At 34.3% G+C, this 288358-nt stretch overlaps 2 protein-coding genes across 2 annotated transcripts; both read right to left on the bottom strand.

The window, feature by feature from the left end:
• Positions 1-232126: 232126 nt before the first annotated feature.
• Positions 232127-233498, bottom strand: LOC149537516 (putative UPF0481 protein At3g02645). The gene is made up of 3 exons (XM_089802342.1): positions 232959-233498; positions 232359-232874; positions 232127-232243 (listed from the first exon to the last, which is right to left on the bottom strand). Exons 1-3 carry the CDS (start codon positions 233496-233498, stop codon positions 232127-232129), a joined length of 1173 nt encoding a protein of 390 aa, XP_089658468.1.
• A 36614-nt stretch (positions 233499-270112) lies between these two features.
• LOC149537515 (putative UPF0481 protein At3g02645) lies at positions 270113-271352 on the bottom strand. The gene is made up of 3 exons (XM_089802341.1): positions 270813-271352; positions 270309-270728; positions 270113-270256 (listed from the first exon to the last, which is right to left on the bottom strand). The coding sequence occupies exons 1-3, from the start codon at positions 271350-271352 to the stop codon at positions 270113-270115; spliced, it is 1104 nt and encodes a 367-aa protein (XP_089658467.1).
• Positions 271353-288358: the final 17006 nt, after the last annotated feature.

Below are 288358 nucleotides of genomic sequence, written 5' to 3'. Positions count from 1 at the left end.
AAATAATACTCACAAATAAAATCAGGGAGACATGGTATACTAAACATTTACAAATAAATGAGAAACAATAGAGGAAGAGTATTTCTTAATATACACAAACTTATTGAATTAGGTTTACATAACATATACTCTTTGCCATCTAGTTTACAGATTCGATTGTGTGACAATATATTTTGTATCAATACGATCTATTATCAAAATAAAGAAAATAAATCAATTTTGTCAAGCAATTCAAGATACATCCACAACCCCCTCTCCCCACCACCCTCTCAGAAGTAATTTATTTTCCTTTTCCATTCTTCATCAAAATTAATAGATCACAAAGTGTGATTTAGAATATTGATAGAAAGAGCTACAACATCGTAGATTTAACATTGCATAAAACATAAATAAAATTTAACACATAAATGTATCATATATTTGTTCAATTCCTGTTACACCACAGTTCACCTCAATGGAAAATTTTGTTCTAACCTACTCAATTTTATAGAGGTTTCAACCTTTAAAAAATATTATTCTACATAAGTACAAAAGGAAAATTCAATGATAATTTACCAAGACCATTAAGTTTCTAGAAACTTCAATTGTGTGCTTGACAAAGCTAGACACTTGCATTACTATCTAACACACATAATCTAACTCTGAAACATACAAACTTAACAAGCATAAAAAACCCATAACAATAACTGGTTTTCCAATTTGAACATATCTTTCACTAAGTTGTTCAACAAAGCATGGTGATTTTTCCTATTGAGAAAATGTTGTTGGAAGCCAAAATGCCTAGGGCTGATTGAGATCTCTTTAGGATGGTAGAATGACATAGTGTTATCATTCTTGAAACACACTAGAGCAGGATGAATTGTATGCTCATCGATGTAAAAGAAATGAGGTTTCTGCTTAATTGTCTTGGACATTAACTATGCATTCTTCTTATTGTGTCTCCATATTGGACATATGCCCTTAACGTAGGATTCCCCTTGTAGAGTTTTTTTTTTTAAAGAGGAGTCCCAAGAAAAATGATTAGATTAGTGAGCGAGGGAGGCACCACACAAAACACTAACTCTTCTATTTGACTATTTCCAACTCTTATTCAAGTTGGATTTATTTCTTTTTCAATTGCAAAACCTCACATCTTTTCTTCAAAATTGAATTTTCTAACCACTATCCACTATGAATGTGTCACACTCTAAACCCTTCTATCTAAGTGATTCCATGAGATCAAAATGCTTGGATGTCAGCTTAGAGCTCCCTATCCATGGAGTGAAAGAAGTGTGTTTTAAGCATAAAATGGGCTCTCAGCTAAGCCTTAAAGACACATTCCTTGCTAGTAAACCATGCAATGAGAGGTTCTTTGAGACAAGAGCAAGAATGCAAGTATCCACAAGGAGTTCCTCAAATATGGAATACAAATATGGATTAAACTAGTATGAATATGCAAAATGCAGCTATATTAAACAAGAATGAGAGTGTTACAAGATCCAAACTAATTACTTTGTGAGCTACATTATTGCAAAATGAAAGCTACTACATGAATCTAAACTAGAATTCAATGGATGATATAATGAGACAAGAAATTATAAGTTCTCCACAAAGATCTCAAGAATTTGAATGATAAACTTGCAACATAACAATACTCAAGAGTGTGGATCCTTTGAGAAGGGGAAATCTCTTCCTTTTAAAGACATATAGACGGTGGAGATCAAGATCAATAGATGAAGGATCAAGGGTGCAAGTTGACTTTGCATGTGAGACAAAAATAGTTTTCTTTTAATTTTGAAATAGGAATAATGATTTATGTGTGCACATTGAGTGGCTTAGAAGAATGGGGTCTTTTATTTAATTAAAAGGGGACATGTTATTTTAATAAAATAATGAACTTAGGATAGCATAGTCAAACTATAGGTTACAATCATATTAATTGGTTTTTAGCAATTTGGTCTAGGCAAATGATTGATTAATTTAGCAAAAATGCTGAGAAGGGGGATAATAGTCTAGGTGACTATTTTTAGGTGATTACATTTGCCCCTTTTTGAATTATGTGTGATCTATCTAGGAACACATGACATCAAAGAATATAGAAGCTAAGTAGGCAGAAATAGATAGAGACATCTGATTTTGAAGAATGAAATGTATAAAGAGATAGCAAATCCTAAATGTACAACTTGATAGAGATACTAATAAAAAATAGGAAAGAGAAAATGTCAAAGCTCAAGAAGAATTCTGACACCAAGAAAAGAAAATAAATCAAGAGCAAATGAAAAGATCAAACATATGCTCCTGCAAAATAGATAACTGTAGCAAGCGATGATAGAGTATTTCTGCCCCCTTGGGATAAAATTTGAAATGAGATAAAGGGAATGTAGAAAAAAGCTATATATGAGAAAATTGAGATATAGAAAAGTCCATGATGACAGATAGATGATTAGAACCAAAGAATGACCATAAGGAAATGGTAGAATGCCCAAGCTTGACCAAAGTTGACCAGAAAGGATAAAGTATGAAAATTAGGTCAAATCAAGTAGAATGATAATTTATACATGAAAATGTGAAGTGAAGTATATGTGGAGTGTAAAAATGATGAACACATGGAGAAATGAAGATACCCCAATGACGAGTCAAAGATTAGACCTCAAAAGGTCAGCTATCTACATAGAAGAAGGTATAATTTTGAAATGCAATTTTTACTATCAAGATGAACTTAGATTTTTATTTTGATCTTGAAAATGGATCTAGGACATCAAAATTAGCTAGAGGTGCAATTTTTGCAGAATTTCGAGGAGTTTGAAAAATGGGCCAAAATGAGGTCGGAAGGCTATATAAGGGGTCCAAATGTTATTTTCAATTCATTTGTCTTTTATGAATTTGAGAGCTTTAGAGTGATTTGGAGAGAGAAAAATGACATTAGTAGACATTTTGACCCACCAACATCATTTCGAGCATAGCTGGTTGCACAATCGACCACCCGACTATGAGGTGCTAGTAAGTCATCAACTTGTTATTGCTTTTTAGTGCATTTATGACATTTTTCACATGTTTTAAAGGTTTGTATGATAAATATCATGCGATATTTTAAAATGTATCAATGGGTACTTTGAGAAATATCACAAGATATTTCATGTGCAATATTGTATCGCAGTGCAACATGTGTAAAAGTCTATCATATGAACCATACCCAAATGTCGCCTAGAAGCCAATGTGAAATATTGCTCGGGAAAAAAGTATCACATGGGTAGTGTAAAATGTATCATATGATACTTAGAAAACAACAAGTATCATCTATCTATTAGAAGAAGTATCAAACATGCTATTTTTTGAGCATTTTGAGTTGTATTTTGAGTGTTTGATCATTTTTTTGACGTTATAGATGTTTGCTTGAGCTTGTTTTGCAGATTGTGTTTCCAAAACTTCACATCAAGGCCCCCAAAATGGTGGGGTTGCATATTTTAGGGCATCTTACTAATGACAAGAAGGCTTCCATATTGAGTATGGGGTTGAAGTGAATTATACAAATGCCCCATATACAGGTGAACCATGGGCTGTTAACTGCTCTAGTTGAGCGATGACATATCGAGCACAATAACTATCACTTGCTTACTAGAGAGGTGACTATCACACTGAAGAATGTATATCAAATCCTTCAAGTACCTTTCTATGGTGATTCAATTATTTTATGTTTGATTTCTCTTTTGTGTTTTAAGTTTTTGATATCCATGTGAGGCCTAATGATGTGAACAGTGAGGTTGTTTACATGTCACAAGTTTACTATGATCAGATCTTGATGGAGGGGAGAGCAATTGTGTGGGGAATGTTTTAGGATGTCACCTTCTTAGACCATCATTTGAGTTGGGAGAGACTCATTGATGAGTAAGGTGATGAGTACCCATTATAGTGCCTACTATGTTTGTTGGTTTCCCAAGCTCTGGTTATTGATAGGGGCTAGAAGGGCTTCCCCCTGAGATGCAACAGATTGGTAATAGATTTGATTGGGAGGCCCCAAAGGATGGGATGGAGACTAGCTATCCTAGCTGATATGTATCATGAGTTTCATGAGGTAGTATATCATAGTGGACAATCTTGGACATGCGGTTCAGTGCTAGCTCAACTATGGGCTTGGGAGCACATTGTCATCATTCAATTACAGGTTCAACTACTAGAGCTCAACTAAGCAAAACTAACCCTTCATATTTAGATACACAAGATTCATACCCTAGAGCCACAGTGAGGATGTGACCTATTATCATTGGCTCTTGAATGAGCTTACATCGTTTGTGTGGTGGCTGTATCGATAGTACCATAGATGGTCTGACTCTTGGGAGTTAGAGTACATGTGTTATAGTCGACCACTAGTTAGGAGGCATGAAAACATAGTTAAGTGCTTTGTGATTAGCCAAGTGTGGTGACAATTTTCTAAGTGACAAGTGCTCCCAGTAGAGATGACTACTTATGCATGGTACCATGGAGAGGAGGCACAGGGTTGGCTACATATGTTGGATTATCAGATAGCTCTATGATAGATAGTGGCCTTGGTGCATGAGTTGTGGGACTATCATCCAAAGGTGGAAGATGCAGGAGTAGACCCAACATGTTTAAACGATATGTAGAGGCATCCATTTCTTAGGTTCACATGACTAGAGGCAAGCAAAGGCAAAAAATGGATGGAGGTCAGGGGCAGTTCCTAAGTAGGGAGGAGGTGGACACAAGCCCAGGCTATGATGGAGGAGGAGGAGGAGGAGGCAAATGTGGGCCTAGGTCACAAGGGAGGAGGAAGAGGAGGACGAGGAGGAGCATCCACTGTGGTGTAGGAGAGTTGAACAAGTGGAGATATAGGTGGAGCAACCTACTGTAGGAGATAAGGATTGATATGATAGGTTTCAGGTCATGGAGGCAGAGTTGTAGGCAGCGCAGGTGACCATCATCATATGGGACCAACAACTCATAGATGAGTAGGCATGAGGAGAGGAGCTCCATAGGGAGCAAGATGCTGCTAGGACATGGAATTCATGACTACTTAGACTAGGCCGATAGATCAGAGGGTGCAGTACAATCACTAGATAGGGGATAAACTCCTCCACTAGGACCACTACCAATTACAGAGGGTGGGAGTTAGTCTTATGTCTAGGCTTGATGTTTTATGATAGTTGTATTGTACCCCATGTATTTTGAGACAGATATCCATATTTTGGATCTCACATTGTATATGAATTATGACACATTTTGATATATATGAGATATTGGATTTGATCGATAGTCTTGTGTAATTGTCTCATTTTTTGGATGTTTATGGATGTTTCTGCATTTTATGTTTCCATGTGATGTTTTAGTTTCTTTCTCATGTATGTGTTGTTTTATGCTCATGTTGATATGCTCATGGATCTCTCTCATGTATGTTTTTTAGCTCTCAAGTGTATGATATAGACTTATGTTTTGAAAAAATGTAACACTTAGATCAGATGTGATTTTTAGATTAACCCCTTGTGATGACAATGTAGCAAAGAGATGAAGTGAAAGATCAAGAAGTTGAAAAGACATGATCAAGAAGAAAGCAAAGAAGATGTGAAAGTAGTTAGCCAACATGTCCGAGAAAAGATGAAGAGAGAGCTCTCCCCATATGTAGGAATGCAAGACTAAGCTAGAAAATGAGCCTATGATACAAACTAATATGCAAATTGGTTTACCAGCAAGGAACACATTAAATTTAGACTCTAATTTCATCGTTGAGCATTTATTAGGGATATCGTAAGATCATACAACCATCACAAGTATAACTATGAGGATATGAATATGATCAATATCATATAGGAATGTGGAAATCCAATCTAAGTATTAAATACATGTAAGTCAAGATGGCTACATGATTAGATTCTCTAAGTTTAATATAGAAAGATCACACTGGTATTAAGGCATAAGCGCTAGGATAACCCCCAAGTGCGGTCTTGTGAAAACAATCAAGGATAATAAATTGTAGGTCCAAAGTGTCAAGTAGGACAAGCATGAATGCTCTAAAACATTGCAGACTAACAAAGTATACCCATAAGTAGAAATCAAGTAAAACATGCCCCATGCCCTCAGTCTTCTAGTCCATGACATCCTTGAAAGAATATTAGGGAGGGGACACATAGAAAAGAAACCATCATAGACAACACACAAAGAAAGATAAAGTTCATCATAGCTAAGTAGTTTAAATGTTTAATTGTGTGTGTGTAAGTCACCTGGCCATTTCTTCAAGACTTGATTTTGAGAGTGAGAAATATTGTGACATCTGAGACTGTAAGTAGACTATCTAAAAAGTGTTGAGAAACACTTAATTTCAAAGGAGGTAGTGTTGAGAAAAACTATTTTGTGAGTTTCCAAAGAAACCCTAATGCACAAAGTGATCCCAATAAGCTAAGCAGATGTGCCCCTGAGACAAGGACAAGATACAATTCCAAGTTAGGAAATGTGTTGTAGAGTGAAATGAATTAGACTGATATACATAGGTGTGAGGGTCTCAAGTAGTTCCTATTTCCATTTTTTCACCACTTGACAAATTTTTTCATGACTTTTTCAAATTTTTTGTATTTTGTATTTTTTTGGTGATACATCAAAGTGCCTATTGCTAGGTTTTCACTAAGATTGTAATGCCATGCTTGGAGATCCTTGGAGACAAGGATAAATATAAGCCAATAATTTTTTTTTTGAACATGTATGAATGCACATGACATACCACATACAAGGATCACAAAGATCATAACAAAAGACTAACCAAACATCTCAATAGCAACAAATCTCCAAACACCACTATTGACCAAAATGACTAACAACAAAAGATGCATAACTGAGTTCAAATCAAAATAGTACGAATTCAAAATGAAACACCAAAGGATTGAAGAACACCTAAGAGGGTAGAAAAATACTTCTCAAAAAGTTTGGGTCTTACCAAAAAGTGCCTGTTGTCTGCCCGGACAAGTTTTGCAATTACCAAGCGATACTTTAAATCAGCACTAGGCGATACTTTCCAATATCGTGCGACCTTTCTCAAGAAGTGGGATAACATTTTTAGGGTTTGGGTGACACTTATCTCAAGGTCATGTGATACTTTACCAGTATTGTACGACACTTCTTCAATGAGGGTGCAATACTTTCCAGTATCACACTATATTTCTTCCTAAGGGGTGTGATACTTTCTAGTATTGCACAACATTTCTTCCTAAGGGGTGCTTCACATGACAAAAATATAATAGGCTTGCAAAAAATTATTGTATCACCCCATGCTAACACATGGTCACCCAAGAAAACAAGAAAAATTCTTAAGGACAAAAAAAGGGATAGAATCGAGTTCAAAATCTCCACACCGAGGAGTACCAGATCCACAATTTGAGGTGTAAACACTTGAACACAATACTAAAGGATGGAAACAACTTCTCACCATCTAAAAAGTAGAAAAGGGAAAGAACATAAGGAAAATTTTTAGTGTACTAAAACAACATTACAATAAATAGAAATAACATCGCAATGAATAGTACAACCAAGTATGCAGTTCCTCCCAACCATAATAGCATCATAAGACCATCATGGGCCCTAGCCATCCCCCATGCATAACATCCCAAGCTACCGATTAGATTGTTGGTACTATCATATAAGGAAGTTACTACTAAAACATGCTACAATCATAAGCATAAGAAAATCTAACATGCTAGAAGTAAAGTATTAGATAATCCTACAAATACGGATAACATCATCTATCATATGCTAATCATCATAATAAGGAAATGTGTCCATAAATAATGTCATCTAAACATGATATACAAGCATCCCAATGAAAACATAAATCATAATAAGGCATACTCTAGAACTCGAAGCACCAAGTGAAAACATCCAACAATGGTCACACTAGGACAAAATACCATCTTTGTACACTAGTCTCTAGCAGTGGTATAGGTAGCTATGCCTCCCAACCATGTGGAACTTGTACGCCCACTCCCGCCATACTGATGGAGATAATGATCTAAGAAAAAACACACACCAAGAAAAAATCCACGACTAACACACATACCAAGAAATATAATGACTAAAACCAAGACATAGACAATGCATAAACTACAAGTCTTGGTCAGGCACTCAATGGGCTACTAAGTAGGGGCTGACATTATGGAGAGTTTCTTGGCATCAAAAAGCCCAAGCTCTGATCGTGTGTCCTCAAACTTAAATGAGTGCTCACACATTGTGTCCTCAAACTTAATCGGTGCTCACACATTTTATTACCTTAAGTTTTATTTCCATCCAGTATTTTATTTAGTTATCACTTATTTAGAGCTCTCTCTACCAACCTATGGTGCCATGATCACCAAGCTATGAGATAGAAGGCCCCTCCATATGCTCTTGTACCCTACCCATGCTCATTGAATGATGAATGCCCATAGGCATGCGAATTCCAAACCCAACCCCAATGATCAAAATTTTGGAAGTATAACAGAAGATTGGGGCTCGCAAATCACACAAAAAATGTATGTGCATGTACTCATGTATGGTGCACCACCATCACGAAGATCATAACATAAGGACTAGATGAGAACACAAGCATAAAGTCACTCAACTAAAAACAAACTCGAGAGGACAAACATAACACACATCCCAATGCAACATAAAAGTGCAATAAAGGTTTGATTGACATCCAAATGGATAATCTAGGTCCATGACCCAACTCATGCCAAGAAAACTCAAGAAAATAGGGCAGCACATAAAATGAGGTAAAAACCCCCAAAACTAGAAAATTTCAAAATTAAAATCTATTTAACCTTTGGGTACAAAAATCCCAAAAAACCAATAATATTTGAGTTTAGACACTATATGCAAAAACAACTAGCATAATAATGCAAAACCCCAATCCCCAATCCCAAAAACTGGGAAAATGTTCATACCCATCCAATTGAGAAGAACCAACAAACATAAATGGAGGGGAATACTAGTTCTCAACCTCCTAACAAACTACTACCAAAAATAGAACTTGAAACAGAACTAAAACAAGAAAATAGGAAAGCCCTACCTAGCAGCAAAAGTGGCAAAAACTGAAACCCACACAATAAAATAAAACACCCACTGAAGCTACTAGAGATCATGACAAAGAAAGGTCCAGTTGAGCAAGATCCAACAAGACCGACCTCATGAAGATCCCACACTCACAGCTCTCAGGATAAACAAAAATGTGATCCCCCAGAAGAGGATTCTCAGAAAAGCTCTCAAATTTCTATTTTCAAAAAGTGAGAAGTGAATAATAAAATCCCCTTTTTAATACTTATTCACTTTTTGATTGAATAGTCAATTAGGGAAAATAGCCAGTTACACTAGCTAGACTTCGAATCAACCCAAACGAAAATAAGTTATTCCTTGTAATGGGAATTCACCTAAGGCAAAGCTGTCAAAAATTAAATTTAATAAGATTTAAAGCCTGAAAACCCAAAATCACAAAAAATCATTTAACAACTTTCATGACAATGCAAACCTCTAAATGTACAGACACACTCACTGGTCTAATCACATAATGCAAATGCATTCAGATTTAATAATCACCAAAAGGTTTTAATTTAAATAATTAAAATAAGGATATGTCAACCATAAATGGACAACATTGGTAAAATATGAATAGCTGAATCACTAACTCCATGTACCACTACCAAGGATATAAATCCTGTACACTAAAACACATGATCAAGTACAATTGCATATAATATCATAGCTGAAGCAAAATGCATTAAATACCTAATTAATCCATTTACATCACTCACGTTCGCATAAAGCATAAGGATACACGAATGAAGTAAATAACCATAGCATAAAAACCATCACATAAAATAATCAGAGAATAAGTCCAAATACTGGGTAATCAGATATCATCATAGATCTACTGTCATCTCAAAATGGCATCAACATGCAAAAATGATAAATTGAAGAACATAGCAGTATAGCATCTATGATATAGAATCAAAGTATAACATCTGACCCTCAAGTCATCTCAAAGCACATAAAATAAGAGTATCAAGTATCTCTCAAAAAAAAATAGACAAGGTATAGGATGCAAAAATGAAAGGCACTACAAAGATGATCATTTTTTCAAAACATTTTCTACTTTTTAGGTTTTTTTAGGATCAATTGACATGTACAAATAGTTGAGCTATGAGCCTTTAAGAATATAACTTTTTTAGATGTAGGACATTGATAGGCTCCACAAGTTTTTCCCCCTTATCGAGTAGAAAGATGATACACGCTAGTCCCAAATGCTGTTGTGATAATGTAAGGGCCCAACCAGTTAGGTTCAAATTTCTCTTTCTGCTCTCTGTTCTGCTAATTTTTGGGATTTTCTCTAAGCACAAGCTCACCCACTTAAAACTCACAGGGATGAACTTTCTTGTTGTATGTAGTAGACATCTACTTTTGATAAGCCCTCATATGGTCAAAAGCATCCTTGTGGCATTCATCAAGGGTTTCTAGCTCTTGTACTCACATAGCCCTATGGTCTTCATTAGTTATCAACCCATGTAAGGAGACTCACAATGAAGGGATCTCAACTTCTAAGGGGAGGAAAACCTCAAAGCCATAGACTAGAGAAAAGGGTGTGGCCCCTGTAGGAGTACATATGGTGGTTCTGTAGGCCCATAGTACAAGATTAATCTGTAAGTGCTAGTCTTTCCCTGATTTGTGGATAGTTCTATGCAGAATCTTGAGCAATGTCTTGTTAAAATTTTCAACTTGTTCATTCCTTGGGGATAGTAGATTGAGGATAGATGTTGTTTGATTTTGAATTTCTTACATAGCTATTTTAGGTCCTTGTTTTTGAATTGTCCACCATTATTAGTAATGATGGAGGAAGGAATGCCACCGTGACAAATGATGTGATCAAGTATAAACAAGGCAACATGTTTGCTTGTAGCAGCAGATAATGGTACAACCTCAATCCATTTGGTGAAATACTCAATCACCATGATAATGAACTTGTGGCCACTAGATGAACTTGGATGAATTTTCCCTACTAACTCAAAGGCCCATTATTGAAATGGCCAATATCTAACATAGGGTATAAGCTCATGTCTAGGAGCATGAATCAAGTTGCCATAAAGTTTACACTTCTTACAAGATTTAGCATAGTGAACAATGTCAGCTTGCATAGTTGGCCAATAACCTGCCCTAAGCAATTTTTGAATAAGTGCAAGGCCATTGGAGTGTGCCCCACAAATGCCACCATGGACTTTGACTAGTGCCTTTTCAGACTCTTCTAGCTCTAAAAACCTAAGCAATGTTTTGTATAGACTCTTCCTATAGAATCCACTTGAGACCAAAGTGTAATGTGAAGCATTACGAAGGAGTTGGCATTTTTGGTTGCACATGAGGTTTTTAGGAATAACCTAATCATGCAGGTAGGAGAAGATGGTAGCATAGTGGGATGAATCATGACCTAAAATGGTGCAAGTCACATGGTTATCAGAGGAATCATAGGCAGGATGACATAGTTCTTCTTCTAGGAACTCAAATTATGATTCATGTTCTTGTAACTAGAGGATAGATGCTAGAGTGGCCATAGCATCTGTAGCCTTTTTTTTTGCTCTAGGAATTTGCTGGAATGTTACAAAAGGGAAATAGTTCCTTAGAGCATCAATCAACTTTTTTTAAGGTACCAACTTGTCATCTTTGGTTTGATATTCATTCTTGACTTGATTTATGAAACCTTGGAAATCTCCATAGATGTAAAATTTTGTGATTCTCCATTCAAGAGCCATTTTAATCCCATTTGTTAAGACCTAATATTCCACAATATTGTTAGTGCAAGGGAATAGGAGTTTATAAGATTTTTGGATTGTGAAACAATGAGGTGAAATAAACAAGATGCCTGCCTAAGCCCCATTCTATGTATGAGAACCATCAAAGAATAGTTTCCAAGTTCTCTCAGTGATGTACATAATTGAAGTATCTCGAAACTCAATCTACATAGGCGTTGTATTTTCTAATGGAAAACCAACCAATTGGTCAACTATGAAATTCTCCTTAATAGCTTTGCATTTGACATACTGAATGTCAAATTCAAAAAGAATCATCATTCATTTAGCCAGGTGGCCGGTAAGAGCAGCTTTACTTAGTAAGTATTTTAGGAGATCAATTTTAGCAATCAGGTGAACTATATGTGCCAACATATAATGCCTGAGTTTTTGAGAGGGAAAGACCACTATAAGGCAAGCTTTCTTAATGTTGTTTTAGTTCATCTCATAGGCCACCAAAGTGTGATTGATGTAGTATATAGCACGTTCTTTTCTGATCTCATCACTTTGTGCCAATAATGCTCCTAGAGAGGAATCTGTAGCTGAGATATATAAAATGAGAGATTTTCCTAGTATGGGTGGAATCAATACTGGAGGTTTAGCCAAGTATCCTTTGATTTTATTTAGGCTTTTTTGATAATCTTTGTTCTAGATACAAGTAGAGCCTTTATGCAAATTTTTGTTGAAAGATTGAGCCTTATCAGCCAACTGAGAAATGAATCTTCTAATTGATTGTAGGTCACGTCCTTGAAGATTTTTGAGTTGACTAATATTCCTTGGAGGAGGCATTTCCATGATGGATTGTACTTTTTTAGGATCAACCTCAATTTCTTTGTCTGATATTATGCAGCCTAACATTTTTCCAGATGTGACACCAAAGGTACACTTTTTTAGATTTAGGCTAAGTTGAAATTGTTCCATACAGTCCAATATCAAACTAAGGTCATCAAGATGTGTGTCTCTTTTTTTAAATTTTTCTAGTGTGTCATCAACATAATCTTCCATATTCTTATGCATCATATCATGGAAGATAGTGGTCATTGTGCATTGAAAGGTAGCGCCAACATTCTTGAGCCCAAAGGGCATGACATTCCAATAGAAGGTGCCCCATGCACATGTAAAGGTTGTCTTTTCTTGATCAACAAGAGCAATTTTAATTTGGTTATACCTAGAGAAGCCATCAAGGAGTACATTTCATAACCTATCGCCATATCCACTATCATATCTATGTTGGGAAGTGAAAAGTCATCCTTAGGGCATGCTTTGCTTAAATCTCTAAAATTAGTACAAACTCGAATGGATTTTTCATTCTTAAACATAGGTACAATATTGGAAATCCACTCTGCATAATCAATAACTCTGATGAAGTTTGCACTCAAGAGTTTTTGCAATTCTACTTTTACTAAGAGGGCTACATGTGGATGCATCTTTCTCAATTTTTTCTTAATAGGTTTTACTCCAGAAGAGATAGATAAATGATGCATAATTAGATCCATGTCAAGTCTTGGCATATTTGAGTAAGTCCATGCAAAATTGATCTTTTTTCTTGAAAGGACTTGGAAAAACTTTCCTTTTCTTTAGTTGATAGGGAATGAGCCACATGAATAATTTTAGGTGATTCTTTTGTACCCAATTTGATAGGCAATGTAGGTTCAATAAGAACCAAAGATCTATCCTGGAAATAGCTTGGTATACTATCAAGTACCTCATCTACAAGTGCGTCAAGGAGGTTTTCACCATTGGATACATCTTTATTTTTACTCTTTTTGGGTTTAGATACTGCAACAAAGTGGTTTCCTCCATTTGACCACTTATTTTTTCTTTTGATTTTGTGATTGAGCTATTTGATATCTACTTCCATCATGTTAATCGTGGGTTCACTGGTGGAAGAAGTCATCGGTTCAATGCTGTTAAGGTAGCAAGCAATCTCATAGTCATTCTAGAAAGAATGTATTTTAGGTCTTTGATGTTGAACTAGCCAATCTATGAGATCAAGGTGAATCAAGGAGAGAGATGTGGAAGCTTCAAGATTATTGATACAAAAGGAGTCATCTCCGGTGACATGAGAATTCAAGCCTATAGTGAAATTTGCAAAGGAATCTAGATCAAGAATAGACCTAGAGGGACAAATGTGGTCCACTAAAGAATTTTGCAAACCAAACTCATCTAACTCTATACTAGACTCTTCATTTACATTTGGTTGGGTAGCATAGCTGTGAATGATGTCCACACCTAATTTGGAAGATGCATCTGAGAGACTTTCCCATTCAGACTCATCAGAATATGTACTTTGGTTCCTAGCAATTACGTGAGAAATATTTTGTCTAATCTTTCCTCTATTTAAGTCTTCATGGTCATATTCATCTTGTTCATTCTATCTAGAAGTAGAAGCTTCAACATCATTGTGGGTAATTATTGATTCTTCTCCCCAAAGAAGAGAAGTGAGAGACATGAAATCCTCATCTTGTAGAGTGGTAGCAATAAAGGGTGGATCATCATCCTCTGATTCACTAGACATGGGAGCTCTTCTGTCAAATGTTGGTATTTCATCTTTTAGCCCAAAACCTAGGCCAATAGTGTCTCGAGTGTTGTGACCCTCAGTATGACTTAAGGGTTCTACTAGAGTTTTTTTGTTACTAGTTAAGGACTTGTGGCCCTGATAGCCCATGTTTGTCAAAAGTTTGTACCCTTTTCCATAGTGCTTAGGAGAGATGGGAGTTGTGACTATGACCTCCTCCATATCTTCCTCTTCCCTATATATCCAAACCTTGATTGCTTGTTCTTCTCTTTCTATTTCTAGGGGGATTGAAGATTGATCAAAAGTGCCAAAAATGGTCATTGTGGAAGTTGAAGGATTCGATTTAGCACAAGGTTTCCTATAAGATCTAGGAGAAACTGGTAAAGCAGTAATATAATCTAGAGTGTATTCAACCATGCCTAGGCTCATCATGTTTAGTTTCTATTCACACTCTGTAAAAGATGGTGTTAGCTTGTGAGAAGAACGATTATAAGGAACCGATTTTTTTGCAATAGATAGCGTGTTTATAGACATTGAATTGTCTCTAGGGAAACTATCTCAATACTGTTGAAAGGAAAATTTATACATTGGTGATATGTGGAAGAAACTGCTTGCATATCATGAATCCAAGGCCTTTCTAGTAACAAATTGTATGCTAGTGGTACATCTAGGACTCAAAAAACCACACTTTTTCAACCAGACCAACTCAAATTAGGAGCACAATGAGACCTTTAGAAGGTCTTTCAACCTCATCATAGGATTTGATAGTGATCTTGCGCTTAGGGTCAATGAAAAATTCAGACATGCCTAGTTGTTGGATAACATTGAATGAGATAATGTTCAACCCTGCACCATTGTCTGTCAGGACTCGATGAATGTGAGTATGAAAGGTTTGGACTTCAACATGGAGGGTGAGAATGTGGGATGACTGAGAGATCTACCATCTTCTTCAAAAAATGTGAGATAGTGAGGTAAAGAAATATGGTTCATCATAGCTTAGCATTGCTTTGCGTCAATATTTGTGGGGACGTTGGCAGAATGCAAGGTTTTTTCAAGAATGTTCTTGTACAAAGGAGATAATTCTAACAACTCAAAGATGGATATTTGATCTGAGGTTTTTTTTAGTTGGATGAAAAGGTCATAATTTGGAAATTGCTGAGGTAGTTTCTTGTTTGGATGATGAAGCATTTTTAGGATCATTAGTAACTTTGAGAACAACTTTGGCTTGCTCCCTAGCGATAGCATTAAGTAGCTCACTCTGTGAGGAGGAAGATTCTGCCACTCAAAGTACCACCTGTTGGATACAATTAAAGTAATTGTGTATTGTCTTTGATGTTACACAAATGCCATATCAATTATCAGACAGAGTCTACCAAGTTCTGTCGGTCGGGAAAACAGTTTACAGAGTCTACCGAGCTCAGTCGGTCAGTAAAGCCTTTTGCAGTGTGTACCGAGCGTTCCTGTATGTCACACGGTGAGTTAGTGTTAACCAAGTTCACACGGTAAGCTAAAGAAAGTTTAGTTCTTACCGAGATCACTCGGGTATCAAAGGATTTTGTAGCGGACGGTTAGTGTTAACCGAGTTCGCACGGTAAGCAAAGGAAAGCTTAGTTTTCACCGAGCTCACTCGATAATCGAAGACAGCTTTTACCGAGTCTAGTCGGTTTCCAAAGGAAGTGGCAGGTTTACCGAATTCCCCGGTAACTGTAGTTTTTACTGAGTTCTGCCGGTTAACACAGAAAGCAGTTTTTTTTTGAGCAGAGTCGGCCAGTGAAGAATTTTGTTTTGATTGTTAGTTCAAGCCGACTTTGGAATATGTTTTGTCAAGTTGGTTGGGCCGACCTAGTATTATGTATAGTATATAAAGAGGTGCTCAAGATGTGGAAAAGTGATATATAGAGAGTATACGGATAGTGCAAGGAAGTGTAAGGAAGAGACTTGCGTGTGCCTAAGCAGAGTTGAGCAGAGGGAAATCTTGGAGCTACAAAGATATATTTAATCAGTAAGGATCTTGTGGAGCTAAACTGAGATCTGTATTCAGCAAGATAAGTTGCATGTATTTTCAGATCATTCATTGTTGCTTTCTAACCATTGTAACAGTGATTCCAAAATCTCCTAACAGAGTTGGTTTAACAGCCATTCCATAAATCCTTTAACAGGGTGGCAATTCATTTGAATTGTTCTAAAGACCTCTTACAAGGCCACTCCTAACAGGGTGATTAAATCCTCTAACAGGGTCACACCTAACAGTGTGGTTTGTAACCTTTAACAGGGTTGGCTCCTAACAGGGCTCACTTCAGAAGAGTGAAAATTGGTGACTAGTTGCTGGTGGTTTTTCCCATATTGGGTTTCCACGTAAATCTGGTGTCTACTGTGTTCATGATTACTTTCTTTTGCATGGTCGCTTATTTCAGTAAATTCTTAATAAATTAACTAAACATCTATCAAGTTTTAAGTAGTAATTTATGTGTTTACTGAGTAGCAGCAACAACTAAGTTTAAGGCATCTTTGGGACTGTTGAATTTGTTTTTGTGGTAACTAATTCACCCCTCCCCTTTTAGTTACCCCATCTTCATTTTCCAACACCACCTTGGGTTGGGTGTTATTATGTTGTTGGGTTGAGAATTTCTTGATTTGGGGACAACCTTGGGTCTTTCATCCTCAACATCATAATTGGGTTATTCATTAGAATTAGAACTCATAATGCAAAGATACTCAATGAGCTTGATAATGTTTATAACATTATCAGTGTTAGCATACACATAGTTGATCTTAGTGGCTCATCATGATTTCTCTTAGGAGCCTTGTAGGATTCACCTTTCTCATATTCAGGAAAGGGTTGTTTAAAAGCTTTGTGGTCAGAATTTTTGACGAGGCCATCTGTGACAACTTTACTGGCCTCTATGAGATCTTGAATAACATCTTTGAGCTTAAAATAATATTCAATATTGTGGCCTTTACTTTTCTAATAATAATAAATATGATCCTCTCTCCACCAAGGGGGTCTAACTGGTGGGTCATAGGGGCAGGAATTATCAAGAACTGTAAAGAACTATAACCACTTTGTTTTCAATTAAGGTCTTCAAGACCACTTTGTAAGTTTCAACCATTAATGTATAAACACATCTTTTTTTAGCAAACTTAGTGTTCTTGTTAGATGCTTGTGGTTTCAAATCCTCTTGTTGTTTTTCAGCATAAATGGTGTTGGAAAGGTTGAACACATGCTCCTTGGTCTTAGGAGTGTCTACTACTCCATCATTGACAACATATTTGTTTTTGTTCCAAGGTTTGTTTTTTTCCTTGTCATTTCAATTGCTATTCTTGTCTTTGTTCACAACAATGTCAACTTTCTTGATAGCAACATCCTCAATACAATATGCACTTTCAACCATGGTGTTGAAGGATGTGAAAAAATATTTTCTTAGATCAAAGTAAAGCTTTGGTACAAGTGTATTGACAAAGATGTCAATTTTCTCAACCTCAAAGGTTCTCCCTAGTTTTTTTTTATATTGTACAAGTCCAACACAATAATGCGATGTTGAATGTTATAGGAGTATTGTTGGATAAAATTTTGTGCAAGTTCGTCGAATGTTTTGAGAGAGGGAGTCAATTTTGTGAACCACTCCATAGCTTGCCCTCTAAGACTCCTAGGAAACAACTGCATAAGATAGGTGTCTTGATGCATAAAATCCATGCTAATAGCATAAATATATACCTCACATGATCACGAGGGTAACCATTTCCATCGTATTTTCCAGACAAAGGAACCTCTATATCCTTAGGAAATGGAAGCATGTATAAACTCCTATCGAAGGGGAGAGCACATATTGATTCGATAAAGATTGCTCTTTGGAAGTTTGTAATTGTGCAAGTTTTTTCCTAAGTTCTTACATTTCTTCTCTCAAGATCTTAGCCTAAGTGGGTTCTTTCTTTTTTATTATTCTTTGCACATCAAAATCTTGAGGGAATTTCCATCCCTTTTCTACCATATATTGAAAGTATTGGCCCCCCATTCTGTTCTATGTCTTCGAGCATCAATTTTTGGGCAAACTCATCTTGTTGAAATCTTATGACATCTTTGTTAGGAATAAGGCAATAAGGTGTCTCAACCTTGGATAATTCCTATTCTTATCATTTGTTTTGTAAAATGTATTTCTTGCAAATAATGTTGATGTGTCGGCATCTTGAATTGTGTATAAGGAGATCATAGCTAAAATGGTTATGACGGATTCCTATGACACGTAAGAGCTGTGTTAGGAAGATTCAATGAAAAGTGAAGAAATGTGGCAACTGATAAATTTGAGTACTGTACACTCTACCCAAATAGTGGGGTTAATTTTTTTAGGGTTCCTATTTTCTCAGAGAATGGTAAAACCCTAATACGGTTACCTTTGGGAGTAACCCTAAAAGTGAAGTGCATGTTATAAGCATTTTTAGGGTTGTGAAGAGGAGTATGCAAAAAAGTGTATTGTTGGTACTATGAGTTGCTATTGGAGTCTTCTATTGTTGCTGTTGAAATTGCATTGCAAGTGTATTGTAACCTTGTGTTGAATATAATACATTGTGCAAGTTTTGGAGGGGTGGGGTTGTTTTACCAAAAAAATTTTCCCCATTGGAAATTTTTTGTGTTATGTGTTTCTTTCTTTGTCTATTTTCTTTATGCTTGCTTGGTCGAAATATTGTTGTTTACATGATATTGAATCTGTAAGTGAAAAGATTTTTGTTGTTTAGTGTGGAGCCTGATCAGTCCCCAAGTGGGAGATTGTTAGATTGTGGTGACTGATCAGGAAAGTACTGTACATACTTCATAAATAGTGGGGTTCGGGGCATCGCCCCGAAAATTTTTTTTTTTGGAAGTAGCCGACATCGACATGGTAGCCGACATATTATGGCCGACATATGGCCGACATGTTATAACCCTAAAGCGGTTTAATACTTGTATAAAAAGGGCTTAGGGTTGGGTATTTTTGATATGTGGTGATACGAAATTGGTTCTTGCGGCGGTATTGAGCTGTAAGGGATTACGGATTGTAATCAGGTTATAATCACTGGATTGTAATAAGATCGGACTTGCTGTTTGGTGGACGTAGCCCAGGGATTGGGTGAACCACGTTAAATCTTGGTGCCTTGTGTTCATTTTTGTGTGTTCTATTATTTTTTGTTATTGGTTATATTTACATGTAGTTTTTATTTCTGTCCGTGGTTTATCCTAACAATTTTAATAGGATTTGCACCATACTTCTCTTAAGAGATTAGTCTAGGAAGCTGTTTTCGCACTTGAGTTTCCTTACAATCTTCACTAGTGATTTCCTCATCACTCTCATGATGTGATTGTGATTTTCTAGGTGGGGATGCGCATCCTCCTGCATTGACTCTAGGAATCCTTGAAGGTGTGTTGTTGCCATCATTTCCACCAAGGAGAATGTTCTCAAATGGATTTTTGTAATAGCCTCTCCTATTTTCCTCATTGTGTGTATGAGTATTAGTCTGAACTTGTTGACAAGTTCTTTCTCTAGCACGTACTGCCTCTTTGAGTCTCATTTTCTCACGCTTGTTCTTCTAAGCGACATTTGATCTCTTCAGGATGCATGTTGATAAAGATGTTGTCTTCACCCATAGGCATATCAAAGGGTGTACCAATTGGGTTTTCAAAGTTGTAAAGTAGATTATGCCTAATGTTAGTTGTTTGCATTTGATTAGAGTCAGGATCTTCCACACAAGGTTGTCTGCGAGGGCATCTAGGTGGAGTTTCTAATTGTGCAAAAATGAAAGAGGGATGACTACCATTACCAACTTGGAACCTAGTTGTGATTGACATGTAAGGATATGTATTTTCTTAGTAGGACGAGAAAAGTGTTTCAGATTTGAAGCTCGTACAATCAAGAATAATTACTTGTCATAGTAAAATAGATGGCTTATCAAGAGTGCTCAAGAATTTACAACACTAATGACTTGAGCAAAGAGAGCGAGCAAGAAGATCAATAGAAAATAGCTAGCATAGAAAGGTAATCAGATTTTGATAAGTGATCATCAATGATAGTTTGAGAATTACATCTGACAGAATAAACTCATCTTTTCAACTTAGGATGGTACCTAACACAAAGGTTTAAGACCAGATTTAGGAAGGAATGAAGCACTGACAAGACCCTAGATCAGTTAAAATGCACTATAGACTTTGTTTCGAAGGCAAAATAACCCAAGTGATACTTTTCTAGAAGCGATGCAACAATAGGACAACAATTTGTATTGTACGATATAGCTCAAAGTAACCAAAAGGCACTTTTGTTTCCAACAACAATATCTCTTAACAAGGATGATAAACTTAACTATAACTAGGTGATAGAACTCAAAGTAACTAGGTGATACAATTTTGGAAAAAAAAGTATTGTACAATATTTCTCCAGGGATGGTACAATAGTGTGCCAGTGAAATGTGAAAAATGATAGTTTTGACTTAAAAATTTTGAATTTTGATTTGACAATTGAGTAATTTTCAAATCAGACAGTTTAGGACTTCAATTTGTGTCAAAGAATAGTATGCTTTGTAGACAATAGGGGTATTTAGCATGTCTCAAACAATTGAACAAGCATGAGAAAATGAGAATCAAAGAGGCAATACATGCTAGAGAAAGAACTTATCAACAAGTTCAGTCTAATACTCATACACATAATGAGGAAAATAGGAGAGGCTATTACAAAAATCCATTTGAGAACATTCTCCTTGGTGGAAATGATGGCAACAACACACCTTCAAGGATTCCTAGAGTCAATGCGGGAGCATGCCCATCCCCACCTAGAAAATCACAATCACATGATGAGAGTGATGAGGAAATCACTAGTGAAGATTGTAAGGAAACTCAGGTGTGGAAACAACTTCCTACACTAATCTCTTAAGAGAAGTATGGTGCAAATCCTATTAAAATATTTTCACTTACAGATTCAATATCATGTAAACAACAATATTTCGGCCAAGCAAGCATAAAGAAAATAGATAGAGAAAGAAACACATAACACAAAAAAATTTCGGTGGGGAAAAACCTTTTGGTAAAACAACCCCACCCCTCCAGAACCTGTACAATGTATTATCTTCAACACAAGGTTACAATACACTTGCAATGCAAGTTCAACAACAACAACAGAAGACTCCAGTAGCAACTCACAATACCAACAATACACTTTTTTGCATACTCCTGTTCACAACCCTAAAAATGCTTATAACATGCACTTCACTTTTAGGGTTACTCCCAAAGGTAACCGTATTAGGGTTTTACCATTCTTTGAGAAAATAGGAACCCTAAAGTGTATAGTACTCAAATTTATCAGTTTCCACATGTCTGCACCTGTCATTGAATCTTCCTAACATAGCTCTTACATGTCATAGGAATCTGTCATAACTGTTTTATCTATGATCTCCTTATACACAATTCAAGATGCTGACACATCAACATTATTTGCAAGAAATACATTTTACAAAACAAATAATAAGAATAGGAATTATCCAAGGTTGAGACACCTTATTCCTAACATTCTCCCACTTGTCGAACACCTTGTAAGAGCAACAACAACATAACAGGAACTAACCGCTATAGGCCAAAAGGCCCATAGACTCCAAACACCATCTAAACTTCTTAGTGTCCATTGGTTTCGTTAATGCATCTGCAACATTCTTCACAATATCTACCTTCTGCAAATTTACCTTTCCATCTTCCACCATATCTCTCACAAAGTGAAACTACACATCAATGTGCTTCGTTCTGGCATGGAAAGTTAGATTCTTCGCAAGGAAAATAACACTCTGACTATCACACCAAATAGTAATATATTCTACATCAACACCAACATCAGAATACAATACCTTAAGCCAAATGGCTTCCTTACAAGCATGAGTAGCAGCCATGTACTCATCTTCTATAGTGGATAAAGCAACCACATGTTGTTGCTTGCTCATCCAACTGATGGCACCACCAAACATAGTGAACACATAAGCACTGGTGGATCTCCTGGGGTCAATATCACCTGCCCAATCTAAATCCACAAACCCATGAATACAAACTGAATGCGGAGATCCAAAAGAGTTACCATGATAACATATGGAGTAATCTGATGTACCCCTCAAATATCTAAATACTCGCTTAACTGCATCCTAATGTACCTGTCTAGGATTAGCCATAAACCGACTCAGGACTCCCACTGCTTGGGCAATGTCTAGTCTAGTATAAACCATAGCATACATAAGACTGCCAACTGCACTAGCATAAGGTACTCTACTCATGTCCTCCATCTCACTAGGAAATTTTGGACAATCATCTACAGATAACTTTGTTCCCACAAGAATAGAAACACATAATGGTCTACAATCTGCCATGCTGAACTTGTCCAACACAGACTTCACATACTTACTCTGAATCAACCAAAGTTTTCTGTTAGACCTGTCTCTACTGATTTCCATACCCAAGATGTACCTAGCTACCCCAAGATCTTTCATCTCAAACTATGCTGACAACTAAGATTTAAAATCAGAAATCATACCCTTACCCTTCCCAAACAACAACATATCATCAACATATAATGCAACAATAAGAAGGCGATCATTTTCAACTCTGAAATAAACACAATGATATGATTTCGATCTTACAAATCTAATTGACAACGCAAAGGCATCAAAATTAAGGTACCACATCCTAGGAGATTGCTTCAAACCATATAGAGATTTCCTTAATCGGCAAACTAAGGATTCTTTACCTTTAACAATGTAGTGCTCAAGCTATGACATATAAATCTCTTCCTCCAAATCACCATGAAGGAAAGCTATCTTCACATCCATCTATTCTATCTCTAAATCATATGATGCAGCAAGAGATAACAGAAATCTAATGGATGTCAACTTTGCAACAGGAGAGAATATTTCACCATAATCTATTCCCTCTACCTGTGAATACCCCTTTGCAACCAATCTAGCTTTGTACCTTTCAACACTGCCATCTGCACATAATTTCTTCTTGAACACCCATTTACAGGCAACAGATTTTCTCCCTTTAGGAAAAGGTACAAGGTCCCAAGTATTGTTTTTCTCTAATGAAGCCATCTCATCATCCATAGCCTCAATCCAAGAACCTGCATCTTCCATGCCCAAAGCCTCCTTCACAGATCTAGGCTCATCAGTGTTAGTAATCAAAGAAAAAGCACAACTAGAATCTAACAAAGAATAACCAAACCTTTCTGGTTGCTTTCTTTCTCTCGTGGATCTCCTCAAGGGCTGCGGTTGAGGTTGTTCTTCCTCTTCTTCTGAACTATCAGAGCTGCTAGAGCTCTCCTCATCATTAGACCCAACATGGTCTCTCTGTTCAGTCTTCTCAGGGGTAGGAGGCAATTGAAAAACATCTTTTTCCTTTTCCTTTTCATCTGGTTGTAGCACAATAGGAGAAGATGTTAGCTCTCTAAAAATAACATTTCTACTATTCAATACCTTACTAGTCACAGGATCCCAAAGCTTGTATCCTTTCACACCAACACTGTACCTGATGAAAATACATTTAACAACTATTTTTTCCAACTTAGATCTTTTCTCCTTTGGAACATGTGCATAAGCTTCACAACCAAAAACACAAAGATGTCTAATTGAAGGCTTCTTACTAGACCACACCTCCATGGGACCAACAAGGGCTGATGTAGGAGATTTGTTGACCAGATAGAAAGCAGTGGCCATAGCTTCGAACCAAAACCTTTGTTCTAAACCAGCTCCACTAAGCATACTCCTAGCCTTCTCCATTAGTGTCCTGTTCATTCTCTCTGCAACTCCATTTGCTTTGGGGTATAAGGAGTTTTCTTATGCCTCTCGATACCTTGTTCTTTACAGAATTGTTCAAACTCTGCTAAGCAAAACTCACCCCCATTGTCAGTTCTCACACACTTAATATTCTTACTAGTCTGATTCTCTACAAGGGCTTTAAATTCCTTGAATCGACTAAAGAATTGTGTCTTACTTTTAAGGAAATAAATCCATGTCCTTCTACTATAATCATCTATGAAAGATACAAAAAATATAGACTTGGAGATTGAAGGAACTTTTACAGGACCAAATACATCAGAATGAATAAGATCCAAAACATCAGAAGATTTGTGAGAACTAGAGTAAAAATTAACACAATTTTTTTTACCATAGACACAGTGTTCACAGAAGTCGAACTCGAGATTGCAATCATTTAACCCCTCAACGAGATTTTTTTTTTTTCAGGGTTCTGAGACCCTTTTCACCAATGTGACCAAATCTCAAATGCCATAACATTGTCTTCTCTGCAAGAAGCTTACCTTCCAAAGTGTTTGCATTGCCATCGAAACCAATAACCACAGTGTTCTTCACTGCTCGTTTAGATGGTGAGGATGAAGAACTATTACATAGAGGAATACATGCATCTAGCTGAAATAAGGTACCTCTCCTAGTACCCCTTGCAGGCACTATCGATCCTCTCATCATCTTGCATCCTTCTTTCAAAAAAACAACTTGCACACCTACATCATTCAACATACTTACAGATAATAGGTTTCATTCCAAACTTGGAATGTGCATAACTCCATTGATTCTCTTTACTCGTCCATTAGGAAATTTGATAGTGACCCTTCTGCGTCCAACTATCTTTAGGTGAGAATCATCACCCAAGTACACCTTTCCACCATCGAACTCTTTATATTTTGAGAACCAGTTTCGATGAGAGGTCATGTGAAAAGATGCACCCGAGTCAACCAACCACACATCATCAGATGCATGGGCTGCCAAAGCTAAGATGAATGCATCGCCATCTTCTTGAGATCTTTCTGAAGCTGAATCTGAACCTTTCTTCTTCTTCTTTGGCTCTTTGCAATCTTTACGGAAGTGCCCAAGTTTATCACAGTTCCAACATTTTGCCTTGGACTTATTGGAAGTCTTTGACTTCCCACGGGATTTGGATCTACCCTTATTGTCAGACTTATTGTCATTTTTCTTCCCTCTTTCTGTGGATCTCCCACGAATAGCAAGGGCTTCTTTTTCTGAAACAGAAGCCTTTCTTTGCATCTCCTCTGATAGCAGTGAAGACACTACATCATCCATTTTGAAAGTGACTAACGTGCTTCCGAGAGCCATCACAAGATGGTCCCATGAATCCGGTAAAGAACACAAAAGTGTGTAGCAACGATCCTCCTCCTCTAACTTGACACCAACTGATGTCAACTGTGCAGCCAACAGATTAAATGCATTTAAATGATCCGTTAAGGATCCACCTTCCTCCATTCTCAGAGAGTACAACTTCTTCCTCAGGAACAACTTGTTCACCAAAGATTTGGCCCGATACACGGCCCCAAGTCTTTCCCACAAACTATATGCGGTTTTCTCATCTAGAACATTCAGAAGAACTGCATCGGTTAAACAGAGTCTTATGAGACCCTTAGCTTTACGGTCTTTGATATCCCAATTTGCTTGAGCTACAGTTGCTGGTCTCGTAGCATTTGAAGTCGCTTCCCATAGGTCACGATCTTCCAACATATCTTTCATCTTGAGTTTCCACAACTCGAAATTAGTGCCATTAAATTTCTCCACCTCCATTCTTCCATATGATGAACTCGCCATCTCAATCTGCAAATAAGATTCAGGATGCTCTGCACAAGACTCCCACTCAACTTGAGATTAGCTCAAAAAAACCCTACCCAACAACTCGCAGTCGAAGTATATGTGGCTGATTCCTTTGTGATACAGTTTCTTGAATTTCACTCCTATTCTAAGCAACTCCTCCACAGTAGGAACGTGACGGTCACCCTTGTCTGCTTCACCCCAATTGTAGCTCTGATACCATTCCCAAAACAACGAGATGACTAACCACAGAAACCAGATGATGAAAACTGGGGACAGGAGAGCCCACATTAGTACAATGATTGGTAGAACACAAATCAACAGCACCGTATTAAAAATGTATTCATGACCTCGCTTCTTATTGTTCCCCACACGTACTTGAATATCTGCTTCCTCATCTTCCATATTCTGATGCTTTTGATCCTTTTCATTGTCGACCATATATTCACCGAGCAACTGCAAGAGATGAGTTTCTCTTCTGTATTTCCGGCTCCGAAATGCCTAGGGCCGAATGAGATCTCTTTAGGATGGTATAATGACACAGTGTTGTCATTCTTCAAACACACCGGAGCAGGATAAATGGCATGCTCATCGATGTGAAAGAGAGGAAGCTTCTGCTTCACATCAGCTAGCCAGTTATTAATCCACCAAACCCTCCGTTGAATATCTGGATGGAATGGGGCTTCATATTCATATTCATGCCCTGAACTGCCTTGGACGTTAACTATGCACTCGCGCTCTTCTTCTCGTGCCTCCATATGTCCTCTACGCAGGCTTCTCCTTGCAGAGAGTTTTTTATAAAGAGGACTACCAAGAAAAAGGATCAGATCAGTGAAGGTACCACGCAAAACTCTGACTATTTCCAACTCTTATGAGTTGGATTTATTTATTTTTCCAATTGCGAAACCCCGCATCTTTTTTCGCAAAACTAATTTTCTGACCACGACCCGATACCAAGAAACGTTTACTGATTACAATTAAGATTGTATATGATAAAAAGGGTGAGGGGATTTTTTAACATGTGCACTGCAGACTGTACACTCTGTGCCATTAATATTAAAGGAATAATAGGCAGTGAAATACCAAGGCATGACGTGTTCTTGAGGCCATTGACCACATAAAGCAAGGACCCCAACGAAGATATTTATCCCTCATTGATAAAGACTAAAGTATAAGAAGAACTATCCCAATTCTTAATTTTCTGCTGATATTATTTTTAGAAAATGAGTAAAACCTTAGCTAAAATAGCCTTGACCAATGAAAAATTTGGAATTAGCATAGAATATTTAAAAAAATTTAATCGACCCTCTCAAAATTTGCAAAATCATTGATGGCTAATAGGGGGAAATAAATTGGTGGCCGGGGGGTGGGGTGTGGGTGGGTTCAAAAAAAACATTAGTTCCCTGCCTTAAAAAGCAGAGACTAATAATGTGATTGATATGTAATATGATATGTAAATGTGATATATGATTAAAGAAGAGTTTAAATCTAATTATGAAAGTAAATGTAACGAGGAAAATACAAGGAAGGAATTCACTTCGAAATAAAAAGAAGGAATATGAACTTTGGATCTAATTTTAACTCTTAGTGGAATGTTGGATCTTGCCATAACTCTAGATCTAGGATTTTCATGTCTATAGCTATCTATTATGCATATTTTAGCAAATAAATGTACAGAACCTATTGATATGAATAATTGTGTAAGTTATGTTTATGATAGAACCTATTGATATGAATAATTGAGTAAGTTACGTTTGATGAGATCAAACTGGGAAATTGCAAAAAAGGTCAAGCAATAAAAGTAATTGATTTGTATGTTATTTCTAATAGGTAAATCATTTATTGGATTAATCATAGGAAATGATTGTTAACAATGTCTAGATGATGTAGTTAAGATAGAACCTTATAATACACACAAGTACAGGTAGTTTGTTATAATGGAAGTGACATTAACACGATGAAAACATAAACAAGAAAAGGTTCTTGAGCACACGATGAAGATTTGTAGATTGGTGAAGAGATCAAAAATATTATTGAGATTGGTGAGTTTCTTGTAAAGTAGTGAGGTATTTTCATGAATTATGCAAAGGATTTGACATCACATTACTTGAGGTATGGGTTTGAGGAGGATTTTTCATGAAGTTTATTTTTTGTCAAATTGGTTTATTAGATGTTTCAATTTCCAAGGTGAAATTCAAATGTTAACTAATGTGATAATGGAAAAAAAACTTATGAGTTGTTTGATTCATTATATCTTATCTAATTTGATCTATATCATTTGTATGTTAGATCTAGGGTTTGTTCCAAGGCAATGGAAGGAATTCTACATAATAGAAAGTTGATGATGGAGAAAATTGTTGATTGTAAGTTGGTGAAGGATTCACTAACATTAAAGAAAGTAACAAAATCAAGTCTAATCAAGATAGAGAAGAGTATATCTAGTATAAAGATGAGTTTCATAGCTTAATAGGATCAATCATGTAGAGGTAGTGCAATTATGCAAATAATTGTATTTCTTTCTTTCTAACCATTATAATAGTTAAATCCATTGAGTAGGTAGATCTTAACATATTCTTATTTGTAAATATTCTAACAAGGTGGCATTCAAATAGAGTGTTTAAATTCCTCTATCTAGGATTCTCTTTATAGGGAAAAGAACCTAAATAGGTAAATCCCTTAACCAGGTAGTAACTAATAGTTCTAAATTGTAACCCTTAACCAAACAAGATCCTCACAAGGTGTATTCCAGAAGAGTACAAATCTTGTGAGAATCATCTCACACCATGGTTTTTATCCAAACTAGTTTTTCGTGAGATAAATATTATGTCTTCATTGTATGGTTGATTTATTGTGGTTGCGTCTTGTGAAAGTTTATTTACATCAGTTTCTAAGTGAATGCTTTTATGGTTAAATTTATAAAAGTTTAAATAAGTAGAAATTTGTTGATAATTGATTCACCCCTCCCCTCTAAATAATTAGGTCCATATTAGCAATTGGTGTCAATGCTCTAGTTCCCTAACTAAGAAATCCTAACAACTTGGGAAAAAGGTATAAAGATTCATAGGAAGGAGATACCTAAGTTTAGTAAGGATAATTTCTCTACATGGATAAGCAGGATAAATTTGTATCTGTTAGGTATTGTAGAGAAAGCATTAGATCATCTCACAACCAAGTACACTCAACCTACTAGAACCCTAACTTCAAAAAAGAGGAAAGAAATATTGGAGCATAACTATGTAATAATAGAGATAGAAAGTACTTTGTATGATGTTGAATTTGTGGATATCAAGGATAATGCTAAAGACATGTGGCATAAGTTGATAACACTTTATGGAAGTAATGGTCACATTGAGAGAGCTAAGGTGGATAGTATTAGAGGAAAGTATGAGGAAATGAGAATGAAATAAGGTGAGATCTTTTCTCAATACACCTCTAGAATAAAGGAGGTTGTTGTTGCAAGAAAATGAGCTAGTGATCAACTTGGAGAAGATGAAGTGGTTAGTAAAATCTAGAGAATTCTACTTCCACATTATGTTATTAGAGTATGCACTATACAAGAGTTGAGGTCTATTAACCCTATAAATGTAATTCTATATTCCTTGGTTGGAAAGCTTATTGCTTTTGAGTTAAGTAGTTTTGATAATAATATGCATAGAATAGAATCAACATTCAAAGCTTCCCTACCCATTGGTTCATCAAGGAAAGGAAAACAAGTTTCTTATAGTTATAAAAGAGGTCATGATTGGCTAAAGAAAGAGAACAAGAATATTTGGAGGCATTGCTAGAAAGAGATTACAAAGAGGAAACAAAAAGTACAAAGGTATAATTCTTTTAACATGTTTGACATGAAAACAAATTGGTCATCTTTCACATAGAATCTTAAACAAGGAGAAATTATCAAAGAAGGGAGTTAGAACTTGGAAAGGACTTCCCTAGTGAGTATTGAGACACCCAATCCTTTGGTTTGTCACTCTAAGAGATTGGAGGGGAAGGACATGGTTCTCCTAGTTGAGGAGGTAAGTAACAACCTTCTGGGGGTAGATTTAAAGATCGTTGAGGAGGATCCTAAGTATGGCAATGATTAAATGCTAAGTATACTTGAAGGGAGGAAGTCAGGATAGAAGATGTGGGGGGAATGTTCTTCACTTATAAGCTCCTTGACAATGTCTCTTCCAATCAGTGAGGAAGTGTTCTCCCCATCTATGCCAAGAATGGATTACCTATCAAGCCCCACCCTAGATATGGGGGACCTTTATAAGGGGTGAAATATAGTGAAAATAAGGACCCACTAAAAACTAAAGCTGATGTCGACTTTGATTCTAAGGTTAGGAGACTTCCAGAGATGTATATCAGGATAAAACCAATTGCAAGGAACATTGCTCAAGGCACTTAACTTACCTTAGAGGGTACTTAGAGACATAGCTAGTGAAGATTATTTCTTGGAATACGAGAGGGCTTAATAGCCCCAGGAAGAAATATGTTATTAAGAAGAAGATTACTAAGCATAAAGCATATATCATACTTATTGAGGAAGTTAAAATGTCTATTAAGAATTTTGAAAGTTAGGTGGCCTATGCTTGGCTTGGTGCTAACTATGCTTATAAGGAAGCAACTACGGCTCTTGAAGGTATTGCTACTATATGGGACCCCAATGAGGTTTTGGGTAGGGAGGTTATTTCAAATCCCTAATTCCTAGTTGTGGAGTTTGACCTTAAAGCTTATAAATTTCCCTTACTTAATTTTTTATGCCCCTAACACTAGGGTTTGAAGGCTCCAAGTATGGAAAGAGGCCTCTAGGGCTATAGGATCTCTACAGGTTGATACTATGATCTGTGTTAGTAACTTCAACATGTATCTTTACCATTCTAAGAAATTTAGAGGACCAATCTAAGAGCATGTATGATTTGAGTGACTTCCCCAGGTATAATGACCTCCTTGATGGTGACCTCCAATGTTCTCCTTTCACCTAGTCTAATAACAAGATGGGAAAAAACCTTACCCCTATAAGGTTAGACAGAGTCCCGATATCACTAGGTTGGGATATTCTACCTTTAACTTCCATGTAAGAATTCCCTAGGATGATACTTAATCACTCCATGATCATGTTTAGTTGGGCCAATCATAAATGTCTAGGTTGTAAGCCCTTAAGATATGAAATTATGTGGCACTCGCACCAAAAATTTTGTGACTACATCAAACAATGGTGGACCATTAGGGTGGAAGTGATGGCCATGTATAGAATATTAAGGAAGCTAGAAAATATTAAAATAGAGGTGTGTAGTTAGAGAAAATTAACCTTTAGAGACATTTTTAAGAAGAAAAAAGATATTAAGAAATAGATTGAGGATATTCAGAACACAATGGTTAATGGGGACATCTTTGAGGAAACTATTTGGGAATAAAGGAAGTTAAGACATAAATGGAAGGAAGTTGTGAGGAAGGAAGAGAATTTATAGAAATAAAGATCACGGATTTAGTGAGTCACTCAAGGGGATATGAACACTGCTTTCTTCCATAGGTGAGCCTCTAAACACAAAAAATGAACATTGTATCCAAAATGCAAGATAACTAGAATATGGATCTTAGAAAGGAAGTGGATTTGGGAAATTAGGCTACTAGATACTTTAAGGACATATACAATCAACCAATGCTTCCTCATAATAGAAACAAAAGTGAGGATCTAATGAGGATCATTACCCCGATGGTGGATGAGGGTATGAACTAAGATTTGATCAAGAAAGTAGAAGTTGAGGAGTTGAAAGTGGTTATTTTCTCTATGCAAGTCTATAAGGCCCTAGGCCTTGATGACTTCCCACCTACTTTCTTTCAAGAATTCTAGGAGATCATAAAGGATGACTTGACTCATGTGACTAGAGATTTTGTCAATAAAGAAAGATTCTTGAAGGCGCTTAATCAGACTTATATTTTTGGTCCATTAACCTTTGTAAAATAGTGTATAAAATTATTTCTAAGGTTTCTTGTTAATCAACTAAAGCCTCTCTTGGATAATTTTACTACCCTATGTAAAAATGGCTTTGTTCTTGGTTAACAAATTTTGGATGTAGTTTTTTCCTCTCATGAAGTCTTGCACTTTATGAAGAGGATTAAGAATTCAGGGACGATAATGAAATTGGATATCTCCAAGGTGTATCAAAAAGTGAGGCATGATTTCATTTTTGGTATTTTGGCCAGGCTCATATTTGGGGAGATATTTATCCTTCTGATCAAGGAGATTATCAATTCTATCTAATTTTCTATTCTCTTTAATGGAACTCCTTGGTAATTTTGTAATACTTCCATAGGTCTTAGACAAGGGGAATCCCTTTCCCCCTACTTTTTTATCATTATTTTTGAGGTTCTTGGGAGGAATTTTATGGCTATGGTGAAAGAAGGACATATAAAAGTTATTAAACTTGTTGCTATCCTCCCCCTAGAGGTTTTGCATTGATTTGTGGAAGACACTTTTCTCTATGGTATTGCTTCACTTGAATAGAAGCTAGGTTCTAGAAGGAGCTCCTTGACAATTATGTTGAAGTCTCAAGATAAAACATTAATTACCATAACAGAAATCTATACTTCTTCAATACTGAGAAAGTCCTATAGGATAAAATTATAAGAGAATGACATTGACAAATGGAAATGCTTCTTGACACATACCTTGGGTTACCCCTCACTTTTAAGGAGGCCACTCCCCAGTTTTAGAACTCAATTGTGGAAGACATGTAGAGAAATTTAGTTGGATGGAAGGGGAAGGTTCTTAGAAGTGTAGGAGAATTACAAGTTCTCTGAGCCTCCCTGCAAGGTATTCTTGTCTATTTCTTGTCCCTATTTAAAATCTCGTGAAAATTTAGGGATACTGAAGAAAAAATTTAGTATAACTTTCTATGGTTGAGAATGGAGGAAAAATCTAGGATGAGTCTTGTATATTGGGAGAAGGTCTACAATCCAAAATCTCAGTAGGGTTTAAACTTGAGGAGAATTTATGATCTTAATCAAGTGCTTATGATGAAGGTTGGCATGAGGTTGATTCAAAATGTGACATTATGGTGTACAATAATAAAGGATAAATATTTGAGGGGAAATAATTTCAAGTATCATCTTCTTAATAATGATCTCCCAATATAATCAAGAATATGGACCAATATTTTTAAACTCCAGAAGCTTCTGAGGAAGGGAATCAAATGGGTGATAGGGGAGGAGAATAGGATTAGAATTTGGGAGGATAATTGGGCTGATAATCCCCTGTATCAAAATCAATATAGTTTGATGAGGAATAATTGTATAAACTAGTTTGGTATATGGCTAAGTAATTATATAGATAACAATGGGAGTTGGATAAAACTTGATAAGATGACCTCGAACCAAAATCTACCCTAGGAACTATAGAGCATGATGGAAAATCTAGATTTTGACTTTCCCTTCTAAGGACTCTATTAGTTGGGATTCAAATGCCTCCAGGGAGCTTAGTGCTAAATATACCCAAAATTTTGTTATTAGGCATGAGGAGTTTAGGGAATGGAAATATGTATGGAATCCAAGCATAATCCCAAAAGTTAACTTCTTTGAGCTGGTGATTCTGCATGGGATCATTCTCATGATCAACAACCTCAAGAGAAGATGATTTTAATTTATTAATTAGTTTTTAATATGCCATAACAAAAAGAATAGTTTATTCATCTCTTAATTCATTTCATCGATGTTGAAGAGGTGAGGATGGGTAATTTCCATAGGTTTACGATTCAGTGGGTTTTCAATGACGATCTCCAATAATTTATTCTTTCCTTAGAGGCTCCATTCATTCACCCCATTCTTAAGATATTGTAGAAGGTGTTACCCCCATATGTGTATTGGGAGTTATGGAAGAAAATAAATAACTAAATATTTAGGGACAAGCCTTATTCCACCCTCAGTTACTCTATAGATAGTTGTTAATCTCTTAAGAGAATGCACACCTGATTAGAGATGGAAGACCCCACCCCATCCTCTTATACTTAATGAACATATTATTGCAAATACTTGGATACTACTAGATCTAGTTACTAGATTTAATAATTCCAAAGTTTTAGCCAGATAAAAAGTGAGATGAAATTCACCCCCACCTCTTAGTTCAAACTTAATTTTGATGTCTCTTTAAGGGAGGGTCTCACTATGATAGGAGGCATTATAAGGGATGATAAAGACAACCTGGTGATATCTTATTTTGGAAATTCTAGTGAGAGAACTAGAAATTTTGTGGAAGCTATGGGACTATTTTGGGGAGTCAAACACAACACCAAGTAATTGGTATTAAAAACTTGGTTGTGGAGGCAGATTCTTATTATTGAGGTGGTTGAGGGGAAAATTAAAGTTTATTGAAAAGTTCCCTCAATCATAAATGATGCCCATACTCTCAATTTGAGATTTTAGAAAGTGTTTATACACCATATTTACCATGAATGCAACCAAGTGGTGGATGCACTGGCAAAAATTAGACATGTGATGGTCGACAAGCATAACTTGGATAATATTAATGACGAACTAGCTCATATTCAGGTCTTAGTTATAAAGGGAATAAAATACGTCCATTGAAGTTGATTATTTATTATTATGAAGGTGTCTCCTTTTGTTATGAGTTCCTTTTTAAAATATGGACAAAATAACCATAAATGAAAAAGGATATGATTGTCTCTTTTGTGGGTGATCAATTTCGGAGAGATCTTTACCTCAAACAGGATGTTGCCTTTAGTAAGATTTGGTGTGATCATGTTAGAAGTAAGAGGACAATAGTTTTAAATAATAATAATAATAACATATCTTGTAGGAGTGTATATATGGCTAGCATCAAACATAAAGTAGTAGGGATCATAATGATTTTTTGTGGTCTATGCATGCAACTTATGATTATTACTTGGGCATTTTTCATATGCATGACTACTGTTCAAATTGTTTCATTCTCAATTTTCTTTCTACAAGCTTTATTACCATTTTTAGTTTGCATTATGGGAAAGTAGGGGTAATGTCAAATACCTATGAAGATTTCATTGAGGATTTGGGTGAGAAAAAAGATATTGGTGGGAACCTTGTGCACATTGAGTCAAATACTATTAAGAAGTATAATGAAGTTTCTTGGACTTATTTGAAAGAGGGTGGGTTTCTCCCTTTTATGCAGTGTATAGAAGGCTATGATGAGTTAGTTTTCATGCAAATTTTCACCGCTTAGAGAAATAGGCGGGTTATTTCTAATGGTACCTCACTTGAGATTAATGAAGAAGTCATTGTGAAGGTAGGCAGTTTCTCCTTGAATGGCTGAAAATGGTTAAACAAGACACAGGCTTTGGATGAAGCTAGCCTCAACCAGTTTCTCTATCTTGGTGAGAGTCTAAATCATGACCATGGTGGGCTTATAAGAATGTCCTTGCTAGACCCATGGAAAGAGGTATGTTATGCTATCATGTGTTATATCACTTTAGAGGGTAGGTTCCATATTTATTATTATTATCACTTTCCCAACTTTAACCTTGACCTTATTTTTTTCCCCTATCTCATCGTGCACTCTATGGAAGATAATATCCTTAAGGTTTGGAAGAAGATGGAATAAGATAAACCTTGTAATGTCCTTCATCAAGACTTTATGTTCAAGATATACAATTTTAAGAGAGGCCTTTTCCCACTCTAGCCTATCAATGTCCAGTTTGTTCTCCCTAGCCCTGCTATTTTCACCTTGATCCGTAAAATTTTGGCTAATGTTGTGTGATGTTGTGTCTAATGTAGACACTAAAATCCCTAAGTCCTCTCTGCACCATTTCCTTAAATAAAATAAAATGGAGAAGGATGTTTAGATTGTGGAATCTGATGTGAAAATAAAAGGGGAAAGACAGAGGTCCCTTAGGAATAAGCAAAAATAGGTAAAAATAGATCCCAAGGCCAAACATGAGTGCTCTATTAGTTTGCATTCCGCTAGTAGTGATAAAAGAAAACCCTTATAGAAAAGGTGGGAAAGGAAGGAATTTAGGAAGAAATACACTAAGGATGAGGAAGATGAAATGAATCATGAAGGGAAAGGGGAAGAGATTAGCCCTACTAATAGTCACTTAAGCCCTATTTTGTCCCATGTTTCGAATACCTTCAAAAATGATTCTCCTAATAATTCCAAACATGCGGGTGGAAAGGGAGAGACGTTCACTTCTTCTCCCCATCAGCATGGAAAGGGAATGAAGAGCCAGGATAAGGACCCTAAGGGGACCCCTGGAGTCATTAACTAGAAATAGGGAGAGGATTTGGTGGTCCTAGAGAGTAGGTTTAAGAAATTAGAGGAGAGGCAAGAAATTTTTGAACATAGATTCGATGATGTTGCTAGGTTTGAGGTTAGGGTTATGTACTCGAAAACTTCAAATCTTCACTTGTTGCATGCTAAAAAAGAAGGCCTTACTACTATGGTAGGGATGTACACCACTAGTTCTTTTTATAGGTTCCTGGTTGATTATTGGTAGCAGCCATTGTTGGACAAGCTGGAGGGAAAGAAAAAGAATAAAGAGAGATAGCTCTCATTTTTTTTAAAGGTTTAAATTACTTTAGCTCTTGACCAATGTGGGCTCTATTCATGGTTCTTTTATGGACTTTCCATTTATATAGGATCTTTATATATAATTTTAGTGACTACTCATAGTTTACTTATGGTTAGTACTATGATGTGGGGGTTTTCAAAAGTAAGGAAGGGGGTAGGTTAGTATGTGTTGTATTTGACTTGTAGTTATTTTACAATGTTATGTTTCTTGGGTCAGCCCCTCTTTTTGGTTACTTTTTAATTTCAAAAAATAAATAGTAGTTGCCATGTAGACTTAGCATAACATTTTAGTGAGATATTATCCCCACTGGGTTTTCTCTCTTTCCCATTTCCTTTCATTAGATTTTTCTCCTTAGTTAGACGTAGGGGGTATTAAGATTAATTCCAATTTGAATTGCTTGTAGTTTTTTTTGTCACTTTTGGACTGACAGCTATAGTTTTTGTTATGACAAATGGAGAAGGTTATGTTGCATGCTCCTTTTTTTGTAAGCTAAAAATAACTCCAACTTAGTTTTTGTATGCCTCTTCACGATCTCTTCTACAATTACATACATTTATTGGATAATTTTTGCAATAGTGATTATATATTCATTATAATTTATAATACATTTTATACAATAATTAATAAAATTTTCCTTGATAATTTTCTTTTTCTCTCTTTTTTTTTTGTCTTTTGAAATAACTAGAATCTAATACATAACAATCTACAAAACTAAGCAATTGTTAAGAAATAATAATCCATATAAAATTATTCAATTTATACAAGAACAAAAGATAAGCATAAAAATATAACATCATACTAAAAACCAAAAGACTTAATATAAAAGATAAGCATAAAAATACCACATCACACTAAAAACCAAAAGACTTAATATAAAATAATTGATAAACAATATCTTTAATAATCAAAAATAATTTTTGATATCATCAATTGAATTGTTGTATAAAAATTCAAGATGTGCTAATACATATATATGCAATTTTAAAAATATTGCATTTCATTGGCAATCTTTCATTTGTTGTTAATTGTATGTATGATAGTATCAGCCATCTACAAATTTATGTATTTTCATAAATTAAGATTTCTTATTTTTAAATATTGCCAAGATTAATGCTCCTTGGACACCCCTCTTCACTAAATTTGTTTGGCTCATCATCTCCATTGTTGATTTTTAAGATAAATAAGTGAAATTTTTCAAAAAACATTAGTGTATGATCCAAACTTAGATACTTTCTTGTTCACAATCTATTATCTAAAGTAAATTTTATGAAATAAATAAAATAAAGAATTAAAACTTAGTACTACCTTAACTTCTAATTATAATTGCATTTAAAAAAAATTTCAAATGAATTCTGATAAATTTAATAAAATAATCTTTTATAATTTATTTTATGATATAGATGATTTGCGTAAGATGCGTTCAATAAAAGACATCTTACTATACTGCAATCAAGAATCAAGAAGTACACATCTTGTAATGTATAATTTCAACTGGCAACTACTTTATTAAGAAAATTACTCTCTACTACAAAGCCAACTCAGACAGTAGCGCTTATATGTAGGATGGACGTCGTCGTTGCTCCATTAATAAGGGAAAAAAAATGTTTTCTACACTTGCATAATTGATTTTTTAATTTTCGACGTCGCTATTTCAAGAAAATGTGAACTGTCAATTGAGCTATGTTCACACCGACCAAACATTTGCACCGGCTTATGGTGGTAGATAGATAGATAGATAAAATTTTAACGTCCACAAGGCTAAAAATAGCCTATGGGACAACAAGACAAGTCAAGCAGACTTAAGTAACAATGTTCGTTGCTTGTGTAGGATGATGATGAGTCCACCCAATTGCTCAATGTACTCTTCGTTGAATAAGTTATGCCAAGAACTATCACATATAGTGTCCGCAAATTTATCTCTACTACTCTTGTAGGCTTCACATTCTAAAATAAAGTGTTGTTCAGTTTCCACTTTCCCAGAATTGCAGAATCTGCAAATTCTTTCTTCCCAAGCCTCCTTTGGCCTCTTCCAATGTCCGATCTCACAACAAAGTTGGTGAGAGTTGGTTCTCAGCTGAGAAATAAGAATTTTAGCCCTCCAAGAAATGTTGGCTCCTATGTATGCTTTTTGGAGTTGATCACAAGCGGGGTTGAACTCATTTATATAATATAATTTCTTCCTTCCAATCTTGCTTCTCCAATTTCTCTTGTAGAATTTCTCCATGACAAAGACCTTTATTTCTTTATTATTTGTGGGGCACATATTGAATTGAATATTCCATTTACTCATCCATTTGATGTTTTGTTGCAGCCATGTCCTTTTTCGCCGACATAGTGTGTCACTAAAGACCACTTTAGGTCATCTATCCTCTTCCATTTTTTCGATTCTTTTTAGATAACTTAGAAGGCGAACCATAGCAAGTGCCTCAATAGGAGCAACCCCCATTTCACTTAGCATGATATCATATGGAACAGTGCTTTTGATTTTAAACTTTCTTGTGATCAAGCGCTTTTGGATTCCTTCAATTTGTTTCCATTGTGCTATAGTAGTGTTGCTGGCCCATAATTCACACCTATAAAGAACAACTGGCAGCACAAGAAGACCGAACAAGGTTTGAATAGTTTTCCAATCCCACAACTCTGCTTCATGGCACCTATTCTGAAGAGCATAAAAATCCTTCCACCCACCTAATATCCTTTTATACTTGCAGCTAGACCAACTTAGTTTTTTGTTGAAATCGATGCCAAGGTATTTATACTCTGCAACTTCTTCAAGAACACTTCCATTGTAATAAAATTCATGTTGGTGTTGTTTTTTATTATTAGAGAAAATCATAACCTTAGTCTTGCTGATATTGACCTACATCCCCACCATTCCGCAAAAGCGCTCAAGAGAAGATAGATGATCTTGCAAACCATAGGCAGATTTGGTAATTAAAATGAGATCGTCCGCATATAGGAGCAACTTTATAACAAATTCACCTAGTTGAATGCCTTCACCCTTTTGCATGTTTAACCACTCTTCTAGTTTGCCAATATATAAACCAAACAAAGTAGGAGATAAAGGGCAACCCTGTTTGACCTCGATATCGCTCCTAAAACATTTTGAAATGCCATTTGAAGTTCTGATTTTAACTTTCACCTCTTCATACATCCTATGAACAACAGCTCTGAGATACATAGGAATCCCCAATTCTTCCATCCTAAACCAAAGCTTGTCTCTCGGATGGTGTCATAAGCCTTTTTAAAGTCGACAAAGCAACAAAATACCTCTTCCTTTTTGTCCCATTCTTTTTCAATAATGTGTCTCAAAGTGACACAGTGATCCACTGTCGAGTGCTTTGCCCTAAAACCAGCTTGCCCTTTAACACGTTTATGGTTTTCTTCTACCCATTTGCTGATCCTAGTTTCTATCATGCTGCCAAAAAGTTTAACAAAGAGGGGATTGATCATTATAGTCCTGTAGTTGGAGGGATTGTTAACATCACCACTCTTAAAAAGTGGTATTGCAAGGCTGATTGTCCAATCTTTCGAAAACCCTTCTTGGAAAATTTTGTTGAAAATTTCAGTGATGTGCGGTGCAAGAGTTTTCATACCCCACTTCAGATATTCTTCTTGGAGCGCAACAAGGTCTTTTGCTTTACCTCCACCTAACTTCTTAATCCTTGCCTCTATCTCTTGCACAGTGAAAATATTTGTATCATCATTGACCAAAGGTGGCTGTCCCACTCCACCCTCTTGTTCATAAAGTTTCTTAGCATATTCAAACCATTGGGTGGCAGTAATATTATTATTTTTAGTTTGTTTTCTCCTTGGTTGGAGTTCTTTCCAAAAACGTTTGGGGTTATTTCCGCCCAAGAAAATTAACTCCTCTCTCCATGTGAACATAAAATCAGTTTTTTTCTTCTTTAGGATATGTTTGTAGGCCTTAATGTCAAGGTTAGTTTTATTTGACTCCTTTAGGTTTCTTCTAGCCTTCTTGCATTCCTTATCAAACCAAGCATTGGCTGGAAAACAATTAGTTTCAGATTTTCTATTTTTTTCTCTCTTGCATTTTGAAAGAGCCTCATGAATCAAATTTGATAAATCATAACTGTTAACACCATGTTTATACATAGGGTGTCCCATACAAAGTTCCTCAAGAGTAGTTTTGAAAGTGTTACTGTTTTCTGAAGTTAACAAAATTCTGCCCTGAGAAGGGGGGTATTGAGGGCCTTGGGTTTTTGCTCCAATCCACCTATCCTTTTCCCAATAAAAATTTACACACAGCGGTCTATGATCTGATTTGAGATCCCAAATGTGTTCTCCAATTGCAACTTCTTCAATATTTTCATACAAATTCTGCGAACAAATTACATAATCTACCACACTTGCTCCGTTGTATGTGTTGCAAGTGAAAGTGCCTGACTTAGCCCATCTAGCCAAACCATTACAAATTATGAGATCAAATGTGCCACATAGAGTGATAAATTCTTCCCCAAAATGATTGCAGCCTTTAGCATCTTCAGATATTCTTTCCCATTGAATAGGTTATTGCTTGCCAATTTGCTATCCTAGCATTGAAATCTCCAACAAGAAGAACATCCCCATGCTGTGAAAAAATAGCAACATCTTTCTTTAACGCAGCATAGGGGTCATTGTGATCTAAGCCACACTTTTTATAAGTTTTAGATACTTTAGGAGCAAAGTAACAGGCTGTAATCCTGATAAGAGTGTTATTTTCCACAATTTTGAGCCATATGAATTGTTTATTAGAATCAGTCTTTTCCAACTGAATGGCACGACCTTCCCTTTCTTTTACTAGAACCATTATACCTCCATAACCTTTACCATTTCCCACTACCTCATTCCACACTACCATCTTCCAGTAGCCTTCAAACAATGGGGTCTTACATCCCTCATGCTCATGTGTCTCTATGAGACAAATAATGTCTTTGCCTTCCGCAATAGGTCCTAACCTAGGCCCACGTCTCCATGGATAACCTCTACAATTCCAACAAACTAAACTTAAGGATGCCTGGGTTAAGTTTGATTGCTATTTGTTTTGATGTGAAAGACTCGAATTTGAGTTATTATTGCTAAGCGTGATTGCTAATCTTGTTGTATCACTGCATGCTAATGTGTTTGTTGTCACACCTTTGTTGCCTTCTTGCTGCCCTTCATTGGAGCGATAGCCAAAATGAGCAATAATTGCTTTTCCCTTGAACATCCAAGCTCTTTTTCCTTCATTTCTAGCTGTTCTGATTTTTTCCATTTCCATTCTTCTTTCTACTTGCTGTCTCATGGTTAAATCCTCCTCTATAACAAAGCGAGAACCCCTCAAGAGCTATTTTTTGTTAAGTAAATTTTGTTTGTCGCTAATGCTGGGCATGACTACCTTGATTAGCCTATTTCTCTCAGCTTGTGGTTTGCCAACCCTCCAAGCTTGATAGATTTGTCCTTGCCACAACAACACATCTTGTAGGAAATCCCTTGTTAAGTCGAGGATGTGTTCGCCTTCCCCATAATCTTTTATCCCTTTGATAATTATATTGGATGCCCTACGCTACCTTTCCTTGACCTCTCCGTCTTGTGTGTTCACACGAATCTTTTCCTCTTCTCTTGCCATATCAAGGTGTTTTTTGTTTTTGTCCCAAGTTTTGGTGACTTCTGAAAAACTTCTCCTCTCCTCTTCAACCCCTGCCTTTCCCAACGAATCAGTGTGAAAAATCGGTCTCTCCTTATAATGAGATGACTCGATATTTTTTGTGACCTTGTTTGTTTCCAATGTAGCATTCAATTTTTTCCATTCATCCTTCATGTTCTGCCATTCAAGCTTCCCTACTAAAAGTGTTTCTTGCAGTGTTGAGATTTGAGCTTTTAAAATGTTGTTATTATCTGCAAGAGTTTTATTTGCTGCAATTAACACTTGCATAGTACGATAACTTTCTTATTCCTTAGCCTCTAGGAGTTCCAACCTCCTCTTGGCCCTCAATAGTTCTTGCACATAAAGATCTGGGCACCATGCGAGAGGTGTGGAGGTAGGGCTGTAAGTGACAGAATCGACAAAGTTGCTGCTACCACACAAATGACTGTCACCATCTAAGTGTGGAGGGGGGTACATTTTGACAACATCTTTTTGTTTCTTCTCTGGTTTATGCAATCTCTGCCTGTGTTTCTACTTTTCATGTGACCCTTTCAAGCGAGCAAGTCTACGTTTTAAAATGCCCTTGAATTGTTTAATGTTGACCCAAATATATTTCCCTGTCTTGCCGAGTGATGCCATTTTGACTTGACCTAAATGATTAGTTTCAAAGTGCACCAGAATTTCTTGACCATTTTTTACCAATGATATGGTTTGTTTTCCCAATGCTTGCATATCCACCGTTTGTTTTCCCATTGTTTGTGTATCCACAATTGGTTTTTCCATTGATCAAAGGAAAGAAGGACGAAACAAAACTAACAAGAGCAAATATATAAAACAAAAAAAGTTGGAAAGTGCACCTGGAAACCCCTGGCTTAAAAGCCTACCCCTATCTTGCTAGTTGATAGTAGTAAAATAATAATAGTAAGAAGTTGATAGAGTAGTAGTAAAATAATAATAATAAGTAGTTGATACAATAGTAGTAAAATGAGAGGCTAGGATAATTGTCTATTTCTCTACGAGAATCATGTTAGAGTTCTCATAATTCTGATAATGAATCTTTTAATTTTCTCTTCAAAGCTTTCTCATACATATTTTAATTTAGCGAATCTTTTAATTTTGTCATATATTCTATTTCCCTATCATCTTTCTGCTATTTATTTCCTTCTTCTAAAGGAGAGAATGAAGTAGAGATTGTTCCCATTGACGACTAGAAGCGTGTAGTTATAGCAGAAAAGAAAGAGGTTTGAGCAGGGCAAGAACAAACATCACAATTTGTATGCTATTTAGGATCGAGGCTTTGGCACCTCTTAAATAGGAGCATCAAGGATGCTTGGGCAGTATATCATTAAAAAGATCTTATTCAAACTCATTTTTAAATTGACCTTCAAGTAGGTAGTGTGCTTACAACTATTTGTGTGTTGAATTTTATCTCTCATAGTCTATTTGGCTGGGGGAATATGAGTGGAATAGGCATATATGTAAATTTTGAATTTTCTATTTGGGTGCACCAAATCGAAATTGTGAATAGGAATACATATTCTAATTTTGGCCCAAAAATGAGTATTTGCAATTCCACCTATTTAGGTGGAATTGGAATACATATTCCTATTCCAATTTTATTTATTTTGCAAAAAAATAATTTTTGGGTCCGTGAATTCCCCATCAAATTCTGACTGAACCAAACAAGACTAGGAATATGTATCCCCATTTTCTATTCCAAAATAACAACTCCAATTTCCATATTTCTATTCTCTTAGTCAAACATACCCTATTCTTTGAATTATGGAATAAGATTTGAAATATTGTATCTAGGAATGTAATCATGAAAAATAGAGTGTTTTTGGACACGAAGGGTACTTATTTGGAGATGGTAGAATGTTATTATTTAGATGAGATTTTTATATATAAAAATGGTAATATTTTAAAATTAATCTTTTGTAATATAATAGTATGGTAGTAAGATATATATATATATATATATATATATATATATATATATATATATATATATATATATATATATATATATATATATAGATGTGTGTGTGTGTGTCTTGAGAAAATGTATTATTGGTTGTAATTAATATTTATTTTTAAATAAATAATTAAAAAGACTTTTTGTGTGTGGGTTCAATGAAGGGACAAGGAGAGTATCCATTTGCAGATCTCTCCTAGGTTTGGTGTTGAACATTAGGGAAACTGACAATTTAATGTCTAATATGTTGATTCTAATTTTTGAAGGAGATGATTCTTTATATTAGTATACTAATTGAAAAGTCTACTCAAATATAATGATTTGTGGGGTATTCAGACTTCCCAACAAAGATGCCTGAGATACAAGTTGTAAATCCAATAAATGATTAATTATTAATAGAATACAAAGTAAATATAAAGATAAAGAATATAACTTTATTCCTAGTTTAGGGTATAATCACTTAAGCTATTTTCCTTAAGATAAGTGATTTTATTCATTCTAATAAAGCATGAAAAATATTAAGTAATTTTATATCAAGGCGCTCACATTTCTATATTGAATACAATAAGGAATTTTTTTGAAAATATAAAGATGATAATTAGTGCATTTGTCAATAAATTTCTTACAAAAGATAGTGGGTCATATGAAAGCACCAAGGGATTACGTAGATAACAAGAATGTCATTGAAAATATTTTGAAAATCTTGATTCCAAAATTTCAAGTGAAGTCTCTAGAATTGAGATTTGTAAGGATCTTTAAGTATACAAATTGATGAACTAAGTGGAATTTTGTTAACTATTGAAGAAAGACTGAAAGTTAATGAAAACGTCTTAAAGAAATAATTCTTATCTAAAGAAATTATAAGAGGAAAAGAGGCATGCTCTTCAAGATTCATAGTAAGAGTGATGATAACATAATATTTTTTATACAAAGGAGAATCTATAAATTCTAGAGAAAGATGAAACTATTCTATAAGGGCAAATAAAAAAATTAGAGAAGTAGGAGGAGGAAGAGGTTGAAGTAATGGGGGTTAAAATATTAAACTAAATGTCCAATGCTTCCATTGCAATCAAATTGGAAATTATCATGTTTAGAATGTAAACAACATGAAATAGAAAAGGGAAGTGTACATAGTACTATTGAAGATAAAGAATATTTGTTCATTTCTTCTTTGATACAAATTTAACTAAAAGCAATGTGTTTGATATAAAATTTAGATGTTCTTTACACGTGACATCTAATGAGAATTTATTTGTCAATTATAATCAAAAGCATAAAATTACAGTAGTGTTGTGGTTCACAATGCATGCCCCATTTCGCCTATAAACGGGGACCCCTTATTTTATTTTTTAGCTTTTCAAATCCCTTGTCTGAGGTCTGAGTCTTTGTTTTAGGGTTTTTCCTAATGTTTTACGTAATCTGGGTCTCTGTCTTAAAACCCAGTTACTAGAAACCTTGTTTCTAAGGGAGAAAACAAAATTTGTATTATAAGGGGTTCACTAGCACACCTAGCACACCTCTAGAGGTGCACTAGTGTGCTAGCCATTTAAAGAATAACACATTTCCCTTGGAAGTGCCTAGCTGTGCACCTCCAAGAGGTGCACTAAATCTTGAGCCTATAAAGCCTAAGACTCTACCCCTCTCCTCACAACATTTCCTTCCTCTAGCTCTCAGCTATCGCACCTCCACAGCTTCCAAGGTGCGCCACTATGCTTGATCCCCTCTCCATCACCTGTATACAAGTGAAACATGTTAAAGAATAAAAAAGGAAGGTGCACACCATGCACATCCTTAAGGTGTGCAAGGTGCACACCTTTCTTTTATAAATTAAAAAAAAAAAACTCTAAAAAGCTTAAAAGGGCACAAATCTTCACCCAAGATAAAGGTTCACAAGTGCACACCTATTAAACATTCCCTAAGTAAAGTAAAGGGCATGCACTTAGCACACCCCATAAGTTACGCTTAATGTGCACTCTTTCCTTTTACATTTCTCTTACTTAGGTACCATAAGGGTGCACACCTAGCACACCCCATGAGGTTCGCTAGGTGCACACCCTTAGTATTAAAGGTTTTGTAGGGAAAGGCACACCTAGTGCACCTTTGAGGTGTACAAGGTGCGCCTTTTTTGTCTTCCAAAGGTTTTTTTGTTAGGTTTTTGGTCTTTTTAACAGTTATGGGTTTTTAGGGTTTATGTTATTTAGTTTTCTCTACCTCCAGATTAATGGATATTGGTTTTGTGCAGATTTAATGGCTTCCTCCTTGTCCTTCCTTGTTGCAAAAATGGCTCTGAAACTAGTAGTTTTCAAATTTCAAGGCGTTTCAACAAAATCACTTTTTCAGGATAAATATTCAGAGATAAATTGCCCTTAATTTTTATGCCCTCAACACTAGGGTTGGAAGGCTCTAATTATGGGAAGAGTCCTCTAGGGCTATAGGATCTCTACAGGTTGATACTATGATATGTGTTAGTAACTTTAACTTGTCTCTTTACCATTCTAAGAAATTCAAGGGATCACTCTAAGAGCATGTATGATTTGAGTGACTTTTCGAGGTACAACAGCCTCCTTGATAGTGACCTCTAAGGTTCTCTTTTCACCTAGTCTAATAACAAGATGGGAAAAAACCTTATCCAAGTAAGGTTAGACAAAGTCCCAATATCGCTAGATTGGGATATTCTCCCTTTATCTTCCCTATAAGAATTCCCTAGGATGATATCTGATCACTCCATGATAATGTTTAGTTGGGACAATCATAACTGTCTAGGTTGTAAGCCCTTAATATATGCAATTATTTGGCACTCGCACCCCAAATTTGGTGATTGCATCAAACAATGATGGAACATTAGGGTGGAAGTGATGACCATGCATAAAATAGTAAGGAAGCTAGAAAATATTAAAATATAGGTGTATAGTTAGAGAAAATCAACCTTTGGAGATATTTTCAAGAAGAAAAAAGATATTGAGAAAAAGCTTGAGGATTTTCATAACACAATGGCTAATGGGGACATCTTTGAGGAAACTATCTGGGAATAAAGGAAGCTAACATATAAGTGGAAGGAAGTTATGGGGAGGGAAGAGACTTTCTAGAAACAAAGATCGTGCATTTAGTGAGTCACTCAATGGGATATGAACACTTATTTCTTCCATAGGTCAGGCTCTAAACACAAACAATGAACATTATATCCTAACTACAAGATGACACAATTAATGTATCTTGTTGGATTTATAAACAAGTAAATAAGCTAAATTTTGATATGTCTCATGTATTTACTCCGTCATGCATTTGGATATAACTGTGTAGATTTTTTATTTTATTTTTACAATTCTTCTATTCTAACATGAACCATGGACTATAGTCTAAAATGATGCAAACCAATTTTACACAATTGAAAGTTAAAACACCCATATTGCTTTATTGAATTATCTTTAAGTTTTTCAAATTGAAACAAATAATAATATTTAATTTTTGGTCATCTTTAGTATTATAACTTTTTTTTTGAGAAGTCACTCATACAATTTTTTGGCATTCTTTCCCATGACGATGCATGTGAACACCATGGAGCGAATGTTCCTAGGGCGTATAAAATTGTGTAACAAAACACATCTAGTTGTGTGTCAATTGTGATGCCTAACCATGAGAGTGGTCAATCAAATAGTTCCTCATGGCAGAATCAAATGTTTAAACCCTATCAAACCTATCGACTATGCACTTGGACCCACCCATGATGCAAGTGCTAATCTAAATGCTTAATTAACAATTCTCATAATTAAATTAAGATTAGTCTAGTTATAAAAATGGCTGAGAAGAAATCATCCCACAGATAATTCACAATAATCCATTGATAAGTTACCATACAACCTACTTGGAGTGCCAAAAGATATACAAGATTGAATATAATCTCTGTAATGACATGTTTCCCAAGCATGGTGATACTCCTAATCAAGAGGTGCCATACAAATCTGGCATACAAATTGTGTTACTTGTTCTTGTCCCGCCATGGAACTCTAGTCGTCAATGGGAACAATCTCCAGTCCAGTCTCTACAATATCCCATTTTCTTTGAAATCTTGAACTGGAACCCACTTCTTTATTCTTCAGTTGAAAGACCATCGTACCATCTTCATTTCCTCCTCCTTGTTTAGGATCCATATCCCATGAAAACCCGCTACGTACTGTCCTCCCATCCTCACTATAGGAGCGCTCCAGTTTTATAGGAGATCCCACCTCCTTGGGTTCCCATCTTCTTGTTCTCGTCCACCACAGAAAATAGATTGAAGTTAAAACAGAAAGCCACGACAGAAGGGAAACCAACAGAATGTTGTCATACCCATAATAAAACTGGACGATGCAAGCAATGCAGAATAAATAGACCAGATCTGGAACGCGAGTGACAATTGTATTGACTGGGGATCTTTCTTTGATCTTGGCGGAGTCTCTCAATTTCTCGATCTCCTCTCTGAACATTATTACCTCGCGACTGGATTCTTGTGCCTTAAGAGAGGCAACCCATGAGGGTTCATTTCTGGGAGAGACCTCAATAGAAGTCTTCGTGACTCTCATAGTATCAACTACATTCTCACTCGTAGAGCTGAAAATAATCTTACATCTGTTTTTCTTCAAAGAGGGGAGACCTATTTCTGTAACCATTTTTTCAAGCCTATTCATATTGAATCCATCTTGCAAATCATTCAACAGAAGAAGAAAGGGAGACTTCCCTGCACGACTGAAACGAGTGAATAAAGTGTCCTTGGACACTTTGGTGCGCAAATTAATCGCCTCGCCTATGCTTTCTCTAGCAGCTAGGATATCACATGTTGAAGAAGAGGAGACTTCGATGAAAAACACCATCTCTTTAAAAAATGCCCTCACTTCATTGAAGTTATGGACAATTTTGAGGAGAGAAGCCGTGCAGTCACTGTCCACACTCCGCAGTCCTACAATTGGAACGTCTTTGTCCATGAGCCAATCCCTGATCTTTGCTATTTCTTCTTCAAATGATTCCTCGGTATAGCTGCCTGGATGAGGGAAGACTGGAAATGGACGATCCCCATAGATGCCTTTAAATCTCTCATGTGATTCTTCCAGTTGATCCACTTTAACCGTGCAATCATGCAGCTGGCGGCTGATCTTGTACCGATGCCAAAAAAATGGAAGCACGCCAAAACACCCATTGCGCTCTTCACTTTGAAACTTTTCAGCACGCCAAAGATTTGCTTTTACCCCATGCCAAACATTTCGACACCCACCAGCACAGCTTCTTCGCTTCTGGCACTTGAAGTTCGTTTCAAAATCTTCTTTGAGCTTCTCGACATTTGCTCTTGTATTTTCCACTTCTGTTTCCCAACCCTCCACCGCATTTAAGGGTTTGATATCTTCGTCATTGAGTTTATTCTCAACATCATCCACAGCCAACTTTAAACGTTTTAATTTCTCTTCAGTCTGTTCAGTTTTCTCCGTCAACCCACAACACTTCTCTATTTCCCGCACTGCGTAAGACAGCAGGTTCAAAACGACTCCTGCGACCGAGTAGGAAACGGCGTCCATGGCACCTTACAGGAACAAAAGATATCACAAAATACGTGAATGGTTTCTTCCTACGACAAATAGATCTTAACATTAATTCATTATAGGAGTCACGAGAGCCTAGATAAAGAGACTAATAAGTTATTATTTTACAACTATGGTACCATCATAAGCCGGTGCTATTGTTTCGTCGGTGTGAACACAGCTCAATTGACGACTGACATTTCTAGAATAAGAGTAAAAAAATGAATTATGCACGTGTAGAAAACACTTTCTTTTTTCCTATAGCGGAGCAACTTCGACGTTTATCCTTCATATAAGCGCTACTGTCTGAGTTGACTCTATAGAAGAGAGCGACTTCTTGAATAAGAAATACTTTACAGATCATCTATACAATAAACATTGAAAGATTGAATAAGAAATACTTTACAGATCATCTATACAATAAACATTGTAAGATTCTTTCATTCTTTATTTTACCAAGCTTAGAAAATAATAGAAAAGGTTATTTAAAAAAAAAAATAAATAAATAAAACTTTACCTCGTAGATGGTGAGAGAGAAATTGGCTATAATCAATGGCCATAGTAAGCTGGTTACCAAAGAAATTGCTTGAGCTGTGCTGCCACCTCCATGTCAATCATATTATACTAGTGATGATGCTTTATCTTTCTATGGTATAGCACATCTTTCCAATATTTATTTTGTTTATGTATGATCATTATTTATATTTTATGTTAAAATTATGTTTCTTATCTTTTTTTTTTACAAGGTACAATGATTTAGTAGCTTTTTGCAGTGGTATTAGGTTGCAATGAATTATAGATTGTAATCAAATTGAAATCACTAGATAATAATATTGCATTTGTTGTTTGGTGGATGTAACCTAAAGATTTGGTGAACCATGTCAAATCTTTGTGTCTTATGTTCTCTTATGTGTGCTTTATTCTTATGTGATATTGGTTATATTTACATATAATTATTATTTTTCTCTCTTTAATCCTAACAAGTGGTATTAGAGCAAGGTTGTTTCAGATACCATCTACAAGAAAGTCTCACAGATTAGTGAGAGTCTTACATTTGAGTGATAGCAATGGAAGATAAGAGTAAGTTAAAGGTTGAGAAGTTTAATAGGTGAAACTTTCAATTATGGAAAATACAAATGGGGAATTTGCCTTTATTAGAAAAATTTATGGTAGTTATTAGGAGGAAAATCCAAGAAGGACCCAAATATGTTAAATAATGACTAGAATATTTTGGTCAACATGGCACTTTGAGGTATTTTCTTATGCTTGGCACAATTGGTAGTATTTAATATTACAAAAATGAAGATAGCGGAAGAGTTGATGGAAACCCTATGAAGTTGTATGAAAAGCCTTCAACTTCAAATCGAGTATTTCTTGTGAAGTATTTATTTAATATAAAAATGGTAGGATGTGGGTCTATTGTTGATCATTTAAATGAGTTTTATGCAATTATGAGTCAATTATTTTATATAAATATCAACTTTGATGAAGAAATTAGGGCGCTCTCGATTCTATGTTCTTTTCCTACGAACTTGAATGACTTGGTAATAATTGTTAGCAACTCTATCTAGTTCAAATCTACATTAGGATGTGTCTTGAACACACAAAAAAGAGGCACAAAAAATGAGAGGAAAGCATTTTGAAAATCATGGGAAATCAAAAGAAAAAACAAATAGAAAGAGGTCTTAATCTAGAGGACCAAGAGATTGTTGGTACTATGGGAAATCAAGTCATAATCTTGAAGAAAGATTGATGGTCTAAAAAAAAATGATAGAGACAAACACTTAGAAGGAAAAAAGGAGGCAAATGTAGTGAGTAATAAATTCAAAGATAATACTTTTCTTCTTTCCTTGGAAAATGTTGATGACTCATGGGTTTTAAATTTCCAAGCTTCATTTCATGCTACACTCAATAGAACATATTTTCTTGATAACATCCAAGGCAATTTTGGGCTAGTTTATTTTGAAGATAATGAACCCTTTCATATTGTTTGAAAGGGAAAAATTAAGATTAAAATTTGTAGAATGGGAATCATTCACTACTACAAGAGATAAGATATGTTCCAAGGTTGAGTAGAAATTTAATTTCATCAGGGGAACTAGGTGACAAGGGTGTTAGAATTACTTTTAACAATAAAAATTTGAAGGTTTCAAAAGGTTCCTTAGTAGTAGTGTGAAAGTAGGCACCTTATATCTTTGTATAGGCCATATTATTCCTTCTACTTTAATTATTTTAGAGAAAAATTAGTGTTCAAGAACAATTTCTATAATTGAGTAGGAAGAACATCAAATTGTTGTTAGAACTTTTAAAAGAGTACTACAACACAATGAACTTGGGTACATGAGTGAAAAATGTGTGAATATAATAAGAGAACAACATAGTATAGGGTAGTTCTAAATTCTAGCAAAAGCCACAAGTTTACCATTTATATAATCAGTCTCCAAGTGGGAGGTTATTGTTGTGGAGTTTGACCTATCACCAAGTGCCCCATGAGATTGTTGTTATGTGGAGCCTAGTCAGAATCAAAACATTAAATTTTCCACACTTTGTTCAACATATTCTCCCCTCAATATTTTCTATAGGGGTTTGGGGGAAGCACCCCCTTGCTAGGGGTCTAGGGGCATCACCCCTTGCGAGGTCCATGAGAAGTGCCTAAGGAAATGTCCTAGGTTCACACTCTAGGCGTGCTCTCTATCAGAATATAGGATGGGGTTGAGGGGCAACACCCTTGAGGCTAAAAATAGATTTACTATTGTAAAAGCTGTCAAAAGTTATTTTTCTATTGGATGACATATTCTAGCTATTATTTTGTAACTGCCATAAGTCTTGTATAAAATGACTTAGGATTAAGGGTTTTATGAAGTGTGATGATTTAGTAGTTTCTTACAGTTGTATTGACTTGCAACGGATTGTAGATTGTAACTAGGTTGAAATCAATGGATAATAACATTGAACATGTGTTGTTTGATGCATGTAGGCCAAGGATTGCATGAACCACATTAAGTATTTATGTCTTCTATTCTCTTATGTATGCTTTATTTCTTTGTGATATTGGTCATATTTGTATGTAATTTTTATTTCTACCTCTCTAATCCTAATAAATTAAACTCAACAAATAATAATTAATCTATATTTCATATCATTACCCACTAAAAAGAAGATTTTAATGATTATATGTTGCTAAATTTTTAAAAAAAAAATATAAATATCATTATAATAAAAGAATGTGAATCCATATTTTATTTTTATCTTCTTTTTATAAGAATATCTTTAAATATTATCTTTATTTATTGATCTTTATTTTTTAAGTTATAAAAAAATTGAAATATAAGATAAATATTAATAAAACATTTTAGAATCACCTATCTATATTATTGAATAAAAATCTAAAATATAAAGAAACTATTTATCATATTTTTAAGTTTTTTATGAAAATATTTTGAGATTCTCATAAACACACAAATTAATCATATTATTTTCTTATAAAATAATAATTTAAGATTCATATACAATCTAACAAAGAGATATTTGTATTTTTTTAAAATTAACAATTGATTTTGTATTTATACACATTTTATTTTATTATTTTGTAAACACAAATCCTCTTAGTTGCTGAAATATAAATATTTATTGAAATGCAATAAGGATAAACAAGAGTCTAAGGTTTCAATATTAATTTTAGAAGTGGATCAAATACATTTAGAAAACTACAAATTTCATAATTTCAATACATTAAGCAATGCTTTTTCTTTTTTTTTGGATTGGTAAGAGGTCAAAGCCAAGATTAATTATTATGTGGCGTGACTGATTATTATTATTATCCATTAAGCATGAGTAAATTCAAACCCAAGACCTCTTTGATAAGAGGCTCACAATTTACCATTGTATTGTAGGCTCTTGCCTTATTAAGCAATGTATTGTTATTTTGATAATACTTTTAGATTAAATATGTATGAACAATGGAAAGATGGGTTAAAAGAATTTTAGATTGATTTACTAGTTTGAATTATAAGCAACCTTAAAGGATTGTTGATAAGATAAACAATTAAAGTATTAGAACCCTTTCAAGATCGGTAGGTAAGCATATTTTTAATAAGCATTTAAAAGAAGAGTAGTATCACAATGTTATTTTGGTTTATTTGACATTGGCTAACTATATAGGTTTAGTAAATATTCAAGAAATGTATTATTAAATTCTAATTAAATTTGCATCTTTAATTAGAATAGCTTAGATGTATGTCTTTTAGGCTGGCATCTATTTACATTTTTTTAATTCTATCCCTAATACAAGTTTGAAGTGATATGTGTGTAGAGAGATAGAAAATACATCAAGATCAAAGAGTAATGTATAAAGGAAACATGTTTTGATGTTATTTTGTGACATCATCAAATGTAAAGGTTGTCAATACCTCCAACCAAGAGAAAGATAAGATTTAGAGTTTAATACATTCTAAACTTGAAATTGTATAAAACTGGGGTATGCCCCTTTTAATTTTGTGATCTATATAGGACTACAGTCCTAGGCTAGACTGGAGGTTTTCTTCTCCGTTCTTTTCTAGCAGTGTCCATTTGAACTAAGTAACTTTGTAGTTTTTTAAAATTATATATATATATATATATATATATATATATATAATCAAAGGCTTTGGTCATTTAATGATAAAATTAAAAAAAAATTCATATCTTTAATGATGGTTTACCATAGTTTTAAACTCAAACTATGACTCTCTCTTTGTTGATTTATTTCAACACCTCTCAACTAATAATAATAAACATTAATCTTACATTTTAATCATAGAAAAATTACAAAATACCTTCAATCATTGCTCCCTCCAACGGATAAAGTAGGAGTTGAACTTAACATCCTTAAATAAGGAAGGCAAAAGAATATATATATATATATATATATATCAAAGAAAGAACTAAATGAATTATGAAAACCCATACATGATTTTAATCAGGAATAGATAAATAAATAATCAGCTTGTTATTATTTCACTACTATCATGTATCACCATAAGCCGCTGCAAGTTTTTGTTTGGGCAATGTGTAGGGAAAACATTTTATTTTATTTTCTTAATGGAACAATGTCGATGTCTATCCTGTATATACTTCTGTCTGAATCGACTTTATAGTAGAGAGCAACGTCTTGCATAAGAAATACAATACAGATCATCTATATAATAAACAATGAAATATTCTTTCAGTCTTTATTTTAGTAATCTTATAAAATTACTTTAACTCTGTAGATAGTGAGAGAGAAATGGCTAGAGTAAGCTAGTTATAAAGCCATTGCTTGAGTTCTCATGCCTTTATATTGTCAAACATATTACATAAACGAGAGCTTTACATAAAGTTGAGGACCAAAACAATAAAATAGATAGTTTTTTTCGCTGTGGTTAAGAAGCATAAAATTGCACGTAAAACTAGACATAGCAGCTGTATAAGCAACTATTTTTAGTTTGTTAAAAATTCAGAATAATCAAAATTGACTTCGCTTTTTTCCTAACTATGTAATGTTTAAGGGATAACCATTTCAACTGAATTTAAGTTCAGTTGTCTAAATTAACCTTCAGTAGTTATGAAGACCTCTATATCCACCACCACCGTACATTTGTAGGAATTCTTTTATTTAGTTTATTGTTAGCTCAAATTGTATAGACATAGACAATGCATGCAGTTGACAATCAAACAACACAGTTTTTTGAATCTTTCTATGCTATAGCATATCTTTCCAATATTTATTTTATTTATGCATGACTACTATTCACATTTTATGTTGAAAATATGTCTCTTTAGCTCACTTTTTAACACAACATCAGAGCAAAATCTTGGGCAGTGATTTGAGAGGGTGAAATTCTGGTTTGCTACAGGTTATAAACTGGTTGAGAAGCATCAAAAACTTTTTCCTGTGAAGTAATCTCAATATAAATTTGGTGAGAATTTTTCTGATTTCTTTTCCTCATTCAAAAAGGAAAGAAGTCGATACAATGGATTTTGTGTGTTACTTTACTTTATTCAAAGTAAAATTAAATCAAAATAATTATTATGATCAGGTGTAAAAATAGGGACATCTCTAACATTTCAAAATCGTTATGATATTGTTATTGGGAGTGTACAAAGATCAACAAGTTCTTCAAGATAACAAATAAATCAGGATAAAAGAGACAAGATGGCAACAACTTTGATCAATCTTATACTTTTAGAACAAGTTTTTCCGAAAGTTTGAAATGAAAAAGGTGGAGTGAAGGTATGATTTTTTGTTAAAAATTATATTTCAAAACTAAGTTGTTGTATGAATCATATCTCTCATCATAGAATTGTACAATATGAAATTATCAAGTTCAAAAGAAATAGTCTCTCATTTAACTAAATTAAAAGAAGAAAGAAAAATGAGTTGTTTCATTTGGAAATATAAATAATAAATATTTTGTTCAAATAACATTGAAAAATTATCTAAGATCTTATCAATCTTTTGTAAGGGGACTTGATATTGTAGATAAATTAAAAAGTATTAGATTTGATCAGTTATGTGTTAAGTTGATCTAGAAATAGTAATGTCGACTAGAAGAAAGAGAACCATTTACCATTGAGTCTGAGTCTCAAAGTATAATTAAAGGAAAACAATATCATGAAAAATATACAAGATAATCAATCAAAAGAAACCAATCTTTAATTAAAGAGTATTTGCCATAATTTTTAAAATATTTGATTAGAGTATTTGCCATTATTTTTAACCATTTCTTTCTCTTTCCATAGATTAAGTAAAATAATTTAAATATTCTTTAGGAAAATCTTGCACGTCATCTATAGCTTGATTTAGAGAAGCCCTTTTTTGAAATCTATTCTATTTTAGAAGATCACACTCATAAATATATAAAACTTGGACATCCTATTAATGTAACCATTAAACACTTTTAGATTGAAAGTCGCACATAAACCACATTTCCTATAGAGTTAAATTACCATCCCCTCGCATTAATATTATCAACTTTTCACAAAAGTGAGATTATAATAATTCCAAAGGAGAGAGACTAAAGTATAACAAACATTTACAAGAAAATTGGAAGAAAAAGAGGAAGTACATTTCTTAACACAAATAAGCTTAATGATATTAGGTTTAAATAATCTGTAAGTTTGATCAATTCTATTTTTAAGTTCCATTGTGTGGTGGTCTTTTGAACACTATAGTATAGTAAGGGCTCAAATAAAGTGTGTAATTATAACGAAATACAATATGCTAAATTGAAGGAACTCTATATTTGTACAAATTATTTAGTATACATATATTTGTACATACACACATATGATATTCATTTTAAGAAACTTACCTAGAGAAAATGGGTGAGCCCTTCAACTCTTATGAGATATGTGTGCATGAGATTAATTTTTCAAAGTTTAGATTATTCGCCAATATGTATATGGTATGAGTTATTCAACACTTTCTTTAGATAATCCTACTTGAAAAATTTAATTTACATGTATTTAATTAAGAATCTCGAAGACTTTAGACTCTATTCTCTATAAAATATCAGATTGCTAAAGTCCTTGTTACTATAATGATACTAGATATACAAAATTATTCATGTATTATGAAACCAAAAGTCACAATGAAGTGTCATATCACCACAATCTTGTATTAGCATGTTGAGATAGGCGATTGCCTTAATGCTCACAAGCTGCATCATTTACTTCAAAAATCTTGACTCCTAGTAATGATTCTTCATTCCAAGAAAAGGTAGCAAAAATTAATGAATACCATTGACTAATGTTGATATTTAAAAATGGGTACTTAGTGCTAAATCAAATGCAGCCACTTGAGTTATCTCACAAAGACACTTAAGAAACTAGGTTTTAATTAGAATATTTGCCATCATTTTGACTATTTCTTTTTCCTCACATATGTTGAATAGAATAATCCAGTAAAAAATTTACATGTCATATATAGTGTTGTGTAAATAAATCCTCATTTGAAATCCATTATATTTTAGAAAATGATCATAAATACATAAAACATTGACATCGTATAAATGAAGGCATTAATCACTTCAAAATTTAGAGTTCAACATAATCACAATTGCTCTGAAGTGGAATTACCATCCTATAATTAAACAGTCACCTTTCTACAAGATAGATCACAGAAATAAATAATACTCACAAATGAAATCAGGGAGTTATGAGTATACTAAACGTTTACAAAGAAATAAGAAATAATAGAGGAAAAGTATTGCTTTAACACACAAACCTATTGATATTAGGTTTACATAACAGATACTCTTGGCCATGTAGTTTACAGATTAGATTGTGTGACAATATATTTCGTATCAATGCTATGTATTATCAAGATGTCCTCTTCTTCTTGCGCCTCCATACGTCCTCTACGCAGGCTTCTCCTCGTAGAGTTTTTTTTATAAAGATGAGTCAGATTAGTGAGCCAGGAAGGTACCGCACAAAACTCTTACGAGTTGGATTTATTTCTTTTTCAATTGCAAAACCCCGCATCTTTTCTCGCAAAACTCAGTTTCTGACCACGACCCCATAACAAGAACCGTTTACTAACTACACGTTCAGACGAAGACCGGCAAAGGCAAAGTTAGGTTAGATAAACGTGAAATAGGTTGGGTAAGATAAAATTAGGTGAGATTAAGGTAAGATCTAAGAAAAAGGAGGTATTTGGAACCTGCAAGGATAATGTGATTGATATGTCATATGATATGTAACTGTGATACAAGATTAAAAAAAAGTATATTTAATCATGAAAGTAATCTGTTTGGTTGTGGGAATATAAAAATGGGAATATGAATACTTATTCTCGAATAGAAAATGGGGTTACATATTCCTATTCTTGTTTGGTTCACCCAAAATTTGATGCAGAATTCACGGATTCAAAAATTTATGTTTTCTAAAATTAAAAAAATTGGAATAGGAATACATATTCCAATTCCACCTATTTAGGTGGAATAGCAAATGCTCATTTTTGGGCCAAAATTGGAATAGATATTCCAATTTTATTCCTACTTCAATTCCGATTTGGTGCATCCAAACAGAGAGTTCAAAGTTTAAAGAATATACATATGCCTATTCCACTTGTATTCCCGTTGCCAAATGGGCCAAATGTATCAAGGAAAATACAAGGAAGGAATTCACTTTGAAATAAAAAGAGGGAATATGAACTTTGGATTTGATTTTAACTGTCAATAGAAAGTTCAATCTTGCCATAACTTTACATCTAGGAATTTTATGTCTATAGCTATTTACAGTGCATTTTTTAGCGAAAAAATGTACATAACCTATTGATATGAATAATTGAGTAAGTTATGTTAAATTAGATCAAACTAGAAACTGCAAAAAAGGTCAAGCAATAAAAGTAATTGATTTGTATGTTATTTCAAATAGGTATATTATTTACTGGATTAATCATAGGAAATGATTGTTAACAATGTCTACATGATGTGGTTAAGATAGAACCTTATAATATGTACATGTAAAGGTAGTTTTTTAGAATGGAGGTGATGTTAACATGATGAACACATAAATACGAACAAGTTCTTGAACATGCGATGAAGATTTGTAGATTGCTGAAGAGATTAAAAACATAATTGAGATTGGTGAGTTTTTTGTAAAGTAGTGAGGCATTTTCATGAATTGTGCAAAGGATTTGATATCACATTACTTGAGGTATGTGTTTGAGGAGGATTTTTCATGAAGTTTATTTTTGGTCAAATTGGTTTATCAGATGGTTCAATTTCCTAGGTGAAATTCAAATGTTAACCAATGCGATAATGGAAAAACAACTTATGAGTTGTTTGATTCATTGTATCTTATCTAATTTGATCTATATCATTTGTATATTAGATCTAGGGTTTGTTCCAAGGCAATGGAAGGAATTCTACATAATAGAAAGTCGACGAAGGAGGAAATTATTGATTGTAAGTTGGTGAAGGATTCACTAACATTAAAGTAAGTAATAGAATCAAGTGCGGTCAAGATAGAGAAGAGTATATCCGGTATAAAGATGAGTTTCGTAGCTTAATAGGATATGATCATGTAGAGGTAGTGCAATTATGCAGATCATTGTATTTCTTTCTTTCTAACCATTGTAATAGTTAAATCCATTAAGTAGGTGGATCTTAACATACTCTTATTTGTAAATATTCTAAGAAGGTGGCATTCAAATAGAGTGTTTAAATTCCTCTATCTAGGATTCTCTTTATAGGGAAAATAACCTAATAGGTCTATAGGTAAATCCCTTAACCAGGTAGCACCTAATAGTTCTATTGTAACCCTTAACCAAACAATATCCTCACAAGGTGTATTCTAGAAGAGTACAAATATTGTGAGAATCATCTCACACCATGGGTTCTAACCAAACTGGATTTCCACGAGATAAATATTATGTCTTTAGTGTATGGTTGATTTATTGTGGTTGCATCTTGTCAAAGTTTATTTACATTAGTTTCTGAGTGAATGCTTTTGTGGTTAAATTTTTAAAAAGTTTAAATAAGTGTCAATTTTTTTGATAACTTATTCACCCCTCCCCTCTAAGTAACTAGGTCTATATTAAAAATTAGCATCAAAGCTCTAGTTCCCTAACTAAGAAATCTTAACAACTTGGGAAAAAGATATAAATATGCATAGGAAGGAGATACCTAAGTTCAGTAAGGATAATTTCTCTACATGGATAAGCATGATAAATCTATATCTGTTAGGTATTGGAGAGAAAGCATTAGATCATCTTACAACCAAGTACACTTAACCTACTAGAACCCTAACTTCAAAAAAGAGGAAGGAAATATTGGAGCATAACTATGTAATGATAGAGATAGAAAGTACTTTGTATGATGCTAAATGTGTGGATACCAAGGACAATGCTAAAGACGTGTGGTATTAGTTGATAACACTTTATGGAAGTACTAGAATGGTCACATTGAGAGAGCTAAGTTGGATAGTATTAGAGGAAAGTATGAGGAAATGAGAATGAAGAGAACATTTCTCAATAGACCTCTAGGATAAAGGAGGTTGTTTTTGCAAGAAAAGGAGCTAGTGGTCAACTTGGAGAAGATGAAATGGAAAGTAAAATCTAGAAAATTCTACTTCCACATTATTTTATTGGAGCTATACAAGGGTTGAGGTCTATTAACTATACAAATGTAACTCTATATTCCTTGGTTGGAAAGCTTACTACTTTTGAGTTAAGTAGTTTTGATAATAATATGTCTAGAATAGAGCCAACATTCAAAGCTTCCCTAACCATTGATTCATCAAGGAAAGGAAAATAAGTTTCTTATAGTTCTGATAAAGTTCATGATTATGATGCTATCCTAGCTAAAGAAAGAGAACAAGAATATTTGGAGGCATTGCTAGCAAAGAGATTACAAAGAGGAAAAGGAAAGTACAAAGGTATAATTCTTTTAGCATGTTTGACATGAAAAAAACTTGGTCATCTTTCACACATAGAATCTCAAACAAGGAGAAATTATGAAAGAAGGGAGTCAAAACTTGGAAAGGACTTCCCCAGTGAGTATTGAGACACTCAATCCTTCGGTTTTCCAGTCTAAGAGCTTGGAGGGGAAGGAAGTGGTTCTCCCAATTGAGGAGATAAAAAATAACCTTCTAGGGGTAGACTCAAAGATTGTAGAGGAGGATCCTAAGGATGGGAATGATTACATGTTGACTATACTTGAAGGGAGGGAATCAAGATGGAAGATGTGGGGGGAATTTTCTTTACTTATAAGTTCCTTGACAATGTCTCTTCCAATCAGTGAGGAAGTGTTCTCCCTCTTTATGCCAAGAATGAATTACCTATCAATTCCCACCCTAGATATAGGGTACCCTTATAAGGGGTGAAATCTAGTGAAAAGAAGGACCCACAGAAAAATTAAAGCTAATGTGGACTCTAATTCTAAGGTTGGGAGACTTGTAGAGAAGTCTATTACGATAAAAGAAACTGCAAGGAACATTGTTCAAGGCACTCAACTTACCTTGGAGGATGCTCAAAGATGTAAGGAATGAAGATTATTTCTTGGAATATGAGAGGGCTTAATAGCCCTAGGAAGAAATATGTTATTAAGAAGAAGATTGCTAAAATAAAACATATATAATACTTATTGAGGAAGTTAAGATGACTATTAAGAATTTTGAAGGTTAGGTGGCCTACGTTTGGCCTAGTGCTAACTATGCTTATAGGGAAGAAACTATTACTTCTGGAGGTATTGCTACTATATGAGACCCCAATGAGGTTTTTGGGTAGGGAGGTTATCTCAAATCCCCATTTCCTTGTTGTGGAGTTTGATGTTAAAGATTATAAATCACTCTTACTTAATTTTTATGCCCCCAATACTAGGGTTGGAAGGCTCCAAGTATGGGAAGATGCCTCAAGGGTTATATGATCTCTGCAGGTTGACAATATAATTTGTGTTAGTAAATTTAACATGTCTCTTTACCATTCTAATAAATTAAGACGATTGGAGGATGACTCTAAAAGCATGTATGATTTTAGTGACTTCCCCTAGTACAATGATCTCCTTGATATTGACCTCCAAGGTTCTCCTTTCACCTAGTCTAATAGCAAGATAGGAAAAAACCTTATCCAGGTAAGGTTAGATAGGGTCCTGATATCACTAGGTTGAGATATTCTCCCTTTCTCTTCCCTGCAATCATTCCCTAGGATGATATTTGATCAGTCCATGATCATATTTGGTTGGGCCAATCATAACTGTCTAAGTTGTAAGCCCTTAAGATATGAAATTATGTGGCACTCGCACCCCAAATTTGGTGACTGCGCCAAACAATGGTGGAACATTAGGGTGGAAATGATGACCATGTTTAGAATAGTGAGGAAGATATAAAATATTAAAATACAGGTGTGCAGTTAGATAAAATTGGCCTTTGGAGACATTTTTAAGAAGAAAAAAGATATTAACAAAAACCTTGAGGATTTTCATAACACAATGGCTAATGAGAATATCTTTGAGGAAACTATTTGGGAATAAAGGAAGCTAAGACATAAGTTGAAGGAAGTTGTGGGGAGGGAAGAGAATTTCTAGAAATAAAGATCATGGATTCAGTGAGTCACTCAAGGGGATATGAGCACTGCTTTCTTCCATAGGTCAGCTTCTAAACACAAAAATGAACACTATATCCAAACTACAAGATGAACATAATAGGGAGCTTACCGAGGAAGTGGATTTGGGAAATTAGGCTACTAGATACTTTTAGGTTATCTACAATCAGCCAATGCCTCCTCATAATAGAAAAAAAAGTGAGGATCTATTGAGGATCATTACTCTAATGGTGGATGAGGATATGAACCAAGATTTGATCAAGAAAGTAGAAGTTGAGGAGTTGAAAGTGTTTGTTTTTGGTAGAGTGGGGTTTTCATTGCACCAAAAGACTGATCTATCAATGCCTAATACAACCACTCAACTTATGGTACAAAGGAGGTGGTTAAGCCCTTGTCAGGAATCTCATGGGGAGCACTGAACAAATTTCTAACAATCTCCCCCTCAATGTTACCTAAGGGTCTAAGGATTTGAACCTGTGACCAAGCTTTGATACCACTTGTTAGAGTGGGGTTTTCATTGCACCAAAAGATCGATCTATCAATTCTTGATACAACTACTCAAGTTATTATACACATGAGGTGATTAAGCCCTTGTCATAAATCTCGAGGGGAGCATTGAACAAATTTTCAACAATTTTCTCTATGGGAGCCTATAACTAGGCCCCATGCTGTGATGGCTTCCCACCTACTTTCTCTCAAGAATTATGGGAGATCATAAAGGATGACATGACTCATGTGACTAGAGATTTTATCAATAAAGGAAGATTCTCAAAGGAGATTAATCAGACTTATATTGTTAAGTAGTCTCAGAAATTGGTGAGCCCATCAAGATGGAGGATTTTTAGCCCATCAACCTTTGTAAAATAGTGTATAATATAATTTCTAAGGCTTCTTGTTAATCAAATAACGCCTCTCTTGGATAAATTTATTACCCTATGTTAAAATGGCTTTATTCTTGGTCGACAAATTTTGGATGTAGTTTTTTCCTCTCATGAAGTGTTGTACTTTATGGAGAGGAGTAAGAATTTACGTATGACAATGAAATTTGATATCTCCAAGGTGTATGGCAAAGTGAGGCACGATTTCCTTTTTGATATTTTGGCTAGACTCAAATTTGGGGAGAGATTTATCTTTTTGATCTAATTTTCTATTCTCTTTAATGGAACTCATTCAAAAAAATTTAATACTTCCAGAGGTCTTAGACAAGGGGACACCCATTCATCCTACTTTTTTTTATCATTTTTGTTGAGGTTCTTGGGAGAAATTTTATGGATATGGTGAAAGAAGGATGAATAAAAGGTATTAAATTCATCACTACCCTCCCCCTAGAGGTTCTGCATTGGTTTGTGGAAGACACTTTTGTCTATGGTATTGCTTCACTCAAAGAAGCTAGGTGCTAGAAGGAGCTCCTTGAGAATTATGTTGAAGTCTCAAGATAACACATTAATTACCATAAGAGAAATCTATACTTCTTCAGTACTGAGAATGTCTGACAAGATCAAATTATAAGAGAATTACATTGACAAATGGAAATTCATCTTAACACTTATCCTGGGTGACCCTTCACTTTTAAGGAGGCCACTCCCTAGTTTTGGAACTCAATTGTGGAACACATGCAAAGAACATTAGTTGGATGGAAGGGGAAGGTTCTTAGTAGTGTAGGAAAATTACAAATTCTTCAAACCTCCCTACAAGGTATTCTTTTTTATTTCATGTCCCTATTTAAAATCTCACAAAAATTCAAGGATTCTAAAGATAAAATTCAGTGCAATCTTCTATGGTCAAGAATGGAGGACAAATCCAAGATTTAAGTCTTGTGGCTTGGGAGAATGTATACAAACCCAAATCTTAGTAGGGTTTAAACTTGAGGAGAATTTATGATCTTAATCAAGTGCTTATGATGAAGGTTGGCAGGAGGTTGATTCAAAATGTGACATTATGGTGTACAATCATAAAGGCTAAATATTTGCAGGGAAATAATTTCTAGTATCATCTTCTTAATAATGGCCTCCTAAAAAAATAAAGAACATGGAACAATATTGTTAAACTCTAGAAGCTTATGAGGAAGGGAATAAAATATGTGATAGGGGATGAGAATAGGATTAGATTTTGGGAGGATAATTTGACCAATAACCCCCCAATACCAAAATCAATGTAGTTTGATGAGGAATAATTGTATAAACCAGTTTGGTATATGGCTAAGTAACTATATAGATAATGATGCGAATTGAATAAAACTTGATAAGATGACCTTGAACAAAAATCCACCCTAGGAACTATAGATCATGATGGAAAGAACCTGGATTCTAACTTTCCCTTTTAAGGAATCTATTATATGGGATCCAAATGCCTGTAGGGAGTTTAGCACTAAATATGCCTACAATTTCATTATTGGGCATGAGGAGTGTAGGGAATGGAAATATGTATGGAATCCAGGCATAATCCCAAAAGTTAACTTCCTTTGGCTGGTGATATTGCATGGGATCATTCTCATAATCGACAACCTCAAGAGAAGAGGATTTCAATTTGTTAATTGATGTGTAATATGTCATAATGAGAAATAATATTTCATTCATCTCTTAATTCATTGTAACTATGCTAGAGTGGTGAGGATAGGAACTTTCCATAGATTCAAGATTCAATGGGTTTTCAATGATGATCTCCAATAATTTATTCTTGGCTAAGAGGCTCCATTCATTCACCCCATTCTTCAGATGTTGTAGAAGGTGTTACCCCCATATGTGTATTGGGAGTTATGGAAGGAAATAAATAACTAAATATTTAGGGACAAGCCTTATCCCCCCTCAGTTACTCTATAGATAGTTGTTGATCTCTTAAGAGAATGCACCCCCCCCATTAGAGATGTGAGACCCCTCCCCATCTTCCTGCACTTAATGAGCATATTATTGAAGATACTTAAATACTACTAGATCTAGTTACTAAATTTAATAATTCCAAAGTTTTAGCCAAGTAGAAAGTGAGATGGAAACCACCCCCACTTCCTAGTTCAAACTTAATTTTGATGACTCTGCAAGGGAGGGTCTCGCTACAATTGGAGACATTATAAGGGATGATAAAGATAACCTGATGATATCTTATTTTGGCAATTACAGTGAGATCACCAAAAAATTTGCAAAAGATATGGGACTATTTTGGGGAGTCAGACACAACATCTTAATTAGTACTCAAAATTTGGCTGTGGAGGGAGATTCACAACTTATTATTAAGGTGGTTAAGGGGAAAAGTAAAGTTTATTGAAAAGTTCCCCCAATCATCAATGATGCCCATACCCTCATTTTGAGATTTCAAAAAGTGTTTATACAACATATTTACCATGAATGAAACCAAGTGGTGGATGCATTGGCAAAAATTGGACATGTGAAGGTCAAAAAGCATAATTTGGATAATATTGAAGGCCAACCAACTCATATCCAAGCTTTAGTTATAGACAAAATAACCATAATTTTAAAAGGACATGATTGTCTCTTTGGTGGGTGACCAATTTTGGAGAGATTTTTGCCTCAAACAGGATGCCACCTTTAGTAAGATTTGGTGTGATCATGTTAGAAGTAGGAGGACAATAGTTTTAAATAGTAATAATAATAATAAAATATCTCATAGGAGTGTATATGGATAGCATCAAACAAAGAGTAGTAGGGCTTGTAATGATTTTTGGTGGTTTATGCTTGTAGCTTGTGATTATTACTTGGGCATTTCTCATATGTGTGACTACTATTCGAACTATTTCATTCTCAATTTTCTTTCCATAAGGTTTAAACTACCATTTTCAATTTGAATTATGGGAAATCTGGGGTAATGTCAAATACCTATTAAGATTTCATTGAGGATTTGGGTGGGAAAAATGATATGGGTGGGAACCTTGTGCACATTGATTTGAATACCATTCAGAAGTATAATGAAGTTTCTTGGAATTATTTGAAAGAGGGTGGATTTCTCCCTTTTATGCAGTGTATAGAGGTTTATGATGAGTTGGTTTCCATGCAATTTGTCAACACTTAGAGCAACAGGTGGGTGATTGCGAGTGAAACATTGTTTGAGATTAATGAAGAAGTCATTGTTAAGGTGGCTGGTTTATACTTGAATGACCAAAAATGGTGAAAGAAGACATGGGTTTTGGATGAAGCTAGCCTCAACTAGTTCTTCTATCCTAGTGAGAGTCTGAGCCATGACCATGGTGGGCTTTTAAGAATGTCCTTTCTAGAACCCTAGAAAGAGGTATGTTATGATATCATGTGTTATATCACTTTAGAGGGTAGGTTCCATATTTTTTATTATTATCACTTTCCCATTTTGAACCATGAACTCATTTTGTTCCCCTATCTCATCACACACTCCATGGACAATAATATCCTTAAGGTTAGGAAGAAGATGAAACAAGATAAACCCTGGAATGTCCTTCATCAAGATTTTATGTTCAAGCTATACAATTTTAACAAAGGCCTTTTCCCTCTCTAGCCTATAAATGTCCAGGTTGTTCTCCCCAACCCTACTATTTTCACCTTGATCCCTCAAATTTTGGTTGATGTTTTGTCTATTGTAGATACTAAAATCCCTAAGTCCTCTCTGCACCATTTCCTTAAAAAAAAATGGAGAAGGGTGTTTAGATTGTGGACTCTGGTGTGGAAATAGAAGGGGGAAGACAGAGGTCCCTTAGGAATAAAGAAACATAGGTAAAAATAGATGCCAAGGCCAAACATGAGTGCTCTGTTAGTTTTCATTCCACTGGTAGTGGTAAAAGAAAACCCCTATAGAAAAGGTGGAAAAAGAAGACATTTAGGAAGAAATACACTGAGGACAAGGAAGATGAAATGAATCATGAAGCAAAAGGGCAAGAGATTATCCCTTCTAATAGTCACTTAAGTCCTATTCCATCCCATGTTTCAAATACCTTCAAAAATGATACTCCAAAAAATTCCAAATAGGCAGGTGAAGAGGGAGAGACCTTCACTTCCTCTACCCATCAGCATGGAAAGGTAAAGGAGAGCTAGGATAAGAACTCCCAACGGACCCTTGGAGCCATTAACTAGAAATAGAGAGAGGATTTGGTGGCCCTAGAGAGTGGCTTTAAGAAATTGGATGAGAGGTAGGAAATTGTTGAACATAGATTCGATGAGTGGCTAGGTTTGAGGTTAGGGTTACATGCACTCAAAAAATTTGAATCTTCACTTGCCACATGCTAAAAAAGAAGGCCTTACTGCTACGGTATGGATGGACACTACTAGTTCTCTCTATAGGTTCCTGGCTGATTATTGGCAACAGTCATTGTTGGACAAGCCAAAGGGAAATGAGAAGAATAAGGAGAGACATATCTCCTTTTTGCTTTATATTTTTGTTATGTTTTTTTACTTTACCTCTCAACCCATGTGGGCTTTATTCATGGTACTTTTCTAGACTTTCCATTTATACTAGATCTATATATTTAATTTTAGTGACTACTTGTATTTTACTTCTTATGGTTAGATATTGAGATACTATGATGTGGGGGTTTTCAAAAGTAAGAAAGGGGGTAGGTTAGTATGTGTTGTATCTAACTTGTAGTTATTTTACGACATTATGTTACCTGGGTTAGCCCCTATTTTTGGTTTCTTTTTAACTAAAAAAAAAATTGTAGTTTTCATGTAGACTTAGCATAACTTTTTAGGGAGATATTATCCAGGGTAAAAGCACAAACCTGTGTCACCCTTTTGTAAAGGAAAAGGCTAACAAAAGTATGATTCTTCACCTTTAATGACACAAACGTGGTATTATTATTATGAATTTGAAAATGAAGTAAACTAATGAAATGTGTAGAAATGGATTAATTTTAGCATTATAATTTTTAATAATTATTTTGAATAAGAATTGATATATTTTCCTAATTTTTATAGATGATTTTTTAGCTGCTAAAAAACATTGAAAATTAGGAGTCTAGTTCCCACCACAAAACTATATGGAGATAAACTTATTTCCCTTTGATCTCAGACTATGTTATAGATAACATATAGCTAGAACAATCATCAATAAAAATTAGCTTTAGAACTATATTTTCTCTTTTATAATGATTCAAATTTCAACTCACACAAAATTGATAGTTTTCATCTCTCACCACATTTTTCAGAGGACTCTCTCCTCTAGAACATCATGTAATTTTTAATTTTTTTTATATGATTTAATATTTTTTCCTTTCTCAAAACCAACATATTTTCGAGTGTTAAAATGAGTGCTTCTAGAATTTTTAAATTACAATATACTATATCTAATTAAAACACTATAAACTCTATAGGAGAATATTCTTGACTCTAAGCTCTATAAAATGGTATTTATATGTTATTAAAAAAAAAAAAAAAGAGTTATTGAAATGCCACTTTTTGAAATAATTTTATTTCTTCAATAATTAGATACAAACTACTATAAAAAAATGCATTTAATAGACATTTCTAATTGGAAAAGTGTGAGACCATATATAAATTAGCTAGAATGAATTTATCTAGATCATATGTTTGAACAAAATTAATTTTGAGATAGAAATACTCAAATTTAGTCATTCTGATAAGTCAGCCTGAAAGGTGACACAACTTTGTACTTTTACCCCCAAGCCACTGGGTTTTCTCTCTTTCCCATTTCCTTTCATTACATTTTTCTCCTTAGTTAGACTTAGGGGGTATTAATATTATTTCCAATTTGCATTACTTTTAGTTTTCTCTATTATTTTTCAACTGACAACTATAATTTTTGTTGTGACAAATGGAGAAGGTTATGTTGCATGCTCCTTTTTCTGTAAGCTAAAGATAACTCCAACTTAGTTAAATTGTATACCTATTTGTGATCTCTTGTGAAATTAAATACATTTATTGGATAATTTTTGCAATGGTGATTATATATTCTTTATAATTTATAATCCATTTTATACAATAATTAATAGAATTTTCCTACTTGATAGTTTTCTTTTTCTCTTTTTTTGTCTTTTGAAATAACTAGAATCTAATACATAGCAATCTGCAAAACTAAGCAATTGTTAAGAAGTAAAAATCCATATAAAATTCTTCACTCTATACAAGAACAAAAGATAAGCATAAAAATACCACATCACTAAGTTCATTTGGCTCATCATCTCCATTGTTGATTTTTAAGATAAATTATTGAATTTTTTTGAAAAACATTATTTTAGGATCAAAACTTAGATATTCTCTTGTTCACAATCTATTATCTAAAGTAATTTTATGAGATAAATAAAATAAAGAATTAAGACTTGTACTACTTTAACTTTTAATTATAATTGCATTTAAAAAAAAATTCAAATGAATTCTGATAAAATTGATTAAATAATATTTTATAATTTATTATATAGATGATCTGTATAAGATGCACTCAATAAATGACATCTTACTATACTACAATCAAGAATCAATAAGTACACATCTTGTATTGTATAATTTCAACTAGCAACCACTTTATTAAGAAAATCACTCTCTACTACAAAGTTAACTCAGATAGTAGCACTTATATGCAAGATGGACATCACTGTTGCTCTATTAAGGGAAAACAAATGTTTTCTACACATGCACAATTGATTTTTGGAATGGCTTAAAAATCACACACTAAGCTTAATTCCTAGACCAAAAGTGTTTAATAGTCAAAGTTGACTTTTTTTTTCCAAGCTTAATTCTTCCCTTAGTGTGTGATATTTTTGACGTCACTATTTCAAGAAAATGTCATCTATCAATTGAGCTTTTTTCACACCGAACATTTACATTGGCTTATGGTGATATGACAACAATTATATAATAAAAAGTTGATACAGTAGTAGTAAAATTATAGGCTAGGATTAATTATCTATTTCTCTACGAGAATCATGTTCGAGTTCTCATAATTCTGCCAATGAATCTTTTAATTTTGTCTAGAAAGCTTTGTCTCGTATATCTTTTCATTTTGTTTATATATTGTGTTTTCTATCATCTCTTTTCTATTTATTTTGTTCTTCTAAAGGAGAGAATGAAGCATAGATTGCAAATCAGACACTAAAGAGAAAATTAAGCTTGGAAAAAATAAGTCAACTTTGACTATTTAACACTTTTAGTGTTGGAATGGAGCTTAGTGTATGATGTTTAAGCTGTCTAGAGATTCATCACATTGATGACTAAAAACATATAGCTATAGCATAATACAAAGAGATTTGACGAGGACAAGAACAAATAGCACAATTTGTATGCCATTTAGGATTGAGGCTTTGGCACCTCTTAATTAGGAGCATCAATTATGCTAGGGCAACATGTCATTAAAAAGATCTTACTCATACTCATTTTTAAATTGACCTTCAAGAAGGTTGTGTGGTTACAATTATTTTTGTGTTGCATTCCATTCAATTTTACCTCTCTTATATTCTTTGACTTATGGAATAATATCTGAAATATTGTATCTAAGGATGTAATCATGAAAAGTAGAGTGTTTTTGGTACATAGTGGGTACTTATTTGGAGATGGTAATATGTTATTATTTAGAAGAAATTTTAAAAAAATGGTAATATCAAATTAAAAAAATATTTTATAATATAATAATATGATAGTAAGAGATAATGATATATCTTTTTAGAGGTATACATGTGTACATATATATACATATTCATCTGTGTGTGTGTGTGTGTGCGTGTGTGTGTGTGTATACATATGTATATATATGTACATATATACATATACATATACATATATATATGTATATATGTACATATGTATATATATGTATATATATGTATATATATATATATATATGTATATATATATATATATATGTATATATATGTATGTATATATATGTATACATATATGTGTGTATATATTTATATATACATATATACATACACACACATATATACATACATACATATTTATTTATTTATTTGAGAAAATGTATTATTGGTTGTAATTAATATTTATTTTTAAATAAATAACTTTGAAGAAAAATCTATGTGGGTTCAATTGAAGGGATGAGGAGAGTAGCCATTTCTAGATCTCTCCTGGATTAGGCGTTGAACATTTGGGCTAGTGTGCATATTTTAATGGCAAATATAGTTGTCAATTTAATGTCTAATATGTTGATTCAGATTTTTGAAGGAGATAATTCTTTATATTAGTATACTAATTGAAAATTATACTCAAATATAATGATTTATGGGGTATTGGGATATTGCCAACAAAGATACATTGAGATATAAGATGTAAATCCAATAAATGACTAGTTATAAATCACTTAAGCTATTCTGCCCAAGATAAGTGATTTTGTTCAATCCAATGAAGCATAAAAAATAGTTCTATATTGAAGACAATAAGAAAAAACTTTGAAAATGTGAAGATGAAAATTAGTGAATTTATCAATAAATTTCTTACAAAAGAAAGTGGGTCATATGAAAGCACCAAGGGATTATGTAGACAACAAGAATGCAATTGAAAATATTTTGAAAAGCTTGATTCCAAAATTTGAAGCGAAGTCTCTAGAATTGAGATTTATAAGGATATTTAAGTATACAAATTGATGATAACATAATATTTTTATACAAAGACAAATCCAGAAAATTCTGGATAAAGATGAAACTATTCTATAAGAGTAAATATAATTTTTTAGAGAAGTAGGAGGAAGAGGTTGAAGTAACGGTGGATAAATTATTAAACTGAATGTCCAATTCTTTCATTGCAATCAAATTGGAAATCATCATTTAGAATGTAAGAGTAAACAACATGAAATAGAAAAGGGACTTGTGTACACAATACTATTGAAGATAAATAATATTTGTTCATTTCTTCTTTGATACAAATTTAAGTGAAAATAATGTGTTTGATATAGAATTTAGATGTTCTTTACATGTGACATCTAATGATAATTTATTTGTCAATTTTAATCAAAAGCATCAAATTATAGTAGTAATATAAAATAATAATCCTTATGGAAGGAGGGGTAAGGGTACTATTGTAGATAAAATAGAACACAGTGATGTGAAACATATCAATGGAACACTATTAGTTATAGTGTTCAATTTTTTTCTTCTATTAAATAAATATTAGACCAAAAAAATCAAGTAAATCTTGATAAGACTATTTGGCTAGTAAGAGATAAACTAAAAATAAAGGGAATTGTTGTAAGAGAAATAATGACAAGTGATAGGATGCATTCCTCTTCATCTCACTCATGAGAAGTAAATACTAAGGTATAGTGGAATGAATGAAATTTAAATTTGACACAAAATATATGGTCACCTTAATTTTAATGGTTTAATTTTACTAAAAATATTAATAATTAGTGAAGGTTTACCATTTACTGAACCCACAAAAGAGGTGTATGAAAAATTTCTTATTGGAAAATATAGTATAGATAAATAACATCTTGTGTTAATCCATACAATTTTGTGTGGTCTTATAAAAACACCTTCTTTGAAAAAATATAAGATTTTTCTAACCTTTATTAATGATTACTCAAGAAAGAATTGGGTGTATTAATTTGTTACAAAATTATAAGTATTTGTAAAATTTGTAGAGTTCAAGAGTTTGGTTAAAAAACAAAGTGGTAAGTATTTGTCAAGTGATAAGGTCAAACAAAGGAGGCAAGTAAAAGGAAATCCATTTATTGAATTTTGCAAAAATTAGGGAATCAATAGAGAGTTCACCACTTCCTACACTGCATAAAAAAATAGAGTTGTTGAAGGGAAGAATATGAAAATTATTGAAAGAGAAAGATGTATGCTAAAAGAGAAAATTCAGGTAAAATCTATTGGAAAAAATAATGTATCTTCTAAATAGAAATCTTATTTAAAAAGTTAAGGGAATTACTACTAAGAAAGCATGGTCTAGGTTAAATTCAAGTGTTGATTACTTGAGAGTATTTAGGTGTGTTTCTTATTAACACATACCAAAAGAAAAATAAATATCTAAATTATATGATAAAGGCCTAAAATGCATTTTTTATTGGATATAAACTTAAAATAATGTGCAGAGGTTGTATGATTCAGTAGGGAAAATGTTTGTGATAAGTAGAGATGTGGTATTCTATGAAATAATACAATATACCAAAGAAAATGAAACAAAAGGAAAAGTGATAGTAATTGATGAGATTGAATATTAGGAATAAGAATAAAAACCTAAGGCATTTAGTGTAGGAGTAAGAAGATATCAAAAGTATCAAATAATGACAGAAAATAGGTATCTATCAACTCTTATGTTGGATTCAAATATTGGAAAAATGTAAATGAGGTCATAAATAGAAGCTCAACTAAATATAATTGTATCTTAGTTCTCTATCTTGGTAATCTTATCTACATAGGGAATAATGAAATTTATTTTGCAATGTTTTGAACAAACATGATTATTGAATTTAAAAAGATAGATCTAGAAAAAGTGCACTACTTTCCTTGTATAGAAGTATGAAAAAAAAAAATGGAATATTGATGCCTAGAAATAATAAATTTTAGATGTGCTACAAAAAATAAAGATGAAGAGTCATAAAATGGTTGCAACACCCATTAGACTTGGACTTAAATTGTCTACTTTAGATTTGTCAAATTCAATGAACCCCACTTTATATAGATAGTCAATTGGAAGCTTAATATACTTAACAACTACTCATCCTGATATCACATATGCAATGAGCTTGGTCTCCAAGTCCATATTATATCCTAATGAAAAATATTGGAGTGTAGCTAAAAGAATTCCAAAATATGTTAAAGAGACTTTGATTTATTATCTCAAATTTTAGAATTTAAAGGATAATAGATTGGTTGGTTATACAAATTCTAATTGGGAAAGTTCTAAATGAAAGAAAGTCTATTGTAGGTTAAACTTTTAGCCCTAGTTATGCGGTATTCTTGTAGTAGATCCCAAGACATAGACATTTTATTGAAAAATCAAACTTGTGATTTATGTAAGTTACCTCTAGGTAAAAGAGATTTATACAATAAATGGGTTTATAGGTTGAAAGAAGATGACAGAGGTAATAAAAAATTCTAAAACAAGTTAGTTGTAAAAGGATTTGCACAAAGAAAGGGCATTGATTTTGAAGAGATATTTTTTCCAATTATTAAAATGACTTCAATTCATACTATTTTAAGTATTGTGGCTACTGAAGATTTTTATTTAAAATATTTTGATGTTAAAATGATTTTTCTTCACAGTTGTTTGGATGAATAAATATATATGAAATAGTCGTAGGGATTTGAGGTCAAAGGCAAGAAGAATTTAGGGTACAATTTTTTTTTTAAATATGGCTTGAAGCAAGCACCTCAACAATGTTATATTAAATTTGTTAGTTTTGTGAGTGATCATGGATACACTAGGTCCCATTTAGACCATTGTATCTATTTTAAGATGTTGGATGATTATAGCTACATTATTTTGTGTTTATATTGATGATATGCTTACAGTTGGGGTAACATGGATCACATGAAGGGATCAAAACAATAGCTACAATAATTATTTTCTATGAAGGATTTGGGGAAATTAAAATAACTTGGTATGAAAATTTGTAGAGATAGGAAAAATATAAAATTGACATTGTGTCGGGATAATTTTATTAAGAAGGTGCTAGAATGTTTTTTATTAAGAAAACAAGTAGAATGTGTTGGAATGTTTCCATATAGAAAATATCATAGTTGTCATCACACCTTTGTCTAGTCATTTAAAATGGACTAAGGAAATGTGTCCCAAGACACATGAAGAAGAAGATAAAATGTCAAAGGTGTTAGAATATATAGTCCACCAATATAATTGAGAGAATGGGGGGTGAATTAGTTATCCAACTATTACCACAGTTATTAACATTATTATATCTTAACCAAATAAGCAATATAATTAGAAACCACAACAAGATACTCATGCATAATAACACCAGATATGTTGAATTAGGAAAACCCTTGATCAGAGGGAAAAGCCTAGTGGGGATGGTACCCACAAGATGATGTACTAATATAAATATTCCTTGTTAGAGGATGGACCCTGTTAGGAGTCAATGAGATGCATTCAGTACATATCAGCCCCTGTTAGGAGAATTTGAATTGCGCTAGGAGATTAACCCTATTAGGAGTTGTAGAAGGTAGATGAACCCACTATCCAAACAAATTTTAGGTGCAAGACCAATGAACTCACTATCCAAATGATCTCTGTATTATTCCTTGCAAGATAATAGAATGGTACTATATTGTTCCTTCCTCTTTCTCTATCCTGTCAACTAGACTTCTTCTCTTAATCTTGTAATCAGATTGCAAACTTTTCACATCCATTAATCCCATGGATTGCTTACTACCATTCACAAAACACTCTACTCCTTTTCACACATAATACTTGTTCAACACACTTGATATCCTTCTAAAACAAGGAAAACATCTTTCCTTTATACCATATCTTCAAAATAATTCCTTGAGTTAGCCTTGAGGCTTTCCCAATTAATCATAATAAGATAATTAATTAATTTGTAATTACAATATCAATGTCAACTCATAGTCTATGCAAATTCTTTCACGTACGATACTATAGCTTTTGCACTCATTGATGTCACCATCAGACTGCTTCTATCACTAGCTAACCGTGCATCTTTGCATTACATCTCTGATACAAGATATACTACAATCATCATAAACTTCTTAATAATTACTCTATCTCTACATTGCTTTCTCTAAATCAAGCATATCTTTTGTACATCTTCAACTTACATGACATGCATGGAACCTTATCATCAAGAGATAGCGTAGAATATGTCCTTGACTATGCATCACTTGACAATCAAAACTCTATCCATACAACACTAGTTTCTATCTTCTACTCTACTAGTCTTCATAGACTTACTACTATGTTGTCATAAATGACAAAAATAGTCATGAATACAATATATAAATACTACCACATACTCATCAATGATTAGGATAGTCCCCCAAAGTAATACCATCAATATGCATGCTAACAATCTCCCCCTTTGGCATTGATGGAAACATAGATGAAAAAACATCTAGGTTCCAAGAATACCAAATAGTACTCTATTGTTGTTGTTGTTATTCTCATCTTTTCAAATCCTCTTCATCAATCAAATCTGGAATCCTTTGGAACACTGCTCTGTTCTACATCTTCTAGATCGACATCATTAGTTTTCACTAAATAACTTGTTAGCTTCTCCCCCATGCATTAATAACTCTTCATGTTGCATATCTCTTTCTTAGAGATGTTCCTTTTATTTTAAATGAATCTTTCTAAATCTCCATAATAAAGTAGAGATTTTCTCGTTATTCAGCTAACTCTCCTCCATACATACTTAGGAAATTCTTTTCATGCACACTTCTCCCCCATTGACATCAGTAAGAAAGGCCTTATTATGTCAATTTACTATTCCAAGTTTTCAACCAGATCAAGTGTCCAAAGACATTGTTCAAGACCAATTACCAATAGTCCTTAATGACTCTGCTCATCAGATACTCCCCCATACAAGAAGCATCAACATTCAGTCTAGTCAAACAATAGTGTGTTATACCACTGGACTGATGTGATCTCTACATCATCTACTCATAAGTAGGTAGGGGCATAACCCCAAGCATACCTCTCAAACAATCAAATGCATCTTTAGGTAAGGGCTTCATAAAGATATATGAAATTTGATCTTTAGTACTCACATACTCCAATCTGATCTCCTTTTCTGTTGCCTTCTCTCTAAAAACATGATACTTAATAGATATATGCTTAGTATTAGAATGCAATACATGATTCTTAGACATACTTACTATACTTGTGTTATCACAATATATGATAACAAGCTCTAATTATTCTATCCCAATATATTTCAACATTTGCTTCATCTACATAACTTGATTAGAATTGTTTTTTGTTGCTATATACTCTGCCTCATTTGTGCTTTGCGAAATCCAATCTTATTTCTTGCTCGGCCAAGAAACCAATCTTCCTCCAAGAAAGAATACTCCACCACTGGTGCTCTTTCTATCATTCATACATCCTACCCAATCTTCATCAGTATAAGAACATAGAGTGAAATCACTTGATTTTTCATACCTTATCCCATAATTAAATGTTCTCTTCAAATATCTAAATATCCTTTTTACTGTTGCATAGAGATACTCCTTACGATCAACTTGAAATTTAGCTACAAACCTAGCTGCATTTTCTATATCTAGTTTGGTGTGAGTCAAATATTGCAAACCTCCAATCATGGATTTGTACTTCTTCTGCTCAACTGTAGGTGTCTCATCTTTGCTAGATAACTCATGACTAGTTATCATTAGTGTACCAATATGCTTACAACTTTCCAATCTAAATATTTTTAGCAAATCTTTCAAATACTTAACTTCTGAAATGAAAATTCCATCATTGTTTTGCACAATCTACAAACCTAAAAAGAACTTCATTTCTCCTATCATATTCATTTCATTTCAAACTCATTCTTCATCTCTTTAGTAAACTTATCACTTGCTTCATCATTGCCTCCAAATATTATGTCATCAACAAATATTACTATTATTAGCAAGCCATTCTCAATTTCTTTCAAATACAAGTTACTATTTGTAATACCTCTAGCAAATTTAAGTTTTTCCAAATACTTGTCCATCCTTGCATACTAGATTTTGCATGCTTTCTTTAGACCATATAGGGGTGTTTTTAGTCTGCATACCATATATTTTTCTTTTGTCAAAGGGAATCCTTCAAGATGCTCAATATATACTTCTTCTTCAAGTTCTCCATTTAGAAAGGTTGATTTGACATCTATATGATGTAATTTGAACGTCTTTTTCTTTGCATAAGCCAAGAAAATTCTTACTGCTTCCATTTTGGCTATAGGGGCATATATCTCCTCATAATCTATTCCTTCTTTCTATAAATATCCTTTACATACAAGTCCTACCTTGCTTCTTACAACTTCACCTTGTTCATTCATCTTATTTCTGAATACCCATTTGGTTCCTATAACATTATTGTGTTTAAGTCTAGGAAATAACTCCCATGTGTCATTTTTCACAATATGATCTAATTCTTCCTTCATTGCTTGAATCCAATGATCATATTTACATGATTCATCTATACTCTTAGGTTCAACTTGAGAAATCAAATGTGATTCCTCATTAACTCTGTTTCTTGTCATCACTCAGTTGTCTTTGCTTCCAATTATCTACTCAAGCAGGTGATTCTTTGTCTAATTCCTATTAGAGGTAGGAGTTGTTAACTGAACTCTTTTTTCTTCCCTTGGTTATGATCTCTTTTGTCCTCTTTTCTCAATAATTTGTACATTATTCTGCAAATCATTGTTAGTCTCAAAGAAAACTTCAACATTCTCTCTATCAATTCTAGTATTATCTTTTTCTTCATCGGAATCTTAATCTATCATCTTTTCCTTAGTTCCAAACTCTTCATCAAATTTTACACTTGAACATTCAACTATTGCCTTGGTTATATGATTGAAACATTTGTATGCTTTTCTTTTCAATGAATAACCAAGAAACACACCTTGATCACTTCTTGGATCAAACTTACCAATATCATCATCTCTCTTAATGTAACACTTGCTTCCAAATATTCTAAAATATTTTACTAAAGGTGTATGACCAAACCATAATTCATGAGGGGTCTTATTCATACCTTTTTTGATCTATACCTATTCATGGTATATACTTTTGTATTGACTACTTCTCTCCAAAATGTCTTGGATACGTCATTTTCAAACATCATTACTCTAGCTACCTCTGATACTGATCTGTTTCTTCTATCTGCAATCCCATTATGCTCAGGGTTATTATATGAAGATAATTGTCTTTTAATTCAATTCTCTTCACAAAATTTCTAAACTCTCTAGAGGTGAATTCTCCTCCTCTATATGATCTCAAACATTCTATTTTAACACCAAATTCATTCTCAAATCTATTCTTAAATATCTTAAACTTCTCAAATGCTTCAGAATTTTCTTTAAGAAATTCTACCCACATGATTCTAGTGAAGTCATCAACAAAAACCATAAAATACCTCTCTCCATAGAATCCTCTTGTTCTCACATGGCCACTCGAATCCATGCGAACAATTTTTAGCTTCTCTATAGTAGTGAACTTCTTGTTGGGAAATGAACCTTCTTCTTCTTAGGAAAAATGCATTCTTTGTAAACAACATTAGTAGGCCTAAATATCTTAGGCAAGTCTCTAACTGCAAACATTTGCTACTAACTTTCAAAATGTTATCAAAGTTTATATGAAAAAATCTCCTATGCCATAAACAATTGTTATCCACTTTTGCAACGAAACATGTCATCTTTGTGGGATTCAACTAAAATGCATTACCTTTGGACCTTGTTCCTGTTCCAATCATTTTACCATCTTTATCCTTAATAATGCAAGTATTTTCTATGAATTGCAATTGATAACCTTTATCCACCAACTATCCAACACTCAAAAAGTTATGCTTTAATCCATCAACAAAATAAACACCATCAATGTTAGTCTTTTCATCAAGTGTAATTGATCTTATTCTTGTAATGTGACATGATGCATTGTTTCCAATTCTAACAATACCTCCATCATGATTCCTAAATTTGACAAACTTGTTCATATCGCTAGTCATGTGATGCAAACATCCACTACCTATTATCCAATTAGATTTCTTTTCAACTTGGGAAACTAGAGATTTTTCTTCTCTACTTTCTTTTTCAAGATCATCTTCTTTAATAGATACAAATCCTATCTCATCATCACTTTCACTCTGAACTGTTTCACCAGATTACTCATCTTCATTTGCATACAAAAAATTCTTAGGTCTTCTAGACTTACATTTTCCTTTATATTTTTTCTCTCTTTTAGGATATTACATGCATAATTACCAAATCCATTACAAGTCAAACATTTAAAGGTATTCTTACCCTCTAGTTGTCTTCTTACAAGAAGGGCTATACCTTCTTCAATATTCCTATCTTCATCAGATCTAGTTCTACTACTCATAGCAAAATCTCCATGAGTGCTTACACTTCTTAACAAGCATTACTAAACACTTAAGGCATTGAAGGTTGTCTTTAATCCTGTCAATTCTCTAGACTATCTCAAACCTACTTTTGTTGCTTCCAATCTTCCTAGAAAATTTTCCCTAGTGAACTTATTAGTACATGGTATTAATATCTCAATCATCGGTGCAACTTGCTCAAATGGTGGTGTCAGAGTTTTCAAGATCTTCCACACAATCTCATATTCTTCCTTGGATCCACCATATGACTTGATTCTTGCAACAATCTTAGATATCCTACCAATATAGCTTCTTACAGATTCATCTTCCATCATTTTAGCACCTTGAAATGAACATATCTAATTCTACAATCTTATTGTCTTTGTATGTATATCATCTTAAAAAATTGATTCTAAAGCTTTCCAAATCTCATGAGATGTTAGTAGTGAATTATTTGACTATATTCATTCTGTAGAAGAGCTGATAGTAATGCTTCTTTGGCTCACATGTTACACATGAATAGATCTCTTTCTACTTCACTGCATTGTTCCAACTTTTCTTCTTCCACAATTATCTTGCTACCTTTTGGCAATAGCCAATAGCCTGGACCCATACATAGTAGATGAAACTTCATTTTATCCTTTTAGCTATCATAGTTAACCCCATCAAACTTAGGACTATCCTTCCTAAAGTGACTCTCCATTGATCTCCCAAATTTTTTAAGCTTTTCCTCCAAGGACTTGATGCTTTGATACCAATTGTTATAATATATAGTCCACCAATATAACTAAGAGTGAGGGGTGAATCAATTATCCAACTATTACCATAATCATCAACCTTATTATATCTTAACTATATAAGAAATATAATCAGAAACCACAATAAGATATTCATTTGAATAATAACACCATATATGTTAACTAGGGAAATCCCCTTGATGAGAGGGAAAGCCCGGTGGGGATGGTGCCCACAAGATGATGTACTAATATAAATATTCCTTGTTAAAGGATGGACTTTGTTAGGAGTCTATGAGATACATTATTGAATACATATCAGTCCCTATTAGGAGACTTTGAATCCCTATTATGAGTTGTGGCAACCCTATTAGGAGTTTTAGAAGGTAGATGGGCCCACTGTCCAAACAACTTCATGGGCAAGACTAATGAAGCCATTGTGCAAATGATATCTGTATTATTCCTTGTAGAATAATAGAATCAATTATCCAACTATTACCATAATTATCAACCTTATTATATCTTAACTATCTAAGAAATATAATAAAAAACCACAATAAGATATTCATTCACAATAACACCAGATATGTTAACTAGGGAAACCCCCTTGATTAGAGGGAAAGCCTCGATGGGGATGGTGCCCACAAGATGATGTACTAATATAAATATTCCTTGTTAGAGGATGGACTTTGTTAGGAGTCTATGAGATAAATTATTCAATACATATCATTCCCTATTAGGATACTTCAAATCCCTATTAGGATTTTTGGCAACCCTATTAGGAGTTTTAGAAGGCAGATGGACCCATTGTCCAAACAACTTTAGGGTAAAGACCAATGAAGCCATTGTCCAAATGATATCTTTATTATTCCTTGTAGAATAATAGAATGGTATTGTACTCTTCATTCCTCTTTCTCTGTCTTTTCAACTAGACTTTTGCTCCTTCTAATCTTTTAACCATATCACAAATCTTTCACATCCAATAATCTCTTGGAATGCTTACTCGCATTCACAAAAAATTGTACTCCTTTTTGCACTTAATACTTGTTCAACACACTTGATACACTTCTCAAACAAGGAAAACATCTTTCCTTTATACCATATCTTCAAAATAATTCCTTGAGTTGGCCTTAAGGCTTTCCCAATTAATTATAATAAGATAATTAGTTAATTCATAATTACAATAACACTATCGACTCACAGTCTATACAACTTCTCACACATGCAACACTAGGGCTTGTGCACTTGCTAATGTCACCATCAAACTATCTTATGTCACACAGTGACCACACATCTCCAGATTATATCTCTGATATAAGATATAATACAATCATTAGAAACTTCTTAAAAATTACTCTATCTCTGCACTATTTTTGTAAATTAGGCAAATCTTCTATACATCTTTGATGTACGTAACACGCATGGAACTTTATCATTAGAAAATAGTGTAGAACATGTCCTTGACCACACATCACTTGACAATAAAAAATTTGTCTGTATGACCTTGATCTCTATCTACTACTCTGCTAGTCTTCATAGACTTATTGCTATGTTGTCATCAATGACAAATACAGTCATGAATGCAACATATACAAATTGCCACATGCTCACTAATGCTTAGGATACTCCCACAAAGGAATACCATCAACATTCATGCTAATATAAGGTACCTTATGATTCTATTAGAGGTAGTTTAATGTATGTCATGGTGTGTATTAGACTAGATATTGCACATGTTGTGGGAGTTTTTAGCAAGTATACGATTCATCCTAAGATTGAGCCTTGGAATGTATTCAAGTAGATTCTAAGATATTTGAGAGGTACATCTAGTAAATTTTTACACATTGGGGGCTCTACTACTAAGTACAAGGCTATGTTGGCCCATATTTGGTAGGGGGGCTAGATACCACATGAAGTACTAAAGGATATATATTTACTCTTGGTGAGACAATTGTGAGTTGGATTTCTCAATTACAAAAGATAAACATTTTATCGACTATAGAGGTGGATTTTGTTCCTTCCACAGAGGAAGCAAAGGAGGTAATATGGATTCAATTTTATATGGAAGAGTTAGGGAACCCACAGATGAAATATTGTTTGTTAATTTACAAATAGCAAGAGTCATTCATCTTATCAAGAATTATGCTCTACATTCAAAGTTGAAACACATACAACTATAATAACATTTCATTTGATAAATTTTGGATAATGGATGGTTAAAGTTGGAAAACATACATGTACATATGATGATTTATCAGATATGTTTACAAAGGAAGTAATGAGGGAGAAGCTAATCTCCTCTTCAGCTTTGGTTTGGTCTCTTACACTAAATATAATAAAAGAAAACTAGAGTCTAGGGTGGTTTTACATTCTAGTGGGAGCTAAAAGTTTTTTATTTGTATGATTAGTATCCAAGTGGAAGATTTTATTTATATAGAGCCTAATCAAAATAAAAGGTTAATTTTCCCCACTTTGTTTAGGATAGTTTCCTTCTAGTTTTTTTTCGTATGAGGGTTTTGGGGTAGCATCCACATGTCATGATTCAAGGGTCAATGCCCCTTGTGGGATCCATGTGTAGTACCCAAGGTAGGGTCCTAGATTTTTGTTCCAAGTACGCTCTTTGTCACAATAAAGGATGGAGTCGAGGAGAAATGCCCCTAAGGCCAAAAATAAATTTACTATTGTAAAGGGCATCATAAGTTATTTTTCTATTAGATGACATATTCTATCCCTAATTTTGTAAGCAGCACAAGTCTTGTACAAAATTATTTAGGGTTAATATTTTAATGAGGTATGATGATTTAGTAGCTTCTTGTAGTGGAAAGGGATTGTAGATTGTAATCAAGTTGAAATCACTGGATATTAATATTTGACATGTTATTTGGTGGACGTAGCCCAGGGATTGCATGAACCACGTTAAATATTTGTGTCTTCTATTCTCTTATGTGTGATTTCTTCCTTTGTGATATTGATTATATATGCATGAAATTGTTATTTATATCTCTCTAATCCTTACAAATTGAACTTAACAAATAATAATTAATCTAGACTTCATGCCATTACCTAGTTTAAAAAAAGATTGTGATAATTTTATGTTGCTCATAAACTCATATATATATATTATTACTATAAAAAATAGTGTGAATCTATTTGTGATGATTTTATGTTGCTCAAAAAATGAATATATATATATATATATCTAAATATTATTATATACAAAGAATGTGAATCTATATTTATTTTTAGCTTCTATTTACAAAAATATCTTTATTCTATATTTTATTAAGTTATAAAAAAATGAAATATAAGATAAATATTAATTAAATTCATTAGAATTATCTATCCATATTATTGATTAAAAACTAGAAAAATAAAGAAAATACTTATCAAATTTTTTAAATTTTAAGATAATACTTTGAGAGTTACATAAATATATATTAATTATATTTTTTGTTTTAAAATAACAATTTAAGATACATATACACTCCACCAAAGAGATATTTGTACTTTTAAATATGTAAACTATGAAAAGAAACCCCAAATCAAAGAACCTGAATAGAGATTGTTTCTTTGTCTTTTCCATTAAACAAATGCATAGGGGAATAAAGATTCAAATGGAGACAATCAAATCATAAGAGGAGATGTGCAATTTCTTGCTTGCATGTATATTCAAACAGGATTACAACAAGTAATCTAAATAAACTTCTACATAAAATAACTACTACTATTACAAAAACCATAATCTTGAAGACCCAATGGATGCATACTAAGCTCAACCAAGCTTCTATGAGCTCTTCATTAGTATGGAGTAATCACTATCTGCAAATACATAAAAAAATTAAACTACATTTTTTGTTGTCAATACAATGAGAAATAAATGAAGGTTGCTATGTTTTCTTCTTGTTTTTCTCTTTGCTATATGCTACTTTCTACCTTCTTGAAACTGGAATTATTCTCACTTATTTATAAGTCAAGAAACTTCATTGCTAAGTAGTTTGAAAGAGCTGCTTCAAAAAATTAATTTCTTAGTTATGATGAAATAGAGAATAAAATTTTTGAGAATCAATTAATATTAATCTGCTGACAAGGTTCAACTGCTCAAGTTTCTCAAGCTCCTAGAAGTAAATGAGTTGCTCAGGAATACAATTTGATGGAGGCTTCATACAATAAGATTTAATTTATAAATTACAATGCTCCCCCTTTGTCAAAGACATCAAAACAAAATCTCAAAAGATCATGCTTGATCCAAACCAACTACACCTAAAATCTTCCTTAATCGTTGGAAATTTCCAATACTTAAAGGCTTGAAGAAGATTTTTGATAGTTGTTACTTAGACTTGCAAAAATCCATATGTATTTCACCATTCTCAATGTGTTCATGGATAAAATGATATCTAATATCTATATGTTTACTTCTACCATGAAATACAATTTTTTTTGTTAAAGTAGTGGAATATATATTATCACAATATATGGTTGTTTCTTCCACTTTTTCTTCCTTAAAATAAACTAAGATTCTTCTTAGCCAAATTACTTGATATGCTACTACATTTGCTACAATATACTCAACCTCAATTTTAGATTGAGAAACTATGGGTTGCTTCTTAGAAGACCAAGAAATTACACCAAAACTCATATAAAAAACATAATCAAAAGTACTCTTTCTATCATCTAGATTTCCAACCCAATCACTATCTGTATACCAACTAGCCTAGAATCACTTTCAGTAGTATATAAAATATTGTATCCTTTGGTTCCTTTCACATACCTTAGGATTCTCTTACTTGCTTGTTAATGAGTATCCTTTGGATTTTCCATATAAACCTGGAAATCAAACTAACTACATGCATAATGTCAAGCCTAGTTGCTATTAAGTACATCAAACTTCCAACCAAACTTTGAGCATAGTTGGATCCATACTACTACTATAATCTTCCTTACTCAACTTAATACTTACTATTGTCTGTGGTGGGGCTGCCTTGCTGTTCAATATTCTAAAGCTTTCTAAAATGTGATGTGCATACTTCTCTTGAGAAATAAATATACCATCTTTCATTTCTTTAACTTATATTCTTAGAAAGTATCTAAAGATTCCTAAATCTGTCATTTCAATCTCATCCTTCATAACTTTTTTGAAATAAAAAATAAGGAAATCATCATCCCCAGTAAAAAAATTGGATCATTAACATATAAGACAAATATTAAAATTTTACCACATGTTGCCTTAACGTAAAGAGTAGGCTCACTATCATTTTTTCTAAAACTATTGCTCAACAAATATGAGTCAATCTAGATGTACCATACTCTTGGTGTTTGCTTCATCCCATAAAGATCTCTCTTTAGCTTATACACATTGTCTTCTTTACCCAAAACTTCATTACCAGGTGGTTAACCCACACAGACTTCTTTCAACACACCATTAAGTAAGGAAAAATTCACATCCACTTGTGTTGGGCTGCAGTTGCTATGATAACACACATAGTTTCCATCATTTCCACAGGTACATATGCATCATCATAGTCTCTACCACACTATTGTTTGTATCCCCTAACCACCAAATGTGGTTTATACTTATCTATTTTTCCATCATCATTACACTTAGTTTTATACACCCATTTCACACCATTAACTTGTTTTTTGGGAGGCAAATTAGTTAGCTCCCAAGTTTCATTTGTTTCTATTACATCTATCTCCTCATCCATGATCTCACACCATTTTTCTTCTTTCATAACTTCTTCAAAGTAAACTAGATCACTATGAGAAAATAATACAAAATCACTATTCTCATCAAAATCATTATACCTTTCATCTTGGTATATATCCCTTAAACTTATAGTCTTTCTTGGTAGAAGGGAGGTGAGAGTAGGATCTCAACTTTGACTATTGTTGTTGAGTTGTGTAGGCTGAATCTGGAGCTGACTATCTTGTTGTCTCTAGTTGTTTCCCTTTCTTCCTATTTATGGTAGGAACAATCCATAGCTCTCCATAACCATTAGTTTTTATTGTATTCACTTGCTTGGAGGTGCAGCAATAGATTGAGAGCTAAAAAATGTCTCAATCTTTAATGGAAACATCTAGTTCTTTGTCATTTGGACTGCTACAACAAATTTCTTGCTCCCATCTTTCTCATAAATGACACATTGGTAATTTTCTAACAACACTTTGTATCCATTCTGAATGATTTTTCCAACACTCATCAAATTTTGCTTTATACTAGGGGCAAAATAAAGATTCTAAATTTCTTTCTTCTTACCTTTCTTGGTGCAGATCATAACAGATCCTTTTCCCACCACTATAACAGTTCCATTGTTCCCCATCTTGATTTTTGAATTGCAATTTTTATCAATGAAAGAAAACATACTTTCATTACTACTCATGTGGTTACTACAACCACTATCCAAGTACCAAACTTCACATATGCTTTCTTCACTAATATTGCACATGATGAAGGTTGTATTGTTCTTTCTTTGTCCAACATTTTCATCAGCAACATTAACATGTTGTTGTGGTTGGCCACTTTTTTTCTTCTAGCATTCATTTGCATAATGCCCAAACTTGTGGCAATATTAACTTTCAACGTTGCTCTTATTACAGTTTCTATTTCTTCTTCCTCCTTAGGGGCTATTCTGAGAGCTACTTGCTAAGATTTCTCCTCCAAAATTTCCTTGTCTGGAGCTACCACATCCTTTTCCTCTAGAACCACGTCTAGAGTTTTTTCTTCCTCACCCCTTGCCTCTTGCATTGGCTTGACCTTTGAAAGCAAACTCTTGAGAACAATTTTTCTGATCTATTGATATTGTGCTCACGACTATGGAAAGATCCTATCAAATCATCAACAATCAACTTGGACAAGTCTTTTGACTCTTCAATGACAATCACAATTGTATCAAACTTTTGAGATAAACTCCTCAAGATATTCTCCATTACTTTTTGTTCTTCAATCTCTTCTCCATTAGCTTTTAAATGGTTTATCAAAGTAGAGACTCTAGTGTTGAACTTTGAAATAGATTCTTTCTCTTTCATAAGAAGAGACTCAAACTCTCTTCGAAGCATCTGCAACTTCACAACATAGATTTGATCAATCCCTTTAATTATAGTCTTGAGAATATCTCAACCTTCTTTGAAATAACTAGATGTTTTTATTCTCAAAAATAAAGCCTCTATCAAGGTTGCTTTAATCATGGTCATTGCCTTAGAATCTTTCCTTCTTGTCTCTCTCAACTAATTCTTCTAGTTGTTTGTCAAGGCAAGGAACTAAGAATGGTATGTGGTATCTGTGAAACTATTCTTCACAAGATCCTGCAAGTCATTTGCTATAATGACGGTCTTCATTTTTCTTGCCTAGTAAAGGATGGTGCTTGGTGCCAAACCTTTTTCTCATCTCTAGCCATGTCTCCTACATAATAACTTTAAACACCCAATCAACACAAATGCTGCAAATCACTAGGATGAAGGGCTTAATAGCTCTGATACCATGTAAACTATGAAAATAAACCCCATCACAAAGCAAGAACATAGATTATTGCTCTATAATTTCCAACAAAAAAATGCACAACGGAATAAGAATTCAAATGTAGACAATCAAATCATAAGAGGAGGTTTGAAATTTATTTCTTGCATGTATATTCAAAATGGATTACAACTAGTAATCTAAAAATAAACCTCTACAGAAAATAACTACTACTGTTACAAAAAAAAAATTTCTCCAACACTCAATTCTAAGTTCAACCAAGCTTCTATGAGCTCTTACATCAGTATGAAGTAATCACTACTCTATAGACAAAGAAAAACATTAAACTACAATTTTTGTTGTCAATAAAATGAGAAACAAAGGAAGGTTGTTATGTTTTCTTCTTGCTTTTCTCTCTACTAGATGTTATCTTCTATCTTTTTGAAACTGGAATCATTATCTCTTATTTATAAGTTAGGAAACTTCACTACTAAGCATTTTGAAAGAGCTTCTTTAAAAAATTAATTGTTAAGTTATGGTGAAAAAGAGAATAAATTTTTTGAGCATCAATTAATATTGACCTGCTGAAAAGGTTCAACTTCTCAAGTTGCTCAAGCTCCTGGGAAGTAAATGAGTAAATTTGACAGAGGCTTTAGACAATAATATTTAATTTCTAAATTCCAACAAAATATTTAATTCTCAATATGTGCAGGATCATGGTGGACCAAACTATGGCTTTAAGTGGCTATAAAAAAGATAGACATCAGTGTAAGTTAACTTGATGTGAAATCTTGAACTTGTTATGAACCTTATATTAAAAAATTGTAAGAATAGGATCTATAGTAAATTGAATGCATTTTTTAAACTAGCCCTTTTCTCATTAAAAAAAATAATTATTGGTTAAAATTTGGAATTTCAATGCAAAAGTAAAAAAAAAATTCAAGAAAAAATAAAAAGTAGGTATATGTCTAACCACGTTAATCACAATCAAATGATAAATTTTTTTTTAAGATTCTCGATATAAGAAGTAGACTAGAAGCCTAATGAACTATGCATTTTTTTTGTAATTTTATTCCAAGTAAATAATTGATTTTGAATTTTTTCTTTCAACATTTTTTGGAATAAAAAACTCTCATGTTTGACCACTTTAACTCATTCAAATTATACAAAAAATAAATTATGTTTTCTTCATAGCAAGAAAAACATAGAATGGGACACATCTTTTAGATTTTGAAAAGGTTATACCACTTTAAAGTTAAAACTTTTTTCAATCAGTATGTAAATCAAAACTTTATAGGTAACTCCATTAGAAAATAAGTAATAGTTACTTACTAAACTCATATTTTTATAGAAATTATATTGATGGAAAGATGATAATGTCCTTAGGAAACCCTTTTCATTGTTGGAAATACAATAGGGAAAGTAAACTCTAATTGTGGGGGGCAGAATCAGTCCTTCAAATATTTATCCATTGAATCATTCACCACACATCCATCTCACAATTTGCATGCAAATTGAAATACAAATCTAAGCATGTTCATTCATAGAATGAAAAAAATAAACATTCAACACATATATGACACAAGATATTTGGTTACCTAGAAAACCTCCAATGAGAAGGTAAAAATGGGGTGGAGATGACACCCACAAATCTTCACTACTATAGTTCTAAAGTGTATCCAATGAAGGTTACAATGTTTGATCATAAACTATGGTCTACCCTGTGAAAGGTCAACCTTGTTAATGGCTTACAAATATTGTTAGATCATACCTTGTTAAAGGATTTCAACACCATGTTAAAAGTTTGTCTTATTAAAGGACTTCAACTTACAATGAAGTAAGAACTTGATTAAGAGATTTATACAAAAGTCTACTAGAACTTGAAACCTATTAAGGCCACTCTATAAAGAGATTTTACTGATTTACCTATTAGAATGTCTTAGCCTTGATCCTTTGGTTAGAACTTCTTTACTAGATAATAGATCACCTATTTCCTGATGTATACTTGATCCTCTCTGATTAGATGTATCACTTCTATCATCTCTCCACTTTCCTAGGTTCTCTCTAACTTATTCTGCAATTCATATCTCAATTCAAAACTCCTTAGTCACCATGAATTCTATGTCTATGCATGCAAAATTATCTCTTCACTCCTTAAACTCTTTAGGATTTTCCTTCCTTAATAAGACCTACGTGACTTAGGGTTAGGTAAGAATCAATGGTTGTGATTCACCCATTTTGTCGCTTAAAACATCCCTCAATTTGATTGGTTGTATGTATTTCATAGGGATTCTTGATAAAGATTCATTCTTATCATCTAGAATGGAAAAAAAAATCCTTAAGTCATCCTAAAAATGGTTTACATCAGAGTTTGTGCCATTACAAACAACTATGTCCAAAACTATTTACTTGGAACTTGAAGTCTCTGATGCTCGACATTCACTATATCTTCAATGTTGTAACACAACCTTTGAATGACTTGACATCCACTATTCACTTAGCATCTAAATCACTCAGCATATGCTAACTTTCTTGTCACAGGAGTGACTCAAGACTAACTGTTTGCTTGGCACATACTGTATATTCTACTCGGCTTGCATTATTTGAAAACTTATGCTCGATATACACTACTTGCTTGACATGCACTTTATGAATATGACTTAAGTGTGTAGTCACTCATATGTCAAAACCAATATGAGATTAACAATCTCCCCCTTTGACATGAGTGGAAAAAAAACTTTGTCATGCATATATAACCTTAACTTTAGCATAACTTAGATAATCTATAATCTTTACTCAGCTCACATACAAAATTTCAAAATGTTCAAAATTTTGCAAAAATGACTTATCAGTCATACCTCAAAACTTCAGAACTCCCTTGAGTTGATTGTTCTATGTTGTATCTAAATTTGATACTCATGATGAATAAATTTCCTCCAACTATTGGCTTACTCTATTTTAAACTATGCTCCCCCTTTGTGTAATATTTTATTTTCTTTAATATCTCCTTGTTCTTCACTATCCCCTAGTTCTTCACTATCCCACTTTCCCTAAATTCCCCCTTTTTTTGACACTTATGTCACAGGTGGTACACAAATAGTGTGTTTCTCCAAACATGTTTGATGGACCTCCATTATAATCTTAAGTGTTGCATACCAATTGTTGCATGCCACCTCTAGAGATTGAATTTGAACATCTATCTCAACAACAAGGTCTATTAGGCCTTCATGAGTAGAAAGATGAGAATCTTTCTTCATCATTATTTCTACAAAGGCTAGTTCCTTGTGCAACACCTCCATGAGTGGGATCAACATGGCTTGAATATTTATCAAGGTAGCCCTGGTATTTGAATCTTGTGCATGTAATGTAGCTAGCTAACCTTGAGTAGATAATAACCTTTGAAAAAGATTCTTACTATTACTAGGAGACAACTTAAGAATATTACATGTTGTCTTTAAATCTCCCTACAGTGGGTCCATAGTCCTCTATGCTTCTTATGTGAACAAGTTCACATCACAAAGCTTTATGTATAGAGATAATATATTCTCTAAAACTATTTTCACATCTTCCATCTTGGTTTCTAAGTCAACCTATCTTAGTGCAATGGCACTATAAATCTTCTCATCAACCTTTGTTAAAAATCTCTTCTCAGACCATTCTAAAAGTTTGGTGTTTGTGTCCAAGTCTGCGTCACTGATGTTATCCACTAAATTCACCAATTGCTCAACAATAGGTTTATCTACATTAGGTCCTAGGAGGCTAAATGCATCAATAAATATGTCTTTGATGTCATATAGCACTTGTCTTTACTTGTGCTCCCTGCTGAGTAACTCTTGATTCTTCTTCCTTACTAGAGCTTCTTGCAATATGTTCATTTGTTCTATGGCGATTGTTACTAGATCAAACTTTGGAAGTTCAATCACCTCATCTAAGTTGACATCTCCATAAGATGTTCCTTCTCTAACCTTATATGTATTAGGACTAGGCCTTGTTGACTGTAATGGTGTAGCATCTACACTCGACCTTTGAAGAGTTTGACTACGAATAGGAGATGCAAAGCTTGGTAGGGTAACCAATATCTAAATTTCCATTTGTTCCTCTAGTTTCATAGTCAAAACTGACTCTTCAGTCCTATTCTTCTATGTTTTCTCTTCTTCACCTTGTATTTGAGAGTTAGGTGCAAGATTGCCTTCCTGACCTATATGGACTTGTGTCCCATCCTTCTCTACTATCAATACTACTTGCACTAGAGCATTTGGTACCAATATGCTGACATTTGATGTCACTATGTCCTTTCTTTGATATACCACAATGGAATTGAAACATTAGTGTCATAGGTGACACCCTATTATGCTTCTGGATCTCTTGTCTCTATAGATGAAAGGGGCACACTAGATGTATCAATTTTCTATTTCTCCCCTATTGATGCCTTGTAAATTTCATTTGTACTGATGAATACAAGATTAGTGCAAAGTTTAGTAGCTAATTTTTAATCCCATAGAATCCTGTTCAAATCATCCTCTATCAAAGGATTGATGTTCTGCATAGTGTTATCAAAAATATCCTTTATCTTGATATTTTCTTGTTGACATTCTTGTTCCACATGAGGGGGACTAACACTCAGCATATGTACCTCAAGTAAATTCTGATCTTTTTGTTGCTCTTCTTTAGCAAGAGCCTCTACATCTATTTCCTTTTCTATGCCTCACTCATGTCCAACTTTGACAGATCCATCCTTTGTGATCTCCACTACCTATTGGTAATTTTTTCCTCACCTACCTCCTCAAGTGCTTGCTCAATTGCCTTTCTTGTTTGCAACCCATAGATAAATTTCCACATTTGGGTGCTCTGTTTGACAACTTCCTCAATATTATTCTACAAAATGTTGAAAGCTCTGAATTTGGGATAAAATCTACCCTTTTATTTGTTAATGGCCTTAGTCATAGACGACTTATCCAATTCTAGCATTACTCTAGCTAGAGTATTCTCCCTTATATTCCTTTACGTAGTTAAATTGTATTGCCACCTTTTCTCAACTTGATAATAGGATTTTAGGTAGAGACGTGGAAAGATCAATAGGAGTGGTATTGAATGTGGCCATCATCTTGTATATAGATTCCTCAACCTTATTCATTTATGCCTTTCCTAGTTTTTCATAATTCAACATGTGTAAACCTTGAAAATTTTGCATTATTCTTAATGTCATGACACAAGTTGTCTAAATAAAAAGAGGGACTATGGCTTACCACTTGGAATTGACTATTTTCATTTGACTCATTCCTCTCCTCATATGATTCATTTGGAGCTATATACTTTCTCTTCTTTGGTTGATCTTGTTCACTCTACTCTGTAGTAGCAGTTGTTCTTTTTCCTTTGGGTTTGTCAACTTCCTGTGTTTTCTTTGTAGTAGAACTTGTGCTAGTCTTGGTGATAGGTACCACTGGCTTTTGTTATGTTGGCTTCACAACCTTCTTTGGTTTCTTTGTTGTTGGATCCTTGGCCTTTCTTTTCTTCTTTTCTGCAAGTTTGGGTGCTTCATTGGCTTCTTCTCCCTCAACACCTTCATCATGTTCCACTTCCTCTTCTTCTTGGTCCTCTCCTTGACCTTGTGTTAGTGCAAGTGGGGCTTGAGCTGGTTTCTCATCTTCTTCATTCTCATCATCATCATCTTCTTCTTCCTCATCTCCTCCTTCACCAAATCTTTCTTTAAGCTTCTTCAGAATTTTGTTGTTCTTTCTCACCATAGAAGTTGTCTTCAAATCTATTATGATTCTAGACTTGGCTTCCTCATAATTTCCAAATGAGGTTGCACTCTTGTAAACTTCCTTTTCTAATAGTGTTGTGATGGATTATGATGCCTCATCCACATTGATTTCATAGGGCAATGGCCTAATCCATCTAACCCTAGGAACAACTTTTTGTACATATGTAAAATCAACATCAACTAGAAAAAAAACATCATAATATTTCTCTACTAGTGAGACTAGTATCCTTAGTCTCTGTTTCATAGACTTCTTAAAGTCTTCAAAATATCTTGTCATGACTAACTCAAAATTATCCCCAAGTTTCTCTATGAACTCTCCAATTTGAACTTCTATAGACCTGTTGGTCTTCCAAGAATGTACCAAATTTACATTGTGCACTCTTTGTCTTTCTTATGGCTCCCAAGTTTCCTAATAACTATTGGATTTGTAACTCAAAAAGGTCACAAGAGTGATCCTTCTTCACTATCTTGTATCCCAAATCCACAGCCATACAAGACACACTATTCAATCTTCTAGATTGAAAGAAATTGTGAGCAATAATTCCCACTTCAAATACAATTAGGGGATCTGAAATTGTGTCTGTTGTCATCCCTCTTTTGTTCCATACATCCCCTATATTCTTCTTAATTACTTCCTTCACATCACTTTGCATGGTCTTGGGTGTGTTAAGGGTAGGATACCCTATTACTCATTGAATGATACTCTCAGTGATCTTGGTAGTGTCATTTTCCAACCATACAATGTGATCATGTATTCTACTCAACAGTATCTTAATCCATTATGTTTTGAATACATTTGGAGAATCTAGGGCACGGGTTAACCATTTTCTCTTTACAATCTTGTTTTCCTCCTTCAACACTCCATCAAGACATAGTTTTCCATAAAAATCTTTGATTTCTATTTCTCCAATACTTCCAACCTTACAATTGGAACAACATCTTACATCTTGCATCATCAAAACCTATGGTGGTATCATCGATAACGCATCAATTAGATCTCCCTTGTATGCAATCTCGGGGATAGCTCAGAAGAGTGGTTGTTTAATCTCATTGCTTATTAATTGAACATTTAAAAACTCTTTTCCTTCCTTCCTAATAGTTGTAGAAGAACTAAACAGCATATCAAATAACTAGGGTTTGCAATAATTCAGACAATGTAACTCAATGAACAATAAATACCTTATGAATTTTATGATTGGTGATGAGTAGCAGCTGAATCCAATTCACAAATGCTTGAATCCTTCACCTCAATTCAACCTTATTCTCTTCATGCTCTATTCAATCTTGAATGAATGAAAATGAGTCAAAAATTGACCATATAGCCCTCAAAACTCGGCAATAGATGCCCAATGCTTACACAATTGTAAGCTTGGCTATAGTAGAAATTTAAACTCACTTAGGTTACACATGATTTCTTTTACACTTGACAACCACAATGAGCTCAGCCTATACTATAACTTTAATAGCTCGGTACCAATTGAAAATTTTCATGCTGAAAAACAACATGAAAACTAACAAAACTTATAGATTTCTTCTAGGTTATAACCAATATGTTGCATATTAATTTATACATATATAATCTTTTTAGAACTTAGATTCTTGGAATTGATGTAAAATATATTAATGAAATATCAGTCCCACATACCTTTTGATTACCTAGTTGGGGGTGGTGTGATCACCTGATCCATTGGATGAAGTGACCTCATCTAAAGTTGATGTGCTACAATCTTCCTTTTTCTTCCATGTCTTGTTCATCTACACTTTGACATTCTCAACATCAATCTTCCCTTTTCCTATGTTGAATTCACCACTTGGAGCTTTTACCTTGTTGGACAATTCTTGCTGATGTGATTAGTCTTCAAAAAACAAAAATAGGTAGTTTGACTCAACCATCTATTGTAGTCAATTCTAAAATGTGTTCTAATGCAATTCTTAGCAACATGTCCATACTCTTGACAATAGTGACATCTATACCTTGTATTGTAATCCGAATTGTAGGGTTTTCCATTATGTTGCACCTTTTTCTACTTGTTAGATGTCCACTTGGCATTAGATCTACATTCATATGCTCTGTGTCCATACTTCTAACAATTATGGAAACATCCTTCAAATATTTGTGTGCTTGTATTCTTAGTCCTGCATTCATGTACCTGATGTCTTTTCTTGTTGCACTTATGACAATAACCCATAAAATTTTGCTTAGGGTTTGTTGGTACACATATGGACCCAAATTTTAAACTTTCAGTTTCAAGTCTTGAACCTTTCAAGTTTAGGTTTTGAACCTCTTTGAACTACTTCAAACTTAGTTCAAAGTGCTTCAAAGTGTTTTAAAGTGGTTCAAAGTAGTTTAGAAGAGTTCATCCCATAGGTTCAAATGCATTTGATAGTTTAAGAGGTTCAATTGGTTCATTATTTTTGTGATGGTTCAAAAGGTTTAGCTTGTTATGATAGAGTTCATCAAATTCAGCCAAAACAATCAATTCAATGGTCCATCTTGCAAGTTCAAATACAAAGTCGTCATATAGAATTTATGCTCAAAGTTTGAAGGCCCAACATCTACAAATAAATGAGCCTAATTCAGAGGTTTAGTTTTGAAATTTGGATTTATCGGAGACACACTTTCAAAAGGCTCAAGATTTTGATTTCAAGTGTTCATTACTAAAATACAAAGTGCAGGTTCACTAGTTTTAAAGTGCAAATCTCAGGCTTTGAAATACAGGTTCAGAAGATTTGAATTTTGGTTCAGTATTTGAACTTTCAATTTTAAGTCTTGAACCTCTTTGAACTACTTTGAACTAGGTTCAAAGTGGTTCAACATGTTCGATGGTTCGACATTTTTATCTGCCTGCAAACACCCAACCAATAACTTCTAATTCAGGTATAATTTTACCAATTGCTCTGGTGGAAACATAGATGAAAATGATATCACCAACATATCTAAAAATGGAGTTCCAATAGTGGAATAATTAGTTATGCCTCCCATATTCAAACCTATCAGTTTTTATAACTAATTCAATCAACTTCAAACCTGACAGTTTTTATAACTGAATGACCACCTTGCAAAACTATATATTGTAAAAATGTGAGGAGAAAGGGGTTCCACTTTTCCTTCTAGTGACTGCAGATTGTGTGCTATAGCAGGGAGAGGAAATTTTTAGATTGGTTCTATTTTCTTGTGAGGTTGTCAGAAGGCAGAGCTGATGTTTGTTTTATTTCTGAACTGTGTGTTAGAAATAGGAGAATTTTGATCTATTTATGTAATACAAAGAAGGAGTTATGGCTTTCTTTAATGGGGACTTTAATTTCAAATGTGTAATAAGGTCTTTGTATCTTTTATGCTTTAGGGAAGGGAGACTTGGAAGTTGACTGCATATCAAAATCTGAAGTTTGAGTAGTCCTCTTTCCACTAGTCGTGATCTTTGCATCACTTTTAGTTTTCTCTAAAATGTGCTTTAATGTGACTATTTCTTATATATATTTGATTGCAAGATATATTTGAGGCTTCATTTCTTCACTTTTTCAAGAGAATGGAAAATGCGTCTTTATTTTCTTCCACTTTGTAATGCAACATTTTGGCAAATGAACTTTGTGTCATCAGTTGTTCTTTGTTGTTCTTTCCTTTTTAGTTTCTTAGTTTTCTGCATCTAGTTTGTGTTTACAAGTAGATGTTTGTAAACCTTTCATGCTTTCTGGTTAAAAGCATTCATATTTAATTCATTGTAAATCATATACGGAGAGCTATACCTGATAAAATTTAGAGGGTTCTTACACTCTTTCAATGGTGAAGTGACCCAATTGTTAGTGTTGATTAGTCTTCTTACTTAGGCATTTAGACTTATATTTGCATGTATTTTCTTGGAGCACAATTTGTTCACTAACATATTTTTGGCAACTCTATTGGGGAAACGAAATTGATAGATCAGTGTTCTTCTTTCCTCAATTAAAATTGTTACCTTTATCAGTATAGTATAAAATTTTAGAATCTTTGGTTTCAAAGAGTCCAGTGATTTTATTTTCATAATTCAAGGTACCTCCCCTAGGATGGAGGTTGGCGGCTCTATTGAAGAAGGATACCTAGTGGCCTTCATTTTATATCAAGAAATATTAAAAGATTGGGTTCCAGTAAGGAATGAAGATACTTCAAATATCTTCATCTTTATGCCACCTTTCAAAGATACTCCCATCAGAGAAGTTACAGAAGAAGTAGCAAAGCAAGTGAGCTGGTTGAAGTCTTTGTATGGTGCTATTCTCATCAAGAAGAAACCCTACATACTAGAGTCAATAAGTGAGAAGAAGCAAAGCAATGCTAAAGAGCTCGTAGATTCAAATGACAAGGTTTTACCACAATCTTTCTTTAGCCTGAAGGCTAGATCTCTCGATTCCATAGGTATGGAATGTCATCTAGATTCAAGTGGTCCAAATAATAAAGATTTCCAAAATAGTATTCAGAAGCATAAGACTTTTAGTCTCATTGACAGAATGAATAATGACAATTCTTTGCATTCTAAAATTTGCAATCAGCAAATTAAAGAATCTATCATTTGTGATAATGAAGCCATATCATATTCTCCTTTTGGAACTTGTGTTGATAGTAAGATGACATATGCTAAAGATAAAGATTTATCTCACTCTGAAAGTTCTTTTTATAATGTGAATGTTGAGATGAAACAAAAAAATAACCATGAATATGAGATGCCACAGTCACAAGAAAGATTAGCTATCAGAGAAGATGACCTTGTTGGGAAAATTCCAAAATGTATAAATGGATTTGAACACCAAGATAGTTTGATAAATGAAGTAGATGGGATTCTTAGTGGGCACAATGGTGATGTCTTTCTTTCACAAAGTGAAGTAAGTATTCCTGTAAGGACATATTTTTTGCTTAATGAAACATCTTGCTTTGCTGAAATATGTCATTATAGTGGGGGTTATGTAAAAAATGATAATCTTGGGAACATTTATTTCAAAGAGAATATAACCTCCTTTCATGGTGTTTCTAGGCATCATCTCCTTCAGCTTGAAATTGGGAACCATTTAAAAGAAGATTTGCAAAAAGACTGAGAAAGAGTACAAGTGTATGACATGATTTGATTGTTTGGGAAGAGGTGCTTGGTGAAAAATTTTATGCATGCATTCAGCTTAAGGTCTGGTATTGAAGAGGTTTTTGGTAGACATTTTTTTGGAGTTGCTCCACTAAGGCACAACCTACTTCTATAGAAAGGTTCCTACTTCTCCTAGTTGATAAATGGATTCACGTGACTTCTTCTTGTTTCTGGTTCTCATGGTAGGTTCTCTTCCTACCTTTGTAAATATTGTAAATATGCCTTTGGTGTGCATAATGTTAGTTTGAAAAATATGCAAGCTTTAGGCTTGCTGGTAGTTTAAGTGTTTGGTCAGTTGGCTTTGCCTTGCTCCCCTCCCCCATCTCTGCATGTAGCTCCTAATTTTTCTCTTCTTGGTGACTCTATTCACCCAATGGATAAGACACTTGTCTTTTGGTAGAGATTGTTGGAGTTCTCTATTTTTGCATCAAAAATAGTCCTTCAGTTAGAGCCCCTGTTAGTACACATATGGACCCAAATTTTAAACTTTTAGTTTCAAGTCTTGAACCTTTCAGTTTTAATTTTTGAACCTCTTTGAACTACCTCAAACTTGGCTCATAATGCTTCAAAGTGATTCAAAGCGGTTCAAAGTAGTTCAAAAGAGTTCATCTTGTAGGTTCAAATACATTTGACAGTTTAAGAGGTTCAATTGGTTCATTATTATTTGTGATGGTTCAAAAGGTTTAGCTTGTTATGATAGAGTTCATCAAATTCAGCCAAAACAATCAATTCAATGGTCCATCTTGTAGGTTCAAATACAAAGTCTTCATATAGAATTTATGCTCAGAGTTTGAAGGCCCAACATCTACAAATCAATGAGCCTAATTCAAAGGTTCAGTTTTGAAATTTGGATTTATCAGAGACACACTTTCAAAAGGCTCAAGATTTTGATTTCAAGTGTTCAAAATCGGGTGTTCATGACTAAAATACAAAGTGCAGGTTCACTAGTTTTAAAGTGCAAATCCCAGGCTTTGGAATACAGGTTTAGAAGATTTGAATTTTGGTTCAGTATTTGAACTTTCAGTTTTAGGTCTTGAACCTCTTTGAACAACTTCAAACTAGGTTCAAAGTGGTTCAACAGGTTCGATGGTTTGATAGTTTTATCTGCTTGCAAACAACAACCAATAACTTCTAATTTAGGCATAACTTTACTAATCGCTCCAGTGGAAACATAGATGAAAATGATATCACCAACATATCTAAAAATGAAGGAGATCCAACAGTGGAATAATTAGTTATGCCTCCCATACTCGAACCCATCAATTTTTATAACTGATTCAATCACTTTTGAACCTGTCAGTTTTTATAACTAATTCAATCACCTTCGAACCTAAGAGTTTTTATAACTGAATAACCACCTTGCAAAACTATATATTGTAAAAATGTGAGGAGAAAGGGGTTCCAATTTTCCTTCCAATGACTATAGATTGTGTGCTATAGCAGGGAGAGGAAATTTTTAGATTGGTTCCATTTTCTTGTGAGGCTGTGAGAAGGCAAAGCTGATGTTTGTTTTACTTATGAATTGTGTGTTAGAAATACAAGAATTTTGATTTATTTATGTAATGCAGAGAAGGAGTTACAACTTTCTTTAATGGGGCCTTTAATTTAAAATGTTTAATAAGGTCTCTATATCTTTTATGCTTTAGGGAAGGGAGACTTGGAAGTTGACTGCACATCAAAATCTAAAGTTTGAGCAGGGTAAGTGCACAAAGTTGTGGTGCCAAAAGGGGGGTATAAGTGGACACCTTTTTCCTGAAATCAGCAAATTCTGGACTTCAACAAGAATTTGAAGATAGTTACGCTCAAAATTTTAAGATATGACAAAAACAAAAGTCGTAGTCCTTTGAATCTAGTTTCTAAACTACTAATTTTTTTTCAAAATGGTTTAGTTTTAGGTCCTCAAAAAAAGGGGCCACAGAAAGTGGTACTGTTTATTCCAAAAAAACATAACATAGTAAAAAGTGTGGCTCCCCTAAAATTTTAACTTTTTTTTTGAAATTCTTTAATCGCTCTGGTCAAAAGTTACCTAACACTATGTAGTTTATCCCAGATTTTTCGGGTAATTTTATAATGTGTATTTTTTTTTAATGAATTTTTAAATTAGACCCATCCCAAAAATGTGAAATATCTGTGTGCTCCCCCTAGAAATGATTGAAAACTAATCTAAAATAAAAACTTCTTTTTTTCAAAGTGTGTAGAATGGAGTCTAGTTTCTAAAAAACTAAGTTGTTACAAAATTCAATGAATGAGCTAAAATCTACAGCCCAATTAGTACATGGTGGTTTTTGACAAAAAATGAACATACATTCAAAAGAAATTATAGATGAAAGACTTAAAATAGTTCAAATTAAAAATAAATTATATGGTTAGATAGCTAACACAGAGACCTATAATGTTATGTAACCTGATCTTATCGATACCCAACCACGAAGAATCTTGAAGGGGAGCACACAAGAAAAATCAATCATTTTTTGTATGTTTGCTGGAAAACACGTCTCAGACCTGTTTATAAACTCCAAACCTTTGGGTTGGATCTCCAATGCAAAACCAAGCCTTAGGCTTGGTTTTAATGCAAAGATTTGAATAGCGTGTGCGCCCTATAGCGCGGACGCCCTATTAAAATGCTATTGAATTCGAGGTAGTGCACACGCGCTATAGTGCGCACGCACTATTGAGACCTAAATTGCAAACCAAAACCAAGAGAGAGATGGAGGGGGTGGGGCGAGGGAATGGCTATTTGTGTGTGTGAGAGAGACAGAGAGAAAGTAGGGGATGGGAGAGGGGAGAGAGGAAGTGAGAAAGAGTAGGGGTGGTAGAGAGAGTATAGGATAGGAGATAGAGGAAATGTGAGAGAGTAGGGGTGGCAAAGAGAGTACAAGATGCAAGAGAGAGGAAGTGTGAGAGAGAGAGTAGAGGTGGCAAAGAGAGAGTATGGGATGGGGGAGAGAGATTGAAAGTAGGGGATGGGAGAGAGAGGAAGTGTGAGAGAGAGTACAAGTTGGGAGAGAGAGATTGAGAGTAGGGGATGGGGGAGAGAGAGAGTAGGTGGTGGGAGACTGAGTGGGAGAGGAAGAGCGAGAGAGAGGAGGATGGGAGTGCATGTGTGTGAAAGAGAGAGAGAGTAGGGAATGGGAGAGGGGGAAGATAGAGTAGCTTGAGAGAGATTAGGGGATGGAAGAGAGAGTAGGGGATGGAAGAGAGAGTAGGCGATGGGAGAGGGAGTGGGAGAGGGAGAGAGAGAGGGGGGATGGAAATGTGTGTAAGAGAGAAAGAGAGAGAGTGTGAAAATGTGAGAGAGGGTAGGGGGTAGCAGAGAGAGAGTAGAGAGGGAGAGAGTGAGAGAGAGAGAGAGAGAGAGTGAGAGAGAGAGTGAGAGTAGGCAGTGGGAGAGGGAGAGTGAGTGAGAGAAAAATTAGAGGATGGGAGAGGAGAGAGGGGGGATGGGTGTGTGTGAAAGAGAGAGAGTAGGGAATGAGAGAGGGGAGAGAGAGATAGAGAGAGTAGGGGATGGGATAGAAAGAGAGTAGGCAATGGCAGAGGGAGTGGGAGAGGGAGAGAGAGGGTGGATGGAGGAGAAAGAGATTAGGCAATGGTAGAGGGAGTGGGAGAGGGAGAGAGAGGGGGGATGGAAGTGTGTGTAAGAGAGAAAGTAGGGGATGGGAGAGAGTGTGAGAGAGAGTAGGGATGGCAAAGAGAGAGAGTGAGAGTAGGGGATGAGAGAGAGAGGGAGAGAGAGAGAGAGAGAGTAGGCGATGGGAGAGGGAGTGGGAGGGAGAGGGAGAGGGGGAATGGAAGTGTGTAAGAGAGATAGAGTTGGGGATGGGAGAGAGTAGGCAATGGGAGAGGGAGTGAGAGAGAGAGGGGGGCGGGAATGGGAATGTGTATAAGAGAGATAGAGTAGGGGATGGGAGAGCGTGAGAGTTTGAGAGAGAGTAGGGGGTGGTAGAGAGAGCTTGTAAAGGATGGGGGTGAGATAGAGAGAGAGAGAGAGAGAGAGAGAGAGAGAGAGAGAGAGAGAGAGAGAGAGAGAGAGAGAGAGAGAGTAGGGGATGGAAGAGAGAGAGTGAGAGTAGGGGATGGGAGAGAGAAAGTAAAGAGGGAAAGAGAGTAATTGAGAGAGAGAGAGAGAGATAGTAGGTGGTGCAAGAGGGAGTGGGAGAGGGAGAGAGAGGGGGGATGGGAGTGTGTGTGACAAATCTAGAGAGTAGGGGATGGGAGAGGAGAGAGAGAGGGGGGGATGGGAGTGTGTGTCTATGAAAGAGAGAGTAGGGGATGGGAGAGGGGAGAGAGAGAGTAGGGGATGGGGGAGAGGGAGTGGGAGAGGGAGAGAGAGAGAGGGGGAATGAGAATGTGTGTAAAAGAGACAGAGTAGGGGATGGGAGAGAGTGTGAGAGTGTGAGAGAGAGTAGGTGGTGGCAGAGAGAGCTCGTATGGGATGGGAGAGAGAGAGAGTGAGATTAGGGGATGGGAGTGTGAGAGAGAGAGTAGGGGATGGGAGAGAGAGAGAGTGAGAGTAAGGGATGGGATGGGAGATAGAGAGAGAGTAGAGAGGGAGAGATAGAACTTGAGAGAGAGAGATCTAGTAGGCGGTAGGAGAGGGAGACGGAGAGAGATAGGGGGGATGGGAGTGTGCATGACAGATGTAGAGAGTAGGGGATGGGAGATAAGAGAGTGGGGAGATAAGAGTGTGTGTGTCTGTGAAAGAGAGAGAGTAGGGGATGGGAGAGAGTGTGAGAGTGTGAGAGAGAGTAGGGGGTGGTAGAGAGAGAGTACGAGATGGGAGAGATAGAGTGAAAGGATGGGAGAGATAGAGTGAAAGGATGGGAGAGAGTGAGAGAGAGTAGGGGGCGGTAGAGAGAGAGAGAGTACGGGATGGGAGAGACAGAGTGAAAGGATGGGAGAGAGTGTGAGAGAGAGTAGGGGATGGGAGAGAGTGTGAGAGAGAGTTGGGAATGGGAGAGAGAGAGTAAGAGTAGGGGATGAGAGAGAGAGAGTAGAGAGGGAGAGAGAGAACTTGAGAGAGAGAAATAGTAGGTGACCTGGGAGAGGGAGTGGGAGAGGAGGAGAGAGAGGGATGGGAGTGCGTGTGACAAATCTAGAGAGTAGGGGATGGGAGAGAAGAGAGAGGGGGGATGGGAGTGTGAGTGTGTGTGTGTGTGTCTGTGAAAGAGAGAGAGTAGGGGATAGGAGAGAGTGTGAGAGTGTGAGAGAGAGTAGGGGGTGGCAAAGAGAGAGTATGAGATGGGAGAGACAGAGTGAAAGGATGGGAGAGAGTGTGAGAGAGAATAGGGGATGGGAGAGAGTGTGAGAGAGAGTTGGGAATGGGAGAGAGAGAGAGTAAGAGTAGGGGATGGGAGAGAGAGAGTAGAGAGGGAGAGAGAGAACTTGAGAGAGAGAAATAGTAGGTGACCTGGGAGAGGGAGTGGGAGAGGAGGAGAGAGAGGGATGGGAGTGCATGTGACAAATCTAGAGAGTAGGGGATGGGAGAGAAGAGAGAGGGGGGATGGGAGTGTGAGTGTGTGTGTGTGTCTGTGAAAGAGAGAGAGTAGGGGATAGGAGAGAGTGTGAGAGTGTGAGAGAGAGTAGGGGGTGGCAAAGAGAGAGTACGAGATGGGAGAGAAAGAGTGAAAGGATGGGAGAGAGTGTGAGAGAGAATAGGGGATGGGAGAGAGTGTGAGAGAGAGTTGGGAATGGGAGAGAGAGAGAGTAAGAGTAGGGGATGGGAGAGAGAGAGTAGAGAGGGAGAGAGAGAACTTGAGAGAGAGAAATAGTAGGTGACTTGGGAGAGGGAGTGGGAGAGGAGGAGAGAGAGGGATGGGAGTGTGTGTGACAAATCTAGAGAGTAGGGGATGGGAGAGAAGAGAGGGGGGGGATGGGAGTGTGAGTGAGTGTGTGTGTGTCTGTGAAAGAGAGAGAGTAGGGGATAGGAGAGAGTGTGAGAGTGTGAGAGAGAGTAGGGGGTGGCAAAGAGAGAGTACGAGATGCGAGAGACAGAGTGAAAGGAAGGGAAAGAGTGTGAGAGAGAGTAGGAGGTGACAGAGAGAGAGAGTACGAGATGAGAGAGATAGAGTGAAAGGATGAGAGAGAGTGTTAGAGAGAGTAGGGAATGGGAGAGAGTGTGAGAGAGAGTTGGGGATTGGAGAGAGAGAGAGTAAGATTAGGGGATGGGAGAGAGAGAGAGAGAGTAGAGAGGGAGAGAGAGAACTTGAGAGAGAGAGAGAGAGAGATAGTAGGTGGTGGGAGAGGGAGTGGGAGAGGAGGAGAGAGAGGGATGGGAGTGCGTGTGAGCGATCTAGAGAGTAAGGGATGGGAGAGGGGAGAGAGAGAGGGGGATGGGAGTGTGTATCTGCAAAAGAGAGAGTTTAGGGGATGGGAGAGGGGAGAGAGAGAGTAGCGGATGGGAGTTTGTGTAAGAGAGAGTAGGGGATGGGAGAGAGTGTGAGAGAGAGTAGGAGGTGGCAGAGAGAGAGAGAGTAAGAAGTGGGAGAGGGAGGATGGAGTGTGTGTGAGAGATCTAAAGAGTAAAGGACGGGAGAGGGGAGAGAGAGAGTGTGTAGGGGATGGGAGAGGGGAGAGAGAGTAGGAAGAGAGAGAGAGTAGGGAGAGAGAGAGTAGGGAGGGTGGAGAGTGATGTGTTCTAATATAGTGCGTACGCGCTATAGTGCATACGCGCTATAGCGCGTACGCACTATGTGAAATCACCTAAAAATGGTCAAAAAGCAACTTTGGGGCCCGTTTCATTCATTCTCTTCTTTTGTTATGTTTTGCACTCTGTTATCCTGACAGAAATTGCGGGTTTCAACACAACAAACATTCTTTCAAAGTGGCAAACACTACTTCAAGCTAACAAACACTATTTCAAGGTGGCAAACACTTTTGGAAGCTAACAAACACCAAATTCAATCATTGGATACACGATTTGAAGACTTTTTGAATATTCCTTGTATAGAAAAGGTTAGTGCAATCTATTTTAAATAATGTTTGTTGATATATAGATACAAATTTGATTATAATTTGACATGTTGTTTAATAAATAGTGAATTCATTGAAATTTGTATGTTTCAATGAAATGTTATTTCGAAATGGTTAGAAATTTGACAAGTCATTTTATATATATATTGTGTATTCATTCAAATAATTATAATTTTTATATGTATTTGAATAATTTTTAATTTACACATTTTAAGTAATTCAAATGTTTGAATAATTTGACATGTAGAAATCATCATCATGCCAAGGAAGAAACCAAAAAATCAAACAAATGAAGATAGGGAGAGAGATTTGGCAATTAAAAGAGATAAAATGAAATTACTATGTGAGCAAAGAAAATTGCAAAGCAATAATGAAGAATTGACTTTCGAAGAGGATCAAGAACCACCGGTACCAAGAAACAAAGAGGAAGAATTGGAAAGACAAAGAGAATGAATGACACTATTACGCTCAAGAAGACAATTGAATTGTGAAGCTACACCATCTTCTAATGTTGGAGTTATATCATCTGCTACACCATCTTCCAATGTTGAAGTCATATCGTCCTCTCATGTTGAAGAGACACCGATTTGTAGATCTGACGATATACACACTCCATCATGTCATGTTGAAGGCACAACATCAACACATCAAGTAGGTGATATTCCATCTTTTGCATCTTATTGCCAAGGCACATCATCTTCGGTTCAAGGTACGCAATACACTCAACCTTATGTTGATGTTCAAAATGTTGAGAGAATTGAAGAGATTATAACACCTTCTAGAATTCATTTTAGAAGACCAAAATATTTGATTGATATTGATAGTAACATTTTGAAATCAATGCCTGACAAGATTAGCAAGCGTACTTGTCAAAGAAAAGTTAATCGTATGTGGAAATTATTTTTTGATGAATTAAATATTACAAGTCAATGCCAATTATTTGTTGAAATGATGAGGAATTTAAAATTTAGGCCTATCATGAAGATTCTAGGGCTAAGAACGATGGATGATTCAAATGAAAAAAATATTGCAAAGAATCTAATTAATGCTTATGACAAAGTGGGTTCTAAATCACGCACCAAAGATAGTAATATCGTAGACAAGTACTTACATCGACAATAGTAAGTAGCCAAATGAAGAAATCTCAACTCATGAGAAAGACAAGAAAAACATTAAAAATTGGTAGAGGTACTCTAAGGAGAGCCATGCTAAGGCGTGAGAGATTGGAAGATCCAACAAAAAATGAGTTATGGACATTTAGCGGTAGACTACCACGAAAGGATAAAGAAATTAGTGAAGTCTTGAAATCATTGATCGAAGATTTTTGGAAAAATAACACACGTGTTTCCCCTAATCAAAGAGATGTTGTAAGAAGGAGGATTGGTAGCCAAAATCGCGAGCCACCTGCAAAACATTTTTTGGACACAACTCAGACACAATTTTTTGCAAAATTTATTGGTATGTATCCTCAAATTCGAATAAGTCAAAGATTTTTTGAGATGGGTAAACCTTTTTTTGGAGATCACATTCTATTTTCATTCTACAATGCCATCTCAGGTGATGCTGAAACTTGTAGTGTTGGCCAGTACAAAGTTGCCAACTGCCAAATCTCTCTCATCTTTCGTCGTGGGATCAAACTGTCTGCTCCATTAGCTCCGAGTGGCCGAGTAAACCTTATCTCCAACCTCTTCCTATCCCCTTCAGTGCTCGAATGTTCTCAGGCACGCTGAACCAGAATGTCCCTAAGGGTCACTAAATGCCACAAGGCTGTGATCTTTGACAAGGCATATCTCGGAGCTCATGCGAGGTATGGATGCGATTCTAGTTCCTAAAAGACCATGTTGCGGAGACCTACAATAACCTCTCTCACTTTTTGGAGATCACACTTTATTTTTGTTTTACAATGCCATCTCGGGTGATGCTGAAACTTGCAGTGTGGGCCAGTACAAAGTTGCCAACTGCCAAATCTCTCTCACCTTTCGTCGTGGGATCAAACTGTTTGCTCTGTTAGCTCTGAGTGGCCAGGTAAACCCTATCCCCAACCTCATCCTATCCCCTTTAGTGCTCGAACGTTCTCAGGCACGCCAATCCGGAATGTCCCCAAGGGTCACTAAATGCCATAGGGCTGTGATCTTTGACGGGGTATATCTTGGAGCTTGTGCGAGGTATGGATGCGATTCTAGTTCCTACAGGACCGTGTTGCAGAGACCCACAATAACCTCTCTCACTTTTTGGAGATCACATTCTGTTTTCATTTTACAACACCATCTCGGGTGATGCTGAAACTTGTAGTGTTGGCCAGTACAAAGTTGCCAACTGCCAAATATCTCTCATCTTTCATCATGGGATCAAAATGTCTGCTCCATTAGCTCCAGGTGGCCAGGTAAACCCTATCCCCAACCTTGTCTTGTCCCCTTCAATGCTTGAATGTTCTCAGGCACACTGAACCAGAATGTCCCTAAGGGTCACTAAATGCCACAGGGCTGCAATCTTTGATGGGGCATATCTCGGAGCTCGTGCAAGATATGGATGAGATTCCAATTCCTAAAGGACTGTGTTGCAGAGACCTACAATAACCTCTCTCACTTTTTGGAGATCACATTCCGTTTTCATTCTACAATGCCATCTCGGGTGAGGCTGAAACTTGTAGTGTTGGCCAGTACAAAGTTGCCAACTGCCAAATCTCTCACATATTTCATCATGGGATCAAACTGTCTGCTCCATTAGCTCTAGGTGGCTGGGTAAAGCCTATCCCCAAACTCTTCTTGTCCCCTTCAGTGCTCAAACATTCTCAGGCACGCTGAACCAGAATGTCCCTAAGGGTCGCTAAATGCCACAGGGCTGCGATCTTTGATAGGGCATATCTATGGGTTGTCAATACTTCAACTATACTTTAAGTCAACGATTATTAATATGTGAAAAAATGGAACTCGTTGTATTTTGAAGTACTGAGAAGATGGCCTTTCCCTTCCCTAGGAGTTTCAGAAATGGGAGACATCAGGTAAGAGAGTGAAAATGTTACTATCACTTCAATGCACATTACGCAATTGGAAATGCAAATTTTGATGGTAATCATTTTGTGATAAGGGAGAGACTAGGGATGATCATTGTTACTATCTCTTTAGTAGTGGAATTTTGTTTTCTCTTGAATTTGGTGGTGGGGGATCAGTGGTAAGACTCCTTGGATATTCCTTCTTATGATGTTAGTGACAAGTGTTGCTCTTTGAAAACACTTGTACAATCTTTTTTAAATTATTAGATAAAAACAGAGAATTGTAAGTATTAAACATGATTAGCCTTTAGTTCCTAGAAGATCTTTATTTCCCCATCAATGCATTTAGAAAGTTAAGTTTGAAGAAGATCATAAATAGAAAAAATTAGAGAAGCGATTTAAACATTTATATTGATTGGAAACATGTGAGTCTTGAGTTTCCTCTACCTTTTAAAGAACATTCCTTAGCTAGCAGACCTAATTCCACATTCCATAAGACTGTCATTGCGCTAAAGATTTATGAAACCAACTGCTCTAAGATAAAGCTTCCCGGTCAATAATAATCTGGCCTATTGAGGTACATAATACTTCTCAATTAAACTTGTGTTAATTCAGTATTAATTTTGTAATTAACTACAATTTCAGTATCTGTGTACAAGGGGTGACTGAGAAAACTATTTGAGGTCCAATTTGAAAATATATTTGTAAGGATCTCGACCAAAGTTCACAACTTCGATGATTAATACATTCATTCAGGCCAGAACCTCACTACAAAAAAATAATATATAAAAAAGGTAGTGAATAACGTCATCTCTAGACCCAAATCAACCAATGAAAGTCAAATTAGCATAATGTGGAACAACAATATATGCATTGAGTGGGTTGTCATAAAAAAGCTTCATAATAAAATTCATGTCTAGAATTAAAAGACCTTAAAGAACATTTATGCTTGTAACACAAATGGCCATTCAAAACTGAATATGATTACAATATGTGAAATAGCATTACAAGAACTTGTAATGCCCTTGTGAACATCATGTTAATTCTTGTAAGAATCCCTAAGATGCTTGTTATACTCAAAATTTTGTTGAAATTGAATTAATTTTTATCCTGTCGGTTAATTGGCTTAGGGTGATATATGCTTCTTGGATGGAATAACGAGTTCATGATTAACTCTGTATTAAGATTCATAGCATCTTCTAGTTATTTGCAAAGGAAATTTATAAATTACTTGCTAATGTCATATGGCTTGCTTGAGAAAGATGTCTGTGTTCTTATTGATGGGTACTAATGACTATCCACATTTAGTTCTTTAATATCCTATTTGACAAGCTTTCCATAGAGATTTCTTTGCCATACTAGGTATTTTTGAAAACATATTTGAGTAGGACTATAGTAGATACTACCAGAAACAACTTCTTTGCAGTTTTTGAGAAATACTAATAAAGCAAAAAAGAACATCTACTAGTTGGTAGACATAATGGCAACTCTCTAGCAATTGAATTTAATTTCATACATGCACATATCTAATTTAATGTCATACACGAACATATCTAATTTAACGTCATACATGAACAAACATATAATATAAAATGATAACCAATAATGTCATATACATTAACAAACACATAATATATTATGATAACCAATAATGTCGTATATGAACAAACATATCATATATTAACCAATAATGTCATACATCAAATATAGAATGTCATATGTACATCAAATGTGTATCAAATATGTCTCTCAGATGCCTATATATATATACATGGGGAAGGAAACAAGTCTCTATATATATGTATCAAATATCTCAACTACATCTTTTCCTTCCCACGAGGGGAAGGAAACAAGTCTCTCGATGTCCTCTGCCGTCATGTGGAGGGAGACAGTGGAGATGACGGGGCCTTCCTGACACACTCACTTGAACTCTTGTGAGGCTCTTCTCCAGGTCCAACTAATACAAAGAAAGTAGATATGAATCAATATTTATTATACATTGAAATCAAATATATGTACTCACAAAATCAATTATTTTCTTACCGCCAACAAATAGTCACTCTGTAAGTCCACCTCAAATGCTCATGGACGATCAGGCGTGACAAGACCCTACAACAATTCAATAAATATAATCACTTATAAATAAAATTAGAAATTTTGAGATTAACTATTATAAAAAACAACTAAAATGAAGAAAATTCTTTCATACCTCCGTCAGTGGCTGTGAGCTAACCACAGCTGCGGCCACTCCACTATCAACAGACTATCGCAGATGAGGAGGTGTGTCCGACATCATGAGCTGCACGCCATACAATACATGTTATATCTAACATGAAACATGGAATAAATATAATCAAATGAATTAAATTAACATGAAAAAACTGTACCTGTGTAAAGCTCGTATGATGTCTCTGCTCTACGTCTGTGGTAAAGGTTGAGGGTCCTGTGGAGAACTGATGCACATGCATATTTTTTTTGGTCAATCCTTAATATGATTACGTAATAAATATATGTATTAATTAAAATGATTAAATTGATACATACCTCAAGACTTGTCGAAGGGACAAAAAATGGGCCTGGAGGATCACTGCTAGGCCCAGGAACACTTTGACCCTAAATTTTGAACAATGTCAATAAATCCTAATTAATTAATCATTCACTATATGTATGAAATGTGATCAAATTAGTAATTTACCTGTGTGTCAATGCCAAATGTCTCATTCAGGAACTGATCGGTGACAAGCCCATCATCTGCACCATCTTCGACATGAGTGCCAAATGTGCATAGGGATCCACATGAAGTGCACCTATGACCACGACGTATAGAAGGCTCCCCCTCAACTAATGGGCTCGTGGAATGGATGAGGGTCTTTGTCAAAGCATTAATGGTCCCTAGAGTGCTGGCCTCTACATGTTCCTTCACAACTGAAGGAATAATCACATGCTCACGTTGTGGATGGACCACGGGTGCCCTAACTACATTAGGGTCATGACGTGCTCTGGGCCTCTCAAATGATGACCCCCCACCTCTACCCTGGGAGTCTAACATATCAAAATAATTGGGGATCTCCCCAAGTACAAACTCACAATATAATTTCTTCAAAAAATACATGGGGACCTCGTGATTGTTGCAAGGAGGGGCATCAAAAACCATCCACCATCTATCCCAAAAATTATTTCTAATAGCATCATGTATGCACCAATGGATGAGGAATCGTTTGGTACCCTCTCTAATAGTATTTTGCTCACCGAGTTTTCTAAATAATGCACATATACTACCTTTTGGTATTTCCTTTTTTTTAACATCTTCATATGACAATTTATTTACATAAAATCTTTTTTTTTCATCCCTCTTAGCCCGCCAAATATCTAACTGACCACTAACTGAGGCTATCTGAGTGTTAATGGATTTGAGGGATGATGCCAATTGAGCCCTCATTGGATTGGTTTGTCTGGATTTTTTCAACCGAGCAATGATTCCTTCTAATTCAGTTTTGCCTCTCTCTATTTCATTTCTTAGATTTTCTTGTGTGCCTAGTGGAGGTCTTGCAATTGGTTTGGGTTGTGGAATTTGTTCTTCTTCTTGAGGAGGGTTTTGGTTTTGGGGTTCTTGAGGGTTTTGATGTTCTTGTGGATTTTCTGGTTGATTATGAACATTTCCTGATAAAAAATCAATTGAAATTCAAATAAATAAACAAATCTAAATGAAATTTGTAAAAACCCTACAAAAGAATATAAAAAACTTACAAAACAATATGAAAAATATATCAAACAATGCAAAGTTAGGTTTATATCACTTACGGCATCGTCGTGGGTGCGCTTGTGGTCTTGGATTTCGTCGACGAGGAGGCATTTTGGCAAATGGTGGTGCAAATGTTGAGTCTTCAACTCGCATACACGCTGCTCATTGTAGGAGTAAAAGAAAATGGTAATGAAAATGATGGGCTGCAGGTTTGCAGCCCATCATACATACTTTTTATTTTTTAGAAAGCGCGTACGCGCTGTTTAAAATAGGAAAAAAAAATTTCGTTGTCACCTTTTTGGCACCACAACTTGGTGCATATGCCCAGCAGTCCTCTTTCCACTAATCATGATCTTTGCATCACTTTTAGTTTTCTCTAAAATGTGCTTTAATTTCACTATTTCTTATATATATTTGATTGCAAGATATCTTTAAGGCTTCATTTCTTCACTTTCTCAAAAGAATGGAAAATGCATCTTTATTTTCTTCCACTTTGTAATGCAACATTTTGGCAAATGAACTTTGTGTCATTTGTTGTTCTTTCCTTTTTAGTTTCTTAGTTTTTCGCATCTACTTTGTGTTTACAAGTAGATGTTTGTAAACCTTTCATGCTTTTTGTTTAAAAGCATTCATATTTAATTCATTATAAATCATATACGGGGAGTTGTACCTGATAAAATTTAGAGGGCAGTTACACTCTTTCAATAGTGAAGTGACCCAACTGTTAGTGTTGATTAGTCTTCTTACTTGGGCATTTAGACTTATATTTGCATGTATTTTCTTGGAGGACAATCTATTCACTAACAGGGTTATGATTTGCATTGTTGCTCCTGCAAATATTTGTTGTATGACCTAACTTTCCATAATTATGAAAAGTGGGTTTGTAGTTCTTACTTTTGTTTCTTTTTTGTTCACCACTTTTAGGTGATTCTCCTTCCTTAGTATTGGTGTATCTTGATCCAGTAGTATCATTGTTAGATTTAGGAGATCTCATCAATTTCTCAAAGTTCTTGATGGCTTCATCAAGTTTTTTGAAACTTTCAACAATTTCTTTTTCTCTTTTTAGATTATTTCTCAGTTGTTCATTCTATAACTTTAGGGTTGTGATCTCAATGTCCTTACCATTCAATTCATGATTGGAAATCATCATTTGATTCATTATTTCCAATTGCATGCTAGAAATCCTATGTACCTATAATGTCTTTTCCTCTAGTCTGTTGGTTAGTGACCTTTTTTCATCTTCAATCATGACTTTGTCTTCCTCAATTTTATTTTTCTATTTAGCCACCTCACATAGGAATACTGATTAGACTTCTTGTTCTATCTTAAGCTTCTTGACCTCTTCAGTTAGGGCATCATTCTTTTCCATCAAATTTTCAACTACTACATTAAATTCACTTGAGTTTCCATCTACAAACAATTCAATAGTGTCTTCCTCTTAGTAATGTGTGGCATTCTCCTCAATAGCTATATCTTTCCTTCTCTTTAATGTGTGCTTCAAATCATCTCTTACTTCATTTAGATGATGTAGGTAAAGCTAGATTTCAATCTTGTGATTCTCAATGACTTCTCCCAACTTGTAGACTTCCACCTTCAAGATCTTTCCTCAAAGCTGCAAAGCTTTCCTTTTTAGAGAACAAGGCTTTGATACGAATTGTTTGAAATACAATAGGGAAAGTAAACTCTAGGGGGGGCGGGGGGGGGGGAGGGTGTTGGAAATAATCAAGACTAACAAGGTTACTGAGAGGGGAGGGGTGAATTAGTAACTCTAAAACTTTAATTCAATTTTTGCATAATAATATTTTACCATTCATCCATCTAATCTACTGTATGCGTGAAAAGATAAATATCTCTAACACATGAATACACAGATTTGGTGACCCAAAAACTTTCCAATTACAAAGTAAAATTGGGGTGGGGATGATACCCACAAAACTTCAATATTGCAGTATAAAGTTGTTCAGTTAAGGCTTACAATGATCACTTCTGATGATCTACCCTGTTAGGAGCAAATAGGATTGCTAGATCCACCTTGTTAAAGGATTTACAAACATACAATGAAGTATGCACTCTATTAGGAGATTTACAAAAGACTGTTAAGTCTACCTGGTTAAAGGATTTAGAAAATTGATTCACCTGTTAGGATGAAGCAGTGAATCTGATTACAACTGATTGCTGATAAGATCCTTGTGCTCTGATCACCTGATGTGACAAATATATCTTTTCTGCATCAATGTTGACCTTGTTGTATTCCTCTGTTTTGCTAGTGATTCGATTTCCCTCTTCTCAAATTATTGCAACACATCACAATCAACTATTTTCAACATTTCATTATTTCAAATGATATATATCATTCCAATGTTTACACTGACAAGGTCGGCCAAACATAAGTAAACAAATATTATTGAGTCGGCCAGATGGTAGAAAACTCGAGTTCCACAAACTAACTCGATGACCTTCTGACACTCGGCATCCACTACAATACACTACATCGTCATGCACTCGGTAAGAGTAGAGGCACCATCCATACTAATCATTCTAAGTAGCTTGGAACTTGGTAACCATTGGTAACTCGGTGAATACTTTGTCACTCGGAAAAAACTGAATCCGTTGATAAGCTTCTTTCCTTGGTAAATACGGATTCCTTCATTTACCTTGGTCACTCGGTAAACACTAAGTTCTTTGTTTACCTTGATCACTCGGTAAACACTAAGTTCTTTGTTTACCTTGATCACTCGGTAAACACTAAGTTCTTTGTTTACCTTGATCACTCGATAAACACTAAGTTCTTTTGATGACTCGGTGAGCACTGACTGCTTGGAGAACATTGTTCTGCTCAGTAACCACTAACTGCTTGGAGAACACTGTTTTGCTCAGTAACCACTGTGAACTTGGTAAATACTGCTGAACTACCCATATGCTCAGTTTCCAAAGGAATGCTCGGTATCAACTATTTTCCTGTGGAATTTATAAGGTAACCACTACTCGGTGTGAACTGTAGACTAGGTGATGAGCTCGGTAAGCATTCAGAATCGAATAAGTGTTGTGACTAATGAAAAATATATCATAATTCCAATAGGGGGGGGGGGGGGGGGGGTTGGGCGGGGGGTTTTGAATCAGTCCTTCAAATATTTATCTGTTGAATCATTCACCACACATCCATCTCACAATTTGCATGTAAATTGAAATACCAAACTAAGCATGTTCATTCATAGAATGAAAACAATAAACATTCCAGACATATATGACACAAGATATTTGGTTACACATATATTACAATGTGTGATCATAAACTACTATCTACCCTATGAAAGGTCTGGCCTATTAAAGGATTACAAAGATTGTTAGATATTACCCTGTTAAAGGATTTCAACACCCTATTAGAAGTGTGCTTGGTTAAAGGACTTCAACTTACAATGAAGTAAGCACTTAGTTAAGAGATTTATACAAAAGCCTGCTAGAACTTGAAACTTGTTAAGGGTACTCTGTAAATAGATTTTATTGATTCACTTGTTAGAATGTCTCAGCCTTGATCCTTCGGTTAGCACTTCTTTCCTAGGTAATAGTGTTGGAAAATAAGAGGATTAATTAAGAGGGGAGGGGTGAATTAGTTACCACTAAAATAAATCCAAGATCTCTTGGATGTCAACATAGAACATAAACTTCACTAAAAAATATTTTTGGTCGGCAAACACAAAGGCACTCGGTTAATATGGATAATATGTTGTAACTCGGTAACCACTGAGAAAAAGATTGTAGCTCGATAAATTTTTAACATGAAAATCTCAAGATATTATATGTGATTAACCTTAATTAACTTATTTTCATAAACATGAAAGAAATAGCATGAACACAAGTGATACCAAGATTTAACGTGGAAACCCAATTTGTGAAAAACAACCAATTGCAACTAGTTGTTGATTTTCACTTTTATGAAGTGAGCCCTGTTAGAAGCCAACCCTATTAAAGGTTACAAAACACACTATTAGGTGTAACCCTATTATATGATTTAATCATCCTATTAGGAGTGGCCTTGTTAGAGGTCTTTAGACACTTCAATCTAGAAATGCCACCTTGTTAGAGGGTTTACAAATAGCTATTAAGCCAACTTTGTTAAGAGATTTAGATCACTACTACAATGATTAGAGAGTAACAATGAGATGACTTGATTTCTAGTACAACTAAATTTTTGATTATAGATCTCAATTTTAACTCAAATATTTGATCCTTCCTGATCGAATGTATCTTTGCAGCTCCTCAAGGATATTCTTCTTATCCTTCTAATTCACTTCCCCTTAGCATCTTTTATTCTTCCATACACTTTCTCACATTCAATCCTCAACTTGACCTTATACGTATATCATACATATTGTCAAATTAGCTTGAATACAACTTAGAATAATTAATATTAATCTCCTTAGTCAATTAGAACCAATAAACAAATCCATTGAATTCAATATGTCAAAATAATAAAATCCTTCATTAGCCAACCCTACTCGGTAGACACTAACTTAGAAATGATTTTCCTATGTTAACCAAGTGAATTTAGTTAATGCTTCATCTTCACAAAGTTCCTTTGGTAACCAAGTGAGCTTGGTAAACACTGGTTCTATCCAACTTTCTTTTGTTACCCTAGTGAGCTCAGTTAGCACTCAGCTTCTGTGAACTTCTCTTTGACGCCCGAGTGAACTCGGTAGACACTGTCTTCTAAACTTGGAAAATATTGGAATGCTCGACAAACATTGGAAACTATCTTCCTTTTTTGAATGAGCTCAACATATACTGATTGGTAAAGATATGACATTTTGTGTAACATCAAAGACAATACACAATTAACCAATTGTGTTCAACAATCTCCCTCTTTGGCATTGATGGAAACATAACATGTCATCCTCAACACTTCTTTGTTGTCCTATCCACCAACTATTGCTCACATCCTACATGTTTGGAATCTTTATCCTTGACCTTACAATCACCTTAGATGGATCAAATGGTGGAATGATGTCATCCTTTGTACTACAAGATTTCTTCTCATTTATGACAAACAACTTGTTATGTACTACAGGTGATCTTATGAAGCCACTATGGATGATTTGCATATGGACCTTGAAGCTCTTGCCATGAATCTATTTGATATGGATCTACAGGTTCAACTTGCCAACCTTTGGCACCAGAAGTAGGTTGTAGATAGCTATGCTACTAGGGGAGCTCAATCAAAGCCCATCTCCATTGGTTGGAGGTCAGTGATTAGGCTTCCAAGGAATTTTTTAGTGCTTTGATGGCTTATCACTCTACTGTGGGTATTAAGTGCATTCATGAAAATCAGTAGGTTCTCACCAACATGCCTCATATTCTCCAAGTTTTTGTGCATCACTATGAGTAGGTTTTTATGGCTCAGGGGCAGTCTATTGCGTGCGATCAAGCACTACAAGCTTGCCTTGATGTTACTCCCAATAGGCTTGCTCCTGAGAAATATACCTTTTGTGAACAAAGGCTTACTTTTGTAGACTTAAAGAAAGCTATCTTATCCATGGCTAATGAAAAAGCCCCTGGATGTGATCACCTCCCTTGTGAATCCTACAAAATGCTTTGGGATGACATTGGCCCTAACTTGCTTCAAGTTTCTCTTGAGCTTACAATTCTAAATCATTAGGAAACATTATCAAAAAAGGGAATATTAAATTCATACCTAAAGCTAGAGATCCTAAAGAAATTTTCAATTAGAGGTCCATCACTTTGTTGAATGTCTCATACAAGATCATTGCCAAAGCCCTCTCTCTTAAAATTTGGCATTTTCTCCCTCAGATTGTTTGACCTAAACAAACTAGTTTCATCAAGTCCCGCTATATCTTGGACAACACCATTGATGTTTGGGAAGGAATGGAATGGGCCAAGTAATCCAAAAAATAGGCTCTTTTCCTGAAGATTGACTTTGCCAAAGCATATGACCGTATTGAATGGCTCTTTATTCTTGTTATGCTTCAAGCTCTAGGTTTTGGCCTAGTATTTTGTCAATCAGTGCAGATGCTATTTGGGGATGCTTATGCTTGCATCACCATTAATAAATGACAGTATAAATATTTTGGGCTCTTCAAATCTATCCATCAAGGTTTTCCTCTTGTGCCTTCTCTTTATGTGTTGGCAGCCGAGGGCTTTGGTTATCTTCTCGCTAATGCCATCTCTTGAGGGCTAGTGCATTGCATTTCTTTACTAGAGTCTACCACCCAACTGGTTAATGGCAAATGATTCTTTCCTCATGTTGATTGAGGATGAGGAGAATATTACCAATTCTTTGTAGTGTTTAGATACCTTTTTTCTTGCTTCAGGGTCGGCCATCCAATGGCACAAAACCCTTTGCTACCGATAATATTTTCTACTAGGCCCTCATTAGTTGTAGCAGTATGGATGGAAATGGGTCCAGCATGGTGAAATTTTTTAATTCTTGGACATTCCCTTTTCATTTCAAGCATCTCCTATGGAGTTATGGAATGTTGTGCTTGCTTGAATTGAGAAGAAGCTAGAATATTGGATCACTAAGCTCCTTTCACTTGCAGGGAAGTTCCAAATATGCTCCAAAGTTCTTGTTGCTACTCATGTTTATTATTCCTCCTATTGGGCTCCCTCCAAAGCCTTGTACCTTAAGCTTGAACATCTTCTTAGGGACTTTCTCTGGGCCTCTGATGTTGTGCATCATGGCTTTCACAAAGTGGCCTAGGACTTATGTTGTTTACACAAGGATTCTGATGATCTTGGCCTGCTTTCTACCCACAAACAGGGGATAGCCCTCTATGCCAAATGGGTCATACAGGCTCACACATGAGATGAGGCCTAGAAAATATTGTTACATCACTACATTTCTTTAGGCTTTCTGGTTGAGCACTGGACCTAGAATTGGTTTTCAAACCCTTCTTGTGACTTCTAAACCTGTTCAGATTTAGGGCACCTTTGTTGCTAAGAGCATTTCAAAATATTGGGAACTCATTAAGCCTTGGCTTTTCTAGTTTGGTAATGGATTCAAGGATGGACTCTCAATAAATCAACAAAACCTATGGTGATCACCCTTGTCTTTCACTCAAGGGGTGTCTTTAGCCAAGGTTCAAGGGGCCAGTGCTTTGCATTTATTTTGCCAGGGTATCAAGACACCCAAAGATTTATTCTCTAGAGTCATAATGAGCCTTCGCTCATGGGAGGACTTACTAGTGTAGTACTGACTTATCCATTCAAATTGATAGACAATTGATCTTCTAGTTTCTATGGTTCTTCCCAATTTGTTACACAAGCTTGGAATCCACTCATCCTGCCCTTGATGGAAAGATTGGAAGTGGTACCCTGCCACTCCAATGACCAATTACAAACCCGAGCTGGGGTATTAGTGGCTAGTGCCCCATCTTTTGATGGTTGATATCCTCAATTAGCATTGGCATTTGCATTCTTCACATAAGACTTGGAGTCTTAGATTTTCCACTATCTAGCATGCTATCTCTAAGCCAATGATTGCTCACTTCACTTGGTTTCTCCTCTGCTAGGGTTTGCCTTTGGATCCTTAGCTCTGACATCTAGAGGTTCTTGGTCCTAGATGGCCTTTTTGTGGCCAACCTAAAAGCTTTCTGCATATTATTTGGTTTTTTAGAAGAGCTTAGAATTATTGGCTCTAGATTTTATTTTTTTAGGCCTTTTCATCTAGAGGCCTTCACTTGGCATGTGGTGGTTCTGGGTGATGCTCTCAAACTCCCTTTTAGATATGCCTAGATTTGGCATGCTTTCAGAATGGAGATATTGTTCACAATCTAGAAAGATCACAATCATGTTTTATTCTCTCACAACTTTCTTGATATTTATGTTGCGATGTACTCTAAAGAACATATATTAATAATGTCATGATGTAGATACAAGTACAAACTAACAAAGTCATTCTGGAAGTAGCTCACCTACATGAGCTACTTTCTCACTAGAGAAATACCCCTTGTACGGTTTCCCGAGTACCTCTGGATGTTTTATCCAGTGACTGCACTCGTCCTCATGGTTACTAAAGAGGCCAAAGCAATTTTGTTTGTTGCTCGCAAACTGCCAAGTCACAACCTCATCGTAGCTCTCCTAGCAATGGCTTTGGTGGCCATTACCACTCGGCCTTGCCTCCTCGGAGGTTAGGCTTAGGTTGGTCCCCGGTGGCTCCCCCTGCTTCCATTGATGTGGGTTTTCTAGCTACTGACCGTGACCCTAAGTGGACATTCCCCTAGTTGGATTTAGCCATTTCTCCTCCCAGGCCAAGGAAGATAAAGATAAAGACAAATATGCTATTGTTGATGGTTGGGTTCCCCCTAAGCCAACCAATGACCCCAAGGATTTTTGGGGTTCTAATGACAAAGACTTTCCTTCAGTTGACACTACTCTTGCAGCTTGAAGTTTGATTTTTCTATTTATATATATTTTTTGATGGATAGTTGATCTCTGGCCTTGGGCCGTTTGAACTCATGGGGTGATCCTATATCCCCTGGCCCCTTTTTTATGAATATGTATCTTTAAAGCTTTAATTTAATGGAAAAAGGACTATGCATAAAAAAAAGGAGGAAAATATCCTTAGTTTCATTCTGATTCTCATCCATGAGAGCTCCCTCTATTAGTGCGAACTCCCATTACCTTCAGTTTCTCCATCTATCAACAAACTCTATCTTCAACATCTTCTTTTGATAGAAAAAATTCCTTCTTTGATATCAGACCAAGTTCTTCTTCTTTGACATCTCTACAAATTCTCCCTTATCACAAAACTCTCCCTCTTGAACATCTTATGCTGAAGACATTATTCAGTGAATAGCAATGTACCTCTTGTACTAATTTATATGTAATCTTCCCTTTTCAATAGTACATCAACTTGACTAATATTTAACATGCACTGATTGATGCATCAATAAACTTCATTTAGTGAGCTTCAAATAGGGGAATAACCCCTAACTTACATAGATTAGATACAAAAATGTGTCCTTAGGTAATGGCTTAGTGAATATGTTTGCAATTTGTTCTTTAGTATTCACATATTCCAATCTTACCTCTTTATCTTGCACCAATTCTCTCAGAAAATAATATTTTATAGAAATGTGCTTGGTCTTGGTATGCATCACAAGATTTTTTTGATATATTAATTGCGCTGGTGTTATCATAGAAGATAACCACTGGATCCTTGATCTCTTCCTTCATACCTACCAAAAGTTGCTTCAACCAAGCAATATTGGAATAATTAATTGTTGTTGCAATATACTTTGCTCTTGGTGTAGACTTAGAAAAATAATTTTATTTCTTACTTGTCCAAGACACTAGTCTTTTACCAAGAAAGAATGCTCCACCATTGGTACTCTTCCTGTCATCAACACTTCCTACCCAATCAACATCTCTAAAGGATTTTAAATCTAAAGTGCCTCATTTCTTGTACCATAATCCATAGTCTTCAGTACCCTTCAGATACCTCATGATTCTTTGGATTGCCATCATATGATTTTTTTTAGGATATTTTGAGAATCTTGCCACCATACCAACTGCTAATGCAATATCAGGCCTTGTATGCACTACATATTGTAGTTTATCAATCATTGATCTGTATGTGGTCTGATCTACTTCCTTGGAATCATCATTCTTGGAAATATTATGTCTAGTAGACATGGGTGTTCCAACTGGGCTTGAATCCCCCATTCCAAATTTTTTTAGTATCTCCTTGACATATTTAGAATGAGTTATGTAGATACCATCTTTCTTCTGTTGAATCTACAATCCAACAAAGAATGTTATCTCTCCAAACATGGACATCTCAAATTTCTTACTCATTTCTTTTGAAAAATATTTACACAAGTCATCATTTCCAGTAAACAATGTGTCATCCATAAAGATTCCCGCCAGCACAATCTTCTTGTCTAGTCCTTCTTTGATATATCTGGGCTGATGTTATCATTTGTTCTTTGAAAACCAATATTTATCAAGTAGTTATGAAGTTTTTCATACCAAGCTCTATGACCTTTCTTGAGAGCATACAATTCTTTCTATAGTTTACAAACCATATCCTTTTTTCTATGATCTACAAAACCTTTAGGTTGTTCTATGTCAACTTCTTCTTCAAGAATTCCATTCAAAAATGCAGTTTTCACATTCATTTGATAAACATTAAATCCTCTATGTCCAACATAAGAAAGTAAAGTCCTAACACCTTCTAATCTTGCAACAAGAACAAAAGTATCACCATAATCAATACCTTCTTTTTGAGAATAACCTTTGCATACTAACCTTGCTTTGTTTCTGGATACTTCTCCATCTTCATTTAGCTTATTTTTGAAAACCCACTTTGTGCCAATTACATTTTTATCCTTGGGTCTAGGAACAAAAGTTCAAATCTTATTCCTTTCTATATGTTTTATCTCTACATTCATTTCTTCAATCCAAATTCCATTATCCAAAGCATCTTTAACTGATCTAGGTTCAAATTTAGTAAGCAAACATGTACCTTTCAATTATTTTCTTGTCATTGTACCATCTGACTCATCTCCAATGACCTAATCTGGTACATGGTGCCTTCTGGCATATCATTCCAACATAGGTACTTTGGATCTAGAACATGTTCCACTAGCCTCACCATGATCTTCTATATCCATCTTGGGTCCCACTATCCATGGCTCAAGTCCTTTAGACTCAATTTTCTCTAGTTGCAGCTTAATAGCTTTTAACTACAACTCAGATCCTTCAGACTATGACTTAGATTGCACTGGATGCAACTTGGGTGCTTTTGGAGATTTTGGGGACTCGGGAGGTGAAGTCTCTTGACTTCCAATTAGATTTGGCAATGTGTCAGGTTCAAAGTAAACAAAATTTATGTAATCCTTAGGTTCTTTGATGTTCTCTTCTTCACTCTTTTCTACAAACTCATCAATCCTTACATGTGCACTTTCTATGATCTTATGAGTAGAAAAATTCAAACAATTATATGCTTTGCTTCTGTTGGAGTATCCTAAGAATATGTCTTCATCACATTTGACATCAAATACCTTTCCTAGTCTCTTTGAGCATATAACATTTTCTACCAAATACTTTCAAGTAACTTACATTAGGTTTGTAGCCATACCATAGTTCATAAGGAGTTTGATTTGAGTCTTTCTTCAATTGTATTTTGTTCAAGGTATGCACTACAGTACTGATTACTTCCTTCCATTATTTGATTGCAACATTCTTTTCTATCATCAAAGTTCTTACACAATCCATGATGGATTTGTTCCTTCTCTTAGCTATACCATTTTGTTGTGGTGTACTAGGAGTTGATACTTGTTTTTTGATTCCTCTTTTAGTGTAGAATTCATTGAATTCATTAGAGATGAATTCACCACCTCTATTTGATCTCAAACACTTCAGCTTCTTTCCTATTTCCTTCTCTACTCTTGCCAGATACCACTTAAACTTTTGAAAAGCTTTGGACTTATCTTTTAGATACATTACTGTCATCATTCTAGAGTAATCATCAACAAAAAGAATAAAGTACTTATCTCCACTATAGCTTTCAATTCCAATAAATCCACATAAGTCAATATGAACTAGGTCCAAGACTTCTTCAGAATGATAGTTCTTTATTTTGAAACTTGTCTTGCCCATCTTACCAATTTGACAATTTTTGCACAGGCCCATATCAAGTTTCCTCAAACTAGGAATGCCTCTCACTCTTTTGATTTTTCTTATCTTGATTAGATTATCAGAGTTCAAATGACACAACCTTTTATGCCATAACCAACTTTCTTTTACTTGAACAATGAAACATGAACTTTCACTAAGATCTAGGTAGAATAAGTTACCATTTTTTTGGTTACCAGGTCCAACTAGATTTCCTTTTCCATTTAGCAGCTTGGCCTTCCCATTCAATAATTCTACCTTGAATCCATTTTTATTAAACCATACCACACTCATTAGATTATCCTTTAGTTCTTCAACCCAATAAGAATTATCACATCTAAGTTCATTGGTTAGTGAGATACAACCTTTTCCCTTTATGCAACATGGTTCATTGTTTCCAAATCTTACACTTCCACCATCATAATATTCCAAATGTTCAAACTTTGATTTATCACCAGTCATATTATTGAGCAACCACTATCAATAATCCATTTATCATTTTTGCAAACATGAGAGATAAGTGCCATTTTATCTTCTTCTTCATCAGATTTATCTTTTACAGAAATATAGACCATCTCATCATCATCACTACTATCTAAATCTTTAGCCACAAAACAAGACTTCTTACCTTTGTCCTTGCAATCCTTGAAGTTCTTGAAATCCTTCTCTCCTTTGAAATTATTTTGCCTCTTTTCATATTTTTCTTCTTTGTTTGGACACCTTGCAGCAATGTGACTAACCTCTTCACAAGAAAAATATATTAAAATAATTTTACCTTTATACTTTCCTTTGCCTTTGGGATACCTTCTTGCAAGCAATGTTTCAATGGATTTAAGATCACTATCAAAATTCTCTTCCTCTTCACTTTTAGATTGTTTTCTTTTAGACCTTTTAGCTTTCTTCTTCAGTGATAACTTGGCTTCAAAAGTAAACTCAAGATTGCTAGAACTAGGAGTATAATTATCATAGTTATCTAGCTCAAATGCAGTCAATCTTCCAACCAGGAAATCCAAATTTATCTTGTTATTTGAATCACATCTCATCTCTTGAATAGAAGAAACTCTAATTGCATAGATAGGAATAAGGGTTTTGAGTACCTTTCTTACCACTATCACATCTTCAATTGTTCCTCCAAAGACTTTGATTGCACTTACACTAGCTTTGATTCTCTCAACATATTTTGCAATGTTCTCATCCTCTCTCATCTTTATCTAATCAAACTAACCTCTCAAGATTTCTACTTTGGCTCTTTTGAATTTATTATCATGACCATAGATATCCTTTAGTTTGGTCCACATGTCATGAGCAGTAGCACATCCCTTGACCTCATCAAATTTAGAATAGTTAAGAGATAATGCAATGCCAATCATCATAATGTTATGATTTTTCTTTTCAAAAATCTCCTCCATAGTCAATGTTCTAGTGAGAGCCTTGTAAAAACTTTCCAAATATTTCAAACCTAAATCATTGATGGTTTCCAAGTGCAACTTCATAAGTTCCTGTCATGCCTCAAAGTTATCTCTGTTCAACTTGGGAATCTCTCTTCTATAAGACATCTTGATCTTTAGATTAGGTCCTTGAAACCTTTTCTGCAGGCACCAAATACTCTGATACTAATTGTTGGTAATATAAGAGGAGTAACTGAGAGGGGAGGGGTGAATCAGTTACCACTAAAATAAATCCTAGATCCCTTGGATGTCAACACTAAACATAACCTTCAATGAAAAATATTGTTGCTTGACAAACACATAGGCACTTGGTTAATACTAATAATATCCTATAACTCAGTAACCATTGAGAAAAAATTGTAACTCGGTAAATGCTTAACATGAGAATATTAAAAAATTATCTATGATTAACATTAATTAACTTAGTTACATTCACATGAAAGTAATCACATGAACACAAGTGATACCAAGATTTAACGTAAAAACCCAATTTGGGCAAAACCACCAATTGCAACTAGTTACTGATTTTTGCTTTTCTAGAGCAAGCCCTATTAGAACCCAACCCTATAAAAGGTTACAAAACACACTAGTAGGTGTGACCCTGTTAGAAGATTTAATCACCCTATAAGGAGTGGCCTTGTTAGAGGTCTTTAGACACTTAATCTAGAAATGCCACCTTGTTAGAGGATTTACAAAAAACTATTAAGCCAACTCTATTAAGAGATTTAGATCATTGCTACAATTGTTATAGAGTAACAATGAGATGATCTAATTTTTTATGCAACCAAATTTCTAATTAGAGATCTCAATTCTAGCTCAAATACTTGATCCTTCCTTATTGAATGTATCTTTGCAACTCCTCAAGGATATTATTCTTATCCTTCTAATTTGCTTCCTCTTAGCATCTTCTATTATTCTATATACTTTCTCACATTCAATCCTCAACTTGACCTTATACTTATATCATACATATTGTCAAGTCGGCTTGAATACAACTTAGAATAATTAATATTCATCTCCTTAGTCAGCTAGGACCTACAAACAAATCCATTGAATTCAATATACCAAAACAAGAAAATCTTTCGTTAGCCAACCCTACTCAATAGACACTAACTCAAAAATGATTTTCCTATGTTAACCAAGTGAACTAGGTTAACACTATATCTTCACAAAGTTCCTTTGGTAACCGAGTGAGATCGATTAATATTGGTTCTATCCAACTTTCCTTTGTTACCTGAGTAAGCTTGGTTAACACTCATCTTCTAGGAACTTCTCTTTGATGCCTGAGTGAACTCAGTAGACATTGTCTTCTAAACTTGGCAAATACTAGAATGCTCAGCAGACACAAGAAACTGTCTTCATTGCTCGAGTGAGCTTGCCATACAATGACTGGTAAAGATATTCCATTTTGTGTAACATCAAAGACAATACACAGTTAACAAATTTTTTGAACAAAAAAATCACCTCTTTCCTGATGTATACTTGATCCTCTCTGATCAGATGTATCACTTCTATCCTCTCTCTACTTTCCTCTATTCTCTCTAACTAATTCTACAATTCATATCTCAATTCACAACTCCTTAGTCACCATGAATGATCTGTTTGTGCATGAAAACTTCTCTCTTCACTACTTAAACTCTTTAGGGTTTTCCTTCCTTAAGAAGACCTAGGTGACTTAGGGTTAGGTAAGAATCAATGATTGTGATTCACCCATTTTACCACTTAGAACATCCCTCAATTTGATTGGTTGCATGTACTATATGGGTATTCTCAATAAAGATTCATTCTTATCATCTAGAATCATAAAACAATCCTTAAGTCGGCCCAAAAAAAATTTACATAGGAGTCTGTGCCATTACAAACTACTATGTCCAAAACTATTTAGTCGACATTTGAAGCCTTTGATGGTTGACATCCACTATATCTTCAATCTTGTAACATGGCCTTTGAATGAATCGGCATCCACTATTCACTTGACATCTAAATCACTCAGCATATACTAACTTTCTCATCACTTGAGTGACTCAACACTGATTTTCTTCTCGACACATATTGGTACTTGGCACATACTACATATTTTGTTCGGCTTGCATTATTTGATAACTTATGCTTGGCATACACTACTTGATCAACATGTACTTTATGAACTTGACGTAAGTGTGTAGTCACTCATATGTCAAAACCAATATGAGATTAACATTTCATTTCATCAAATTCAAATGAAAAGTTCTTTTTAACATATCACCACTTTTTGGCCCCTCGTGCTCTTGCACATATCCTTGTATTGATCATGTATTTATAAACATTCTATTTTTATAGTTTTTAAACACAAATCTTCTCATTTTCTAACATATAAGTATTTACTGAAATGCAATACTTGGGATAAACAAGACCCTAATTTTTCAATATCAATTTTAGAACTGGATCAAATACATGTAGAAAAGTTCAAATTTGATCAAGTATATATAGTCATTTTTTTCAATACATTAAGTAATGTATTATTTTTAATCAAAGCACTAGGAAGAGGGTTTTTGCCTATTGTACAAGCAACACTTTAGAAGAACATTAGCAAAGGATTAACAACTATCAAAGAGTAGAAATAAAAGGAGCCCCATAGAACTTACCTTTATAAAACATAAGCTTAAGAAAGGATTTAAGCACTAGAGTTCTAGCATTAAAATTTAACGAAAACCAAAATAAACTATGAGAGTTCATCATATCATAGTAAAATAAACTTTTAAGACATATAGGACTAGAGTTTTTAAACATAATCAACATATTAAAAGTTTTGAAGCCCCACTGACTATCAAAGAAAAAAAGAACAACCATAGAGAAACCTAGCTACCACCCAAGCTATTGGATAGAAGAATGTCTTCCCATTCTTCATTATGGAATAGGAATAGTTCCTTGGCCTCTTTTTCCTGAGTAGCATTGCCCTGCAAAGGGTAGAAGATTGAAGTTAAGAAATGTATTTATATTTTGTTAAGCAATTTAGATTAAACATACATACCTTTATTGATGGGTTTTCACAATTTTGAAGATTAATCATTTTTACTTGCTAAAATATTGGATAGATAGAAGAGAACATTATTTTATATAACTTGTATTTCTTCATTAGACTATAAAAAGAGACAAGAATTTAGCTAGCCTTACTCTCTCTAAAAGCTCCAAACTTTGATGAGTGAAACTGAATGTTTCTAATTCAAATAGAAGTTTTGTAAAATCCTTTTTGGTAAATTATAAATGGTCTACCTCTAAATCATTATATTCCATGAAATAACAATGGATTATATAATGACAATGAAAATGTCTGTTCCCCCCCACATGGGACTACTGAAGATGATAGCTACTCTATGCAGAGGGATACCATGCTCTCCTTCCTACATTCTGCAAAGGATAAAGCTGACACCATGCTCAAAGTAGATTCCTAGATCTACAATGAAATGATGGGTTTGAAGAAAAAGGTGGAAATTGTCCAACATAACCTGGATACTGCCAATGTCAAACTTAGCCAACTGGAAGAGCAGATGGGAGACATCCCTAATAAACTTAACAACTATGAGCAGAACCTCAGAATGCTAATCAAGGAGAGTGGCACTAAGATGGAACAGGTCACCTCGAGTATATGTGCAGCCACCGCAAGCTTGGGAAAAAGGGCTAATGAAGATATCACTTTGGCTGAGGGTCTGAGCAAAAGAACAAGGCAGAGCTCGAGGAAGAGTGCAATGAAAGTTGCTACTACTTCGGCTATTGACACCATTCAAGAGACTATTGCAATTGGTAAGAAAATTGCTAAAATGATCTTGGAGCTACAATAGTGGTTCTGGGTCGGGTTCCTTGGTTTAGTTTCTGTCTGTTTTGGTTACTGGTTGGGGTCTCTGGTCTTGGTTTTTGGTTTTTATCATTTTGACTGTTTGTGGTTCCAGGTCCCTGTAAAACCTGGTTAGTTTGTTCTTGGACTTTTCTATTGGTTTCAGGTCCCTCTAAAACCTGATTTTGATATTGTTCTATAGTTTTTTGTAGGTTTCTTTTACCTGGTTGGGCTCTATTGCTTTATCTTTATGCTTTTTGTTAAAGGGTTTTGGGGTCCCTTCAAAACTTGCTTTTACTGTAATCTAAAACAATGGATTATATAATCATATTATTCATGCACCATGTTTGATGTCCCACATTTTGCATGTGTGTCTATTGTAAGTTTCACAACTATGATTTTTAAAAACCATCAAACCTTCTTGATCTTGATAAGTACATATGTTTTGAGTCATCCTACTCAAGTCTCTTACAACACTTGAAGACAATTTTTTATTTCATTAAATTTATTTTGTGTATGGCCTCCAAGTATTGTTCTGAAATGATAAATGTGTCAAAAATATATATTAGAATTGATTTGATTATATATTGTTTTAATAATATTTTGACAAATATAAAGAATTTTTTTAATTTGATAAAAAAAAAATTTATCAATAGACTTTTAAATCAGGGAAACCCATGGCTGGAATCATCTCACACAACTGACAAAATTAGCCAGGAAATATGTCCTGGTTGGCCCTCATTTCTGGTTAGATCAAAAAAGTTTCATGACTGCAAATTAGACACATAGGCATACAATTCTTTTTATTTAGGATATTATATTATTATGTTGTTATAATTTTTTAAATCTTTGAGAAGGGTAACACAATTGCCTAACACCCTTACCTTGACAAGAGCATTATGGTCAAGGCCACAACCACATTGAGGAAATAGGAAATGAAGCTAAAACAACTCCTAAAGTGGATTCTCTATATTTGACACTAACTTGATTATGAGCTTAATCTTTAACATCTCTCAAAATAAATCTCAAAGCTTCCATCGTCATTCAATGTATTACCCTTCACATTCATCAGTAATATACCCGCTAGAAATCTGTAGTGTTATAATATAGTACAAGCTGTCATATTTGAATTGCCTTACGCTAAACAATAAATCATATAGCTACAAAGAACCAATGTGATTATCGCAGAGAATTTAGAAAATGCCAAAGCTACACTAACTTTGGCCCCAAATTTATTTCTATGGAATGTATTTTGCATTTGGTTTATTATTTTGATGGCAAATTACCATGTATGCATATTAAATAGAATTTCAATTCAAATAAATATCTACAAGTACATAATGAAAGAATGTATATTCACAATAGTTTCTTTCCTTCATAGCCTTCAAATGAAGGAAGAATAAAATATTTAATTTTGGATGTATCAGAGAAAACCTTTCATCAAAAACAAAGAGAAAACCATTTGGTCTTGAAAAATTCAAGCTCAATGATGTAAGGAGAGCATGCAATGATCTTTGTATTTAGGGATCCTATGTATCAAAAGTTTTTATCTACTGAGTTTTAGCTATGAAGCACAAATATAAATTTAATAAATGTAAAAAAATAATGATATTGAAAGGAAAGTAGAATTCCACAAAATGTTCACTAGAATTCCATGAGTATAGATGCAATTTTTTTTCCATAAAACAAAATATGATACACTAACAACTTTTCCCAAACAAAATTATAATAAAAATTTTCCATTAAAATTTTTCTATTACAACCCATCAAAGTTTTTGATTGATAATCTGTAAACTCCAAAGACTTTTCTCATAACTTTTCTACTTGAGGCATCATGATTTAAATTTGGATATATTGAAAAAAGAACAAAAGTTGAAGTAAAGAGGATCATGTGTTGAGGGGTCTACACCAAGTGAATCGAAAAATGGTGTGGCAATATTTAATGAAATGATATCTCTCCCTACATCTCCAACATACATATCTACCTTCTATTTGTTGTATCTACTTTCTCCATTCTTAATCATTCTTTCTTAGGAACACTTCAATCCTCTGCTCTTCCTTTTCTTTTATAAGTGGGACATGAACAATTGTGAATGCATAAACATAAAGAAGTTAGAAAGTCACCAAGGGAGGCAGGTGATTGTATTGGATGGTACCACGTGAAAGGTGTGAAAGCTTGGTAACCTTGGAGCCTCCAATACCAAAAGAAGTTTTTGGGATTTGTTAAACTAGATTTTTCTTCTATGAAATCAGGATTACCTTATATGGAGGAGTGCTCAATATCCAGCCCCATATTTTTTTATACATGTCTTGAAAACTTTCATAAAATAAAAAAAATAAAGTATTGTCTTCAATCACCTATTGACTATCCTTGAACCCACACTCGGTGCAAGGGCTAGTAATTCTTCATTTTAAATTCAAACTATAATTACCAATCAAATTATCCCTTGAACCTTCTTAAGTACATGTGCTAGTTATTATATTCCAAAAACACTTAAAACGAAAAAGTGTTATAATTAAATTAAGAATAGATGGTTACAAAAATAACTGAAAAGAAATCATCACACATATAGTTCACACTAATCAACAAATAAGTTACCACATAACCTATTTGGAGGGTGAAAAAAAAACTGAGATCAAATAGAATCTCTTTAATGACATGTTGCCCAAGCATGGTGGTACTCCTAATCAAGAGGTGCCAAAGCTCCAATCCAATCCGCCATATATACAAATTGTGTTACTTGTTCGACTAGAACCCACCTCTTTATTCTTTTTTTGAAATCCCATTGTGCCATCTTCATCTCCTCCTACTCGAATAGGATCTATATTCCATGAAAACTAGCTACACATAGTCCTCCCCTCCTCACTATAGGAGCACTCCAATTTTATAAGAGATCCCACATTCTTGGGTTCTCGTCTTCTTGTTATTCTCTACCAAAAAAAATAGATTGAAGCCAAAATAGAAAGACACACCAAAAGGGAAACCAATAGAATGGTTTCATACCCATAACAAACATGGATGATGTAAGCAATGCAAAAGAAATGGACCGAATCTAGAATGTGAATGACAATTTTATTGACTAGAATAGTGTTGTCCTCGTTGAAGAAAAACTAGCAATCTATCCCCTGTTTGCCCAATTTTTGCCCTCAACCAAAAACACTTCTCTATTTCATGCAATGTCTAACCTATAAATAAAAAGTGAAGGAAGGTCATAGTGAACTTCACAACAAAGATATTAAGAAGAAAGTGGAAAAGAAAATAAAAGCAATTTGGAAAGTGTCTAGAATGAATAGATAAGAGTATAAGGAAGCAATGAGAATTTTTACGGAAATGAGAGCAAGCGGACAAACTTAAGTGTTAATGGAAAAACCATTAACAACTGAAGTTGGAATATCCCAAGGTGGTATTGTAGTAGGACCATCAACTAGTGCACCATATTCAACCATTTCTCAACTATAAACTATAGTTGTACCACATGTGAAAAAGGATAAAGATGAAGAGGAAGTCAGCATTACAAAGGTCCAAACAATTACTCAGCTAAGTACAAGGAGATTTGTGAGGTTAACCGAAGTTAAACAAGAGCAAGTTGAGTCCCCTATAAGGAAAAGGACTAAACAAATGTCTTGTGCACTAGGAAAAAGGAGGAAAACCTTACAAGTAGTGGAATCAGATGAATCTAAGGAAGAAGAAACTTAGGTAAAACAAGCAAACAAGGTGGTAGAAGAAGTAAAGAAACCATCGGGTAGGAAACCTTGGAAACCCTAAGGTTGAAACTTTGAATGATTAAATCATTAACAACAACAATTTTGCACAGTTGAATAAATTTTATGACTTTTATAGTAATATGGATAAAGTTCAACTAGAAAATGTAGTAGTTAGACACATGATTTTGTAAATAAAAGGTTTGAGGACATAAAAAAGGATATACCAAAGGATTTGTATGAGAAGTTAATAAATAGAAAGAAGAGAGTAATTGATGAGGATAATGGCATTAGAGATAATTAGATTAGAAAGATATGTGAGGTAAACAATAATGATGACCTTGAAAGTATAATGAAGGGTATTAAGCTTTTTCTAAGAAATAAGAGGATAGCAATTCTATTAATGGGTGGAAACTATGAAGAGGTGAATAGGGAAATTGAACAAGAAATTTTCAATTTTATGAGCTCCACACCCAACATTGTACAAGTAAGAATTTAGGGGAGAGAAAGTCCCTTGGTAGTAGAAAAGACACCATCAACTAAGCCCACAGTAGCAACAACAATATTACCATCTAGATATCTGCAATATCTACCACAATAGTTGTAATAGAGATTGGAAAAGACACAACGATGATAGAGACAACTATGCAAGAAACTATTGGTAGTGATACAATGCAAGTGGACATTACAAAGATTACTTTGGATGTAAAAGAAGATCCTTTTAAGGATTATTGACCATCTATTGTTGATAATTTGGTTGGCTACACTAGCTCAAATAATGAAGAGGATGGAGATGAAGATGAGGAGAAGAAAAAGAGAGATGAGGAAGAAAGAAAGAAACAAGAAGAGAAAGAAAAAGAAAATAAGTTAGAAAAAGAGAGGAAGAAAAAGTTGGAAGAGGATGGAGAGAAAATGAAATTGGAAGAAGAGGAGAAAAAGAGAAAGAAGAAGAAGAAAAGAATAAAAGAGAAGAGGAACTAAGGAAGAAGGAAGAAGAAATAAAAACAAAGAAGAAGAAGAAGACAAAAAGACATTAGAAGCAAAGAGATTGGAAAAAGAGAAGAAGAAAACGGAGGAAGAGGAGAAGGAAAAAAATGAGTAAGAAGAAAAGAAGGAAAGTGTACCTAGTTCTTCTAGGACATCCCTTGCACTAGCATCATTAATAGGATCTAATGATGATGATCAGATTGATCTGATCTCATTGCTTAGAAAAATAATTGAGAAGAACAAAAAAGTTAAGAGTCTGCATAACACATTGATGGAGGTAATGAACATACTACATAACACTATATCACTAAAAATGACTTAACTAGAACTAGACTATAGAGAAAAATTTGTTGTTCAAGATTTTGATGTCTAGTTTACACAATTATTTGATATAGCAGTAGTAAAGGCACACACTTTGCATGATGCTGAAATATTTAGAAAGGTTTATGAAAACATCAATAGTGATCTTACGAACCTTAATAAGAAGATCAAGGAGTTGAGACACTGTCTAACTGAAGGAAAGACAATCTAGGGAAAATGTGTTTGTGTGTACATAGAAGGTAGGGATATTACAGATGAATTAAACAACAAAATTAAAGAATTGGAAGCATCGATGAATGAAGTGAAAGAGCCCTTAGTCAAGATTGTAGATCTTGAAAATAAAGCCAACAAAGTGAATGATGAGATTAGGATTTTAGAGCTACAAAAGGAAATGAAGCTGAAGAGATTTTAATTGCTAAGGGAACACCTTGCATTGAAGATTTCTCTAGTACAAAGACAACTGGAAGAATGCTTAGCAGTGAAGGCATATTATGACAAGCTTTCCTATATAGATTTAGAAGCAGCAGAGATAGCATCCTATTCTCTATGTGCAATTTTGAGTGTGGAAAATGTAGTGAAGGATAAATTGGACATGGAGTTTACCATGTTGAAGTAGAATTTTGATGATTTTGTCACACAAATTACTAGTCAGAAACAACCATGAAGGTAATGCAACACATTTTTTACTTGTACAAAAGTTTTGAAACCTTCATCATTGATGTCAAAGGGGGAGTCAAAGAGTAAGGAAAATTGTATAGTTATGTATGAAAAGGGGAGTTATAATATAATTTAGAGATATAAGGAAAGATGGTTAATATGTAATGATCCACAATTTCGTATTATAATTTTGTAAAGGCCAAATTTTAATATTATATTTTTAGGACTTAGCCAATTTTCTCATATCTTTCCATGAATACCAAATGGAGAGATTGTTGACAATTTGGTTGAGATAGGATATTTGATGTTGTTATTTATAGAAACATGTTAGTCATATAAAATGGGAAGATCATGATGATGAAGTATTGGCATGTATGCTTAGAAAAATGTCTAACTATCACTCAATTTATTTGGCAAAACAGATAAAATTTTGATCGACGAGCTTCACAGGCATATCATAGAAATGTGAAAGTTAGGTACAGATACCTCAAACCATGATGATGATGTATGCAAGTGTGCAAGTTAGTATAGACAAAGTTATGATTAGTTTATGAGTTACAATAGTATACAAGCATAATAGAGCACGAGAAAGAAATGGGTATTTTGGGTTAAGAAGTTATTTTGTTTACGAAAAAATTACTTAACTAATTAGGGACAACATCCTATATGTTAATATTAAGAGGGAAAATTTTAATTTTGTATTTTTAAAACTATATAAAGACATAAAGGTCAATTGGCTAGTAATTTGTAATTAGCAAAGTATAAAGGAAAGGTTTTTATATGTGAAGTTTTGATAAATGGGTGTGTATTATGTCACATATGAATTCTAATGCATGATCAGTAGAATGTGAACTGAGATAAAGTTTTGTGACGAGAAGAAAAGGTAAAATAAGATATTGAAGATATTAGAAATGGTGTAAAATAGGTTTTTGTGTCTATCTCTTTCTAATCTAGAACTACATCGTATATTGCATATTTGGGTAGTGAGCTCATCTTGCAGTCATTTTTTATTTGTATATAACAATTCCTAATAGGGTTGAGGCTTCTAACAAGGCATAGTCCTCTAACAAGGATTGAGACATTGTATGGTTGTAATAGACTCCCAATAGGGTCAATATCTTTCATAAGATAATTTTGATTAGTGGATCATTTTATGGATACCATCCCCAAAAGGGTTTTCCCTTGGCCAGGGTTTCCCTAGTTAACAAAATATAGTGTTATGAGTTCTCTTATTGCATGGTTATGTTTAATGTTCATCATAGTTAGTTTGGTTTCATATGAAAGTTATAAGATTGTTAATAATATCTAATTTTGGGCTAAAGTTTATAAATAAATGATTTGCCCTCCACACCCCTCTCCCCACCCCCTATTTTCTATTCTAATGAGCTTAGGGTTAGGGATTTTATAAAGTACAATGAGATTGTAGCTTCTTGCTATGGTATTGAGTTGTAAGGGATTGTGGATTGTAATTATTGGATAATAATAATATTGGACTTGTTGTTGGTGGATGTAGCCGTGGGATTGGGTGAACCATGTTAAATCTTTATGTCTTGTGTCATGTACTGTGTGATTTATTATTTTTTGATATTGGTTATATTTGCATATAATTGTTATATCGATCTATGATTAATCCTAACATTTTTGCAGATTTTAAAATTTTGAGGTTTTATTAAGCATGGAATATTGATCATGATAAGTTTTTTTTCCACTAATGCCAAACAGGGAGATTGTTGAGCCTAAAGGAAATCTTATTATTGTCTATTAGTACTAAATAGTTAGTCATTATCTAGGCAATATTGGTCAATCAACACTGCGACTGAACCACTATATAGGCCAAGAAACTATAATGGTGAAGTGTAATTGAGTGCTAGTTAGTGCTAAGCATACATAAGAGTCATCACCCAATTCAGTTAACCTCAAGTGATCCAAGATACAATAAATACCAAACAAGATAGAGATAATTTTAGTATAAGCTGAGTAGATTTAAAGTCAAGGGACAACATGAAGAACATGCATGACTCAACATCACAAGACTATTAGTGCCAATTAAGAAAATTTTGTATATGCATTTGTAATGGCACAAAATCTTGTGTAAATTATTTTGTCGAGATAGAAGTGTGTTTTACAGGTCAAGGAGTTAATTACATGTTTTTTTGAAGATCATTAATACCTATGAAAGGTAATCAACTAATTATAAAATTAGAAGGACCAAAGTAGAAAAGGGGTGAATCTAGATCATTGATCATGCTCTAGAAACTTCATTAAAAAGTTATTTAAGGAGGATGTTTAGACCTGACCTATAAAGGTTGTGAATTAGAAGTTTGGATGCAAAGTTTAAGGTGAATTAGAGAGGTAAAAGACAGAGGTGATCACAAAGTGTAGTGAGGAGTCATTAAAGATCAATCATAAAGAGACATGATGTTACACTAGATAGAGGTGATTTGTATTAACATTCTAGTACAAACCAAAGGATCAAAGTATTGTAATTTTTTAATAGGTTTTTCAAGGTAAATCTCTTTATAAAGTGGTCCTAATAGGCCTATCAGAGTACTCTCTTAGTTGTGATATTAAATCCTTTAATCAAGGTAGACCTAATAATCTTGTAAGCTCTTAATAGGGAAGACCCCTCGTAGGGTAAGTGATTAAACTTTGCAGCCTTGACATACAAACTTTATTTCCTTAATAGTGAAGATCTTTGTGGGTGCCATTTGCATTGCAGTTTTATCTTCATATTAGAGGGTTTATATGTTACCATATCTTGTGTCATGCATTGATCGATTTCTTATATGTGTTATTCATGCTATTAGATGTTATATCTAATGATATATTGCAGTATGTGATTATTTTATATAAGGTTGAGTTTTAATGAGGCTTTATGATGAAGATATCAAATATATTTTATGTTTGATGTGGCTTTGAAGATCTTGATCTCTCCTACCCTCCTTCTTAGTATCTTACTTTACCTCTAACAGATTTCTAACATTTTGTATGTGGAAACCCTTAATGAGAGGATAAAAACCATAATGGGCACAATATACCTACTAGCCTTTTACTACAGATAAAAAGCTATCGAATTAAGATCTATAACTTGTTCCTTCTAAGAACACTTCTGATGAAGAATGCCTACAACCTTTTAGGATTAAAATCAACTTGTTAAGGCTACCATGTAAAGGATTTTAGCAATCCCCCTAAGAGGCACCTAGTTAAAGGATTTGAAAAATGCTTTCTACTAAAGGATTCTCACTTAAGAGCTTACAAAATGATTACAAATGTTAGAGAGAAATAAAAAATGAGATCTAATGTGTGTATCACTTCTTGCCTGATGGATCTTAGGTGAATACATCTAGAAGATTTTGTGATTTCCTAGATTTCCTCTTGGGGTGAACTTAGTGATATACTCTATATCACTCTTCTTCTCTTTCTTTCCTTGCACCTATTTTCAATGTGCAACTTCTTCTAACAGGTGGATATAGCTTTACATCTCATTCATATTCTCAACAGATCTCGTTATTCATTATGTTCTTCCTTTGAACTTGTTCAACCCATCATCTTATGATTCTTGTTTCATTTCACACATCTTACCTTCACACACACACACCAACACTTGCTATTGTATTGAAAACATATTTAGATGTGTAAAGTTCCTCCTTTTTTTCCCTAGGTGTCAAAACCCTAGAAGACTATCCCACTCAAACTAGTGAAATCAAAATCTGAACTTGTATTGTTAAGTAATTTACATAAATGAACCATGAAACCTAAATCATAGGTTCTAGATTAGTAGCTCTACTAGTCCATATTGTGTCTAGCCTTGATTCATTTGTCATTTTTGTATTCCACCATTTTTGTCAAAATACAAATCCTAATTTGAATGCTTTCAATGCTAGCTTTGTCATAACACATTGATGAATCTTCATGTTGACTATGGCAGTCTTTGTCTCATCTCGATCTCCTATAAAGACTGGTGTGGATCTTTATCGATACTAATGAGATGACATTCTCTTCTTGACCATTTGCAATCAATGACAACAATAGTGGTGTGTAAAGTATTTATCATACCAACTACCCTTAGTTATGCCAATGAGACCTGATTAGTTCGACACCTTTCTATAGATGGGGATGGATTTCCTATTAGCAAGATTTATGTAGGGAGTGCTTCTTCAGGTGTCAATGATCACTGGAGGTCCTATTTTCTGATTTTTATAACACTAATTTTGGCTACAAGGTCCTATGTCTTAGATATTGTTGTGTCTAAATAGACATGCATGTTATTAAATTTTCTAGTAAGAATATCATCTTATGGTATCATTCTCTATTAAATTGGAATTTTTGGACTATGCAATACATTTTTGTTTGAGTGAACTCACCCATTTCTTTTAATCATGTATAGATTTTATCTATAAGTTTGATCTACCATATATCATTTGTATCCATTTTCCCCCACTCTAAATCTCGCATCACCCTTTCTTTATTTACCTTTTAACTCTCTCCTAATGCCTTTTTGTATTTATAGGTACTAAAAAATAAAATACTTTACATTAAAATTATGTTGAACAATGACAATGAATAAGAAGATAGTGAAAACATTGATTTGTAGGGGAAAATAGAATTTAATCATGAACTAGAAGAATATTTAGAACATGAATAGTAATGCTAGAAACATATTAAAATTTAAAAGTAAGTATATTGAGTGGTAATACTCACCAAAATTGTTTAATGGTAATACTGAGTAGTAATACTCACTGCAGTTTTATGTTGCAAGTGCATACCAATACTATTTGTGAATTTTGTACCTATACTATTTGTAGGCCTTAGACTATTCATCTTGCAAATGTTTAAATTGTTCTAAAAAGTAAACTATAACAAGGATGAGATTTTCCTTAACTATGACTACAAAATCAAAATTATTTGGAAGAAGCATGATCCAATTACACTTTTTCTAGTATCTAACAAGGCATAAATTGGTAAATATTTAGAAGTGCAACTTCAGATTGGTTTATGAGAATTATGTTGGAAAAGCCAAATGTTCATGCAATCTGGGTTCAACGAGGTGTTGAAGGGGGGAAATAGTTACTCAAATTTTAGAATACAATAGTACATAGTAAATTAATACATCAACTATGTTTAGCACAATGTTGTAGATTGTGGGCACAACCCTACAAGCAATGCAAGCTTGTGTTTCCACGTTTAGTTCCTTTAAATAAACTTCAATTTGGGGTGACTTAATCCAACCTTTGGATCATCCCAACCATAAAAAAATGAATACACAATAAGTAATGAATGGGAGAGGTGAGAAAAAACAATCCAAAAATTAATAATAATACCTATCAATTTTGGTTATCATTTGACAAAGTGAATGGATAGAGTCTGTAAGACTACATTGTGGGAACATCTAAAACCCCTCCTCCTCCATAGTTTCAACATTGCATTGTGGAAATATTTAGAGGGCCTTTATCATATTCTCTACAACTTAAAATAGGGGACTTATCAAGGGAGCATAAGGAGCATGAGACAAAATTGAGAGCTCTATAATATAAAGAAAAAATCTTGAAGTAACAGACCCATAGGGATATTTATATTACACAAATAGAGGTCTAGTATCATCATTAGCTTCATGCTCCTCTTTGTAATATAGACATCAAATGTTAAAGTTTTGATCTTGATGAACCTCATGGCTCTCGATTTCTACCAAGTAAAACTCATAGTTTCTTGTTTGATCCCTTCTAAAAAAGACTTGGCTCTAACTGTTAATGTTGAAATTAAAGAGAGAAGTTCAAACCTAAGTATAAGACAAGTTGGATTGGGGAGGATTTGGTAGAAAATCTAGAACTTCAACCAAAGTTTCAAGAAGAAGCTTTAAGAAGTTTCAAGAAGTAACTTTAAATTTATTAACTATCATTATATAAAAAAAATTGTATTTTTTACAGCTAAAAAATGTTTTTCTCATTGCTGAAACCAATGATAATTTAAAAAAATCATATTTTAAAATTATAGAAACTAAATATGGAAACATAACTATTATATTTTGGTGAGGCAAAATTTAATACTTAATTCTCATTGATGGGTTAAATTAGTCTAAAAAAAAAAATTAATTGCATCAAAAAAATCCATTAATTAAAGGAAGGAATGCAACGTATAAATCCTAAATTAAACCATAAGGGAATGTATGTTTCATACCATCCCAATACATGCCACCATCTTGATGGGATGGACCTATTGCGTTGTACTTTCTACATTACCTCATAAGGTAGCCACCAAATACAAACTAGGATATCACATGAATATTGATGCCACTATTGATTACTTTTGGCATTACTTCAATGTGAATCCATCTCTCATGAGAATAAATGGAACACTTAGCACTCATTGGATATAGGTGATGCTCACAGGGGTGAAGCATCGGGACTTCCTATGAGCATCACCTAGATCCAATGAGTGCTAAGTGTTCCATTTATTCTCATGAGAGATGGATTCATGTTGAATCACTACTCATGAAACATGGGTCAATGACTTTGACTCAAAATCACACAGTTAAATCCTGATAGCAATATCACAAATTGACTTGATGTGGAAATTACCTCCCACTTATCAATATTTGAGAAATAAAATAGTTATTTGTTTCCTTATTCGCATAAACTCCAATTTTGTAAAATAATTACTAAAGTGCTCATGATTTATGATTTAGGAAACAAACAAATATGAAAAGTTACCTTATCATTAAAAAAAATTTAATCCTTTCCACATTAGCATAGTTTAGGTAAAGCTTGACTTAAATAAAAGAAACTTAAATGAGAGAATAGAAATTAGTTTTCTTTTATTTATTGGTTAAAATGAGTTTTTTAATAAAACTTAAATATGATTATATTCTTTTTTTATTAATAAAATTTAACTTGTTTTCTTATTATGAAATTTAATTATGATTATTTTCAATTAGATGGAAAATTATAATTTTAATGCAATTCATATTAATAGACTAATCTATTTTCTTTTCTATTAATATTAATATTTTTAAAGTTATTTATATTAATTAATATTATAAAAATTGGGTTACTTAAGTAATTTGAAATAATAGTTATGCAAATCTTCATATCAATGTATTCATTTGCATTATAACTTATTATGTTATTTATATAAATGTTTTAAAATATTATTGTCTTGTTTTGTTTATACATAAAATATATGTATTGTTATTTTTTACTTTATATCTTGTTTGATTCTTTGGTTAATTAGTTAAGGTAATTCTTAAGATAGAAGTTTAATTGTTCATTTATTATAATTACCTTTGAATGTAACTTGGGATGTATCTTAACACATTGAATTAAAATATTTATATGTTCAATGGTTTGTAAATATATATTTTTTATAAAATACTTTATATTAGATCTAAATTTCATAGTTTAATAATGTATCTAACCTTCTTAGTCATATGAATACATTTACTCAAATTTGAAGTTGATAATCCGGTTGATATGTTACAATTTAACTAATGTATTTTATTGTGATCTTGTTTTATATGTATTATCTAAACACATTTGTAATGTTAATGTAAATGCCCCCTAAGAAACTCTAGGTGCAAGCACAAAATAAACACTAAAATATATGATTCTATTTTATTACAATAAAGAGGAACAAGGTAGTCTCATTTGATATATTTATAATATAAATACAAGTCAAGACAACAAAAAGATTAATTTACTAGTCATGCTTAATTAACAAATTGTTGTTACTACAAATGCAAAACCTTGCTACAAAAAGGTCTGAAATAACACCTTTGAAATGGTGAGCACAAGATTTTGGAAATATTTTTATTTCTATTGAATACTTCCAATTAAGTCCAAGTTTTTGAATTCACTTTTAAAAGTTTTTGGAAAAGTAAAATTGGATAAAGAATGTGTGTTCTCAATCCTTCCTAAGTTGAAAGGGTCATTTCAAATCTCTTCTTCTATCTTTTATTCGACAATAGATGCTCTTGTTGGAAACTTACAATTGAAACAATTGTTGTTTTACCATTGATGTCAAATCTATTGATAAGACATATTGATACTTAACATAAATGTCATATCTATTTGATTGATGAAGAGGATTTAAGAAATTTCTCATAACAATAGCACCTAGCGGAAAGGTTGAGTTATGAAAAGGAAGCTACAATGGACATTTGATTAGATAGACTTTGATGAGAGAAAGCTATTGTTTATATCAAGAAAGTTAAGTTAAGATGAAAAAGAGAGTAAATGGTTAAGGAATGTTGAGTGATAACAGTGTCAACTGAGCCACATTAAATGCTGACAAATTCTAGTGTTAATCAAGAATTAGTATCGATTTGAGAAAGCTAGTTAATGTCGAGCTAGATTTTTTACAGTGGCTGAGTGTTAAGTGATGACCGAGTGTCAGAACTTAGTGATTACCAAGTAACATTGTTGAGAATGAATTTGAGGAAACTGTGATCTCCATCCAACTTAGTTGATTTCTTGGAGATGTAAACCACATTGAAGATAAGATTGATGAGTTAGATCATTAAATTCAAGATGAGTATTAGGTAAAGACCTAACAAACAAATTCTAGAGAAGTTTCTAGAGGAAGATCAAGATGATGGATAGATACAATGAATCATGGTGAACTTGATCATTAACCCTAAGATCTATGGTGATCATAGAAAATGACAATGCAAGAATTGCCTATATAAAGAGGCTTAGAGCCAAATGAAGAAGTGTGAGTGTCAGTGCATGTGTAAGTGTATGTGAGGCGCACGCAGAAGAAGGTTGATCAAAGATGTACAAGTGTGAGAGTGAATATGAAGCTAAAGGAGATTCTTTACACAGATGTTGTTGATGTTGATAAGTGATTCTGAGCAAAAGGCTTAAGTGTTGTTATAAGAGAAAGATTGATTGCTTGAAGGGTTGCAAGCAGATCCAAAACAAAGATGACAATGAACAGATTATCAGTGACTTAGTGTATGAACCAAACAATGATCTAAACTTGCAAGGTGAGTTGTAATCATATAGATTAAAACCTATTGGTTTCTTTCTAATCATTATAAATAGTTTTTACTAAAATCCTTTAAACAGAGGTTGACCTAAGAGTCATTTGAAGGACTTAATAGTCTTTGTAAATACTTTAAATAGGTGACATTTAAGTGGAATGATCAAAGTTCTCTTACAAGGCCACTCATACCAGAGTGATTAAATCCTCTAACTAGGTCACACTCAACAATATGTATTGTAAACCTCTAATAAGGATGGCTCCTAACATAACTCACTTCAAAAGAGTGAAAACTAGTGACATGTTGCTATTTATTTTTCCCAAAAAAATGCTAGTGTCAAACTTGTGTTCAATGCTTTATGCGATTTACATTTTATATTCAACAAAGTATGTTATATTTGGGATAGCAGGATAGTAATTTTGGTTTATACGGTAGAGGCCAAGAAACAACATGATGAAAATAATAGTAAGTGTTTATGTTTAATTTTTCAAATGATACTTATGGTCCTTGAGTAACTGATCCCCCCCCCCCCCCTCTCAGTTATTTGGTCTCACACTTTTCCAATTGGAAATGTCTATTAAATGTATGTTTTATACTAGTTTGTATCCAATTACTAAAGAAATAACATTATTTCAAAAAACTTACATTTCAATAACTCTTACTATTTTTATGATATTGCTCTAGTAGCATATAAACACCATTTTATAAAGCTCAAAGTCAAGAATATTCTCTAGAGTTTATACTTTTTAAATTAGATGTAGTATATTGTAATTAAAAAACTCTACAAGAACATATTTTAACACATAAAAAGATGTCGATTTTGAGAAAGAAAAATAATTAAATCATATAATTAAAATAAAATAAAAAACTAATTATATGACATTCTAAAGGAGAGAGTCCTCTTTGAGAATGTATAATTTTTCTTCTGAAACTAGAATAGATTTATTTTGAAAAATGTGGTGGGAGATGAAAACTATCAATTATAGGTGAGTTGAAAATTGAATTATTATAATAAAAGAGAAAATATAGGTCTAATGTCAATTTTTATTTTTGATTTTCTAGCTATATATGCTATATATAACATAGTCTGAGTTCAAATAGAAATAAGTTTATTTCCATATAGCTTTATGGTGGGAACTAAACACTTAATTTTTAGCATTTTTCAGCAACTAAAAAATTATCTATAAAATTTAGAAAAATATATCAATTCTTATTCTAAATAATTATAAAAAATTATAATCCTAAACTTCATCCATTTCTATAAATTTTTATTAGTTTACTTCATTTTTAAATTCTAAATAATAATACTAATTTTATGTCATTGAAGGTGAACAATTATACTTTTGTTAGCCTTTTTCTTTACAAAAGGGTGACACAAGTTTGTGCTTGTACATATTTATATTGATTGCATAGTTCTCAATGCATTTGATGAACCTATGTAGACGTGAAAATATTGAATCCAAGTTACTAAAAAGAAGTTATACATTATTTATTCTCTTTTTTTCACTTCAAGAAATAAGGCAATCCAGAATATGTTGCTCAATAGATATTTTATAAGTAAAATAATCATTCAAACTACGAAAGAAAAAAATATAGTAAAATATAAAAGAGGATAAAAAAAATATTAAACTATTAATTTTGCAAGGGGTACTAAACTATATTCTCTCTTCAAATATGTTAAAGCCAAGAACATCCATAATTGTAAAAAATACATTGTTATATGTTATACATAAAGTTTCTATATAGATGATGAATCTAATGTGAATTATGAATCTACTTCATCCAAACTCTCATTGTCATAATAGAAGTTAATTAAATTTACACATTGAAAATGTCTATTTCCTTGCCACTCATCATTGTAGCATTAGGGATATTATGAATTATCAAAATATTAGAAATATAGTAGACTATACTGATTATTTGTAAGAGTGTTGATCTCAATTCTCCATGCTAATGTCATTAAAATCTGCACATAACATAATTTAGTTATAAAAAAAAAAACTTATGAATTAAGTTTCAAAATTGTAATAATTTTTTTTTTAATAATGCTTTTACCTTAACTAGTCTACATTTCTTGCATTGCATCAATTGTTCTTGGTGGCTAGTTAAGATCAATACAAAATGGTAGCCTATATCATCCACTATTATTCTCATCATATACACTTGCAATGACACATGCATAATTAATTAGTCAACATAAATAAATTCATAGGCATAGAAGTATACTATGCAGTTAATAAAAGTAATTTTGACATTTTTAATTACCTAACATCCTTTGCTAAAATGTTTGGTTGGGGGCAACACCAATAGTTGATGACGATTGATTTTCACAAATTGTAGATGCTATTTTTTTGATTAAGTATAAAAAAGAGGTTAGAAACAACAAAACATGGAAATATTATAATTAATGAATTAATATGTTTAATAATTAAATATTACCATCCATAGTTTTCATCTCATCTATTGTTGACTGATTCAAATCAGTAGAGAAGGGCAACTGACATCATCGTGTATTCTCTAGATCCTTCAAAGCTACAACCAAATAATTTTACATATGAAATACAATGAAGAATTATTATTATGAAAATAACTAAAATAAATTAGAATAAATGTACTGGTCATGTTCTTCCATAATTGTAGTTGCTTCTTCTTGTATGGTTATGGTCGAATGATTTAAGACCCTCTTTTTCATCTTTTTTCAATTTGATATAGATGAGAACTTAAATTATTTATGCTCTGCTATGTTTTTATTTGATTCATAATGAATGGCACAACTTGTTTATTGAACATGTCTTTTGCACATTTTGCTTGGACTAAACCATGGTGATATGTGTCTCATAGGCATGTTCTTTGTACCAACGATTGATGCAAACTTTGAAGAGGAAGAAATAGATGCATGGACTCTTTTTAAAAATATCTCAACAAATTTAGCGAAATTGTGTTTTACATTATCTTTTGTGACTAGTAGATTTTAAAGTAATGAATTCATATAACCAAAAGCACTTTGATAGTATTTATTGAAAAGATCTAATGTATTCCAACCTTCTTTAATAAAAAATAATAATCAAGTTAAAAAACTGAAAATCAATATTCGTATTGAAAACTTGTGGAATTGAAATTTACCAATTCTTTGGTCTTAACCACTTCCAACTCCAAACACTTCTTGATCTTCTAATGGATTACAAGCATCTGCAATTTGGATAATAATTATTAAGTTTAAGAACCATACAAATAAAAAATAAGTTTCTACTATGAAAGATAAATATAAGCATTACCACTAATATTATTCTCATGACAAGAACTTCCTCCAACGTCATTATTGACATCAACCAATGGAATAACACCATCTATAATTCAACTCTTTTTATTTTTAGTTTAGATATAAAAAAATTAACTTTGAAAATAAAGATATAATACTAAAATGTTAGAACAAACTTAGGTCAACAACTTGATCTGTCTCATTTGCTTGGTTTCTCTTTAAAAGATCTAGAATCTTTAACGCATGCTTGCATGTGTTTCCTCTTTATGCCCATTGACAATCACACACGTGCAAATCTGGTCCAAACTTTCTAACGATGTACCACTTCATAGGATTGGATTGTCTTATTGTTTTACATGTATTCGAGAGAATAAGGATAACATTCTGAATTTGCTAATTTTTTTCACCTCTCTAATACAATTATATAATATCTTTCTTTTTTAAAGTTAGTGAGAAACCTAGATAATTGCAAATATCTTTTATTTTTATAAAATGGTTCTATCCTATGAAGAAGCATATGGATAAGCCAATCTATTCTCCTTGTACATTTTTTGGCACAATCACTTGAATAATGATTCTTGATATGGAAATGATTAGACTCTATAGATGCATTGGTTTCTTGATTGGCATGCAGGAAATTTTAAAGATTTTTTGCCCACATTGCCATACAAGCAATCGTAAAAATATGTTATTAATTACATGATACTTGACAAATCCCTAGTGCAAGCTTTCAAGGTGTGTTCAAATGATTTTCAAATCAATAACATTTCCTTAATCCCATCTATGGATGTCACCTACATAGTTGATTGTTCCCGATTAGTCATGACAAATCTGTTGTATCTCATGTGATATTGCTACCATATGAGTATTCTTCTTCATTTTATATTTATTTGATTAGGTTTTTTGTTGGATTTTTTGGACTTTCATTTTGAAACTCTCCAAACAACCTGCCAAACAAACAGTAACACCTGAAGATAAAGATCCAAACTAATCAATGACCAGACTACCTTTAGTGATTCCTTTGGATATTTTTCTTCAGGTAATTTTATTTAAACAAATCATATTGGTCAAAAGTTTGACCAATTTTGATTTGCATTGATCGTACTTTCGACCAAAGCATTGACCAAGATGTCATGAGTTTGGCACCTTGGCCAATTGAGGGAGCCATTTCGACCACATTTGGTTGAAATTTTGATAGACCTTCTCGCAAACAAGGGAGGCCATTTTTTACTAAATTTGGTGTCAAAATTTTGACATTAACAAGGATTGGTCAAAGTTTTGACGAGGAAAATAGAAACAAGATAATTTGTAGATTATTTGACCAACATGAGTAGAAAATTCAACCAATTTTTGTTGAAAAAAGAGGCCAATTCTACTAGTGTGTGGCTTCCTGCTTTTTCAATTTCTCTTCAATAATGAAATTGAGGAACTAGGTAACTATAATTTTTTTGAAGCTAATCATGATTAATGTGCTTTGTAAAGATATTAGTAATTTGTGTTGTGAGTTAATGTGTTAAAGTGACCCTTCCTACCTACTGTAGCTAAACTAATAGAATCATTTCATTTCATTTTTCTATTTGACTAAATTAAGCAATAAGTGAATCAACATTTCTATTGAATACAAATTTTATAACTAATTATTAATATTTATTTTTAATAATTTAAAAAGCATAATTTTTGTTATTTTTAATTGGCTGGGACACTGAGAAAGAAAATTAAAATTACAAAAATATATAGCACCTTAACAATATACAAAGCTTTATAAATACTAGAAATTTATAATATTATTTATTTTGTTGTTTGAGGAAATTTTTTACTTCCTTCTAGAAGTTAATCCCTATAAGCTCTCACCATTACAGATCATAATTGTTTTTTCTTTGTTTATAGTTGTTTCCATCCTAGATGATAAAAAACATGAACATGCTAGAGAACTACTTTAGATGCACATCATAGTTGACCTTTCTCCAACCCTCATGGTATACAAGATGGCATCGTCTCTAGTGTTATGCCAAGAAAATTTGGTGATTTGTTTCTTATTCTTATTTTGTATGTGTATCTACAAGAGAAAATGGGTCTACAACATCTGGCAAAATAATATTCCTTATCATACTTCAATTGATGTTAATTTATTTGTTGAAAAGAAAATTGGTATAACCTTTATGCCTTCATTTTCCATGCCAATTTCTTCATCTTGCTCAAGTGCCAGAGAGCAACAAAATAGGAACAGAAAAAGTTGTAGCATTTCTGTGTACTTTTAATTTTTCATTGCTTAAAAGTTTGTAAAATCTTATTAATAAAAATCAAGAACAAACTACAAGGTTGTATATTTAAAAGAATCCTTTTTATAATTGATTGAACAATTGAAAAAGATTGAATTCAACCTATATAAGTATGAAACAAATAAAAATAAACTCTACTAAATATTTAAAAGGGTATTTAATGTCGAATTTTTTTAAAAAAAATTATTAGATGTGTTTGTCTAAATCAGTTATAATTTGAAAAAACTTTAATACAAAAATGAATTTATTATATAAAGAGTTGTACAATGATGAATATTTACTTTACTAAAAATATGTTAAGTCAAACAAAAAAAATAAATTTAAAAGATATCATGTACAATCTTAACTTAATAGAATAAAAAAAATAACAAAACCATTTTTTTTGAATTAAAAGCAGCCAAAACTAGGGGGTTGGCCCTTCAACAATCAAACTGGTCAACAACCAGCAGATAACCATCAACCAAAACTACCCCCTACCACTTAATAAAACAAAAACAAGGCTCTGATCCATAATTAAAAGAGTATCACCAAGCCTCACATACATATTGCCTGTGTATTTATCATAAAAGCTATAGTAATATATAAACAAAGGCATGACATCCTTAAACCCCATCAAGTTCAAGGACCAGCAGAATAATAGCATAAAAGAAAAAAAGAAAAAACCATAAAGGCTTCTTAGCCTCTTTCTTCCCCAGGAGGATGTTAGCCCAATCTTCTACAAGGAAGTCAAATAGCATTTTTTATTCTCCTTTGGCAAGTCCTCCTCCGAGTCCTTTAGCAAGTTCAGTGTGGTGGTAGTAGCATGTGTCACTTTGATATTGAAATTTGTTAGTAGGCACATTCTCTCCTCTAGTGCATGAATTCTTTCCCAGACCTCACTGCTAGCCGTCTTTGTGATCTCCACGTTGACCTCTTGCATGTCACCAGGAAAACCATCCACCTACATCATAGTAACTTCCTACACAATTGGGGGTTTAGCATTATCCTTGGGAAAAGCCTTAAAAGGGGATGAAATTGTTATGGGGGAGGGAGCTCTGTCCACCGTATCAGGGAACTAGTCCCTCGTTAAGTCCACACATCCTAGCCTGATGGTTGCCGAAACATGTGACACCTCCTTTCTCTCCTTCAACCCCTCATCTGAGCTAGACTGAGAAGAATCTAAGATCTCCTCATCCTCCTCCTCCATTCTCCCTTCTCCAAAGGTCAAAACCTTCTCCTTCATTCTCCATTTAGGGCGGTCTGTGTCTTTTGAATCCATCTCCTCCTCTTGCAAGGCCCCTTCTTTCAATTTCCTTTTAGTATTAGATTTAGCTAACCTTCTTGACCTCCTCCTCCCCCCTCTTCCCTCCTCCTCCAACTCCACTTGTCCTTTCTCTTTCCCTTTATTCTGTCTCCCTTTTTTGCCAAGAGGAGTGGACTTAAAATCCACAGGGGACCCACTAGGTGAAGGTTGTAGGGTAGGGGCTCTGGGACCCATGATCCTAAGGGGAACCAGTTGGGGACAAGGGTTGGGATGAGCTGAAATATCAACGTCCACTATCCTAGGGGGGACTAGAGCTAGGTTGAACTAATACAGACAAAAAATTAACCCTTGATGTAAAATGATAAAATTTACCCCTTTTCTCATTTTTTCTTTTACATCTGTAACCATGTCTTCTAAATCATGCAATGGAAAAAAAAGAATGGAAATTAAATCATGGTGGTGAAAATGATTTAGGAGGGAAAAGTGGTAGTAATAATAGACACCGTACCTCCCTTCTAGTGTTAGGTACTTCATCAACATCAAAAAAACCTTATTCCATGGCTCAGGGAACTTCTCTCACATAAAACCACCTCTGTGTCGAATAGGTTCCTCCCCATCCAAGAAGAAGCATTGTAGAATCACTTCATCGGATACCCTTGTCACCTTCTACCACTTCCTACCCTTCATGGCTTAACCCATTGCTAGAGAAATGACTTCCTTAGAGATATGGAATGATATGCCATTTATCATGACTCTGCAATCCTCCCAGGAATTAACAAATTGCATGGAAAAATTTTCATCATGCCCATTAAGAGCTTCCATAAAAGGCACAAACTCACCTTCCTTTAGCATATACCACACCAGCGGCTTCTTCGTAGTCTCCTTAATCATGGACGACTCAATGTGCATAAGGTTGCCATCCATCTCTGCAAATTTTCCTAATCCTTTCACCTTCTTCAGGACCTAGAAATACTTGCTAAGAATTACACCACAGTTAAGTTGAAAATCCCTCAGGCTACAATAATAGTTATTATTATTAGTAATAATATTAGCATCCTTAGTATAATTTAATGTCACATGTCGAACACCACCATCTTCCTCCCAATCTCTTCCATCATTCCCGAAACACACAAACCATTTAAAACATGAACTTTTTTTTGCACGTCGTACAAGCACACGCATAGGAAAATTATTTTAAAAAATTTCCTTTCAAACTTCAAAGATCTTTCTTTTTCGGGCCATGCAAATTTATTATTGCCAGTACCATTTCCTTTACTCCTAACCATCTGTCCTTCCTGGCTTTGTCCTTTCCGCCAACTCATCAACATGATATAAAAATTTAAAATTTGTCTCTAGCTAGGATTCATCATTTTTTATTTCTCAGTTCACTAAATCTCTTACCAAATTTGGCAAGGCATTAAATTCCCTCTAGCATCTTAGTCCTTTTGCCTTTAGGACTAACACTACCATATCATCTACCACACTATTTCTCTCCCAAAATATATGATTCAAACGAAACCTATAAAAATTGGCAAATAGGTGTCTAATATCTTCTATCACACTTTTTATAGCCCACCCTTCTTTCATATTACCTTCAATAGTTTCTATGATAATTTTGGAATCATCTTCAATTTCCACATATCTCCACCCCACACTCATCACTAACTTTAAACCCCAATATAGTGCCATCACCTGCACGATATTGTTTGAAACTTTCCCTAGCTACTCAGAATATGCCAAAAGCATCCTTCCCTTGCTATCCTAGACCATTCCCCCCTTGTCGAGCCTTCCTTCCTGGCCACACTATCAAAATTAAGCTTAACCCAATTCACAGGCGAAGGTTCCCATCTAGTTCTTTTCCTTGCCAACAGGTTGGAGTTATCAACCTCCAATATCCCCTCCTCCATTTTCCAACCTCCAGCCACTCTGACCTCCAGCTCTCCTGGGGGGAATGTTGATTTTCTCCACTTGCTGCAACTCATATTCTCTACCATAAGTTTATATATCTTTTTTGCCATGACTTCCTCCTCTCTCTCTTCATTCTTGAACACCCTATTATTTCTCTCCTTCCAGACACCCTAGCACACATGGGGAGGATAACCTTCCACAACCTAACAAGGAGAGGGTAAGTAAAGGGGCCTTTTCAGTTCTCCACAAATTGCTCCAAATCATTATCAAACACACAGTCTATCTCCAAATTATGTAAAAGCCTCCACCAAACATTGGAGGCATACCTACAGTGTAGGAACAAGTGAGGAATATTCTCCTCCTCCATCTTACACAAGTAGCATCTATTTGGTAGTTGGAACCCATGTTTCATGAGGTTGTCTATAGTGAGTATTTTCCCATGGATAATGGTCCACCAAAATATATTAATCTTAATTATTAGATAACTAAACCATATATTCCCCCAATGATTGGGTTCCAAAACTTTCTCAAACATTAGTTTGTAGGCAAACTTAACAGAGAACTCCCCAGTTGGAGTGGCCTTCCAAATGAATCCATCATTTTGGTCCCTTCCTAGGATCTTGTACCCTTCTACCAGGATGTTTAGCTCTTCTATTAGGTCCCTTCCAACTATAGCATTCTATTGCAGCTCGACCTTCTTCCACTTCCTCCCTAGACAAATAAAATCAGCCACCATTCCTCCCCCTACTCTTTAAGGTGTTTCTGGAGAGGTCCAAACTTTTTTTGTTGTTGATAGTTTATCTATAAGCCATGGGTCCTCCTAGAAGTTGATATGATTTCCATTCCCTACCAGCCACCTAACACCTTTCAAAAGGGTTCTGTTCTTAACAATATTTCTCGAGATTTTAGATCCCTTAGGGAGATCATTTCTCCAAGTGCAATGAGAGAACCTCAAATTCCCAAGATACTTAGCCTTCATGATATTGCACCAACTAGATTCCTCCTTCATCAGGTTCCACCTCATCTCGATGAGAAGTGCATTGTTTAAATTGGCTATCTTCCTCACTCCCAAACCTCCTCTAATTCTCGGTTTACAAAGCATATCCCAATTGACTAGACTTAACCTCACCTTCTCATCGCCTCCCAACTAGAGGAAATTACGTTGTATTTTCTCCAATTTATTGGCCATACTCTGAGTAATTTTGAATAGTGACAGGAAGTACACAAGTAACTCGTGTAGGGAGGAAATCAGAAGTTGAAGCTTCCCCGCACTGCTCAGAGTTTTACCTTTCAATCAACTTTTTTTCCATCCTTTCCAAAATGCAATTCCAAAAGTTGTTACTTACATCCTTCACAGTCAAGGGGAGGCCCAGATACATGTCAGGTAACTTTGTATTATTACACCCTAAAAAATATTTACAATCCTATGTTGTATATCAAGGGGAGTGTTAAAAAATGACACTTTACTTTTATCCAGGTTAATTTTCTATTCGGCATTAGCCACATATATCTCCAACACTAACTTCCAAGCTCTAGCTTCTTCCACTAACGACTCACTAGTTAGGAGGGTGTCATCCATAAACTATTGTATCACCTTGGGTGGTTTTATTACTTATATATTTCAAACAAAGTCTTTACAATGGGTCTTTCAATGAGAAGACACAAGAATAATAAAGTAAGTCATCATTAGCCTTAGAAGACTACAATGTTATTGTGTATTAGACAAGGAAACAAAAATGTATTATTAAATGGATACATTGAAAAAGCAGGTAATCCATAGCCATCAATGTTTTCATAGAATAACTTAGCCGATAGGCTATTTGTGGGAACTTTGTTCTTAGAAATTGAATTTTTGACGGAAAATTTGTCAATTTGACTAGGAAATTGAAATCCTTCCTTTAATTATTTATCAATCAGTTTTTATCTCACTCAACTTTTAACTCTTGTTTTGCTATTTATTAGTTGTTATCTCCACTTTTAACTATTGGTTTTTTTCTATTTATTAAAAAAAAATTACTTGGGATCTCTATTTATTTAACTTTTGATTTTTAAAATTGATTTAGATTTTAGTTTTTTAATTATTTTAAACTATTTTTTATATTAGTTTAGTTTTTTATTTAAATATTATTTTTTAATTTCTATAAAGTAATAGAATATTTGTTAGCAAAAAGAGGGGTAAAAAGTTATTAAGACAGAAAGGAATACAACAAGGAGAGCTTAACAAGGAGCTCGATCCTGAGCAACAAGATCATCAAATTCTTGCACCATCTCAAAGGACAGTTGCCTCCTATCCCTAATATTCCAACCTGGATCATGACTAGAAGCCCATTTGGCTAAACAATCAGTAGTTCTATTCCATTCACGAGGAATATACGTGAACCTAATGAATTGAAAAGAGGAAGACAAGAAAAGAATCTTCTTAACAACAGTGGCCAGCTGCCAACTAACATCCTCAAGCTCTTGCGAAGAAAGCATGTTCACCACCACTTGGGAATCAGACTCACAGATAATCTTACTCCATCCCCGCAAGAAACACTGTTCCACAGCATATAATATAGCCTAAGCTTCCCTGAGATTGTTAGTATAATCACCCTTATGAACTGAGAAGAAAAATTTAACATCCCCAGAACTATAATGAGCCACTTCGCCAATACCAACCGGACCAGGATTCCCACGAGAAGAACCATCAGTGTTAATTTTCAGAACTCCATAGGGAGGAGGAGTCCAATGCCCATCCCGGTTAACCCGACCCTGGTGAAGCTGCTTGGACATACAAGGAAACCTATGAGCTGTAGCCCCATCCTGTAGATGAAAATTGAGGCGATTACAGATAGCAAGATCAACCGGATCCATACCCCCATCAAGCTCACACTTCACAAGAATAGCTTCCTGAAAAGAATGTGATATTTTCCACCAAAGATGCAAAACACCAAGCTGAAAATCTTGGAATATGCGACGATTCCTCTCCAACCAGATATGCCAAAGCATGAAAGATGGGCCAGCAATCCAAGCATCATGGAGAAAAGAAAACTTGGAGGGAGCAGTACCCAAGTGGGCCCAGAACTCAGGCAAAGAGGAAGCATGCCGACAAGAGAAACCCCAAGCGCTCCACCAAAGGTGCCATATCTGAGTAGAATAGGAGCAATGGAAGAACAGATGGGAGACAGACTCCTCTCCATTACCACACAAAACACAATAAGAGGGGCCTTGAAATCCACGTTTACAAAGATTATCCCAAGTAAGACAACGGTTGTGAGCCACTAGCCACATGAAAAAATTGCACTTGGACCAAAAAACTTTATTATAAACTTGCTTCCACCAAGGGACCTCAGCATCCCCAAATAATTGTCTAGTTATCTCCTGATACCCAGCAGAGACATGATATTTACCAGACAAGGTACCGCACCAAGTCAAAACATCTGGACCAAGCAAAGAAGAACACTCTCTAAAGGCCAGAATATGAGAAAGCTCCTGATGATCCATGTCTGTACCTCCAAGAGGCCAATCAAAAGAATGCTTCCATCTGTAACCAACAACAGGTCCCAATTGATAAGGAGTCTTGTAATGAGCCACTTTATCCCATCCAGTGGCAAGAAAAGAGTCACAAAGAGGCTGAAGATGAGGGTACATGGATAAAATGGAAGGGAATCCATCCCAAGAATCAGACCAAAACAAAGCCTAAGAACCTCCTTTACATATCCAAAACAGACCCCACTTCACCAACATCGCACCTGTCTTCAAAGTATGCCAAACCATTGAGCCACAACCTTCAAGAGGAAGTGCAGAAACAGAGCAAGGATCAGCACCATGAAAATATTTATAAGTGATAATACAAGCCCAAAGTTGATGTTGTCCAGAGCACCATCGCCAATAAAGTTTAGCAGCCAAAGCTTGACTACTCAATAGAGCAGATCGAAGACCAAGACCACCCTCCTTTTTAGGCCTACAAACAGTTTCCCAATTAACCAAGCTCCATTTAGTACTATGCAAATTACCACTCCAAAGGAATTGTCGAGAAAGAGCATCAAACTCCTTGTGAAAGTAAATAGGTGCAGCGTGAACCATGCTTCGATAAGTAGGAAGAGCTTGGATAACAACTTGAAGAAGAGTAACCTGGGCAGCAGTAGAAAGCCATCTATGAGTCCAATGATTTACCTTATCCTAAAGCTTGGTAATCAAATTTTTCCAAAAGAGACATGGCTACCTGGAAACAGCAATAGGAATGCCAAGATAAGTCAAAGGAAGTGATCCTATCTGAAACCGTAGGATACCAACAATCCTGTGCTGAATAGAATCAGGAGTGTTAAAAAAGTAAAAGGAGGATTTGTGCTCATTAACTTTTTGGCCTGAAGCTGCCAAATAAACGTCCAAAGCATGTCGAAAGGCTTCAGCTTCCTTGATCCTAGCAAGACAAGCAAGAGCAGAATCATCAAAAAATTGAAGATGGGAAAGAGAAGGTAAGCCATTACCCCACTGCCAGCCTTGAATAGAATTCTGGGACACCTGATGCTTAATGAATCTGCCCAAGCCTTCAGCCATGATGATTAATAGATATGGGGAGAGAGGTTCACCCTGGTGGAGGCCTCTAGAAGCACCAAATAGTTGAGAAGGTTGACCATTAATAAGAACAGAAAAAGAGGCAGAAGTAACACAACTCATAATCCAACTCACCCAGTTAGAGCTAAATCCAAAAGAAAGAAGAATACTCCTTAGGAAGCTCCATTTAACTCTATCATAGGCCTTAGCCATATCCAGCTTAACAAACATGGCTCTCTCCCTTGAAGTAGCCATAGAGTGAATAGCCTCAGTAGAAATAACCACCCCATCCAAAATTTGTTTGCTAGCAACAAAACCACCTTGTTCTTCTGAGATAATAATGGGAAGCCACCTTTTCAGTCTCTCAGCAATCAACGTAGTAATAACTTTGTAAACCACATTACATAAGGCAATTGGTCTAAAAAACTCCAATTTATTAGCACCCTCTCTCTTAGGAATAAGAGTCAAGAATGTAGAGTTCAAAGCTTGAAGCATCTACTTGCTAGCATAGGATTCTTTAACCACCTCCAACAAATCATGATTAATGATGTCCCAAAATTCCTGAAAGAATTCAACTCGAAAGCCATTAGAACCAGGAGCCTTCCCCTTAGGCATGCCAAAGACCACCTCCTCGATCTCTTCCAAAGAGATAGGACGCATGAGATAATCATTCATTTCCTGAGTGATAAGGGAAGGAATACAGGACAAAATAAGATTTTCTTCATTATCAGCAGGAGGAGAGTCCTCAGAGAAGAGGGTAGAGAAGTACCAAATAGCCTCCTGGAACAAAGCTGGCAAGGAATTTAGTTGGATACCTTGAGAATTAACCAAAGAAGAGATAGTGCTCTGATTTCAGCAAGATTGCATTGTTTTATGGAAAAAGGCAGTGTTTCGATCACCTTCCTGGAGCCAATCAACTCTAGCCTTTTGCTTCCAAAAAATTTCCTCTCGAAGTTCCCATTCTTCTAGAGCTCTAGAAGCAAGGGATTCAGCCTTGCCAAGATCCTCTGAGAAACCTCAATCTCTAATCTCCCTTGTGATGACATCAAGATCTTCTTGAGCAAGCCTCTTCATAAAGTGAAGGTTCCCAAAGCATTCCCTATTCCATATCTTGAGCTACCTTTTAACATATTGAAGCCTTTTAGAAAATGAGAACATTGCAGTACCATATGCAGGAGCACCATCTTTCCACCAAAAAAAAACAAAATCATGAAGAGAGGAGTCACGAAGCCACATCAACTGGAACTTAAAAGGAGGATGCTTTGGAACATAAGCCCCTATAGCAGAAAATTTGATTGGCCAATGATCTGAACCCCTCCAATCAAGGATTTCTGAAGAGATAGTAAGAGTGCCACTAACCCAGAAGCAAGAAACAAGAAATCTATCCAGACGTTCTGAGATAGCAGCAACACCAGTCCTATGATTATTCCAGGTATAGAGACCATTAGAAGGCTTAACATCAAAGAGATGCAAAAGAGATATGTGTTGCCAAAGAAGAGCAGAAGAAGGCCCCAATCTAGCCAAACCACCATGCTTCTCCTCCAGACTTAAAACTGAATTGAAGTCCCCTGCTAACACCCAAGGATGATAAGGATGAAAATTTCTAACATATTGAATATGTTCCCAAAGTTCCTCCTTCCCCACAAGATCAACAGGTGCATTAACATTAGTAACCATGATTACCTCTCCTGAGTCTAGAGCTGAAGCTACCATAGAGAGAGCTGAGTGAGAAGACATCTAGCCAAGAGGAGAAATTTTTTGAGGATCCCAAAACATAGCTAAACCACCCGCATTGCCTGTTGCCCCAACACACTAGCATTGGCAACAAGACCAAATACTAGAGGCATGTTGGACCATAGACTCCACAAAGAGCTTAGTCTCTTGGATACAAAAAACATCAGGGCTATGATCAACCACCAAGTTATGAATAGCCTTTTGTCTAGGGATGCTATTCAACCCCCTTACATTCCATGAGAGAATAATCATCATTGGGTAGAATTGGGAAAATGAGAATCCAAAGATTTCACTGAACCAGACTCAATCAATGTATCTCCTATGAGTTTAATCTTCTCTTGGTCTATTTTGTGCCCACTCCTTAGAGGGGGAGTAGAAGAAGCCCGCTTAAAGGGTCGAGACATCAACCCCAAGGGGAGAGGAGAACCCTTGCCCTTACCTGATGGTAGCACATCCTTAAACAAGTCAGCTAAAACAACATCATTATCCTCCAACACTGTAGGAGTCACCAGAGCCTCTGTCACAAGAGCTACAGGGACCTCACAGTTCTGATATACTACAACTTGGGATGCCCCACAACCATGATTAGGAACAGATCTCTCATCTAGGCAAACTGGATTAGAAGAGATAGGAGGAGGAATACCCTCCTCTAGAACCATACTATCCAGCACCTCAAAGCGGTTAAAACCTGAATTAGATAATCTTTCTTTCAAAGGCCTCTTTTGACCACGTCCCTTAGCTCGAGGGCGAACAGGAGTAAATCTATCCTTATCCTGCATTTGAGCCTTACCCTTACCTGTAGCATCTTGTGGATTCATCCCCTTGGTAGTATTAGCCATTTGAGATTGTCCTTTCCCTGTAGTATCTGCCAAACCACCAGCATTGCCTCCTGTAGAACCATCCACTCCTTTGAAACTCGAGTTACGGGGGCACTGACGCTGTAAATGACCATACTCATGACAAATCCGGCAACGAAAAGGGAGGGATTCATAATCTAACTGCTGCACCCAAGAAGAATCCCCCATACAAATTTCCAAAGAATCTGGTAATGGGTTATTCAAATTAATTTCAACACAAATTTTAGCAAAAGAAATAACCTTTTTATCGAGGGATTGATGTACGATCGTAGCCGGCTTCCCCAACAAAGTAGCAATTTGTCGAAGGATGTCTTCACGCCAAAATTCCAAGGGAAGACGAGGCAAGCGAACTCAAACTGGCACTGTTGAAGGGAGATCCTCAGTAGAATTAAAACCTGAATGCCAAGGTTTGAAAAATAACCCCACATGGTTGTAGAAATAAGGGCCTCCTTCAAAAACACATTCCCGATCAGACATGTAAGAGAATACAACAAAAAAAAATATTCCCTGCCAACATAATCTCCATATCGCCTTCCACCTGCCATGAGCAGCGGATCCATGCCTCAAGAGTGGATAGGGAAATTCGGATTCCAAGAAATTTGCATATCAAAGCATGCTTGGTCCAATAATCAATGTCCTCCATTACAACCGTTGGAGGAATAACCAAAACAGGGCGATAATGGCTACGCGGAAAACAACCATTAACTTTTTTCAGCTTGGAGCTCTCCCCTGAATAAAACGATTCAGATCACATTGCATGCATAGTTGGAGAAGAACCATTGGTTCTCACCAACGGAGAAGAAATCCCAAGCCCTGCCATGCAAACAATAAAACCCCAATCCCAGAAACAACAGCAGAATATTTGTTAGAACGTTGCTATTTTTTCATATATATTTTTTTATATTTCTCTTATTAGTTTTTCAAAAATAGAATTTTTGATGGAGTTTTTTTAAATGGTTTTTTTTATAAATTTGATTAAATAAATAATATTTATTAATCTATTTAAAATATTTTAGGAAATATTATGGTATTCAAATTGAAAATTATTAATAATATGAGTTGTTCACATAAGATTATATTTTAAATCTCCACTTTTAACTATTGTTTTTATTTTCCTATTTATTTAAAAACTAATTATTTGTGATCTACACATTAACTCATATTGTGATATCTATTTATTTAACTTTTGATTTTTAAAATTGATTTAGGTTTTAATTTTTAAATTATTTTAAATATTAGTCTAGTTTTTTCTTTAAACGTTGTTTTTAAGTTTCTATAATTTATTTAGTAAATAGAATATTCGTTAGAGATGTTAATTTTTCATATTATGTTTTTGTATTTCTCTTATTAATTTTATATAATAGATTTTTTGATGGAATTTTTTAAAATAATTTTTTTTTTCATATTTGATCAATTGAATTTAAATAAATAATAGTTATTAATCAATTTAAAATATTTTGATAAATATTATGTTATTTAAATTGAAAATTATTAACAATCTAATTTGTTCACATCATATTGTATTTTTAAAAACAATTTTATTATCAATCATCTATCGACTTATCATTCGAAGCACAAAAGCTTGCAACTCTAGTTATTCTAGTTCTATTCATATGAAATGTCACGGACAACCATGAGACAACTCCATAATTGATTCACCTATTGCCAAATAAATATCACCAAAAATTTAACAAACTATAATTTGAACAAATAAATATCAATTTTGCCTCAATGTAACCATATCAATTATTATGTTGGTACTAAATTGTTTCTTATGATATCAAAATTTAGTTTAAATACATTTTCATATATCAAAATTAATTGCAGACTTGAATAATAAATATAAAACAAAAACTGATTGTATACACAAATTTAAGTATAATATATTTAATAAAAATATCTATAATAAAACTATAATTATAACTTATATGTTGAATAAAAAATATCAATATATTTTACTTTTTGTGTGCCACAATAAAGAAGCATATCGTCTTAATTATCATGTTGGTACTAAATTGTTTCTTTTGATGTCAAGATTTAGTTTAAACACATTTTCATTTATCAAAATTAAGAAGTACACTCTTGAATAATAAAGATTAAAACTCAAAAAAAAAATCTATACACAAAATTAAGTATAAAATATCTAATAATAATATCTATAATAAAACTATAATTATAACTTATATGTTGAATAAAAACTATCAATCTATTTATGTAATGATAACATTACATGATTAAATTAGGTATGATATTATATATTTTTAAATAGAAATTGATGATATAAACCTAATATCTAAAAAAAACAAGATTATAATTTAAAAATAATAATAATCTATTTATCTAATATTCACATGAAAAGTAAAAATATATATATAATATTATAATATTTTTTCAATTTTTTTATAAAATGATAATATCTAATGATAATGGACAACTAGAAAGAAAAAACAACAAGAACATAAATATATCTTAAACATATTGCCCCACATGCACGATACTCTTATAACAAACAAAAATGATATGTTTTATCAAAAAAAAATTATATCTTAAACATATTGCCCCACATGCACGGTACTCTTATAACAAACAAAAATGATATGTTTTATCAAAAAAAATTTGATGTTCAACTATAAGGGAAAACATTAAGTGAAAGTGTAAGATGCACAATGACTCCAGATAAACTGTAATAATGCATTTCAACTTAAAAACAACTCTAGATAAACTTTAATTGGCCATGCATTTCAACCCTTTAAAATAGGCATGTATTTTAACATTTTCAAATTTAATAATAAAAAATAGTTTAAAAAAAAGTATAAATAGAATAAGGTATTATGCTATTTTTTGTGTTAAAAACTTTTACTGGAGGCATATACACAGCTAGTTTGTGTTCTAAAGAAATCATGGCCATCGTTTGGTATTTTAGATCTGCAATAAATACCGCAAAAAATTGTAATTGTGTTTGTGCCAATGGAGAAGTTGAAGATGTAGAGGAAGATTTTAAGAATTTCCAAATAAAAATAGTAGAGATTGATGAAGATATGAAGAAAAAGGGCATGGAAGGAATTGAAAATGTGGCAGAGCAGGTGAAAAAAGAAGATAAAAAGAAGCAAAATTTTTGGAATTGCTGCAATATGAGCCACCACAGAGAGAACAATTGGAAATCTAAAATTGAAGAGTAGAGAAGAACATTACATATGTTTCTCCAGCAGAGGGCTAAATTTGTTGAAATTGTTACTTCTCTCACTGGAGTTTTGAAGAGGGTTGTACTTAATATGTAGCTTCTCTTTCTTCTAATCTAGACAAAGATCTGATCTTCTTATCTTCTATAGAACCCTAAAATGAGGCATATGTAGACCTCCAATGAAATATATTTGATTGCCTAGCAACATGTTATTCCTCTCTTTTTTATTGGGTGCTTACATTTTTAAAAAAATTGAATTTAGATCTTTGAGTGAGTGTATCACAAGAGAGCTAACATAGAAGTGCATTATAAGAAAATAACAACTGATACCATGCTATAAATATTTATTTCCTTCTTGACTCTAATGTATTACTATGGGTGCTTACATTCATCTTTTTTCAGTATAGATCTTTGAGCCAGTGTATCACAAGAGAGTTAACATGGAAGTGCATTATAAGAAAATATATAAACATGATGACATGATATCAAAATCCAAATATTTCATATGCAAGATTCATAACCATCAGCGATGTACTCTCTAAATCTGAATGAATATAGAATTTTCCCCAAAATAACAACTAATACCATGCTATGTAAATAAAAATGGTCAAAAATCATAAATGTATAAAGACACTTGAACAAAAACTCTTGGATTTGTTACCGAGAAATTTTTGAGACAAATCAAAACCATGTAGCCTGATAAACATAAATAGAGTTAATTCTTCTACTCACATTTATTTCTTGTCAGCATTTAAACCAAGTTATGTCAAACAAATTGTAGTCAACTTAATTTGGCATTGATTCCTTTATTCCAAAACATGAATTGCCTTCATGAAAGCTAACTATGCAAAAAGGATCATTTTAGCAAAACAAAATGATGCCCATGCATTATTAATCCCAAAATCAATACCATGAAACAAATTCATTAAAATTGAAATCCCACAAATGGATAGATTTCAATTTTTACCAACTTCAACCAAACTAGTGATTTGTATAATCAGTGGTATTCAGGATTTGTAACAATATTCTAATGGTTCGTGCCTTAGTTTCCTTGGGTTTATTTGATTCTAAGATCCAAATTGATTTATGAGGTCTATCAAAATTAATACACTTGCTATAAGCCTATAGATATTATAGTCATGTAGATGACATCAATTAAAAATAGAATACTTAAATATATTATAGTTAAGTAATTAAAGGAAAAATAATCTTGAAGATTTAAAATGTTGTGATATTATTATCAAGATTCAATTGTATAGATTTTTAGTCAAATTCATTAGTTTATATTTCATCTCAAACTATCCAAGTTCAAGGATACTTAATCATGGAGTTTCTTCTAAGATTAAGTCTACTTAGCTTGCAACCTCACTTGCAAAACCTTGAGCAAGTGGTGTCCCTTATGAACCACGCATTTTAGAGCTCCTCAAGCGCATCAATTGATGAGTAGGAGATATTTTCCAAAATGAGTCAAATTATGATATTGCTATCAGGATTCAGCTATGTAGATTTTGAGTCAAACTCATTCACCCATGTTTCCAGAGTACTTGTTTCAAAAGAATTTGTCTCTCTTGAGAATGAATGGAACACTTAGCACTCATTGCATCTAGGTGATGCTCACAAAGGTGAAATATTGGGCCTTCCTCGAAGGATGACAAGTCTAATTATGATATTGCACTCACGATTAAGGTATGTAGATTTTGATTCAAACTTATTGACCTATATTTCATGAGTACTAGTTCACAAGAACCCATCTCTCATGAGAATGAATAACAAAGTTAGCACTAATTGTGTCTAGGTCATGGTCACCAAAACTAAGCACTCATTGTTATTTTTTATAAAAACTAAAGAGGTAGAAGTTATTAATTAAATTTTATTTGTAAAAAGGAGAGTACTTATTTGAAGTTAAGAGGATGAAAATTTGTATTGAAGAAACCACCCAATAACCATAGGTGAAAATGAACACAAACTCAAAGAGAAATTCCATGCTCAGATCTTCATGCAGGGTTAGATTACAAAGTGTTTTTATATATTAAATTTGAAAAGAGTGCCAATTAGGTAGCCAAATCGCAAAATATCTTTGAAATTTTGAGAATTACAAAATGTATCTAAGAAAAACTATAAAAGAAAATAAATAGTTTGAGAAGGTTTTAGTTGTCTATAGTGAGTATTTTCCCATGGATAGTGGTCCACCGGAATATATTAATCTGAGGTATTAGATAATTAAACCATATATTCCCCCAATGATTGGGTTCCAAAATTTTCTCAAACATTAGTTTATAGGCAGACTTAATAGAGAACTCCCCCATTGGAGTGGCCTTCCAAATGATTTCATCATTTTGGTCCCTTCCCAAGATCTTGTACCCTTCTAGTAGAATGTTTAGCTCTTCTATCAAGTCCCTTCCAACTATAGTGTTTTGTTGTAGCTCAACCTTCTTCCACTTCCTCCCCGGGCAAATAAAATCAGCCACCATTCCTCCCCCTACTCTTGAAAGTGTTTTTGGAGAGGTCCAAACTTTGTTTTGTTAACTATTTTTCTATAAGCAATGGGTCCTCCCAGAATTTGATATGATTTCCATTGCCTACCAGCCACCTAACACCTTCTCAAAAGGGTTTTGTTCTTAACAATGTTTCCCCAGATTTTAGATCCCTTAGGGAGATCATTTCTATAGTTGCAGTGAGGGAACCTCAGATTCCCAAGATACTTAGCCTTCATGATATTGCACCAATTGAATTCCTCCTTCATCAGGTTCCACCCCATCTTGGTGAGAAGTGTGTTGTTCAAATTGGCTATCTTCCTCACTCCCAGACCTCCTCTGCTTCTCAGTTTACAAACCATATCCCAATTGACCAAATTTAACCTCACCTTCTCACTACCTCCCGACCAGAAGAAATTACATTGTATTTTCTCCAATTTATTGGCCATACTCTAAGTAATTTTGAATAGCGATAGGAAGTACACAAGTAACCCTTGTAGGGAGGAAATCAAAAGTTGAAGCTTCACCGCACTACTCAAAGATTTACCTTTCCATCCAATCAACATTTTTTTCCCATCCTTTCCAGAGTGCAATTCTAAAAGTTTTTACTTACATCCTTCATAGTCAAGGGGATGCCCACATACATGTCAAGTAACTTCACAATATTACACCCTAAAATATCTACAATTCTATGTTGTATATCAAGGGGAGTGTTAAAAAGGAACACTTTACTTTTAGCTAGGTTAATTTTCTGTCCCGCATTACATATATCTCCAACACTGACTTCCAAGCTCTAGCTTCTCCCACCAAGGACTCCCCACTTAGGAATGTGTTGTCCACAAACTATTTTATCACCTCAGGTGGTTTTATTACTTTTGTATTTCAAACAAAGTCTTTACAATAGGTCTTTACAATGAGAAGACCCAAGAATAATAAAGTAAGTCATCATTAGCCTTAGAAGACTACGATGTTATTGTGTATTGGACAAGGAAACAAAAATGTATTATTAAATGGATACATTGGAAAAGTAGATAATCCATAGCAATCAATGTTTTCATAGAATAACTTAGTTGATAGGCTATTTGTGGGAACTTTGTTCTTAGAAATTGAATTTTTGATGGAAAAGTTGTCAGTTTGACTAGGAAATTTGTAAATCCTTCCCTTAATTATTTACCAGCCAGTTTTTATCTCACTCCACTTTTAACTCTTGTTTTGATATTTATTAGTTGTCATCTCAGGGCGGGGGCCCTAGCTCGGTTGGCTAAATCTTCCCTGTTGCAGGGGGTTGGTCACGAGTTCTAGTCTCCCCTGTCCTCTCCACTTTTAACTTCTTTTTCTTATTTATTAAAAAAAAAATTACTTGGGATCTCTATTTATTTAACTTTTGATTTTTTAAATTGATTTAGATTCTAGTTTTTAAATTATTTTAATTCATTTTTTTTATATTAGTTTAGTTTTTCTTTAGATATTATTTTTTAGTTTCTATAAAGCAATAGAATATTTGTTAGAACGTTGTTATTTTTTCATATTATTTTTTTATATTTCTCTTATAAGTTTTCATAATAGATTTTTGATGAAGTTTTTTTAAATGGTTATTTTTTCATATTTGATAAATTTACTTAAATAAATAATATTTATTAATCGATATAAAATATTTTAGAAAATATTATGTTATTTAAATTGAAAATTATTAATAATCTAATTTGTTCACATAAGATTATATTTTAAATCAACACTTTTAACTATTATCTTTCTTTTCCTATTTATTTAAAAATTAATTATTTGTGACCTACACATTAACTCATATTGTAATCTCTATTTATTTAATTTTTAATTTTTAAAATTGATTTAGGTTTTAGTTTTTAAATTATTTTAATTTTGGATAAATATTAGTCTAGCTTTTTCTTTAAATATTGTTTTTAAGTTTCTATAATTTATTTAGTCAATAGAATATTTGTTAGAGACATTATTTTTTCATGGAATTTTTTTAAATGATTTTTTTTTCATATTTGATCAATTGAATTTAAATAAATAATAGTTATTAATCAATTTAAAATATTTTAATAAATATTATGTCATTTAAATTGAAAAATATTACTAATCTAATTTGTTAAAATAAGATTGTATTTTAAAAAAACAATTTTATTATTCGGACAACCTGAGACAACTCCATAATTGATTCACCTATTGCCAAATATATATCACCAAAAATTTAACAAACTATAATTTGAACAAATAAATATCAATTTTGCCTCGATGTAACCATATCATTTATTATGTTGGTGCTAAATTGTTTCTTACGATATCAAGATTTAGTTTAAATACATGTTCATATATCAAAATTAATTGCACACTTGAATAATAAAGATAAAACAAAAATTGTATACACAAAATTAAGTATAATATATTTAATAAAACTATAATTATAACTTATATGTTGAATAAAAACTATCAATATATTTATTTAATAATAACAGTACATCATTAAATTAAATCTAGATTAAATTAGGTATGTTATTATATATTTTAAAATAGGAATTGATGATATAGACTTATATCTCAAAAAGAAAAGATTAAAGTAAAGAAAATTATAACAGTCTATTTATCTAATAATCAAATGAAAGGTGAAAAGTATATTTAATATTATAATAATAATTTTTTCATAAAATGATAATGGACAAATAGAAAGGAAAAATGACAACAGATAAATATATCTTATAACAAAAATTAGATGGTCAACATTGAGTTAAGTGAAAGTGTAACATGCACAAAAACTCTAGATAAAATGTAACAATGCATTTCAACTTAAAAACAACTCTAGATAAACTGTAATCAGCCATGCATTTCAAACTTAAAAAAAGGCATGTATTTTAACATTTTCAAATTTAATAATAAAAATTAGTTCTAAAAAAACGTATAAATAGACTAAGGTATTACGCTATTTTGTTGTGTTAAAAAAGAGTTGGTCTTTTACTGGAGGCATATGCACCTAGTTTGTGTTCTAAAGAAAGCATGGCCATCGTTGGGTTTTTCAGATCTGCAGTAAATGTGGCAAAAAATTGTAATTGTGTTTGTGCCAATGAAGAAATAGAAGACGCGGAGGAAGATTTTAAGAATTTCCAAATAAAAATGGCAGAGATTGCTGAAGATATGAAGAAAAAGGGCATGGAAGGAATTGAAAATGTGGCGGAACAGCTGGAAAAAAAAGATAAAAAGAAGCAAAAATTTTGGAATTGCTGCAAGATGAGCCGCCACAGAGAGAGCAATTGGAAATCTAAAATTGAAGAGCAGAGAAGAACATTACAATTGTTTCTCCAGCAGAGGAGTAAATTTCTTGAAATTGTTACTTCTCCCACTGGAGTTTTGAAGAGGGTTGTATTCAATATGTAGCTTCTCCATCACAAAGATCTGATCTTCTCTTCTCCAAGACCTCTATAAAACAATAAAATGAGGCATATGTAGACTTCCAATGAAATATATATATTTGATTGCCTGGTAGTATGTCGTATTCCTCTCTTATTTCTATTCTGTTGTATTATAATGGGTGCTTACATATATATATATTTCGAATTTAGATCTTTGAGTCAGTGTATCACAAGAGAGTTAACATGAAAGTGCATTATAAGAAAATATATGAACATGTTATAATATCAAAAATCCAAATATTTCATATGCGAGATTCATAACTTGATCGGCCGTGTGCTCTCCAAATCTGAATGAAAATAGAATTTTCCCCAAAATAACAACTGATAGTACTGTGCTATGTAAATAAAGGTAGACTTTGTATTAGTTTTTTATTCTTTGAGTTGGTCTTAAATTCCCAATACCATGTGTTGATAATGGTAAGAACACCAAGATGGAAAAATTTGCTATTTCAATCTTTAACATAGAATAACAAATCAAGAATGGTTCAAAATCATAAGTGTATCAAGACACTTGAACAAAAACTCTTGGATTTGTTACCAAGAAATGTTTTAGAAAAAACAAAACCATGCAGCCCGATAAACATAAATGGACTTAATTCTTCCACTCACATTTATTTCTTGCTGGCATTTAAACCATGTAGCCAACTTAATCTGGCATTGATTCCTTTATTCCAAAACATGACATTGCCTCCATGAAAGCCGATTATGAAATATAGATCATTTTAACAAAACAAAATGATGCCCATGCATTATTAATCCCAAAATCAATACCATGAAACAAATTCATTAAATCAAAACCCCAAAAATGGAATTTGAAAGGCACATATCAGGTTCTTTGTAGGAATTTCGTTAAAACAAAAATATGAAAAATGTCAGAACACACTTGTTGATAACATATTGATCAAAATGGGTGAGATTCAGATTTTCCAAACGATAGGCATGAAGATTTAAATTCTACATTTTTACTAGAGGTAGATGAAAGAATATGTCTCTGAGAAGCGTTGGCTGCGGGCTGGGCTAGGGTTTTTCCCCTAGCCTGTTCTTGGTGTTTGATCTTTACTATTTTTCTGTTCTGTTTGGATTGTTAGCTACTGGACATAATTTGTGTCGGTGTTTTTGGAGATCTTCTGCAGTCAATTTTGGATTGGGGGTTTTATTGTTTGCATGGCAGGGCCTGAGATTTCTTCTCCGTTGGTGAGAACAGATGGTTCTTCTCCAACTATGCATGCAATGCGATCTGAATCATTTTATTCAGGGGAGAGCTCCAAGCTGAAAAAAGTTAATGGTTGTCTTCCGCGTAGCCATGATCGCCCTGTTTTGGTTATTCCTCCAACGGCTGTAATGGAGGACATTGATTATTGGACCAAGCATGCTTTGATATGCAAATTTCTTGGAATTCGGATTTCTCTATCCGCTCTTGAGGCATGGATCCGCCGCTCTTGGCAGGTGGAAGGCGATATGGAGATTATGTTGGCAGGGAATAGTTATTTTTTTGTTGTATTCTCTTGCATGTCTGATCGTGATAGTGTTTTTGAAGGAGGCCCTTATTTCTACAACAATGTGGGGTTTTTTGTCAAACCTTGGCATTTAGGTTTTAATTCTGCTGAGGATCTCCCTTCAACAGTGCCAGTTTGGGTTCGCTTGCCTCGTCTTCCCTTGGAATTTTGGCGTGAAGACATCCTTCGACAAATTGCTGCTTTTTTGGGGAAGCCAGCTGCGATCGCACATCAAACCCTTGATAAAAAAGTTATTTCTTTTGCTAGAATTTGTGTTGAAATTAATTTGATTAACCCATTACCAGATTCTTTGGAAATTTGTCTGGGGGATTCTTCTTGGGTGCAGCAGTTAGATTATGAATCCCTCCCTTTCCGTTGCCAGATTTGTCATGAGTATGGTCATTTACTGCGGCAGTGCCCCCGTAACTCGAGTTTCAAAGGAGTGGATCGGTCTACAGCTGGAAATGCTGGTGGTTTGGCAGATACTACAGGGAAAGGACAATCTCAAATGGTTAATACTACCAAGGGGATGAATCCACAAGATGTTACAAGTAAGGGTAAGGCTCCAATGCAGGATAAGGATGGATTTACCCCTGTTCGTCCTCGAGCTAAGGGACGTGGTCAAAAGAGGCCTTTGAAAGAAAGATTATCTGATTCAGGTTTTAACCGTTTTGAGGTGTTGGATAGTATGGTTCTAGAGGAGGGTATTCCTCCTCCTATCTCTTCTGATCCAGCTTGCCCAGATGAGAGATCTGTTCCTAATGATGCTTGTGGGGCATCTCAAGTTGTAGTATATCAGAATTGTGAGGTTCCTGTAGCTCCTGTGACAGCGGCTTTGGTGACTCCTGCAGTGTTGGAAGATGATGATGTTGTTTTGGTTGACTTGGTTAAGGATGTGCTACCATCAGGTAAGGGCAAGGGATCTCCTCTCCCCTTGGGGTTACTGCCTCGACCCTTTAAGCGAGCTTCTTCTTCTCCCCCTCTAAGGAGTGGGCGCAAAACAGACCAAGAGAAGATTAAACTCACAGAAGATATATTGATTGAGTTTGGTTTAGTGAAACCTTTGGATTCTCATTTTTCCAAATCTACCTAATGATGATTATTCTCTCATGGAATGTAAGGGGGTTGAATAGCATCCCTAGACAAAAGGCTATTCATAACTTGGTGGTCGATCATAGTCTTGATGTTTTTTGTATCCAAGAGACTAAGCTCTCTGTGGAGTCTATGGTCCAACATGCCTCTAGTATTTGGTCTCGTGGCCAATGCTAGTGTGTTGGGGCAACAGGCAGTGCTGGTGGTTTAGCTATATTTTGGGATCCTCAAAAAATTTCTCCTCTTGGCTGGATGTCTTCTTGCTCAGCTCTCTCTATGGTAGCTTCTGCTCTAGACTCAGGAGAGGTAATCATGGTTACTAATGTGTATGCACCTGTTGATCTTGTGGTAAAGGAGGAACTTTGGGAACATATTCAATATGTTAGAAATTGTCATCCTTATCATCCTTGGGTGTTAGCAGGGGACTTCAATTCAGTTTTAAGTCTGGAAGAGAAGCATGGTGGTTTGGCTAGATTGGGGCCTTCTTCTGCTCTTCTTCGGAAACACATATCTCTTTTGCATCTCTCTGATGTTAAGCCTTCTAATGGCCTCTATACCTAGAATAATCGCAGGACTGGTGCTTGTGCTATCTCAGAACGCCTGGATAGATTTCTTGTTTCTTGCTTCTGGCTTAGTGGCACCCTTACTATCTCTTCAGAAATCCTTGATTGGAGGGGTTCAGATCATTGGCCAATCAAATTTTCCGCTATAGGGGCTTATGTTCCGAAGCATCCTCCTTTTAAGTTCTAGTTGATGTGGCTTCGTGACTCCTCTCTTCATGATTTTGTTTTTTGTTGGTGGAAGATGGTGCCCCTGCATATGGTACTGCAATGTTCTCATTTTCTAAAAGGCTTCAATATGTTAAAAGGTAGCTCAAGATATGGAATAGGGAATGCTTTGGGAATCTTCAATTTATGAAGAGGCTTGCTCAAGAAAATCTTGATGTCATCACAAGGGAGATTAGAGATCGAGGTTTCTCGGAGGATCTTGGCGAGGCTGAATCCCTTGCTTCTAGAGCTCTAGAAGAATGGGAACTTTGAGAGGAAATTTTTTGGAAGCAAAAGGCTCGAGTTGATTGGCTCCAGGAAGGTGATCAAAACACTGCCTTTTTCCATAAAACAGTGCAATCTCGCCGGAATTAGAGCACTATCTCTTCTTTGGTTAATTCTCAAGGTATCCAACTGAATTCCTTGCCAGCTCTGTTCTAGGAGGCTATTTTGTACTTCTCTACCCTCTTCTCTGAGGACTCTCCTCCTGCTGATAATGAAGAAAATATTATTTTGTCTTGTATTCCTTCCCTTATCACTCAGGAAATGAATGATTATCTTATGCGTCCTATCTCTTTGGAAGAGCTGGAGGCGGTGGTCTTTGGCATGCCTAAGGGGAAGGCTCCTGGTCCTGATGGTTTTCCAGTTGAATTCTTTCAGGAATTTTGGGACATCATTAATCATGATTTGTTGGAGGTGGTTAAAGAATCCTATGCTAGCAAGCAAATGCTTCGAGCTTTGAACTCTACATTCTTGACTCTTATTCCTAAGAGAGAGGGTGCTAATCAATTGGAGTTTTTTAGACCAATTGCCTTATGTAATGTGGTCTACAAAGTTATTACTAAGCTGATTGCTGAGAGACTGAAAAGGTGGCTTCCCATTATTATCTCAGAAGAACAAGGTGGTTTTGTTGCTGGAAGACAAATTTTGGATGGGGTGGTTATTGCTACTGAGGCTATTCACTCTATGGCTACTTCAAGGGAGAGAGCCATGTTTGTTAAGCTGGATATGGCTAAGGCCTATGATAGAGTTAAATAGAGCTTCCTAAGGAGTATTCTTCTTTCTTTTGAATTTAGCTCTGACTGGGTGAGTTGGATTATGAGTTGCGTTACTTCTGCCTCTTTTTCTATTCTTATTAATGGTCAACCTTCACAACTATTTGGTGCTTCTAGAGGCCTCCGCCAGGGTGACCCTCTCTCCCCATATCTATTCATCATCATGGCTGAAGGCTTGGGAAAATTCATTAAGCATCAGGTGTCCCAAATTCTATTCAAGGTTGGCGGTGGGGTAATGGCTTACCTTCTCTTTCCCATCTTCAATTTGTTGATGATTATGCTCTTTCTGGTCTTGCTAGGATCAAGGAAGCTGAAGCCTTTCGACATGCTTTGGACATTTATTTGGCAGCTTCAGGCCAGAAATTTAATGAGCACAAATCTTTCATTTACTTTTTTAACACTCCTGATTCTATTCAGCACAGGATTGTTGGTATCCTACGGTTTCAGATAGGTTCACTTCCTCTGACTTATCTTGGCATTCCTATTGTTGTTTCCAGGCAGCCACGTCTCTTCTGGCAAAATTTGATTACCAAGCTTCAGGATAAGGTAAATCATTGGACTCATAGATGGCTTTCTACTACTGCCCGGGTTACTCTTCTTCAAGCTGTTATCCAAGCTCTTCCTACTTATAGAAGCATGGTTCATGCTGCACCTATTTACTTTCTCAAGGAGTTTGATGCTCTTTCTCGACAATTCCTTTGGAATGGTAATTTGCGTAGTACTAAATGAAGCTTGGTTAATTGGGCAACTGTTTGTAGGCCTAAAAAGGAGGGTGCTCTTGGTCTTCGTTCTGCTCTATTGAGTAGACAAGCTTTGGTTGCTAAACTTTATTGGCGATGATGCTCTGGACAGCATCAACTTTGGGCTCATATTATCACTCATAAATATTTTCATGGTGCTGATCCTTGCTCTATTTTTGCACTTCCTCTTGAAGGTCATGGCTCAATGGTTTGGCATACTTTGAAGACAGGTGCGATGTTGGTGAAGAGGGGTCTATTCTTGATATGTAAAGGAGGTTCTCAGGCTTTGTTTTGGTCTGATGCTTGGAATGGATTCCCTTCCATTTTATCCATATACCCTCATCTTCAGCCTCTTTGTGACTCTTTTCTTGCCGCTGGATGGGATAAAGTCGCTCATTACAAGACTCCTTATCAATTGGGACCTGTTGTTGGTTATAGATGGAAGCATTCCTCTGATTGGCCTCCTGGAGGTACAGACATGGATCGTCAGGAGCTTTCTCAAATTTTGGCCTCTAGAGAGTGTTCCTCTTTGCTTGGTCCAGATGTATTGGCTTGGGGCGGTACCTTGTCTGGTAAATATCATGTCTCTGCTGGGTATCAGGAGATAACTAGACAATTATTTGGGGATGCTGAGGTCCCTTGGTGGAAGCAAGTCTGGAATAAAGTTTCTTGGTCCAAGTGCAATTTTTTCATGTGGCTAGTGGCTCACAACCGTTGTCTTACCTGGGATAATCTTTGTAAACGTGGATTTCAGGGCCCCTCTTATTGTGTTTTGTGTGGTAATGGAGAGGAGTCTGTCTCCCATCTGTTCTTCCATTGCTCCTATTCTACTCAGATATGGCACCTTTGGTGGAGCACTTGGGGTTGCTCTTGTCGGCATGCTTCCTCTTTGCCTGAGTTCTGGGCCCACTTGGGTACTGCTCCCTCCAAGTCTTCTTTTCTCCATGATGCTTGGATTGCTGGCCCATCTTTCATGCTTATTGTTGCTAAAGTCATGAGTTTGGGCTTTGTCCTTTTCTGCACACAAAATAAATCATTTATTTTTTCCTAAACTTTAAGGATATCAAAAATTTGTAAAGTGAAAAAATTATTTATTATGGCTGTTTGAATTCCATTTTTGAAGAAAGAAACAAAAAAAAGAGGAATGAGACAAGCCATTAGAAGAAATCTACCAAAAAAATTGAATTATTGGACTAAAGATTGTGACCTTTCTTTTCATTTACTATTGTTTTATTGCATGACCTTGCTTGGAATAAGATGCAACGAGATATTTCTTGATATATTTGTGACATATAAATTCTATGTGAGCATTCATTATCGATTTTTCTAGAATTCCTTTATCTATTTATAACATCGACTTATTGTTTTTTATTCACATTTCTTCAAGTTTTTCAGCTCTTCCTAAAGTACTACAAGGTATGCTAACTTTATGCTTTTCCTTTTATAACATTTTTTGTTGCATTTGTTTTTGTGATCGTGGTATTTACATGAGATCTATTTGTCAAAGTTGTTTCTATCAAAATAAGTTTGTGCATGGATCTACTAATTGTGATTGTTTTGGGTCACAAGATTGAGTCACATTGAGGATTAGAAGTTTGAAATGATGTTGATGGTGTATATCTGTTATAATATTTTTATAGTTATGGCTTTATCAAAGTATCCAGTTGTAGTTATGAAGGTTAGTTGGGTTTTTACTTGATAGAATATGTGTAGAAGTTTGTTGAGTCATTAGAGATTAGATTAGGCTTCTTCTGCAAGCTTGTAGCAAGAGAGAAAATGATGCTCTTTGAGGCAATAAAATCGGACGATGGGGTGATCCCATAATAGTGGGTGCCACTTTTATGGCATGAACAAAATTGTAGACAAGTGAAAATTTTTGGTTTTCAATTGTTCATGCGGACTCTTTGTGTTCATGTGAACATTAAAGAAGTGTTCACGTGAACACAACCTTAATAAACATCTATGCAAACATATTTAATAATGTTTGTGTGAACGTACAAACAAAAAATGTTCGCGTGGACATATAAAAGCTATAGTTTTCACCTTTTATTTATTGTTTTCCATTTTCATTTTCACTTTTATGGTGATAGAAAAATGCTCTATAGGTTGGAGTGAACATGGTGTGGGTACAAGCAAGTTGTGTATTTTTCCTCAAGTTTTTGGTTGTTGCGCTATTTTAGGTATGTTTATATATGATTCTTTGAATAATTTTTATCTTTTTTTTTTTTTTAATAAAAATTTTAATGTAAATTTAATATTTGTATTGCTTATTAATGTTATTTAATTATATATTTTTTATTAATTATATATTAGTATTATTAGAAAAATATTAGAAAAAATATTAGAAAATATTAGAAAAAAAATTAAAATATTTTTAAAAATATTAGTCTAGGATATTATAAAAATATTAGTGTAACATTAGAAAACAAAAAATAATAATAATAAAAGTCATTACAAAACATTGGTAAAATGTATAATAAAAATATTAGTATAACATTAGAAGAAAAAAATTCAATTTCTTTGAGTGCTAAAAGTGATAATTTTTATTGGTCAATTACATGTTAGGGTTATTAGAAAAATACTAGAAAATGTTTTAAAAATGTTAGTCTAGAATATTAGGAAAATATTAGTATATAACATTAGGAAAAAAAATAAGAAAAATATTAACTTATAACATTAGAAAACATAAAATATTATAAAAATAATTACAAAAGGAAAACATTGGTAAAATGTATAACAAAAATATTATTATAACATTAGAGGAAAATAATTTGATTTTCTTTGAGTGCTAAAGGTCATAATTATTTTTTATTAGTTAATTACATGTTAGTGTTATTAGAAAAATATTAAAAAATATTAGAAAAAAAAAATTACACACACACACACACACACACACATATAGAGAAAGAGAGATGGGGTTGTATCTAGAGAGCAAGGAGGGAGCGAAAGAGAGATTAGGGGGTGTATCTAGAGATTAGAGATGGAGAAAGAGCAATGATTAAAGGGAATCTCTAGAGAGTGGGAAGGGATAGGAAAAGGAGGGAGTACATTATAAAAAATAATAATAATATGTGTCACAATAGCACTAATCATGAGCATTATAATAGAACTAACCCACATAAAAAATTAACCTAACAATTACCATATCACTAACTTAAAGTTTAATAATAGCACTAATGTCAACTCTTATAGGAGTAGTAACCCCAAAAATAACTTTAATCATAATAATAACACAAACCTTGACTCTAACTCTAATCCTAACCCTAACTCTAACTTTAATTGTAACCCTAACCCTAATGCTAACCCTAACTCTAACTCTAAAAAAAACCTCTAACTCTAACTCTAACCTTAACTCTAATGCTAATTCTAACCCCAACCCTAATTCTAACCCTAACTCTAACCCTAACTATAACTTTAACTTTAACTCCAACTATAACTCTAACCATAACCCTAACTCTAACTCTGACTCTGACTCTTACTCTAACTCTAATTCTAACTCTGACTCTAACTAGAATCTTGACTCTAACTCTAACTCAAATTCTAACCCTAATCTTAACAATAATTATAAATGTAACTCTAACCCTAACCTTAACCCTAATTTTTAACCTAACTCTATCTCTATCTCTAACTACAACTCTAACTCTAACTCTATCTCTAATTCTAACCCTTACCCTGACCCTAATTCTAACCCTAGCTCTAAATCCAACTCTAACTCTAACCCTAACTCTAACTCTAACTCTAATTGTAACCCTAACCCTAACTTTAACACTCGCCCTAACTCTAACCCTAAATCTAGCTCTAATTCCACCCCTAGCCCTAACTCTAACCCTAGTTCTAATATTAACCCTAACTCTAAGCCAAACTCTAACTCTAACTCTAGTCCTAATTCTAACTCTAGGACTAGCTCTAACTCTAACTCAGACCCTAACTATAACTCTAATTGTAACCCTAACCCTAATGCTAACCCAAACTTTAACTATAGCCCTATTGTTAATCCTAGAACTCTAATTCTAACTCTAACCCTAACTCTAATTTTAACCCTAACCCTAGCTCTAATTCTAATTCTAACTCAAACTCAAACCCTAACTCTAACCCTGGGTAATAGCACAAAGTTGGGTTGCAATTCCACAGAAGTCAATTCCTCATAACGAGACCTTTCTAGAAACAAGTACCCGATTTTAACAAATCGAGTACCGATTATGGTTTGGGCACCTAATCCATATTTAAAAATCAGGTACCAAATTTTCAAATATGGATCGAGTGAAGTGCATTTTAAAAATTGGGTAGCCAATTTTAGAAATCAGGTACCCTATTCTAAAAAACTATGAAACCCATTTTTTGGCGAGTTTTTGGTCATTTTTATTGGAGTGTAAAATGGGAGCCCATTTCGGATTTCTACTGACCCCTTGTTGCTCGTTTTTAGTGTACCAAGTATTTTACTTTGTTTTCTACTAATTTATTTCATTGTTTTCAATTTTATGCTTTATAATTTCATAAAAAAAAAAAAAAATCACTTTTAATATGTAAAATTCTAAATTTCCATTGTTAATAGTTTTATCTTTAGATTATTGTGTTTGTTCATTTAAATAGTTTCGTATATGTTCATTTTAAATTTTTTTGTAGATGTTCATTTGAAATTTACTATTTTAGATGTTTCAATGTATTTAATAAGAATTACAATGTTGAATGATTAGATAGATGTAAATTAGATTAATTAAACATGTAATTACATTGATATTTTAGATTTATTTCAACTAAATAGTAATTAATTATAAATTAGTTTGTAAACCATATAACAAAAAAGTAAAACTAACTATATTCCTCAGTCTAATCTCAACCTAACCATAACTGTACAATAATTTAATCTAAACCCTAAACATAAAACTAAGTATTTAATGTGCTTCCTTACCTTAAAACCATAATTTCAACTCTAAACCCTAGATTCATGTAACTCTAGTCGTAAGCTCAGCTCTCTAATCCTAACATTAACTAAATCTCTAATCCTAAACAATCATACATAACCATTTATCCTTAACACAACCTTAGTCCTAATTATGACATTTAAACGTAGATGAGCTCTTATATTCTATTTGTGATTTTCAATAAGTAATATTTCCCTTCCAAATCAAATGTAATTTTAAATCCCCTACTCCAAATTATCTAGACCATCATATCCATTTATCATGTCATTATTTAGTTACATAAATTTTACAACAAAATTTTCAATAATTTGACGACCATATCTTTTTAAATAAAACTACAAACTAACTGTAAACATAGTATTAAACTTGATGTAAAATCTCACTCTCACCATAATTCTAAGCCTAACCCTAACATTGATTAAAATTTTAACCAAATGGTATAATTAAAATTGAGAAACCTAACTCTAATCATTAATAAACTTAATCCTAAATGTTAAACCCTAATTCTAATTGTAACTTGAAATCTTAAACCTAACACTTGATTCCTAGCTAGGTAACCATAACAATACCCATAATGGAAAGTAATCTTAATCCTAACCATAATTAATCATCGTAATCCTTAAAGCTAGTACGTGATCCTAAAATATAAACCCTAATTCTAATCCTAATTTTAAACACTAGAATTATAAGTCTTAAACTATATAATCTTAAATTATCATCCATTTCAATCCTAAATCAAAATGTAAACCATAATTCTAAATTCTAATGCCCAATCTTAAACATGATAAGTCTTGAAATAGTAGTCGTAATCCTAAATCTTATTTTTTTTACCCTAATCATTTAATGTTAAATTTTACTCTACCGTAATTCTAAATGGATAACCCTAAATCCTAACCCAAACTGTAATCTTATTTATGTTCAATCCTAGTTGTTTCAATACTAAACCTTAATCTTAAATGCTAAAGCATAATCCTAAATATTTAAATATAAATGTTAAACACTCATTAAATTTCCTAGAAAGTACATACCATAATCCTAATCATATTTCTAATTTAATGGTGTAAACCCATGCCCTAAGATCTTTACCCTAGCCCTAATTCTAAATGCCAAACCATGATTATAAATGGTAGACCCTAATTTCTCAATAATTGCCCTAAATGAGCTAAAATCTAAATTACTAAACACTAAATTATCTCATTATTAACCATAATCCTAAATATTTTAATATTAAACCTTATAGTATATTAAGGTTTATGGTAATTAAATTAATTTATGGTATATTTTGACAATTAATTTATGGTATTCTAATCATAAATTAAGCTTTAAATGGTATATTAATTTATGTTATCCTAATCATAAGCTTTATGGTAATTAAATTAATTTATGGTATATTTTGTGCCCCAATCATAATGTTAATTACTCTATACCCTAATTTTAAATGGATAATCCTAAATCCTAACCCAAACCACAATCTTATTTATGTTATTTATACTAATTGTTTTAATATTAAAACCTTAGTTGTAAATGCTTTAAAGCATAATCCTAAACATTTAAATATATAAATGTTAAACACTCATATTAAATTTCCGAGAAAATACATACCGTATAATCCTAATCATATTTCTAATTTAATAATTACAAACCCATACCATAATGTTTACATTTCCCTAATTCTAAATGCCAAGCCATGATTATAAATGTTAGACCCTAATTGCTCAATAATTTCCCTAAATGCTAAAATCTAAATTACTAAACACTAAATTATCCCAATAGATTAAACATAATTTAAAATTTTAATCCTTAAAGCTAGCATGTGATCCTAAAATTTGTAAACCCTAATTTTTATCCTAATTGTTAAACACTTATTCTAATTTTAATCCCAATCATAAATGCTAATTATTCGTATATTTTGTGCCCCAATCATAATGCTAATCCTAAATCTTATATTTTTTGTCTCAATCATAATGTTAATTACTCTACCGTAATTGTAAATGGATAACCATAAATCTTAACCCAAACCACAATCTTATTTATATGTTCAATCCTAATTGTTTTAATATTGAATCTTAATCGTACAAATTTGCTAAGGCATAATCATAAACATATTTATATAAGATATTTTTAGAATTCACATTTAAATTGATTTATTAATATAGTTTTTTTGTAGTATTATTTTATGATTAGGCTTAAATTTGGTATAATGTTCAATTAGCCTTAACATTAAAGTTTACTTAAGTGTTTAACATTATTTATATAATTGATATAGTTTTAAAGATCTGTGCATTTATGTAATTTATATTTTAGATTTATTTTATTGAATAGTAATTTTGTGATTTTTTATGTTGTTTAAACATATATGCAGATTATAGTTGATGGACCCACCCTTCCCCCTTCCCCCTTCCCCACCCCCACCTCTGCCTCCTCCATCTCCACCTCCACCTCCACCCCAACCTCCACGACCACCTAGTCCTGCTCCAGCACCTATCATAGAGCATCTGAGGGAGAGCATTAGGTGTAACCTTCTCAACCTCATGTGTGATATTTAAACCATCAAGCATGAGGCCCACCCCCCTGCCCATCTACTTTGCCTTGCAGATAGTATGCAAGGCATTTTTCACTCTATCGAGCATTTGGATTGTGATATCAATAGCTTTAGATTATGGAGGCAAAACATGTGTGCCTTTTATTCTGATGGCTTATCCTATAGAGAGGTCGATAAGCTCAATATAAATAAATGACATTTTAAAAGATATTTTATAAACCCTAAGATAGGTCTTGAGATTAGTGAGAGGAAGCCTCATATTTGTATTAGATGGTGCACACATCTGTGTATATCATCATAGTTTTGGGAGTGGTGGTGGATGGTATTTGACCATCCACCACACACAAATCAAGAGGGACCCATGAACTTCCTCAAGAAACCATGGGCTGAATTTAAATTGGGTTTAAAACCTAATTATTTTCATATTAGATCATTTCAGGGGGTTGGTGGAGAGATGCCTCAAGATAGGCCTTGGGAAAAGCTGAGCGATAATACGAGGAAACCCATATGGCCTCAACCTCTTCTACCTCTTCCTGCACCAATTGTCCCAATGCCACACCATCATCAAGTACTGTCATATGCTCTTACTTCATTGAGTGCCCTTTCAAGAAATTTAGTAGAGTAGTGGACGCAAGCAAGAGATATTCATCCTCTTGGACATATTTGTACTAGTTCTGGAGATATATGTAGAGGCCCCCAAAGTGATTTTGATGCAGAACATGATGACCATTATGCTGAGGGTGTTGACTTTGATGATGATGCATACACTACCCATGGTGATGGTAGTGATGATATTGATGTGTCATCATTTGTTGAGCTTCTATAGGGAGAGCTCAGAGATAGTTAGGAGTAGCAGGTAAGATTTTAATTAAAATTAAATAAAGTACATAATTATTTTCTTTCTACATATATGTGTAATTGTATTAACCATATTAATGTATGTGGATTTTGAAATAACAGAGCTAGTGTATCTTTTTATGAGACCTACAAACGTTGGAATCCCTCATATGATATGCACATTGAATTACACTATAAATAATGTACATTCAAGCTTGAATTTAATAACATGTGATCATATGTTCTTTTTATCTGATTTTGTAGGGATTGTCATCTGCTACATAGTTTGATGTTTATACAGGTCCTGATCCATTAACCACTGAGGCACAACCTCAACTAACCTATGGTATGAACTTTTGACTCAAGGCAAATAATTTTTACTATTTTTATGTACACATTGTTATTAACTTATAATCTTCAACTTTGATTCTTGTATAATTTTATGTGTTTTGGATTTACAAACAAGAGATGGATCATACTTATCCATATAGGCCTCAGTATAGTTTATTTTCAACTCCATCTTTTGACCGTTTGAGACATGTCGATGATCATTATGGTAGCATATCTTTAGACACATTTGTGGCATTGGCTACTACTCAGGTATGATATATATGTTTTTATAATTTATAAAAAATGTAGTGTAAATTATGTACTTTATAATTCATGTATAGATAATTTTGACTCAACATTTGTGTATCCATAATTTTAGGAATATGTCACCATGAGTGTTGCTAAGAGTATGTGACTAAACCAAATGGAGGTACCTACATCATCCTTTGAGGTTGGTATTGTGATTTATGTACATACATAGTTCATTATGCTCTTTATCAAATTTTTAAAAATGTATGTATTGTAAATTACAAGACCTCACCACTGCTACATTTGGTAGCTTTCATAGTGCACCTCCTCCCATTATAGAGGGACACCTATCTCATGTGGTACTATTTTTATTATGTAGTGAATATTTAATTTATCTGCAAGCTAGATTTTGAAATCCATTTCAATTAAGCATTTACATTATGAGACACCTCATGTTACAGAAGATGATCCATCTGCCTCACGAGGTGTCCCACATGATGAGACACCTCATGTTACATAGGATGATCCATTTGCCTCACAAGGTGTGATGCAGAGAGCACAAAAAAAGTGTGCTTTATGGGCCTTCCAAAAAACTCTAAAATTATAGGTATAGATTCACATTTATAATCTTCTCCAACTAGTCAAATGAATGCAAGAATGTTCCATCGTTTAAGAACAATTTCTCAACTAGGGTAGAATTTAAGACCTTTAATCAATCATTACTAACTTCCATAAATGAAAGAATGAAATCAATCCTTTTTTTGAGACTCAATAACAGCGAGTTACCAATTTTTTCTCCAAGTTATAGCCAAATCTAAGAAAGAAAATAAAATTTATTGCACTTTGCTCAAAACTATTCATATTATGACAGAATCTGACTAGTCTTCACTAAAACGGACATAACTTCTTTCAAACATAATGAAAATCATCCAAACCAAAACCAAATCAAAGATAACTCATATAACTTTCTGAAAATATAAGTTTTAGGTCTATATCATTAAATTTTAGTTCCTACCGATCAAAACATCAAAGGAATTGCAGGAAAAATAACCAAAAAACTAAAATATACAACATCAAAATAAGTTTTCTTCCATTCTAAATCCTTCCTTCAACTTCTCTAACATCCAATTTTGTGTTTTGGATACCAAATATATATGTAATTTGGAATCATGTTAAACTCTCCAACAAAACTACAACTACCCATTAACATCTTTAAACCAACTTTTAAAAAGTTGTCACCAAGTTGTAAAAGTTGTCATTACAATTTTGGCAACTTTTGAACAACTTTTACAATAATTATCCAAATGACTTCAAAATTTTCTTAAACCCTTGAAATATGATAAATATGAATTTAAGACTCCAATTAAACTATTTCCACTCTATTTTGATATATTTGAGTGGTTTTACCATACATAACTTTTTTGAGGACCTCATAAATCACTATGATTTTAATGGATTTTATAGCCTTACAAAATAATTTGAATGAACTCCAAATGGTATTTAGTTCCTTAGATAACATTAAAACAATATTAAAGACAATTTAAAATATGATTTTATCCATGAAACATCTAATGAATAGGTGCTCCTGCACCAGGGTGTCCCACAGGATGAGACACCTCATGTTACACAGGATGATTCATCTGAGTCCTCTTTGTGTGGAGTAAAAAGGATTGCAAAACAAATAGATTAGGTCTTTTTGGCACCTCTAGATTGTGTTTTTAGGACACATATTGTTTATTTTGATACACTTTGTATTAGGATAGTTAACTTTATTATATGTATTTTTTGACTTCATAGATCATGTTATGACATGTTGGAGCATGTACTATATTTTTACGACTTCTTATCATGCTAGTATATGCAGTATAGATTATTATGTTATCATGTTGTAATTATGGACCGTTTTCTTTATTGCGACATATTTTATTCATGTTATGACACATTATGTAAGTATATGGTACATGAACAATAATTTTAATTATTTTAATTATTTTAATTATTTATATAGAAACATTAATTTAAACATGTTTGGATGTAAAAATAATGGAAAAATAGAAGGTCATTACTTGAATTGACAATTAATTTATAATATCAAGTGCACACCTTTAACTTTTAAATAGAAGTAAACTCCTATTTTTAAATGTTTACAACATGTTTCACAATATATGTAAGACAATGTGAATGACATAAATAGAAGTGAACTCAAAATATAAAATTGGTTCAACACATTTCTTCAAATGAGGTCTTGCAAAATAAAATTTGTAAAGCAAAAATATGTGTTAATAAAAGCATAAATTAATATGAGCTATCTAAATTATGTCAAAATGTGTAATTTGTATGTACTCACTATGTGTAATTACACAAGATGTTGATGTTTGATCCACATTAAACATTTAAATTTGCATAAATTTTAATTGAGACCTGAATAAGAGGTATATATAAGTTCTCTAATTTGTTATTGACAACACATACATATATTTAATTAAACTATATAAGTACATATATAAAAATAGCACAATAAAGAAAAAACTTATATGTGTTTGATTTAAATGTAGTCATCCCACTGTACCATTTGTATCCTCTCTCTTTTGTAATGCATCTATGATTGTCTCATGCTTATCCATTGAAATTGTCCATAATACCTTATTGGTGGGTCTCCCTTTGTATCTTTTTAATTTGATATTTGTTGCCACAACCAAGTGAGAATAGTGTAAAATATTTTTTTTAGATTGGTAGTCTTCAAATGTTGGTAAAAATTTCTTCTTATGTATGTGCATAGCTAGGTGCCTGCTACAACGACAGACCCAGTTGGATACTCAAAAGCATCATCATCCACTTGATGACATATCAATTTTTTCTTAGGTTCCACACATCTAGCTAGCCAATACTCAGTTTGTTCATCATTATCATTAGGTGTAATAACAACATAAACATGTCCTACAAGATAAGATAAAGTACATAAACACTTTAATCACATGTGTACATATATAAATAATATGTTAAAGACATGTACTTGAATTATATTAATGACATGCACATAAATAAATCATATAAATTGAAGCATGAGCATGACAAAATTTAATTTAATTGTGCATACCAGGTTGTATGAGCTCTAAAATACAACCATAGTCTTCTGATGCAAAAGTAACATTTTGGCCTTCATTTACTTTATCATCTTGAAAATCTGTTTCAGTAGGTGCTAATGATTTTTGTTGCCAATCTTCAACATGTTTTGTATTCTCACATTCTTCCCATTCACTTGCAAAACAAAACTGACAAAAACAAGCAAGCTCACTAGCCCATATAGTCCAAGTGTTAGAATCTGGACTCCTAAATGAATATCATTTAGTTGACTTGCTAATTGTATCATAGTCATATCTTGAAAGGATATAATTCTTCTCTTCAACTAGGTAAAAGAAATGTTTGATTGTAGAGTTCTAACTTGATCTTGTGTATAAATATTTGTTACACCATTTGACAATCTCGTGTGTATTTTTGAATTTGGTTTTTTCCTCAAATTTTAATTGCTCTCTACTAAGGGCTCTCTTCACACATGCATCAACACCATCATGTTCTCCTTTACCATGTCCAACCTCAAAAAACTCCACACATGTTGGGTATTAGTTTACCTATGTGTCCTACTCAACCAATAGAACATTGTAGCATTCTTGAATCATCCTGTACAATTATCTGACCATATCCAATGTTGTGTCATTTGAATTTGTCTCTCTTTTGAATTATAATAAAAGAGCTTGAAACAATATTGGACAAACTCAAATGAATTAAGTTTATTATCACTCATATAGAAATGGTACTCTCTCAATATTTTTTGATCCTCTTTTATGCTATCATGTGCATGCCTATAAACTATATGAACATAAATTGTTACTTGCATTGAATTGTAATATTGTGGTTGTACCTCACCTTGCAAAGCAAGTATGTAGTTCTCTGCAAAGTCAACAACTGAAAGTATAGTACCAATTGAAAATGTATTCTTACATATGCAAAATTATCCATCAAGCCATCTAGCATATTGAGAGTGTTTAACATATTTTGGTATGATCACTCTTAAACTCATCCATAAATACATGACAACTAACTTTATCTATAACTAGATCATGTCTTCTTCCAATCTTCCCATCCTTCAATGGATATTCAATAGTTTTGAATCTTTTTACATCAACTAATTTTTGTTGAAAAGTAGTCAAAGCATTTTAATGCAAACATTTATCTAACAAAGAAAGATTGCCACACATATCACATGTACCAGAAAGACATACATTGAAAAGAAAGTATTGATCATTAGGTGGCTCACAAAAAAAATCTAATATGAAATCCTTTATAGTTTGAGGTGGTATTTTTCTATCACATTTTTGCAACATTTCTTTACTATGCATGGTACTACATATAGATCAAAATGCATCATAATGGTAACAAAATTGAACATGAGTTTAACAACAACATGTGATTCTTTCCTTGTTAATCCTTACATACCATGGTTTACACTTTTCAAAAGATCTTTGACTAATAGTAATATTTAACACCTTACCATCTACAAATTTTCTAAACAATTTAGTTTGAGTCTTGTCCAAAAGGTGTTTAGGATGTGGATCGTGTATTTTTGAGCCAACTCTCAATTTAAAAACATCTCTTAAATTAGGTGATCCTCTTGTAGTATCATGCAAAAAAAATTCAACCAAACCTTTGACTTCACTCTAGTAAGTTTCTTATCACAACTCGGGAGTCTACCACTAGAAGTCCACAAAATATTTGTTGGATCACATTCAAAGTTAACTCTTCTCTTTACAACACTTTCTAAAGTCGTACAATTCACATTAAGATAGAATTCTTATCTTAGAGAAACTTCTCTTTCTGATAACATCAAAGGCACTGGCAACAGTGGATACAACTTGTTTTAAAGACTCATTTTATTCTTGGATTTTGCATACATTACTTTTTGCATTTTAGAAATTTTAATTAGTTGCAACATCAACTAACATTGAAACCCAAATTTCTTATTATAAAAAAAAATGTCTATATATCTATTAGCATGTGTCCTGATTTGTCTCCATGAAATCAATCCCTCAAGATTATCTAGCACATCATTAGTAAAATGAAAATTATGTTTAAGCACTTTAGTATTATTCTAACATATTTGTTCAGTAATTGGTGTTTCCATGTCTACATTCATACAATTGTTATTTTCAATTGGCATTTCATTTTCATTGTTATTTGGAATTTTAATCTCATTTTTATTTTTTCTTGGTATTTCTTTCGAGGCACGCATTTCCATTGGAGTTTGTTGTGCATGATCATTTGGCAATCTATTCTCATGAAGAAAATCTAAATCGTTTAAATCATAACCTACTTCTAAAAAATCACGAATTTCATCATGAGAAAAAACTCGAGGGTTTGGAGACACACTTGTATTGAATGTTTGATTAGAATGTGCACTTGAATCTCCTTGTATTGGGTTCTCTTCTTCAACCTCTTCATCCATCAATGTATCCTCAATGTCTTTCTTCTCTAAAACATTGCTCAACTCTCTAATTTTTTGTCTTCTCTCTCTCGTTGACATTGTGCTTCATCCTCTTTATTTGTTGCAATTTCCTCATTTTTTAGAACTTTTATTTTCTTCTTTCTTCATTGTTTTGATCTCATGTTTTCACTAGTTTTGAATTTGAATCAACAGCTTGCAAATTGTAGAAAAAGACAAGAAAACAAAATAACTATAACAAAAATTTGTTGTTGCAGTTTGAAACTATCATTTAATCATTGCAATCATTGAAAAAATGTTTGTGGGGCATCTTTTGGGCCCAATGGGTACATTAGAATTGGGTACTCAATTATTTAAAAATCAAGTACCCAATCTTTAAATAATCAGGTACCTGATTATAAATTAGGCACCCAATTTTTAAATAATCAGGTACCCAATTTGGTTAATAGCTAAATTCAAATCAGGCACCCAATTTTTGAATTGCAAATCGGGTGCCCAATTCTAGTGCCATGGGTGGGAATTTACCATGGGCATAAATTTTCCTGGGGTTTTGCATTGGGGAAAGGCATGGCATAGGCTTGGTCTCACCAAGCCTATGCTTTTATGAACCAATTTTTGACTAAGGCATTTAATCAACAATTTCAGGGATTGTCATAATTTTTATATGGTCGTCCCCATTGAATTTTTTGATAAAACAAAAAGCTATTATAGGTCTTATTGTTTTGATTTTAAAAATGTAAATTTTATAGTGTTATGAGTTCATTTGCTATTTTTCCATTATTTATTAATCAAAAGTATCTCTTAAACATTAAATAGTGGCATTCACTAAAACTTTAATAACTTTTTAAATTTTTCATATTTTGTAAATTAATATTCATTTCATCAATCCTCACACAATTCTCTTAAAATTAAAAAAATCCAAAAAAATAAATTTTGATTAAATTATGGCGTCCGTACATGAGAGGTTTTAGAAATTAGCTCAATCATCAATTAAAAAATAATTTTAAAAAATTCATTAAAAAATTCAAGAAAACTATTCTCATCAATCTTTGGTGTGTTAGATAACTTCATTTAAAAAGATTCACAAAAAATCATTTAGTTGTGTCAAATTATGGTGTCCGTACACGAGCGTGGTATGGTCCTAAAACAAGCATTTTGAAAAGGTGGTTTTTAAAGATCTATATCAAAAAAAATAAATATCATATGGGTATACAAATAAATTACATATTCAAAAAGAAGATCCTAGGCACTACAAATTTTATTTCTAAAATTTCTTTATATTTAATCTCTAAATGGCTCAAATTTTGGCATCAAGTGACAATATATTTCAAAAATAGGAAAAACACTTCCACTTTTTGGCCAAAAGTGAGAACCAACTTCTTGCATTGACCCCCCTAACCATAACCCTAACCCTAATTCTAACCCTAATCCTAACTCTATTGCTACTTCTAACCCTAACCCTAACCTTAACCCTAATTCTAACCCTAACCCTAATCCTAACTCTATCTCTAATTCAAACCCTACCGACTCTAACTCTGACCCTATTCCTATCTCAGATCATATTCATAATTTTTCTCAAGCCTCATAGTCTCTTTCCTCACAAAATGAGCTCTCTTTCTCATGTATGATATTGATGTCTAGATTAGATGATGTATGATTTATATCCTTTAAATATAAATTTGTGTACTAGACTACTATAAATTTAACTATTTCACTAGCTCGATCATAGTAGCTTTTTGCACATGTATGTATATGTGTATTTACAACATATATTAGCTCAATCATTATAGATATGACTTCACATGATCAGCCTGGTCACTAGCCTAAGGGTGATGAGGCTCCTGCTATGACTCCTACTAGTGTGGCTTGTGGTGCAAGTCATGATGCACTTCATGGTGCAGCTTGTGGTGTGACTCGTGGTGGGGCTCATGGTGCGGTTTGTGGTGGTGCTCATGTTGCAGCTCATGGTGTAGGTCCTACTACGGCTCCTAGTTCAAGTCATGTTGTGGCTCCTAGTGCAAGTCCTAGTGTTAGTGCTGCTACGACACCTCCATGCATTGATATTGATGCACTATTTTCATTTGCAGAGTAGGAGGTTACTAGATTAGAACAGTCTATACTCTCCTCAGATGATGGTGTATATAGAGACATCTATGTGACCATATGTAGGGGCTTACAGGATCTGACTACTAGATTTAGAGCACATTATTCTTTTATCCTTGATGTATTAGCTGCCATATCTATAGAACTTAGAGCTGAGATTTCAAGAGATGCATCTTTTGAGGACATCAAGAGGGTGGCCCCAAAACATGTCATCAAACGATATTTGTTTCCATCATATGAGGGTACCCAAGGCAAGGTGAAGGTCTATCGAGTGACATGTTGCATAGATCATGTCGTTGTTAGTATGATCTATCCTCATTTCTTAGTTGTGCATGGTCATTATCCTAATAAAAATTAGATTACTCTTTATTTTTCACAACATTTGTATACTGAGTTTTGTGTGGGGCTCAAAGTCAACTACTTAGATATTCTAGATTAGTATGGATAATGGCATGATCTAATCATAAATCATGACTAGTATCGCAGTGCAAAGCATCTTCTACCTCTAGATGTGAGATGGTTCATTAGATAGAGACTCCTCCAGTGATTCCAACACTAGTTCTTATTGTCAATAGATTTGTGATTGCTTCCCAAAGGGGAGTAATTGACATTATTGGAAACATGCCTTTTGTGGCTGCTAGTATCACATTTGACTCTCTTGGTCAGTATATTCACACTCGAAGGAGTCGTCAAGGTTGAGCATCATTAGAGGCATCAAGTAGCACTTCAAACACCTCCCTTAGTGAGGCATATAGAGCTATTGGACTACCATATCCATGCTCTTTCTGGATAACACACACATATGGCTCTAGCATTATATTTTTTTTCTAAGACCTGTTGTATAGAGTATCAGGTGTATTTATGATACATAGGGGATACCAGTTCACTCAGTGATGGACACCATTAGATTGCATCAAGTCCCCACAATTCTATAGGCACAGACCACACTACCGATAGTTGCCACACAACATAGCTCAAAACATTTTTGTACTAGGCTCGTGACACTCTACAGATGGCTTGGGTATACAAGTTGGAGATGTCAAGATCACAACTAAGGGCCTTCATGATTTTGGTCAGAAGTTACGAGGGCTATCTCAGATTGATACTAGTCACAATATGGGATTATTATCACTCATGGACATGTTATTCTAGGGTAGTGATTCTACACATGCCACTTCACTTGTCATCATTAGCAACTGGAGTTGCAAATGAGGGTGCCTTAAGAGATTATGGCATTGAGGGTGCTTCAATAGGAATTAGAGATTCAGGAGATTTGGGGTTCGCTTGGGCTTTAAGAGATTGTGGTGCTAAGGGTACTTCAGTAGGTGTTGGAGATTTAGGAGATGTTGCTAGTGTATTAGAATGGGATGTAGACACTAGTACTAGAGGTGCATCGATAGATGATACGATGGAGTGTGATGATCATCCTCCAGTTCCTAAGACCTAGGTACATATATAATATTTTTAAATTTAAATATACAATTTAAAAATAGTTCATATAGATATTAAAAAATTATAGTATATATTCTAAATTAAATAAATTTTGTAGGCATAGGTCATCGAGCACATTACTACATCTAGTGTTGGGTCAGGGCATGTACATCAAAGAGGAGATTCTACTGAGACATCCAGTAGTGCTCAGGTACAAGTTTTAAATAGTTTTTAAAATTATTTATGTAGTAAACTATATGAACTTGTATTTATGAACACATGTATATATATGTTTAGATAGATCTAATGTATATATATTTGTAGGGCTCAATTGTTGCACCTCAACCATAGGATGTATAGGAGACTTGATCAAAGGGTCATTCTGTTCATATGTGTCTTGACAGTTCCCTCCAATAGTACTAGATATATGTATATTTTGATGCATTTATATATTTGAGACTTTATATACATGTTTACCTATTCTAGAGACTAACATACATGTATTTCAGTACTTGGATGACATGTATTTCACTATTTTTTTTACTATTTAGTACTTCATTAATTGGATTACATTTATTTCACTATGTATATTTTAAGTATACATATTTATTCAAGACTTACATGTATTTGTTGTTCACACAGTTTGTAAACATACATATCAGTATATATATTAGATCTAATTATTCATTCTTGAGACGTACATGTATATTTTTGTATTTTAGTAGATTACAAAGATTTATGTGAGCTTACATTTTAATCTTTATAACATGTATGTTAATTTTGTAAATTATGCATGTTTACAAGAAATATATATAATAATTAATTAAGTTTATGTAATTTGTATACAAACTAAATTATGAGAGAGAGAGGGGGGCGGAAGGGGAAGAGAAAAGAGAAGGGGAAGGGGAAGAGAGAGAGAAAGAAAAGGGAGAAAAGGGGAAGATAGAGAAAGGGGAGAGAGAGAGGGGGGGGGAGATAGAGTTCACATATTAAAATAAATATTTTTAGTAGATTACAAATATTTATGTGAGCTTACATTTCAATCTTTATAACATGTATGTTTATTTTGTAAATGTGTGTTTAAAAGAAACATATATAATAATTAATTAAATTTATGTAATTATTTCTAACAAACTATTGCATGTAATAAATAAATTCGTATACTAAGGCAAGAGCCTACAACGCAATGGTAAATTATGAGCCTCATATCCGAGAGGTCTTGGGTTCGACTCTTCACAAACTTAATAAATAATAATATTTGATCACATCACATACTAATAATCAATCTTGGCTTCAACCTCTTACCAATAAATAAATAAATAAATAAATAAATTTGTATACTTGATCCTACCCCATCCTCCCTTTCTCTCTCCCTCTTCAAGGAGATGAAATGCATCTGACCTCTTTGTAGATGAAATGTATCTAAAAATGATGTAACTAATGAAGATGTTAGCATATCACCCCATCAAGGAGATATCCATGTTGATGTAGATAATGATCTTATATAACCTAGTAATCTATGCAATGTTCCTAAGAAACTCTCCAGCAATCTAGAGAGAAAAGAAGCAATCTGGCCTGAGGAATTATTAAACTTAGAACTACATCATTCATGCAAGTTCTCTACTAAACCATGGTATTTGGATGATATGGGACTCCATCCACATAGTAGAACTAGATTAAACAATAGTCTTAAGAGTGGATTAAGCTATCTCCCTCTATTACATACCACTGCACCTTTCCTACTATTGTTGGGTACAATGGTAGCATGGTTTCACCCCTCTCCAGCTCAGTTTTAAAAGTGCTTTCAATGCAAGGGGTGCATTAGAGAAGTGCCTTGTGGGTTCTGGTGAGAGGATAGGAGATGCAATTCTATAAATTGAATGATAGTCTTAGTCTATTCACTCCATCTATCCGTCTAGGACTTCCACCTCTGTCAACTATTCACATTTTGCATATACCAATTTCTAAAATTGCATCTCCTATCCTCTCACCAAAACCCATGAGGTACTTCTCCAATGCACCCCTTGCATTGAAAGCACTTTTAAAATTGGGCCAGAGAGGGGTGAAACCATGATGTTATTAAACCGAACAATAGTAGGAAAGGCACGGTGGTATGTAATAGAGGGAGATAGCTCAATCCATTCTTAATACTATTGTTTAATCTAGTTACACTATGTGGATGAAGTCTCGTGTCAATGTGACATATGGGAGGATCATTCAACTACTATGGTTCAGCAGAGAACCCACATCAAGGATGCAATTCTGAGTTTAATAATTTCTCAAGCTAGGTTGCTTGTTTTCTCCCTAGATTGATGGAAAGCTTCTTACAAACATTGTATAGATTACTAGGATATATAAGATTATTATCTACATCAACAGGGATATCTCCTTTATGGGGTGATATGCTAACATCTTCATTAGTTACATCATTTTTAGATACATTTCATCTACAAAGAGGTTAGATACATCATTCATTTCTCCCTCCCTCTCTCCCTACCCCATCCTCTCTCTTTCTTTGCACTATATGCCATACTCTCTTTCTATGTCTCTGTCTCCCCTCCCTTTCTTCCTCTCCATTCCCTACTCTCTCACTCTACCTTAAACTCTCTCTCTGCATCCTACCACATGCCCTTTCCCCATTCTCTTCTCTCTCTAGCCTTCTCTCTCCATCCTCTCTTGCACTCTACATCCTATCCCCTACTCTCTGCCCATCCTCTATTTTCTCTGTCTACCCTCTCTACCTTTCTCCTTCCCTCTCTCCCTATCCATCATCTCTATTAAAATACAAGGTTTACAAAGTGTCTGTGCACTATAGCATGTACACACTATTTAGGCCTTGAATTTAAAAAGCTTTAAATAACACACACACACTACATAAAGCATTGGATACCAACAAGCCTAAGGGTTGGATTTGCCTTGGGGATCCAACCTAAAGGTTTGGAGGTTCTAAACTAGTCTAAGATGTGTACAAAAATGTTTGATTTTTATTTTGTGCTCTCCTTCAAGTTTCCTTGTGGTTGAACATCAATAAAATCAAGTTACATAATTTTGTAGATCTTTGTCTTAACTATATAACCATATAATTTATTTCAAATTCATACTATTCCAAGTCTTTTAGCTATAATTTCTTTTGAATGTATGCCCATTTTCTCTCAAAAACCAACATGTACTAACTGGGGTGTAGATATTAGCTTGTTCATCAAATTTTGCAACAAGTTAGTTTTTTAAAAACTAGACTCCATTCTACACACTTTGAAACAATTTTAAAATTATTTTGGATTAGTTTTAAATAATTTCTAGGGGGAGCACACATATATTTCACATTTTTGGGATGTGTCCACTTACATAATTCAAAAAAAATAATAATTATAAAATTACCCAAACAATCTAGGATAAACTACACAGTGTTAGATAACTTTTGACCAAAGCAATTAAAGATTTTTGAAAAAAAGTTAAAATTTAAGGGAGGCCACACTTTGCACTATATTATATTTTTTCTGAAAAAATAGTACCTCTTTCTATGGCCCCCTTTTTTGGGGTCTAAAACTAAACCATTTACAAAATAAATTAGTTTAGAAACTAAATTCAAAAGAATATATATAGTCATATCTTAAACTTTTATGGATAACTATCTTCAAATTCTTGTCAAATTTTAGAAATTGTTGATTCAAAAAAAAATGACCACTAATACCCCTTTGACCACAACTTTGTGCACTTACCCATTAATATGAAGAGTCCTCTCCTCTAGCTATAACTCACCAAACACCTAACTTACCTCTCCTTAATCTTGCATAATTTTATTTTACCTGTCTTCACCCAACACTGTATAGTTAGCATACAGTTCCAAAGAGAGTCAGTATCCGGTCACAATCAGAAAATTAAATTTCATGAGAAAAGATGTGATTGGGTTTTGTAGTTGAAAAGATGAGATGGGGTTTTGTAGTAGATTACATTTGACCAAAGTGATTAATGAATTTTTAAAAACAAGTTAAAATTTTAGGGGTACCACACTTTGCACTATGTTATATTTTTTCTTAAAAAATAGTAACACTTTCTACGGCCCCCTTTTTGGGGGTCTAAAACTAGACCATTTAGAAAAAAAATTAATAGTTTAGAAACTAAATTCTAAAGAATAATTTATTTTTTTGCCATATCTTAAAATTTTGTGGGTAACTATCTTCAAATTCTTGTTGAATCTTAGAAATTATTGATTTTGAGGAAAAAAGAAAAAGAAAAGTGACCACTTATACCCCTTTGGCACTATTGGCTTGGTCTTTCACTTTTAATAAATTTGTTGTATTTCATGATGAAAACCCATTGGATTTATGATTTTAGAAGTAGGGTGTGTTAAAAGTACTAGATGAAAACCCTAAGTTTCATTAAATCCTTATTGTTATGCCCTAGTTTTTAAAAAATCAGAGAGTATTGTTTTATTTTGAAAAATATTTGGGAAGATTTTTGCTTTAGAATTTTTTTTTATTTTCTTCATGTTTATTTTTAAAATACCTTCCCAAAAATATTTTGCTTCTAACCATGGTTTTAACCTCATGTTGACTCACTAGTGTTCTTTGAAAGTATTTTAATCATGGTATGGTCTATTTTTACAAACCATTGATCAAAGAAAGATCAACAATGAGTTGTTTCCTACAATATGAAAGTGTTTGAGTTTTAAGAAATGCAAGGAAGTGCCTTAATGACACGTATCCCCTGATGATGTCAATTCCTTATGAGTTGCAAAAGTTAGACTTGTCAAAATAGCTCAAGGTTGTCAAAATGTTTTTAGGACACACTGGAAAGCATGTGCCATTTTATTGGATAAACTGGGTGGCTGGGGATATTTTAAACAATGTAACATTGCATCATAGATCATATGGAGATCAACGATCAACACCTTCCCACAATTTGAAGATGTACAAACTTTATTAAATCTGGGGAAGTGCCCCAATGACACGTTTACCCTGATGATATCATTTTTGTTCTGCATCATCAAGATGGAGAAGTGTCAAAATAGTTGGAAAATGTCAGAACACATGGCAAGTTAACTCATTTTCATTGGTTGTTGTTGCTGACTAGGATTCAAACAAAGTAATTCTTATGGAACTGTCAATCATTTAGAGATTGACGGAGAGTGCTTTCCCACTTTATGAAGATGTTCAATGTTTAAAGAAAGTGGGGAAGCGCCTTAATGACATGTGGCTAGGTGTTGTCAGTCATTCAGAAAGTTGTTGGGTAATGTTGAGGTGGAATACATACCAAACATCTTATGTTGATTTGCTAAGAAGCCTATGTGTTTAAGGAGTTGGATGGTGGTTGTGTAAGTGGGCTTGAATTATAAAAGGCAAACATAGTAATTCCAAAGGTTTTCATGATTGTCCATCTTGTGAAGATCAACAATCGATGCTTTCCCACAATTTGAAATTGCTTGAACTTTAGCAAATGTAGGGAAGCACCTTATTAATGCGTGGCCAATTTCACTAAAGGGTCATGCAGTCATTTGGTTTTAAAGATAAGTCATCCAATTTGTAAAAATCAACAGTTAATTTTCAAATTCTGTAGCATGACATAAAATATGATTGTTAGGGTATTAATTTTGATTAATTTGTTGTCTTGTGTGAGATCAATTCTGTAATAAGGTTGCTGAATTTTCATTATCAAACACTAAAGTTGTAGAATTCTCACAAAGCAAAGATTTTTAAAGCTAAAGGTGCACTTTTCTAAAAGTTTGGAGTTGCTATTAATGATTTTCAAGGAGAAAAATAGGAAAATCAGGTGAATAGTTTGGATTTCTAAGAAATTGAGTAAGTATATTCATAGTAAGATAATTATTAAACATGCCTCCTTGAAGGGATTTCCTAGGGAAAACAAATTACTTAAAAGGGGTTGTGCATGATGATTTCTTAGAACAAATGCTACAATCCATGAATGAGCTTGCTAGGGGAAAAGAATTCATACCAAAGAACCCTAGGTTATTAGTTCGTGAGGGATTTTATAACAAAGCAAACTGGTTGAGAGATGCTAAAGTATCTATCGGGGGTTTACAACTTTTTCCTAAATGGTTTGCAGAAAGAAGACTTGATATCCCTCTAAATAATGTAGGGAAATTGACATTGGAAAATTAATTATCCCAATATTTTTCTTTGATGATGATTTTCTTGCAATAATATCAAAGAAATATGATCTAATAACTAGGATAGTGAAGAATCATACTACTGATAATCTTTTTAGGGTCTCACCAGAATTGATTAGAGAGGTTTTCAAATTAAACCCTAACCATGTAGTTCATGAGAAGATAGATATGGAATACCTCCAGGCTAGGTATGATACATAGAGGATATATTTAAGGGGAGGACCACTACAAGAATATTTTGTCAAGATAGGATCATTGCCCCTGGTTACACCAAATACTCTAGAACCATTGTTGCAAAAAAGATTTCAACCCTAGAGAATAGGCATTGTATTTCCCTTTCTACAAGATCTTTGGCATGGATGAACAAGACCACATCCTTGGTTCTATTGTTTTCATTATTTCTCAAACCCTTTAGTATGGTATGAGTTCTATTTTTTATTTTTCGATTCTTTTGGCAAATGAGATACATATTGGGTTAATGGGTATTGCAAAGGCTAAAGTTGATAAGCCTTTTTGTTGGTACTCCATGTTAATGTACATATGCTTGTATAAGAGAGTTACATTTTTCTCTAAAGAAATGAAATTGGAATTGGAAAAAAATGGAGAAAAGCTTCCTATCCAATTGTGGAGTGTAGATATGACATGGGAGGTAATTGATGCAAGAGTTATCAAATTTGATAGGTTTTTTGCCTTCAGGCTTAGAATGTTGTTAGTGGGGGATAGCCCTAGGATACCTCAACCTCTACTATAATTGATCAAACCAAAAGATCATGCCAAAGGGTTCATGGTAAGTCACAATTGGGGAGACATCATCCCATATGCAGTGTCTATTGTATTTAGAGTTTATGGTTTTCTTGGAAAGCTACATGTGCTACCCTATCAAGTGCCTTTGAAATAGGAATTGTTGAGCTCCTATGGAAAATAGGATTCGTGGAAGAAAGAGAATTGTTGGGAAAATCCAAAGGTACTTTCTTTCCCCAAGTTACTATTGTGCACAATTTTGTTTTTGTCAAAAAGGGATGGAGACAGTTGGAAAAGTTTTTAGATAAATATCAAATGGCTCAATCCCGTGCTTGCTTTATAGACTTGAAGGATTTTATGACTTATTCAAAGAAAGAACTAAAGCCAAAGCTCATAAAAACATGGTGTACTTTCTAGAGGATATAGTTAGGAATAAGTTCTCATTACAAAAATAGGAACTTAGGAAAGAGAAATAGAAAGTATATAGCAAGGTTCTAGATTTTATAAATGCTTTTGAGCTAGACTATGATCCCCTTGCTGATAGAAAATATTGGGGTGTGAAAATAGATATATTGATGGTAACTTTGTTGGGTTTATGAAAAATTTGAATGAGAAGAAGGAAATTCTGACCCAAGCATACCCTAATAAAGCCATTGAGGTGGAGAAGAGATTGGCAAGTAAGATGGTTTTGAATCTAGGTCAGTACACATTGCAGAAAAAAGTCAAGTATATAGTGGCCAAGAGTGTACAACTTGTTCCTCAATACAAAAGACCATGCTCTAAAAGCCCACCTGTTGCGCCTACACCTAAGAAGCAGAAGTTGGAGTAGGGATCATTTTCTAAGGTTGAAGAATGGTCCTCTACCCAAACCCCACTCCGGATAGATGATGAAGTATCCTTGAGAGAATAGTTGAGACAAATGGGAGGGGAGAGGGATATTGTAGTTACAATAGAAGATATAGAAGGAGTGCCTAAGGAACCTCCTATGCTAGTAGTAGCTCTCATTATGGGAGATTACTCAGGTAAGGAAATAGATCTTGTAATAACAGGCATATAAGAAATTTATTGATGATGAGAGTTTTGTCAAGTCAAGAGCATTTGCTCAATTTTTGTGGAGAAGAAATGTTGACAATTTTGAGGCCAAGTGTAAAAAGATCAAAGTAGAGAAACTTGGCAAAAATGACTCTAAAATTGAAGAAGAAGCTAAGCTAGTTTCATGGAGGAGTTTGCACAAATAACCCTTGAAGGTGGAAAACAATTGTTAAAGGATTCATGAATTTTAATATTACCTGAATAGGATACTGCAAATGCCATGGCTTTTAACACTACGAAAAAAGAAAAAGTTACTCAGTTCCAAACTAAAGAAGAGGTCTTGCAGGTCCATAAAGGATTGAAATACAGTAATGATCATCAAGCATTGGTGATATGATCTATTCAGAAAAAGGATAACACTAGGATGAAAGAAGCCTCAGATGTTGAACATACAAGTAGCCTCATGGTCTATAAGGCAAAGGAGGTAGATAGTGAAAGGTGTCCCAAATGACTAAAGAAATGAAATATTTTGGAGTTGTTGTTGCAAAGGAAAAGAATAAATTCTTGGAGCTCAATGCTAGATTTAAAGAGATGCTAAAGGCATATGAGGAAAGAGGAAATAGAATACATCAATTGGAGGCTCAGATGACTCTTGAATGGACAAGCAATTTGGAAAATGAATAGTGGAAGAATCCAGCCAGCCTAGGATTACTTATCCTCATCCACTAATTGAGCCTTTCAAGTCAACTCCCCTTATAGAGATGTCAGATACTCCACAGAGACCTCAATTTTATACAACTGAGGATTTTGAAGAGGAGAAGAGAAAATTATGGGCACTGCATGTAGAATTGGATTTCCAACATGAGGACAAAATAAGAAAAAAAATTATATATTCAACAAACAAGATAGGCTAGCCTACATTTTATGAACAAATGGCAAGCTTCATGAATATGTGGAATGACTTGAAAAGAAGTGAGGCTGCTTTGAAGCCAATTGTGAATAAATTGAATAATAGGAATAGGGATGTCACTCTTTTATGCTTCTTGGTTATTAGTTTGTCTTATGAGAAAATAGAGAAAACATTTGACATAACTAGTGACCTCTCTAATTTTGATGAGAAGAGAGTCACTCTACAAAAAAGGATCATAAATTATGTTTCTAGATATCTAGATGAAGATTTTGAACAATTCCCTCATGCGCTCAAGAAAATAAATAAATTGAAGAATAAAGAGGAGTGGGCCCAAGAATTGGATGATTTGTTGTGCCTCAGGCTAAATATAGTGATAAATGAAAGGGAGCATGCATGGTTGGCCAAAACAACTAAGGAAGTTGTTAAAGTTCACATTTTTTTTATTCTTTAAGAAGGGAATTTGTTGAAATAAATAAATTAGGAGAATATGTTTTAAAGAAGCAACATGAAATATTGAGTTTTAATTGGCCAGATAACACACTTTTCAACAAGTGGATGGCAGATTTTGTACATTCAAAATAGTTAGTATTTGATGAAACTAATGAAGATGAGGTGGACCAAGATGAACTACAAATAATTGATGCATGAGTAAAAGTAGAAGAAGAAAAAAATAAACAATCAACTACAGTAACAAGTATAAAAGTTCAAATTGATGAATTGGCAATAAAAGAATTAAGTATAACTATTGGTTTCATGTCAGTACACAATGACCTAGATGGAAAACCACAAGTTAGACTCAGCTTTCAAATATCAGAACTTGGTCCATCACAGGTAAATCCAATGGTCATTCAATCTAAGGAATGACAATCAAGCATCAAGGTCAATCATCAATTTAAGCTCCTCAACAACAAGAAGCCACTACATAAGTGGTCTTGTGAAAGGAATATTCATGATGTGAACATTTTGCTGCACCATATTTTGTCTTTTATGATAGTAACCTTTTTGTAATATATTTTTGTCTGAAGGACGGCTATCATTCTTCTCTAAGCCTAAAGCTTGTTGCATCTCATGCTATATAAATGAGACCCCATGGCTAGAGAAAGGGTCTGAACTCTTATGTAATTTTTAATTTTTGCTAGGTTTACATTTGGTCCAATTTTCTTGATGTTAATTTTTTGTGATGTATTTTTCTTTGCCAATCTGAGAATACATTAACATTTAAGGGTCATGTTGTCTTTTCTTGAGTTGTTCTGAGTTTTACTCCAATGTTACATGATTTTCAAAGACAATTAATACGAAGATGAACTACCACCGTATCTTTTTTTCTCTAAATCTCATCTCCACTGTTACTAACTAGTTATCTTGAGGTTGTGTGGGCAAAGCTTGTTCAATTTAATGCAACTAGGATAAGTTGTATATCAATTTACTATTGCTTTTAATTCAATGAATTAAGTAAATGCTTCAATGATATGATAGAATTTCCAAGCAGTAAGAAGGATATGCATAAGAATGAGATTTAGGGTAAATAGATGATAATATTGATTGTAATGCAATCGATTAGGTCCAAAATAGTTGGGTAGACTATGAATCCCAATGAATGAGGCACTGATCAAATATTTCAATTAGCAGATGAAGAGATCATGGATTAGTGTCATGACCCCTGATTGGTACAAATCTATCCAAAATTATATATGTCACTTAAATATTACTCTAACAATAAAATAGAGATATTCTTACTTAATCCATTATAAATCACTTATTCTTGATTATATCGACTCAATCAAATATAATTGTAATAAATGTTAATAATTAATCATCTATAAATAAATAAGAAATAAGTTCTAAATAATTGGTTTCATAAGTAAAATAATGACTAACGTATTATTAATAATTGATAAACAATGTCTTATGATTACAAAAAAATAGCATAATTACTAATAATAAATATAACTACTAAATAGCATTACCAAATAATGTAATTAATAAATACTAAATAATATTAAACATCCAAATTAGATGTTGGATGAGTCACGACGAAGTGCAAGGGGCACATGGGCACATATTAATATCCAAGTATGGGTAGAGAGGAGAGGATCGAATAGAATGAAGTTATAAGGAGTTGAATAGATATATAAATAATAGGATAAAGGGGAATAGAAAGGAGATTTGGAACAGATGGACACGGAGAATAGGTCAGATTGGGAATAAATAAAACAAGCCAAACGTAGTGAAGAGATTGCCTACGTGGACACATCATTACAAAGGTACGACACATTAGAGGAATAAGGTACAGGACGAAAAAGATAGCACGTCAAACACAGAACAAAGAGCCACGTAGGAGAAATTGCCACATTGACACACAAACTGACATAAGGAGGTATGGTCGACAACCAAGCACAACATGAAACCATAAGGGTGCACATCATCCAAGGAAGGGTCAGAGACGCCGAACACATTTATGAGTCCACATTATCAGGTAATAAAGTAACTCCCAATCAAAACAAAGTGTGAGGATTGATAGTTGGGAAGGAGAGCGTCTACGTGGAGAAAGGAACCATCATACGAGAGTTTAGGTCCTACATCATCAACGTCAGCTAAGGTAAGTAAGTGAATTTGGATTTAATATAAAGATAGATAGATAGATAAGATAAAATTTTAACGTCCACGAGGCTAAAAATAACCTATGGGATAGCAAGACAACTCAAGCAGACTTAAGTAGCAATGTTCGCTGTTTGTGCAGGATGATGATGAGTCCACCCAATTGATCAATGTACTCTTCATTGAATAGGTTATGCCAAGAACTATCACATATAGTGTCTGCAAATTTATCTCTACTACTCTTGTAGGCCTCACATTCTAAAATAAAGTGTTGTTCAGTTTCCACTTTCCCAGAATTGTAGAATCTGCAAATTCTCTCTTCCCAAGCCTCCTTTGGCCTCTTCCAATGCCCGATCTCACAACGAAGTTGGTGAGAGTTGGTTCTCAGCTGAGCAATAAGAATTTTAGCCCTCCACGAAATGTTGGCTCCTATGTATGCTTTTTGGAGTTGATCACAAGTGGGGTTGAACTCATTTATATAATATAATTTCTTCCTTCCGATCTCGCTTCCCTAATTTCTCTTGTAGAATTTCTCCATGACAAAGACCTTTATTTCTCTATTATTTGTGGGGCACATATTGAATTGAATATTCTGTTTACTCATCCATTTGATGTTTTGTTGCATCCATGTCCTTTTTCGCTTACATAGTGTGTCACTAAAGACAACTTTAGGCCATCTATCCTCTTCCATTTTTTTGATTCTTTTTAGATAGCTTAGAAGGCGTACCATAGCAAGTGCCTCAATAGGAGCAGCCCCTATTTCACTTAGCATGATATCATATGGAACAGTGCTTTTGATTTTAAACTTTCTTGTGACCAAGCGCTTTTGGATTCCTTTGATTTGTTTCAATTGTGCTATAGTAATGTTGCTGGCCCATAATTCACACCCGTAAAGAACAACTGGCAGCACAAGAAGACTGAACAAAGTTTGAATAGTTTTCCAATCCCACAACTTTGCTTCATGGAACCTATTCTGAAGAGCATAAAAAGGCTTCCACCCACCTAATATCCTTTTATATCTGTAGCTAGACTAGCTTAGTTTTTTGTTGAAATCGATGCCAAGGTATTTATACTCCGCAACTTCTTCAAGAACACTTCCATTGTAATAAAATTCATGTTGGTGTTGTTTTTTATTATTAGAGAAAATCATAACCTTAGTCTTTTTGATATTGACCTGCATCCCCACCATTCCGCAAAAGCGCTCAAGAGAAGATAGATGATCTTGCAAACCATAGGCAGATTTGGCAATTAAAATGAGATCATTCGCATATAGGAGCAGCTTTATAACAAATTCACCTAGGTGAATGCCTTCACCCTTTTGCATGTTTAACCACTCTTCCAGTTTGTCAATATATAAACCAAACAAAGTAGGAGATAAAGGGCAGCCCTGTTTGACCCCGGTATCGCTCCTAAAACATTCTGAAATGCCATCTAGAGTTCTGATTTTAACTTTCACCTCTTCGTACATTCTATGAACAGCTTCTCTGAGATGCATAGGAATTCCCAATTCTTCCATCCTAAACCAAAGCTTGTCTCTCGGGATGATGTCAAAAGCCTTTTTCAAGTTGACAAAGCAACAAAATACCTCTTCCGTTTTCTCCCAATCTTTTTCAATAATGTGTCTCAAAGTGACACAGTGATCCATTGTCAAATTTACTTAAGATATCATAATTTATAATGTTATTTAAAGTATTTAGAAGTATTGTGAACTATATAGGATATTATACTAGATATATATAACAATAATATGCATATTATTGTTATATGTTATAAAATCATTGATTATATTTTGAATAACATATTATTGGCTTTTATGAACATTTGGATATGATCTTTTAGTATAATGTATTATTTTAATATAAGAAAATGTGGATGTTATAATGATATGAGTTAAATGAACATGATTCCTTATGTAAAGAATATTTTATTATTTTTGTGTGTCTATAGGACTTACATAGTGGAAATTAAATAATAATGTATTAATCTATTAGGAGAATTATAAGACTCAAAGCATGGGGGTAGCAAGGTATTAACACCTTGAACCAACCACCATGGCCAAGAATTCTCCATGTTGCCAGAATATTCTGATGCTATCAAACATATGCATATGTCATTGGCCTTGTATAGAGGATTCTCGTCCAAGAAGAATCTTAAGGGGTGCACTCCCAAGATGACGGCAAAGTAACTATGAGTTATGAAGCCCGATCTGGAGACATCCTTAATATTAGGTTAACTTAGAGGGTAGAATAACATAGTTAGTATTATTATTATTGTAATTCTAACATTTATTTTGCAGGTATTACTTGTCCCTAACTAACCTGATTAGTCGGGACATTTCAATTAGCATCAAGCAAAGTCTTGAAAGTCAAATCAACTTTACTTTAATGTATGAAGAAAATAATAGTTGGTCAATACTTGGTTGCATTTAATTTCTGAGTTTTGGTTAGTTGTTGTTACTTAGAATTATATGTAAATTTGAGAAAATTATGACCAAATATTTTCTATAAGGGATAAGTGTTGTAAAAGAATATCAATGAATGAATGAAGTGTGAAGATAATATCTACTTTTGAATCCTTTTATCCCTTAGGTGCACCCTCCTTGGTTTTGTAGAACCTAAATAGTAGAAAATCCTTGTGGTTTTGTTGAATTTGGGTCCAGATCTAAGGATTTCTTAGTTGGACATAGGAAATAGCTAATCCTAAGATTAAGTTGTTCTTCATCATCTTGGTATCAAGTATTTTGTTTCTTGGTAATTTAAAACACCAATAGGCGATGAAGGTTGTTTTTCGATTCGATAGCAATGAGCTCTAGTAGGGTTTGTACGATTTGTGTCTAAGCCCTTTCTACCTTACTATTTGGCATTCCAAATTTTGTGCGGGAATTTACTTTAGGATATAATGGCCTTTGGCCCTCTCCAACCCAGTAGTTGTCGATGGTGCTAGAGTTGTTGCTGCATGCAAAAATGGCCCTACTGAGCAAACACCCGCGGAAATTTGTGCCCAAGGTATTTCATGAGGTAATTCCTCTCTCGACCTAGTTTTGAATATTTTTTCTTTTAAATCTGGTTGTCAATGGCTAGAAACCCAAACCCTTATTGGTTATGTTGTGGGTCACACTCCATCTGAAAGCACGCTGCGTGAATGGGTATCCAAGGCCTAGTCCTATCAGGGGATTTTCCTTGAAGGGAATCAGAACCTCACTAAGGGTTTTTCTTTATTTCATTTTGGTGACCCCTCCCAGGCTGAGAGCATTTTCAGCCATGGGTCGTGGATAGTTCACTCATCCCTACTTGTTTTTTAGAAATGGTCTCAAGACTTTTGCATCTTGAATGACCACAAACTTAGGGTTCCAGTTTGGGTAGAGTTCCCTGGGCTACCCATCCCTTGCTAGTCTTTTCTCCTAAAAATTGTCCAAACTGTGGGCAAAGTGATTTGTGTGGAATCGAAAAAAATATTTAATGCCCACCCTCAGTGGAGGGTCTGTGTTGAGGTCGACCTCTTTAGGGACCTTAAAGAATCTATGGAAATCAAATTGGTGCTACCACCTTTACCCAAAAGGTGCTTTACCTAAATCTCTTGAATACTTGCTTTCGTTGTCAATCAGTTAGCCATAAGATAAAGGATTGTCCTCTTCTTGAGCATAGTCACTCTTTGGTGTAGGAACCCAAGCTGACTTTGGCCGTTTAAAAAGATGAATGGATAACGGTTATCAAGAAAGGTAAGGGGGCTGCTAAGCCAAGCCTTGTTTCTCAAGAACCTAGCCATCCCTACTCCAGTTTGGTTCCTCTTGTGCCCATAGCACGAGAGGTTCCCGTGGGTGTGCCACCACCTATTTCAAACCCTGCATCACAAGGGACAGAATAGTCAGAGGTCAAAGTTACTTAGGTTCGTATGCCTCAAACAACTTCTATGATTTTCTCTCTGTCTCTTCGTCGTTCTCGCAGCCCTAAAGGCCATATTGTAGTTGCTATCACTAGGTATAAGCAAAGAGACATCACTTTGGGTGACCCCTCGTTTGAATCCTTCACTTTCTTGCATAACAGCTTGTCCTCGCTTGAGGACAAGGAGAATATGCAAGCTAGTTTAAAATGAATTTTCTCTCCTGGAATGTGCGGGGGCTAACAGACCTCCCTAGAAAATATTATATTCATGATACCAAGCATAGACTTGGCAATATTGATGTTTAGTGCTTGCAAGAAGTCAATCTCCAGGTTTCTTCTCAACACAGCTTGTCGTGTGATATGGCCAGATGGTGTTAGCTTTGCTTCTCATCATGAAGCTGGCCAAGGTGGTGTAGTCACTCTCCTCTCCCCGCGGCTTTTCCCTTTTGTTATTTCCCATGGTTCTGACCCCATACAAAGAGTTATTTGGATTTTGTTGTCGTTTCAAAATAATTCTTTTGGCATTGTTAATATCTATGCCCCTAATGATGCAATTGAGCACTCACACTTGTGGAGGTGGCTAGTTGATTATTTGTTGCCTTCCACCTGGATATTCTGTGGAGATTTCAATATGGTTGAGCTAGCTCTTAATAAAGTGGGCCTTCTACCTTTTCAATGATCAGCTAGAGAGTGAGAATCCTGGTTTTACATGCGGAACAAGTCAGGCCTTTTCGGTCCCAATGTTCATCGTCATTAGCTTGATGGCGTCTAGTACACATGGTCCAACTTTCGAGAGGGAGCTGATAGGGTCCTTAGAAGGTTGGACCATGCTATGGTTTTTGCTCAATCTTTTTTTTCTTTTTCTCACACGATTTTGCTACCTATCACCCCACTCCCTGACATGACTCTTTCAAACCATTTTCCCATCCACTTCTCCATTACCTAGCATTTCGCCCCTCCTCGTAATTGTAAAACTCAGTTATACCTTAATACTTTAGTGTTGTCCCATCTACCCACTGTCACTCATATTCTACAAAGTTGGAACCTTGAACCTAGGCCTCACTCTTCCTCTGGGAGGATTCAATGCTGGAATGATGCTATCACCCGTACTGTGAGGTTTCTTCACATTTATGGGAGGCAACTGGCCACTTGCCACAAGAGATCTTATGAGGCCACTACCAAAGATATTTGTACGACCACTGAAGCTCTTGCCATGAATCTATTTGATACAGATGTTTAGATTCGGCTTGCTAACCTTCACCACCAGAAGCAAGTTGCAGACAATTATACTGCCCGAGGAGCTGAACTCAAAGCCCACCTTCATTGGTTGGAGGTTGGTGATCAAGCTTCCAAGGAATTTTTCAATGCACTGAGGGCTCACCACTTTGCGGTGGGGATCAAACTCATTCAGGAGGATCAACACACCTTCTATGAGCTTCCTAACATTCTCCAAGCTTTCATTTGCCACTATGAAAAAATTTTCACAGTGTAGGGTCCCTCAGTAGCCCGGAGCCAAGACTTACAGGCTTGTTGGGTTGTCACTCCTAGAAGACTCACTCCAGAATAATACGTGTTCCGTGAGTAGAAGCTCACTTTAGCGGACCTCAAGGAAGTTGTCTTCTCCATGGCGGACGATAAGGCCCCTAGTTGTGATGGCTTCCCTTGTGAATTTTACAAAACATTTTGGGATGAGATTGGACCAGACCTGCATAAGGTTTACCTTGAGGCCTAATTCCCATTCTCTAGGCAATATTATTAACAAGAGGAATATCAAATTCATACCTAAGTCGGGTGACCCTGAAGACATATGCAATTGGAGGCCTACTACTTTGTTGAATGTCTCCTACAAGATCATTGCCAAGGCTCTCTCTCTTAAAAATTGTCATCTTCTTCCTCAAATCATTTTCCTTGAACAAACGGGTTTTATCAAATCCCGTTATATCCTGGACAATATAATTATTATGTGGGAAGGGATGGAATGGACTTGACATTCCAAGCAATAGGCCATCTTTCTCAAAATTGATTTTGTCAAAGCTTATGGCCGGATTGAGTGGCCCTTCATCCTTGCAATGCTTCAGGTTCTTGGGTTTGGCCCTACTTTTTTGCAGTCAGTCCAGATGCTTTTTGGGGATGCCTCTACTTGCATCTCCATTAATGGCCGTCAGTCTCAAGCTTTTGGGATTTATCGTTCAATTCGACAAGGATGCCCATTGGCGCCCTCTTTATATGTATTAGCAATAGAAGGTTTTGGGTATTTGCTCGCAAATGCCATCTCACAAAGGAGGGTCTGGGGTATTTCCCTCCTGGATTCCCCTGATCAACTTGCGAATGGTCATTTCACAGACGACTCCTTCCTCACTCTCATAGAGGATGAAGAGAATGTTGCCTCTACCTTGCAATGTCTTGACACATTCTATCTTGCTTCAGAGTCTGCTATTCAATGGCACAAAACCCTTTGCTACCGGCAATCTTCCCTTCCCTGTCTTGCTTGACTTGAGCAATATCAATGGAAATGGGTCCAACATGGGGAAGTCTTTCATTTTCTGGGCATCCCTTTTGCCTTCCGAGCCTCTATTGTAGAGCTTTGGAATGTGGTTCTTGCTAGAATAGAGAAGCTAGAGTATTGGATCACCAAACCTCTCTCCCTTATGGGAAAATTCCAAATTTGCTCCAAAGTGTTGGCCACCACCCATGTATACTATTCCTCCTATTGGACTCCTTCAAAGGCCTCTTACCTCAAACTCAAGTGCCTATTATGTGACTTCCTCTGGGCGTCAGGCACTTCTCACCAGGGCTTTCATAGAGTCACTTGGGATTTTTGCTATCTTCCCAAAGAGTCAGGTGGCCTAGGCTTGCTATCCACCAAGAAGCAAGGTATTGTTTTATGTTCCAGATGGGTGATTCGAGCTCTTTCTAGCAATGAAGCCTAGAAATCAAGCTTTCCAGTTCATCGACCAGCCTGGAAGGGGATTGGGTTTCAGACCCTTCTTGTCACTACTGAACCTATCCAGATTCAAGGTACTTTTGTTGCCAAGAGTATTTGGAAAGCCTGGGAAGCAATTAAGCCCTGGCTTTGCTGGGTTGGCAATGGGTTCAAAGATGGGCTCTCCATGAACTAGCATAATCTCTGGTGGTCGCCATTATTTGTTATCCAAAGTGTTCCCCTAGCTAAGGTGCACAGGGCTAGCACTTTGGATTTTTTTAAACGTGGCATAAGGACCCTTAAAGATCTTTTCTCTAGAGTTATTATGAGCTTACAATTGTGGGAGGATATGAAAGTGCAATTCCAGCTCACTCGTTCAGATTGGCAGACTTTTGATCTTCTAGTTTCTGTGGTGCCTCCACATTTGTTACATAAAGTGGGCATCCAGTCCTCTCGCCTTTGGTGGAAAGACTGGAAGTGGTATCCAGACACCTCGATAACTAGCTATAAGCCTAGGTTTGGTTACCGATGGCTGGTTCCTCATCTGCCCATGGTTGATGTTCTCAACCAACGATGGCATTTGCAATCTTCTCACCATACTTGGAGTCATAGGTTTTCCATAGTGTGGCACACCATTACTAAACTCAAAATTGCACATTTTGCCTAGTGTATTCTTTTCCAAGGCTTTCCTTTGGGCTCTCGACTATGACACCTGGGAGTTCTTGGCCCCCGTTTCCCTTTATGTGGTCAACTAGAGACTTTTTTGCACATTTTTTGGTTCTATAAACGGGCTCAGTGTTATTGGCGATGGATCTATGATCTCTTTCGCCCCTTCCACCTAGAACCTTTTCCTTGGCATATGGCTGTTCTGGGTGATAATACTCAGATACCCTTCAAGTACGCCTAGATATGGCATGCTTTCAGATTGGAGATCTTATTTACCATTTGGAAAGATTGCAATGCAATTATTTTTGCTAACAACACACTTGACATTAATGTGGCTATGTACGCTAAAACATGTATTTATAACAATGTCATGTTGCAGATTCAAGTACAAACAGATAAAGTGGACTTGGAGGTGGCTCATTTATAGGAGCTTTTGGCTCATTGGGGAAATGCCCCTTGTACTGCAGCTCGTGTTCTGTCGGATTTGCTCTCTGGTGACTGTACTCCTTGCAGTTGTCGTCGAGGACGTAGTAGTTCCGCTCGCACATGCCTCACTCTCAACTACACCGCTCTCCCAGCAGTGGTGCTTTTGGTTGGCACCACTCTTTTAGAGGTCCTGGTGGTCGGCACCACTTTGCTTCGCATCCTTGGAGGTCTAGTTTGGGGTGGTCCCCAATGGCTCCTCCTCCTGCTCTTGCTACCTATTGGACCTTTGCGGACTCAGATCCCAAGTGGGTGTTTCCCCAGCTGGACTTAGCCATTTCTCCTCCCAAGCCTGAGGGAGAGAAAGATGAAGATAATGTTGCTGCTGTTGATGACGGATGGGCTCCCCCTGAGCCGTCTACTCACCCCACCCTCGGGTGGGGCTCTCATGATAAGGATCCTCCTCCCTCGGTTGGCGATGTGCTGGCAACTTGAGGATTTCTATATTTTCTAAAAGTTTTTTTCGATAAATAGTTGAATTCTAACCTGTGGCCATATGAACTCGCGGGGTGATCCTGTTTCCCCCGGCCCCTTTTTTTGTGAATACATGACTTTATTGTATTTTTTTAATATAAAGAAAGGACTATTCATCCAAAAAAAAAAAAAAAAAAACCCTTATCCATTGATAAGAAGAGTCCTCTCCCCTAGCTATAGCTCACCAAACGCCTAACATACCTCTCCTTAATCTTGGATAATTTTATTATAACAGTTAGCATACGGTTCCAAAGAGTTAGTATCCGGTCGCAATCAGAAAATTAAATTTCGTAAATTTTATTTTACCGGTCTTCGCCCGACACTGTACACTTAGCATACGGTTCCAAAGAGTTGGTATCCGGTCGCAATCAGAAAAACATTAAATTTCGTGAGAAAAGATGCGATGGGGTTTTGTAGTTGAAAAAGAAATAAACCCAACTCATACAATGTGAACTCGACCTCGTGAGTTAAAAATAGTCAGACAGAACCCTAGCGTGTTTTGCGTGGTACCTTCTCCTCACTAATCTGATTATTTATCTCCCGTCGCCACTTTATGGAAAAAGGAAAAAACTTTGCAAAGCTAAGTAATTTCAAGGAGAAGCCTGCGTTGGGGAAATAAGTCGAATATGGACGCACAAGAAGAAGAATTCATAATTAACGTCCAAGAAAGTTCAGGGCACGACGAAGCTGCATTCCAGCAGGATAAGTGGATTAAGAAATGGTTAGCTGATGTCAAGCAGGAACCTGATCCCCTTTACATTGACGAGCATATCATTTATCCTGCTCCCTTATGCTTGAAGAATGACAACACGGTGTCATTCTACCATCCGAAAGAGCTGTCCTTTGGCCCTTACCATTTCGGCTTCTGTCCTCGGCATTTCCAAAACGAAGAAATTGATGATGAGGGGTTAGAAGATTTCAAGTCAGAAGTCGCGCACAAATTTGATGGGTTTGTAGCGTTGGTGGAGAAGCTGAAGAGCAAGGAGATGTACGAAAAAGCAGAGGGAAGTTATGGTGGAACAGAGATGCATCCCGAGGTCCTTGCATGGATGCTGGCAAGAGACGGTTGCTTCGTCTTAGAAGTCCTCAACAAATTTTCTTTACAAGACCCACCTCATGAAGGCGTCGAAAATGGACGGAAGACCGTGTTGCAACATATTCTCAATAGGAACAATCACCACGCTTTGTTGAACGACATAGTTGGAAAATCAGTTACCGCTGTGGGTTTTGAATGAGGTCAAGGAGATGAAGAAAGAAGTAGTGGAAGCTTACTGGTTTGAGCGAGCTCTGAAAAATTTGTCTCCAGTTGAAGTAAGCGAGATGATCGGAAGCCGGAAATACAACAAAGAAACTCATCTCTTGCAGTTGCTTGGTGAGTATATGGTCGACAATGAAAAAGACTCTGAGGTGGAAAACGATCACAATCAAGTGGACGAGAAAGCAGATCAAGTGGGGAACAATAAGAAGCGAGGTGATGAATACATGATTACGGGCCTGCTGGTCATATTCATTGTATTAATGTGTGTTCTTTTGTCCCCTTTTTTCATCATCTGGTTTTTATGGTTAGTCATCTCGTTGGTTTGGGAATGGTATCAGTATCACAAGTGGGGTGAACCAGACAAGGATGACTGTCACGTTCCAACCGTGGAGTTGCAGAATAGGAGTGAAATTCAAGAAACTGGATCACAAAGGAATCAGCCACATATACTTCGACTGCAAAAAGTCAACTCTGTACCTGCCCAAGTTCACAGTGGACGACAAGTCGGAGGTGATTGTGAGAAACCTGTTGGTGATCGAGACGCACTGGATAGATTCAGAGAAAACCATAACGAGGTACGTTGGGCTCATGAACGACCTTGTGAACAGCGGTGATGACGTTTCTCAGTTGAGGCAAGAGGGCATCATCTCCAACAAGCTTGGAAGCGACGATGACGTGGCTCGCCTCTGGAACTCTGTTGCTATTCCCGCCACTGACATACCAAGATATGGACCCATTGACACAGCTGCCAAAGCTATAAATGAGTACCGCAAGAAAGGGCTGAGAATTCTGTGGGCTCAGTTCAGGAGAGTCCACTGTTCTAAGCCATGGTTGGTAGCCTCTCTTATTGGAGGCATCTCTCTGCTCTGCTTAACAGTCGTGCAAGTCGTTTGTTTGTTTCACAGCTGTGAGAGGCTAGGGCAAATCTATGGGGTAAGTATGGCCCACTTCGGAGGTCAAAGTACTATGACTTCGGTGTGCATTCGTACTTTTTCTTTTTCTTTATGTTTGTATGTTAGTGCCATTTTGGGGTTAGGTTGTGTGGGTTGGATAGTAATGCAAGTGTCCCGTTGGATTGTGTGGGTTGGATAGTGTTCAAACTTCAAATAATATTAGTGATGTCAAGTATAAAGTTGAAGTTGAAGTTCAAGTAAGTTTCTATTGGATAGTGTTCAAACTTCAAATAATATTAGTGATGTCAAGTACAAAGTTGAAGTTGAAGTTCAAGTAAGTTTCTAGTAATATATTCTAATTAGTTTTTTATAATGGTTTGAATAATTTTTCATGGAAGTTAATTTATTTTGTGATGTAATAATAAAATGTTATGTTTAAAAGGTTGCAATCTTTGAAATAGTGCAGGTCAAAATAAAATTTCTATATTGAGGTGAATTATGATGTATTAAGAATTAAATAAATATATAATATATTTGTGTTAAAATGTATTTTGTGTTTCTTTTGATTCTAAATATCAAGTGTATTAATTTTTTGTGCCAAAATTTTGAATTGGACTTTGTCATCCATTAATTTCAATGAAGAATGCTTGAAGATAATAAATGAGGAAATTTTATCTTGATGTTCAATGATATTTATGTATTCTCTTCTACTACATTCTTCATTTTCACAACAGATCATATTGATGCGAAAAATTGTGACATAATCTAATCTGAAAACAAAATTAACTAGAACTATATTTAATGTAAAGCTAATTTCAATAAGTTAGTGTATGTGTGTTGAGCAATACACTTCCTCTATTTCTTCTCATTTCTTTCTATAAATGTTCAATATACTCATGTATCCCTCACTTGATTTGAGAGTATTATTTGTTTTTGTATTTGACTTGTGGAAAGCTAATGATATCTATGTGACAGGGCAATTATTTCACTTTAGAGGAAATGTGGTTAATGTCAAACTTCCAATATAAAAGTGATTAATGAATGCATTTATATATGATGTTTAGGTTGTTTGAAGTATGGAATCTATCATGGAACAATCATTATTTTGTTAATGATGTCAAACCTGCTACTTGCTAGTAAAATAACTGCTTTTGGTCTAAATGCTATCATTTGTTTAGTTGATGAAGATGATTTGAAAGGGAAGGATAACAAGAGTACCTAGAGAAAGGTTGAGTTATATGGTGTATAAAAAGAGCACTAAGACCAAGTAAGACATGGATGATATGATATATTTTTTATCTACTTAAGGTTGAAGTTGATGGATACACTAGCTAAATCTAGAAGAAGAAGGAAAACTAAATGTGTCTGCTAAGCTTGACCAAGTGACCAGTAGGAGTCAAATGATGTTAGTTTGAGCCGAGTAGAAAATTAACTAGTGCTAATCAAAGAGGAGAAATAGTGTATGCCAAGTAAATTTAGTATGTGTCGAGTGATAGTAAAAAGATAGTATGTGACGAATAAATTTTAGTGGATGCCGAGCAACCTAGTATGTGTCGAGCATCAGAAGCAAGTTATTGTCGAGTGACGATAATAAGAGTTTGATCAAAGATTCACTAAATCTAAGCCGACAAAGTTGATTCCTTGAATTGTGTAAAGCGTGTGGAAGATAAGCTTGATGAGTTGGATGCACATAATTCAAGATAAACCATTTTGAGGCGAATTCAAAGAGGATTGTAAAAGAAGTTTTTAGAGGGAACAAAATTGAAAGAGGGAGGATTCGATGAATCTAACCTAACCCTAAGATGGGAGATTGTGATTAAGCGGAAAAAGATCATAATTCTCTTTATAAGGTGATACAAGGCTAGAAGCAATTGTTGTCATGTGCGAGAATCTAAGGAAGACAGGAAGTCTAAGGTGTTCCTTCATATGGTGACCAAATAGAAGAGTCCGCAACTGGCATACAAAGCAAGAAGGCTTATGGGGATGAATGCTTGAAGGGTGAACAAGCTATTAGAGATGTATGAACAATTTTAGAGAAGAAGGTTTTCAGGAAAAGGGTATTGTTTGCGTGCTTCATGTGATTGTTATTTTAGCATCAGATCCAAGTAGGATCTCATGGTTTATTTGTAGAGTAGTTTTTCGTTCTTCGATCTTCTGTCTTCTCCATGTCTATTGTGTTTTCTATTTTTAGAATTCTTCTAGGATTGAAACCCTTGTTTGAGAAAATTGATTTTTCGTTATAGAATTGTCTATGATTTAATTTGAAACCTTGTAGTAGATTTATTATTCTTTGATTCGAGAACATCTATGAATTATAGCTTTGAATCTATGTCTAATTGATTAGAAAATAGAATGAGGGTTTGAAAAGTAATCAGAATTTAATTGTAATATTCAATTAGTTAATGGTATTTTCTCTAGGTTTATTATGAATATTTTATTTTAAAAAATATACATGTCAATAAAAATTACCACAATAAAAATTTCACTGTGATAATTTTTATTGCATACCTTTTTACAAGAAAACATGAAAATACTATTTTTATAGAAGGGGGTTGTTTTGGTTTTAAAGTAAATAAAAAATATATAAATTTGTTGGGGTGGGGTGCAGACCCTAGCCCCCACCCCCAGCTACCACAAAGTAGCTACTGTCCAAGGATAGCAGACTGCCATGGCAACGTGCGACTATCCAAAGACAGTCTGTTGCTACCAAGGTAGCATACGTTGCCTTGGGTAGCAATCTGCCTTTGGCAACCTTCCCTTTTGGGGAATGTGTGATTGAATCACATGAAATTTTTGTATTTTTTAATTATTATTATTTAAGTTTAAACTTATTTTAACTATTATTAAAGTATTATTGTTATTAATATTATTATATTACTTAATTTAATAATTATTATTAATAAATAATATATATTATATATGTTATTTTATTTTTAATTAAATAATTATTTGTATTAATAATTTAATAATGGATAATAAAGTTTTAATAATAATATTTAACTATAAATTGTTGTTAATATAGTTAGTTGAAGTTTTAATTAATTTATTATTACAATGTAATTGTGAAGTAAATTAATAATTGAAATTGGGAAAAGTTAACTTGGGTTTTTGGGTTGATAGTTTGTTGTCATATTTAATTGACTTTAAATAAGATTTATAAATCTATTATTCTTGTGTACTCGAAAAAAATTAGCAAATCAACATTAAGGGAATTTTATTATTTGAGAATCTTAGTAGTTATTATATACTTTGAAAAGACGGAAACTGAACTCTAATTGTAATCAAGAACTTTAATCAATTTGTAATACCTGAGAAATGAGAATGAAAACTGAAACCCTAGTTTTGACATCAAATCTTGTGTTTGTTTGGTAATTAATTGAACTATGAAACCATGTTTAAACAAATTTATATGATTTGTTGAATCGTTTGGAATTTTAGTGAACTTGGGAAACCTTAGTGAATCTAGTAACTAGAGAAATGGAAATGTGAACCCTATTTAGAATTGAAAACTTTATAACTAATAATACCTCAAAAAGAAAACTGAAATCATGGTTGCTATTTTAATCTTTGTGTTTTGAAAATGAAAATGAGAACTAAGAAACCTATAGTAAAAATGGAACTTGTGTGTTTTCAAAACCTAATGTATTGTGAAAGAAACTTGTGTATGCACTCTTTTAATGGCATGTGTTCTTACTGTTGGGTGTCAGGTTGACTTAGTAGTTTAACCAAATCAGGATGTTTACCAGAGGCTCGAAAGTTTTGTTTTGTGATGTTATGATGATGGTTTGATCACGATCCTTTATACTCAACCATGGTAATGTGTCTTGTATGCTCTATGAGGTATTTTTATCTATCAATTGTTATTGCTTTCCAATGTTCTTGTGTGGAACTGAGGTGAATGGTGTGATTTATCTGATATAACCTTTGAGTCTTCGATCAGTTGTATTTAGATTACTTTCTAGTCACGTGTATAGGACTGAGGTGACTGTATGATTTGTTTTGGTGATGTCATGTTATGACATGGATTGGTTTATGTGTACTTGATTTTTGATCAGTCCTATTACAATGATTGTAGTGGAATGTGTGATTTTGATCAGTGATATTTTAATGCTTGTCAGTTGCTTGTTTAAGAATTGATGTATAGTATGTGGTCTTTTGTGATCTTCTATTTTTACTGAGCTTAGGGTAGGTTATATGTATGTCATGTTTGGAAGTGGATTGCAATGGAGGCCAAAGCCCTAAAGAGGCTTCCTGGGTAACCCATTGTAGGTTGTTTTAATGAGTGATAACATTTCATTAAATGGGTTTAAAATGAATTAACAAGATACTGGTACTACAAAAATTCACTAGGGGGCCGAAGGATTAAAAGACTAGTTGGGCAACCTTAGAGCTAACTCGTTAGTATGCCTTGTTAGTTGAAAGGGTACTAGTACTGCATAGAGTCACTAGGGGGCTAGAGGATTAAAAGACTAGTCAAGTAACCTTAGAGTTGGCTCATGCGATGACACTTGCCCACATGCATAGTAGATTCCTTACGTGTCATTGTTGCTTTTAGGCTTAGATGCCATATGTAGCTTGGCACCTTTGAATTAGATTTCTTTTAGGTTTTCCTTGACTTAGATGTTAGATTTGAGTGTTGAGTTTGTTATCCTTTTTGGGACTTAAGACTATCTCCTCATCGCTGTAGGAGTGGACCTTTTTGGGTTCCATGAGGTCGGGTGGTAATGCTTTTTCTTATACCATTGAGATCTGACCATTGGTTATCGTTGTTGGATATGCCTGTGTAGATGTTCCTTTTTATCTGATCTTGTATCTCTGTTGGATGATTATTTAGTTTATTTCATTTGATTTCATAGATCTTACAACATGTTGTGATCTATTTCATGATGTATATTATTTCAGCCTTTCATACCCTATGACCTATATAGTGGATGATTGTGCATTATGTTTATTGCCAAGTGGCATCCTGTAATTGTATATTATTTAAATGGAATTTGTGCTTGTAATTATTCTTTAATATGGATGTGATATATGTTATATTTAATATTAATTAATTTAAATGTGATTCAACGTCATGAGACCCTTAAGAGTTGTAACCTAATTGTGTGTTGTTAATATTTGAGTGTATGTTATTGCATCTGCTATTCTATTATTGTTGTGTATGTTATCTTTAAAAAAATAGTTTGTCAAACACAGTAAAACTTTAGGTTAACTTCTTTCGGGTCACATGGTAGGGCATTAGACTTCTAGGAGAGTGTGTATAACGAAATACAATAATTCAATATATATATATATATATATATATATATATATATATATATATATATATATATATATATATAATAGGGTAATGAAGACAACTACAAAAAAACTAATTTGACATTCAAAACCAGACGTCAACATCTACAAACTTCATGTGTTTCAAACTTCATATTAAATACTTCAACTAACATCTCAAAAAGTTATAATGCATGGTGAATATCACTTGTTGACTAATCCAAAATTAAAAATTAGAATCATAACTTGTACATCTAATATATTATAACTATATAAAATAGCTTTAAAAAACTAAGTGCATTATAATCACCCCATAACTAGTATCTCTAATCAATACTTCTATATAAATAAATAAAATTACCTTTCTTAGATGCATTTTTTACCCAATATTATAGTATAAAGTGAAATTATGTCTCGTCACATACATATTTTCAGCTTTCTTTTAAAGCCTAATTAACTATGCATTTTTCACATTGTGCCTCCAAATTCATTATAAAAAAATCCATATAATGCTCTACTATAGGAATTTGATTATACCAATCTATGTATATCAATTTTCCCTCTCAATCTACATTATGTTTCTTATATATAAGAAGTTGTAACAAACATATTTTAAAAATAGTTTGGCATAGAAAATTGAATCATACAATGGTCTATATGTAAGACCATCACTTCTTCCTATGGATTAAAGATACAAATTTGATAGCAACATTTGAGAATGAGAAATAATAGACAATTTAGTTTTCTCCAAAGTACAAATGGTATCACTCAATCTTTATTATATGTTGAGCTAAAGATGTTATGCATTGAGCAACAAATATGGCCAAAAAAATGACAAAATAAAGGGTGAATAATAGCCACCCATATTAAATGTGGAATGCTGTTCATAACCTCAAATTGCAAAAAGTTATGTGTCAAAACCATTTGTAACTCTATTCTCTTTTATTCTACAAGGATTTTTCTGTGACAAAATCTTTAATGGCTCGTTATGCACAAAATCCATGTCTCAGATTTTCTAGATTCATCCTCATTTTCTTGAAAATTTTAATGCAAAGTTGACTATTCATATTTGGCATATCTTTTATTTGAAACATTTGAGCATATAATTAAGTGGGTGTACATTACAAATTAATTTTTTAATATTCTTTATGGAAAATTCTTCTTCTCAACAAACATCCACAAATTGTATGTGACATGTTTTCTGCATTAGTTGACAAATTATGTCATATGCAGTAACAATAAGGCTCCTATGAAAAAGGTGACAAGAAGCATATATATATATATATATATGTATGCATGTATGTATGTATGTATGTATGTATGTATGTATGTATTATACATGTATGTATATATGTATGTGTGTATATATATATATATATATATATATATCTCTGTGTGTGTGTGTGTGTGTGTTGTAATGCCCCGCCAAGGGATCCAAAGAATTTCACTAAGTTTACCAAACAATTTTTTTTTTTAAAACATAAATTATAAACCATTCACAACACTTGCGGAAGCAATAGTAACATCCAACTGAAAATAACATAACATAACAAATTACATTCTTTAAAGATCCCTTAATGTTGAATTACTTCTAATCATAACTTATTCATCTAACAATACATCCTTAACAATGATACATCATCACAAAAGACATAAACATCCATCATAAAAGATAACCATATATCACAAACATAACTAACTAAGTGCACGATTCCTCCCAACCATAAATAGCATCATTAGACCATCATGGATCCTATCCATCCCTCCGTGCGTAACATTCCAAAGCACCGAAGAGATCATCGGCTATTAACATAGTAGGAATGTCACTCCTAAAACATCCTACTAACATGAAAAGTAAAGCATAAGATATCATCATCTAACATATGCAAACCATCAATATAAGAAACATACCAGCAAATACATCCATCATAAGGTATATCATCTATCATAATACTCCAAGAATAAAATGAAGATAAATAACAACCAATAATACTCCAGCCACGGTGTCTCAGACAGATCTCAAATGATAAGAGTGATAAAACACTACCACCCGACCATGTGGAACCTAAATGGTCCACTCCCACCGTGCTGAGGAGATAATCTCAAGTCCCAAACAGGCTAGCAAAACCACAAAGCATAAATCTCTATGAGTCCAGGAATCCTAAAAGTATACTAACTCAAAGGTTCCAATCACAAAACAGACATCTACTTCCCAGAGGCACACAATAACATGTAGGAAACCTACTCTACAAGCGGGAAAGTGTCATCACATTTATCACGTACAAGTTACCCTGGTAGTTAGCTAAACTCCACAGGTCCATACTGATCTCATGCGGCCACTAGTATCCTCTCATACTGACGAGGCATACTACGAAATGCAAGGTCGCAACCATGCGTTCTCACTACTCCCATCCTAGCCTGTACAAGCACTCAAGGCATGGGCAAGAACATCAAAACAATTATCTTTTTAGGTTCATTTAATCCCCATTTAGTGTGTAAATGTTATCACTTATTAACCAAATTTACAATGAGTTACCCTGGCAGCCACTTAGGGCCCTGGCCCCCATTGCAAGCCACTTCCCAACACTACAAGTAGATTACCTACCCTAATGCTCATGGAATCATAAAATCACCACAGTCCTGTACAAGTGACTATAAAGAAAATCCAAAAGATAATCCATAAAAAGAATCATCAAATATCCACAATATAAGCATCAAATATCCATAAGAATCATCAAATGTCCAAGATAAGAATCATCAAAATCTCCATGAGCATCTGGAAAAACATCCATAGAAAATCATGACCACAACAGTTCTCTATTGGCAACTGAAGGCATCACTGATAATCACAAGTATCCATTGGTTCTCAACAACCAAAATAAATCATCACATCCATTGGTTCTCAACAAGCAACCAACAATATCTCAAAATCATACTGATCGAAGACTCCAAAATGGTTGAGTCAAACATGTCACAACATGACATCATCAAGAATAAATTCACATCATAGTCCCATCATGGCGACTAGAAAATAATCCAAGGATAACTTATCGATGACTCAAAAATGATTAGCTCAAGTATCTCATACACATACATGTCAACTTCACACATGAAGACTGATGAACAAATACAAACATTTCATAGAGCATACGATCACATTACCATGGTTGGGCTTATAAAGATCGAGACCAAATAAGATCAACATGCCAACACATCTCATAACCCTCGACCCTCTAGTAACAACCTAAGACTGGTCAACACTAGTCAACCCAAAACCCAAAACAAGAAGCATATAGAATACATGATACAGACACATGTTTTGGTTTTGCTATTATCTCATAGTTGAATAATGTGTAGGGGTTTCTTCCAATTTTCATTTCAAGTATCTTAAGTTTAATCATCAACATCTAAAAATTTTGAATAATCATCAATATGCCTACATGAAATATAGAGTGCCAAATGATCTCATTATGTAACGAACTGAATAAAAAAAAATCGTATCAATTTTAACTCCATTTTAGTATTTAACTATCAATTAAATTTAATTAATTCTATAATAAAATCAATCAATAATTATATCACTATATTATTTATTGAATGAATATCAGTCATTCAATAATTAACAATAACTTCATACATTAAAATTCAACTTCTTTAATCATCAGAAAACCAAATACCTATCTTTATTAACTCAATCCTCAAAATGATCATTAGGCAAGTATTATCTATTCGTCTCATTCAAATGATTAGATAATATCAATCCTAGACAATATCATAAAATTTCCACAATTCTCATGTAACTATATACATCATCAATTTAATTAAACTAATTTTAATTAACTGTACTACCTCAACAATTATTAGAACATATTTTCATGCTACATTCGATAGAACATATTTTCTTGATAACATCCAAGGTGATTTTGGGCTAGTTTATTTGGAAGATAATGAACCCTTTCATATCAAGTTTGAAAGGGAAAAGTTAAGATTAAAATTTGTAGAATGGGAATCATTCACTACAACAAGAGATAAGATATGTTCCAAGGTTGAGTAGAAATTTAATTTCATTCGGGGAACTATGTGAAAAGGGTGTTAGAATTACTTTTAACAATGAAAATTTGAAGGTTTCAAAAGGTTCCTTAGTAGTAGTGTGAAAGTAGGCACCTTATATCTTTGTACAAGTCATATTATTCCTTCTACTTTAATTATTTTAGAGAAAAATTAGTGTTCAAAAAAAATTTCTATAGTTGAGTAGGAAGAACATCAAATAGTTGTTAGAACTTTTAAAAGAGTACTACAACACAATGAACTTGCGTGCATGAGTGAAAAATGTGTGAATATAATAAGACAACAACATAGTAGAGTGTAGTTTTAAATTCTAGCAAAAGCCACAAGTTTACCATTGATATAATTAGTCTCCAAGTGGGAGGTTATTCTTGTGGAGTTTGATCTATCACCAAGTGCCCCATGAGATTGTTGTTATGTGGAGCCTAGTCAGAATTAGAACATTAAATTTTCCATACTTTGTTCAACATATTCTCCCCTCAATATTTTCTATAAGGGTTTGGGGAAGCACCCCCTTGCTAGGGGTCTAGGGGCAACACCCCTTGTGAGGTCCATGAGAAGTGCCCAAGGAAAGGTCCTAGGTTCACACTCTAGGCATGCTCTCTATCACAATGTAGGATGGGGTCGAGGGGTAGCACACTTGAGGCCAAAAATAAATTTACTATTGTAAAAGTCGTCAAAAGCTATTTTTCTATTGGATGACATATTCTTGCTGTTATTTTGTAAGTTCCATAAGTCTTGTATAAAATGACTTAGGATTAAGGATTTTATGAAGTGTGATGATTTAGTTGTTTCTTACAGTGGTATTGACTTGCAAGGGATTACAGATTGTAACTAGGTTGAAATCATTGGCTAATAACATTGAACATGTTGTTTGATGCATGTAGGCCAAGGATTGCATGAACCACATTAAGTATTTATGTCTTCTATTCTCTTATGTATGCTTTATTTCTTTGTGATATTGGTCATATTTGTATGTAATTGTTATTTCTACCTCTCTAATCCTAACAAATTAAACTCAACAAATAATAATTAATCTATATTTCATATCATTACCCACTAAAAAGAAGATTTTAATGATTATATGTTGCTAAAAAAAATGAAGAAAAATATATAAATATCATTACAATAAAAGAATGTGAATCCATATTTTATTTTTATCTTCTTTTTAAAAGAATATCTTTAAATATTATCTTCATTTATTGATCTATATTTTTAAGTTATAAAAAAATTGAAATATAAGATAAATATTAATAAAACATTTTAGAATCACCTATCTATATTATTGAATAACAATCTAATTCATATTTTAAAGTTTTTTATGACAATATTTTGAGATTCTCATAAACACACAAATTAATCATATTATTTTCTTATAAAATAATAATTTAAGATTCATATACACTCTAACAAAGAGATATTTCTATTTTTTTAAAATTAACTATTGATTTTGTATTTAAACGCATTTTATTTTATTATTTTGTAAACACAAATCTTCTTATTTGCTGAAATATAAATATTTATTGAAATGCAATATGGATAAACAAGAGCCTAAGATTTCAATATTAATTTTAGAAGTGGATCAAATACATGTAGAAAACTACAAATTTCATAATTTTAGTACATTAAGCAATGTTTATTCTTTTTTTTGTATTGGTAAGAGGTCAAAGACAAGATTAATTATTATGTGGTACGACTTATTATTATTATTATCCATTACGCATGAGTAAATTCAAACCCAAGACCTCTTTGATCAGAGGCTCACAATTTACCATTGTATTGTAGGCTCTTGCCTTATTAAGCAATGTATTGTTATTTTGATAATATTTTTAGATTAAATATGTATGAACGATGGAAAGATGGGTTAAAAGAATTTTAGATTAATTTACTACTTTGCACTATAAGCAACCTTAAAGGATTGTTGATACGATAAACAATTAAACTATTAGAACCCTTTCAAGATTGGTAGGTAAGCATATTTTTAATAAGCATTTAAAAGAAGATTAGAATCACGATGTTATTTTGGTTTATTTGACATTGGCTAACTATATAGGTTTAGTAAATATTCAAGAAATGTATTATTAAATTCTAATTAAATTTGCTTCTTTAATTAGAAAAGCTTAGATGTATGTCTCTTAGGCTGGCATCTATTTACATTTTTTTAGTTCTATCCCCAATACAGTTTGAAGTGATATGTGTGTAGAGAGATAGAAAATAAATAAAGATCAAAGAGTAATGAATAAAGGAAATAGGGTTTGATGTTATTTTGTGACATCATCAAATCTAAAGGTTGTCAATACCTCCAATCAAGATAAAGATAAGATTTAGAGGTTAATACATTCTAAACTTGAAATTGTATAAAACTGGGGTATGCCCCTTTTAATTGTGTGATCTATATAGGACAACGGTCCTAGGCTAGACTGAAGGTTTTCTTCTCCGTTCTTTCCTAGTAGTGCCCGTTTGAACTAAGTGAATTTGTACTTTTTTTTAATTATATATATATAATCAAAGGCTTCGCTCATTCACTGATAAAATAAAAATAAAAATTCATATCTTTAATGATGGTTTTCCACAATTTTGAACTCAAACTATGACTCTCTTTAGAGACTTCTATTAGAACTCAAACTATGACTCTCTCTTTGTTGATTTATTCCAACACCTCTTGACTAATAATAATAAACATTAATCTTACATTTTAATCACAAAAAATATCACAAGATACTTTCAATCATTGCTTCCTCCAATGAATAAAGTAGGAGTTGAACTTAACATCCTTAAATAAGGAAGGCAAAAGAGAATACACACACACATATAAAACAAAGCTTCAAAGAAAGAACTAAATGAATTATGAAAACCCATACATGATTTTAATCAGGAATAGACAAATAAATAATCAACTTGTTATTATTTCACTACTATCATGTATCACCATAAGCCGGTGCAAGTTTTTGGTTGGTGTGAATAGAGGTTAATTGATGACTGACATTTATTTGAAATAGCGACATCAACATTAAAAAATAAATTATGAAACAGGGATTTTTTTAGTGGCTATTATTCGCCAATTGGCTAATATGTCCCGATTGGGCTATAGAAATTGGCTAAAAAAAACACCATATACTAGTTGACCGGTTCGCCCAAATTTTATAAAATACTCATACAGTGGTCGAAACTTTCGCCACTATTATTACATAATTTGAGTTTGGTAGTCTGGTTCTTCGCCCATATTTCTCTTTAATGTTTACTCTTATTTGCCATGAAATTAATTGAGTGTCTCTTTCGACAATCATCATTCACCAAATTCCCATTTTCCTATGTGAATTTTTTTTTTTATGAGCGACACTGTACTCCACAGACAACTTACCTTGATACGTGTCAATATTTCGGTGACTACCTCGACAATTCTTGTTCCTTCAAGAAATGTTGGCCGAAATTAAACCTCAGCCATTGATCTTGGATCATCAGACGGTCTAAATTCTCAAATAATACATTTAACAAAATTACATTTCAAAACATAATTCGCCATCAATATTAATAATTTTATTAAAAAAAAATTATAATCGCCATTATTTTATAAAAATTGTCTAAACTATTAAAAAATTTGCCACCAAATATCCATCGATTAACGCATAATTCGCCAACACTATTAATTTTTTTTCACCCAAATGACATGTGATTCGCCACAATTTTATAAATTTTGGGAGGGGAGGGGGGGGGGGGGTTCCTTAAAGTTATCCCTATTGTGAAATGTGTAGGGAAAACATTTTATTTTATTTTCTTAATGGAACAATGTCGATGTCTATCCTGTATATAAGTGCTACCATCTGATTTGACTTTATAGTAGAGGGCGGCATCTTGCATAAGAAATACGATAAAATCATTTATATAATAAACAATGAAAGATTCTTTTATTCTTTATTTTAGTAATCTTATAAAATTACTTTAACTCTGTAGATAGTGAGAGAGAAATGGCTAGAGTAATTTGGTTATAAAGCCATTGCTTCAGTTCTGATGCCTTTACATTGTCAAACATATTATATAAACGAGAGCTTTACATAAAGTAGAGCAACAAAACAATAAAATAGACAATTTTTTTCGCTGTGGTTAAGAAACATAAAATTGCAAGTAAAACTAGGGATAGCAGCTATATAAGAAACTATTTTTGTTTTGTTAATAATTCAAAATAATCAAAATTGACTTCACTTTTTTCCTCACTATGTAATGTTCAAGGGATAACCATTTCAACTGAACTTAAGTTCAGTTGTGTAAATTAACCTTCAGTATTTATGAAGACCTTTATATCCACCACCACCATACATTTGTAGGAATTCTTTTTATGTAGTTTACTGTTAGCTCAAATTGTAGAGACATAGACAATGCATGCAGTTGACAATCGAAAAATGGAGTTTTCTGAATCTTTCTATGCTATAGCATATCTTTCCAACATTTATTTTATTTATGAATGACTACTATTCACATTTTATGTTGAAAATATGTCTCTTTAGCTAACTTTTTTAACACGACATCAGAGCAAAATCTTGGGCAATGATTTGAGAGTGTGAAATTCTGGTTTTCTATAGGTTATAATCTAGTTGAGAAGCATCAAAAAAAATTTCCTATGAAGTAATTTCAATATAAATTTGGTGAGAATTTTTCTAATTTCTTTTCCTCATTCAAAAAGGAAAGATGTTACTTTGCTTTATTCAAAGTAAAATTAAATCAAAATAATTATTATGATTGGGTGTAAAAAATGGGGACATCTCTAACATTTCAAAATTGTTATGATATTGTTATTGGGAATGTACAAAGATCAACAAGTTCTTCAAGAGAACAAATAATTGGGGATCAAAGAGACAAGATGGCAACAACTTTGATCAATCTTAGACTTTTAGAACAAGTTTTTCCAAAAGTTTGAAATGAAAAAAGTGGAGTGAATGTATGACAATTTAAAAAAAATAATATTTCAAAACTAAATTATTTTCTGGATCATATCTCTCATCAATTGTACAATATGAAATTATCAAGTTCAGAAGAAATAGTCTCTCATTTTTAAGTAAATTAAAAAGAAAAGAAAAATGAGTTGTTTCATTTGGAAATATAGATAATAAATATTTTATTCAAATAACATTGAAAAATTATATAAGATCTTATCAATCATTTGTAAGGGGACTTGATATTGTAGATAAATTAAAAACTATTAAATTTGATGTGTTATGTGTTAAGTTGATCTAGAAATAGTAATGTCAAATAGAAGAAAGAGAACCATTTACCATTGAATTTGAGCCTAAACATATAATTAAAGGAAAACAATATCATGAAAAAGATACAAGATAATCAATCAAAAGAAACCAATCTTTAATTAGAGTGTTTGCCATAATTTTGAACGTCAGAATATTTGATTAGGGTATTTGCCATAAATTTTTACCATTTATTTTTCTCTCCATAGATTAAGTAAAATAATTTAAATATGCACATCATCTATAGCCTAATTTAGAGAATCCCTTTTTCAAAATCTATTGTATTTTAGAAGATCACACTCATAAATATATAAAACTTGGACATCATATAAATGTAAGCATTAAACACTTTTAGATTGAAAGTTCCACATAAATCACATTTCCTATAGAGTTAAATTATCATCCCCTCACATTAATATTATCAACTTTCCACAAAAGTGAGATTATAATAATTCCAAATGAGAGAGACTAAAGTATAACAAACCTTTATAAGAAAATTGGAAGCAAAAGAGGAAGTACATTTCTTAACAAAAATAAGCTTAATGATATTAGGCTTACATAATTTGTAAGTCTGATCAATTCTATTTTTAGGTTCGATTGTACGGTGGTCTTTTGAACACTATAGTACAGTAAGGGCTCAAATAGAGTGTGTAATTATAAGGAAATGCAATATACTAAATTGAAGGAATTCTATATTTGTACAAATTATTTAGTATAAAAAATATTTGTATGTACACACATGATATTCATTTTAAGTAACTTACCTAGAGAAAATGGGTGAGCTCTTCAACCCTTATGAGATGTGTGTGCATGCAATTAATTTTTCAGAGTTTAGATTATTCAATAATATGTATACGGCATGAGTTATTCAACACTTCCTTTAGATAATCCTACTTGAAAATTTTAATTTAAATGTATTTATCTAAGAATCTCAAACACTTTAGACTCTATTCTCTATAAAGGATTAGATCGCTAAAGTCCTTGTTACTATAATGATTCTAGATATACAAAATTATTCATGTATTATGAAACCAAAAGTCATAGTGGAGTGTCATATCACTGCTATCTTGTATTAGCATGTTGAGATAGGTGATTGCCTCAGTGCTCACAAGCTGCATCATTTACTTCAAAAATCTTGACTCCTACTAATGATTCTTCATTCCAAGAAAAAGTAGCAAAAATCAAGGGATATTTGACTAATGTTGGATATTTAAAAATGGGTAGTCTTAAATCAAATGTAGCCACTTGAGTTATATCATAAAGACACTTAAGAAACTAGGTTTTAATTAGAAGATTTGCCATCATTTTGACCATTTCTTTTTCTTCACATATGTTGAATAGACTAATCCAGTAGAAAATTTACATGTCATATATAGTTTTATGTAAAGAAATCCTCATTTGAAATCCATTATATTTTTAAAAATGATCATAGATACATAAAACATTGACATCATATAAATGAAAGCATTAATCACTTCAAAATTTAAAGTTCAACATAATCACTATTGATTTGAAGTGAAATTACCATCCTATCATATAAATAGTCACCTTTCTACAAGATAGATCACAAAAATAAATAATACTCACAAATCAATTCAGGGAGACATGAGTACACTAAACATTTACAAAGAAATGAGAAACAATAGAGGAAGTGTATTGCTTAACACACAAACTTATTGATATTAGGTATACATAACATATATTCTGGGCCATCTAGTTTACAAATTAGATTGTGTGACAATATATTTCATACCAATGTGATCTATTATGAAAATGAAGAAAATAAATCAATTATGTGCTCTCTCTCTCTCTCTCTCTCTCTCTCTCTCTCTCTCTCTCTCTCTCTCTCTCTCTCTCTCTCTCTCTCTCTCTCTCTCAAAAGTGATTTATTTTTCTTTACCGTTATTCATCAAAATTAATAGATCATAAAGTGTGATTTAGAATGTTGATACAAAAAGTTACTACATTGTAGATTTAAAATTGCTTAAAACACAAATTTAATTTAACACACAAATTTATCATATATTTGTTCAATTCCTATTACATCAAAGTTCACCTTGATTTTATAGAAACAAGTATTTTACATTTGTACAAAAGGAAAGTTCAATGAAAATTTACCTAGACCCAGACCATTAAGTTTATAGAAACTTCAAGTGTGTGCTTGACAATGTTGGACACTTGCATTACTAGGTATCCAACACATATAATCTAACTCTAAAACAACATTGATTTATTAAGCATTAAAAAAAAAAAAAAAAAGTACGAAGGCAAAACATACTTTACATTGCTTGACCTTGATGGTGTGGATCTTTGAATTGTACCTGCTTGTACTTGTAATGTAAAATGAAAAATCGATCATAGTTATCCTTTAAATTTTATCATCACATCAAAAGCATGTACTGAGATTTCAGTTTCATGGGAATTAAAATAGCTACTCCATAGATAAGTAGGAGTGGTAGAGATCAAGCTATATAATAGCTATAAAAGCATGTACTGAGATAAAGCGCAGTTAGGGTGGAGTAGTACTCGGATGGGTGACCTCCCAGGGAGTCCCGGTGCTTCACCCCTATGAGCATCACCTAAATCCAATGAGTGCTAAGTGTTCCATTTATTCTTATCAGAGATGGATTCATGTTGAATCACTACTCATGAAACATGGGCCAATGAGTTTGACTCAAAATCACACAGTTAAGTCCTGATAGCAATATCACAGCTACTCCATAGCCATTAGCATTAACCTCTCTGACCTCTCTGACATTTGTGAAACAAGCAAACGACTTGCACGATTGCTAATGAGAGCAGGGAGATACCTCCAAGAAGAAGCCCGTGGCTATACAGCCACGAAAATGCACTTCCTTTACATTGCTTTTTCTAACTTTTCAAAAAAAAATTCCAAGTCTTCTCCTTCATAAGGAAGTGCATTTTCGTGGCTGTATAGACGTTGCCCAAGAAGAAAGGCCACCCGCCATGGCTTCGAACAATGGACTCTCCTGAAGAGCCCACAGAATTCTCAGCCCTTTCTTTCGGTAATCATTTATACCTCTCGCAGCATCGTCAAAGGGTCCATAACTTGGTGTGTCGGTGGCGGGAATAGCAGAAGAGTTCCATAGGCGAGCCACGTCATCGTCGCTTCCAAGCTTGTTGGAGATGATGCCCTCTTGGCTCAACCGGGACACGTCAGCAGCGGTGTTCACAAGGTCGTTCAGGAGCACAACGTACCTCGTTATGATTTTCTGCGAATCTATCCAGTGCGTCTCCATCACCAACAGGTTTCTCACAATCACCTCCGACTTGTCGTCCACTGTGAACTTGGGCAGGTACAGAGTTGACTTCTTGCAGTCGAAGTATATGTGGCTGATTCCTTTGTGATCCAGTTTCTTGAATTTCACTCCTATTCTTCGAAATTCCTCCACAGTAGGAACGTGACGATCATCCTTGTCTGCTTCACCCCACTTGTAGTTCTAATACCATTCCCAAAACAACGATATGACCAACCACATAAACCAGATGATGATAACTGGGGACAGGAGAACCCATATTAATACAATGATTGGTAGAACACATATCACAAGCCCCGTATTAATCATGTATTCATGACCTCGGTTCTTACTGTTCCCCACTTGATCTGCTTCCTCATCTTTCATATTCTGATGCTTTTGATCCTTTTCATTGTCGACCATATATTCACCAAGCAGCTGCAATAGATGAGTTTCTCTTCTGTATTCCCGGCTCCTAATCGCTTCCCTTACTTCAACTGGAGACAAACTTTTCAGAGGGTGCTCAAACCAGTTATCTTGCACTACTCTTTCCTTTCTCTCCTTGATTTGTTTCAAAACCCACAACGGTAACTGGTTTTCCAATTTGAACATATCTTTCACCATGTCGTTCAATAAAGCGTGGTGATTATTCCTATTGAGAATATGTTGCAACAAGGTCTTGCTTCCATTCTCAGATTTAGTCGGAACTTCTACCGAAAATCTGTCGAGAACTTCTAAGACGAAACAACCATCTCTCGCCAGCAGCCATGCAAGGATCTCGGGACACATCCCTGTTCCACCATAGCTTTCCTCTGCTTTTCTGTACATCTCCTCGCTCTTTAGCTTCCCCACAAACTATTCTAGGCCACCAAAATTCCACGCGATTTCTGACTTGAAATCTTCTAAGCTATTATCATCATCAATTTGCTCGTTTTTTGAATGTTTGGGACAGAAGCCGAAATGCCTAGGGCCGAATGAGATCTCTTTAGGATGGTAGAATGACACAGTGCTGTTATTCTTCAAACACACCGGAGCAGGATAAATGGTATGCTCGTCCATGTAGAAGAGTGGTCAATCAAATAGGACCAAGTTACAACATGAAGGGGGGTTTTAAGATAATATTGGAGACAATTTTTAAGTGAATTGTTGTAACTTGAGACAAAAAAAAGATGTGTATTGTATTAGCTATTGTCTTTAAGTGAGTGTCTTAAACTATTGTCATAAATCATTGTCTTATAAAGACAATAAGGAACAATACTATTATTGTCTTTTAGAGATAATTTTAATTTTATCTTTATAGAAGCAATTATGTCTTTAATCTTGCTTATTGTCTTTGTGAAGATGATTAGAGATGAGATGGTATAAAATAATAAATTAAAAAAATATTATTATTTAATATAAACTGCAATATAATTAATTAAATCATGTTAAGGTGCGATGGATTAGAACCACCATCCCCCTACTTGTAATGCAGGTGCTCGTCCATTGAGCTTGCACCTTTTAAAACAAGGAAAATTAAAAGTCTAAGGTTTTGCAAATATGAGCTACAAGAAGGGAGCAAGAAAAATTAATTCAATGAGTGGGAACATTGATGGTGAGCTGAGACTTACATGTAGATAGATGACACTCAAGGTTGCTAGTTCATCACACAGATATTTGAACAAATTAGATGGAGCTTAAACCTGTTTTAACTGTAAACCATAAAACATCAATTTATAAATCAGAGTAACAAATACTGAGCAATAAGAGCATCGAAAAAGAAATGGAGGGTGGAGATGTGCACAGTAAATACAAAACCTTACCAAATCTTTCCAAAAATCTGAAATCGAGCCCTTGAGTCTTCAAAACAGCCAATCTAGAAGCTTTCATCACTTTTTTTCACAGCCTCCATTTTCCTGCAATTTTTTTTTTTTCAAAAATTGCATCATACGCCACACTAGAGGTGCAGGCCCAATGGGCTTTCTTCACATTGAGATGTGTTATTTCAGATAATAATGTTTTGAGCATTTCTTGTTTTTTTTTAAGATCATGTCTTCGCAAATCCAAACAAACAAACAAAGAGACCACATTGATCTGACCATTTTGCTTCTAGTTCTTCAAGGGAATGCATCAACAATGAGGACAGTGGAAACATTGTTGACATCTGGCTACACACCCACGTTGCATTTGTTTGAAATTTCGTAATGCCTTTTACTCTGAATCTGGTTTGTGCAAACACTGAAATGGCTGCCTTTGCTGAGAAATCGACTCAAAACCTTTAATTTGATTTTAAAAAATCCTCTATTATTACGCATTGATGGATGCACATAATTTCTGTGAAAAAAATTCAGCATACGAGCACAAATAATTATTGGGTGTTTAATTAAAAAAATCAATGTCGATGCCATTCTGCAAAAAATGTGTTTGGTCCTCCTTGCCCAGGGGCAGCGTTAAACCTGATACCATAAGTTTTATTTGAGTCGTAGGGTTAAATTGCCCAAATAACAGAACAAGGAAGGGTTTAAACGACTTCTAAAAAAGAAAATTCAATGGCCTTCATTTGCGTATCCGTTGGCAAGCTTTTCTTAGACTGGCCTACGCCACTCCAGGAAGGCATGGCACACGAGGGGAGCCTCCATAGATAACTAGAAAGAGAGGTAACTGGAAAGGTAGAGGTCTGACCATCCTCTAATTTATATGATATTCAAATTTTATTTTTTTTAAATACATCTACAGGGTATTTGCCTTTGCCTGTTTATTATAAAGATCCGCGTCGTTTCAAAATGATTGAATAATTTCAAACAGGCCATTGAAGAAGACGACCGATAGGGCATGATAGATCAAAATGAAAAAAAACGTGATATTAAAGGAAGAGATAGACTCGACCATGCTCTAATATATATGATATTTAAATTTAAAAAACATACAAGAGATATCTACAGGGTATTTACCTGTTTATTGTACAGATCTGAATCGTTCCAAGATGATTGAATAATTTCAATGGCTAGGGTATGATAGATCAAAACAAAAATCACAGCCTTATTAAAATAGTAAATAATGGATTTGTGACTTCCAGTCATATCCATGATGAACCTTCCCGCCAGAACTGCCGATGATGCGCTGTTGAGAACTCAAGCAGCAGTCCGTAAACTGAGCTGACTGGATCACAATCAGTCATATTTTTAGGTCAAGTCAAGATTTTCCCTATTATCTTTATTTAAAAGAACGAAAAAATAGTTTAAATATAGAAATAAAATAAAGACAAGATACTGTTTTAATACCGCTAGTGTGTAGCCGTCTCATGGCAGAATCACAATTTTAAACCCTATCAAACTTATCGACTACGCACTTGGACCCTCCCATGGTCCAAGTGCTAGTCTAAATGCTTAATTAACAATTCTCATAACTAAATCAAGAATAGTCTGGTTACAAAAATAGCTGAAAATAAATCATCCCACAAATAGTTCACAATAATCCATTGATAAGTTACCATACAACCTACTTGGAGTGCCAAAAGAAACAAGATTGAATATAATCTCTTTAATGACATGTTTCCCAAGCATAGTGATACTCATAATCAAGAGGTGCCATATAAATCTGGCATACAAATCGTGTTACTTGTTCTTGCCCCACCATGGAACTCTAGTCGTCAATCGGAACAATCTCCAGTCTAGTCTCTACAATATCCCATTTTCTTTGAAATCTTGAACTGGAACGCACCTCTTTATTCTTCATTTGAAAGCCCATTGTACCATCTTCATCTCCTCCTACTTGAATAATATCCATATCCCATTGTCTTTGAAATCTTGAACTGGAACCCACCTCTTTATTCTTCATTTGAAAGCCCATCGTACCATCTTCATCTCTTCCTACTTGAATAGGATCCACATCCCATTTTCTTTGAAATCTTGAACTGGAACCCACCTCTTTATTCTTCATTCGACAGCCTGTCGTACCACCTTCATCTCCTCCTACTTGAATATGATCCATATCCCATGAAAACCAGCTAAGTACTGTCCTCGCCTCCTCAGTATAGGAGCGCTCTAGTTTTATAGGAGATCCCAACTTCTTGGGTTCCCATCTTCTTGTTCTCCTCCACCACAGAAAATAGATTGGAGTTAAAACAGAAAGCCATGACAGAAGGGAAACCTATAGAATGTTGTCATACCCATAATAAAACTGGACGATGCAAGCAATGCAGAATAAATAGACCAGATCCGAAATGTGAATGACAATTGTATTGACTGGGGATGGTTCTTTGATTTTGGCGGAGTCTCTCAATTTCTCGATCTCCTCTATGAAAATTATTACCTCGTGACTGGATTCTTGTGCCTTAAGAGAGGCAACCCATGAAGGTTCATTTCTAGGAGAGACCTCAATAGAAGTCTTCTTGACTCTCATAGTATCAACTACATTCTCACTCATAGAGCTAAAAACAATCTTACATCTCTTTTTCTTCAAAGAGCGGAGCCCTATTTCTGTAACCATTTTTTCAAGCCTATTCATATTGAATCCATCTTGCAAATCATTCAACAGAAGAAGAAAGAGAGACTTCCCTACATGATTGAAACGAGTGAATAAAGTGTCCTTGGACACTTTGGTGCGCAAATTAATCGCCTCGCCTATGCTTTCTCTAGCAGCTAGGATATCACATGTTGAAGAAGAGGAGACTTCGATGAAAAACACCATCTCTTTACAAAATTCTCTCACTTCATTGAAGTTATGGACAATTTTGAGGAGAGAAGCTGTACAGTCACTGTCCACACTCCGCAGTCCTACAATTGGAACGTCTTTGTCCATGAGCCAATCCCTGATCTTTTCTATTTCTTCTTCAAACGATTCCTTGGTAGAGCTGCCTGGATGAGGGAAGACTGGAAATGGACGATCCCCATAGATGCCTCCAAATCCCTCATATAATTTTCCCAGTTGATCCACTTTAACTGTGCAATCATACAGCTGGCGGCTGATCTTGTACCGATGCCACAGAAATGGAAGCAAGCCAAAACACCCACTGCACTGTTCACTTTGAAACTTTTCACCATGCCAAAGATTTGCTTTTTCCCCATGCCAAACATTTTGACACCCACCAGCACAGGTTCTTCGCTTCTGGCACTTGAAGTTCCTCTCAAAATCTTCTTTGAGCTTCTCGACATTTGCTCTTGTATTTTTCACTTCTTTCTCCCAACCCTCCATCGCATTTAAGGGCTAGGTATATTAGTCATTGAGTTTATTCTCAACATCATCCACAGCCAACTTTAAATGTTTTAATTTCTCTTCAGTCTCTTCAATTTTCTCCATCAACCCAAAACACTTCTCTATTTCCCGCACTACGTCAGACAGTAGTTTCAAAATGACTGCTGGAAGCGAGTCGGAAGCGGCGTCCATGGCACCTTACATGAACAAAAGATATCACAAGATACTTGAATAGTTTCTTCCTACGACGAGCCCTCACTTAAGTTATCTTAACATTAAAAGATTCATTATAACAATCACGAGAGTCCTAACCTGATAGTAATAGAGAAATAGACTAACTAAGTCTGGCTTCTTATTATTAGTTCCTGTATAGCATCCATTAGATGCTTATCTCAATTTTTTTCAACCAATCAAATGTTTGAATTATTACATATTCCTATTCAAATATAATGTTTCATTATATAAATATTTGTGCATACAGTGAACACTCCGTGAACAGTTAATGTGTTGAATTTTATTTCTCTTAGGCTGTTGGCTATGGAAATATGAGTGGAATAGGCATATATGTAAATTCTTAAAATTTTGAATTATCAATTTGGGTGTGTCAAAAAAGAATTGCGAATAGGAATACATATTCTAGTTTTAGCTCAAAAATGAGCATTTGCAATTCTACCTATTCAGGTGGAATTGGAATACATATTCCTATTCTACTTTTATTTATTTTAGAAAAATAATAATTCTTGGGTCCGTGAATTTCCTATCAAATTCTGACTGAACCAAACAAGACTAAGAATATGTATCCCCATTTTCTATTCCAAAATAACAACTCCAATTTCAATATTTCTATTCTCTTAGTCAAACATACCCTATTCTTTGAGTTATGGAATAAGATCTAAAATATTGTATCTAAGAACGTAATCATGAAAGATAGAGTGTTTTTGGACACGAAGGGTACTTATTTGGAGATGGTAGAATGTTATTATTTAGATGAGATTTTTATTTTCAAAATGGTAATATTTAAAAATTCATCTTTTGTAATATAATAGTATGGTAGTAAGATAGATACATACATATATATATATATATATATATATATATATATATATATTGAGACAATGTATTATTGGTTGTAATTAATATTTATTTTCAAATAAATAATTTAAAAAAATTATTGTGTGTGGGTTCAATGAAGGGATAATGAGAGTATCTATATGTAGATCTCTCCTAGATTTGGTGTTCAACATTAGGGTAACTGACAATTTAATGTCTAATATGTTGATTCTAATTTTTGAAGGAGATGATTCTTTATATTAGTATACTAATAGAAAAGTCTACTCAAATATAATGATTTGTGGGGTATTGGGACATTTCCAACAAAGATGCATTGAGATATAAGATGTAAATCCAATAAATGACTAATTATAAATAGAATACAAAGTAAATATAAAGAGAGAGAACATAACTTTATTCCTAGTTTAGGGTATAATCACTTAAGCTATTTTCCTCAAGATAAGTGATTTTGTTCATTCTAATAAAGCATGAAAAATATTAAGTAAATTTATACCAAGGTGCTCACAATTCTATATCAAATACAATAAGGAAAAAATTTAAAAATGTAAAGATGACATCTAGTAAATTTGTCAATAAATTTCTTACAAAAGATAGTGGGTCATATGAAAGCACCAAGGGATTATGTAGATAACAAGAATGCCATTCAAACTATTTTGAAAATCTTGATTCAAAAATTTCAAGTCAAGTCTCTAGAATTCAGATTTATAAGGATCTCTAAATATAAAAATTGATGAACTAAGTGGAATTTTGTCAACTATTGAAGAAAAAATGAAAGTTAATGAAGAAATCTTAGAGAAATAATTCTTATCTAAAGAAATTATAAGAGGAAAAGAGCCATGCTCTATAAGATTCTAGAGAAAGATGATACTATTCTATAAGGGTAAATAGAAAATTTAGAGAAGTAGGAGGAGGAAGATGTTGAAGTAATGGGGGATAAAGTATTAAACTGAATGTCCAATGCTTCCATTGCAATCAAATTAGAAATTATCATGTTTAGAATGTAAACAACATGAAATATAAAAGGGAAGTTTACATAGTACTATTGAAGATAAAAAATATTTGTTCATTTCTTCTTTGATACAAATTTAACTGAAAATAATGTGTTTGATATAAAATTTAGATGTTCTTTACACAAGATATCTAATGAGAATTTATTTGTCAATTATAATCAAAAGCATAAAATTGTAGTAGTGTTGTGGTTTCACAATGCACGCCCCATTTTCTCTAGAAATGGGGACCCCCCACTTTATTTTTTAGCTTTTCGGATCCCTAGTCTGAGGTTTGAGTCTTCATTTTAGGGTTTTGCCTAATGTTTTACCTAATGTAGGTCTCTGTTTGAAAACCTAGTTACTTGAAACCTTGTTTATGAGGGAGAAAATCAAAATTGCATGATAAGGGGTGCACTAGCACACCTAGCACACCTCTGGAGGTGCACTAGTGTGTTATTCATTTAAAGAATAGCACATTCCCCTTGGAAGTGCATAGCTGCACACCTAGACAATTGCGCACCTCCAAGAGGTGCACTGAATCCTGGGTCTATAAAGCTTGAGACTTTGCCCCTTTCCTCACAACATTTCCTTCCTCCAGCTCTCAACTACCGCACCTCTGTAGCTTCTAAGGTGTGCCATTGCGCTTGATCCCCTCTCCATCACCTGCACACAAGTAAAACACATTAAAAAATAAAATAGAAAGGTGCACACCATGCACATCCTCAAGGTACACAACGTGGACACCTTTCTTTTATTTAAAATTAAAAAAAAACTCGAAAAAGCTTAAAAGGGTACAAACCTTCACCCAAGATAAACGTGTGCAAGTGCGCACCTATCCAAGGTGTGCACATCTGCACCTTTAATAGAGCTAAACATTCCCTAAGTAAAGTAAAGGGTGCACACTTAGCACACCCCATAAGTTGTGCTTAATGCACACCCTTTCCTTTTACATTTCTCTTACTTGGGTACCATAAGGGTGCACACCTAGCGCACCCCATGAGGTGTGCTAGGTGCCCACCCTTAGTATTAAAGGTTTTCTAGGGTAAGGCACACCTAGCACACATCTAAGGTGCACAAGGTGTGCCCTTTTTTGTCTTCCAAAGGTTTTTTTGTTAGGTTTTTAGGTCTTTTTAACACTTTTGGGTTTTTAGGGTTTCTGGTTTATATTTTTGTCATAATTAAGGTTTATGTTAATTAGTTTTCTCTGCCTCTAGACTAATGGATATTGGTATTGTGTAGATTCGATGGTTTCCTCCTCATCCTCCCTCACTGCAAAGATGGCTTTGAAACTAGTAGTTTTCAAATTTTAAGGTGTTCCAGGAAAATCACTTTTCTACCTAGATAAATATTCATAGATAAATTTCCCTTAATTTTTATGCCCCCAACACTAGGGTTAGAAGGCTCTAAGTATGGGAAGAGTCCTCTAGGGCTATAGGATCTCTACAAGTTGATACTATGATATGTGTTAGTAACTTTAACTTGTCTCTTTACCATTCTAAGGAATTCATAGGATCACTCTAAGAGCATGTATGATTTTAGTGACTTTCCTAGGTACAAGTACCTCTTTGATAGTGACGACTAAGGTTCTCCTTTCACCTACTCTAATAACAAGATGGGAAAAAACCTCTTCAAGGTAAGGTTAGACAGAGTCCTGATATCGCTAGGTTGGGATATTCTCCTTTTATCTTCCCTATAAGAACTCCCTAGGATGATATTTGATCACTCCATGATAATGTTTAGTTGGGAGAATCATAACTGTCTAGGTTGTAAGCCCTTAATATATGCAATTATGTGGCACTCACACCCCAAATTTGGTGATTGCATCAAACAATGGTGGAACATTAGGGTGGAAGTGATGACCATGCATAGAATAGTAAGGAAGCTAGAAAATATATAAATATAGGAGTGTAGTTAGAGAAAATCAACCATTGGAGATATTTTTAAGAAGAAAAAAGATATTAAGAAAAAGTTTGAGGATTTTCAAAACATAATGGCTAATGGGGACATCTTTGAGGAAACTATTTGGGAATAACGGAAGCTAAGACATAAGTGGAAGGAAGTTGTGGGGAGGGAAGAGACTTTCTAGAAACAAAGATCGTGAATTCAATGAGTCACTCAATGGGATATGAACACTTCTTTCTTCCATAAGTCAACCTCTAGACACAAAAAATGAACACTATATCCTAACTACAAGATGACACAATTAATGTATCTTATTGGATTTATAGACAAGTAAATAAGCTAAATTTTGATATGTCTCATGTATTTACTCCATCATGCGTTTGGATATAATTGCGTAGATTTTTTGTTTTGTTTTTACAATTCTTTTATTCTAACATGAACCATGGACTATAGTCTGAAATGATGCAAACCAATTTTACACAATTGAAAGTTAAGAAAAAAATATTTCTTTATTGAATTATCTTTAAGTTTTCAAATTGAAACAAATAATAATATTTATTTTTTGGTCATCTTTAGTATTATGACTTTTTTTTTAGAAGTCACTCATAAAAAAATTTAGGCATTCTTTCCCATGGCGATGCATGTGAACACCATGGAGGGAATATTACTAGGGCGTATTAAATTTTGTAACAAAACACATCTAGTTGTGTGTCAATTGTGATACCTAACCATGAAAGTAGTCAATCAAATAGGACCTCATGACAGAATCAAATGTTTAAACCCTATCAAACCTATCAACTATGCACTTGGACCCTCCCATGGTGCAAGTGTTAGTCTAGACGCTTATTAACAATTCTCATAATTAAATTAAGATTAGTCTAGTTAAAAAAATAGCTGAAGAGAAATCATCCCATGGATAGTTCACAATAAACCATTGATAAGTTACCATACAACCTACTTGGAGTGCCAAAAGATAAACAAGATTGAATATAATCTCTTTAATGACATGTTTCGCAAGCATAGTGATACTCCTAATCAAGAGGTGCCATAAAAAATCAGGCATACAAATTGTGTTACTTGTTCTTGCCCTGCCATGGAACTCTAGTCATCAATGGGAACAATCTTCAGTCCAGTCTCTACGATATCCCATTTTCTTTGAAAATTTGAACTGGAACCCACCTCTTTATTCTTCATTTGAAAGACCATCGTAGCATCTTCATCTCCTCCTACTTGAATAGGATCCATATCCCATGAAAACAAGCTACGTACTGTCCTCCCCTCCTCATGATAGGAGCGCTCCAATTTTACAGGAGATCCCACCTTCTTGGGTTCCCATCTTCTTGTTCTCCTCCACCACAGAAAATAGATTGAAGTTAAAACAAAAAGCCACGACAGAAGAGAAACCAATAGAATGTTATCATACCCATAATAAAACTGGACGATGCAAGCAATGCAGAATAAGTAGACCAGATCCGGAATGTGAATGACAATTGTATTGACTGGGGATGGTTCTTTGATATTGAAGGAGTCTCTCTATTTCTCGATCTCCTCTATGAACATTATTACCTCGCGACTGGATTTTGTGCCTTAAGAGAGGCAACCCACGAAGGTTCATTTCTGGGAGAGACCTCAATAGAAGTCTTCTTGACTCTCATAGTATCAACTAAAATCTCACTTGTAGAGCTGAAAATAATCTTACATCTCTTTTTCTTCAAAGAGGGAAGCCCTATTTCTGTAACCATTTTTTCAAGCCTATTCATATTGAATCCATCTTGCAAATCATTCAACAGAGGAAGAAAGGGAGACTTCCCTGCAAGACTGAAACAAGTGAATAAAGTGTCCTTGGACACTTTGGTGCGAAAATTAATCGCCTCGCCTATGCTTTCTCTAGCAGCTAGGATATCACATGTTGAAGAAGAGGAGACTTCGATGAAAAACACCATCTCTTTAAAAAATGCTCTGACTTCATTGAAGTTATGGATAATTTTGAGGAAAGAAGCCGTACAGTCACTATCCAGACTCCGCAGTCCTACAATTGGAACGTCTTTGTCCTTGAGCCAATCCCAGATCTTTGCTATTTCTTCTTCAAACGATTCCTCGGTATAGCTGCTGGATGAGGGAAGACTGGAAATGGACGATCCCCATAGATGCCTTTAAATCTCTCATTTGATTTTTCCAGTTGATCCACTTTTACCATGCAATCATATAGCTCGGGGTTGATCTTGTACCGATGCAAAAAAATGGAAGCACGCCAAAACATCCATTGCGCTGTTCACTTTGAAACTTTTCACCACGCCAAAGATTTGCTTTTTGCCCATGCCAAACATTTCGACACCCACTAGCATAGTTTCTTCGCTTCTCATGGCACTTGAAGTTCGTCTCTAAATCTTCTTTGAGCTTCTCGACATTTGCTCTTGTATTTTCCACTTCTTTCTCCCAACCCTCCACCGCATTTAAGGGCTTGATATCTTTGTCATTGAGTTTATTCTCAACATCATCCACAACCAACTTTAAACGTTTTAATTTCTCTTTAGCTTGTTCAATTTTCTCCATCAACCCAAAACACTTGTCTATTTCCCGCACTGCGTAAGACAGTAGGTTCAAAACGACTCCTGCGACCGAGTCGCAAGCGGCGTCCATGGCAACTTACAGGAACAAAAGATATCACAAATTATTTGAATGGTTTCTTCCTACGACAAATAGATCTTAACATTAATTCATTATAGGAATCACGAGAGCCTAGATAAATAGACTAATAGGTTATTATTTTATCACTATGGGACCATCATAAGCCGGTGCTATTTTTTCGTCAGTGTGAACAAAACTCAATTGACGACTGACATTTCTAGAATAACAGTAAAAAATGAATTATGCACGTGTAGAAAACACTTTCTTTTTTCCTATAACGGAGCAACTTCGACATTTATCCTTCATATAAGCGCTACTGTCTGAGTTGACTCTATAGAAGAGAGCGACTTCTTGAATAATAAATACTATACAGATCATCTATACAATAAACATTGAAAGATTCTTTCATTCTTTATTTTACCAAGCTTAGAAAATAATAGAAAAGGTCTTCCAAATTTTATTTTTTTTAAATTAGAAAATTACTTTACCTCGTAGATGGTGAGAGAGAAATTGGCTATCATCAATGGCCATAGTAAGCTGGTTACCAAAGAAATCGCTTGAGCTGTGATGCCACATCCATGTCAATCATATTATACTAGTGATGATGCCTTTATCTTTCTATGCTATAGCACATCTTTCCAATATTTATTTTGTTTATGCATGATCATTATTTATATTTTATGTTAAAATTATGTTTCTTATCTTATTTTTATACGAGGTACAATGATTTAGTAGCTTCTCACAGTGGTATTAGGTTGCAATGAATTACAGATTGTAATCAAATTGAAATCACTAGATAATAATATTACATTTGTTGTTTTGGTGGATGTAACCTAGAGATTTGGTGAACCATGTCAAATCTTTGGGTCTTATGTTCTCTTATGTGTGCTTTATCCCTATGTGATATTGGTTATATTTACATGTAATTATTATTTTTGTCTCTTCAATCCTAACAAGTAGTATTAGAGCAAGGTTGTTTCAGTTACCATCTACAAGAAAGTCTCACAGATTAGTGAGAGTCTCACATTTGAGTGAGAGAAATGCAAGATAAGGGTAAGTTGAAGGTTGGGAATAATAGGTGAAACTTTCAATTACGGAAAATAGAAATGGAGAATTTTCCTTTATTAGAAAAATTAATGGTAGTTATTAGGAGGAAAATCAAAGAAGGATCCAAATATGTTAAATAATGACTAGAATATTTTGGTCAACATGACACTTTGAGGTATTTTCTTATGCGTGGCACAATTGGTAGTATTTAATATTACAAAAATGAAGATAGTGCAAGAGTTGATGGAAACCCTATGAAGTTGTATGAAAATCCTTCAACTTCAAATTGAGTATTTCTTGTGAAGTATTTATTGATGAAGAAATCAGGGTGCTCTCGATTCTATGTTCTTTTCCTAAGAACTTGAATGACTTGGTAATAGTTGTTAGCAATTCTATCTAGTTCAAATGTACATCAAGATGTGTATTGAACGCACAAAAAGGAGGCACAATGAATGAGAGGAAAGCATTCTAGAAATCATTGGAAATTAAAAGAAAAATCACATAGAAAGAGGTTTTAATCTAGAGGACCACGAGGTTGCTGGTACTATGGAAAATCAAGTCATAATCTTGAAGAAAGATTGATGGTCTCAAAAAAAATGACAGAGACATACACTTAGAAGGAAAAAAGGAGGCAAATGTAGTAAGTAATAAATACAAAGATAATACTTTTCTTCTTTCTTTGGAAAATGTTGATGACTCATGGGTTTTAAATTTCCAAGCTTCATTTCATGCTACACTCGATAGAACATATTTTCTTGATAACATCCAAGGTGATTTTGGGCTAGTTTATTTGGAAGATAATGAACCCTTTCATATCAAGTTTGAAAGGGAAAAGTTAAGATTAAAATTTGTAGAATGGGAATCATTCACTACTACAAGAGATAAGATATGTTCCAAGGTTGAGTAGAAATTTAATTTCATTAGGGGAACTATGTGAAAAGGGTGTTAGAATTACTTTTAACAATGAAAATTTGAAGGTTTCAAAAGGTTCCTTAGTAGTAGTGTGAAAGTAGGCACCTTATATCTTTGTACAAGTCATATTATTCCTTCTACTTTAATTATTTTAGAGAAAAATTAGTGTTCAAAAAAAATTTCTATAGTTGAGTAGGAAGAACATCAAATAGTTGTTAGAACTTTTAAAAGATATTTAAGATTCATATACACTCTAACAAAGAGATATTTCTATTTTTTTAAAATTAACTATTGATTTTGTATTTATACGCATTTTATTTTATTATTTTGTAAACACAAATCTTCTTATTTGCTAAAATATAAATATTTATTCAAATGCAATAAGGATAAACAAGAGCCTAAGATTTCAATATTAATTTTAGAAGAGTATCAAATACATGTAGAAAACTACAAATTTCATAATTTCAGTACATTAAGCAATGTTTATTCTTTTTTTTTTGTATTGGTAAGAGGTCAAAGCCAAGATTAATTATTATGTGGTGCGACTGATTATTATTATTATCCATTACGCATGAGTAAATTCAATCCCAAGACCTCTTTGATCAGAGGCTCACAATTTACCATTGTATTGTAGGCTCTTGCCTTATTAAGCAATGTATTGTTATTTTGATAATATTTTTAGATTAAATATGTATGAATGATGGAAAGATGGGTTAAAATAATTTTAGATTAATTTACTACTTTGCATTATAAGAAACCTTAAAGGATTGTTGATACGATAAACAATTAAAATATTAGAACCCTTTCAAGATTGGTAGGCGAGCATATTTTTAATAAGCATTTAAAAGAAGATCAGAATCAGGATGTTATTTTGGTTTATTTGACATTGGCTAACTATATAGGTTTAGTAAATATTCAAGAAATGTATTATTAAATTCTAATTAAATTTGCTTCTTTAATTAGAAAAGCTTAGATGTATGCCTCTTAGACAGGCATCTATTTACATTTTTTTAGTTCTATCCCCAATACAAGCTTGAAGTGATATGTGTGTAGAGAGATAGAAAATAAATCAAGATCAAAGAGTAATGTATAAAGGAAATAGGGTTTGATGTTATTTTGTGACATCATCAAATGTAAAGGTTGTCAGTACCTCCAACCAAGATAAAGATAAGATTTAGAGGTTAATACATTCTAAACTTGAAATTGTATAAAACTGGGGTATGCCCCTTTTAATTGTGTGATCTATATAGGACTACAGTCCTAGGCTAGATTGAAGGTTTTCTTCTCCGTTCTTTCCTAGTAGTGCCCATTTGAACTAAGTGACTTTGTACTTTTTTTAAATTTTATATATATATATATATATATATATATATATATATATATATATATATATAAAATCAAAGGCTTCGCTCATTCACTGATAAAATAAAAATAAAAATTCATATCTTTAATGATGGTTTTCCACAGTTTTGAACTCAAACTATGACTCTCTCTTTGTTGATTCATTCCAACACCTCTTGACTAATAATAATAAACATTAATCTTACATTTTAATCACAAAAAATATCACAAGATACTTTCAATCATTGCTTCCTCCAATGAATAAAGTAGGAGTTGAACTTAACATCCTTAAATAAGGAAGGCAAAAGAGAATACACACACACATATAAAACAAAGCTTCAAAGAAAGAACTAAATGAATTATGAAAACCCATACATGATTTTAATCAGGAATAAATAAATAAATAAACAATGGAGTTTTCTGAATCTTTCTATGCTATAGCATATCTTTCCAATATTTATTTTATTTATGAATGACTACTATTCACATTTTATGTTGAAAATATGTCTCTTTAGCTAACTTTTTTAACACGACATCAGAGAAAAATCTTGGGCAGTGATTTGCGAGTGTGAAATTCTGGTTTTCTACAGGTTATAATCTAGTTGAGAAGCATCAAAAACTTTTTCCTATGAAGTAATTTCAATATAAATTTGGTGAGAATTTTTCTAATTTCTTTTCCTCATTCAAAAAGGAAAGATTTTACTTTGCTTTATTCAAAGTAAAATTAAATCAAAATAATTATTATGATTGGGTGTAAAAAATGGGGACATCTCTAACATTTCAAAATTGTTATGATATTTTTATTGGGAATGTACAAAGATCAACAAGTTCTTCAAGAGAACAAATAATTGGGGATAAAAGAGACAAGATGACAACAACTTTGATCAATCTTAGACTTTTAGAACAAGTTTTTCCAAAAGTTTGAAATGAAAAAAGTGGAGTGAATGTATGACAATTTAAAAAAAAAAATATTTCAAAACTAAATTATTTTATGGATCATATCTCTCTTCAATTGTACAATATGAAATTATCAAGTTCAGAAGAAATAGTCTCTCATTTTTAAGTAAATTAAAAAGAAAAGAAAAATGAGTTGTTTCATTACGAAATATAGATAATAAATATTTTATTCAAATAACATTGCAAAATTATATAAGATCTTATCAATCATTTGTAAGGGGACTTGATATTGTAGATAAATTTAAAACTATTAAATTTGATGAATTATGTGTTAAGTTGATCTAGAAATAGTAATGTCAAATAGAAGAAAGAGAACCATTTACCATTGAATTTTAGCCTAAACATATAATTAAAGGAAAACAATATCATGAAAAAGATACAAGATAATCAATCAAAAGAAACCAATCTTTAATTAGAGTATTTGCCATAATTTTGAACGTCAGAATATTTGATTAGGGTATTTGCCATAAATTTTTACCATTTATTTTTCTCTCCATAGATTAAGTAAAATAATTTAAATATGCACATCATCTATAGCCTAATTTAGAGAATCCCTTTTTCGAAATCTATTGTATTTTAGAAGATCACACTCATAAATATATAAAACTTGGACATCATATAAATGTAAGCATTAAACACTTTTAGATTGAAAGTTCCACATAAATCACATTTCCTATAGAGTTAAATTATCATCCCCTCACATTAATATTATCAACTTTCCACAAAAGTGAGATTATAATAATTCCAAATGAGAGAGACTAAAGTATAACAAACCTTTATAAGAAAATTGGAAGCAAAAGAGGAAGTACATTTCTTAACACAAATAAGCTTAATGATATTAGGCTTACATAATTTGTAAGTCTGATCAATTCTATTTTCAGGTTCGATTGTACGGTGGTCTTTTGAACACTATAGTACAGTAAGGTCTCAAATAGAGTGTGTAATTATAAGGAAATGCAATATACTAAATTGAAGGAATTCTATATTTGTACAAATTATTTAGTATACAAATATTTGTATGTACACACATGATATTCATTTTAAGTAACTTACCTAGAGAAAATGGGTGAGCTCTTCAACCCTTATGAGATGTGTGTGCATGCAATTAATTTTTCAGAGTTTAGATTATTCAACAATATGTATACGACGTGAGTTATTTAACACTTCCTTTAGATAATCCTACTTGAAAAATTTAATTTAAATGTATTTAACTAAGAATCTCAAAGAATTTAGACTATACTCTCTATAAAGGATTAGATCACTAAAGTCCTTGTTACTATAATGATACTAGATATACAAAATTATTCATGTATTATGAAACCAAAAGTCATAGTGGAGTGTCATATCACCGCTATCTTGTATTAGCATGTTGAGATAGGTGATTGCCTCAGTGCTCACAAGCTGCATCATTTACTTCAAGAATCTTGACTCCTACTAATGATTCTTCATTCCAAGAAAAAGTAGCAAAAATCAAGGGATATTTGACTAATGTTGGATATTTAAAAATGGGTAGTCTTAAATCAAATGTAGCCACTTGAGTTATATCATAAAGACACTTAAGAAACTAGGTTTTAATTAGAAGATTTGCCATCATTTTGACCATTTCTTTTTCTTCACATATGTTGAATAGACTAATCCAGTAGAAAATTTACATGTCATATATAGTTTTATGTAAAGAAATCCTCATTTGAAATCCATTATATTTTTAAAAATGATCATAGATACATAAAACATTGACATCATATAAATGAAAGCATTAATCACTTCAAAATTTAAAGTTCAACATAATCACTATTGCTTTGAAGTGAAATTACCATCCTATCATATAAATAGTCACCTTTCTACAAGATAGATCACAAAAATAAATAATACTCACAAATCAATTCAGGGAGACATGAGTACACTAAACATTTACAAAGAAATGAGAAAGAATAGAGGAAGTGTATTGCTTAACACACAAACTTATTGATATTAGGTATACATAACATATATTCTAGGCCATCTAGTTTACAAATTAGATTGTGTGACAATATATTTCATACCAATGTGATCTATTATGAAAATGAAGAAAATAAATCAATTACGTTGCAATTCAAGATACATCCACACCTCTCTCTCTCTCTCTCTCTCTCTCTCTCTCTCTCAAAAGTGATTTATTTTTCTTTACCGTTCTTCATCGAAATTAATAGATCATAAAGTGTGATTTAGAATGTTGATACAAAAAGTTACTACATTGTAGATTTAAAATTGCTTAAAACACAAATTTAATTTAACACACAAATTTTTCATATATTTTTTCAATTCCTATTACATCAAAGTTCACCTTGATTTTATAGAAACAAGTATTTTACATTTGTACAAAAGGAAAGCTCAATGTAAATTTACCTAGACCCAGACCATTAAGTTTATAGAAACTTCAAGTGTGTGCTTGACAATGCTGGACACTTGCATTACTAGGTATCCAACACACATAATCTAACTCTAAAACAACATTGATTTATTAAGCATTAAAAAAAAAAAAAAAAAGTACGAAGGCAAACCATACTTTACATTACTTGACCTTGATGGTCTGGATCTTTGAATTGTACCTTCTTGTACTTGTAATGTAAAATGAAAAATAAATCATAGTTATCCTTTAAATTTTATCATCACATCAAAAGCATGTACTGAGATTTCAGTTTCATGGGAATTACAATAGCTACTCCATAGATAAGTAGGAGTGGTAGAGATCAAGCTATATAATAGCTATAGAAGGATGTACTGAGATTAAGTGCACTTAGGCTGGAGTATTACTCGGATGGGTGACCTCCCAGGAAGTCCCGGTGCTTCACCCCTATGAGCATCACCTAAATCCAATGAGTGCTAAGTGTTCCATTTATTCTTTTGAGAGATGGATTCATGTTGAATCACTACTCATGAAACATGGGCCAATGAGTTTGACTCAAAATCACACAGTTAAATCCATATAGCAATATCACAGCTACTCCATAGCCATTGGCATTAACCTCTCTGACCTCTCTGACATTTGTGAAACAAGCAAACGACTTGCACGACTGCTAATGAGAGCAGGGAGATACCTCCAAGAAGAAAGGCCACTCACCATGGCTTCGAACAATGGACTCTCTTGAACTGAGCCCACAGAATTCTCAGCCCTTTCTTTCGGTAATCATTTATACCTCTCGCAGCATCGTCAACGGGTCCATAACTTGGTGTGTCAGTGGCGGGAATAGCAGAAGAGTTCCATGGGCGAGCCACGTCATCGTCGCTTCCAAGCTTGTTGGAGATGATGCCCTCTTGCCTAAATCAGGACACGTCAGTAGTGGTGTTCAAAAGGTCGTTCATGAGCACAACGTACCTCGTTATGATTTTTTGTGAATCTATCCAGTGCGTCTCCATCACCAATAGGTTTCTCACAATCACCTCCGACTTCTCGTCCACTGTGAACTTGGGCATGTACAAAGTTGACTTCTCGTAGTCGAAGTATATGTGGTTGATTCCTTTGTGATCCAGTTTCTTTAATTTCACTCCTATTCTTCGCAATTCCTCCACAGTAGGAACGTGACGATCATCCTTGTCTGCTTCACCCCACTTGTAGTTCTGATACCATTCCCAAAACAACGATATGACCAACCACATAAACCAGATGATGATAACTGGGGACAGGAGAACCCATATTAATACAATGATTGGTAGAACACATATCAAAAGCCCCGTATTAATCATGTATTCATGACCTCGGTTCTTACTGTTCCCCACTTGATCTGCTTCCTCATCTTTCATATTCAGATGCTTTTGATCCTTTTCATTGTCGACCATATATTCACCAAGCAGCTGCAATAGATGAGTTTCTCTTTTGTATTCCCATCTCCTAGTCGCTTCCCTTACTTCAACTGGAGACAAACTTTTCAGAGGGTGCTCAAACCAGTTATCTTGCACTACTCTTTCCTTTCTCTCCTTGATTTGTTTCAAAACCCACAACGGTAACTGGTTTTCCGATTTGAGCATATCTTTCACCATGTCGTTCAATAAAGGGTGGTGATTATTCCTATTGAGAATATGTTGCAACACGGTCTTGCTTCCATTCTCAGATTTAGTCGGAACTTCTACCGAAAATCTGTCGAGAACTTCTAAGACGAAACAACCATCTCTCGCCAGCAGCCATGCAAGGATCTCGGGACACATCCCTGTTCCACCATAGCTTTCCTCTGCTTTTTTGTACATCTCCTCGCTCTTTAGCTTCCCCACAAACTATTCTAGGCCACCAAAATTCCACGCGATTTCTGACTTGTAATCTTCTAAGCTATTATCATCATCAATTTGCTCATTTTGGAAATGTTTGGGACGGAAGCCGAAATGCCTAGGGCTGAACGAGATCTCTTTAGGATGGTAGAATGACACAGTGCTATCATTCTTCAAACACACCGGAGCGGGATCAATGGTATGCTCGTCCATGTAGAAGAGACTTGGCTTCTTCTTGGCATCAACTAGCCATTTATTAATGCACTCTGCATCCTATTGGAATGCAGCTTCATCATGCCCTGGACTGTCTTGGATGTTAACTATGCATTCTTCTTCTTCTTGTGTCTCCATATCGGCCATATGTCCTCGATGCAGGATTCTCCTTGCAGAGTTTTTTTATAAAGAGGAGTCTCGAGAAAAATGATCAGATTAGTGAGCGGGGAAGGTACTACGCAAAACACTAAGGGTTCATTTGGTTCATGGAAGATGATAGGAATTGGCTTTTTCAAAATCTAGATTTGAAACTTTTTACATTTGTTTCAAAATTGGCAAAATGGAATTAGCATACTGGACTTCCAATTTTGCCTAATAACCAAGTTTTCCAACTTCCTACTAGCAAGCGGGAATTGAAAATCAAATCCTGGTTATGTTTTTTACGGAGTGTAGAAACAAAAGATTGGACTACTTTTTGAAATTTACCTTCAACTCCAAGCTTACGCATAAAAATATGTCTTCACACGCATCTTCCGAGTGAAACAAACGGTTCAAGTAAAATCCCAAAAATCAGAATGAAGATTTCGAAAACCTTGATTTGGCTAAACCAACATTTGTAGAAATCCCAGTTTTTTAAATTCCACAAACCAAACAGACCCTAACTCATTTGTTTGACTATTCCGACTCTTATGAGTTGGATTTATTTCTTTTTCAATTGCAAAACCCCGCATCTTTTTTCGCAAAACTAATTTTTCTTACCACGACTCGATACTAATTCTTCTTTGGAACCGTTTACTAACTATAGGTTCGAACAAAGACCGGCAAATGAAAAATTAGGTTAGATAAACGTGAGGTCGGTTAGGTAAAATAAAATTAGGCGAGATTAAGGTAACATCTAAGTAAAATGAGGATTTTGGAACCCCAAAGAATAATGTGATTGATATGTAATATGATATGCAAATGTGATACATGATTAAAAAGATTGTATCTAATTATGAAAGTAAATGTAACATGAGAATACAAGGAAAGAATTCACTTTGAAATAAAAAGAGGGAATATGAATTTTGGATCTGATTTTAACTGTCAGTGGAATGTTGGATCTTGCCATAACTCTAGATCTAGGAATTTCATGTCTATAGCTATCTACAATGCATTTTTTAGTGAAAAAATGTACAGAACCTATTCATATGAATAATTGAGTAAGATATGTTTATGATAGAACCTATTGATATGAATAATTGAGTAAGTTATGTTTAATGAGATCAAACTCAGAAATTACAAAAAAGGTCAAGCAATAAAAGTAATTGATTTGTATGTTATTTCAAATACGTATATTATTTATTGGATTAATCATAGGAAATGATTGTTAACAATGTCTAGATGACATGGTTAAGATAGAACCTTATAATATGCACATGTAAAGGTAGTTTGTTAGAATGGAAGTGATGTTAATGCGATGAACACACCAACAAGAACAAGTTCTTGAATAGAAAATGAGGATTTGTAGATTGGTGAAGAGATTAAAAAAATATTATTGAGATTGGTGATTTTTTTGTAAAGTAGTGAGGCATTTTCACGAATTGTGCAAAGGATTTGACATCACATTACTTGTGGTAAGGAATGAACTTTTGGGGGTAGACTCAAATATAGTAGAGCAGGATCCTAAGGATGGGGATGATTATATGTTGAGTATACTTGAAGGGAGGGAGTCGGGATGGAAGATGTGGGGGGAATGTGCTTCACTTATAAGCTCCCTAATGGTGTCTCTTCCAATTAGTGAGGAAGTGTTCTCCTCATCTATGCCAAGAATGAATTACCTATTGACCCCCACCCTAGATATGGGGGACCCTTATAAGGGGTGAAATATAGTGAAAAGAAGGACCCAAAAAATAATTAAAGCTGAAGTGGACTTTGATTCTAAGGTTGGGAGACTTCCACAAGAGAAGTCTATCGGGATAAACGCAACTGCAAGGAATATTTCTCAAGGCATTCAACTTACCTTGGAGGATACTTAGAGACATAGGTAATGAAGATTATTTCGTGGAATATGAGAGGGCTTAACAGATATAGGAAGAAATATAATATTAACAAGAAGATTGCAAAGCATAAATCATATGTCATACTTATTGAGGAAGTTAAGATGACTATTAAGAATTTTGACAGTTAGGTGGCCTACATTTGGCCAGTGCTAACTATTCTTATAGGGAAGTAATCGTCACGTTTGGAGGTATTTCTACTATATGGGACCCCAATGAGGTTTTGGGTGGGGAGGTTATCTCAAATCCCCATTTCCTTGTTGTGGAGTTTGACGTTAAAGCTTATAAATCACTCTTAATTTTTATGCCCCCGACACTAGGGTTGGAAGGCTCCATGTATGGGAAGAGGCCTCTAGGGCTATAGGATCTCTATAGGTTGATAATACAATATGTGTTAGTAACTTTGACATGTCTCTTTACAATTCTAAGAAATTTAGAGGATTTGAGGATCACTCTACAAGCATATATGATGTGAGTTACCTCCCTAGGTACAATGACCTCCCTAATATTGATCTCCAAGGTTCTCCTTTCATCTAGTCTAATAACAAGATGGGAGAAAACCTTATCCAGGTAAGGTTAGACAGAGTCCTGATATCGCTGGGTTGGGATATTCTCCCTTTCTCTTCCTTGTAAGAATTCTCGAGGATGATATCTCAGAACTCCATGATAATATTTAGTTGGGACAATCATTATTGTCTAGGTTGTAAGGCCTTAATATATGAAATTATGTGGCACTCTAACCCCAAATTTGGAGATTGCATCAAGCAATGGTGGAACATTAGGGTGGAAGTGAGGACCATGCATAGAATAGTAAGGAAGCTAGAAAATATTCAAATACAGGTGCGTAGTTAGAGAAAATCAACCTTTGGAGATATTTTTAAGAAGAAAAAGGATATTAAGGAAAAGCTTGAGGATTTTCATATCACAATGGCTAATGGGGACATCTTTGAGGAAACTATCTGGGAATAAAGGAAGCTAAGACATAAGTGGAAGGAAGTTGTGGGGAGGGAAAAGAATTTCTAGAAACAAAGATCACGAATTTAGTGAGTCACTCAAGGCGATATGAACACTTCTTTCCTCCATAGGTTAACCTCTAAACACAAAAAATGAACACTATATCCAAAGTGCAAGATGACACAATTAATGTATCTTGTTGGATTTCTAAACAAGTAAATAAGCTGAGTTTTGATATGACTCATGTATTTATTCCGTCATACATTTGGATATATAATTGTGTAGATTTTTTTATTTATTTTTACAATTTTTTTATTGTAACATGGACCATGGACTATAGTCTAAAATGATGCAAACCAATTTTACGCAATTGAAAGTTAAAACACCCATATTGCTTTATTGAATTATCTTTAAGTTTTCAAATTGGAACAAATAATAATATTTAATTTTTGGTCATCTTTAGTATTATAACTTTTTTTTGAGAAGTCAGTCATAAAAAGATTAGGCATTCTTTGCCATGGCAATGCATGTGAACACCATGGAGGGAATGTTCCTAGGGCTTATAAAATTGTGTAACAAAACACATTTAGTTGTGTGTCAATTGTGATGCCTAACCATGAGAGTGGTCAATCAAATAGGAGCAAGTTACAACATGAAGGGGGTTTTTAAGATAATATTGGAGACAATTTTTAAGTGAATTGTTGTAACTTGAGACAAAAAAAAGTTGTGTATTGTATTAGCTATTGTTTTTAAGTGAGTGTCTTAAACTATTGTGATAAATCATTGTCTTATAAAGACAATAAGGAACAATACTATTATTGTCTTTTAGAGATAATTTTAATTTTATCTTTATAGAAACAATTATGTCTTTAATCTTGCTTATTGTCTTTGTGAAGATGATTAGAGATGAGATGGTATAAAATAATAAATTAAAAAAATAATATTATTTAATATAAACTGCAATATAATTAATTAAATCATGTTAAGGTGCGATGGATTAGAACCACCATCCCCCTACTTGTAATGCAGGTGCTCGTCCATTGAGCTAGCACCTTTTAAAACAAGGAAAATTAAAAGTCTAAGGTTTTGCAAATATGAGCTACAAGAAGGGAGCAAGACAAATTAATTCAATGAGTGGGAACATTGATGGTGAGCTGAGACTTACATGTAGATAGATGACACTCAAAGTTGCTAGTTCATCACACAAATATTTGAACAAATTAGATGGAGCTTAAACTTGTTTTAACTGCAAACCATAAAACATCAATTTATAAATCAGAGTAACAAATACTGAGCAATAAGAGCATCGAAAAAGAAATGGAGGGTGGAGATGTGCACAGTAAATACAAAACCTTATCATCTATGACTACGCTTCTTACCAAATCTTTTCAAAAATCTGAAACCGAGCCCTTGAGTCTTCAAAACAGCCAATCTAGAAGCTTTCATCACTTTTTTTCATAGCCTCCATTTTCCTGCAATTTTTTTTTTTTCAAAAATTGCATCATACGCCACACTAGAGGTGCCGGCCCAATGGGCTTTCTTCCCATTGAGATGTGTTATTTCAGATAATAATGTTTTGAGCATTTCTTGTTTTTTTTTAAGATCATGTCCTCGCAAATCCAAACAAACAAACAAAGAGACCACATTGATCTGACCATTTTGCTTCTAGTTCTTCAAGGGAATGCATCAACAATGAGGACAGTGGAAACATTGTTGACATCTAGCTACACACCCACGTTGCATTTGTTTGAAATTTCGTAAAGCCTTTTACTCTTAATTTGGTTTGTGCAAACACTAAAATGGCTGCATTTGCTGAGAAATGGACTCAAAACCTTTAATTAGATTTAAAATGTTCCTCTATTATTACACATTGATGGATGCACATAATTTTTGTGAAAAAAATTCAGCATACGAGCACAAATAATTATTGGGTGTTTAATTAAAAAAATCAATGTCGATGCCATTCTGCAAAAAATGTGTTTGGTCCTCCTTGCCCCGGGCCAACGTTAAACCTGATACCATAAGTTTTATTTGAGTCATAGGGTTAAATTGCCCAAATAACAGAACAAGGAAGGGTTTAAACGACTTCTAAAAAAGAAAATTCAATGGCCTTCATTTGCGTATCCGTTGGCAAGGTTTACTTAGACTAGCTTACGCCACTCCAGGAAGGCATGGCACACGAGGGGAGCCTCCATAGATAACTAGAAAGAGAGGTAAATGGAAAGGCAGAGGTCTGACCATCCTCTAATTTATATGATATTCAAATTTTATATTTTTAAAATACATCTACAGGGTATTTTCCTTTGCCTATTTATTATAAAGATCTGAATCGTTTCAAAATGATTGAATAATTTCAAACAGGCCATTGAAGAAGACGACCGATAGGGCATGATAGATCAAAATGAAAAAAAACATGATATTAAAGGAAGAGATAGACTCGACCATGCTCTAATATATATGATATTAAAATTTAAAAAACATACAAGAGATATCTACAAGGTATTTACCTGTTTATTGTACAGATCTGAATCGTTCCAAGATGATTGAATAATTTCAATGGCTAGGGTATGATAGATCAAAAAAAAAATCACAGCCTTATTAAAATAGTAAATCATGGATTTGTGACTTCCAGTCATATCTATGATGAACCTTCCCGCCTCTGCGGAGAACTGCCGATGATGCGCTGTTGAGAACTCAAGCATCAGTCCGTAAACTGAGTTGACTGGATCACAATCAGTCATATTTTTAGGTCAAGTCAAGATTTTCCCTATTTTCTTTATTTAAAAGAATGAAAAAATAGTTTAAATATAGAAATAAAATAAAGACAAGATACTGTTTTAATACCGCTAGTGTGTAGCCGTCTCATGGCAGAATCAAATTTTTAAACCCTATCAAACTTATCGACTACGCACTTGGACCCTCCCATGGTCCATGTGCTAGTCTAAACGCTTAATTAACAATTCTCATAACTAAATCAGGAATAGTCTGGTTACAAAAATGGCTGAAAATAAATCATCCCACAGATAGTTCACAATAATCCATTGATAAGTTACCATACAACCTACTTGGAGTGCCAAAAGATAAGAAAGATTGAATATAATCTCTTTAATGACATGTTTCCCAAGCACAGTGATACTCCTAATCAAGAGGTGCCATATAAATCTGGCATACAAATCGTGTTACTTGTTCTTGTCCCGCCATGGAACTCTAGTTGTCAATGGGAACAATCTCTAGTCCAGTCTCTACAATATCCCATTTTCTTTGAAATCTTGAACTGGAACCCACCTCTTTATTCTTCATTTGAAAGCCCATTGTACCATCTTCATCTCCTCGTACTTGAATAGGATCCATATCCCATTTCTTTGAAATCTTGAACTTGAACCCACCTCTTTATTCTTCATTTGAAAGCCTATCATACCATCTTCATCTCTTCCTACTTGAATAGAATCCACATCCCATTTTCTTTGAAATCTTGAACTAGAACCCACCTCTTTATTCTTTATTTGAAAGCCCGTCATACCATCTTCATCTCCTCCTACTTGACTATGATCCATATCCCATGAAACCCTGCTAAGTACTGTCCTCGCCTCCTCAGTATAGGAGCCCGCTAGTTTTATAGCAGATCCCACCTTGTTGGGTTCCCATCTTCTTGTTCTCCTCCACCACAAAAAATAGAATGGAGTTAAAACAGAAAGCCACGACAGAAGGGAAACCAATAGAATTTTTTCATACCCATAATAAAACTGGACGATGCAAGCAATGCAAAATAAATAGACCAGATTCGGAATGTGAATTACAATTATATTGACTGGGGATGGTTCTTTGATTTTGGCGGAGTCTCTCAATTTCTTGATCTCCTCTATGAACATTATTACGTCCCGACCAGATTCTTGTGCCTTAAGAGAGGCAATGCACGAAGGTTCATTTCTGGGAGAGACCTCAATAGAAGTCTTCTTGACTCTCATAGTATCAACTACATTCTCACTCGTAGAGCTGAAAATAATCTTACTTCTCTTTTTCTTCAAAGAGGGGAGCCCTATTTCTATAACCATTTTTTCAAGCCTATTCATATTGAATCCATCTTGCAAATCATTCAAGAGAAGAAGAAAGGGAGACTTCCCTGCACGACTGAAACAAGTGAATAAAGTGTCCTTGGACACTTTGGTGCGCAAATTAATCGCCTCGCTTATGCTTTCTCTAGCAGCTAGGATATCACATGTTGAAGAAGAGGAGACTTCGATGAAAAACACCATCTCTTTAAAAAATGCTCTCACTTCATTGAAGTTATGGACAATTTTGAGGAGAGAAGCCGTACAGTCACTGTCCACACTCGACAGTCCTACAATTGGAACATCTTTGTCCATGAGCCAATCCCTGATCTTTGCTATTTCTTCTGCAAACAATTCCTCGATAGAGCTTCCTGGAGGAGGGAAGACTAGAAATGAACGATCCCCATAGATGCCTCGAAATCCCTCATGTAATTTTCCCAGTTGATCCACTTTAACCATGCAATCATACAGTTGGCGCCTGATATTGTATCGATGCCACAAAAACGTAAGCACGCCAAAACACCCATTGCGTTTTTCACTTTGAAAATTTTCACCATGCCAAAGATTTGCTTTTTCCCCATGCCAAACATTTTGACACCCACCAGCACAGCTTCTTCGCTTCTGGCACTTGAAGTTCCTCTCAAAATCTTCTTTGAGCTTCTCGACATTTGCTCTTGTATTTTTCACTTCTTTCTCCCAACCCTCCACTGCATTTAAGGGCTGGGTATATTCGTCATCGAGTTTATTCTCAACACCATCCACAACCAACTTTAAATGTTTTAGTTTCTCTTCAGTCTGTTCAATTTTCTCCATCAACCCAAAACACTTCTCTATTTCCTGCACTGCGTCAGACAGCAGTTTCAAAACGACTACTGGGAGCGAGTCGGAAGCGGCGTCCATGGCACCTTACATGAACAAAAGATATCACAAGATACTTGAATAGTTTCTTCCTACGACGAGCCCTCACTTAAGTTATCTTAACATTAAAAGATTCATTATAGCAATCACGAGAGTCCTAACCTGATAGTAATAGAGAAATAGACTAATTAAGTCTGGCTTCTTATTATTAGTTCCTGTATAGCATCCATGAGATGCTTATCTCAATTTTTTTCAACCAATCAAATGTTTGAATTATTACATATTCCTATTCAAATATAATGTTTCATTATATAAATATTTGTGCATACAGTGAACAGTCCGTGAACAGTCAGTGTTCAATTTTTTTCCAAAACTTTTAACTCATCAAACAATAAATTTTTTCTATTGAATTGTATTGTACAAACGTATAGCACAGTGCTAGCATAGTGATAGGTATTAATACTATGAAAACTCAGTCAAATTGGAATTTGAAAGGTTCGAAAAGATCTGTACCCAAGATTTGTTTCTTATGTTAGTGTGCCTTCATAGAAGATTTGTGCAGTGGTCACTGTTAAAATTTAATGCAGTGTTCTAAAAAAATCGATTTGGATTCAATGTATGCTAGTGTGCCAATGGTTGGTGTGTCTTTTTTAGTTTCTAAAATTTTTTAATTGACCGTAATAAATAGTTGTTGGACATTAATTTTCTTGTCCTATTTAATTTTGGCATTAAATTGCCATAACTAAAGAGTTGTTCCTTTTATCTAGATCATTCCAGTATTTTCTTTGACATAAATAAAGAGTCAGTCCTTTTGTCTAGATCATTACAGTGTTTTCCGTGCGCATAGCCATGTCTTACTTTGAGCTAATTTATATTTCTATGCATTGTCATGTCTTACTTTCAGGAAGAAAATAATAACAAGTTGATAGAGTAGTAGTAAAATAATAATAAGAAGTTGATAGAGTAGTAGTAAAATGGCAGGCTAGGATAATTGTCTATTTCTCTACGAGAATCATGTTAGAGTTCTCATAATTTCGATAATGAATCTTTTAATTTTGTCATATATTATGTTTCCCTATCATCTTTCTGCTACTTATTTCGATTTTCTAAAGGAGAGAACGAAGCAGAGATTGTTCCCACTAACAACTAGAAGCATGTAGTTATAGTAGAAAAGAAAGAGGTTTGACCAGGGCAAGAACAAATAGCACAATTTGTATGCTATTTAGGATCAAAGCTTTGGCACCTCTTAAATAGGAGCATCAAGGATGCTTGGGTAGTATGTCATTAAAAAGATCTTATTCAAACTCATTTTTAAATTGACCTTCAAGCTGGTTGTTAGGTTACAACTATTTGTGTGTTGAATTTTATTTCTCTTAGGCTGTTGGCTGCGGGAATATGAGTGGAATAGGCATATATGTAAATTCTTAAAATTATGAATTCTCTATTTGGGTGTGTCAAATCAGAATTGTGAATAGGAATACATATTCTAATTTTAGCTAAAAAATGAGTATTTGCAATTCTACCTATTCAGGTGGAATTGGAATACATATTCCTATTCTAGTTTTATTTATTTTAGAAAAATAATAATTCTTGGGTCCGTGAATTTCCTATCAAATTCTGACTGAACCAAACAAGACTAAGAATATGTATTCCCATTTTCTATTCCAAAATAACAACTCCAATTTCCATATTTCTATTCTCTTAGTCAAACATACCCTATTCTTTGAGTTATGGAATAAGATCTAAAATATTGTATCTAGGAGATAATCATGAAAAATAGAGTGTTTTTGGACATGAAGGGTACTTATTTGGAGATGGTAGAATGTTATTATTTAGATGAGATTTTTATTTTCAAAATGGTAATATTTAAAAATTCATCTTTTGTAATATTATTATAGTATGGTAGTAAGATATATATATATCTTGAGAAAATGCATTATTGGTTGTAATTAATATTTATTTTCAAATAAATAATTTAAAAAAATTATTGTGTGTGGGTTCAATGAAGGGATAATGAGAGTATCTATATGTAGATCTCTCCTAGATTTGGTGTTGAACATTAGGGTAACTGACAATTTAATGTCTAATATGTTGATTTTGATTTTTGAAGGATATGATTCTTTATATTACTATACTAATAGAAAAGTCTACTCAAATATAATGATTTGTGGGGTATTGGGACATTTCCAACAAAGATGCATTGAGATATAAGATGTAAATCCAATAAATGACTAATTATAAATAGAATACAAAGTAAATATAAAGAGAGAGAACATAACTTTATTCCTAGTTTAGGGTATAATCACTTAAGCTATTTTCCTCAAGATAAGTGATTTTGTTCATTCTAATAAAGCATGAAAAATATTAAGTAAATTTATACCAAGGTGCTCACAATTCTATATCAAATACAATAAGGAAAAAATTTAAAAATGTAAAGATGACATCTAGTAAATTTGTCAATAAATTTCTTACAAAAGATAGTGGGTCATATGAAAGCACCAAGGGATTATGTAGATAACAAGAATGCCATTCAAACTATTTTGAAAATCTTGATTCAAAAATTTCAAGTCAAGTCTCTAGAATTCAGATTTATAAGGATCTCTAAATATAAAAATTGATGAACTAAGTGGAATTTTGTCAACTATTGAAGAAAAAATGAAAGTTAATGAAGAAATCTTAGAGAAATAATTCTTATCTAAAGAAATTATAAGAGGAAAAGAGCCATGCTCTATAAGATTCTAGAGAAAGATGATACTATTCTATAAGGGTAAATAGAAAATTTAGAGAAGTAGGAGGAGGAAGATGTTGAAGTAATGGGGGATAAAGTATTAAACTGAATGTCCAATGCTTCCATTGCAATCAAATTAGAAATTATCATGTTTAGAATGTAAACAACATGAAATATAAAAGGGAAGTTTACATAGTACTATTGAAGATAAAAAATATTTGTTCATTTCTTCTTTGATACAAATTTAACTGAAAATAATGTGTTTGATATAAAATTTAGATGTTCTTTACACAAGATATCTAATGAGAATTTATTTGTCAATTATAATCAAAAGCATAAAATTGTAGTAGTGTTGTGGTTTCACAATGCACGCCCCATTTTCTCTAGAAATGGGGACCCCCCACTTTATTTTTTAGCTTTTCGGATCCCTAGTCTGAGGTTTGAGTCTTCATTTTAGGGTTTTGCCTAATGTTTTACCTAATGTAGGTCTCTGTTTGAAAACCTAGTTACTTGAAACCTTGTTTATGAGGGAGAAAATCAAAATTGCATGATAAGGGGTGCACTAGCACACCTAGCACACCTCTGGAGGTGCACTAGTGTGTTATTCATTTAAAGAATAGCACATTCCCCTTGGAAGTGCATAGCTGCACACCTAGACAATTGCGCACCTCCAAGAGGTGCACTGAATCCTGGGTCTATAAAGCTTGAGACTTTGCCCCTTTCCTCACAACATTTCCTTCCTCCAGCTCTCAACTACCGCACCTCTGTAGCTTCTAAGGTGTGCCATTGCGCTTGATCCCCTCTCCATCACCTGCACACAAGTAAAACACATTAAAAAATAAAATAGAAAGGTGCACACCATGCACATCCTCAAGGTACACAACGTGGACACCTTTCTTTTATTTAAAATTAAAAAAAAACTCGAAAAAGCTTAAAAGGGTACAAACCTTCACCCAAGATAAACGTGTGCAAGTGCGCACCTATCCAAGGTGTGCACATCTGCACCTTTAATAGAGCTAAACATTCCCTATGTAAAGTAAAGGGTGCACACTTAGCACACCCCATAAGTTGTGCTTAATGCGCACCCTTTCCTTTTACATTTCTCTTACTTGGGTACCATAAGGGTGCACACCTAGCTCACCCCATGAGGTGTGCTAGGTGCCCACCCTTAGTATTAAAGGTTTTGTAGGGGCAGACACACCTAGCATACATCTAAGGTGCACAAGGTGTGCCCTTTTTTGTCTTCCAAAGGTTTTTTTGTTAGGTTTTTAGGTCTTTTTAACAGTTTTGGGTTTTTAGGGTTTCTGGGTTATATTTTTGTCATAATTAAGGTTTATGTTAATTATTTTTCTCTGCCTCCAGACTAATGGATATTGGTATTGTGTAGATTCGATGGTTTCCTCCTCATCCTCCCTCACTGCAAAGATGGCTTTGAAACTAGTAGTTTTCAAATTTTAAGGTGTTCTAGAAAAATCACTTTTCCACCTAGATAAATATTCATAGATAAATTTCCCTTAATTTTTATGCCCCCAACACTAGGGTTAGAAGGCTCTAAGTATGGGAAGAGTCCTCTAGGGCTATAGGATCTCTACAAGTTGATACTATGATATGTGTTAGTAACTTTAACTTGTCTCTTTACCATTCTAAGGAATTCAGAGGATCACTCTAAGAGCATGTATGATTTTCATGACTTTCCTAGGTACAAGGACCTCTTTGATAGTGACCACTAAGGTTCTCCTTTCACCTAGTCTGATAACAAGATGGGAAAAAACCTTATCAAGGTAAGGTTAGACAGAGTCCTGATATCGCTAGGTTGGGATATTCTCCCTTTATCTTCCCTATAAGAACTCCCTAGGATGATATTTGATCACTCCATGATAATGTTTAGTTGGGAGAATCATAACTGTCTAGGTTGTAAGCCCTTAATATATGCAATTATGTGGCACTCACACCCCAAATTTGGTGATTGCATCAAACAATGGTGGAACATTAGGGTGGAAGTGATGACCATGCATAGAATAGTAAGGAAGCTAGAAAATATTGAAATATAAGAGTGTAGTTAGAGAAAACCAACCTTTGGAGATATTTTTAAGAAGAAAAAAGATATTAAGAAAAAGTTTGAGGATTTTCAAAACACAATGGCTAATGGGGACATCTTTGAGGAAACTATTTGGGAATAAAGGAAGCTAAGACATAAGTGGAAGGAAGTTTAGGGGAGGGAAGAGACTTTCTAGAAACAAAGATCGTGAATTCAATGAGTCATTCAATGGGATATGAACACTTCTTTCTTCCATAAGTCAACCTCTAGATAAAAAAAATGAACAATATATCCTAACTACAAGATGACACAATTAATGTATCTTATTGGATTTATAGACAAGTAAATAAGCTAAATTTTGATATGTCTCATGTATTTACTCCATCATGCGTTTGGATATAATTGCGTAGATTTTTTATTTTGTTTTTACAATTCTTTTATTCTAACATGAACCATGGACTATAGTCTGAAATAATGCAAACCAATTTTACACAATTGAAAGTTAAGACACCAATATTGCTTTATTGAATTATCTTTAAGTTTTCAAATTGAAACAAATAATATTTATTTTTTGGTCATCTTTAGTATTATGACTTTTTTTTTAGAAGTCACTCATAAAAAAATTTAGGCATTCTTTCCCATGGCGATGAATCTGAACACCATGGAGGGAATATTCCCAGGGCATATTAAATTTTGTAACAAAACACATCTAGTTGTGTGTCAATTGTGATACCTAACCATGAAAGTAGTCAATCAAATAGGACCTCATGATAGAATCAAATGTTTAAACCCTATCAAACCTATCAACTATGCACTTGGACCCTCCCATGGTGCAAGTGTTAGTCAAGACGCTTATTAATAATTCTTATAATTAAATTAAGATTAGTCTAGTTACAAAAATGGCTGAAAAGAAATCATCCCACGGATAGTTCACAATAATCCATTGATAAGTTACCATAAAACCTACTTGGATTGCCAAAAGATAAACAAGATTGAATATAATCTCTTTAATGACATGTTTCGCAAGCATAGTGATACTCCTAATCAAGAGGTGCCATACAAATCTGGCATACAGATTGTGTTACTTGTTCTTGCCCTACCATGGAACTCTAGTCGTCAATGGGAACAATCTCCAGTCCAGTCTCTACAATATCCCATTGTCTTTGAAATCTTGAACTGGAACCCACCTCTTTATTCTTCATTTGAAAGACCATCGTAGCATCTTCATCTCCTCCTACTTGAATAGGATCCATATCCCATGAAAACAAGCTACGTACTGTCCTCCCCTCCTCACTATAGGAGCGCTCCAATTTTACAGGAGATCCCATCTTTTTGGGTTCCCTTCTTCTTGTTCTCCTGCACCACAGAAAATAGATTGAAGTTAAAACAGAAAGCCACGACAGAAGGGAAACCAATACAATGTTGTCATACCCATAATAAAATTGGACGAGGCAAGCAATGCAGAATAAATAGACCAGATCCGGAATGTGGATGACAGTTGTATTGACTGGGGATGGTTCTTTGATTTTGGTGGAGTCTCTCAATTTCTCGATCTCCTCTCTGAACATTATTACCTCGCGACTGGATTCTTGTGCCTTAAGAGAGGCAACACACGAAGGTTCAGTTCTGGGAGAGACCTCAATAGAAGTCTTCTTGACTCTCATAGTATCAACTACATTCTCACTCGTAGAGCTGAAAATAATCTTACATCTCTTTTTTCCAAGAGGGGAGCCCTATTTCTGTAACCATTTTTTCAAGCCTATTCATATTGAATCCATCTTGCAAATCATTCAACAGAAGAAGAAAGGGAGACTTCCCTGCACGACTGAAACGAGTGAATAAAGTGTCCTTGGACACTTTGGTGCACAAATTAATCGCCTCGCCTATGCTTTCTCTAGCAGCCAGGATATCACATGTTGAAGAAGAGGAGACTTCGATGAAAAACACCATCTCTTTAAAAAATGCTCTCACTTCATTGAAGTTATGGACAATTTTGAGGAGAGAGGTCGTACAGTCACTATCCAGACTCCGCAGGCCTACAATTGGAATGTCTTTGTCCATGAGCCAATCCCAGATCTTTGCTATTTCTTCTTCAAACGATTCCTCAGTATAGCAGCTGGATGAGGGAAGACTGGAAATGAACGATCCCCATAGATGCCTTTAAATCTCTCATATGATTTTTCCAGTTGATCCACTTTTACCGTGCAATCATACAGCTGGCGGCTGATCTTGTACCTATGCAAAAAAATGGAAGCACGCTAAAACATCCATTGCGCTGTTCACTTTGAAACTTTTCACCACGCCAAAGATTTTCTTTTTGCCAATGCCAAACATTTCGACACCCACCAGCACAACTTCTGCGCTTCTCATGGCAATTGAAGTTCGTCTCAAAATCTTCTTTGAGCTTCTCGACATTTGCCCTTGTATTTTCCACTTCTTTCTCCCAACCCTCCACCGCATTTAAGGGCTTGATATCTTCGTCATTGAGTTGATTCTCAACATCATCCACAGCCAAATCTAAACGTTTTAATTTCTCTTCAGTCTGTTCAATTTTCTCCATCAACCCAAAACACTTCTCTATTTTCCGCACTGCGTAAGACAGCAGGTTCAAAATGACTCCTGCGACCGAGTTGCAAGCAGCGTCCATGGCACCTTACAGGAACAAAAGATATCACAAATTACTTGAATGGTTTCTTCTTATGACAAATAGATCTTAACATTAATTCATTATAGGAATCACGAGAGCCTAGATAAATAGACTAATAGGTTATTATTTTACCACTATGGGACCATCATAAGACGGTGCTATTGTTTCGTCGGTGTGAATACAGCTCAATTGACGAATGACATTTCTAGAATAAGAGTAAAAAATGAATTATGCACGTGTAGAAAACACTTTCTTTTTTCCTATAACGGAGCAACTTCGACGTTTATCCTTCATATAAGCGCTATTGTCTGAGTTGACTCTATAGAAGAGAGCGACTTCTTGAAATCCTCATTTGAAATCCATTATATTTTTAAAAATGATCATAGATACATAAAACATTGACATCATATAAATGAAGGCATTAATCACTTCAAAATTTAAAGTTCAACATAATCACTATTGCTTTGAAGTGAAATTACCATCCTATCATATAAATAGTCACCTTTCTACAAGATAGATCACAAAAATAAATAATACTCACAAATCAAATCAGGGAGACATGAGTACACTAAACATTTGCAAAGAAATGAGAAAAAATAGAGGAAGTGTATTGCTTAACACACAAACTTATTGATATTAGGTATACATAACATATATTCTGGGCCATCTAGTTTACAAATTAGATTGTGTGACAATATATTTCGTACCAATGTGATCTATTAAGAAAATGAAGAAAATAAATCAATTACGTTGCAATTCAAGATACATCCACACCTCTTCTCTCTCTCTCTCTCTCTCTCTCTCTCTCACACACACACACACACAAAAGTGGTTTATTTTTCTTTACCGTTCTTCATCGAAATTAATAGATCATAAAGTGTGATTTAGAATGTTGATACAAAAAGTTACTACATTGTAGATTTAAAATTGCTTAAAACACAAATTTAATTTAACACACAAATTTATCATATATTTGTTCAATTCCTATTACATCAAAGTTCACCTTGATTTTATAGAAACAAGTATTTTACATTTGTACAAAAGGAAGTTCAATGAAAATTTACCTAGACCCAGACCATTAAGTTTATAGAAACTTCAAGTGTGTGCTTGACAATGCTGGACACTTGCATTACTAGGTATCCAACACACATAATCTAACTCTAAAACAAGATTGATTTATTAAGCATTAAAAAAAAAAAAAAAAAAAGTACGAAGGCAAACCATACTTTACATTGCTTGACCTTGATGGTCTGGATCTTTGAATTGTACCTGCTTGTACTTGTAATGTAAAATGAAAAATAGATCATAGTTATCCTTTAAATTTTATCATCACATCAAAAGCATGTACTGGGATTTCAGTTTCATGGGAATTAAAATAGCTACTCCATAGATAAGTAGGAGTGGTAGAGATCAAGCTATATAATAGCTATAAAAGCATGTACTGAGATAAAGCGCACTTAGGCTGGAGTAGTACTCGGATGGGTGACCTCCCAGGAAGTCCCGGTGCTTCACCTCTGTGAGCATCACCTAAATCCAATGAGTGCTAAGTGTTCCATTTATTCTTATGAGAGATGGATTCATGTTGAATCACTACTCATGAAACATAGGCCAATGAGTTTGACTCAAAATCACACAGTTAAGTCCTGATAGCAATATCACAGCTACTCCATAGCCATTAGCATTAACCTCTCTGACCTCTCTGACATTTGTGAAACAAGCAAACGACTTGCACGATTGCTAATGACAGCAGGGAGATACCTCCAAGAAGAAAGGCCACTCGCCATGGCTTCGAACAATGGACTCTCCTGAACTGAGCCCACAGAATTCTCAGCCCTTTCTTTCGGTAATCATTTATACCTCTCGCAGCATCGTCAACGGGTCCATAACTTGGTGTGTCGGTGGCGGGAATAGCAGAAGAGTTCCATGGCGAGCCACGTCATCGTCGCTTCCAAGCTTGTTGGAGATGATGCCCTCTTGCCTCAACCGGGACACGTCAGCAGCGGTGTTCACAAGGTCGTTCATGAGCACAACGTACCTCGTTATGATTTTCTGCGAATCTATCCAGTGCGTCTCCATCACCAACAGGTTTCTCACAATCACCTCCGACTTGTCGTCCACTGTGAACTTGGGCAGGTACAGAGTTGACTTCTCGCAGTCGAAGTATATGTGGCTGATTCCTTTGTGATCCAGTTTCTTGAATTTCACTCCTATTCTTCGAAATTCCTCCACAGTAGTAACGTGACGATCATCCTTGTCTGCTTCACCCCACTTGTAGTTCTAATACCATTCCCAAAACAACGATATGACCAACCACATAAACCAGATGATGACAACTGGGGACAGGAGAACCCATATTAATACAATGATTGGTAGAACACATATCACAAGCCCCGTATTAATCATGTATTCATGACCTCGGTTCTTACTGTTCCCCACTTGATCTGCTTCCTCATCTTTCATATTCTGATGCTTTTGATCCTTTTCATTGTCGACCATATATTCACCAAGCAGCTGCAATAGATGAGTCTCTCTTCTGTATTCCCGGCTCCTAATCGCTTCCCTTACTTCAACTGGAGACAAACTTTTCAGAGGGTGCTCAAACCAGCTATCTTGCACTACTCTTTCCTTTGTCTCCTTGATTTGTTTCAAAACCCACAACGGTAACTGGTTTTCCAATTTGAACATATCTTTCACCATGTCGTTCAATAAAGCGTGGTGATTATTCCTATTGAGAATATGTTGCAACACGGTCTTGCTTCCATTCTCAGATTTGGTCGGAACTTCTACCGAAAATCTGTCGAGAACTTCTAAGACGAAACAACCATCTCTCGCCAGCAGCCATGCAAGGATCTCGGGACACATCCCTGTTCCACCATAGCTTTCCTCTGCTTTTTTGTACATCTCCTCGCTCTTTAGCTTCCCCACAAACTATTCTAGGCCACCAAAATTCCACGCGATTTTTGACTTGAAATCTTCTAAGCTATTATCATCATTAAATTTGCTCGTTTTTTGAATGTTTGGGACGGAAGCCGAAATTCCTAGGGCCGAATGACACAGTGCTGTCATTCTTCAAACACACCGGAGCAGGATAAATGGTATGCTCGTCCATGTAGAAGAGACTTGGCTTCTTCTTGGCATCAGCTAGCCATTTATTAATGCACTCTGCATCCTATTGGAATGCAGCTTCATCATGCCGTGGACTGTCTTGGATGTTAACAATGCATTCTTCTTCTTCTTGTGTCTCCATATCGGCCATATGTCCTCGATGCAGGATTCTCCTTGCAGAGTTTTCTTATAAAGAGGAGTCCCGAGAAAAATTATCAGATTAGTGAGCGGGGAAGGTACTACGCAAAACACTAAGGGTCCGTTTGGTTCATGGAAGATGATAGGAATTGGATTTTTCAAAATCTGGATTTGAATTTTTTTACATTTGTTTCCAAATTGGCAAAATGGAATTAGCATACTGGACTTCCAATTTTGCCTCATAACCAGGTTTTCCAACTTCCTACTAGCAAGTGGGAATTGAAAATCAAATCCTGGTTATGTTTTCTAAGGAGTGTAAAAACAATAGATTGGACTACTTTTTGAAATTTGCCTTCAACTCCAAGCTTACGCATAAAAATATGTCTTCACACGCATCTTCCGAGTGAAACAAACGGTTCAAGTAAAATCCCAAAAATCGGAATGAAGATTTCGAAAACCTTGATTTGGCTAAACCACCATTTGTAGAAATCCCAATTTTTTAAATTCCACAAACCAAACAGACCCTAACTCATTTGTCTGACTATTCCGACTCTTATGAGTTAGATTTATTTCTTTTTCAATTGCAAAACCCCGCATCTTTTTTCGCAAAACTAATTTTTCTGACCACGACTCGATACCAACTCTTCTTTGGAACTGTTTACTAACTATAGGTTCGGACAAAGACCGGCAAAGGAGAAATTAGGTTAGGTAAACGTGAGGTCGGTTAGGTAAAATAAAATTAGGCGAGATTAAGGTAACATCTAAGCAAAATGTGGTTTTTGGAACCCCAAAGAATAATGTGATTGATATGTAATATGATATGCAAATGTGATACATGATTAAAAAGATTGTATCTAATTATGAAAGTAAATGTAACATGAGAATACAAGGAAAGAATTCACTTTGAAATAAAAAGAGGGAATATGAATTTTGGATCTGATTTGAACTGTCAGTGGAATGTTGGATCTTGCTATAACTCTAGATCTAGGAATTTCATGTCTATAGCTATCTACAATGCATTTTTTAGTGAAAAAATGTACACAATCTATTCATATGAATAATTGAGTAAGTTATGTTTATGATAGAACCTATTGATATGAATAATTGAGTAAGTTATGTTTAATGAGATCAAACTCATAAATTGCAAAAAAGGTCAAGCAATAAAAGTAATTGATTTGTATCTTATTTCAAATAGGTATATTATTTATTGGATTAATCATAGGAAATGATTGTTAACAATGTCTAGATGACATGGTTAAGATAGAACCTTATAATATGCACATGTAAAGGTAGTTTGTTAGAATGGAAGTGATGTTAATGTGATGAACACATCAACAAGAACAAGTTCTTGAGTAGACAATGAGGATTTGTAGATTGGTGAAGAGATAAAAAAAATATTATTGAGATTGGTGATTTTTTTGTAAAGTAGTGAGGCATTTTTCATGAATTGTGCAAAGGATTTGACATCACATTACTTGTGGTATGCTTTTGAGGAGGACTTTTCATAAAGTTTATTTTTGGTCAAATTGGTTTATCAAATGGTTCAATTTCCAAGGTGAAATTCAAATGTTAACCAATGTGATAATAGAAAAATAACTTACGAGTTGTTTGATTCATTGTATCTTATCTAATTTGGTCTGTATCATTTGTATATTAGATCTAGCGTTTGTAAGTTAAAGCAAGTAACAAAATCAAGTGCGATCAAGATAGAGAAGAGTATATCCAGTATAAAGATGAGACTCATAGCTTAATAGGATCCTATCATGTAGAGGTAGTGCAATTATGCAGATCATTGTATTTCTTTCTTTCTAACCATTGGAATAGTTAAATCCATTGAGTAGGTGGATCTTAACATATTCTTATTTGCAAATATTCTAACAAGGTGGCATTCAAATACAGTGTTTAAAGTCCTCTATCTAGGATTTTATTTATAGGAAAAAGAACCTAATAGGTCGATAGGTAAATCCCTTAACTAGGTAGCACCTAATAGTTCTATTGTAACCCTTAACCAAACAAGATCCTCACAAGGTGTATTCTAGAAGAGTGCAAATCTTGTGAGAATCATCTCACACCATGGTTTTCATACAAACTGGGTCTCCACGAGATAAATATTATGTCTTCATTGTATGGTTGATTTATTGTGGTTGCATCTTGTGAAACTTTATTTACATTACTTTCTGAGTGAATGTTTTTCTAAGTTTTAAAAAGTTTAAATAAGTAGAAATTTGTTGCTAATTGATTCACCCCTCCCCTCTAAGTAATTAGGTCTATATTAACAATTGGCGTTAAATCTCTAGTTCCCTAACTAAGAAATCCTAACAACTTGTGAAAAAGTTATAAAGATGCATAGGAAGGAGATACTGCATAGGAAGTTCAGTAAGGATAATCTCTCTACATGGATAAGCATGATAAATTTGTATCTATTAGGTATTGGAGAGAAAACATTAGATAATCTCACAACCAAGTATATTCAACCTATTAGAACCCTAACTTCAAAAAAGAGGAAGGACATATTGGAGCATAACTATGTAATGATAGAGATAGAAAGTACTTTGTATGATGCTGAATTTGTGGATATCAAGGACAATGCTAAAGACATGCGAAATACGTTGATAACACTGTATGAAAGTAATGGTCATGTTGGGAGAGCTAAGGTGGATAATATTAGAGGAAATTGTGAGGAAATGAGAATGAAAGAAGGTGATAACTTTTCTCAATACACCTCTAGGATAAAGGAGGTTGTTGTTGCAAGAAAAGGAGCTAGTAGTCAACTTGGAGAAGATGAAGTGGTAAGAAAAATCTAGAGAATTCTACTTTCCAAATTATATTATTGGAGTACACACTATACAAGACTTGAGGTCTATTAATCCTACAAATGTAACTTTATATTCCTTGGTTGGAAAACTTACTGCTTTTGAGTTAAGCAATTTTCATAATAATATGCCTAGAATAGAATCAAAATGTAAAGCATCCCTAACCGTTGGTTCATCAAGGAAAGGAAAATAAGTTTCTTATAGTTCTAAAAGAGGTCATGATTATGATACTATCCTGGCTAAAGAAAGAGAACAATAATATTTGGAGGCATTGCTAGCAAAGAGATTACAAAGAGGAAAAGGAAAGTACCATGGTATAATTATTTTAGCATGTTTGACATGAAAACAAATTGGTCATATTTCACATAGAATATCAAACAAGGAGGAATTATGAAAGAAGGGAGTTAGAACTTGGAAAGAACTTCCCTAGTGAGTTTTGGGACATTCGATCCTTTGGTTTGCCACTCTAAGCGCTTGGAGGGGAAGGACGTGGTTCTCCTAGTTGACGAGGTAAGGAATGAACTTTTGGGGGTAGACTGAAATATTGTAGAGGAGGATCCTAAGGATGGGGATGATTATATGTTGAGTATACTTGAAGGGAGGGAGTCAAGATGGAAGATTTTTGGGGAATGTGCTTCACTTATAAGCTCCCTAATGGTGTCTCTTCCAATTAGTGAGGAAGTGTTCTCCTCATCTATGCCAAGAATGAATTACCTATTGACCCCCACCCTAGATATGGGGTACCCTTATAAGGGGTGAAATATAGTGAAAAGAAGGACCCACAAAATAATTAAAGCTGATGTGGACTTTGATTCTAAGGTTGGGAGACTTCCACTAGAGAAGTCTATCGGGATAAAAGCAACTGCAAGGAATATTTCTCAAGGCATTCAACTTACCTTGGAGGATACTCAGAGACATAGGTAATGAAGATTATTTCTTGGAATATGAAAGGGCTTAACAGACACAGGAAGAAATACATTATTAAGAAGAAGATTGCTAAGCATAAATCATATGTCATACTTATTGAGGAAGTTAAGATGACTATTAAGAATTTTGACAGTTAGGTGGCCTACATTTGGCTAGTGCTAACTATTCTTATAGGGAAATAATTGTCACTTTTGGAGGTATTTCTAGTATATGGGACCCCAATGAGGTTTTGGGTAGGGAGGTTATCTCAAATCCCCATTTCCTTGTTGTGGAGTTTGTCGTTAAAGCTTATAAATCACTCTTAATTTTTATGCCCCCAACACTAGGGTTGGAAGGCTCCATGTATGGAAAGAGGCCTCTAGGGCTACATGATCTCTATAGGTTGATAATACAATACGTGTTAGTAACTTTAACATGTCTCTTTACCATTCTAAGAAATTTAGAGGATTTGAGGATCACTCTACAAGCATGTATGATGTGAGTGACTTCCCTAGGTACAATGACCTCCCTAATATTGATCTCCAAGGTTCTCCTTTCACCTAGTCTAATAACAAGATGGGAAAAAACCTTATCTAGGTAAGGTTAGAAAGAGTCCTGATATCCCTGTGTTGGGATATTCTCCCTTTCTCTTCCTTGTAAGAATTCTTGAGGATGATATCCCAGAACTCCATGATAATATTTAGTTGGGACAATCATAATTGTCTAGGTTGTAAGGCCTTAATATATGAAATTATGTGGCACTCTCACCCCAAATTTGGAGATTGCATGAAACAATGGTGGAACATTAGGGTGGAAGTGACGACCATGCATAGAATAGTAAGGAAGCTAGAAAATATTCAAATACAGGTGCGTAGATAGAGAAATTCAACCTTTGGAGATATTTTTAAGAAGAAAAAGGATATTAAGGAAAAGCTTGAGGATTTTCATATCACAATGGCTAATGGGGACATCTTTGAGGAAACTATCTGGGAATAAAGGAAGCTAAGACATAAGTGGAAGGAAGTTGTGGGGAGGGAAAAGAATTTCTAGAAACAAAGATCACGAATTCAGTGAGTCACTCAAGGGGATACAAACACTTCTTTCCTCCATAGGTTAACCTCTAAACACAAAAAATGAACACTATATCCAAAGTGCAAGATGACACAATTAATGTATCTTGTTTGATTTATAAACAAGTAAATAAGCTAAGTTTTGATATGACTCATGTATTTATTCCGTCATACATTTGGATATAATTGTGTAGATTTTTTTATTTTTTTTACAATTCTTTTATTCTAACATGGACCATGGACTATAGTCTAAAATGATGCAAACCAATTTTACGCAATTGAAAGTTAAAACACCCATATTGCTTTATTGAATTATCTTTAAGTTTTCAAATTGAAACAAATAATAATATTTAATTTTTGGTCATCTTTAGTATTATAACATTTTTTTCAGAAGTCAGTCATAAAAAAATTAGGCATTCTTTACCATGGCAATGCATGTGAACACCATGGAGGGAATGTTCCTAGGGCTTATAAAATTGTGTAACAAAACACATCTAGTTGTGTGTCAATTGTGATGCCTAACCATGAGAGTGGTCAATCAAATAGGAGCAAGTTACAACATGAAGGGGGATTTTAAGATAATATTGGAGACAATTTTTAAGTGAATTGTTGTAACTTGAGACAAAAAAAAGATGTGTATTGTATTAGCTATTGTCTTTAAGTGAGTGTCTTAAACTATTGTCATAAATCATTGTCTTATAAAGACAATAAGGAACAATACTATTATTGTCTTTTAGAGATAATTTTAATTTTATCTTTATAGAAACAATTATGTCCTTAGTCTTGCTTATTGTCTTTGTGAAGATGATTAGAGATGAGATGGTATAAAATAATAAATTAAAAAAATAGTATTATTTAATATAAACTACAATATAATTAATTAAATCATGTTAAGGTGCGATGGATTAGAACCACCATCCCCCTACTTGTAATGCAGGTGCTCGTCCATTGAGCTAGCACCTTTTAAAACAAGGAAAATTAAAAGTCTAAGGTTTTGCAAATATGAGCTACAAGAAGGGAGCAAGACAAATTAATTCAATGAGTGGGAACATTGATGGTGAGCTGAGACTTACATGTAGATAGATGACACTCAAGGTTGCTAGTTCATCACACAAATATTTGAACAAATTAGATGGAGCTTAAACTTGTTTTAACTGTAAACCATAAAACATCAATTTATAAATCAGAGTAACAAATACTGAGCAATAAGAGCATCGAAAAAGAAATGGAGGGTGGAGATGTGCACAGTAAATACAAAACCTTATCATCTATGACTACGCTTCTTACCAAATCTTTTCAAAAATCTGCAACCGAGCCCTTGAGTCTTCAAAACAGCCAATCTAGAAGCTTTCATCACTTTTTTTCACAGCCTCCATTTTCCTGCAATTTTTTTTTTTTCAAAAATTGCATCATACGCCACACTAGAGGTACCGGCCCAATGGGCTTTCTTCCCATTGAGATGTGTTATTTCAGATAATAATGTTTTGAGCATTTCTTGTTTTTTTTTAAGATCATGTCCTCGCAAATCCAAACAAACAAACAAAGAGACCACATTGATCTGACCATTTTGCTTCTAGTTCTTCAAGGGAATGCATCAACAATGAGGACAGTGGAAACATTGTTGACATCTGGCTACACACCCACGTTGCATTTGTTTTAAATTTCCTAAAGCCTTTTACTCTGAATCTGGTTTGTGCAAACACTGAAATGGCTGCCTTTGCTGAGAAATGGACTCAAAACCTTTAATTTGATTTAAAAAGTTCCTCTATTATTACACATTGATGGATGCACATAATTTCTGTGAAAAAAATTCAGCATACGAGCACAAATAATTATTGGGTGTTTAATTAAAAAAATCAATGTCGATGCCATTCTGCAAAAAAAGTGTTTGGTCCTCCTTGCCACGGGGCAACGTTAAACCTGATACCATAAGTTTTATTTGAGTCGTAGGGTTAAATTGCCCAAATAACAGAACAAGGAAGGGTTTAAACGACTTCTAAAAAGGATAATTCAATGGCCTTTGTTTGCGTATCCGTTGGCAAGCTTTGCTTAGACTGGCTTACGCCACTCCAGGAAGGCATGGCACACGAGGGGAGCTCCATAGATAACTAGCAAGAGAGGTAACTGGAAAGGCAGAGGTCTGACCATCCTCTAATTTATATGATATTCAAATTTTATATTTCTAAAATACATCTACAGGGTATTTGCCTTTGCCTGTTTATTATAAAGATCCGAGTCGTTTCAAAATGATTGAATAATTTCAAACAGGCCATTGAAGAAGACGACCGATAGGGCATGATAGATCAAAATGAAAAAAAACGTCATATTAAAGGAAGAGATAGACTCGACCATTCTCTAATATATATGATATTAAAATTTAAAAAACATACAAGAGATATCTACAGGGTATTTACCTGTTTATTGTACAGATCTGAATCGTTCCAAGATGATTGAATAATTTCAATGGCTAGGGTATGATAGATCAAAACAAAAATCACAGCCTTATTAAAATAGTAAATCATGAATTTGTGACTTCCAGTCATATCCATGATGAACCTTCCCACCTCTGCGGAGAACTGCCGATGATGCGCTGTTGAGAACTCAAGCAGCAGTCAGTAAACTGAGTTGATTGGATCACAATCAGTAATATTTTTAGGTCAGGTCATGATTTTCCCTATTGTCTTTATTTAAAAGAACGAAAAAATAGTTTAAATATAGAAATAAAATAAAAACAAGATACTGTTTTAATACCGCTAGTGTGTAGCCGTCTCATGGCAGAATCAAATTTTTAAACCCTATCAAACTTATCGACTACGCACTTGGACCCTCCCATGGTCCAAGTGCTAGTCTAAATGCTTAATTAACAATTCTCGTAACTAAATCAGGAATAGTCTGGTTACAAAAATGGCTGAAAATAAATCATCCCACAGATAGTTCACAATAATCCATTGATAAGTTACCATACAACCTACTTGGAGTGCCAAAAGATAAGAAAGATTGAATATAATCTCTTTAATGACATGTTTCCCAAGCACAGTGATACTCCTAATCAAGAGGTGCCATATAAATCTAGCATACAAATCGTGTTACTTGTTCTTGTCCCGCCATGGAACTCTAGTTGTCAATGGGAACAATCTCTAGTCCAGTCTCTACAATATCCCATTTTCTTTGAAATCTTGAACTGGAACCCACCTCTTTATTCTTCATTTGAAAGCCCATCGTACCATCTTCATCTCCTCCTACTTGAATAGGATCCATATCCCATTGTCTTTGAAATCTTGAACTGGAACCCACCTCTTTATTCTTCATTTGAAAGCCCATCATACCATCTTCATCTCTTCCTACTTGAATTGGATCCACATCCCATTTTCTTCGAAATCTTGAACTGGAACCCACCTCTTTATTCTACATTTGAAAGCCCGTCGTACCACCTTCATCTCCTCCTACTTGAACGTGATCCATATCCGATGAAAACCAACTAAGTACTGTCCTCGCCTCCTCAGTATAGGAGTGCTCTAGTTTTATAGGAGATCCCAACTTCTTGGGTTCCCATCTTCTTGTTCTCCTCCACCACAAAAAATAGATTGGAGTTAAAATAGAAAGCGATGACAGAAGGGAAACCAATAGAATGTTGTCATACCCATAATAAAACTGGACGATGCAAGCAATGCAGAATAAATAGACCAGATCCAGAATGTGAATGACAATTGTATTGACTGGGGATGGTTCTTTGATTTTGGCGGAGTGTCTCAATTTCTCGATCTCCTCTATGAAAATTATTACCTCGCGACTGGATTCTTGTGCCTTAAGAGAGGCAACCCATGAAGGTTCATTTCTAGGAGAGACCTCAATAGAAGTCTTCTTGACTCTCATAGTATCAACTACATTCTCACTCATAGAGCTGAAAATAATCTTACATCTCTTTTTCTTCAAAGAGCGGAGCCCTATTTCTATAACCATTTTTTCAAGCCTATTCATATTGAATCCATCTTGCAAATCATTCAACAGGAGAAGAAAGGGAGACTTCCCTGCATGACTGAAATGATTGAATAAAGTGTCCTTGGACACTTTGGTGTGCAAATTAATCTCCTCGCCTATGCTTTCTCTAGCAGCTAGGGTATCACATGTTGAAGAAGAGGAGACTTCGATGAAAAACACCATCTCTTTACAAAATTCTCTCACTTCATTGAAGTTATGGACAATTTTGAGGAGAGAAGCCGTACAGTCACTGTCCACACTCCGCAGTCCTACAATTGGAACATCTTTGCCCATGAGCCAATCCCTGATCTTTTCTATTTCTTCTTCAAACAATTCCTTGGTATAGCTGCCTAGATGAGGGAAGACTTGAAATGGACGATCCCCATAGATGCCTCCAAATTCCTCATATAATTTTCCCAGTTGATCCACTTTAACCGTGCAATCATATAGTTGGCGGTTGATCTTGTACGAATGCCACAAAAATGGAAGCACGCCAAAACACCCATTGTGCTATTCTCTTTGAAACTTTTCACCATGCCAAAGATTTTCTTTTTCCCCATGCCAAACATTTTGACACCCACCAGCATAGCTTCTTCGCTTCTGGCACTTGAAGTTTCTCTCAAAATCTTCTTTGAGCTTCTCGACATTTGCTCTTGTATTTTTCACTTCTTTCTCCCAAACCTCCACCGCATTTAAGGGCTGGGTATATTCGTCATTGAGTTTATTCTCAACATCATCCACAACCAACTTTAAACGGTTTAATTTTTCTTCAGTCTGTTCAATTTTATCCATCAAACCAAAACACTTCTCTATTTCCCACACTGCATCAAACAACAGTTTCAAAACGACTACTGGAAGCGAGTCAGAAGTGGCGTCCATGGCACCTTATATGAACAAAAGATATCACAAGATACTTGAATAGTTTCTTCCTACGACGAGCCCTCACTTAAGTTATCTTAACATTAAAAGGTTCATTATAGCAATCACGAGAGTCCTAACCTGATAGTAATAGAGAAATAGACTAATTAAGTCTGGCTTCTTATTATTAGTTCCTGTATAGCATCCATGAGATGCTTATCTCAATTTTTTTCAACCAATCAAATGTTTGAGTTAATACATATTCCTATTCAAATATAATGTTTCATTATATAAATATTTGTGCATACAGTGAAGAGTCCGTGAACAGTTAGTGTTCAATTTTTTTCCAAAACTTTTAACTCATCAAACAATAAAGTTTTTCTATTGAATTGTATTGTACAAACGTATAGCACAGTGCTAGCATAGTGACAGGTATTAATACTGTCAAAACTCAGTCAAATTGCAATTTGAAAAGTTCGGAAAGATCTGTACCCAAGATTTGTTTCTTATGTCAGTGTGCCTTCATAGAAGATTTTTGCAGTGGTCACTGCTAAAATTTAATGCAATGTTCTACAAAAATCGATCTGGATTCAATGTATGCCAGTGTGCCAGTGGTTGGTGTGTCCTTTTTAGTTTCTAAATTTTTTAAATTGACAGTAATAAATAGTTGTTGGACATTAATTTTCTCGTCCTATTTAATTTTGGCATTAAATTGCCATAAATAAAGAGTTGTTCCTTTTATCTGGATCATTCCAGCATTTTCTTTGACATAAATAAAGAGTCGGTCCTTTTGTCTAGATCATTACAATGTTTTCCGTGCGCATAGCCATGTCTTACTTTGAGCTAATTTATATTTCTTTGCATTGTCATGTCTTACTTTCAGAAAGAAAATAATAACAAGTTGATAGCGTAGTAGTAAAATAATAATAACAAGTTGATACAGTAGTAGTAAAATGATAGGCTAGGATAATTGTCTATTTCTCTATGAGAATCATGTTAGAGTTCTCATAATTTTGATAATGAATCTTTTAATTTTGTCTTCAAATCTTTCTCATACATCTTTTAATTTAGTGAATCTTTTAATTTTGTCATATATTCTATTTCCCTATCATCTTTCTACTACTTATTTTATTTTTCTAAAGGAGAGAACAAAGCAGAGATTGTTCCCACTGACAACTAGAAGCATGTAGTTATAGCAGAAAAGAAAGAGGTTTGACCAGGGCAAGAACAAATAGCACAATTTGTATGCTATTTAGGATCGAGGCTTTGGCACCTCTTAAATAGGAGCATCAAGGATGCTTGTCATGTCCCCTTTTCAAATAATTAAAAAATAATAATCTTTGCTAAGGTAGGCAGGCCCAAGAAAGTGAAGTTTCGAAAAAAGGGGGTTAATCTTTGGAAACCGTTGGACTAATAAATGAAAATTATTATTAAAATATGTTTCATTAACCTCTCTTGGATGTGAGTTATGGTTATTCCCTCTTTTAAGGGCTTTGGATGCATTCTGGGCTGATTCCGGAACTTGATTTTTGCTCATTCTTTGTTATTCTTCAGAGGCTGCCAAACCTGTGGAGAAGGAGACCCAAGAACAGGAGTTTGCAGGTTTCTAGGGAGACCCAAGAACGGGAGTTTGCAAGTTTCTAGGAAGGCTAAGGACAAGATTTTGAAGCCATTCCATGTGCATGCTCATACAGAGTTTGCCTTTGTGCTGAACAGTGTAGATTTGTGGGTTTTCGGGTGTGTTTTTTGTATGAGTTTGGTGTTTTCAATTGAGTATTTCATATCAGTTTGGGTTGCTGTTATATTTCAGACTTTAAGGTGTTAAAATAGAGCTGAATATATGTATTGGGGCATGATTAAACTTCTGAGATAGATTATTAGTGTTTTTGTGGTGTTTTCGGGTATTTTTTTGTTAATTTCGGGAGCCCGATGAGCATAGTTTTTGTCCTACATTTGTGAACTGTTGTGTAAAGGCTATACGGATCTGGAAATGTCATTTTTTAGGTTGTTATGCTACTAAAATTTTTGTAAAAATGTCCATTTTTAGATTATTAATAATTTGTGAAGTTGTGAAGCTTTTGGCACTATTTTTAGCATAACCGATTTGGGGTTTCTTGAGAATTTTGGTGGATCTTTGTGATATTAGTTGTTTGATCTTGAAAATCTGATTAGAGGTGTGAAATATCATACAAAACCAGTAAAGGGACATTTCAATGGTATCAGAGCCATGATCTTGCCAACCTGAGGGTTTGTAGAAGTTTTCATGTCAGTTTTGACAACTACCCAGATCTTGCATGTCATAATTTATGGTTGCATGTTGCTTCTAATCAGCTGCATGTCAAAATTTATGGTTGAATTCTACTTCTAATCATTTTCATGTTATTTCTTGCTGAATTTGGTGGTTGTAGAAGTTTGCATGTCAGTTTTGACAACTACCCAAATCTTGCATGTCAGTTTTGACAATTACCCAGATCTTGCATGTTAGTTTTGACAACTACCTAGATCTTGCATGTCAGTTTTGATAACTACCCAAATCTTGCATGTCAAAATTTATGGTTGCATTCTACTTCTAATCATTTGAATGTTAGTTCTTGGCAAATTTGGTGGTTGCATGTTGCTTCTAATCAGCTGCATGTCAAAATTTATGGTTGCATGCAACTAAGTGAAAGAGAAAAAAGATATTTGCAGCGAGAAAAGAATAAAGAAATTTTGATCAAACCTCCAGTTGAAATTTAAAGTACAAAATCCAAGGAAGGGAAAAGTATGGTTGATCCAGATGAGATGACAAAGAAATTCTTCCAAGACATCCAAAATACTCAGAAGCAAACAGTGGATAGTTTGGCAGAAACTAGAGAGGCTTTGCGAATATTGACAGAAAAACTACAAGGAGTTGCATCTATTAATGAGAAAGGGAGCACTTCAAAGGAGCCAAGAAATCTGAAATCCACACCATCTAAATCAACCAAAACTATTTTCTTGCCTACAAATGAGCCACCAGTACCAAATCTGGCCATTAATCCTGTGGAAGAGGTTACAGGTAATTTGATTACATTAAGAGCTACTTATAATGGCTTAGATGATGACTTTCATAGTTCGGTTCCTTTTAGAGAATATGTGGATATGATGAACACTTTGATGCCCAAGAAAGAGTATAGAAGGGAGCAGGACATAAGTGGAAGAGAGCTCAAAAATAAAATAAGCAAGTTTATAGCACCTACTTTTGATGGAACAAATAAAATCTCAGCTAGAGCATGGCTACAAAAATTACAGACCTTCTTCACACTTAACCCCATGAAGGAGAGTGATGTTGTTCAAATTGCAAGTCTACACTTGGAAGATGCAGCCTATGATTGGTGGTATCATGGAATGACTACTCAAGGTCATGATCAGGTAACTACATTTGATGATTTTAGTCAAAGAGTGATAGATACATTTGACCTCAAGGATGATGATTATGAGGATGTTGTTGTGCATGATGGTGAGATACCTGGTGGAGATGAGTAGACATTGAGCATTCATGACTTTTCTGAGAGAGAGTACCAGGCAAAGTTAGATTCTTTGTCACATGAGGTTGAGGCTAGTAGTACTTCACATGATTTATCCCGCCAGCTGAAGGTGAGTGAAGACAGTATTGTGACTACATTATCTCATCATGACAGGTATGTGGAGTTAGTTGGTATATGAGCTACAAGAAGGGAGCAAGAAAAATTAATTCAATGAGTGGGAACATTGATGGTGAGCTGAGACTTACATGTAGATAGATGACACTCAAGGTTGCTAGTTCATCACACAGATATTTGAACAAATTAGATGGAGCTTAAACCTGTTTTAACTGTAAACCATAAAACATCAATTTATAAATCAGAGTAACAAATACTGAGCAATAAGAGCATCGAAAAAGAAATGGAGGGTGGAGATGTGCACAGTAAATACAAAACCTTACCAAATCTTTCCAAAAATCTGAAATCGAGCCCTTGAGTCTTCAAAACAGCCAATCTAGAAGCTTTCATCACTTTTTTTCACAGCCTCCATTTTCCTGCAATTTTTTTTTTTTCAAAAATTGCATCATACGCCACACTAGAGGTGCAGGCCCAATGGGCTTTCTTCACATTGAGATGTGTTATTTCAGATAATAATGTTTTGAGCATTTCTTGTTTTTTTTTAAGATCATGTCTTCGCAAATCCAAACAAACAAACAAAGAGACCACATTGATCTGACCATTTTGCTTCTAGTTCTTCAAGGGAATGCATCAACAATGAGGACAGTGGAAACATTGTTGACATCTGGCTACACACCCACGTTGCATTTGTTTGAAATTTCGTAATGCCTTTTACTCTGAATCTGGTTTGTGCAAACACTGAAATGGCTGCCTTTGCTGAGAAATCGACTCAAAACCTTTAATTTGATTTTAAAAAATCCTCTATTATTACGCATTGATGGATGCACATAATTTCTGTGAAAAAAATTCAGCATACGAGCACAAATAATTATTGGGTGTTTAATTAAAAAAATCAATGTCGATGCCATTCTGCAATAAATGTGTTTGGTCCTCCTTGCCCAGGGGCAGCGTTAAACCTGATACCATAAGTTTTATTTGAGTCGTAGGGTTAAATTGCCCAAATAACAGAACAAGGAAGGGTTTAAACGACTTCTAAAAAAGAAAATTCAATGGCCTTCATTTGCGTATCCGTTGGCAAGCTTTTCTTAGACTGGCCTACGCCACTCCAGGAAGGCATGGCACACGAGGGGAGCCTCCATAGATAACTAGAAAGAGAGGTAACTGGAAAGGTAGAGGTCTGACCATCCTCTAATTTATATGATATTCAAATTTTATTTTTTTTAAATACATCTACAGGGTATTTGCCTTTGCCTGTTTATTATAAAGATCCGCGTCGTTTCAAAATGATTGAATAATTTCAAACAGGCCATTGAAGAAGACGACCGATAGGGCATGATAGATCAAAATGAAAAAAAACGTGATATTAAAGGAAGAGATAGACTCGACCATGCTCTAATATATATGATATTTAAATTTAAAAAACATACAAGAGATATCTACAGGGTATTTACCTGTTTATTGTACAGATCTGAATCGTTCCAAGATGATTGAATAATTTCAATGGCTAGGGTATGATAGATCAAAACAAAAATCACAGCCTTATTAAAATAGTAAATAATGGATTTGTGACTTCCAGTCATATCCATGATGAACCTTCCCGCCAGAACTGCCGATGATGCGCTGTTGAGAACTCAAGCAGCAGTCCGTAAACTGAGCTGACTGGATCACAATCAGTCATATTTTTAGGTCAAGTCAAGATTTTCCCTATTATCTTTATTTAAAAGAACGAAAAAATAGTTTAAATATAGAAATAAAATAAAGACAAGATACTGTTTTAATACCGCTAGTGTGTAGCCGTCTCATGGCAGAATCACAATTTTAAACCCTATCAAACTTATCGACTACGCACTTGGACCCTCCCATGGTCCAAGTGCTAGTCTAAATGCTTAATTAACAATTCTCATAACTAAATCAAGAATAGTCTGGTTACAAAAATAGCTGAAAATAAATCATCCCACAAATAGTTCACAATAATCCATTGATAAGTTACCATACAACCTACTTGGAGTGCCAAAAGAAACAAGATTGAATATAATCTCTTTAATGACATGTTTCCCAAGCATAGTGATACTCATAATCAAGAGGTGCCATATAAATCTGGCATACAAATCGTGTTACTTGTTCTTGCCCCACCATGGAACTCTAGTCGTCAATCGGAACAATCTCCAGTCTAGTCTCTACAATATCCCATTTTCTTTGAAATCTTGAACTGGAACCCACCTCTTTATTCTTCATTTGAAAGCCCATTGTACCATCTTCATCTCCTCCTACTTGAATAATATCCATATCCCATTGTCTTTGAAATCTTGAACTGGAACCCACCTCTTTATTCTTCATTTGAAAGCCCATCGTACCATCTTCATCTCTTCCTACTTGAATAGGATCCACATCCCATTTTCTTTGAAATCTTGAACTGGAACCCACCTCTTTATTCTTCATTCGACAGCCTGTCGTACCACCTTCATCTCCTCCTACTTGAATATGATCCATATCCCATGAAAACCAGCTAAGTACTGTCCTCGCCTCCTTAGTATAGGAGCGCTCTAGTTTTATAGGAGATCCCAACTTCTTGGGTTCCCATCTTCTTGTTCTCCTCCACCACAGAAAATAGATTGGAGTTAAAACAGAAAGCCATGACAGAAGGGAAACCTATAGAATGTTGTCATACCCATAATAAAACTGGACGATGCAAGCAATGCAGAATAAATAGACCAGATCCGAAATGTGAATGACAATTGTATTGACTGGGGATGGTTCTTTGATTTTGGCGGAGTCTCTCAATTTCTCGATCTCCTCTATGAAAATTATTACCTCGTGACTGGATTCTTGTGCCTTAAGAGAGGCAACCCATGAAGGTTCATTTCTAGGAGAGACCTCAATAGAAGTCTTCTTGACTCTCATAGTATCAACTACATTCTCACTCATAGAGCTAAAAACAATCTTACATCTCTTTTTCTTCAAAGAGCGGAGCCCTATTTCTGTAACCATTTTTTCAAGCCTATTCATATTGAATCCATCTTGCAAATCATTCAACAGAAGAAGAAAGAGAGACTTCCCTACATGATTGAAACGAGTGAATAAAGTGTCCTTGGACACTTTGGTGCGCAAATTAATCGCCTCGCCTATGCTTTCTCTAGCAGCTAGGATATCACATGTTGAAGAAGAGGAGACTTCGATGAAAAACACCATCTCTTTACAAAATTCTCTCACTTCATTGAAGTTATGGACAATTTTGAGGAGAGAAGCTGTACAGTCACTGTCCACACTCCGTAGTCCTACAATTGGAACGTCTTTGTCCATGAGCCAATCCCTGATCTTTTCTATTTCTTCTTCAAACGATTCCTTGGTAGAGCTGCCTGGATGAGGGAAGACTGGAAATGGACGATCCCCATAGATGCCTCCAAATCCCTCATATAATT

Source organism: Cupressus sempervirens, chromosome 9 (genome assembly GCF_028749045.1).
Source record: "Cupressus sempervirens isolate cs-2001-9-10 chromosome 9, ASM2874904v1, whole genome shotgun sequence".
Classification (NCBI taxonomy): domain Eukaryota; kingdom Viridiplantae; phylum Streptophyta; class Pinopsida; order Cupressales; family Cupressaceae; genus Cupressus; species Cupressus sempervirens.
This window is presented reverse-complemented; position numbering and strand designations above follow the sequence as displayed.

Excerpts from the sequence above, each read along its gene's own strand:
- LOC149537516 (XM_089802342.1), bottom strand. The coding sequence starts at position 233,498 with ATGTACAGAAAAGCAGAGGAAAGCTATGGTGGAACAGGGATGTGTCCC. Across the intron at positions 232,875-232,958 it reads TATGTGTTCTACCAATCATT|AACTACAAGTGGGGTGAAGC; the intron begins GTATTAATATGG and ends GAATGGTATTAG. Across the intron at positions 232,244-232,358 it reads CGGGTGGCCTTTCTTCTTGG|CCACGGGCTTCTTCTTGGAG; the intron begins GCAACGTCTATA and ends GTGGCTGTATAG.
- LOC149537515 (XM_089802341.1), bottom strand. The coding sequence starts at position 271,352 with ATGTACAAAAAAGCAGAGGAAAGCTATGGTGGAACAGGGATGTGTCCC. Across the intron at positions 270,729-270,812 it reads TATGTGTTCTACCAATCATT|AACTACAAGTGGGGTGAAGC; the intron begins GTATTAATATGG and ends GAATGGTATTAG. Across the intron at positions 270,257-270,308 it reads CGTTGACGATGCTGCGAGAG|GAGAGTCCATTGTTCGAAGC; the intron begins GTATAAATGATT and ends GGCTCAGTTCAG.